The sequence below is a fragment of the Anabrus simplex genome, chromosome 4, assembly GCF_040414725.1.
Source record: "Anabrus simplex isolate iqAnaSimp1 chromosome 4, ASM4041472v1, whole genome shotgun sequence".
NCBI classification, from domain to species: domain Eukaryota; kingdom Metazoa; phylum Arthropoda; class Insecta; order Orthoptera; family Tettigoniidae; genus Anabrus; species Anabrus simplex.
The window spans coordinates 418,283,928-418,487,155 of record NC_090268.1 but is presented as its reverse complement, the minus strand read 5'-3'; the positions used below and the strand labels follow the sequence as shown (position 1 = coordinate 418,487,155).

The window sequence follows — 203,228 nt, the reverse complement described above, 5'->3', positions numbered from 1 at the left end:
TTCCAGAGAAAAAATAGAAGACTTAGCCATAAAGAAACAAAACACACTAAAGAAAAAACTGGAAACACTGAAACAACAACAAAGTAAACCAAAGCCACTAACCATAATCCAAAACAAAGATCCCTCTCTTCCTAACAAGAATTCCCAACATAAATTCCATCCGCCTATAAAAAATCTTACGCAAACCGTATTTGACGACGTAGAAACGGATATATTGAACAGGGGACCCAAACACAACTGGGGTAATGCATCATCCTACCAGAATATTATAACTACCATTACCGAAACAGAACTTGCTTTACAAAAGATCCCATATGACATACGAGACGAAGCAAGACACGAAATCAGTAGAAAGATCCCGCAATACATCAATAGCGTCCACAATAATAACCCAAACATGAATACCACCAATAGATCGAACTTAAACAAACTTAAAAATAAAATAAAACAGAACAATCTACTAGTAACGAAGGCCGACAAAGGCAACACTACGGTCATTATGGATAAAAATGAATACATAACAAAGACTAAAAAATGTTTCCAAGACAATACTTTTTCTATTAAACGCCGAGATCCAACCAATAACATACAAAGGAATTTAAAAATTTTACTTAAAAACACACATTTTCTTCTCACAGAAACTGAATCTGCTAAACTCATAACAATGAACCCCCAATTACCGACCGCGAAAGCCTACCCAAAAATACATAAAGAAGACGTACCTATGAGACCTATTATAAACTATAGAGCCAGTCCAACTTACAAATTATCGCAATTCATCCAAAAATTTTTAAAAAAGCACTATACATTTTTAGCAAACAAAACAATACTAAACTCAATAGATTTTTGCAATAGAACCAAAGAGCTAAAGATCGAACAACACCATACCCTTGCTTCATTTGACATAATAAATATGTAGCCTAACATTCCTGTTAAACAAACAATCAAAATAATAGAATCTAACCTAAAAAACAATAGCAACTTGAGCACCTTAGAAATAAACGAATTCATAAACTTACTTGAATTCGCCATAAACAATAACTATTTCAGATTTCATGATACCATTTATCAGCAACAAGGCCTACCTATGGGGTCTCCTGCCTCCGGAATATTAGCAGAAATATACATAGATAACCTAGAATACACGTCAATCAAAGAAATAGAGAATATACATTTTTGGTGCAGATTTGTTGACGATGTCTTCGTAGTTTTAGATAATAGATCCACTGACGCACAAACTATACTAGATAAGCTTAACACTCTAGATCCCCAAATTAAATTCACCAAAGAAACCGAAAATAACCGTGCACTAAATTACCTAGACTTAACAATAATCAGACACGACAACCACTTATCTTACAAGATCTACAGGAAACCCACACACACCTCAAATACCATAAAAAATGACTCCATTCATCCCAATACACATAAAAGAGCAGCCTATTATAGTATGATTTATAGAGCCTTTAACATCCCAATGACAACAGAAGACCAAAATAATGAATTGAAGTTAATCCACGACATAGCTAAACACAACGGATACAGCAAAGAAATGGTCAACAAAATCATTCACAAAATAAAATCACAACCTAAAACTAAATTAGCAAAAACAGCCAAACCCAAAAAAGACTATGCTCTATTTACCTTCAACAACACCCACATATATACTATAACTAATATTTTCAAGAAGCACAACATAAAAACAGTATTCAAAACCACACACAATAGTACCAACATTATACATAACACTAAAACAGTCAATAATAACAATAAATACGACCAATCAGGTGTCTACCGTATCAAATGTAACAACTGTGACATAAGTTACATAGGACGTACAGGCAGAAACTTCACCATCCGCTACAATGAACATGTAAATGCAGTAAAACATAACCATTTCTCATCAATAGGCCAACATGTAGAAGAATCCAAGCATAGTTTCACAAACATCAACAACGACATGACGATACTAAATATAAACTCCAAGGGCCCCCTGCTCAACATAACCGAAGATTTCTACATTTCTTTAGACCAGTACGCCAACCCCAATCATAACATTAATGATATTAATGAAAAAACCAGCATTATTTTTGACAAAGCCATTCCGATATTAAAGAATGATTATCTCAAAATAGTAAACACACGCTCTAACAAACCAACGAATCACAAGCCTGACCCCGCCCCTACTTCTCCAACGGCCACTCCTTCTTCCCCTCCACCTACATTCCCCTCCACAGCTAATATGAGCCCCAGACTCACTCGCAGTAGAACACAACAAGCCTTCAAACACATCAGCACAAGACTTCCACAACAACTATAGTAAGTACTCTTTCCATACACACACTAGGCATTCCTTCATGCACACACTACCGGCATACTTATATCACTTTATCTTCACAGACTACAAGAACAAACATAGACGAGAGAAGTGTTACCACCGACTACTTCTAAATACATGCTCGTGACCTGCTGTTTGCTGTATTGAAACTTGCCATAGTATATCACAAGTTGGGATATATAACATAACGAAATTTCATCATGACAAAGGCCCACATCAATAAGACGTACACTAGTTTCAAAATGTCCTCGAAGATTACCCTACGCAACTAAAATCAACATTACTTAGAAGGATCTGCACAGAGGACAGAAGAATGGAATCCATATAACATAAATTGAAAAATTTTAACAAGTGTCTACCTATACGTACAATTTTAATGTGTTGAAACTTTTTAAATGTTATATATTGTGACCTGTGTGTTTTTAATATGTTTTACATACTCATGCTCTATTTATAACTTTTTAACCTGACCACTGATATTTTAATTATATGCTATTATTCCATCCCCCATTAGACATCCGGATGCCTAATACAATAACAACTTGTGTATTGTCTAATGGCTAAAACAAAACATGTACTAGCTGATGATGGCCGTTAAAGAGCCGAAACCGGTACTAGCTTAATCTATTAAAATAAATTGTGTATTGAATGGTGGAAAAACACATTTCTTATCTATACAATATCACGTTGCAGGCAGTACGCGGAAATGCAGAATCTGCGAAAACTGGCGAGGGTTGGCATTTCTGAATTACAAGATGGCTGTTAATTCGAAATCACGTAATTGGAAGTCCAATTTCTGTATTACAAAGACTTTGAATGAACAAGGTTTTACTGTATCACAAAACTAACATCAGATTTTGCCGGTGTGTCTATTTCAAGTGTTTACATTGCATGAAAAGAATTATCCACCACCGGTCGTGTTACTGTCCAGTAAAAAGAGACCAGTGTGAGAAGTGTTTTAGATCTACGCTGAACCCTGAACCTGCACCCCTGCCTAAACCCTCCCCAAGTCCTCACCCCTCCCTGGTCGTCCAATGTTTCAACTGCCTCCAGCTCCATCACACAGCTGCTACGTGCACTAACTCCACCAAGTGCAATAGGTGCGGCGGCCCCCACCGCCACACGGACTGCAAGAAACCATGCGACCAGCCGAGATGTGCCAACTGTAAGGGAGAACACGCTGCGTCGTTCCCGGGATGCCCTTACCTCAAGAAGGCCATCAAGCAACACTATCGGCACTCCAGGCACCTGCAACAACCAAGTTCTCCACCACCACACCTCAACTACAACATTCCCTCACCGTCCCCTCTACCCGCCTACCAAGCCAACCAAGTCACCCCCCCTCTAATTCATCTACTTCTAAATCTTCTTTCCACTCAAGTTCCCATCATGCCCAGTCAACAACTAATTGTCCCTTAACCAACCAATCCCCACCAAGCCACCTCGCCTTGCCAAACATTCCTCTTCTAATATCTTGCTTCTCTTCAAATACCATGAAAACGAACATAATGTCTCCCTGCCTTTGCCCACTAGCACTAGATTATTTGATTTATAATAGCTCAGTGATGAGGGGTTTTCATTTCTGACATGGCGGACCCGCTCCGCCATAGACATCGATTTTTCCCCGTTAGCGACTACTCCCTGATGTCTTCACGTCGCAGCTACAGATGAGTAGAGAGACCGAAGTGCGCCTCGGGACTCCCATGAACTGGAAATCAACAACAACAAAAAAGTGTTTTAGATGTGGAGTATGACGAACTTGTAATTTAGGAGAGGATTCTAGTGATGCAAGATACAACGAATCTTCTCATCTGCAGGAAATCGAGTTTATTGCAAGTTCAGATTAATGAAATACCTGTCACGTAAGTAGGCGTACTTGCTCATTTTCATGGAAAATATATTTCATAGCAGTGATAATGTTTTTTTATAATCTTAGGCAAAGCAGCTATATCCGTAAATTTACATGTTCATATTTGTGTAAAGACCACGTGGACCTCGTGGAGTGATACAAAATGTTTGTTTATGCCTACATCACTCTTTCGATGGAAGGAATTTTAGTTCATTTCATTTTTTTTTTTTTTCAAAATGAGCCTTCCTAAAATGAGGAGTGGGCATTATTCGACGGCGGGGATTATTCGCGTAAATACGGTACTTACAGTGATGCCCATGTGGTAGTCACCTCATCAACATGGTAATTAAAACTGAGAGGACTTTTCCTCTTGATGAAACTTACAACCTGACTATTCATCCCGTTTACCATCATACCATTGCTTGCTGTCCATCTTACAACATTGTTGAGGTCATTTTGCATTCGCTCACAATCTTGTGTCTTATTTCTTACTCTATATAGTATAACATCTGCAGAAAGCCTTATCTCTGACTAGTTCTTTACTAATATCATTTATATAAGAAAACATAAAGGTCCGATAATACTGTCTCGAGGAATTCCCATTAATGATTACAGGACCAGATAATGGTTCACCTACTGTAATTGTCTGGGTTCTATTTTCCAGATGTGTAGCCACCCATTTGTTTTTTTTCTAGTCCAGTAGCCTTCCATCAAGCCAGTTAGTAATTTTGCAAAGATGTCTAGAATAATCAGAAAGTGGTGTGGAGTTGATTGATAGGTCTGTGGCACTGTTTAGTAGTGTAGTTTGATATTTATCCACAACATTTTTCCTTATCGGTTGAGGATGGGCTTTTCTGAAAAATATTAACACCAGTGAAATATTTATGTAATTTCTTACATATCAGACACTTGGAAGCATTTTTAGATGTAATTGTGTCTTGTAAACTTAGGTTTATTCTATACGTTGAGACCCTTTTATTGCTTCCATCTTTTCTTCCAGAACAGCACCAACACTAGTTCTGACATCAGAACTGGCCAATTTTCTGATGTTTATGCGTCTTGATATTCTAACACACCAACACTAGTTCTGACATTAGAACTGGCCAATTTTGTGATGTTTATACATCTTGATATTCTAACACACCCTGTAGCATTTTTAAAGCGTTGCATTTTAAAGTCCATTAATACTGGGTTGTGGTCACTGTTAATATCCGCATCAGGATAAGTTTTTACTGCTTCCACAAATTTCTTCAGCTCTTGTCTCACTAGAATAAAATCGATCTGATTTCTGACAGTCTTTTCTTCATTATCTGCAGGTGAAGTCCATGTATATAGCCTCCTAGGGAGAGATAAAATCTAGAATAGAACAGGCCAGGAGACAATTTTTTAGCGTGAAACAGCTATTTACAAGATCGTATCTAAGTCTCCAATTGAGAATGTGAATGATTCGGTGCTATGTGTTCTCCATTTTTCTCTTTGGATGTGAAAGCTGGATCCTTGACCAAAATCTAGAAAAAAGAATTGATGCTTTTGAAATGTATCTATATCACCGCCTACTCTGAATACCTTGGGTGCTGAAAATTTCAAATGACGAAGTCCTTCATCGCATGAAGAAACAAAAAGAACTATTACTTACTGTATTAAAAAAAAAATCTAGGGCACATTATGAGAGGCGATAAGTACCAGCTATTACAACTCATCATTGAAGATAAGATAAAGGGGAAAAGGTCTGTAGGCAGGAGGAGGAATTCATAGCTGAAGGACATCCGAAGATGGCACAACTGCACTTCAGAAGATGCTTTCCATACTGCAACATCACGTATGGAGCTGGCTATGTGGACCGCCAATCTCCGCTAGGAGAAGGCGTCTCAAGAAGAAGAAACCTAGGTTCAGGCATTATGCCATGCAATCAAATTGAAATACAAATGAGCAAACCTATCTTAATGATCAACAGCAAGGAATCATATACTGCGGTTGTAAGTTGTTATATCATCACTTTGATTTGCATAACAATTCATTATAACGGCCAAGAAATGGGACAGCGGATGTATATATCTCTGTTTAGAAGATCGTAGTGTAGAGGTGTATTAACTGTATATATAACCTGTACCATGGCAGGAAGTGGATACAAATGTAAACATCGTATGTCACAGGCGAAAGTGTTTCACAAATATGTTTTAAAATTCCAATCTCACCGTAAACATCTCACTTTCAATCCTTGTACTGTAAATAACATGTTTTTGTTGATGATGATGATGATGTAGTTTGGGTTGTCAGTCCATAGACTGATTTAATGCAGTTCATGCTACCCAGTCATGTACTAACCTTTTCATTTCTATGTAATTATTACATCCTACATCTACTCTAATCTGTTTGTCATATTCATGCCTGGGTCTGTTCTTACTGCATACACTTCCCTCAAAAACTAAGTGAACAAGTCCTGGGCGCCTAAAGATGTGCCCTACCATTCTACCTCCTCTTCTTCTGGTCAAATTTAGCCAAATTGCTCTCCTAACATCAATTTGATTCAATATCTCTTCTTTTGTGGCTTGATCCACCCATCTCACTTTCAGCATTTTACTGTAATACCATATTTTATAAGCTTCTAGTGTCTTTCTTTCTGAGCTAGTTATTGTTCATATTTCATTTCCACACAATGCCATGCTCCAGGCACAAGTCTTTATTTCTAATTTGTATATCAATGCTTGAAATGAGTAAATATCTGGAGGAAGGCCTTCCTTGCTTGTGTTACTCTGTATTTCCTTCTTATTTTACTCAGGCAAAAATTGTAGCAGAAATAATGGAGTAGGGATAATAATTACGAAGTGTATAAAGCCTGAAGTCATGAAAGTTTAACCCTTTACTAGATACTGTTGCTCGGGTCACCTGTATAAATTGTGGACAGAGGTAGTTTTACGGCACACCTTCAGCTGTACAGTCAATTTTATTTTTTTTACATATGAAAAAACACCCCTACAACCAAAGGTACATCCTGTCAACATCCACGCATACCAACCACCGTTTATTTTACATGGGCCCTCCCCATCACAGTACCTCTGGCTCAACCTCAAAGACATTACCGACCTACGGTCGTGCAAGTATACTTGCGCCTTGCAATACGTACCCATGGCCAGTAGGCAGTAATGTTCGGTCTTTGAATGTTAAAAGCTTAGTGTAAAATCGTGAAAAATTGTATATATACCCCATTATGGCAGTCCACATCACATACAAGTGTCAAGCTATTAGCCCCAGTTAAGAATTGCTGGTAGATCTAAAACACTGAACGTAAGTTGAACATTAAAGCTTGAAATTTTCAGGAACAAACTAAAACAAAAAAAATTCATGCAGTAAAGGGTTAATATATAAATGAAAGAATAATGATGCTAAGACTGAAATGTGATAACAAAGATTTGGTAATAATTCAAGTGTACATGCTAAACAGCCAACACGCAGAAGAGGAGCTAGAGGAGTGCTATGAGCAAACAGAGGAGATTAATGGGAGAGAAAAGAAGAATGCATGGTAATGAGTGACTGCTACACTGTTGTCAGAGGACAGGATGGCAAAATATTTGAGAAATATGGATGCAGAGTTAGAAATGACAGAGATCAGATGTTAGTTGGTTTCTGTAAATGGAGCAACTTTGCAATAGGCAATATATTGATTGAAAACAGTAAAAGGAAAAAGTACACTTGAACATCTAGAATTAGTAATGAACCATATCAAATAGACTATATCCTGATTCAACAAAGATACAGGAATGGTTTAAAAAGTGCTAAAAGTTATCAAGGAGAAGACATTCTCCTCTGCTTGCTCATAGCACTCCTGTAGCTCCTGAAAAGTAAAGGTATGCAAGAGGAGAGAAGAGGTGATATGTCTAGAAAATTTGAAAGAAGATGACAAGGTCAAACAGTTGGATAAAAGGTTTGTTGAAAGGCTAGAAACTGAGAATATGGTCAACTGTGTTAATAAAAATGGAAGAAGTTCAGAAACAAACTTAGAGAGACAGCAAAAAGTGTTTTTGGAATGAAACTTAAAAAAGGATTGGGTAACTGAAGAAATTATGGACAAAATGGAAGAAAGGAGAAAATGCTAACGCTGAGGGAGGAAGAAAGATGTATAGAAAATTAAATAATGACCTAAGAACAGAGACTGAATGTGTCAAAAGTGGATCAAAGAAACATGTCTGCTCTTTGATAACTTTTAGCACTTTTTAAACCATTCTATCTTTCCAGCTCACTTCTTGTATTGTCCTTCAAATCCACACCTCTAACGCCTCTATTCTTCTCTCTTCTTCCTTCTGTGGTGTCTATGCTTCTACACTGTATAGAGCTATATTCCATGCATAACACCATACTGGTATCTTCCTCAGATTTTTCTGTAGTGGGCCACAAAACAGGTTTTTCTTGTCTACCATATTCTCAGTTTCTAGCCTTTCAACAAACCTTTTCTCCAACTGTTTGACCCTGTCATCTTCTTTCAAATTTTCTAGACATATCACCTCTCTCCTCTTGCATACCTTTACTTTTTAAAATTTAATACACAGTTCTGCAACAACTAGGCTGTGATCAGAACAGATAAGGTAAATTGAACCTAATGCATGAAGAAGTTGTGGAGCTGACATTGAAGGAAAGAAGGAAAGGAAACAGAATGACTGAAATTGATAGGTTGGATGGACCCGAAGAAGTTAGGGAACGATGGAAAGAGTTCAGTACATAGAATGGTTATATGATTGGAGTAGAAGACCAGATGAAAGTAGTATAAATCTGAAGAAGGAAAATGAAATGAATAAAGATCAGATTGGTTTCAGTAAACCAGAAGAGGAAATAGAGGCAGCCTTTAAGAAAATGAAGAATGGAAAGGCAGTACGTGTAGATGAAATCCCAGTTGAACTACTCAAAGTCCTGTAGGAGAAGGGAAAGGAAATATTTGTAAAGCTTTGTCAAGAAATAAAAGGAAAATAGCTGAAAGATTTCTCAAAACTATGTTGTTTTTGTTTGAGTTTTCAGTCCATAGACTGGTTTGATGCAGCTCTCCATGCCACCCTATCCTGTGCTAACCTTTTCATTTCTATGTAACTATTGCATCCTACATCTGCTCTAATCTGCTTGTCATATTCATACCTTGGTCTACCCCTACTGTTCTTACCACCAACACTTCCTTCAAAAACCAGCTGAACAAGTCCTGGGTGTCTTAAGATCTGTCCTATCATTCTATCTCTTCTTCTCATCAAATTTAGCCAAATCAATCTCCTCTCGCCAATTCGATTCAGTATCTCTTCATTCAGGATCCGATCTATCCATCACCTTCAGCATCCTTCTGTAACACCACATTTCAAAAGCTTCTATTCTCTTTCTTTCTGAGCTAGTTATCGTCCATGTTTCACTTCCATACAATGCCACGCTCCGCTCCACATGAAAGTCTTCAAAAACATCTTTCTAATTCCTATATCAATGTTTGAAGTGAGCAAATTTCTTTTCTTAAGAAAGCTCTTCCTTGCTTGTGCTAATCTGCATTTTATGTCCTCCTTACTTCTGCCATCGTTAGTTATTTTACTAGCCAAGTAAGAATATTCATTTACTTCCTTTAGGACATTTCCTAATTTAATATTTCCTGCGTCACCTGCCTTCGTTCGACTGCACTCCATTACTTTTGTTTTGGACTTATTTATTTTCATCTTGTACTCCTTACCCAAGACGTCGTCCATACCATTCAGCAGCTTCTCAAGATCTTCAGCAGTCTCAGATAAAATAACAATATCATCGGCAAATCTCAAGGTTTTGATTTCCTCTCCTTGGATTGTGATCCCCTTTCCAAATTCCTCTTTGATTTCCATTACTGCCTGTTCTATGTAAACATTGAAAAGGAGGGGGAGAAAACTGCAGCCTTGCCTCACTCCTTTCTGGATTGCTGCTTCTTTTTCAAAGCCTTCTATTCTTATCACTAGAGACGAGAATTATAGGCACTAAAAACAGTTAAAATAGGCAGGCATATAGGCTTTTAAATTAGCCAAAATAGGCACTAATGTACAAAATAGGCAACAAAATAGGCATGAAAAAATACTTATAGTTTAATAACACGCTCAGTTACTATACAAGGAATTTACAACAATGTTTTCGTAACAATCTTGTTCTCCTGTCGGGAAGAATGTTTTGTACTGACAGAAATCTCTCAACATCACAGGAAGTGATTGGACAAAACTTCAAAGAAGCCACTTCATCTGGTTTTAGTTCAACCGCTTGATCTACCTCACCTCGTAGCATGCTGGCTACTTTTACCGTCACTTTCCATCATGGATTCTGCTGCAGGACCCTTATGAATTTTTTTTCTGACAGCGGCTACCTCTCGTCTCCAACTCGGTGATTGCTCCCGGCAGCTTGTTGAAGTTTGAAGATGCTCCAGCTTATGCAGGGTGATATTAGATCCCACCATTGAAGTGCACAGGTCTATAGAAAATTGTTGTTGGTCGCTGTTCACAGTGGACTGGTAGAAAAGCTGTGATGACAACGCTTTCTGTACTCGTGTCAAATGCATCGCAATACTTCTATGTTGATCTGTATGGTATCTTTACACATTTGATCTGAAAAATAATAAATTTGACTTAAATTTCAATGTTCTTATATTTCTACCGCTGGGCTAATTGGCAATAATGCTTAGTATAAACATGAAAATGGCATATGACCTCCAGAGAGGCCTGGTGTGGGTCTTTTTCTCGTAGAGGGCCTATTAGGTGACCTGTATGTCTAGGATGATTTCTAATGCTGAAAACACCACACACACCCAGGCCCCGAGCCATTGGAATTAACCAATTAAGGTTAAAATCACCGACCCGACCGGGAGTCGAACCCGGGACCCTGTGAACCGAAGGCCAGTACGCTGACCATTCAGCCGAGTCGGGCAATATAAGCATGCATTTGTTTCATAAAAAGAAGAGAGAGACTATTAGAGGTGATGTTTCTAGAAGTACAAAACCTTAAAGTAGGAACGAGAATTTGTAATTTACGTGGAAATATGTCCTCAAAAAGATCCGTTATAATCTGGCAGTTTCCTGTCGAGTTCACCGGGTGAAAAAAATAATAATAATGGCATAAAACGATACCTGAGTAGCGTGGAGGAAAGATCCTTCTTATATGCTTGCCAGAAACTCACCAAGCTGCCCCTGGCAGTATTCTTACTTGTATAGAATTAAAATGGAGGCACTATAAATCTCAGATTTGTGAAGATTTTATATGTTGCTATTTGCCGCCTTTGGTCAGTCGGATCAGCTGTCATGAAGACTATTTTCTGTTGCCTGCAATAGATCCTGCATCATGTGTGCCCACAAGGCTGCCACCCTCGTTGGAAATTAGAAAACCGCGTGATTTGGAATTGTTGTGGCATGCGCCCGTAAACTTACCTTTTGTCACAATTTAGCAAGGCTCTAGATGGGATGCTAGAGCTCACGCACCCCAGACTTTCTCTGCTTGCCCCCCTCCCACCACCACCACCACCACCACCACAACGGTGACTAGCTGGACCTCACCAATCCAGACCAGTGGTCTTTTCACTGCCTGGTCTTGTGAAGATAGTCTTTGTAGCCTCGTTAAACACGCTATGACATCGTCCAAGCAATGCCATCGTGTCGAGTTCACTAGAGCCTACACATAGCGCTGGTGAAAGTTACTCACGATTTATAAAAATTACATTTCAGTTGTAGTCCGCTTCTGTGGTGTAGTAGTTAGCATGATTAGCCGCCACCCACGGAGGCCCGGATTCAATTCCCGGCTCTGCCACGAAATTTGAAAAGTGGTACGAGGGCTGGAACGGGGTCCACTCATCCATGAGAGGCCAACTGAGTAGAGGTGGATTCGATTCCCACCTCAGCCATCCTCAAAGTGGTTTTCTGTGGTTTACAAGTAACCAAAAAAGGACCAAAAAAAAAAAAAAAACTTTACTGTATTGACTTATGTTTGTATATATTGTATATAATGTATATGTTGTATATAGTGTATATATTAGTATGTTTATATTAGTTAAAAAGGTTCCAAACCTTGACCTAAAGGTTGTTTACAGGCTGAAGATGCCCAAAATAATGGGTGAAACATGTACCTGACCAAATGAGTCTACATAAAATAATGTAGATAATAACCACATTAAACGTGGAAAGTATTGAATAGGTGGTTTTTTATTTAATTATCCTTGATATCTATGCCTTTCTGTGGTTTCCCACTTCTCCTCTAGGAAAATGCTGGGATGGTACCTAATTTAAAGACGCGGCCACTTCCTTCCATCTTCTTTGCCTATCCTTTCCTATCTTCCCATGCCTTCACAAGCCCCTGTTCAGCATAGAAGGTGAGGCTGTCTGGGAAATATACTAGTCCTCCTCCCCAGTTGTATCCCCCGACCCAAAATCTCACACTCCAGGACACTGCCCTTGAGACGGTAGAGGTGGGATCCTTCGCTGAGTTCGAGGGGAAAACCTACCCTGGATGGTAAACAGAGTAAGAAAGAAAGAAAGAAAGAAAGAAAGAAAGAAAGAAAATATTTCAGTGGAAATTTCTCTTTTCACTGGACCACGTTTCTGAACTACGTTTCTGAACACAGGAATAAAATAGGCAAATTCCCGTCTCTACTTATCACTGCAGACTGATTTTTCATCCACTCTGTGACAAGTGACCACTGGCGTTCTAACTCCTCGTTCAGTAATTAAATAATTATTTACATTTTGGCAAGATAAATTATTGAAAGTTCACGATTAATACATCATTGCAACAAAACAACTTTCCAAATACATAAATTAATAAGCCTATAAATGCTACAATGAAATGCGATTGTAGTTCAACCACAAAAAATAAAAGGAACAAACGAACTTACCTCCTTACAGCAAGCTTGGCAGAAGACTACCTTTCCATCCGTAGTGATATTGGGATCCCTTGTGATCCACCGCTTCAACCAGTAAGACTTCGACGATTTTTCTTTGGAATTACAATTATTTTACGTCACTCCGACACAGATAGGTCTTATGTGGACAATGGTATGGGAAAGGCCTAGGGGTAGGATAGAAGCGACCGTGGCCTTAATTAAGGTACAGCCCCAGTATTTGCCTGGTGTAAAAAATTAAAAACCACTGAAATCCATCTTCAGAGCTGCCGACAGTAGGGTTCGAACCCACTATCTACCAGATGCAAGCTCACAGCTGCGCATCCCTAAGTGCACAGCCGCCTCACCTGGTGATTTTTCTTTGGGCATTGAAACAGACACACTTCTTCATCATAAATCACAACACGTTCTGTAAGACTTCGACGATTTTTCTTTGGAATTACAATTATTTTACGTCACTCCGACACAGATAGGTCTTATGTGGACAATGGTATGGGAAAGGCCTAGGGGTAGGATAGAAGCGACCGTGGCCTTAATTAAGGTACAGCCCCAGTATTTGCCTGGTGTAAAAAATGAAAAACCACTGAAATCCATCTTCAGAGCTGCCGACAGTAGGGTTCGAACCCACTATCTACCAGATGCAAGCTCACAGCTGCGCATCCCTAAGTGCACAGCCGCCTCACCTGGTGATTTTTCTTTGGGCATTGAAACAGACACACTTCTTCATCATAAATCACAACACGTTCTGAAGATAAAGCATACGTGTACAACAGTTCACATCGAGGAAGAGGTATAAGGGTACAGTGTTGATTGATTCTCACATATGTCTTAGAATGTTGGAGGGGTTGAGGACTTCGAGGTCAAATTGTTCCTTGTTTCTCCTGACAGAGCACATCAGTTACAGTACTGTATAATGCACTGGAAGAAAATCGGCTTCTTTAAAATAGATTCAAAAGGCAATTATGGCAGTTATACTCCAAATAGGCACAAACCCCTGAAATAGGCATTTATAGACACAATAAAACCAATGAAATATAGCTTAAAGGACCCTAAAACGGATTTATATCTCAAAAGCCTACGTTTCTGAACACAGGAATAAAATAGGCAAATTCCCGTCTCTACTTATCACTGCAGACTGATTTTTATGCAGATTGTAGATAATTCTTCGTTCTTGGTATCTGATCCCAATCACCTTCAGAATCGTAAATAGCTTGGTCCAATCAACATTATCGAATGCCTTTTCTAGATCTACGAATGCCATGTATGTGGGCTTGTCCTTCTTGATTCGATCCTCGAAGATCAGACATAAAGTCAGGATTGCTTCACGTGTTCCTATATTTCTTCTGAAGCCAAATTGATCTTCTCCCAACTCAGCTTCAACTTGTTTTTCCATTCTTCTGTAAATAATACGTGTTAAAATTTTGCAGGCATGAGATGCTAAACTAATGGTGTGATAGTTTTCACACCTGTCAGCACCGACTTTCTTGGGAATAGGTATAAACAACATTCTGACGAAAAACGGATGGGACTTCTCCTGTCTCATACATCTTACACACTAAATGGAATAACCTTGCCATGCTGGTTTCTCCCAAGGCAGTCAGCAATTCAGAGGGAATGTCATCAATTCCAGGTGCCTTGTTCCTATTTAGGTCGTTCACAGCTCTGTCAAACACTGACCTCAAAATTGGGTCTCCCATTTCATCAGCATCAACAGCCTCTTCGTGTTCCAGAACCAAATTATCTACATCTTTACCTTGATACAACTGTTGGATATGTTCCTGCCATCTTTCTGCTTTGTCTTCTTTCCCTAGAAGTGGCTTTCCATCTGAGCTCATAATATTCATACACCTACATTTCCTTTCTCCAAAGGTTTCCTTGATTTTCCTGTATGCAGCATCTACCTTTCCTAGAACCTTGACATCCTTGCATTTCTCCTTCAGCCATTCTTCCTTAGCTACCTTGCACTTTCTATCCACTTCATTCCTTAATCGCCTGTATTCTTTTCTGCCTTGTTCATTTCTAGCATTCTTGTATTTTCGTCGTTCATCAATCAGGTCTAGTATCTCTTGAGTTATCCACTGATTCTTAGTTGATATTTGCTTCCTTCCTAACTTCTTCAGCAGCCCTCCTGACTTCATTTTACATGACTATCCACACTTCCTCTATTGTGTTTCCTTCAGCCTTTTCATTTAGTCCTTGTGCAACATGTTCCTTGAAACAATCCCTCACACTCTTTTCTTTCAACTTCAAATCAAATCAAAATCTCTTTATCTGCAAATGAGGTGTCTACCTCGGTGGCAAATGGTACACTGAAATACATTATTGTCAAGCACTAAATATTAAATTAACAAGAGAAGAAAATTTTCCTATAATACAATATTATACAATTTACGCTAACAATTTTTTCTATTAAACCCACAGCTCATCCTTAATAAATTTATATTGTTTACAAAATTCTACTTATAATATCTCCTGTACTACTTACAAATATAGGCAACTGATATACAGTATGTGGAATTACTTCAGATAATACTATACAACTGGTATAACATTAAAATTTACATTGCATTTATTTACTTTTTATTATTTTTTATTGCATATTCTGGGCCAACGGCCATAGCTGTGTTGAAACACTGGATCCCGTGATATCTCCGAAGTAACATTGGGCGTGGTCAGGAGTTGGATGGGTTGCCACGCGCTGTTGGTGGGGGGTGAGGGAATGGAGGAGCGGAAAGGAACTGGCCACCCTACCGCACGTAAACTCCGGCTCAGGAACACCTCTGCGGAGGTTCGGACCTGCCTTCGGGTAGAATAACCCTTACCTTACCTTACCTTACCTATTCCGGAACCTAAGTAGCATAACGACCTGCTGCGTCTTAACCAGAGCCCCTTTTGCCACCACTTTTCAGAGTTCCTGAAGGGCCTTCACAGCTACTGTAGCGGTCCCAGGGCCCTCGAAGTCCCCACTGTACTTCACCCCTACAGGCAGTCCCCTACTTCAGCTGTCCAAACTCCTTAGACCAGGGGATGGAATTAATTTATTCACACACATTTTTTTATTTACATTAACCTGCACTGGTCAAATGCCCTTCATTTATTTTCTCTGTTGCTGTTTATTGTCTTCTTGAATATCTGCACAGATTTTGGAAAAGGATCAAATACTACCCCTGGTAAAGTGTTTCACTCCTTCACGCTCTTCCCAGTGAATGAAAATTTACTCCAACCACTTCTGTTAAAATTCCTTCTAATTTTATATTTGTGGTCAGTCCTGCCGATATAATTATTTTCCAACTGAAGCCTCTCATGGATATCTCCCCATGCTTCTTCTCCTGTATAGTCTCTATATAATCCTTATAAGTCTAGTTTTCTCCCTTCTCTTACTTTAAGATTCCCACCCAAGTTCCTTTAACAAATAATACTATACAACTGGTATAACATTAAAATTTACATTGCATTTATTTACTTTTTATTATTTTTTATTACCTATTCTGGGCCAACGGCCGTAGCCGTGTTGAAACACCGGATCCCGTGAGATCTCTTTCTCCTGAAATCCTGTGTTACAAATGTTGCTGCTTTCCTCTACACACTACCTATTTATTAGGTATTCTTGGTGAGGATCCCAAACACTGTTTGCATATTCCAATAATGGACGAACCATACTTACGTAACTTTTTCCTTTTAATTCTTTGTTGCATCCTTTAAGTAGCCTCATTATGACATGTAACAATCTGTATGCTTTCCCAACAATGTCAACAACATGATCCTTCCAGTGCAAATTACTTTTAAATCTCACACCTAAGTATTTGCACTTGCCATCTTTTGGGATAACTACCTCATCCAAATTATACTCAAATTCAGTTTTAAAACTTCTGTTTGTAAATGTTGTAACAGTTGATTTGCCTCCATTAACCTTCATATTATTTTCTTCAACCCATTATTGGATACTGTCAAGGTCCCTTTGTAATTCTGAACAATCCTCAATGTTATTTATTTTCCTATAAACAATTATGTCGTCTGCATACAATCTTATTTTTGATGTTATGTCTGTTAGGTCATCAGCCCAGAGCCTGGTTGGATCCTCAAATAGCACCACCAAAGGTTATGCGGTTATAAGGAAACCGCAAAAACCAATGGCAGCACCAAAATGAGGCGTACTAGGCAAGACGAGGAGTGAGGTAGTTTGCCATTGCTTTCCTCACTGGGTCAGAAAGTGCTATTGCAGCACGACTGACCCTATGAGCAACACCTTTCATAACACTCAGATGCACTAGTCGTGCTCTGAATGTCATTACTCAGCACCACCCATACCCCAGCAGCTTCCATATTGTCACAGCCATGGATGAGACTGGGACTTTGGTGGAAGCTACACTTTACTCTGGCCTGTGCTAAGAGATGGATACAAAAGTACTGTATCCATCAAGAAATGGCAGCAGGCAATTTGATGTTATATTTCCCTAAATCATTTACGTATATTAAGAAAAGTAACGGACCGATTATACTACCCTGTGCAATTCCCTTACAAACCTTCTCTTCCTGCGATACATTATTTCCTACTTTGACTTTCTGAACCCTGAATTTAGAAATGTTTTTATCCAACGTGTAACCCTTATGTCCAATCCTATTCCCTCCAATTTCTTTAATAATATTCCATGTTCCACTCTATCAAAGGCTTTGGAAAGATCTATGGCTATGCAATCTAACTGGCCTCCTGAATCCAATTGATCTGATATGTCCTGCTGAAATCCCACCAGTTGTGCCTCACAAGAAAATTTCTTTCTAAATCCATACTGGCTCCTCATGAACCAATTTTTATCATCACATATTGCTCTGATGTACTTTGATATTAAACTCTCCAGTATTTTACAAACTATACTGGTCAGGCTGATTGGTCTGTAGTTCTCTGGTTTCCTTTTATCACCCTTTCCTTTATAAATTGGTATTATTATAGATTCCTTCCATTCCTTTGGTATTACACTACTTGTCTAGATCCCATTTTTTGCATTCTTTCCTTTCTTAAATTTCTTCAGCTTCTGGCATTTCATGACCAACAAGTTGTGGTCAGAGTCCACGTCTGCTCCTGGGAAGGTTTTGCAATCCAACACCTGGTTTCTGAATCTCTGCCTAATCATAATGAAGTCTGTTTGATACCTTCCAGTGTCTCCAGGTCTCATCCACATATACAGCCATCGTTTTTGGTGTTTGAACCAAGTATTGGCAAGGACTAAATTATGATCAGTGCAGAATTCAACCAGCCGACTTTCTCTTTCGTTTCCTTTGTCCCAATCCGAATTCTCCTACTGTATTACCTTCTCTTCCTTGGCCTACCACTGCATTCCAGTCTCCCATCACAATTAGATTCTCATCACCTTTTACATATTGTATTAAATCTTCTGTCTCTTCATATATTCTTTCGACTTCCTCATCATCCGCTGAGCTGGTAGGCATATAGACCTGCAATATTGTGGTGGGCATTGGTTTGGTGTCTGTCTTGACGACAATAATTCTTTCGCTACGCTGGTCATAGTAGCTTATCCCCTGCCCTATTTTCTTATTCATTATTAAACCAACTCCTGCATTTCCCCTGTTTGATTTAGAGTTGATAATTCGGTAGTCGCCTGACAAAAAATCCTGTTCTTCCTGCCAACATACTTCACTTATACCAACTACAGTACATGTAACTTCAGTCTACCCATCTCCCTTTTCAGATTCTCTAATCTACCACAACGATTCAAACTTCTAACATTTCACGCTCCGACTCACAGAATGTCAGTATCCATCTTCCTGATGATCGCCGCCTCTCGTGTAGTCCCCACCCGGAGATCCGAATGGAGGTCTAGTTTACCTCTGGAATATTTTACCCGGGAGGAAGCCATCATCAGTACATCATTCATACAGAGTGAGCTGCATGTCCTTGGGAGTTAGTTACAGCTGTAGTTTCCCGTTGCTTTCAGCCGTGTAGCAGTATCAACACAGCTAAGCCATGTTGAGTACTATTACAAGGCCACATCAGTCCCCTTGCAACTTCTGAAAGGCTGCTACCCCCCTTTCGATGAAACACTGCTTCGTCTGGTCTCTCAACAGATACCCATCCGATATGGTTGCACCTGCGGCTCGGCTATCTGCTTCATTGGGACATGCAAGCCTCCCCACTGCAACAAGGTCATATGGTTCACAGGGGAGGCTCAAAACTATAATAATACCAATAGAAAAAAAGGAAAAATACTAAGAAATGTGAAGAACATAGTACTATTATGACCAAATAATAGAAGGATTTGTAGAATAGAGAATGACATTGGATTTTGTCATTGTGAATGTTTATTTACTTACTTATAGGAGAAAGGTACATAGAAAAGTATGTGTAGTCTTTATAGACTTACAGAAGACGTTTGACAGGGTGAGTGGGATGAGCTCATGAAAATACTTATAGAAAGCATAGACTTGACTAGAGAGAGAGACTGATCAAGGAATTGTATTAGAACAAAACAGCAAGAGTAAGAATAGCAGGAGAATTAACAGAAGAAATCAGACTAGGGAGAGGAGTTAGACAGGTTACTGCTTATCACCAACTCTGTTTAACCTTTACTTGAAAGAAGTCATTTGCGGAAGTTCGGATGGAAATAGAGGAGTCGACAATGGAGGTAAGAGAACTGAATGCAGTTGATTCGTTGATGATATGGCAGTTATAGCTGAGAACACTAAGATCCTTGACAAAATGCTTAAGAACTAAACAGCAAGTGCAAAGAGTATGGAATGAAAATTTAAAAAAATACATGATTTGGAAGTTAAGGCGAAAAAGCAACAATCAAGATAGAGAGAGAGACTATCAAACAGGTGAATAAGTTTAAATGCCTCCACTCTCTAACAGATATAAAAGCCTGAATTGCCATAGCTAAGGAAAGCTTCAACAAGAAGAAAAACAGAAAGATCTGAGGAAGATACCAGTACGGTGTTATGCATGGAATATAGCTCTATACAGTGTAGAAGCATAGACACCACAGAAGAAAGAACAGAGAAGAATAGAGGCATTCGAGGTGTAGATTTGAAGGACAATACAAGGAGTGAGCTTGGAAGATAGAATAATGAATGTGGAAGTGCTGAAGAGAGTAGGAGAAGGGAGAAGCATGCTAACTGTGATTTGAAAAAGAAAGCAAAATTGGGTAGGATATAATCTAAGATACGATTCCTTATTACAAGTGGCGATAGAAGGGATGGTACGAGGGAAGGGGAAGGAGGAGACACCAGCTGTTAGACGACATTATAAAACAAAAGGAAGTATACAATTTTTTTTTTTTTTTTTACAATTGGCTTTATGTCGCACCGACACAGATAGGTCTTAAGGCGACGATGGGATCTGAAAGATCTAGGAGTGGGAAGGAAGTGGCCATGGCTTTAATAAGGTACAGCCCCAGCATTTGTCTGGCGTGAAAATGGGAAAACACAGAAAACCATCTCCAGGGCTGCCGACAGAGGGGTTTGAATCCGCTATCTCGCGAATGCAAGCTCACAGCTGCATGCCCCTAACTGCACGGCCAACTCACCTGGTGAAAGGAAGGATATGCAGAGGTAAAGAAAAGAGCACAAGACAGAGAGATATATGGAGGTCCCACCCATGACTGGACCTGCCGAAGGGCAGAACAAACTTATGATGATGTTATTATTATTACTTCTGCATTCATTAGTTTCTTTTCTACCTAAGAAATAATATTCATCTACTTACAATAACTGCTTGAATATCATTGTTGATTGTGTTGCAAATTTGCAAATTAGTGAAATGTTTTGTTTTAATGTTTGTATGTTTAATTGATCTTTACTATAATTTCAAATTAACAATTAGAATTTAATCTGTTATGCAGTAGAAATCTGTTACTATGGCGATAATTATTTACACCTCTTTGCTCGGAAGATCGTCTGATAGCTGAAACCGGTTAACCAATACCGTATTTCTCCAAATCCAAGACACATTTTTCTCAGAATTGGATGTGAAAAATCACAGATTATCTTTCATTTGCGACATAACAGTAATGAACACCACTAGCAGCTACCATGGTAACCACGCTGTTCAAGGGAAAAGACAGTTTCACTTTTTTTTCTGTGTATACTGTGTTACCCTATTGTTCTCAATGTGATTTTATTTGTGTAAATAAATATCACATGATACGTCCACTTCTTGATTGTAAAACAACTTTATTTTCACTGAGTTTATTCCTTACAACACTCAATTCCCACCCAGTTCGCTTAATGACTACATTATGGAACACAATTATACACAACACTATAACACTAGCAAGGGAAAAACACTAAAACAATTTACTGCCAATTCTGACAGTCCACACATTGATTATTCACTTTACCATCACAAGGCAAGATTGACTATCCTTTAACTCACTTAAGTCGATTCTGACATGTACAGATTTTACCCAAATCCTCAACTCACTGTAACCCACACTCTCTAACCATCGACTAACTTCCAATCAATCAATAAATCAGTCAATCAATCAATCAATACTGATCTGCATTTAGGGCAGTCACCCAGGTGGCAGATTCCCTATCTGTTGCTTTCCTAGCCTTTTCCTAAATGATTTCAAAGAAATAGGAAATTTATTGAACGTCTCCCTTGGTAAGTTATTCCAATCCCTAACTCCCCTTCCTATAAATGAATATTTGCCCCAGTTTGTCCTCTTGAATTCCAACTTTATCTTCATATTGTGATCTTTCCTACTTTTATAAACGCCATTCAAACTTATTCGTCTACTAATGTCATTCCACGCCATCTCTCTGCTGACAGCTCGGAACATACCACTTAGTCGAGCAGCTCTTCTTCTTTCTCTCAGTTCTTCCCAACCCAAACATTGCAACATTTTTGTAACGCTACTCTTTTGTCGGAAATCACCCAGAACAAATCGAGCTGCTTTTCTTTGGATTTTTTCCAGTTCTTGAATCAGGTAATCCTGGTGAGGGTCCCATATACTGGAACCATACTCTAGTTGGGGTCTTACCAGAGACTTATATGCACTCTCCTTTACATCCTTACTACAACCCCTAAACACCCTCATAACCATGTGCAGAGATCTGTACCCTTTATTTACAATCCCATTTATGTGATTACCCCAATGAAGATCTTTCCTTATATTAACACCTAGATACTTACAATGATCCCCAAAAGGAACTTTCACCCCATCAACGCAGTAATTAAAACTGAGAGGACTTTTCCTATTTGTGAAACTCACAACCTGACTTTTAACCCAGTTTATCAACATACCATTGCCTGCTGTCCATCTCACAACATTTTCGAGGTCACGTTGCAGTTGCTCACAATCTTGTAACTTATTTATCACTCTATAGAGAATAACATCATCTGCAAAAAGCCTTACCTCCGATTCCACTCCCTTACTCATATCATTTATATATATAAGAAAACATAAAGGTCCGATAATACTGCCTTGAGGAGGGTCAGATAAAGCTTCACCTACTCTAATTCTCTGAGATCTATTTTCTAGAAATATAGCAACCCATTCAGTCACTCTTTTGTCTAGTCCACTCCGGCCTCTCGGCTTGTCAGCTCAATATGTTGACTGTTCGACAGTCTAGAAATATCAGCTTCTGGAAATGTTCTTGCAGCACCCTAAATGGAACACCTCCGAACATACCAGGAACAATCGATCGAACGGCCTCTCTTTTGGAGCAGACCAAACTCTAATATTTCAGGAAAACTCTAATATTTGGTTACATTTACACAAGCCACAGTGACGACTTCTACAAAATTACTAATGTTGCTACATGTATCCGGATAATCAAACATTACAGTAAATTCCCAGAAACCTCCATATGTATCGGAATGATGGTGGATTATACCCAGTATACGAATATTAGAGCTTTCTACAGTTGTCGACTACACAGATTTTGAGGTTAGACATATTCACAATACGTATTTGAGGTTATACACATTTACAATACATTTAGTATTTAATAAAAGATAATTAAAATATATTAAACCTAATAACTGAAGGTTTTGCAAGAGTTAGGTTAGACGTAGAATGGCATACATGGCACATCCTTCAGACGTTTCGCCCCTTAAATCAACCACCACTACTACAAATCTGGAGAAACAGAATATTAAGCCAATTTGATGGAGCAGTTATTTATTAGATAAGAAGAATGCTATCTGATTTATGTGAAAATATTTACACTTGACAGTGATAAGCCGCCTACATCCTTTATGTAGAAGATTTAGCTTCATTCCTACACATTTCTAGAACTTTCCCGTGTCCGAAGGTCCAGGCTTGTTTGTGACAGAAGATGTGCTGGGAGGTTTGATGGTGTGAAGAGTCTGCTCCTCATCTGTCGTATTGCCACCATCTGGACGTGGAGCACTGGCTGCTGCCTTGAGAGCATCCTTCGTCACCAACTCGACTGGAACTCGTTCTGAGCTGGCTCCAGGGCGCAGAGTCTGGCTTGGTTCACGAATGCTGTCCTATTTTCATACAGAAGAGAAGAGGTGTCAAACTTGTAGTAAATGTGAGCAGCATATGTAATTGTATACTACTACATTCAATAAGTTCATGGACTGGCACCTACAGGGTAGGCAACACAATGTAAACCAATATACTACATTCAATAAGTTCATGGACTGGTGCCGACAGGGTAGGCAACATAGTGTACAGCGATGTACTACATTCAATAAGTTCATGGACTGGCACTTTTGACCTGCCCTTTCATGACTTTTTCCCGTCGTGGTGATACAGACAATTTCGGCTTCATAATCTCAAACATTAGCTAATGGATTTGCGTAATTTTTGGTAGAATGTAATTTGTATGTTGCTCAAACTACGACATTCTGAAATTCTGCCACTCACATTCAATTACCCTTCACAACAGTGACCATGGTTCTGCTGTGGTATGCCTGAAAAGAGCTGCACCTTCTCTGGACAAAGACACAAGTTTACTTAACAATTATATCCGATAGCAATTCAACTGAAGGCATATAGAGTATTAAAACTCACCAGCAAAGTTTCAGGAATGAATTCCTCATGTAGGGAGAAAAAAGAAAGGGTATGGCACCGCAGGTCCAGAAAAGCATAATTACAGAATTATTAGAGCTTGTATATACAAAATGCATGCTGACACATCCTGGTTGCCAGAATAAAATACGACACATTGGTTACAATTGTTACACAAGTAATCACGTTACGAATACATTTGATGAGTGCCTGACCTACCTCTATGCCTCTGCACGTAATCCTATACTCCCCAGTTCTTGCTAATTGCTTTTTGGGACCCTGTGTTCTTCTGGACAGGCTTACTGGACAGATTTACACAGATTTCTTCCGTACAACACTGTCTACATTGTTAATTACTTGGCTACCAAGCGTCCCTGACTTAAAGCCTCTAGACATTTTCCTTTGGGGATACATGAAGTCTGTCGTGTATTCGACTGCTGTTGATTATTAACCAACTCAAAGGCCGAATAAATTCACAATTATGCATTTCTGGACCCATGTTGTCAAACCATTTTTATCTTGTTCTTTCTATATGAAGAATTCATTCCTGAAAGATTTGCCATTGAATTTTGATACACACTGTATAAAAAGAAAGAAATACCAAATGGTCCACAATTTTAGTATAATCTTAACCATAAGCAGAAAGATGAGTAGAACTCTGAACTGAGGAAGATTATGTGCCTGATCTTTTCCATGATAATAGGGAACCATGTCCTACTGTTTGTGATACATATAAAGGACCATTAGTAACTTGCCAGGAATTATACAGTAATATGCACTCAAGAACTGCAAAAACAGAAAAGCACCTGGACCTGTTAGTATACCTGCAGAAAAATAAAATTATTCAAGAACAATATTTGGATATCCTGATAGAGCTATTCAGTTTGTTTGTTTGTTTGTTTGTTTGTTTGTTTGTTTGTTTGTTTGTTTGTTTGTTTGTTTGTTTGTTTGTTTGTTTGTTTGTTTGTTTGTTTGTTTGTTTGTTTGTTTGTTTTCACAGAGGTTGCCTCCAATTAAAAAAGGCAGTACATACATAGAACATTTAAAAAACATAAAAAGTTTACAAATTTTGACTATGTGAAACATGAAACATTGCTGCATATCCTACATGATATTGGCATGGATGGTAGAGATATTTAAATTATTGCCAATCTGTATTGCAATCAGACTGCATCAGTTAAGATTGACAGCGTGAACACCTATGCTATTGAAATAAAGCAAGGAGTGAGGCAAGGCTGTGTTCAGTCTCCACTCCTCTTCAATATTTACTCTTAAAGGGTATTTTCTGGAGCACTAGAAGGAAAACAGGAGGGCATCATTGTTAATGGGATCACAATAAATAATCTGCAATATGCAGATGATACTGTTCTGCTTACAACAAGTGCTGAAGATCTGCAGACATTACTAAACTGTGTGTTCGAACACAATACTGCAGCAGGTCTGCATTTAAACATGAAAAAGACCAAAGAAATGGTCATAAGCAAACATGTCATTCAAGCTGTTAACTTGACAATAGCTGGAACATCGCTGGAGCAAGTCCAATGGTTTAAGTACCTCAGCAGCGCACTTGATCACACCTGGTACAATGCTATTGAAATTAGGTCCTGGATTGAAGATGCAAGGATTGCATTTAAGAAAATGAGCAAACTTCTCTGTAACAGAGACTTTAAGATCAATCTCCATTTACTTTGGTGTTATGTATTTTCTGTCTTACTTTATGGTTTTAACTTTACAAAGGTAAAAAATAAAAAAATTGAGTGTATCCTCCTAATTCAATACATCATATAATTCCATCATTAGATGGAGCAATCAAATTCAAGTCTAGCCCTAATTTGGCAACCTTTATTTTGAGATTGCAATAAAGGTTAGCTTTCTTGCCTGCCTGAAATTATATGATGTATTGAATTAGGAGGATGCACTCAATTTTATACCTTGTGCGACATTAAACAAATAGCAAAAAAAAAATTAATACCTTTGTAAAGTGGAAACCGTCAATACGGAATGATTCTAATATCGTACTTTATGGTGCTGCAACTTGGACCCTAACAGAGAACACCACCAAAAAAACTTTGATCCTTTGAAATGTGGTGCTACCGGCGCTTGCTCAGATTATCATGGGTTGATAGAATACGCAACAACGAAGTACTCCAGTGGCTGAACAAAGAGCTAGAGGTCATGCACAACATCAAAAAGAACAAACTTGAGAACTTTGTCCATGTGATTCAAAATGATAAATTTAAACTCCTTCAGCTTATCTTACAAGGTGAAATTGAAGGAAGGAGATGTAGGGGAAGAAGGAGAATATCTTGGCTACGGAATCTACAAGAATGATTTGGGCTTAGTACCCCCCTCTTTTCCAAGTTGTTGAGAACAAGAACCAGATTGCCCTGATGACAGCAGACATCCAATGAGGATATGGTACAAGAAGGAGAAGAAGAAGAAGGGATAGAAGAACAATTTATTTTGAAAGTGAGAGGTTACCTAGGGATTGCTTTACAAGACATGGTTTTCATGTGAACTGGCATGGGAAAAATCAAGTACGTGACAGGCTAGGAAAACTGATTGAGAATTTGAATATGCCACGGAGAATTATTTATCTTATGTTTATAAATGATCTGAGTTAAGAACTGGAATCACAGACAAAGGCTTTTAGTAGATGATGTTATACTGTATATTATTAGCCACACTGGACCACTTGAGTCATTCCACCTTCACTTTCTCTTCCAAGGTTATACTTTTTGGTATTTGCGATTTGCGCAGTACTTTTTCATACGTTCCGATTAATATTTTTTCAATTAGTCTGAAATCGCTATAGCCCTTCTTTGTGCCATTTCTGCTGGAAATTTGAGAGTCTTAAGAAGGCTTTTAATTTTATTTTTGTTCTCTCTATCTGTTATCTCAAGGCCAACAGCTAGTTTTCATAAAATCCAGTTTCCTGGCAGTTTCCAATGAAAGAAATACAAGATTCTTTTCTTCTTCATTGTGCTGGTAATTGGGTCAATCACTCATTGAACAGTTTCATTACCGAGCTCGATAGCTTCAGTCGCTTAAGTGCGGCCAGTATCCAGTAATCGGGAGATAGTGGGTTCAAACCCCACTGTCGGCAGTCCTGAAGATGGTTTTCCGTGGTTTCTCACTTTCACACCAGGCAAATGCTGGGGCTGTACCTTAATTAAGGCCACGGCTGCTTCCTTCCCATTCCTAGGCCTTTCCTGTCCCTTCGTCGCCATAAGACTATCTGTGTCGGTGTGACGTAAAGCAAATAGCAAAAAACAGTTTCATTAGGAAGGATATTTGCCAGACTCCTTCAAACTGTTATTTTTTATCTTTCCAAGTTTGATGATTATTCTCTCAATTTTGAGCTACTGTTCTTCTTTCATTTTTAATTTGGAACAAGCATAAGTGGCTTCTGGGAGAGTTTTATAGTGTTGGATCTTTGTTTCTATTGACAGGCATTTCATGTTATATGTTGACCAGGTTAGAAATTGGGCTTTTTTAATTTTGTTTGTTACATTTATCCATGTTTCTTTCTTGTTTAAGTTGTATTTGATGATTTCTCCAAAACATTTTAATTGTAGAACTATGTTAATTTTTTGACTTGAATTATGCTCAGGGGTTTCCATACCTGCCAAGTATTCCAGTTTTTCCGTAAAATGTACTGAATTTGAGTGTGTTTTGTGGTTGTACGTATGAACAATGTTATTGTATGAATTTTGAATATCTGCGCTTGGTTTTGCTTTCTCTGGTCAAATCAGATTTGTTTGACTTTTGGTAGTATAATTGCACTTCAGGAAGGAACAAAAATGAAATGTATAGCTTATAATTAATTAGCTGGCAATACGAGATGCAGTGTTTGAAATTTGACCGGTAAACGTATCGATAATCAAATAATTGATTATCACCACGCTTTTGTCACCTGTTCAACCTCAACTGCTACTTCATTCACTGAGATGTTCCCAAACAAGTAGCAGACTGTGATTTTGAAGAAAAGATATCAGTGAAAAGTAGCAGCCTGTGAATTTACATATAACAACTTTACTAACTGCGTCGTGTTTCATAGCAGCTGAAAGGCTTTGGTTGTTTGTCGGTGTGAGTGACATTGGCAGTAGTTCTGAAACTCGTGGAATTGTGTGATGAATTTTTAAGCAATTTAGTATTTTTAGTGGTGTTTGTAATGAGTTTGAGTAAGAAATGATATTAGAAATGATATTATCAATCTTTTAGGGAGGCATATTCTGCTGAATTTTGTTTTATACAATCATAGAAAGGCAAAACATTCGCATTTTGTTTCATGTGCTCATGTGATGTAAACGTTTCTTGTGAAGGAAGAACAGAATTAGTAAATCACATTAAATCTGTTAAACACGTCTCCAATACAAAATTTAAGGATGGCAGTCAGAAAATTAATTTGTTTTTAACTCTTCTAAAGCCAAACCTTGATATAGTAAGGCAGAATGCTTGTTCATTTCATTTTTAATTGAACATAATATCCCGTTAGGTGCTGCTGATCATGCTGGTGCTCTGTTTAGGAAAATGTTTCCAGGTTCAGAAAATGCAAAAATATATTGTTGTGGTCGTACAAAAACCACACACATTTTGAAAGAAATGGCTGCAGATTCCAAGAAGTGAACTCATTGTTAGATGCAACGTGAACCATTTTCTTTAGCTAAGGATGGGAGCAATAATAGTAATGCTAAGCTTTACCCTATTGTCTTCAGCTGTTTTGTGGCAAAGCAGGAAAAGATAGTTAGCTCAGTGATGTCTGTCCCGGCCTTCGTGGGTGATTCAACAGGACGTAATATTGGTAATTTGACAGCTAGAGTGTTACAAAGTACCATTTCAAAATTGTGTAGTATTCTGTTCTGCTCTGACAATGCTCCAGTCATGACTGGAAAGTAGATTGGAGTTGCTGCTGTTTTAAGGGAAGCACAGTCATCTGTCTTCGTACTGGGTTGCTCATGCCATTTGATTAACTTGGCTGCTGAGAAAGGTGCAAGCAGTTTGCCTGTTAAAGTTGATGAACTATTAGTTGACATCTTCTATTATTTAGAAGTCTGGCTTCATGGCTAAATGGTTAGCCTTTGGTCACAGGGGTCCCGGGTTCGATTCCTGGCAGGGTCGGGAATTTTAACCATAATTGGTTAATTTCGCTGGCATGGGGGCTGGGTGTATGTGTCCTCTTCATCATCATTTCATCCTCATCATGACACGCAGGTCGCCTAAGGGAGTCAATTCAAAAGACCTGCACCTGGCGAGCCGAACATGTCCTTGGACACTCCCGGCACTAAAAATCATACGCCATTTCATTTCATTATTTAGAAAAGAGTTGGAAGAGGAAGGAACACCTTAAGAAATTCCAAGAGCTTCACAGCAAGGAAACGAAGAAGATACTGAAACATGTTTGCAGAAGATGGCTATCATTAGGAAGGTGTCTGCAGAGGCTGTTAGAGCAGTGGGATCCACTACTTGGTTTCTTCTTCTTCTTCTTCTTCTTCTTCTTCTTCGTCTTCTTCTTCTTCTTCTTCTTCTTCTTCTTCTTCTTCTTCTTATTTTATGACCACATAGGCACTTTAGTCAGTCCATCGTTCAGGTCTCTTTGAAGGGATTGTTCGGGCTTTGCGGTCCTCCCAGTACTTCTTCAGATGGCTCCAATCTTCATACCCTTTCCTCAGTTGAAAATGTGCGTGTTGTTGGTTTGTTTTGTGTAAGGGTAAAGTGGAGGTTTGTATTCTTGAGTTTTGTATTCAATTTTATCTTATTTGTGATGTCTTCTGTTGTAAGGCCTATTTCCTTCAGATCCTCTCTTACTTCTCTGATCCATTTACATCCTGTTGTGGTATTTTTTGAGATGAGATTGTGTTGTACTAGTTGTTTCAGAAGCCTCGAATCCTGCATCCTCATGATATGTCCAAAGAATCCCAGTCTCCTCTTACGCATAGTATCTGTAATGTGTTCTAGCTCTTTGTACATGACTTTGTTAGGTATTAACCGCCACTGTCCATCTTTCTGGTATTTTTTGTTGATGCAGGTTCTTCCAATCCTCCTTTCAATTTTCTGAAGTCTGTCAGTCTTTGATTGTTTATTCAGGTAAAAGAGTGTTTCTGCTGCATATGTAGCTTCCGGTTTTATAACTGTGTTGTAGTGTTTTATTTTTGTATTTATTGATAGACATTTCTTTTTGTAGATATCCCATGTTAATTTTTGTGCTTTAGCTAATCTATTTGTTCTTATTTGGATTGAGATTTTTTCATTTAGGTTATGTGTTATTACTTCTCCAAGATATTTAAATTGAGTTACTATTTTGATTTTATTACCACTTGGTTTCTTTAAAGATAAGATGCTTGTTAATGCTCAATGTGCATCAACTACTAGCTTAACATCATTTACAATCCCAAAAGACAAGCCTGGTAATTCCAAAAATCATGAAAAGAGGAAAACTACTGAGTCGTCAGAATTGGTCGCTCCCAAAAGATTTTTTGTTTGTTGCTAGTGGCTTTACGTCACACCGACACAGATAGGTCTTGTGGGGTCGATGAGTTGGAAAAGGGCTAGGAGTTGGAAGGAAGTGGCCGTGGCCTTAATTAAGGTACAGCCCCAGCATTTTCCTGGTGTGAAAATGGGAAATCACAGAAAACCATCTTCAGGGCTGCCGACAGTGGGATTCGAACCCACTATCTCCCAGATGCAAGGTCACAGCTGCGGGCCCCTAACCGCACGGCCAACTCGCCCGGTCTCAAAAGATTTGCATGTGTCTCAAAATCTGACACTCCTGGACTAAAGAATAAGAACATTATTCAAAATCATGAAGAAAAATTGTTTATGGTTCTGTCATCAGGCTTAAATAGGGCATACCGTGCCTTCCTGTATGCTGTCATTCCTTTATTTGAGAATTCAATTCTACACTTCAGAGTGCTCCTTCCCCTCACATTCATTAACTACTAGAACTAATGATGAACCTATTAAAGCAGCTGCTTTCCAGATTTGTTAAACCAAAAGTGACCAAAAGTTCCCTTTTATTAAGAGTTCCACACTATTCTATTGACAATTGGAGAGACAATGATGAGCTAGTAATTGGTGTTGAGACAATGATCTTGGTGAAGAAACTTAATGATAGAGGTAAATCAACATTCTTTTCATCTGCCATGGGTTACTTCTGCACAACATGTGATTATATTAACAAGTTCCCTCTAAATGATGAAGTACTGAAACATGCAAAGGTTGCAGATGTTTCAAAAATTGAAGATGCCCAGTTTTCTTCTGTACAATTCTTTATAGAAAGATTTCCATCATTGCTGCTGAGGAAGAACAGTGAGTCGGTTGAGGATGCAATGAATGTGCTTCAGAACCAATTTGCAGCTCTGCAGATTGATGACTGTGCTACTGTTGAGAGTGAGAATCTGACCAAATGGGCTCGCTTGATGAACATTCGTGGAGCTGATGGTGTTCCTAAGTATGATAGGATATCCAGGCTAATGCTTTCTGTTCTGGCTCTACCGCACAGCAATGCCGAGTGTGAACTTGTGTTCAGCTTGATGAAAAAGAACCAGAATCAGTTTAGGTCCTTAATGTCAAATGAAATTCTGGATTCTATTTCTGTTTTGAAAACCAGAAGTACTGGTCCATGTTACTCGAGTAGTTTTCCTCCAGAATTTCTGAATAAAGCAAAGAAAGCAATTCATCTCCAGCTGTCCTCTCCAACTTGTGATGGAAATAGCCTGCATACTGTGAACTTGACAGAATTTTCTAAATAAGTGTACATGTTTAGTTTAATTTTGACGGTGACATTTATATTGTGACCTGCAAGTTTAAAGTGCAGAAAAGGGCCGATGACCTTCGATGTTAGGCTCCTTTAAACAACAAGCATCATCATCATCAAAGTGCAGAAAAACACTGTTTGTGTACTGTGTGAACTGTTCCCAGTGTTAGTGAAAACAGATGAGCACTCATCAAGATGTAACTTTCTGTAAGTATTTAATTTCAAGGGTGATCATAACATGTATTTGACTTGTATTAGTATTGTTGTAATCTCCCCACTTGCCATCCTTTTTCACTGTATCTCAATACTTTGCGACGCATCCGCATGTTGTTAAAATTTTTCTGCTTTAGGATCTTTCGGATTTCTCTTTTTGAAAGTTGGCGGGTTGTGGCCATGATTTCTGTTCTAGAATGATACTTGTAATCCTTTGTAATTTTTAGGGTGATTGTTAGGCTGTATTGTATAAAGTCAGTTACAGGATTGTGATCAACTGCAAAAAAGACCTTGACAATGTTGTGAGATGGACTGATGGTGAACGGGATGAAAAGTGAGGTAGTAAGTTTTACCAAGAGAAAAAGTCCTCTCAGTTTTAATTACTGAGTTGACGGGGCACTCTTCAAGGCAATTTAAAAGTATAAAATATCGCACATAAGTTTCACATTTCTTTTCATTTTCTTTTTCCTCAGACATCCACCTTTAATAACACAGTGCCATAAAAACATCATTTCTACATCAACAATAGTAGATGACAGTTTCAACTTCAAAAGCAGATGTTCCCCCAAACCCTTAGCTAATTTAATCTACCAATTATTCTTAACATTAGGTCTCCACAAGATCAATAAGTTTGATCCATACTGTAAAAAAGCACTGCAAGATTACGTGACCAGAGCAAAGCAATTTCTTTATTTGTCATATGTTTCATTGTCAAATGTGTTTTATTTCAACTAATTCATATATTTTCAAGTTGATTGAAACAAGACCGACAAGTCTGTTCCGTGTTCTACAAACACATGGCAATATTTTAAACCCAGATCCAAGAACTTTCTTAAAGTGCCAAGCATTTCATATCATTGTGTATATAATTTTGTCATTATGTTTGATGTCAACCTATTGAGATGTACGTTCATGATGATTGTTATCAAATTCCCTTTGACTGAATTATTCTACAAGAACTGATGATGACTCCAAGAGAGTCAAAACCAGTCTTCACGTAATAAATTTCTAATATTTTAGATTGTGTTGAATGGTGGAACATCCCTCAAACCCTATTATTATACAAGTGAAACAGTTCAAATATTTGGGAAGTCTCATCTCGTCAGATGGAAGATGTAAAAATTATGTTCATTCTCGTATTGCTCAGGCCAAAGAAGCCTTCAGTAAGAAGAGAAGTGAGGAAAATTTTACTAAAAGCTTTGTTTGGAGCATTGCAAACTACGCCTCAGAAATCTGGACTCTGTTGAAGAGGGACAAGACAAGAATAAAGAGTTTTTGAAATGTGGTGTTGGCGTTGAATCCTACGAATACCATAGACAAGTAAGGTAACAAATTATGAAATTTTGAATAGAGCGGAAGAGAAACACTCAATATTACCAAGTATTGAAAATCAACGGATCAGCTGGGTTGGTCGTCTGTTGCGTCATTCATCCTGGTGCATCTCACTGATCGAAGGAAAGGTTGAAGGGAGACCAAGAAGAGAATTTTTAGATGACATAAGAGTTGGAAAGTTTGAGGGAGATAATTAGGATTCTCACAGAAGACAGGAAGGAAGATAGGACTCCCTCAAGCAATGTACAGGTTACAGTAGGTGTACAAGAGGGAGGGGAAGGTAAGGGAGGAGTTGTAGAAGACAGGTGGTCTAATGTTCTAAGGGGAAGGAGATTGCAGGCTAAGGTATCTATTCAGGATCAGAATTCAGGACAGGTGTCTGTGCAAAATCGGTACGAGTCACTCCAGGTAGAACAACAGAGGGAAGATGAGGGACAGGGAAATGTTGATGAGATGTGTGGAAGTAGGAGGAAGGGAAAAGGTAGGAAAGGAAAATGTAGAGTAGAGGATAGGAAAAGACATGTGGAACAGGGTCATGGGAAGGAGAAAAGGGAGGAGGAAGTAGCTTCTGCAGCTATCAGGAAAGATAGGGCTGACCAGGAGGGGAGGGGATCAAATGAGGTGGGTAGGGTTGAGGCTCTGGTCATGGGGGATTCCATTGTTAGACACGTGGGGAAAGTGTGTGGAGGAAAGGGTACCAGGCTAGAGTGTTATCCAGGAATTAGGTTGAGGCAGATGTTGAGGAAAGTAGAAGAGAGGGAGGAGGGGAAGGAGAAGGTCATAGTGTTTCACGTTGGTACCAACAACGTAAGGCAAGCTGATATAAGTACCAACATAGTTGGAAATGTGTGGGATCTGGTAAATGCAGCACGGGTGAAGTTTAAGAAAGCGGAGATTGTTATTAATGGAATACTGTGTAGAAGGGATACTGACTGGAGGGTGATTGGGGATTTAAATGAGACTATGGAGTGGGTATGTGGGAAACTGGGAGCGAAATTTCTAGATCCTAATGGGTGGGTAGGAGATAGGGATCTGCACTCAGATGGCCTTCATTTAAACCGCAGTGGTACGTATAAGTTAGGAAATTTGTTTGGAAGGGTAGTAGAGAGGTACATTCAGGGAAACGGGATGGCCTAGGGAGCGGTGATAAGGGAACAGGGAACTGGAAATCAAGTAGGGATGACATAAAATTGTTAGTGTTGAACTGTAGAAGTATTGTAAGGAAAGGAATAGAATTAAGTAATTTAATAGATATATATTTACCAGATATTGTATTAGGAGTTGAATCATGGCTGAGAAATGATATAATGGATGCAGAAATTTTCTCACGGCACTGGAGTGTGTGATATACTAACAATTTGTTGGTTATTTTGATCCACCTTTTCAATACAAATTACAGTTTGTGTTGCTAAGTTGTAATGTTACAACACTAATTTACCGGGACATGTTTCGCTTTTATTCATAAGCATCATCAGCCTATACTATTGCCTCAAGGTTTGTCATTTTTGGGTTGTTGTTACAAATTTCATTACATGGAATGTAAATCTGATTTCAGTGATAACAATATTTAAAACAAGAATAATATACACATTAAAAATTATGACAATATGATTTGAAATGTTGAAATGGATTAACTCTTAATTCTAAAACACATTGACGTCCAAAACACAGTTTTTAATTTGGCTAAAAATTGTTTGCAATGTTAAAATAAAATTGATTCAACTATAATTTGGCATTAAAATTTGAGTCATAAATATAAATATAAATATAAATATAAATATAAATAAATGTTAATATATAGGAGCCATAGTTTCTGAAGTGCGTTGGTTTCTAGATTACAGTAACATTTCAGTATTGAGAATTATAGTTAAGAATTGTGCTCTCTAAATAATGTTATTTAAAAAGACTGTAATTTTGCATTATGCGTGATTAGTCATGATGATAATCTAGAATTGAAGTCTTGAGTTCGTTGGAAAACGGCTTCTAGATTTGATGAGGCTTGCTGCTGCAGTTTGGCTATTTGATCAGAGGAAGTATTGACAATTTAATTCTTGTTTGTAGCGACCAGACTCTCCGTTGGAAGTTGATTGTTTTGATGTAAGTTATGGTTAAAAGGGGCTTCAATCCAAATTTTGAGTACTTATATCTGATTATGTTTCTTTCGATTTATGGAATGGAAGAAGCTTCTGGAACAAATGGAAATGAACTTAAGTAATATTGTGTGTGTTTTTTTTTTTTTTTTTTGCATTATCACTTACCCCTTTGTCTGCTGCTACAGAATCTTGTGGGCCTTATTGTGTTACTGTGACTATTGTCTGTTGTGGCTCTACTCCTTGTGTTGTATGTATGAAAGAGCTGTTGTGAAGGGCGGGTAGGGGGTTGAGGGGAAGAGATGTTGGGCGGGGCGTTTGCTATTGACGTGCTACGTGGTAGGGAATTCTTATTTGTTGTCGAGGTGGGGGTAGAGGACGATCCTGCAGGCGGGGTGTTAAGCTTTGGCGTGTTATGTGGAGGGGGACTTTTTTGCGTTGCCGAAATGGTTTCAGTTGTGAGTGTATTTAGATTGAATATTTTAAAGAATTTGCTTTTTTCTGATTTGAGATTTTGTAATAATGTTGGCAACTGCTCTATTAACGAACTTTTTATTTCGACCGCGTCATTCAAGTTTTTTCCTTTATTGAAGTATTGATCCAAATAAATATATATGTTTTCGAATTCTGTCATTAGCTTCCCCTTTTTGATTCTTTTGATTATTGTAAGGTCTTTATCTATTGAGGTGTAATGATGGCCGGTTTCTTTCATATGATTACTCATTGCGGAGTATTTATTGTGTTTTAAGGCATTAAAGTGTTCCATGTATCTGGTTAGGAAACTGCGTCCAGTTTGGCCAACATATGAAGATTTACACTGTGCGCATGTTAGTCTGTATATTGCGGAGCCTTGAAATTTGTTATTGTAGGCATTTACTGTGTTATGGTTAAAAAATAAGTTTTTGTTAGTGTTATATGTTTTAAAGGCTATTTGCATATCTCATTTTTTGAGTGGGTTTGCTATTTGGTGAATCTTTGAACTGGTGTAAGTGAAGGTTGCATATTTGGATTTTTTAGTCTTTTCCGGTGTGAGGTTTGTGGCTATTTTGAGCTTTACTTTGTTGATGATTCGATTTACTATGTCTGCTTTATATCCATTGGCTAGTGCTAGTTCTTTTATAAAATTTATTTCTTTTGTAAAATTCGTGGGTGATAAGGGTATTTTGTAGGCTCTGTAGACCACACTGAAAAAGGTTGCTTGTTTGTGGGATTTGGGGTGGAGTGAGTCATTTCTTATTGTTATTGGCGTGTGTGTTGGTTTTCTGTATATCTGATAATCAAATTTGGATTTTAAGCGTGTTACAGTAACATCTAAATAATTCAATGAGTTGTTTTTTTCGTCTTCTTTGGTAAATTTTACGTATCTATCGATGTTGTTTAAAAATTCAGGGATTTTCTCGCTGTTATTTTTTTGGTTGTCTGTTATTACAAATGTATCATCAACAAATCTCAGCCAAAGACAGATTCCTTCTATGTTTGGTTTAATTATGCTATGTTCTATGTTATCCATATAAATATCCGCTAATATTCCCGAGCTGGGGTCACCCATGGCTAAACTTAATTGGTGGTAAATTTTATTGTTAAAGGTGAAATAGTTATTATTTAGTACGAATTTAAGTAGTATAATAAATTCATCTACTTCTAGCCTACTTAAGTTGCTATATTTGGAAAGGTTTAAGTTAATAATTTCGATCGTTTCTTTAATGGGGATATCTGAATACATATTGGAAATGTCCAACGAACTCATTCTATGGTGGGGTTGTAAGTTGAAGTTTTTTAATCTTTCGCAAAATTCAATTGAGTTTTTAATTGAGGAGTTACTCTGGAACTTATAATGCTTTTTGAGGAATTGATGTATAAATGTTGATATTTTATATGTTGGGCTATTTCTGCTGTTTATAATTGGTCGAATGGGTGTATTGTTTTTGTGTACTTTAGGTAGTGCCTTAGCCTTGGGTAATGTTGGGTTCATGTTGACCATTTTTTGTTGTTCTTGCTCGTTAAATAAACAAATTGAATTTTTAAGAATTGTTTTTAGATTCCTTTGAATTCTAGAGATCGGGTCTTTATTTACTATAGTGTAAGATTCATTAGAAAAGAATTCTTCGGTTTCTTTGATGTAGTCACTTTTATTTACTAGGACTATTGTTTTGCCTTTATCTGCCTTAGTCACGATAATGTCGTTATCTTTTATTTTTGTCTTTAAATCTTTTATTTGTTTTAGGAGGGTCTGGTCGGAATTAGTTTTCATTTCTTTTACTAAACTTGGGAGTTTCTTTTTTACTTCATATTTAATGTCATTTTTGTATTTCTGCCGGCAGTTTCCCTATATTTGCTTCAGATTCCGCTATTGTGATAGTTAATTCTTCCATTTTGTACGGGTTAGGCCAATTGAACTTAGTTCCTTTGTTGAGTATGTTCATTTCATTTTCAGAAAAATTGGTGTCTGATAAATTAATTGTCGCGGGATTGTTTATCTTTAAAGGAATTGAATCATTTTTTCCATTAACGGTTAACTTTTTTTGATCTTCTATTAGGTGTTTTAGTTTGTTTTCTAGAGTTTTTTGCTTCCTGTCTTAAGATGTTTGAGAGTTTTTCAATGGTATGTCGTTGAATGGAGCTCCAGTCTAAAGGCGATGTAAAATGGGATATACTTAAGTGTGCTTTATAGAGCTGTAAATTTAGTAGCGATTTTTTTTCTGTACAGCAACTTTAATTCGTTTTTTAGCCATATTTTGTTTACTCTGTTTTGGGTGTCAAGAGATTTTGAGCTTGATATGTTTTTTCTTTGGGTAGACCTTAAGAATTTTGGTATTACACCGCACCTTAAACATTATTTCAAAAACCAGATATCTTTAGCAATCTTACTGACTTTAACCTTGAGGTTGTCTTAATTTTTGCCTGGTTGGCTATCACATTACATGTAACTAATCTCATTATTAGACCCGTATTGAACTATGCTATGATATACTAACAATTTGTTGGTTATTTTGATCCACCTTTTCAATACAAATTACAGTTTGTGTTGCTAAGTTGTAATGTTACAACACTAATTTACCGGGGCATGTTTTGCTTTTATTCATAAGCATCATCAGCCTATACTATTGCCTCAAGGTTTGTCATTTTTGGGTTGTTGTTACAAATTTCATTACATTGAATGTAAATCTGATTTCAGTGATAACAATATTTAAAACAAGAATAATATACACATTAAAAATTATGACAATATGATTTGAAATGTTGAAATGGATTAACTCTTAATTCTAAAACACATTGACGTCCAAAACACAGTTTTTAATTTGGCTAAAAATTGTTTGCAGTGTTAAAATAAAATTGATTCAACTATCTTCATATGTTGGCCAAACTGGACGCAGTTTCCTAACCAGATACATGGAACACTTTAATGCCTTAAAACACAATAAATACTCCGCAATGAGTAATCATATGAAAGAAACCGGCCATCATTACACCTCAATAGATAAAGACCTTACAATAATCAAAAGAATCAAAAAGGGGAAGCTAATGACAGAATTCGAAAACATATATATTTATTTGGATCAATACTTCAATAAAGGAAAAAACTTGAATGACGCGGTCGAAATAAAAAGTCCGTTAATAGAGCAGTTGCCAACATTATTACAAAATCTCAAATCAGAAAATAGCAAATTCTTTAAAATATTCAATCTAAATACACTCACAACTGAAACCATTTTGGCAACGCAAAAAAGTCCCCCTCCACATAACACGCCAAAGCTTAACGCCCCGCCTGCAGGATCGTCCTCTACCCCCACCTCGACAACAAATAAGAAATCCCTACCACGTAGCACGTCAATAGCAAACGCCCCGCCCAACATCTCTTCCCCTCAACCCCCTACCCGCCCTTCACAACAGCTCTTTCATACATACAACACAAGGAGTAGAGCCACAAAAGACAATAGTCACAGTAACACAATAAGGCCCACAAGATTCTGTAGCAGCAGACAAAGGGGTAAGTGATAATACAAAAAAAAAAAAAAAACACACACAATATTACTTAAGTTCATTTCCATTTGTTCCAGAAGCTTCTTCCATTCCATAAATCGAAAGAAACATAATCAGATACCAGTACTCAAAATTTGGATTGAAGCCCCTTTTAACCATAACTTACATCAAAACAATCAACTTCCAACGGAGAGTCTGGTCACTACAAACAAGAATTAAATTGTCAATACTTCCTCTGATCAAATAGCCAAACTGCAGCAGCAAGCCTCATCAAATCTAGAAGCCGTTTTCCAACAAACTCAAGACTTCAATTCTAGATTATCATCATGACTAATCACGCATAATGCAAAATTACAGTCTTTTTAAATAACATTATTTAGAGAGCACAATTCTTAACTATAATTCTCAATACTGAAATGTTACTGTAATCTAGAAACCAACGCACTTCAGAAACTATGGCTCCTATATATTAACATTTATTTATATTTATATTTATATTTATATTTATATTTATATTTATATTTATATTTATATTTATATTTATATTTATGACTCAAATTTTAATGCCAAATTATAGTTGAATCAATTTTATTTTAACATTGCAAACAATTTTTAGCCAAATTAAAAACTGTGTTTTGGACGTCAATGTGTTTTAGAATTAAGAGTTAATCCATTTCAACATTTCAAATCATATTGTCATAATTTTTAATGTGTATATTATTCTTGTTTTAAATATTGTTATCACTGAAATCAGATTTACATTCAATGTAATGAAATTTGCAACAACAACCCAAAAATGACAAACCTTGAGGCAATAGTATAGGCTGATGATGCTTATGAATAAAAGCGAAACATGTCCCGGTAAATTAGTGTTGTAACATTACAACTTAGCAACACAAACTGTAATTTGTATTGAAAAGGTGGATCAAAATAACCAACAAATTGTTAGTATATCATAGCATAGTTCAATACGGGTCTAATAATGAGATTAGTTACATGTAACTGGAGTGTGTATCGTAGAGATAGGATAGGTTGTAAGCTACGAAAAAGTTAAAGATGAGATACATGAAATTCTAGGTGTAAGGCTCATTTCTAAAGATAATAGGCAACTTGATATATTTGGAGTGTACAGATCGGGAAAGGGTAGCACTGACGCAGATTCGGAATTATTTGATAGGATAGTCAGCTATGTGGGAAACGACATGGAAAGAAATGTGATTGTAGCGGGAGATCTGAATTTGCCAGATGTCACTTGGGAAGGAAATGCGAACGACAGGAAGCCTGACCAACAAATGGCAAATAAGTTAATATGGGAAGGACAGCTGATTCAGAAAGTGATGGAACCAACTAGAGGGAAGAATATCCTGGATGTGGTGCTGATAAAACCAGATGAGCTGTATAGGGAAACTGAAGTAATAGATGGTATTAGTGATCATGAAGCTGTTTTTGTGGTAGTTAAAAATAAATGTGATAGAAAGGAAGGTCTTAAAAGTAGGACTGTTAGGCAGTACCATATGGCTGATAAAGCAGGCATGAGGCAGTTTCTAAAAAGTAACTATGATCGGTGGAAAACGGTAAATAAAAATGTAAACAGACTCTGGGATGGGTTTAAAGAAATTGTTGAGGAATGCGAAAACAGGTTTGTACCATTAAGGGTGGTAAGGAATGGTAAAGACCCCACCTTATTATAATAGAAAAATAAAGAGAACAAGAAGGAGGTGCAGACTGGAAAGAAATAGAGTTAGAAATGGCTGTGGAAGTAAGGAGAAATTGAAGGAACTTACTAGAAAATTGAATCTAGCAAAGAAGGCAGCTAAGGATAACATGATGGCAAGCATAATTGGCAGTCATATGAATTTTAGTGAAAAATGGAAGGGTATGTATAGGTATTTTAAGGCAGAAACAGGTTCCAAGAGGGACATTCCAGGAATAATTAATGAACAAGGAGAGTGTGTATGTGAGGATCTTCAAAAGGCAGAAGTATTCAGTCAGCAGTATGTAAAGATTGTTGGTTACAAGGATAATGTCGAGATAGGGGAGGAGACTAAGGCCAAAGGAGTAATAAAATTTACATATGATAACAATGACATTTACAATAAGATACAAAAGTTGAAAACTAGAAAAGCGGTTGGAATTGATCAGATTTCTGGGGATATACTAAAGACAATGGGTTGGGATATAGTACCATATCTGAAGTACTTATTTGATTATTGTTTGGTCGGAGGAGCTATACCAGATGAATGGAGAGTTGCTATAGTAGCCCCTGTGTATAAAGGAAAGGGTGATAGACATAAAGCTGAAAATTACAAGCCAGTAAGTTTGACATGCATTGTATGTAAGCTTTGGGAAGGCATTCTTTCTGATTATATTAGACATGTTTGCAAAATTAATAACTGGTTTGATAGAATGAAGTTTGGGTTTAGGAAAGGTTATTCCACTAAAGCTCAACTTGCAGGATTGCAGCAAGATATAGCAGATATCTTGGATTCTGGAGGTCAAATGGACTGTATCGCGATTGACCTGTCCAAAGCATTTGATAGGATGGATCATGGGAGACTACTGGCAAAAATGAGAGCAATTGGACTAGACAAAAGAGTGACTGAATGGGTTGCTATATTTCTAGAAAATAGATCTCGGAGAATTAGAGTACGCAAAGCTTTATCTGACCCTGTAATAATTAAGAGGGGAATTCCTCAAGGCAGTATTATCGGACCTTTATGTTTTCTTATATATATAAATGATATGAGTAAAGGAGTGGAATCGGAGGTAAGGCTTTTTGCGGAAGATGTTATTCTCTATAGAGTGATAAATAAGTTACAAGATTGTGAGCAACTGCAACGTGACCTCGAAAATGTTGTAAGATGGACAGCAGGCAATGGTATGTTGATAAACGGGGTTAAAAGTCAGGTTGTGAGTTTCACAAATAGGAAAAGTCCTCTCAGTTTTAATTATTGCATTGATGGGGTGAAAGTTCCTTTTGAGGATCATTGTAAGTATCTAGGTGTTAATATAAGGAACGATCTTCATTGGGGTAATCACATAAATGGGATTGTAAATAAAGGGTACAGATCTCTGCACATGGTTATGAGGGTGTTTAGGGGTTGTAGTAAGGATGTAAAGGAGAGGGCATATAAGTCTCTGGTAAGACCCCAACTAGAGTATGGCTCCAGTGTATGGGACCCTCACCAGGATTACCTGATTCAAGAACTGGAAAAAATCCAAAGAAAAGCAGCTCGATTTGTTCTGGGTGATTTCCGACAAAAGAGTAGCATTACAAAGATGTTGCTAAGTTTGGGTTGGGAAGAATTGAGAGAAAGAAGAAGAGCTGCTCGACTAAGTGGTATGTTCCGAGCTGTCAGCGGAGAGATGGCGTGGAATGACATTAGTAGACGAATAAGTTTGAGTGGCGTTTATAAAAGTAGGAAAGATCACAATATGAAGATAAAGTTGGAATTCAAGAGGACAAACTGGGGCAAATATTCATTTATAGGAAGGGGAGTTAGGGATTGGAATAACTTACCAAAAGAGATGTTCAATAAATTTCCAATTTCTTTGAAATCATTTAGGAAAAGGCTTGGAAAGCAACGGATAGGAAATCTGCCACCTGGGCGACTGCCCTAAATGCAGATCAGTATTGATTGATTGATTGATTGATTGATTGATTGATTGATTGATTGATTGATTGATTGATTGATTGATTGATTGATTGATTGATTGAAGGCGCCCCTACCAGCTAATTAAACACCTGGCTCAAGAGCGGAAGTCATTGGGTGAAGATCATGCTGCCGACCAACCTACGGTTTGAGGAGACAAAGAAGAAGAAGTTGATCTGAAGGAAGATCCTTAGTTGATATGATGACTGATAGTAAAAATGAGAGATTATTGTAGATTAAGGAATAGTCGATATGTGTTGTAGCTATTTCGTGTCTGGATTGAAATCAGTAGGACGATGCCTGGAAAGAAAGAGAAATAAAATTAAAAAATGCTGTGTCAAATTGAAATCTGATTAAAAAGGATCAAAGTTTAAACTTACTCCCTTGGTTTTGAGTAGTCTTGCTCCCAGCAGCTGTGCCTGCGGTGCACTGGATGTTTTCTACTGTTTGGGTGAACCGTTGTCTAGCTTATGAGAGGGACGGGTGGAAGAGTAAGAGGGGAAGCACATAAAGAGGTCGGTGAGAGTGTATATTGCATTGATTAACAAACATTTTAGAATAACAGCAATTAATGGGATAGATGTGTTAAATAAAATATGTATTTTTTTTTTTCTGTTATCTCGTACAGATTGTTGTTTGGGTTAGCATATTGATCCAAATGTATGAAGGAAGCATTCCTCGACAATATTAAGCAGAGCGATGTTTTGTCTAATCTTGGTTATTTTTAAATCCTGTTCAATGGATCAGAAATTGTGTTTTATAATTTTAAATTACCTTGGAGAGTGTTATTATAGTTTTTCAGTATTATTTATACATCTAGCTGAGGGTGACCCACCTCAGGGTCGAAACTGGTTCTAGTGTTTTAATGTGTAAAATAAAAGATTTGAATTTATATCTTTACGTATTGATCAGGTGGAACTTCCCCTCCCTTGAATCCGAGGTTCTGCTCTCCCCTCCATTGCCCATACAGATGGTTACAAAAGGGTTCACACGCACCCCAGGAAGCAGTTCCAACATAACCTCGAGTTACAAGTAACTAATCTCATTTTGTTCTGTATTGAAGATAACAATAAGTAAAATTCTTTCAAGAATAAAATTTACTGTGTCCACCTATTCAATACAATTATATTCTGTAGTGATTAAATACTACACGAATTACAAACACTAATTAGAGACATGTTTCACCCTAGTTTTGGGCATCTTCAGCCTAATAATAATAATCTTAAGGTCAAGTCTAAATCTTTAAACATTGGAACTTAAAACTAAATACAATGGTCTTATGCTAAATTTTTTTTACAAAAGTTGATATTTACATAGTTTACAATGTGTACATTAATTAAAAGCCAGAATTTGTGAACAAGGAAGCAAATAATTTTTTTTAAAAGAATTTTATTTGCTTCCTTGTTCACAAATTCTGCATTTTAACATTTGCATAAACTTTCATCCATACGGTAGGAGAAGTTCCGATATACGCTTTGGACAATTTCTAGTCATTGTAAAATAAAATAATTTTAAATGCTTCCTTGTTCACAAATTCTGGCTTTTAATTAATGTACACATTGTAAACTATGTAAATATTAACTTTTGTAAAAAATATTAGCATAAGACCATTGTATTTAGTTTTAAGTTCCAATGTTTAAAGATTTAGACTTGACCTTAAGATTATTATTATTAGGCTGAAGATGCCCAAAACTAGGGCGAAACATGTCCCTAATTAGTGTTTGTAATTCATGTAGGATTTAATCACTACAGAATATAATTGTATCGAATAGGTGGACACAGTAAATTTTATTCGTGAAAGAATTTTACTTATAACCTGGAGTTTCCACCTTCATGATGCTGGAGCTGCCATCGCTGCTGGTGGGCTCTATTCAGGTCTACATGGCCATCATCCTCACACATGGCACCCACTTCCTCCGTCAGGTCTCGAACTCTGGACTCCACAACCTTCGGTATTGCTTTAAACTGCTTCCTGACCAGTTTGTTATCACCCTGCACATCGTCACTTTCACTTCTCTTTTTTTTTTTTCAAGAGAGCACACTTCATGTCCTAACTTTAACCCACTGAATTCTAATATTATTTGCTATACCTATAACACAGAATACCAATTTAAAATGGAAGGTGCTATGTACAATATACCATATCATAAGTAACATAGTATAATGTTCTGATAGGAACTAAAAGGGTTAAATCAGCAAGCTAACAAAGAAAGAATTGAAACACTTCAAAGAGCACACAAAATTACTTGGAACAGGTATTGTACAATAAAAGAACTATATCAAAAAAGGTAAAATTACGACATTATAACACAGTAGTTATACAGAAGCACTTTATGCATCTGAAACTATTATAATTGGTGGAAGATCTCGAATAAAGATTATCAAAAAATCCTTAGGAAAATCCTAGGGCCAAAGTGCAAAAATGAAATTTGGATGAAAAAGAAAGCATAGATACCATCATGAAATGGTGATTACAATTTTATGGTCATTCATATAGAATGGATAATAACAGGCTCGCCAAGAAAATCTTAAACTTAGCCTTATTAATGAAAAATCACAATAATTGGCTAAAAGAAATCCGAGAAGACCTAAATGAAATTGGCACTAATGAAGAAACCATTCAAGGTAGAATACAATTCAGAATCTTAATTCACAAACACAAATTTTCGGCAAAGCCCACCCGATTAAATATAGGATGGACTAAACAACATAAAAAGGAACACAGCAAGAGGTTGTAGAGATATTAGGAAGAGAAGAAGAAGAAGAAGCAGCAAAATAGTGCACGCAGCCATTTTGATACGGAACTTCAGTAGTGGAAGACACTCCGCTTAACCTTCAAAAATGTAAGCAAGATAAACAACAGTATTGATATTGCCTCGTTCCGAAGACATTCAAGGAAGACTACAGAACAGCATAATACTGAAATACTGCCATATATTTGTGTCATGCCAAACTATCGACACCAACTCATGACAAAGTTCAGCACGTCTCTTGAGGCGATGTTAGATGGCAATGGATTAACTGTCCTCTTCTAGCTTAAACTGTCCATCTTTTGGTTCACTTAGTTCAGAGTTTGGTTGGTCCTAGTTAGATTTTAGTTCACTAATGAGTTGGTCATGCCTAAATTTAATTTTGTCTATGAGCTTATAGAAAAGAGCTGCAGATTTCACAGACTGCTAAGTATGGTACCAGTTTGCTTCTGACACCAGCAGTAATGTGTTACTGGGCTAGATAAATTAACACAACTGGTAGCATTTACTTTAGGATTCATTAACCAATACTAATTCTTACACAACTTTTCAGGATCATAACTTATACTGCACATTACACACAATTACATAGTTCACACTCTCACTATGCTCTCACAGTTACACTAATTGCTCACACTATAACTTATAGACTAACACAAATCACACTCACTCTTCCTCAGCTGACATTTATTACACTGTTATCCTCGCTTTCACATAACAGCCCTCAGTTCATAACTCGCCCATGACAGTCTCACAATCCCATATGACGTATACTGTCTGCTCACTTCCAACAGTTTTCGTTCATTGTCCTTTGCCAATCCCCCGTCGAACTCTCCCACGCTGCACCAGATGTTCCTTCGCAGCAGCTGGACCGAGAGATTCAACTTTTCTGAAGACAGACCAAATGAACACTCCTCGGCCAGAACACTCACAGAGACAAACATAGACTGCCTCCTCAACTTAGGCTGAACCTTAATTCAAACTGTCACTGTCCATGGCAGCACTCAGATTGAACTGGCTGCACTCCACACTCCATTGCTCAGGCCCACCTTAAATAGAAAGGACAGCAGTTTCAGAACAGTCTGGAAGCTGGATACATTCGTAAATCTATCTGTCCTGAATTATCTCAAGGTTTCCAGTCATCACTAGTGGCTCCCAGAGAGACAACAGAGGGAGATTGGCACATCCCACTCCAAACTGCTCCTTTCTGTGTGAACACATAGGCAGTGGCCAATAGCCCTGCTGTGATGTTGCTTGCTTGTGGGCAGGACCAGACCAGCTCGCTACACTTGGCTTGGAATTGGCACGGCAGATACTGTCACAATACTTTGAGAATTACAACTTAATGGATGTTTATCAATTTGGTGTCATGGTAAGGAAATCAACCACTGAAGCTATAGGATTTGTTATCACTGAAATTGTAAATAATTTTGGGTCCCATCAGTTACTTGTACCACTCTCATCTTCTTCGGACCCCATGTGTTGTATATGATGCACTAAACAAGCATTGGTGTTTAGTTTGAGACCAGCTATGTCATTGGAGACATATGGATGAAGTGGTGTTCATATTGTCCGCCAGATCTCAGGGAACATAGTAACTGCATTGACAAGATGGCTGCCCACAGGAATGATGGTAAGAGATATACTTATCAGTTTAATTGGCTTATAATGAAATTAATTGTGTTGAAATACTGTCTTGGAATATGTTACATAGGAATCATCCCCCTGTGAGCGGGGGGACACAGATGAAGAATACATCCACGGTATTCCCTGCCTGTCGTAAGAGGCAACTAAAAGAGGCAACCAAGGGATGATCGAATTAGAACCATGAGAATACTTGTAATTAGTGCCGTCATGTAGGGAACACCATGGGCTGCTTTTACTTGCGCGTAGTACGACTATATTAGGTACACAATAGGTTTGTGATTAGTATCGACAGTATGTGCTTCCGGCTGGGTTTTACAGTACTTGTGATTAGTACCACTGTATGAGCGACACCATGCCTTGCCTGTGGTTAGTACCTACTATGCAAGGAAGACCATGGGATAGTAAGAGTCCGTATGATTAGTATACTTATGTGCGGAACACCATAGGTTTGCGTTACCTGTAAATGGTGCCACAATGTGAAAGACACCATAGGTCTGTGTTACATGTGCGCGTTACATTACCTGTGAGTAGTACCATGATGTGTGGAATACCTTGGGTCTACGCTACTTTTGATTACTACCGCAACATGACAGATACCATGGTTCTACTTTCCTAGTGAAAAGTACCATTATGAGGGGCCGATGACCTGGATTTTGGACCTCTTTAGACTACAAGCATCATCGATTCAGTATTGTGCTTTAGAAGCAGTCCTTGGTCAGTAATACTATTGTTAAACACTGGTTTCTGGGAATGTGGGGCATTGTGGGTCAGATCCACTGATTGTTTTAAATTCATATCCATTCATTCTTCGTCATCACGTTTTGAATTCTGCTCAGTGGATGATTTTGGACTTTTAAATTGTCATTACATTTCGTCACATTTTGTACCATTAGGGGCCGATGACCTTAGATGTTAGGCCGCTTTAAACAACATGCATCATCATCATCATCATCATTAGGAATTGTACATAATTTCAAGCATATATGCTCTTCATTTTAGTTGTAATCTGCGACTCGTAGTGCTTTGTTTACATTCATTGACCGATGAGACATTCTGGGTCTCCAGCCAGTTTGTAGTGTATGACTGAATTCTTGGTTCTGTTGAAGATTGTAAAGGTTTTTTCATATTTTTACCATATGAAGTAAATTAGTAACTTAGTATAATAATGACATATTATATTTATGCTCAGGCCTATATTATATTTGCTGAAAAATATAAGACAGTATTATATTAAGGTTAGGTCTATCACCAAATGTCGATGTTCACTGAAGAAATGTTTTGCTTTCACTCACAGGTTTGTCAGAGAGGGAGATTGAGCAGTCATTAATAGACACTGATGGCAACATATCAGATTTTGAAGGCATATCCAAAGATGAAGATGGTGATGAGACGTTCCAGATTGGCAGTGCGTCAGACATTGAACCCAAAGTCATTTCCAGTATTTTGAGTGCCGGTTAGGATGAAAATTCCGTTTTACCATCTCCACCTGGAAGACAAGTGCAGGTATTGTGGAGTCATTCCGACAACTATAACCCTCTTCCCCCAGCACGTGAGTATGATGAGCCTGCTTGGGTAGGCAAGGAACAATCTCCATTAAAGTACTTTCAGAAGTACTTTGGTAATTAGATCTTTCAAACACTAAGCACATACACTAACATGCGATTCTTCAAAGAAACTGGCAATATTTTTGGTCAAACACTTGAAGAAATCAAATTTTTTATAGGAGCTAGTGTGGTAATGTCATACCTCAAGTACCCTAGAATTTTCACGTACTGGGAATATAAGAGTTGAGTTGCTGCAATAGCGGATAAGATCAGCAGAAAGCACATACATGGAGCAACTAAAAACTTGTATACGATGACACTGTCACTGATGAAGAGAAGGCTAAGAACAAGCACTGGAAGGTTGGTTGTGAGGAATGACTGCCTACAAAACCAGCACTCGAAGAATGTGTCTGTTGATGAACAAATGGTGTCATTTTAGGGTGACAGTCAATCAAGAACAAAATCCATGAAGTTTAAAACTCTTTGTAGCAACAACACCTGGTGGCATGCTATTAGACTTCTTTATTTGTGGAGGAAGTGACACAGTCTCTTTCAGTGAATCTTACCAGAGTTCAGATAGGAGGGAAAGTGTTAATGCAATTGTGTAGAGAAATGTCAGAAGGAATTCATATTGTTACGAATAATACTCTGTCTCTTTCATTACTCTTAATTTATTTCAGGATGACCCAAAAAATGTAGACACGCACATATACACAATTAATCCCAATCAGTTATGAATGGCCACACTTACTAATTACTGTCTATTTATAACTCTCTCTTCCTTATGTAACAGTAGGTTGTCTGGTCCCTTGCTATACCTGAGGACAGTTAATTCTCACTTTTACTTTGCCAAGTCCAGTCACGTCATACAGCAGCTGTGTGTAGGCACTGGATCTGAACACACGATGACTGTTCGATGGTTTAGCTCCACAGACAGTCCAGTAATTCACACATTCAGATGCAGTGAACAACGAAACAGCAACAGCTGAACTGTATTCAACAGCAGGATGATACAGCAACGGATATTAACACAGATCCATTTACCCTCACACTCACAACAGCGGCTTCCCTCGTTGACTCACATCAATCCTCAGTCCATAGAAATAGATAAAAACACAGTACTCTTAGATACTAAGTCTTCCATTCCAGCTATTTTCTTGACTTCAACACACACACACCAACAACAGCTCCTTGTTCAGACCTCAGTGGGACACTAGTGACAACCAACACCATCACATATAAAGCCAACACCTCTGTCATCCTCAGTTGAGCCACCGAACCCCAACACACCGAGTCTCACACTGACTCCGAGTCCAGCACCATCGCCGACTCCACTGCGAATCCCAACACTGACCAACTGTCTGCGGCTAGCTTTCCTTTTTATAGCTCAGGTGATATGAACCAGAACATTCACAAAGTGACTAGAGGCAGAAAATTCCTGTTGAATCTCCAAGAAATTCACAGGTAAGCCATCCAACGAGAACAATAAACGAAAATACCAGCTGGGAGCTCCCAAGTCGGCTGATTCATTAGTCCCTTCTAGGAAGCACTAAAAGGGGCTACCACAAGCCTGGCTCATAACAGCATTTATATGGACAGATACCGTACTTCACATCCCTTCATCTTATGACTTTGTTGCACGCAGATAGAAAATCTGAAGGCACACAACGGCAGGATCGACAGGAATGCACATCTGAAATCTGACCTGAATCTGAAGAAAGATGGACAAGGTGCAACAGACTAGGTAATTCGAGATAACGGACAAGGATGTGTGATGAAATGGTTTGACAACAAATCAGTTCTCATGGCCCCCATCCAAACAAGGTTGACTTCCAAAGGATGTGTGCCAGTGGTGTTCAAGGGCTGAAAGAAAATACATTTCTGTGAACAGACCATTGTGAAAAGCTGTAACTGTAACATGGGTGGGGTAAACTTCCTGGACCGAGTTCTCAGCTACTACAAGTTGTGTGCTAAAACAAGGAAGTGAACTATACACTTAATATTCCATTTGTTCGATCTAGCAATAGCCACATCATGGATCAAGTACAGGTGAGATCAAGCGTCCTTACACAAACGAAAGCACGAGGTTATGGACGCACTCACATTCTGTGAAACTATTGTAGATTTCTTACTGGATCAAGAAGCACACACGGACAGTGATGATAATGATGGTGGTGGTGGTGGTGGTGGTGGTGGTGGTGGTGGTGGTTATGACGACCCGGGATTTGGTCCCAACAAGAAGCACAAGACTACTGAGCCACACCCATTAGTAGCTCTCCAGAAGAAGAATGTCCTGCACATGCCAGAAATGTCAGCGCCTGGATACAACCAGAGGTGCCACTATTCAGGATGTTCGAATATACATACTCGTGCCCGATGTATGACATGCAATATGCAGCTTTGCTTTGTGCAAAACAGGAACTGCTTCAGGACGTACCATGAATTGTGAAGACATACATGTCTTTATCATGAACAATCATTTAATTTTGAAGTTTCCCTCAAGATTTTCTGACTTTTTATAATTTATTTTATTTGTACAAGCTAAAATTTTGTTTCTAGTTTATAATTTAAATAACATTGTAAAGTCAATAAACCAGTGTCATCATCATCATCATCATCATCATCATCATTATTTCCCAATTCCAGTTTCCCGGGTGTAGTGAATAAACCAGTGTATTCTTTCAAAATGTACAATTTAATATCGTTATCCTGATACACAGTGTGTCCTGTACAACATACCTATTTCTTAAAAATGCAAAAAATCAGATCTCAGAAATGATTATCATATTGCAATCTGATTGCCATTGACTGGGATGGACAGCTTGCTCAAGAGGTCCCTGCAGTCAACAAGCATGCTAAATTAAAGATCTGTATGTTTCTTTGGAATATTTCAGAAATTACCTACCTTGCTTTATCTGGAATTTATATAAGGGTAGTTCAACTGAAACGTACATAGAGCTGGCAATACTGCAAAATAACTGATGTGGCAGCACTGCATGGTTTTGTGTTTGTAATAAGAGCTCAGAATGTGTTTAGGTCAGAGACACGCATCTGCTTAGTAGAGGAAAAAGGAAAACTGTCATGAAATGCGTTTGTGCTTCGCTGTAATGCACATCCACAGGCTGCCAATGCTACAAAGGACAGTCAGCACTGTTGTTGTTGGGATTTTATGGATCACCTGCCTTTCAGCCAAGATCTGTCCCCTTGTGGTTTGCCGAAGAGTAAGCAGTGGTGGTGGGCTCTAAGGAGCATATGAGCACGTAAACACCCTATTTTAATACATATTTACGCATTCATTGTTAATTTAAAACTTTCCTTTCTTTCAATCTGATTTCAACAATCAATCAAAAGCATTCGTCTTATATCGAAGCTCCATTACACCGACAGTTTTGACTGACAGTGTAGTGAGCACACTGGATATTGCACTATTGTGCTGAAGACTATATGGATGCGCAAAGCAGATGACGTCGTGATTTATGCACAGATATTCCCATTAGCGAGGAGCGTGGTAAGGTACGTGTCTTGCCGTCTAGAGCCACCCTCAAACCAGTGGCAGTAATACAGTTGACCACAAGGTCCACCACCTCCCCTATTACAGTTAGCCACAGCCTTCCTAGGAGCTACTATTGCATTACATTACTGGCACATTTTGCTAGTAATTCTGAATACGCATTTTCCAGCTTGTTGTGAACAGGTGTTTGTAATCGCGGGAAGCAATTTGCTTTAGCTTGTGATTGGAAAATATTTTCAAGTGAAATTAATTTGAGTGCTGTGTTTTGCTTCTGTGTTTGTATAGTTTATGTGACCGTGGTATTCTTTGTGTCAGAGGAAATGAATTCAGTTCAGGTCATTTTAACCAGCGAAATATTGACCTATCAGGATAAGTTAGAAATTAACAGGCTTGGACCGGACAGACCAGATTTGATTATCCAAAAAGTTACAAAAACTGACAAACGCGAGTATAGGCATAAGTTTAAGAGAAAAGTGTACGAAACACGCAAGTGGCTGTGTGGATGTAGATCTAGGAATGCGCTTTTTTGTTTGCCCTATTTATTGTTCAACAAAGAAAGAAGTACATGGAATTCATCTGTGTGCACAGACCTTGCTCATTTGAGTGCAAAAATAAATAAACATGAAAATTCTCGTGCACACAGAAATGCGAGTATTGAATTCTCTATACTAGGCCGTGTCAATATCACCATGCAGCTGGATTCCGCTTACCATGAATTGACTAAGAAACATAATGAGCAAGTCAATGCAAATAGGTATATACTGTCCAGATTAATCGACTGTGTTAAGTTTTCCGGAGCTTTTGAACTTCACTGCGTGGTCACGATGAAAGCAATACTTACGATAATCCTGGGATTTTCAGGGGACTGGTAAACTTTGTAAGTTCTATTGACAACACTATTTAACAGATACTGAAAAAGCAAACCTATTTAGTAGGGAATTCAGAGATTCAGTAGATAATTGTTAGGAGTTGGAAACCGAAACAGAAGATAGAGACGGAGAGACACAGAGGGAAACAAGAAGCTTCTCATTCACAAATGAAGATATTTTCAGAGAAATCCAACTGCTTCAGCAAGGAAAAGCAGCAGAAAGTGATCAAAATACTGGGGAGGTATTAAAGACAATGGGGTGGTACATAGTGCCTTATTTAAAATTTCTCTTTGACTATGTCATAAATAATAGTGTAATACCAAAGGAATGGAAGGAATCTATAATAATACCAATTTATAAAGGAAAGGGTGATAAAAAGAAACCAGAGAACTACAGACCAATCAGCCTGACCAGTATAGTTTGTTAAATACTGGAGAGTTTAATATCAAAGTACATCAGAGGGATATGTGATGATAAAAATTGGTTCATGAGGAGCCAGTATGGATTTAGAAAGAAATTTTCTTGTGAGGCACAACTGGTGGGATTTCAGCAGGACATATCAGATCAATTGGATTCAGGAGGTCAGTTAGATTGCATAGCCATAGATCTTTCCAAAGCCTTTGATAGAGTGGAACATGGAATATTATTAAAGAAATTGGAGGGAATAGGGTTGGATATAAGGGTTACACGTTGGATAAAAACATTTCTAAATTCAGGGGTTCGGAAAGTCAAAATAGGAAATAATGTATTGCAGGAAGAGAAAGTTTGAAAGGGAATTGCACAGGGTAGTGTAATCGGTCCGTTACTTTTCTTAATATACGCTAATGATTTAGGGAACAATGAAAATGAAAACCTACAACCTGTTTTCCAGTCATTGACCGGGTCAGGGATGTAATGAATGAAGCAGATATAGGCTGTTAGTACAATGGGGTCGCCACTTCCAAAGTGATTTATTAATGAATGATAGATGCTATGAAATGAGAATGGAGAGTGTTGCTGGAATGAAAGATGACAGGGAAAACTGGAGTACCCGGAGAAAAACCTGTCCCGCCTCCACTTTGTCCAGCACAAATCTCACATGGAGTGACTGGGATTTGAACCACGGTATCCAGAGGTGAGAGGCCGACGTGCTGCCGTCTGAGCCACGGAGGCTACTTAGGGAACAATATAACATCAAAAATAAGATTGTATACAGATGACATAATTGTTTATAGGGAAATAAAGAACACTGAGGATTGTTCAGATTTACAAAGGGACCTTGAAAGTATCCAACAATGGGTTGAAGAAAATAATATGAAGGTTAATGCAGGCAAATCAACTGTTACAACTTTTACAAACAGGAGCTTTAAAACTGAATTTGAATATACTTTGGATGAGGTAGTTATCCCAAAAGATGACAAGTGCAAATACTTAGGTGTGAGGTTTGAAAGTAATTTGCACTGGAAGGGTCATGTTGATGACATTGTTGGGAAAGCATACAGATCGTTACATGTCATAATGAGGCTACTTAAAGGATGCAATAAAGAATTAAAAGAAAAAAGTTACTTAAGTATGGCTCGTCCATTATTGGAATATGCAAACAGTGTTTGGGATCCTCACCAAGAATACCTAATAAAAGAAATAGATAATGTGCAGAGGAAAGCAGCAAGATTTGTAACAGAGGATTTCAGGAGAAAGAGTAGTGTATCAGAAATGTTAAAGGAACTTGGGTGGGAATCTTTAAGAGAAGGGAGAAAACTAGACTTATAGGATTATATAGAGACTATACAGGAGAAGAAGCATGGGGAGATATCCGTGAGAGGCTTCAGTTGGAAAATAATTTATATCGGCAGGACTGACCACAAACATAAAATTAGAAGGAATTTTAGCAGAAGCGGTTGGAGTAAATTTTCATTCACTGGGAAGAGCGTGAAGGAGTGAAACAGTTTACCAGGGGTAGTGTTTGATCCTTTTGCAAAATCTGTACAGATATTCAAGAAGAGAATAAACAGGAACATAGAAAATAAATGAAGTGTTAGAGGGCATTCGACCAGTGCAGGTTAATGTAAATAAAAAATGTGTGTGAATAAATTAATTCCATCCCCTGGTCTAAGGAGTTTGGACAGCTGAAGTAGGGGACTGCCTGTAGGGGTGAAGTACAGTGAGGACTTCGAGGGCCCTGGGACCGCTACGGTAGCTGTGAAGGCCCTTCAGGAACTCTGAAAAGTGGTGGCAAAAGGGGCTCTGGTTAAGACGCAGCAGGTTGTTATGCTACTTAGGTTCCAGAATGGGTAAAAAAAAAAAAATGCAATGTAAAGTTTAATCTTATACCAGTTATATAGTATCATTTGAAGTAATTCCACATACTGTATATCAATTGACTATATTTGTAAGTAGTACAGGAGATATTATAAGTAGAATTTTGTAAATAATATGAATTTATTAAGGATGAGCTGTGTGTTTAATAGAAAAAATTGTTAGCGTAAATTGTATAATATTGTATTATAGGAAAATTTTCTTCTCTTGTTGATTTAATATTTAGTGCTTGACAATAATGTATTTTAGTGTACCATTTGCCACCGACGTTGACACCTCATTTGCAAATAAAGAGATTTTGATTTGATTTTTGAAAGAGCATTTGGAAAGTGATACTGTTTTTAAAGATACTTCCCATACTATTCAAAATGAACTTGATTGCATGTTGAGTGTGTGCACAGATTAAATATCTAATGAGATTCATGCCGCTCATTACTTGGTAGTAATGGCTGATGAAACGACAGGTGTTTCTACATTGCTACAAATGATAATTGTTTATAGATATGGAGTTGGAGGGGTTCCGGTAGAAAGGTTCTGGGGTTTTGTCAGCCCAAAAGCTCAAGACGCAGAGTTTACTTTTGGAATTGTTCATGCAGAATTAGAACGGCACTTGAGGAACCACAGACAGAAGGTTATTTGACAAAGCTATGACGGAGCGGCAGTACAAAGTGGGGTTAGAAATGGGGTGCAGGGCACAATAAGGGAGATTTACCCTCAAGCATATTACATCCATTGTTATGCCCATCAAATCAATTTAATTTTGCCAAAAGCAGCATCTATAAATAGTTTGTGTAGGATTTCTTTTTTCCAACTTAACAGCCTTTCCAGCATTCTTTTCTCGATCAGCGCAGATAACGAAAGTTTTGGGTTCGGTGGTAGAGAAGAGGCTTCTGAAGACTAACCACCCGATGGAATTTCTCGTTTAGCCCAAACCGTATATGAGAACATGGGCAATTTAATAGAATGCTTCAAAGAAATTTGAAATTCGTCTTGTATTGACGATGTCACGAGGCGGGAGAGCTCCGGGCTTCTATACATCTTGAGAGATACAGAAATTATGTTTTGGCTACAATTCTTTAATCATTTGATGCCACATGCAGACATTCTTTTTAAATTACTGCAGCACAGAAATATTGATGCAGTTTAAGCAAAAGAACATATTTCAGAATTCCGAAGGCATGTTGAGAAAGTCAGAGATTGCACCACAGACTTGGACACTGATAGGTATATCCTTCAACGATCAACTCGCTCAGAAGAGGCGAAAAACCTAAGACAGTTCTCACTTACTGGCTTCTAGTCTGGTTTATGTGCGTGCGTTTGGTATCTATTCAGACTCTTTTCCAGAAAGAGAACTAAATACAGTGGCACATATGTATCCCTGCCTAAATAAAACACAGTTGAAGACTGAATGCTTGACAATGAACTAGACAGGGACTATTTCCACAAATATATGAATTATTCCGAACTGTTGTCACAACCCCAATGACGACAGCGGAACCTGAGAGGTGTTTTTCTACTTTGAAACAAATTAAAATATTTCTAAGGAACACCATGACTGGAGAAAGACTGTCAGCACTGGCTATGCTTACTACTGAAAAGAGATTTGTCAGCAACATCAGTGACTTCAGTTGTAAGGTGATAGAGAAATTTGCGCGATTGAAGGACACAAGGATTGTGTTCCTGTACAATCTAATAAGCATGATCTAGTGCTGTTGGTTGTATTGCATGCAAAATTATTTAGAGTAGTGCTATCTATAATTTCCAAAATGAGAATAATTAACATGCATACAGTAGAACACTGATTAACCGAGATAATGAGGATACTATTGGGGTCAAATCAGAAACTATTATTTTAACAAATCAACCGGTAAATGCGTTACACATTGTTTCTATGCTTCTCTTCATACCCAGGTGAACTTTGCGCTATTTAAAAAAAACAAGAATAGTGCTTGCATCCTTCAGTGTTTGCAGTGTAGTAAAGTTATTATGAATTTTACTTTTGTTTTACACTAACACAGCCGGCCCCGCGGTGCAGGGGTAGCGTGCTTGCCTCTTACCCGGAGGCCCCTGGTTCAATTTCCGGCCAGGTCAGGGATTTTTTTACCTGGATCAGAGGGCTGGTTCAAGGTCCACTCAGTCTATGTGATTACAATTGACGAGCTATCTGACGGTGAGATGGCGGCCCCAGTCAAGAAAGCCAAGAATAATGGCTGAGAGGATTCGTCGTGCTGACCACATGACACTTCATGATCTGCAGGCTACCGAGCTGAGCAGTGGACGCTTGGTAGTCCAAGGACCTTTGGGCCTGTTATGCCATGGAGTTTGGTTTGGTTCTACACTGACACCCAGGTGAACTTCGTGCTATTTAAAAACCAAGAATAGTGCTTGCATCCTTCAATGTTCACAGTGTAGTAAAGTTATTATGTATTTTACTTTTGTTCTACATTAACAGATTAGTTTTGTATAAAATTTATTCTCGGTTACAGGGGTTCTACCATATTATGTATGAAGAAGGAACTGTACAAGGAACTTTTAGTGAAATTATTTATGTACCTATGTTACTTTTTTGCTGATTTGTGACAAGAATAAAAAAAATATTGTTGTGCACCCTCCCTAAAAATTTTGTCATGGGCTGTCATTGAGAGTAAGTGTTTCATCATCATGAAAGGTATAGAGAAATTTGTTCAACACTGGGACAGGTGCCTGAACAGTGGGGGGTGATTATTTGTATACCCTCTCGACTATCATTAATATGACATTTAATGGGGTAGAAATGGGTCCACCTATTTACTGTATTATTATTTATTTACATTTTTTACGCCCATATTGGAGCACTTAAATCAATACATTTGAGTTAATTTCTTCTTTTTCTTCTCCCAGAACTTTCTCATCCTCTCCGACCTGGAAGCTCTTTGTGTGTCCAATATAGTATATTGTTTCCGTTCAACTGTTTTTGTTTGAGACTTATGCTTTTGTTCTTCAAAATCCTCTTCTCTTTTCTGTCTTTGATTTGTTGCCGAGTTATACCCAATTCTTCCAAATCATCCTGAACTTTTTTGAACCAATTATTATTGATTTTTTTTTTTTAAAGTAATCAAATAGTTGTTTCAATATTCTGGTGTCTGGTAATCTTGATATGTGACAGAAAAAGGAAATTCTTCTTTTATGCATTGTAGATATTATTGATTCACATTCACGATAGACAATGTTGTTAGGCAACAGTCTCCACTGTCCATCAACTTGGTGTTTTTTATTAATAATTGTTCTAAGAATTATTCTATCAGTTTTCTGTAATTTGTCTGTTGTAGATTTTACATTTAATTTGAATAAAGTTTCACTAGCATACGTTACCTCTGGTTTAACTATGGAATTATAGGGCCGATTGCAGAAACAATGACTAGTTTTAAGCCTTAGACATCATCTACCTAAACAACGTCTAAATCATTCACGATCTTCCATTGCATAAACAATGTTCAGTCGATGTTTAACTAGACATCCCTTAAAGTTTCAATTTTGGTTTGAAAATGGAGACTGAAGTATCTTTCATGCAACTCTTTGCTTGTTGCTACCAATGAAATTCGTCAGTGCGCGTGCCGAACGCCAGTCAGCTGTTTGTCTTCCTACACAATACTCAAATATGGCTGAGCATGACTTGCCCACAGATAAGAGTATCGCTTTCGGTGCAAATTAAATCTCATAATATTATCGACACTAAAGCGACACGCCACCGTACGGGGAAATGTAGCTTTCATTATAGCGTTCTCATAAATACAGTAGCTTCGATGAAGAGAAGATGAAGCAATAGTAATGTGTAACCGAGTGTATTGTATGGGCCATATAGATGTAGCTTGCATTCTGGAGATCGTAGATTCAAAACGCATCATCGGCAGCCGTGAAGATTGTTTTCCATAGTTTCCATATTTTTACACCAGGCAAATACTAGAGCTGTTATTATGGCCACGGCTCTTCTTCCCCAGTCCTCTTTAAACTATAATCACCACCACTTGCCTTTACCTATCTGATAGTTGCCGAAAACCTATGCGATTATATATATATAAAAATCGCATACAACCTACTTTTTAGTTCTCACTATTATGTGTGTTTACTTGGCAGTAAATATAAGTGGATCTCTCCTGGTTGATGTATGTGACAGCCCTCAGATGATCGGGACACATAATTGTGTTATGTATGTAGTCGAACTGACCTATAATTCCATGGAAATTACCCCATGTATATAATAAAATATATCGATTGCCAAGAATTGTATTCAAGTTGCCAGTTACCAGACTGTCACTTTGTCAGTCTCAAGAAACAACTCCCTTGTAAAGCGAAACCTTATTTTATGATTATCTTCCCGTGCATGTCAAACAAATTGCTGCGATTTAGCAGCGGGCGACCCACAGAACAAATGTAAGATCTCCTCAATGTATATCAGCCTAGACATAATGTGGTCACGTGCCACACACATACAAATATTTTCTCACTAACAACCTAACAACTTTTATATTTAATTTAATTGAACTAGTCTTACCAGATACAATCTTTTACATGTGATGTTTTTATAAATATTTCATTGTGTGTCAACTGAGGATGATCCCATAGGGATCGAAACCGGTATTGAATGATTTTACCACTTTAGAGTAAATAAAATAATGTATTGATAAGGTGGAAACTTCTCAGTTTTCCTTATATTACAGAGAGGTCGTCGGACTAACCTTTCTTCCCGGAATCGTCTCAACATAATAATACAAATTACATATTTCACAGTACATAACCTCTGATTGTGATTCACTCTTGTCATTTGAGGTTAAACAGTGCTCTCGGCAGTTTTTAAGTAAATAAAATAATGTATTGATAAGGTGGAAACTTCTCAGTTTTCCTTATATTACAGAGAGGTCGTCGGACTAACCTTTCTTCCCGGAATCGTCTCAACATAATAATACAAATTACATATTTCACAGTACATAACCTCTGATTGTGATTCACTCTTGTCATTTGAGGTTAAACAGTGCTCTCGGCAGTTTTTAAGTATGACCGGTTGAACATCGGTTTTAGACAGTGTCTAAGTGATAAATAACGTCTCTGCAATGCGGCAGCCATACTTAGGCATTGTTTAACCGCAGACATCGTCTAAATGCCGTTTTGCTTCTTTTTCATTTTTGTTCCATGTTATTATTTCCCCCAAGATATTTGAATTTCTGAACAATTTTAATCTCTTTATTACTGTTCAGTTGAATAACTGGTAAATCAACTTTAAAAGTTGGCATCATTTCTGTTTTTTTCACATGAAATTTGTAATCCCATTTTTTTCCTATAATTTCTGGTTGTTCAATTTGAAATTTAGCCTCTTCTATTGTATTTGCAAGTAATGCTAAATCGTCCGTAAAAGCAAGGCAATTGAGTTTAATACTTCTACCGATCTTGATAGTTGGTTGGCATTTCTTGTTCCATTCACGCATAACCTTCTCCAATGTACAATTAAATAACAATGGTGTAAGTCCATCTCCTTGTCGAAGTCCAGTTCTTACAGTGAATGATTCTGATAATTCACCTCTGAATTTAACTTTTGCCTTCGTAATTTTAAAAGTCATACTAATGAGGTTTAACAAGTTTTTGGTGTAAGCCAAATTCTTTAAGGCTTTTTAATAATGATTCACGATGAATACTGTCATATGCTTTTTTTAAATCTACAAACGTGATGACTAGACCCTTACTACGAACTCTTTGGTGCTTCATTATCCATTTTAAACTAATGATTTGATCTGGATAGCTTCTACCCGGTCGAAATCCTCCCTGATATTCTCCAAGTTCTTGGTCGAGTTGTTCTTGGAATCTTGTGTATATAATCTTGGATAAAATATTGTACGTAATATCAAGCAAGGATATTCCCCGATAATTATTTGGATCAGAGCGATCACCTTTCTTATGCTGCGGGTGGATTATCGCTGTATTCCATTCCTCAGGAAGCTTCTCCGTGTTCCAAATATCAATGATGTATTTATGTAGGTTTTGAATAGTCTGATCATTAGCATTCTTTCATATTTCTGCTACTATTTGATTTTCTCCTGCTGCTTTGTAGTTTTTAAGTGCATTAATTGCTGTTTTCACTTCATTGTAAACTAGTGGTATAATCTTTTGTAATGGAGTTTTTTTTTTTTTGGGTTAGGGTCAAATTCTAAATGTTCCACAGGATCCTCACAATTAAGTAACTCTTTCAAGTATTCTGCAAGGATGTTAGCATTATCTTGATTATTGTGTGCCATTTTTTGATTTTTATTTCTTAACATAAGTGTGGGAGGGGTAAACTTAGATTGATATTACTTGAATGTTTTGTAATAGTCTCTTGTTTTATGCTGATTGATCGAAAACATGTTAAAATTGACCATTTTCGGCCATTCGCTGTGCTAATGCTTCGTAACGGACCAAAAAACGCTGCTGGCTTTGAATCAAACACAGGGAGTTTGCTTTCCTACGGCAACTCCCTACCGGACACCGCGGCGCAATGTACCTCAGCAGGGACGAGCCTAAGCCTGCATAGCATCAAGTAGCATGCTCGCCAGTATCGGTCTCAGGGAGTTGCACGAGACTAGCAAGTCCCCTACCGAGAAACAGTTCCAAATGTTCCCGTTAGATTGCGCCATTCTGTAGAGATTACTTCATTCCTACATTCTATCCTCTCGCAAAGGTAATTCATTTCCATTTTTTAAATTGACAATTTTTGCTTTATGTTGTACCGACACAGATAAGTCTTACGGCGACGATGGGATAAGAAAGGTCTAGGAGTTGGAAGGAAGCGCCTGTGGCTTTAGTTAAGGCACAGCCACAGCATTTTCGTGGTGTGAAAATGGGAAACCACGGAAAACCATCTTCAGGGCTTCCGACGTGTTTGAACCTACTATCCCCCAAATGCAAGCTCACAGCTACGCGTCCCTAACCGCAAGGCCAACTTGTTGGGTGACTTCTTTTCCACGCCATACGAGACCACTCACAATATAACCAACATCTTGCTTCAATGAAAAACAAGAGGGCAAAGTTTCAATTCAAGTGAGGCAAGAGTAACTGTGCCAAGCTGAGTGGCTAGGACGGTTGAGGCGCTGGCCTTCTGACCCCAACGTGGCAGGTTCAATCTTGGCTCAGTCCGCTGGTATCTGAAGGTGCTCAAATACGTCAGCCTTGTGTCAGTAGATTTATTCGCATGAAAAAGAACTGCGGCACCTCGGTGTCTCCGAAAACCGTAAACAGTCGTTAGTGGGACGTAAAGCCAATAACTTTATTACTTATTATTAAGAGTAACTGTAGTTACAGTGTATAATTAGCCTCTTATTTCCTGGGTTGTAATTGCCAGATATATTAACTTACAGTTTCAGTAGGAATGTAGTTCATTCCTTAAAGTTTCTTGTTATTTCTGTAAGGTATAAAAATGTGACACTGAAAATGTTGGTGCAACACCCAGCTTCAGATACCACCAACCGCCACTGATATCTTCAGCTATGGTTTTAAGTTTGTTGATCATCGTCTCTAATTTGTCATTTAAAGGTGTTTTGGATCTCTCTAAATATATTTTATTATTAAGTAACTGGGATCATAATTTCTCCTTGCTTTGAGATGATTACGTTTGTGTTTCCTTTTTGGTGTTAACTTGATTTTTATTTTTGAGATATAATGATCCGAGTCAATGTCTACCTCATGGAGGACTCTGACATTATAAATTTGTTTATGATAATCTTTATCCATAGCAACATGATCAATCTGAAACTCTCCCAATTTTACGTTAGGGCATTTCCATGTCATACAAAATGTTAACGATAAATATAATTTATATTTTCATTAAAAGCTCTCGGGACTAGTTTTGACCCTTTGTAATAAGGTCATCCTTAGCCCTTCAGAATAACACAAAATTGGCAAAAGTAATGAAACAATGAATAATGAAAATACAACAAATATCTAAAATATGATAAACACATACATCTTAAAAAGTTCATAAAATTGTTATAGTCATTCGATTACAATGATTTGAGGAGTAAACCAATGTCCTTTCAAATTTTTGAGTAATAATAATGTCTTAGTATGTGAAGACCTCCTAGAAATACCTGTCCACCAAACAACCACATACCATCGACCATTCATTGTCACCACCTTGGGATGTTGGAATGCTCTTCCCAAAGACATCAAGGATGCTGCATCAAAAAGTATATTTAAAAGCTCTTACCAGCAGATCCTCGTTAAGTGCTTCCAGCAAGGTACCTGTATGAGTGGAACGAGTGATTGTGTGTGAAAATGATGTTATGAGATGTTATGGGTATAACATGAAAATAAATTCAGATAAAACAAAAGTAATGGTGGTAAATAAGCAACAAAGAAAAATAAAGATAGCTCTGCGTGGGAACCAGATCAGTAACATTGAAGAGTTTTCTTACTTAGGAAGCAAAATAATAGCTGATAACTGAAGTAAGAGAGATTTCATCAGCAGAATTAACCAGACAAATATAGCCTTCAATAAAAAGAGAAAGCTCTTCACATCTAAAAATATCAGCTTAAAACTGAGGAAACAATTAGTTAAGACATATGTATGGAGCGTATTTCTGTATGGAAGTTGGACCTGGATGCTAGGGATGGCAGAGAGGAAGAATATAGAAGCCTTTGAACAATGGTGCTACAAACAAACACTGATAACGTTACTAGTGAGGAAGCAATGGAAAGAGTTGGAGAAATCCCGAGCTTGTCAATGAATTTGAAGAAAAGAAGAAATACATGGATTGAAAATATAATCAGACATGAGAGCTTACTAACCTTCATCCTGAAGGGCTCTGTGGAAGGAAGAAATTGTAGGGGAAGGCCTATACTGGAATATATTGTTCAACTGGTGGAGGAGCTGGGATGCCAATCTTATGTAGAACTAAAGAGAATGGCACAAAACTGGAACTTTTTGAGAGCTGCTGCAACCAACCTTAGGGGTGTAAACTTGAGTAGTAGAAGTAGTAGTTGATTATTGTACAGTTAAAGAAAATATTGGGTTAATACGATAACTCAAGTTAAGTTTAGTTCTCGGGTGGTGGTAAATTATTTGAAATCTGTAACTTTCATCCTAACTAGATTGCTTAAGCTCTTTTTATGACTCAATGACTTTCTGATTTAACAGTGTATATCAATAATTTAATGAAACTAAAAATATTTGTATTTACCAATTAGAAGTAAACGAAGTTGTAATTACAGTATTTAATTGAGTTCTAGTACTGAGAATAGATCTGCATGGTGTGATTTAATTAATAAAGTCAAAATACTGTATGACCATTGCCAGAGTTGTGTCCAAACAGGGGATGGATATTCGAAGTGATTTAGGACTAGACAGGGTGTACAACAAGGCAGTGCATTATCCTCACTCTTATTCATCATTCTAATGGATGAAATAATGAAAAGAGTTAAGAGACTCAACAACAACTCTGAGTTTAAAGCTCTTGCCTTTGCAAATGATGTGGTGATAGTGAGGCTAAAATACAACAAAAGCTGAATAAGTGGAAAGCTATTTCAAGCAATTTGGTCTCAAGATAAGTCCAAAATGACAGTGTTGGCTGTTAGTCAACAGAACATCCATTCTAGATGGATCTAAGTTGGAACAAGTCCATCAGTTCCGTTATCTTAGCAGTGTAGTAACAGCAGAAATCACTAATACAGAATGGGGCACAGTTTTATCATCTTGTGAGAAACCTTCTTTGGGATAAGCAAGTTCCAATAAGATCAAAATTAGTACTCTACATGAGATTTATTTGTACCAGTTACCACATACAGTTTAGAAACCTGCATCCAAACCAAGAGAAATATCAGCAAACTACAAGCAGTGGAAATAGAGTTCTTAAGAACTTATTCAGAAAACAAGGAGGGACAAAATGAGAAACAACAAGGTATGCCATCTTGTCCAAGTGAAAAAATCCCTTAGTGAGATCTGTGTTGAAGCCAGGCTGAATTGGTTAGGTCATCTCAAAAGAATGGACATCAAAGGAAATCAAAGGCAAAAGATCAAGAGGTTGGCCAAGGAAGAGATGGATCGATCAAATTAGGAATTATCTAGCTGGATGAGGTTTGGATTTGCAGCAGGTTAAGGAAGAAAACTTTTTTTTTTTTTTTTTTTTTGCTAGGGGCTTTACGTCGCACCGACACAGATAGGTCTTATGGCGACGATGGGATAGGAAAGGCCTAGGAGTTGGAAGGAAGCGGCCGTGGCCTTAATTAAGGTACAGCCCCAGCATTTGCCTGGTGTGAAAATGGGAAACCACGGAAAACCATCTTCAGGGCTGCCGATAGTGGGATTCGAACCTACTATCTTCCGGATGCAAGCTCACAGCCGCGCGCCTCTACGCGCACGGCCAACTCGCCCGTTAAGAAAACCTCTACATGGACACAAGTAATATTAATGTTATTATTAGTATTTTTACTTTTGCATTGCTTTGAGTTGTTGTATTGAAGTTAGGTTAGTATTTTTAAAATACGTGTTACCATATGTAATACATACCATATGTCTCTGCAAATAACCTCAGCCATTGTGGGTGTGGTTAACTTCCAATAAGTAACCAGGGGAACTTGACCCCTACAGAACACGTCCCCAGGTGGGGGATAGGGGGCCCCTACAGTATGTACGGCTGGTTGAAATATCCAATACAACTCGCTGACCAACAGCCCAGTTCCTGGGGGCTTTACAGTACTGGGACACCCTCTCTCCAGGGGTCATAAATATGGAAGGCCCTTGCCCTGGGTTATAGGTGAAGACCTCAATGGCATCTACAGTGGAGAAGATGTGCTTTGGTGCAGTGGAGATGGTGGAAGAGGCAGGGTAGCCCAGGTACTGGGGATTAATACAAGTACAAAATCGCCCAATGGTTAAGCAGGTGGAAGAGGAACCAATATAATAACCCTGGTTCCCAACGGCTGTGTTACCGGAAGAGGCTATGCCAGACAGACTGGCTACAAAGGTGCAACTGAAGTTTTGTGGAGTCTGCAGCAGTTCATTGCAGTTCCAGTGCTTGATCCCGCATGTCTCATACTATATATGCCACGGTAAATGTCTCTGGAATCATAGTGTGTGTGTGGGCCACTTCCTGGCAAATTGTAGTCCATCTTAAACAAAGTCATGCCAATGGCAATTTCACTTGCTATTCAAAAGTTTAATGGCGATGGGATAAGGATGGTGGGAGCAGGTTTTGGGTGAAACTGGGAGCTTCTAGTCTGGACCTGCACGTTGGCGATAGATGTGTGATGTTACAAGTGACTATTCTCATTTTGGTTCCGTATTGAAGTTGAGACAGATGTGTGATGGTCGCCTGAGAACTTGTGACTACTCAGGGATCTGGTCCTGCATCTATAACTGGGCAGGCCTATTTAGGATCACCGCTGCCCACCCTGAAGGGGGAAGGCCCTAGAAAATGTAGGCTAAACATCGGTAGTCACATTCGAACCTGTCTGGGAAACCGCACTCAGAGGTTTGCCCCAATTCATGCGGTCAAAATCAATTGAAAATGAAGAACACAATTTTAACTGTAGGCATGTGGAATGTCAGAATGCTTCTTGACCTGAAGGACAATAATAGGTCCGAAAGAAGGACAGCTCTTATTACCCATGAGCTAGCAAGGCTAAATATTGACATCGCTGCTCTGAGCGAAACAAGACTATCAGGTGAAGGACAAATCAGTGAAGCAAATAGCAGATACACAATCTTTTGGAAAGGAAGGGAGGAAGGAGAAAATTATATTCATGGTGTTGGTTTTGCGGTCAAGACAAAGTTAGTGTATGAACATCAACTCACACCCTTAGCAGTAAATGAAAGGCTTATGACCCTGCGTGTGCCTCTTTCTAAGGATAGTGCCATTACATTTATTTACGCCTATGCTCCTACTCTAAAAGATGAGGAAGATACAAAAAATCAGATCTACCAACATCTGAACACAGTTCTCACCAAGATACCTGCAACAGATAAGATCTTATGGCTTGGCAACTTCAACACTAGAGTGGGTAATGATAACCGGCTATGGGAAGATGTCATAGGAAATCAAGGTGTTGGGAATCACAATTCAAATGGTCTATTACTACTTGGCCTGTTTGCTGAACATGAACGGTTTATCACAAATTCCGACTTCCCAACCGCTTCAAAACTACATGGATGCACCCTCAATCCAAGCACTGGCACCTCATTGACTATGTCATTAACAGGCAATGCGACAGAATAGATATTCTGATTACAAAGACTGCTAGAAACATTGATGACTGTTGGACAGACCATAAACTTCTTCTTAGTCAACTCAGGATTACTATCCATCAGAAACCACGTGACCATCTCATGCATCCTTCCAGAAGAAAATTCAATGTTGTTAAACTTCAGAATGAGACTGTTGCATCTGAATACCAGAATTCAATTTTAAACCACTTGTCACATAACCCAGTCAACAATAATGACATAGATTGTGAATGGATCACGCTACAAAAAGTCGTCAAGCAATCAGCAGAATGTGCTATTGGCTTTGAGAAAAGGAAAAGACAAGACTGGTTTGATGATAATAATGAAGCCATAATCAACATTATCAATGCCAAGTGGGATGCATTTTTATCCTCTGTACAAGATTCATCTTCTCATTTGAAGAGATCATGTTTTCAAGAGCTGAAGCAGAAATGTCAGACCAAAATTAGGGAAATAAAGAACAACTGGTGGCAACAAAAAGCCAAAGAACTACAAAACTTGTCAGATGCCAGGGACCTGCGAAATTTCTATGCTGGACTAAAACGGATTTATGGACCTGTCCGAGCTTCATCGGAAAATTTGAAAGCTGCCGACAACACCACCATTCTTACAGACAATCAAGACATTCTGAGATGCTGGAAAGAGCACTTCAATTTACTTTTAAAACGCAGTTCCACTGCTGCTGAAACTTTTCTTTGGCATGTCCCACAACATCCTATGCAACCTTAGATGTCAATGCCACCAACCTATCATGAATATAACAAAGCTCTTCTCAACCTCAAACCTAGAAAGGCTCCTGGACCGGACAATATTCCTCTAGAACTCGTTCTTAAAGGAGACCTACCTCTCAAAACGAGGCTTTTCTCTCTGATCCTAAGGATATGGGAAACCAAATACGTACTTACCAACATGAAGTCACCATCTTCAAAAAGGGTGATCGAAGCATTTGCGGTAACTACCGTGGCATATCCCTGCTATCTATAGTAGGTAAAATATTCACCAGGATCCTGTTGGGTCGGCTTCAAACTCTATCTGAAAAGTTACTCCCCGAATTGCAGTGTGGGTTTTGCACATCCAGGAGTACCACTGACATGATCTTCCGCGCAAGTCAGTTGCAGAAAAAATGCAGAGAACGACAGAAACCTTTGTTCTTGGTGTTTTATGACCTGGAAAAGGCCTTCGATACTGTGCCTAGAGATGCTATGTGGATGGTGTTAAGGCAGTTTTGTTGCCCCGAACATTTGTTGGACCGTCTGGGCTCTTCATGATGACATGGTTTGTCAGGTTCTCTATCAAAACAACGTGTCAGAAGAATTTCCTATTACTAATGGACTAAAGCAAGGTTGTGTTCTCACACCTACACTGTTTGCCTTGTACCTGACAGCTATGCTTGGGGCCGATAATCTCAGATGTTAGGCCCCTTTAAACAACAAGCATCATCATCAGACAGCTATGCTTTATGAGACATTTGGCAACAATGCAGATGTAAAAATTAGTTACAGACTTGAAGGAGGGATTTTTAATCAGTCAAGACTCCGCTCTAAAAGACTTACCCATCTCACCCGGGTTACTGAACTGCAATATGCAGATGACCATGCTACTCCAGCTCATTCTCCAGATGACTTGCAATTGTCAGTCGATTGCTTTAAGACTGCTTATGAGCATTTTGGCCCGTCTATCAACATTCAGAAAACTAAGGTTTTAGGACAACCTGGTCCAGGAACCAGTTTGCCAGACTTCAACATCACCATCTCAGATACATCTCAGGAACGAGTAGACTGTTTTCCCTACCTTGGGAGTGTTCTCTCATCTCATTGTACCTTGGAGACGGATGTAGAAAATAGAATGCAAGCTGCTCATTGTGCTTTTGGACATCTATCCCACAAAGTCTTTTCTAATAAAGACCTCAATATATCCACTAAACTGATAGTGTACCAAGCTGTTGTTGTCTCCACTTTATTGTATGGATAATAATTTATAATTTAGTGTGGCCATTACTAGCCGAGTGCAGCCCTTGTATGGCAGACCCTCCGATGAGTGTAGGCGGACCGAGCTCAATAGCTGCAGTCACTAAAGTGCGGCCATTATCCAGTATTTGGGAGATAGTAGGTTCGAACCCCACGGTTGGCAGCCCTGAAAATGGTTTTTCATGGTTTCCCATTTTCACACAGGCAAATTCTGTGGCTGTACCTTAATTAAGGCCATGGCCACTTCCTTCCCACTCGTAGCCCTTTCCAGTCCCATCGTCGCCCTAAGACCTATCTGTGTCGGTGCAACGTAAAGCAACTAGCAGAAAAAAAAAGGTGGGAGGCATCTGCTATTTGTAGGTAATTGCGTGTTATTGTGGTGGAGGATAGTGTTGTGTGTGGTGTGTGATTTGCAGGGATGTTGGGGACAGCACAAACATCCAGCCCCTGAACCAATGAAGGTTAAAATCCCCAACCCGGTCAGGAATCAAACCCAGGACCCTCTGAGCCAAAGGCCAGTACGCTGACCATTCAGCCAACGAGTCGGACATTGTATGGATGTGACACATGGACTCTATACTGCTGTGTCATCAAGAAATTTGGAACGTTTTCACCAGCAGAAGCTTAGGATCATTATGAATATCAAACGGGAGGATTATGTCTCCAATATTGTAGTACTTGAAAGGGCACAAATGAACAGTGTATAAGCTTCCATCATAGGTCACCAGCTTAGATGAATTGGTCATGTCCAACACATGGATGACAATAGGCTACTCCGACAGATACTATACAGTGAACTCATTTCTCTGGCAGGTGGCCTCGTGGTGTACCTCTGAAATGCTACAAGGATCAGCTGAAAAAAAACTTGAAGAGCACAAACATTGACCCCAGTAATTGGCACACACTTGCTGAAGATTGCTCTAGCTGGCGCACAATCACATCCACTGCTGTATTGCAGTTCAAACTTGAGCGTCGAAACAAAGAGGCTCGTCTTAGAAAAAACTCAGACAGATTCAACCACGTCCACCCCCTTCTCTCAGGAGTGCCAAATGTGATCGCATGTTCTATGCAAGAATTGGCCTGATGAGTCAACAACATCATTTACACAAAACAGACTGTACATGAATTGCAAGTGAAAAACATACACTTGGATACGAGTAGTGGCTGACGATTACCATACGTAGGTAGTTCTGTGTGTGTGGGGGGGGATTAATTTTTTTCTTTCTTCAGATTTTTGTCTTAAACATGAGTGTTATTTGTAGTTCTTAGTTTGTCAGTTTTCATAGTATTAATAAGTAATAATATGTGTGTGGTTAAGTGAAAGAAGGGCCAGGAGCCCTACCTAACTTTGCCACAGATAATAAAGGCTTTTATCTATTTATAGTTTTAAATATTGTGACGGTGTCTGCCATTATTGTCCTCAAGTGAGTAGGAGCGAGTCAATTTAGCCTTGCCTGCTCGCCAAGCTATTGACCCACCGCACACTGTTACTATCAAAAGGTAGAGAAGGGTCCACCTATTCAGTACCATTAGCTTGTATATTTTCTTATAAAACTGGGACTAGTTTCGATTCCATGTATACTGGGTCATCTTCAGCCATGCTCCAATTGGAAGGCATATGCACACATATAACCAATAATAAATTGAAGTGAGTGTTCCATCCATGGAAGTGAGTGGAACGCTCTGTTCTGTTTGTTGTCAAGGAGTTGCATCTCTTGTTCCCACCTGCTGTGAGTGAAGATTGTGTCCATGGTGCAGTGTGGGAAAGTTCGATGAGGCATTGGCAAGGGACAGTGAGCAAAGACTATTGTGACTGTGAGGACAGTATGCAACGTAGTACAAAATTAATAATAATATTTGCTTTATGTCCCACTAACTACTTTTACGGTTTTTGGAGACACTGAGGTGCCAGAATTTAGTCCTGCAGGAGGTGCATAAGCTGTGAACTGTGGAGCTGTATTAGTGTGCAGCGAGTATAATTGCAGAACTCTATTGGAGTATAAGTAACAGTGTGTAATGTGTACTGTGTAGCTAGCATGATTGTGTAGAGAGTACAAACTGGTGTAGGAATTAGCAGTAAATAAATCTTGGCCATAGAATTTAAATACTGTCAGTTGTGTCTTTATTTCTTACCACCCCCACATTACAACATTAACATATTAAAGTAATGGTTCCTCAGGGACTGTTTAATATGCATATTTGGAAAGAGAAAATACTTTCTTAACAAAAGTTGTCGTTTGCATGATGTGCTGAGTTGGAGAAATTAAATTTTGGTTCTCTACTGAGAACATTTTTGTTTAGTATATTAAAAGACTTACCATGGAATTGTCTGTTGAGGATGATGTAGCAGTGTCTGCTGCAACTAGTAACCATGGATCATTGCGAATTGCAGTAATGCGTAGACGACTTCTCGCTGGTGCTAGGATTCGTGTTATCAGAGATTTGCAGGCTGAAGACACCTTGGGTTCCTTAGGGAAGGTCACTTTACTTTGGACTTGCTGTCAACAAGGAAAATCACATACTATCTGTCAGTTAGGTCGACTTGATTTGAGTAATGACTGGCATATTTATTGCTTTTTTTATATCATCTAGCTTCCAGGTAAATTGATTTCCTGTTCCTGGAAGAGAGTGAGTAAAGATAGATGGCAATACAAAACTCATCCCTAATCTCTTCATACGGGTCCATCCCACAAAGTGGTGGAAGTGGCAGTTGTTTTAAAGTGGCCTGCACACCTTCAGTTTATCAGAACAATTTTCACGTGTGACGTCATGTCTCAGCGATAAACTGAGTAAACTGTGCAGTTTGTACAGATAATAATGCAGGTACTACAGCTGACCAAATGGGTCCTCTTTTCGTCTGAGAACTATGCAGTTTACACAGGTAATCTCGCGGATCTGTCAGTCATCATCTGTTCCCTATCATAGAAAGACCCCAGGTTACAAAGAAAGAAGCAACTCTTTCTTAGAGGTTTATTTTTCGTTGCCCGACCTGTGGAACACTGAAAATCGATTTTGCTCCAACTGAATGAAGGAGACCAACGTGTAAGACAGCCTCATTGAAAAACTGCGGCTAATTTAACCTATTACATGTGATAAATATCATTCTTGATCCGTATTGATGATATTTGATTGGAATAATAACAATAAGTTAATTTATTAATTTCACCACCTAATCAATACAATAAGTCTTGTCTTAGTTGATTTACTTGGCATGTTAACTAAAATGGTACATGTTTTGCCTTGAATTTAGTCATCATCAGCCATTATCTTAACCTTAAAATAGAATCAGGCACCTGATTTACATATACATGAAATAACACAATTTTTTTTAAAACCTTGGAGAGCTTGAACTGAAATTAACATATGGTAAAAGACTTATAATGAAATTGGTTTTAAAGATATTACAAGAGTGGGGAAATATACAATTGATGAAAGTAGTAGTGATATTGACATTAGAAGGCTTCTATTATAATTAAAATGAACAAAGCAACAGTCTGTTATGAACGAGTGATAGGATTGCTAAAAAATTATGTTGGCCGACCAGCGGTTACAACGAAAATGACAATAAAAATCGTATTTAATAAAAAACAATGTAGAATAAAATAATAATGAAAGATGGTCAAGTGACCAGCAATTATTTGTTTACAAAAGATAAGAGTCAAAAATCAATGGCATATGGTGATGTGGTTCACTTTGATAAAAAAATACGTGGTAAGAAGCCGACAGACGACAATAACGTTCAGTTAATAACGTAACAAATTACCCTCACCATCGTCTAATGATTCAACTGTCACACTTCCGTTTCGACTAGAATGTCAGTCAACCCACATTCGTAACAACATTGTAGCATTGCATCAAATTGAGATGGTCCATAAAGGTCCAATTTAAACATCGTTCTTCAACCTTCAACTACACTCCGTATTTTTGGATCAAAGTGAACCACATCACAAAATGCCATTGATTTTCGATTTTAATTTTGATTTGTTTTATTTCATTTATATGTAAATCAGGTGCCTGATTCTATTTTAAGGTTAAGATAATGGCTGATGATGACTAAATTCAAGGCGAAACATGTACCATTTTAGTTAACATGCCTAAGTAAATCGACTAAGACAAGACTTATTGTATTGATTAGGTGGTGAAATTAATAAATTAACTTATTGTTATTATTCCAATTAATTTAACCTATTCAATCCCATTTAATATGATGTCAAATCACTTATACAATGGGACCGGTTTCAATCCCATTGTGGGTCATCTTCAGCCATGAACTAAAATTGACAATATATAGTGCAAATACAGTCAAATTAACACTTTAAAAATCTTATGTACATAATAAAAATTATTTTACCAAATAGGAAAAATATCTCTCAGTCTATAATACTATAATTAGTGAATTTAAAGTCCACTAGTTAAATTTTGTTATGTGTGACATTGCCACTGGTATTCATGTAAAATGAACAGTCCTAATAAGTTATCCCTGTACATGTAGAATGACAATATTAAAGTCGGACCTGAGCTGTTACACTGGTGTTGAAAGTTAAAATAACCATCTTATGTGTTTAGTTGGTAAAAGTCTGCCTTGCTGAGTAACATGTATCAGTGAGAGTTGTGTCAAATGCAACACAGCTGCATTTAAACAAGTATACACACAATATGGTACAATTGAATTATTTGATAGAAGGGACCATGCAAAACCAAAAAGATGTGAATCAACATCGTAATTGATGATCTGTTTGTCAATAAGGTTTGTGCTGAGCAAATAAGTCTGCAAAGAGAAGTAAACCAGAATAAAATGCATGATAAAAATAAGAGGAACAAGTAGCTAATCAAAGTTGTATGAGATTTACTCCTTCACGATGTCAAACTATGCACACATGCCCAGGAACAAACTATAACTGATCAAGTAGAGAGAGATGTATATCGAAAGGGATGAAAGGGGGTTAGTTAGAGGTGTGGCTACGGTTTTAGGCGGGGCAGATGGACAAGGTGGAATGGGAGGCCACCGAGAGTGTGATGAGAGACTGGACTTGGAGTGGGGATTTTGATTTTTCTTTCAACTGTATTTATTATAAATTGGAATGATTGTATCATATAGAATGTTAGATTGTTCTGAGACTTGCTATTTTCTGAACATCCAAATCCCTTGGATTTGTATTTGTTTTTCAACATCCTTGTTTTTCTTTACTACAGTTCGACCTTGCCTTTTTCATTCCACAAACTAGTTTCCTTTCCCTTTAGTCTTCCTTCAGTTTTACCACAAACTTCTGCCACACAGTCTTTTAAATACATTCCATTCCTCGTTTGCATTTTAAGTTTCATTTCTTGGTAACTTTACTATTACCAGGTTTCAGAGGGTCATCTTATTTTCTTCTTCTTCTTTTAATTTCCACTACTTTATTTTGGATATTTTCATTGTACTTGATGTACGTACATGTAACCTTATAATTTAGGTTGGCGACTGGGAGCCTGGGATTACTGTGTAAGCACTTACTTGGAATAACCTTCATGTGCTTTCCATTACTAATCTTATAAAAAAAATTGCACATAAAATTCAATAATGGTCATTCATAAACAATTCTCCTTACTCAGTTAACAGGTACTTTAGAAGTACTGTGGACTCAATGAGCAATTTCAGACTGACTTTTTCTCTATAGGAGATTCCTGGGCCTAATTTGTGTCTGTTTGTTGGGTATATTTCAATCACACAGTCCCCAATCCAGGAGAATTAACCATTTAAGATTTAAAATCCCATGACCCAGCTGGGAATCAAACCCAGGACCCTGATGACTGAAGGAAAAGATGCTGACCAATCAACTGCACAGCCAGACTATTTAGTTGATAGAAGAAGTACAGTACGCTGTAGGCCATATGGAGGGAGAAAAGAGTATCTAATCATAAGTATATAATGAAGAGATTTAATTACCTTGAGAAGCTGGTTGTAGTTGGTATCATCAAATGGTAGTCGGCCATAAACAATTGCATATAGGACAACACCCATAGACCATATGTCTGATAACTGTGGTTGGTAAGGAACTCCTCGCAGTATCTCAGGAGAGGCGTAGGCATAACTACCACAGAATGTTTCGCTCAACGGTGCAACTCCGTTCTTGGGTCGCATATGTCCACGAGCAAACCCAAAATCTGACAGCTTAATGTTGTAATTCGAATCCATGAGCAGATTTTCACATTTTATGTCCCTGGAACACAAATTAAAATGTGTCGAGTAAGTAGCCCTCAATAAAGGACAGCAGAGTCTGGTGGTAGTAGTGTTAATTTATTGTTTGCTTGTATATGAGTCAAAACCCATGAAAAAGTCAGTACAGCATAGGCAGTATATAGAATTTATAAACAAATTATATCATAACATTATATTCATGTTGTTACTAACCAAAAGTGCTATGAACTTATAGTACTTATGCTATTATGACTGCACTGTAAATAACAATAAATAAACTACTGACACATTAGTAAAACTAAGTTCTGAGTTGATTAGCACACACATCACAGATGCAGGTATGTACTGGCCAGCATGAAAAATGCAACACCCAGTTTGTTTTTCAAACTCAGATTTATGGTAAATTCTCATCAATTTTGAGGTAAGGGTTATTCTGCCCGAAGGCAGGTCCGAACCTCCGCAGAGGTGTACCTGAGCCAGAGTTTACATGCGGTAGGGTGGCCAGTTCCTTTCCGCTCCTCCATTCCCTTACCCCCCACCAACAGCGCGTGGCAACCCATCCAACTCCTGACCACGCCCAGTGTTGCTTAACTTCGGAGATCTCACGGGATCCGGTGTTTCAACACGGCTACGGCCGTTGGCTCATCAATTTTGAAAGGCTTAAATATTATTTTATGATCTAATCGAAAATTTTGGAAGCTGAAAATGACAAAAGATGACTTTGACTTTTTGTAAACAGTTTAAATCAGGCATGTCAAGGTCAAGTGCACACCAGGCGAGCTGCATGCAGGGTGTCTTTACTCCTGTGTGGTATTGGCTGCACACACTGATTTAAGCAGAGAAATTTGAAGGAGATATATTTAGGGGTGCACTGTATTCCTTCCTTCATTGTAAACGAATTGCGCTACCTCTAAATTAGAGCTGCCCTTCACCAATATCATTAATAAGACACCTTAAGTTGCTAATTTACATGAAATAATAATGAACACATTATATATATATATATATATATATACTCAAAGACAACAGAATTATAGGCTACATAAATACTGCACAAATTAACCAAAATAATATTAAACGAAGAATCAAATCCTGATTCATTCAAGATACATAAAATAATAAATTAAGAGTATTAAGGTGTGATGAAATAACTTAAAAGTATTTTGGTGAGCACCTGTCTACACCCTGGACTTCATGGTTTTGCTTCCTCAGAAATGTAAAAGTAAGTTGCCTGATTTCCTGAGCCCTGATGATGTTTGCCGACAATAACTTGGTCTATGTTAGGCTTGATGGTGCTGGCAGACACTATTTTCATTACTGCATTGAGATGTAATTCTGTTAGCCAAAATTGGAATCAAGATTTGTTGATCTTTATCCTTGAAAAGAACTGTTCATGTCTGCAAGTACTTCCAAAGATTGACAGGATTTCTACCGCAAACTTTCGGAATTGTGGGAAGTGTAGTGGGACAAGTGTTTGGTAAAAATCAATAATTTCCCTTTCTTTGTGCTCTTGTTTCATCCACGTGTCACATATTTCCACATGTCACATATTAATGCATCTTCTGGTTGAACACTAAACAGTATAGAAAAGAGCTGCATATTTCCTTTCACAACATCAAGGTCTTGAATCCTCCTATCAAACTCGTCAATGAGATCGCTTAAAATCTCAGTATATCTGTGCAGGTCGAACTTAGTACTGCTATTCAAAGATCCCATACTTGGGAAATGGTAGAAATTGCATTGTGTGATTTGTTTCTTCCACAAGGCTCGCTTCAGTTTAAAGGCTTCTATGACCTCTTCCATGTCGATTATCAAATTATTTTCCCCCTGTAATTGCCAATTTAAGCAGTTAAGATGTTCAGTAATATCCACTAAAAATGCTAAGTCACTAATTCACATTATGGATGTTACGGAGTTATCCGTGGAAGGCAGAGGTGAAAGAAGGTGCGGGCTGGAATGGGTCTAAGTACAAAGCTGAAAGATGAATTAAAATGTCAATAAAGGTTATATTTTCAGAACTTAACAATTTTCATATAGACTTTCAAAATTCAACAAGTAACAAATCAACAAGCCAAAATCAGGTACAAGGTATAATTTATAAACCAGAGCATGAAAGCACAAGTTTTAGGGGATCATTACAAGTTCTGGCTTTGAGCCTCAGTTATACAATCCTTGAGCTACTAGCCCAACATTACCAAGGAGCACTCATTTATTCAAAGGGCAGAAAACCCCTTCATTCAAGGAGCACTTGCTCCCAACTTTTAACCTCAAGCCTCCCAGAGGCACTTTTCAAACACAAGAAAGAGCTGAGTCGCTCTCAATTTTTCAAGTCTATTAAAGGCAATACCGGACTATTACACAAATTGCCATCAAGGCACCGCTTACATCAAATGAAACAGGGGTATCTCGTACCCAACCTACTGGGCCTCAGTGAAAAAGAACAGATTAATTAAATGGCCCAAAATATCAAGGTGAATGGAGGTGTTGCTTGCACTCCTACATGAAACCTTATAAAACCTAAGGGGCACTAGGCCGATTATACAGGGGCTATTCCCAAACTAGGGAGGTGACTCGTATAAGAAAATTTGAATACATTAAGAGTAGAAAATCGGTTATGAAAACGTAGTCACCTCAACTCAAAATGAAGGGGAGCTTGAGAGGGTAAAGCACTCTCTATCCCCGATTTACAGTTAAAGTAATAAGAAATTGTTACATAAGCCGGCACTAAGTTACATTTTTAGAGAGGTAGGTTACATTGAAAAGGTTTCAGACCTTCCCCGAGGGCTAAACTGCTGAGCTAGCAAGAAATAAAGATGTTAAAAGGCCATTACCTTTGTTGAAGAGCTGCTGCCCGAAGGAAGAGGCGCTACCTGCCCCCTGCTATACTTCCATACACTAAGCTAGATGTTGTTGAAGTGGCCGAGAGCCAGGAAAATCAGCAGTTTTTATACTCTCGGGGAAGATTCGAGACCTTTCATGAATAATTAAGGCACACCCACATGCGTTTATTGGCTAACTAAAATTTACACATCAAAAATTGGGGAAGAAAGACACAATTGGCTGAAAATTAATGACAGAAATTATTGATTGGCTAACTTCAAAACTGGCGGAAAGAAAAGATTTATATTGCCAACCCACAAATGAAAGAACGAAATTTAGTTATGGGAAAACTTCATCATCATCATCATCATCATCATCCTAAACCATCTCCAGTTTCCCGGGTGTGGTATATGAGCCTCCTCCATCTCATCCTGTCCTGGTACCATTCTTCCTCCACCAACTTGTCCCAATCATGACCTCTCAGCAGTACATCGCTCTTAACTAAATCTATTCATTTCCTTCGTGACCTTCCCACGGGTCGTCTTCCTTCTACCTTTCTGTCAAATTCCTTCCTTGCAGTTCTGTTTATTGGCATCCTCTTCATGCGACCAAACCACTTCAGTCTTGATATCTGAATCTTATTGAGGAGAGAATCATCTATTCCTACTTCTTCTCTAATTTTCTCATTCCTAATCTTGTCTTTCCTGGTTTTCTGGATCATAGTGCGTAGGAATTTTATTTCAGCTGCCTGAAGTTTGGAATTATCTCTATTGGTCAGTGTTTTGGTTTCGAGACTGTACGTAAGAATTGGTGTATAATAGGACTTCTACAATGTCATTTTTGTTTTTATGGGTATTTGCTCATCCCACACCTGGTGGTAAAATTGTGTTGCCTTATTGATTCGATTGTTCACCTCATGTTTTGCTAGGTTGTCATTTGATATAACGCTACCCAAGTATTTGAAAACTGGCACGCTGTCCAGTTGAGCTTCATTTAACATGACTATTGGTTCTGCTCCTTCCCCATACACTTTCATCACCACCGTTTGGTCTTGCTGATGTTTAAACCATATTTCTTAAACTCTTCATTCCAGCTTTGTATTCTCTCTCCCAATTCCTCTTCTGAGTCACTCCAGATCGCAACATCATCTGCAAATGTGAAGGCTTTGATATCTCCATGTTCTTTCCTTTTAATTGATTTCATTACTACATCCATTACAATAATAAATAGAAGTGGTGACAATGAGCTGCCCTGCTGCACTCCTCTCTTTGTTTCAAACCAGTCCGACAAACCACATCCTACTTGAACACGGCTTCTGTTCCCACTATACAACATTTTCACTTTGTCTATGAGGCTGTCTCGCACTTGAAGTTCTTTCATGCATTGCCGAATTCTTTCCCTTGGTACACTATCGTATGCTTTCTCAATGTCCAAAAATATTAGAAATAAAGGCTTGTTCTTCTCCCAGTATTTTTCCATTAGCATCCTAATTGCAAATATAAGGTCTGTAGTTGACCTTCCTGGTCTGAAACCATACTGCTCTTCTTCCAAAATTGGTTCAACAATATCTCTGATTCTGGTCTCTATTATTTTTTCCAATATTTTCAGGACATGAGACAGTAGTGTGATACCACCGTAATTAGTACATTTTCGTCGGCTTCCTTTCTTGAACAGAGGTACAATGATGCCCATCTTCCAGTCCTCAGGAATAGTATTTTCCTCCCATATCTTGTTGAGCAGTCTGTAGAGCCATTGGATTCCTGGAATTCCTGCTGCTTTCAGCATATCTGCACTTAGTTCATCTATGCCCACTGCCTTTCCTTTCTTCATGCTCTTGAGCGCATTTTCAACCTCAAGCCATGTAATTGGTGGTTCAGTTGTGGTTCCTTGACTTGGCTCTCCTCTATCCGTTGTTATGTTTTCTGTATCTCCATTCAGCAGCTTTTCGAAATAGATCTTGAGTTCTTGTTTAATTTCTCCCTCTTCTTCTGCCAGAGTTCCATCATCACGTTCTATTGCTTTTATGGTCTCTTGATCCCTTCACTTGTTTTTCACTACTCTGTATAGCAATTTCATATTTCCTCTACTGTCATCTTCCAGTTTGTCTGCAAACTCATTCCATTTCTTCTCTTTTTCTTCCCTTACAATGTTCTTTACAGCAAGTTTCTTGTTCCTGTATACTCCTTGAAGTCTTTGTATTTCTTGTTCTTTTCGTTCTTGTCCCTGTTTTTGTTTTTCCTTGTCCAGTGCCTTCTTTATTTGGTTTCTTTCTTTCACCACTGTTTTCACTCTATCATTCCACCATGGTGTCTCCTTTTTTCTTTTGATAGAACTTGTAACTCCACATAGGTTTTTGGCTTCTCCCACAAAGGTGTCTTTGAAGGCCTTCCATTCTTCATTAACGCTGGTTACTTCACACTTCGGCAAACTCTGTTGAATCCTTAGTTTGTATTCTTTCTTTATTTGGACTTCTTGCAACTTCCAAGTTTTAACCCTTGGTTTTTTCGTAATAAGTTTCTGCGATTCTTTTGCCTTATGTTTGAAGTCTACTACCAACAATCTGTGGTCACTGTTCATGCTTTCACTAGGGATGACCTTTACATTTGTGATGTACCTGCCACCATCTTTATTTGTGATTACGTAGTCAATCAATGTTTTATACTGGCCATCCCAACTGTACCTTGTTATTCTGTGACTGTCTCTTTTTTTGAAGAATGTATTTTTGATTATAAGATCATTTCTTCTGCACAGATCTAATAGTTGTTCTCCTTCTGGGTTCCTTTGTCCAAATCCATGTGGACCAATGATGTTCTCGTACCCAAGTCTGTCTACCCCAACTTGCGCATTTAGATCTCCAATAATAATAATAATAATAATAATAACATTTTCCTCATTAACTGTATCTTCCAGGTCTTGCCGAAATTTCTCTTTGTCTTCCTCACTGCAGCCTGTCTGTGGGGCATACATTTGTATGATGGTGTACTTAGTGTTCTCCAGTTTCATGAACATTTTAATGATTCTATCACTTTTTCAGATAACTTCAGATGTAGCATCAGTCCTTTTGTTAATTAAGAATCCAACACCATTTTTCGCTACCTTCTCCTGTCCACTCCAGTATAATTTACAACCTCCACGAAGTGTCTTACTTCCAATTCCTTTCCATTTGGTCTCATTTAATCCCAATATTGATATTTTTCTTCTATCCATCATGTCTAGGAGTTCTTCTAACTTTCCAGTAAATGATAGAATGTTCATAGTTCCAATTTGGTATTTGGGTCTCTTTTTTATTTGGGGTTTCCTTTCAGAACATTGTATATCATCAGCCTTACGGGCATCATACTTTACAATTGTCTGAGAGGACGTGTCAGTCCAGTCTATAATATTCTTTCCGAGGCTCTTTTTCTTATTGAAAGCAACTGTACTCAATACTCTCCTGCTGACTTGCTAGGCCTAACGCATAAGAGGATTTTCTTTCAGGGTTTACTCCCTTAGCCTTTGAGGATGCCTTCCTCGTCCTACAAGGCAGTAGGTTCCATCTGTACACCCCAGAAGGATGGGTTGCCTCTTCCGTCATCTCCACCGTACCGAAGTCCATCTTCTCCGCCGTAGATGCCGTTGAGGTCTTCACCCTTAACCCAGGGCAAGGGCCCTCCATATTTATGACCCCTGGAGAGAGGGTGTCCCAGTATTTTAAAACCCCCAGGAATTGGGCTACCTGTTGGTCCGCGGGTTGTATTGGTTATTTCAACCAGCCCTACATACTGTAGGGGCCCCCTATTATAGGAAAACTTATGAGTATAAAATATCTTCAAGAAAACTTCCATCACTTCGCACCAGGGAGCATGATAATAGTTTTTGGTAGAGACCTCTGTGAGAGAATGTCCACACTTCTTGATACAGTAATTAGTAAAAAAAAAAATTCGAAATTAACACAGTGACATCTTCTGATAAACGGTTGAATTAATTCAGTTTTAAAGTTCAGAGTTTCAGCTGTAGAGGAGTACTTTAAGGCGGAAAATTCAAATGTGCGGCGTATAGGTGTACCAACCGGTACAATGGAGTTGAGGAAATTCCTTGCCCTCCTGACCTACGTAATTGGCAATATGGTTTCACAATTCAAAAAATCTTTGAAGAGTTTTTCCCTGCTTAATCACCGTACTTCACAATAGTATGCAATATCTTTATGTTGACATTCATACTTCTCTAGAAGGTTAATAAACTACTAATGGTACAGTCCATGACTCCTAATGCAGTTCACAACCTTTATTACTATGTTCATCACATGATTTATTTTCACCAATTTTGAGCAGAGAGCCTCTTGGTTGATTAAGCAATGAATGGCAATAACAGAGTGATTGTATTCTGATTGCATTTTGGAGTTAAATCTGCCAACGAAACTAGGCCTTGGTCCCGTCTTGGTAGAAGCACCAACTGTCGCTGCCGATATAAGTTTATCCCATGATAAGCCAAGCTCCTCGATAGACCACACAACAGCATTCAATATCTTTTCTCCAATTGTGGAGTTTTTTTAGAGCAATCAAGTTTAATAACTCCTCGGTTAATTCCAAAGACTTGTCTACACCACGAATGAATACAGCTAACTGCACAATATCTGCAACAACTCATCAACCATTAATGCAAATGCTACAAATTTCCTGCTAGCATTTCTAAGCTGAAATGCTATATCATCTGCTAGCTCTTGAATTCTCGTAGCAATGGTATTTTGTGATAAACAGATTGATTTATACCTTTTTACATTGCTAGGTGATAATGTTTGTAGCGCACACAATACACTCTTTAATAAACTCGCCCTTTTTGAAGGGATTGCTACTCACTGCAATATTATGGGACAGTTAACACGTACCAAGCAAGTGGCTGTGCAGTTTGGATCATGTAGCTATCAGCTTGTATTTGGAAGATAGTGGGTTCGGACCTAACTGTTGGCAGCCCTGAAGATGATTTCCTGTTGTTTCCCCATTTTCACACAAGGCAAATGCTGGGGCTGTACCTTAATTAAGACCACCATTGCTTGTTTCCTGCTCCTAGCCTTTCCTATCCCATCGTCGCCATAAGACCTATCTGTGTCGATGCAACATAAAGGAAAATTGTAAAACAAAAAAAAAGAAAAGAAATGTAAATGGATATGTAAATAGCAATAACAGAAACTCCTTTGTTCTCTTGTTGCACCTAACTTTTCAGAATAAATGAAAGCAAAATGTCTTTGGTGAGCTGACTGAGATCTGAACGTTAAAAAGCCAATATTTGGAACTTGAACTACCATTACTGGACATCACTGTTTCGTGTTCTCCTTACAAACTCCTTTTTAAAAACACATCACTTTGTAGTTCTGTTATTCATTTCTACCTCTCATCACCTGTAATACCACTGTACTGATGTGCATGATACAGCTCATAACGATGCCTAACATTAGACTTTTTGCAGACGGCATGCTTTTTCCACACTAAGCACCGAGCTTCTCCTTCATGTTCGCAACTTAAGAAACAGTGCGATTGTTCTGGGTCAAATCTACCATAACTTCGTAACTTTTTCTCTCACCATTCATCTTGAATCATCCTTTTGTTTAACATGGCACAAAGAGATCTGGTTTACTCAATCCCTGCTGTGAGTGAACATACTGTCAGTTCAACTCCCCTCCCTCCCACCTACAGAGGATAAGTTCTGCCTGCGTGCGTGCAAGGTCATTTCTAGGCCGTACAATGTCTTACTGCAGGCACTGTTTGACATGCCTGGTATAAATAAACTGTTCAAGAAAAACAGAACACACAATCGATCTGTTCACCTCAAGTCATTTCTGGATAATCTTCCTTGCCTAAATACCATCATTTTTGTTTTTGATGTATTAATTTCAAACTTATGTTTGTAGCACCATTCCTCCATATCTTTTATCGCGTTTTGTAGTTTCGTGATGTCTCTTGATCCGATCACTATATCATCGGCGTAGGCGTACGATACTACGTCTTCCTTATGGGTTATTCCATTATTTCTTCTGCTGCCAAGATGAAAAGTAACGGGCTAATTGCGTCACCCTGTAATACCCCGTTTGTTTGAAGTATCCCAGGAATGGCAGAAATCTTCATAAAGAGGCAGAAAGTAGCCATAGTAAATGACTTCAAGTACCTTGGCATTACTCTGCAAACAAGTGCCAAAAGCTTTACAAAGCATGTAACAGAGAAAACAACACAGGCAGTATGGGCGATGCATGAAATCAGTTACATCAGAACACTCAGCCTAGAGACGGCGATGGCACTATTTAGATCAAAAATCATGCCTATACTAACATATAGGATAGAAATCATACAGCCATACCTCACAGAAAAGAACCTATCCTCTCTAGAAACAGCAAAAGCTCTATACATAAAAAGAGCAATCGGAGTATCCAAGACAACAAGATCAAGACTCGTCTACCTCCTAGCGCAAGAATCCTTCCTCATTGAAGACTTCAGAACACACCTGACCCTACCCATCACCAGAGCATCAGAAAGTCTCCTAGCAACACTCAACAAAAAAAAGAGAGACATTCCTTCAGAATTTTTTGGAACTGGGGCCAAGATAGACCGGACATGGACAACATCCCACTTTGAGATGAGGCACATGTTCACAAGACTAGCAGTACATGGTTTCCACCATCTAATTTGTACCAACACCTCATACCATGAACTGACAGACTTGTAAGTGCAAACTATGTGGATACATGTGTGAACGTTACCACGTAGAACTCTGCATCAAAAGAACCCAAACAATTAAAGAATATGCAATCCAAGGTGCAAGCGCGTGAGTACAGTGTATATAAATGTATTATTTTTCTCTCTTTCTGTATGGCTATTTGGCTGCAATAAATATATTATTATTATTATTATTTCTGGATAATCAGTCATCATTCACCATTGATCTGTATTTAGGGCTGTTGCCTGGGTGGCATATTCCCTATCAATTGTTTACCTAGTATTTTCTTAAATGATTTCTAAGAACTTGGAAATTTATTGAACTTTGCCTTTGATAAATTATTCCATTCCCCAATTTCTCTTCCTATAAATTAGGGATGGTACAAATGGTTACTTTCCAGTATCATGTTCCATTGTATCCGTTACAGTGTAGTATTAGGATATAAAAGTAACATAATACATATTGGGAAGAACAATCACTATACCTGCTGCCTCTTGCAGCCCCTAGCCTCACCTTAGTAAGTACATAAATAGCAGTATTATATAGTCATTTTGTTTTCCTTTCTCCTACTCTCCCTTTCACCATCACATCCTCACATTCTTAACCATTCCTAGAAAATGTTTGTAATGACCCATTTATACTCCAAGAGCTAATACTTATACTATATTAATACTTTGACTGCTAGAGGATCTGTAGTTAAACAGACACTAGAAGCAGACATAAAATACTAGTACATAAGCCTGTCTTCGACATAATTGGAAATTCTAAATGGACTATTAATATATCTTATGAATTAAAGTCACACTTCCCAGGTTTTATGCCATATTCGAATGGAATCAAACCAGATATTATAGTATTTCCTTAGAAACCATATTGAGTGCGGTTGTAGCTCGGAGCTGTACTTTGACGTATATGGATCTGCGTACTCTTGGCAAAGCTACATACAACTGTTCAAAACACTGCAGTGGGGAGATTCAACCCAACTTAAATGTTTTTGCTGGTGACTTATTCATTGTGACAGAGAAGGCTAAATTTAAAGGAAATTGAGTGCATTTAAGAACAAATGGTATACACAGGTGCTAAATCTATTCTCAGATAAAAGCACTTTCTTGCCTAATTTCTGCATGAATGATATTTTTGTCTAGCTTCAGTAAATTCAATATCATTTCAAAGCACAAACCAGCTTTATTAAATTCATTGACATTACTGAGTAAGTTATTTATTTTATTGACAGATATTCATTTCTCACTAAACAGTATGATGGTCAATATTGCACTATTCTTATAACCCATACCTGGTACCAGGTGGAAGGCAACAGAAGTCAGGATGTATGTAGTTCCAACTCATGCCGATACATACAGCTGTGAACTAACGTCATCATGGCGATGAGACAATAACTTCGCTGACAGAAACAAATTTTTCTTTAAAGAAGTACAAAAGTCGACATCGTTGTATTTTTCTTACAAATTTCAGCCATTTAAACCTTCTCGTTTTCTCAATATCGCTGTGAATGACAGACAGAATTAAGCATTTCATATATATAGATGTTGATGGGATGAGTGACACACACTGCTCATACGCTGCCAGGATGAGCGATGAGGAAATAGTTCTATCAGGCAAAACAAAAGCAGAGTATACTTTTTTGCTATTTTTTTTATGTTGCAGCAACAAAGACTGATCTTATGGTGACGATGGGATAGGATAGGACTAGGACAGAGGCGACTGTGGCCTTAACTGAAGAACAGCCCCAGCATTTGCTTGGTGTGAAAATGGGAAACCACCGAGAACCATCTTTAGGGCTGCCGACATTGGGATTCGAACCTGCCATCTCTCGAATACAAACTAACAGTACATGACGCAAACCACATATCCACCTCGCATGGTAATTCCAGTAAAATGGCTTCAAAATCTTTATTTTCTGCCATAGAAAAATGTCAGGAATATGCAGTAAACAACAGTGTAAGTGGTTTGTCCAGGGTCTTTACCTGTATATCACTCCTTTACTTTTCTATTGGTAAAAGTTATGATAGCAATTGTTGCTGCACTGCCCCAAAGGTTTCAGTCGATGCTAAAGTTTCAGGACAGACAGATACATGTGATGGAACTTACGATAGCTTTTCAGGACCTGATATTTGAGTACTATGCACGTTATCAGAACTACAGTATATTAACTGGTAGAATATACAGATTTAAAAAAAATTATCTTTTATTATTATTATTATTATTATTATTATTATTATTATTATTATTATTATTATTATTATTATTATTATTATTATTATTATTATTATTATTATTATTATTATTATTATTATTATCATCATCAAACAATGGAGAGGCAAGCGTCCAGCATATTGGTGGAATGAAGAAATTGCTGAGCTGAGGAAACAATGCCTGCGACTCAGACGAAGGACACAAAGAGCACGACATACGATGAAGCCCTCTCAGTAGAATATAAGACTATGAAGAAAATACTGCGAAATACAATTAAAAAGAGTAAAGGCGACAAGTGGTGGAAAATGTCTAAGGAAGTGGATGAAAATCCATGGGGATTAGGGTATAAAATTGTTATGAAGAAATTCGGGATGCTACCAAGCCCTATCGTGGATCCACGCACCATGGAAGAAATAGTACACACACTATTACCTGGTCATGCAGAGAGGATTGATGATGAGGCCGACAAAGAACTAGAAAATGTACCACCTTTTACAACTGAAGAATTGATAACAGCAATTAATTCCCTTAGAAATAAGAAAGCCCCTGAACCAGATGGTATTCCAGCAGAAGTACTAAAGGTGGCAGTCGAATTATGTCCTCAACTGCTGTTGAGAATGTATAATCATTGTTTGAAAGCGGGAATTTTTAGCTTTCGTTGGAAGATAGCTAGATTGGTTCTGATCAGTAAAGGGAAAACTGGGGGTTACAGACCTCTATGTATGCTGGACACTGCCGGGAAAGGTTTAGAGAAGCTACTACAACCGAGAATACTAGCAGCAGTCCGATTAGCTGGCGACCTATCTGACCAACAACATGGATTTCGCAGAAGTCACTCAACGCTAGATGCTGTGAAGGAAGTGGTGAAGACAGCAGAATGGGCTCAAATGGGTAATCATTACTCTAGAAAGCTGACGCTTCTTGTGACTCTAGATGTAAAAAATGCTTTCAACTCGGCAAGATGGAGTGATATTTTGGAAGCTCTATAAGAAACTTTCAAGCTACCAGAATATCTCTTGTATATACTGCGAGACTATTTGAAAGACCGTACATTGTTATACGACACGGAAGATGGTCAGAAAAGAAAACGGCTCACAACTGGTTCAGCGCAAGGCTCAATTCTCGGACCACACCTTTGGAATATCATGTATGATGGTTTGTTACGGCTGGAGATGCCAGAAGATGTAAAACTTGTGGGTTATGCTGATGATGTGGTTGCTGTGATAGTAACCCGTAACCTAGAGCTGGCTCAATTTAATCAGGTGATGCGACGTGTCAAAGAATGGATGATAAATCACAAGTTAGAACTCACAGATCATAAAACGGAAATTGTCCTCCTGACGAGGAAAAGGATTAATACTGTTGTACCGATGCAGATCGGGTAGATAGCCATCAAAACAACTAGGAGCACAAAATATCTTGGTGTAACGCTTGATACTAAGCTTACATATTGGGACCACATCCAACGGGTAACAAATAAGGCAGCGAAAACCATGACTGCACAGAGCAGACTCATGGGAAATATCAAGGGACCGAAATCTAGTAAAAGACGGATTCTCATCTCGACTGTTCAATTGATACTGCTATACGGTTCGGAAATTTGGGCTGAATCATTAAAAATTGCAAAATATCGGACAAGAATTGCGGCTATACAACGGAGAGCAGCTTTACAAATTGCTTGCGCATATCGCACAGTATCAGAACCTGCGATTCTTGACTTGTTGGCCTTCGAAAGACAATAAATTTGGCTCACACAAGAAGAGCTAGGAAGGAAAAGGTCAAAGGCTTTAGCTCTTAGTCGCAGAATGTAACGATGGCAAACAAGATGGGAAGATGATTCTAGAGGGAAATGGACGAAAAGACTGATACCTTCTCCGGGCATATAGGTTCGCTGAAATCATGGTGTTAACTACTATCTCACACAGTTCTTGACAGGTCATGGATACTTCCAAAAATTTCTTCATAGGCTAGGGCTATCAACTAGTCCGGTGTGCATATACTGCGGTGATATCGATGACGTATTACATACTTTCTTTGTGTGTGTTCATTGGCTGCCACAAAGAAGATGTTTAGAAGTTATGCAGGGAGAACTGACACCAGAATGGATCATGCCAGTAATGCTACGAAGTCAAGAATCTTGGGACCAGGTGGCAGTCTACGTAGAAAATATTCTGCGTCAGAAGAAGAAGGACCTGGACGATTATGACAGACAGTAAAGCAGAAGAAGGAAGATGAAGCACAAGATGCATTAAGCACGACATCCGTCCTGAAGTAATGCGAGAGTGGTTTCCGGGGCGGAGATAAACGTCATGGGATATGGGAGTGTGGTTTTTAGTGGGTAAGAATCTCCACACACTTGTTGAGTGCGGACCCTCACAAACGTCTTATGAAAGATTTTCCACACTCCCTCGCAAAAAAAAAAAAAAAAAAAAAAAAAAAAAAAAAAAAAAAAAAAAAAAAAAAAAAAAAATTATTGGTACCTTCTTTTAACAAGTTGCTTAAAATTAGAAACCATTTCCCATTAATTGAGTTTTTGTCCACATACATCATATAGAGTCTTTCGCGCATTGTCTACAACACAGCGTGTAACATGAGATGCAAAGTGGGAAGGCCACATGGAAACGTTTTGAGGAACTACACTACCATATATATTAGCAACAGTAAGCCTAATACAAAGCACTTCAAATAACTAAAGACTATCTGTAACCAGCTAGCAAGTAACAGAGTAGGATGTCAGTACTGCCTCTAAACTGTTACAAAATTATCGCTAATCAAAATCGACTTTCCACCTATTAGGTCGTGTTACGTACATTTAGTACGTGTTGGAGAGATGTTAACTACAGAACAAAAATGGCCAACTGGACACCACTGGGATCTGAACCCACAATCTCCCGATTTTGTGTTGGTTGCTCTACCAGTTGACCTATGGTGGCCTAGGTCATCTTTGTTCTGTTGGAAAGGATCTAAGCTGGTATCTGGTTGGCCGTTGTTGTTCTGTACTTAACATCTCTTCAACATGTACTAAATGTACGTAACACGACCTAATAGGTTGAAAGTCGATTTTGATTACAATGTGGTTGTGAAAATTCAATATTCATTAAAATTATCGCTCTTACCTGTGCAGGAGCATATGCTTGAAACGAGCTACTGTGCTTCCTAATATCCACTAGGCAATCAGAAATTCCCATCTTTCCCTTTGTTTCACTGAGATCGTTACTTTTGTATTAGGGTCTCTGGTGGAACATAATATTTCTGAAACAGCTTACTATGATGGGATGGGATACATTATCATGTTACGATATGTAACTTCCATTTCTACTATAAATGAACATTTGCTCCAACTTTATCTTCATATTATGATCTTTCCTACTTTTAAAATCTCCACTCAAGGTTAATTGTCTACTAATGTCATTCCATACCATTTCTCCACTGATGATGTTTTCTGTATAGAGTAATAAATAAGTTACAAGACTGTGAGTAACTGCAAAATGACCTTGATAATGTTGTGAGATGGACAGCAGGCAATTGTATGATGATAAACGGGGTTAAAAGTCAGGTTGTGAGTTTCACAAATAGGAAAAGTTCTCTCAGTTTTAATTACTGCGTTGATGGGGTGAAAGTTTCTTATGGGGATCACTGTAAGTACCTAGGTGTTAATATAAGGAAAGTTCTTCATTGGGGTAATCACATAAATGGTATTGTAAATAAAGGGTACAGATCTCTGCACATGGTTATGAGGGTTTTTAGGGGTTTTAGTAAGGATGTAAAGGAGAGGGCATTTAAGTCTCTGGTAAGACCCCAGGTTCCAGTGTATGGGATCCTTACCAGAATTACTTCATTCATGAACTGGAAAAAAGCCGAAGAAAAGCAGCTCGATTTGTTCTGGGTGATTTCCGACAAAAGAGTAGCGTAACAAAAATGTTGCAAAGTTTGGGCTGGGAAGAGTTGGAAGAAAGAAGACAAGGTGCTCAACTAAGTGGTATGCAACACCAATATAAATGGTCCGTTGTTGGAGATTACTGTGTATGTGGTATGTTCCAAGATGTTAGTGGAGAGATGGTGTGGAATGATATTAGTAGACGAATAAGTTTGAGTGGTGTCTTTAAAAGTAGGTAAGATCACAATATGAAGATAAAGTTGGAATTCAAGAGGACAAATTGTGCCAAATATTGTTTATAGGAAGGGGAGTTAGGTATTTGAATAATTTACCAAGGGAGATGTTCAATAAATATCCAATTTCTTTGAAATCGTTTAAGAAATTTTTTTTTTTGTTATTTGCTTTACGTCGCGCCGACACAGATAGGTCTTATGGCGACGATGAGACAGGAAGGGGCTAGGAGTGGGAAGGAAGTGGCTGTGGCCTTAATTAAGGTACAGCCCCAGCATTTGCCTGGTGTGAAAATGGGAAACCACGGAAAACCATCTTCAGGGCTGCCGACAGTGGGGCTCGAACCTACGATCTCCCGAATACTGGATACTGGCCGCACTTAAGTGACTGCAGCTATCGAGCTCGGTCGTTTAAGAAAAGGCTAGGAAAACAACAGATAGGGAATCTGCCATATGGGCGACTATCCTAAATGCAGATCAGTATTGAGTGATTGATTGATTGATTAATTGGTCGGTCGGTTTGATAGCTCGTAACATACCTCTTAGTTGAGCAGCTCATCTCCTTACTGCCAAATCTTCCCATCCCAAAGTTTGCAACATTTTTGTAACACTATTCTTTTTTCAGAAATCATCCAGGACAAATTGTGCTGATTTTCTGTGGATCCTTTCCAGTTCGCATATCAAATAATCCTGATGTGGGTACCATAAACTGGAACTGTACTCTATTTTGGATCTTACCAGTGACTTACACATCCTCTCCTTTATGTCCTTACCACAAGGGGCTTCAAAAAGTAAGTAACAGATTTTTATGGCAGGCCAAGTAACTTTTATTGAATGCTGAACTACACTACAAAGTGACACAGATACATGGCACTATTTTTCAACATAGTCTCCAAGTCTCTGTAAACAATGGTCTGAACATTCTATCATCCAGTTCCTCAATGATAGAAATCCACTCCTTGGTCATGAAGCCATTCAAGAACCACTGTGCGAACTTCCTCATCGTTGGAAAAATCTCTTTCCCTGAGATGTTCCTTCAGCTTGCTGAAAAGATGGAAATCGTTTGGTGCAAGATCTGAACTGTATGGTGGATGCTTCCAAGCAAAGCTTGTGTTGTGCACACTGTGTGGATTGTCGTATAGGAGAAGAATGCCTTCACTTAATTTTCCATGTCTCCTGCTCTTTATAGATTTCCACTTCCAGAGGTGCACATGGCCCTGAGGTTTGCTCAGCCTACAACAAAAATGAGCACCAGGTTAATTCCAGGGTGCAAAGGCGGCCAGGCGTAGAGCTAACCACTCTACCCCATCAAGTGCCGAGGTTACGGATAGTGGAAGCCTTTACCTTCCACCCCTCCAGGGGCCTTCATGGCCTGTATGGAGATGACTTTGCTTTTATTTTTTGCTTGCTCTTTATGGCATTGTGCAGTGAGGTCAGTGTTGAACAGTAAGAATGGTTGTGACGTAAACTATTTGTACACAACTCCTTCACAGTTGAAGAAAACGGTGTCCATGACCTTCCCTGCAGGCGAGGAGGTGTGTCCCCTTTCCATAGATGCTCTCCTTGCTTGAGGTGTGAAATGATGCACCCATGTCTCATTGTCTGTAATGATACAGTTTAGGAAATCATTGCCTTCCGTGGAGTAATGCTGAAGGAAGTCCAGAGATGCCATAAACCTTGCATCTTTGTGTGCAGGTGTCAGTGATCGTGGAATCTAGCATGAGCACACTTTCCAGTACTGCAGATGATCTCAGGTGAAGGAATGAGCACTACCTATTGAGATGCATATCTGCTGAGTGTGTCCGCAAGAGTGTCTCTGCGATTGCTGTGAATCATTTCCTCGATTGTGTTGATGTCATCTGTGGTTGATGTTTACAGCCTTCCTTCATGATCAGCTTCACCCGTGTCTGTAGGGTTTTGTTCAAATTGTCAGCACCATTTCACTATGGCTGGACTCGACATTGCATTTGATCCATATACCGCCAGAATTTCATGGTGAATTTCTTTGCTATTTAGATGTTTTGCCTGCAAGAATCATACTGTCCCGCATACTTCAATTTTGGAGTATGTTTGCAGTTGATGCACCATTTCACTTGCACGTGGTGTGCCTATTATCAGTACTACAGAAGAACTGTGTGCAGGAATCTTGGAACATGTACTCTCTTCTGACACTGCACCAATCTTATGGTGCAATGATCTTAGTGTGGGATGACATGTCTACCTTATTTTTTGAAGTCCCTACATATAACTCCTAAATATCCTCATAACCATATGAAGAGATATGTACCCTTTATTTACAATACCATTTATGTGATTACCCCAATGAAGATCTTTCCTTATATTATTATTGAATATCCAAAGCAGTTTGGAACCCTATTTTACATAGTATACTAGGGTTGTTGTCAAAATACATATTCACTTTTACAATGAAAATTAATTCATGAATCTAATCAATGGAAAATGAAGTGGATGAAGTTAATAAAATATTTGTAACAGCACGGCTTCTTAAACAAATGATACAGGGGTTTTGATAATGCAATGTTGCAATAATTTAAATGAGAGTTCAAGTCATGCCTTCTTCTTTCAAATGCAGCACATTCAAACAGTAGGTGGTCCACTGTTTGTGAGGATCCGCAAACACACACGTAGCCATCAGGACGATTGATTCTGAATCTTTGAAAATAATAACCAAATTTGCCATGACCAGTCAAAAATTGAGTCATTTCCAAGCTTGGCACCAACACGTTACTTTGCAGGCGGTTGAAAACCTCAGGGAAGAATATTTCTTTGGTGACTTGGCCTCTAGTGGAAGAAGTCCAAATGTTGTTCCATTGATGGATTACATGCTTCTTTATTATTTTTTTAGCGTAGTAGTTACATTGATCCCCATGAGGTATTTTCACCCCAACAACACAGTAATTAAAATTGACAGGACTTTTCCTCTTGGTGAAAGTAGTCTTCGCTTTAAGTCACACGGGTACAGATAGCTCTTATGGTGACGAGGGGACAGGAAAGGGCTAAGAGTGGGAAGGAAGCAGCTGTAGCCGTAATAAAGGTACAGCCCCACCATTTTCCTGGTGTAGAAATGGGAAACTACAGAAAACCATCTTCAGGACTGCCAACAGTGAGATTCTTTCTTTTTTCTTTTTGCTAGTGGCTTTACATCGCACCAACACAGATAGGTCTTATGGTGACGATGGGATAGGAAAGCCCTAGGAGTTGGAAGGAAGTGGCCGTGGCCTTAATTAAGGTACAGCCCCAGCATTTGCCTGGTGTGAAAAATGGGAAACCACGGAAAACCATCTTCAGGGCTGCCAACAGTGGGATTCGAACACACTATCTCCCGGATGCAAGCTCACAGCCACGCGCCCCTAACCTTACGGCCAATTCGCCCGGTACAGTGGAGTTCGAACCCACTATCTTATAAAATAAATGAATATTTGCCACAATTTATCTTCATGAAATCCAACCTTATCTTCATATTATGATCTTTCCTACTTTTATAAGCTCCACTTAAGCTCATTTCATGCCATCTCTCCAACGGCAACCCGGAACATATTGCTTATGATAAATATCATTATGGTTCCATATTGAAAATTACTATACTTGTAGGATGATAATTAATTTATTATTTAATGTATTATAATGTATTGAATAGGTGGTTAAATAATAAATTAATTGGCATCCTACATACTGCTTAATCGAGCAATTCGTCTCCTTACTCCCAAGCCTTGCCAGTCCAAAGTTTGCAGCATTTTCATAACACTACTCTTTTTTTGCTCTCCTTTGGATCTTTTCCAGTTCTCATATCAAGGAGTTCTGGTGTGGGTCCCATACACTGAAACTATACTGTGGGGTTAGGTATGGAGTGGGGAGGGAGAGACATGTAGAATATTAAAAAACAGCTTACCATATATTAGTGAATCTATCGTTTTCAGGGTCACTGAGATGAAGAGTGACACTCTGGATGATATTAAAATCCAAGTCCAGCTACCATCAGCATGTGGGTTGAGAAGGTTTTAAAAAAGAAAATGTCCAAAATGACCGAGATTATGGATGTAAGTGCATATGTTCCAGCATAGCTCTCAACTAAACTTTGTACACATATGACTTTTTTCTTTTTTTTAATGCTATTTGTTCGTGGCGTCGACCTCTGTAGATTTTTTGCCACTACTTTCACCATATGATATGAAACTGCATGTAATTGTAGTTGCGGAAGTGTAGAGTGTTGAATATGAGGAAAGGAACGTTAAGGACGACACAAACACCCAATCCCCAGGCCAGGGATATCAGGGATATTAATCATTTACAATTGAAAACCCCCTGACCCTGCCAGGAATCGAACCCGGGGCCGCCGGGTGACAGGCAGACGTGTTGCCCCCTACACCGCAGGGCCGGACAAACACATATGACTTACTATCTGGAGAAAAATACCGTGGGAGTAAGACACCCATACCCGTATGATTGAGGGATTGAAAGGGAGTAACACGTAAAAATAATTGAAAACAACCAATATTAGTGTCAAACCCTTAATTTTGGGGGCCGCCGAGATGAATTATGAAACTCTGTATGCTGTATAAGTCCAAGTTCAGCCTCTATTGGCATGGGAGTGGGGTGAAAAGGGGTGAAATAGAAAATGATTGAGATTAGAGTTGAGTACTTAACAATGAAATTTGTTTCCAATTACTGTCTAGACCAAATTTTTTGAGTTCGCTAGGCTGATTGGTGACTGTCCCATTGGCAGTTGGAATAATGTACATCATATCTATAGCGCAACATGTAAATACATATAGTTTTCACTTATTGTTGTTATTTATTTGAAAGGATCACTGCAACAAGGACAAAGATCCATGTGTAATAAAATAGTCTAAAACTATAACTTAAATTAAACACACAACAATCTCTAAAACTACAAAATATCTCTTAAAAATCAGTTGTTAAAATAAAGAAATCTACATAAATTCACTTGACACATAATTAACAGAGAATACAGATCCTAAAAGTAAACACTCAGTGACACATCAAGCAATTTTGTATCAAGACATGTTATCTGACTATCTGTGGAGCAGCACAGGTTCTCTAGTTCATTGGACAGTGTTATGCATCAACCACCTATGAAGTTAGAGAAAAATGTGTCAGAAGTTTTTGAAACATTACTTACCCTAGCAATGAATATTTGCTTGTGACAGACTTGTTAATTATACTTTAGAGTAATATTGCATAACATGTGCCTAAAAGTAAACCATGTACATTATTATGAAAAAATAAAAATAACACTTAGTCAAAATATAAATTACGCTGTAGCCATTACGCATCAATCAGTTAAGCACCAAATGAAGGTGTTTTCACTTTTGATGCTTGTCACTTTAGCATAGGTCATTTTTGTCAGTCACAAGGATTCCACTTGCAATTTTTCTGCCTTTGTATAGGCCATATGTTTTGTATCCTTTGGTTTAGTAATAATTGATGTTTTCTTCAGTGATATTAGCTTAGTTCTCTATTAGTATGTCTATGTTCATGTCTACTAGTGTTTCTCAGAGTCCATTCATTTTTGGGTTCAAGAGGCCTCCTGCATTCCATTGAAAGATTTTTAGGGGTTTCTTTTTATCCTTTTCATTTGATGGGTTTATTTTTCCTTGAGAAAGTACAAAGAGAAATACAAAAACAAGTTGCAGTAAACTTAGTTAAAATAGAAACATCACAAAAAGCAATCTGGATACCTAGAATAAGACACAATGAACAACCAAAAATCCAAGAAACACCTATAACCACTAGTACAAATACTGTATTTTAAACGCTCAAAGTATACCATCCAAAATCAAAACTACCCCTGAACCAATAAGCCCATTGGACTACGCCTCAATACAAACCACCCTGTCTCTCCCAGGGACAGTTGTATCAAGATGAAGATGTAGATAATTTGGTTCTGGAACAAGAAGAGGCTGTTTATGCTGATGAAATGGGAGACCTGGTTTTGAGGTCAGAGTTTGACAAAGCTGTGAGCGACCTAAATAGGAACAAGGCACCTGGAATTTATGACATTCCCTCTGAATTACTGACTGCCTTAGGAGAAACCAGCATGGCAAGGTATTTCCATTTAGTGTGTAAGATGTATGAGACAGGAGAAGTGCCATCTGATTTTCATCAGAATGTTGTTATACCTATTCCCAAGAAAGCCAGTGCTGACAGGTGTGAAAACTATCACACCATTAGTTTAGTATCTCATGCCTGCAAAATTTTAACACGTATTATTTACAGAAGAATGGAAAAAAAAAAAAAGTTGAAGCTGTGTTGGGAGAAGATCAGTTTGGCTTCAGAAGAAATGTAGGAACACGTAAAGCAATCCTGACTTTACGTCTGATCTTAGAGGATCAAATCAAGAAGGACAAGCCCACGTACATGGCATTCATAGATCGATAATGTTGATTGGACCAAGTTATTTAAGATTCTGAAGGTGATTGGGATCAGATACCGAGAACGAAGAATTATCTACAATCTGTATAGAAATCAGTCTGCAGTGATAAGGATCAAGGGCTTTGAAAATGAAGCAGCAATCCAGAAAGGAGTGAGGCAAGGCTGCAGTTTGTTCCCCCTCCTTTTCAGTGTTTACATAGAACAAGCAGTAAAGGAAATCAAAGAGGAATTTGGAAAGGGAATCACAATCCAAGGAGAGGAAATCAAAACCTTGAGATTTGCCGATGATATTGTTATTTTATCTGAGACTGCAGAAGATCTCGAGAAGCTGCTGAATGGTATGGACGAAGTCTTGGGTCAGGAGTACCAGATGAAAATAAATAAGTCTAAAACAAAAGTAATGGAGTGCAGTCGAACGAAGGCAGGTGATGGAGGAACCATTAGATTAGGAAACGAAGACTTAAAGGAAGTAGATGAATACTGTTACTTGGGTAGTAAAATAACTAACGATGGCAGAAGTAAAGAGGACAAAAAATGCAGACTAGCACAAGCAAGGAAGAGCTTTCTTAAGAAAAGAAATTTGCTCACTTCAAACAATGATATAGGAATTAGAAAGATGTTTTTGAAGACTTTCATGTGGAGCGTGGCATTGTATGGAAGCGAAACATGGACGATAACTAGCTCAGAAAGAAAGAGAATAGAAGCTTTTGAAATGTGGTGTTACAGAAGAATGTTGAAGGTGAGATGGATAGATCAAATCACAAATGAAGAAATACTGAATCAATTTGGCGAGAGGAGATTGATTTGGCTAAATGTGACAAAAAGAAGAGATAGAATGATAGGACACATCTTAACACATCCAGGACTTGTTCAGTTGGTTTTTGAAGGATGTGTAGGTGGTAAGAACGGTAGGGGTAGACCAAGGTATGAATATGACAAGCAGATTAGAGCAGATGTATGATGTGGTAGTTATGTAGAAATGAAAAGGTTAGCACAGGATAGGGTGGCATGGAGAGCTGCATTAAACCAGTCTATGGACTGATGACTTAAACTATAACACAAATATTTTAACAATGAATGGGAAGGAAAATGAATTGATTGACGTTATGGAGAGACAAAAACTTGACATCCTGGGATTGAGTGAAGTAAAATGGAAAGGGAAAGGAATGAAGAAACCAATAAAGGGATACACCTTATACTGGATGGCTAACAGTAAAGAGAAAAGAAATGGAGTGGGATTTGTAGTGAATCAGAATGTTGAACCAATAGCTGAAACTGAGTTTGTAAATGAAAGAATTACAATAATGCACATACATGTAAACAAGGAACTACTGAAGATAGTACAGGTGTATGCTCCACAGACAGGATGTAGTGTGTAAGAAAAAGAAGAGTTTCTCAATGAACTGGAAACACATATTGTTGGAGATGGGATCATGATAATGGGAGATCTGAATGCTCATGTGGGAACTGATAGAATGGGATATGAGAATGTTCTGGGCCCAAATAAGTATGGCGACAGAAATGAAGGTTAGTGTACCATAAGATATAATTGGGCCCATCACCCATGTGTTAATATAAAATTTATTTACTAAAAATATGGTCATCCTGTAAGGGAATCCAAAATTTTACAACTCGTGTATCACAAGTCTTATTTGCTTATATGATATGAATTTAAGTATATCATCATCCTTATTCTACTAACACACCTGTGAACCACACCCCTTTCATGACAGTACTCAACACCATCCACAAGTTGACGAAACCATCTTCTTCCTCGGATTTCATCGATGAAGGAGTCTCGTCTTATTATATCTAGAAGGCTTCCATTCTCAGCAAATTCCATCACAATGTACACTCTGAAACAGAAAAGACATTCATTCTACATAGAATTAGGCTGAAAACATTCAAAGTTCCCTGAACTTCCCAAATTCTAAAAGACCTGTCACAGCAGTTAGTAGGTACACTTATGACACTAATATAAATTATTTCTAATTACCTGCTGTATTTGTGATATATGCCGGCCCCGTGGTGTAGGGGTAGCGTGTCTGCCTCTTACCCGGAGGCCCCGGGTTCGATTCCCGACCAGATCAGGGATTTTTACCTGGACCTGAGGGCTGGTTCGAGGTCCACTCAGTCTACGTGATTAGAATTGAGGAGCTATCTGATGGTGAGATGGCGGCCCCGGTCTAGAAAGCCAAAAATAACGGCCGAGAGGATTCGTTGTGCTGACTACACGACACCTCGTAATCTGCAGGCCTTAGAGCTGAGCAGCGGTCGCTTGATAGGCCAAAGCCCTTCAAGGGCTGTAGTGCCATGGGGTTTGGTTTGGTTTGGTTTATTTGTGATATGTCCCCCACAAAAGCATAAAGAATGCATAATCAAATCAAGCATATTCAGTCAACATATTATAGTGAAACAAAATAGTTTAATTTATATATTGGATGATGTAGATACTTTAAAATTTACAGTATGTCCTAGAATAAATACTTCCATATGTACTAGTACATACTTTATAGTGGTATCGACACTACTCTTCTGAATCCTTTATAACTGAAGAAATTAAATGTCGTATGGCTTTTAGTGCCGGGATATCCCAGGAAGGGTTCCTCTCGCCAGGTGCAGGTCTTTCTATTTGACTCCCGTAGGCGACCTGCGCGTCGTGATGAGGATGAAATGATGATGAAGACAACACATACACCCAGCCCCCGTGCCATTAGAATTAACCAATTAAGGTTAAAATCCCCGACCCGGCCGGGAATCGAACCTGGGACCCTCTGAACCGAAGGCCAGTACGCTGACCGTTCAGCCAACGAGTCGGACTATAACTGAAGAATAGAGATATGATTCTATATCACGAGAGTACCAAACAATACGAAAAATAAACGGTTGTGGTTACCTTGCACCACGAGTTGTTGAAGTCAGCTAAGGATAACTATGTTGGCAAGTATAATTGGCAGGCAAATGAATTTTAAGGAAAAATGGAAGGGTATGTATAAGTACTGTAATTTAAGGCATAAACAGGTTCCAGAAAGGACATTCCAAGAATAATTAATGTAATGATGAGTAGGAGATAGGGATCTACGTGCATACGGCCTTTACTTGAACCGCAATGTTACATGAAAGTTAGGGGGGTTTGTTTAGAAGAGTTATTGGAAGGTACATCAAGGAAACATTGTAGACTAAGAAGCAGTGATGAGAGTGTAAGGAGCTAGAAGTCAATTAGGGATGATATAAAGCCATTAATGTGACCCAAAAAGTATGTTAACCTGGGGAGGATAGACTCAGAAAGTGATGGAACAAACTCTAGGGAAAAATATTCTAGACATGGTGCTGATAAAACCAAGTGATCACTATAAAGACACTGAAGTGGCAGGTGGTATAAGTGACCACAAAGCTGTTTCTTCTCTAGTTAAAAATATATGTGATAGAAAAGAAGATTGTGGAAGTAAGACAATTAGGCAATGTCATATGGCTGATAAGAGAGGCATGAGAGGAGAGAGTTTTAAGGCAATGTATCGGTGAAATTTGGTGAAAATTGTGAAAAAAATCCATTTTTAGTTTTTTACGTTCTCATAATGTTTATACCCTGTACTTTATTTTTGAGCTTTGTTTTATTTAAATATCAGCCATTTAAAGCCCTTAGTGGCCATTTAAATGACCCGGTGCAAGTGGGCGTTGCCGCCAGTCGACACTATTCTCATGAATATCTTTCGTTTTTCGAAGATTTTGAATTGAGCGTGCGGGTTGAATGTAGGAAATTTTGTTGCTGTGGGTCTTTATGTTGGCTATTCTGATGGACTATCGATATATCGAGTGGAATTGGCGCTTATTTCAAGAATGGAGCTTGTCCATGTGTTGAATGTAAACAAAGAGTTGTGATCTCACGTTTTGTGTTTATCATTCGTGTTTTAGGCCTACTCTGCTTTTCTGTATTTTCTTAAATGTTACATTTGTAATAAGTGTATTATAAATGATCCATAAACAATAACAGTATCTACTTAGTGCAAGCAGTTTAGTTTTTGAGGTTGGAATTTGTGAGGTTGTGTTATTATCAGTGTGTACATTGTGGGCAGAAGAATTGAGACTTGTCGTCGCCGGAAGAAACGACCTAGTAAAGTGTTGGATAAAGTGAAACAATGACATTTCTAACAGGAATAAGAATGTAAGTACTAGTTTACAAGATCAAGTAGGGGAAGTTAAAATCCCCACACCAAATATTGTGCCCGGGGAATGCATAATTTAATTTGGGCTAAGTATCCGAAGGAAGTGTTTATGTCAAATAAAGAACTGCAGATTGCTGTAACATCAGCAATTGCTGAATTCAACATGGGTTGTGAAGCAAGTGAGAAACTAAAAGCTAGTGTTAGGGGTGATAAAGTTAGCAGCTCAGGATAGAAAATTAGTGTAATGAGGGACAAGCGTGGAATTGACCACAGTGGAGTGTCTGGGCGACAAGGGTTCAAAACAGCCCGAAGGAAACTAAAACTCTTTAAACTGCTAACGAGGCTAGGAAGAAGGCAGCAGAGGGTCCAACATATGGTGCTGGGGAGTTTTAAGTCAACTAGATTCAGGTACTGGACTATTGTTCATCTCTAAAATTTCAATCTCTTTTTCCTCAGAATTTATTTTCCAGCACTTTTCAAGATTGAAAATGCTCCTCATGCCACAGTTTTCAGTCAGTCTACTTGAAACTTTTAGTATAGTTTCAGGTACAACATAATAACAAACTGATGTGCAAATTTTAAAATACATGCAATAGTTCAGTGCCAATCTAGTTTTTTATCATCATGATCATCATAAAATATATTTAAAAAGTTAAGCCTATGTGAAATAATTTGTTCCTTTCAGTGTAATTAAAATTTGTCAAAACCCACACATCATTTCTTTTATATTGGTCTTTTAAAACCAAGATTAAATTTTAAGCGAGATCTGTTGAGCCGTTTGGCATGAGGAGTATTTTATAAATACATCGAAAATTGTTAAAAATATTGATAAATTTATGAATATTTCAAAAACTGTTATTGATAGAAACTTGAAACTTTGTATGTTGTATCATGCTGATACTGATATAAAATGATCAAAATTCTAAGGTGATAGGATGAAAAGTGTAGATTTTAGGATCTTCACAGATATGCATTGCCTTAAAAGTAATTATGATAAGTAGAAAATGGTGAATAAAAATGTAAACAGCCTATGGGATGGGTTTAAAGCAATTGTTGAGTAGTGTGAAAACAGGTATGTGTCTTCAAAATTAGTAAGGAATGGATCTCTGTATTTGAGTACAACAAAGAAATAAAGAGATTAAGGAGGAGGTGCAGGTGCAGAAATAGAATTAGGAACAGTTGTGGAAGTAAGGAAAGATTAAAGAAACTTTGAATTTAGCAAAAAAGTCAGCTAAGGATAAGATGATGGCAAACATAATTGGCAGTCATATGAATTTTAAGGAAAAACGGAAGGGTATGTATAGGTACTTAAAGGCAAAAACATATTCAAGGAAGGACATTCCACAGATCATCAATGAACAAGGGAAGTGTATCGGTGAGGTCTCACAGAAGGCAGAAGTATTCAGTCAGCAATATGTAAAGATAGTTGGATATAATGATAAAACAAGCCTGCAAATTTAAACTTTCTGATCACTGTACAAAGTTCAAATAATGATCTTTTATATTTCAGGCATGCTGAATCTGGAACTGAAGTTACTTTTCCTATATCACACCAGGTTTCTTTGCAAAATTCAAATGAATATAGGAGACTCTCATGCACATACATGATTAATATGCTCTATTATAACATGTAAGAAATACTGTTATTCTTGTTATTTTTATTCATCTGAACACACTTATATTACACTGCTATATTTATCAGCATAACAATTTTATGAATGGAGTCAAATGGTCCAAAATTTATCATTCATGCGCCTGGTAACATGTTGTAGAATTTCAAGACCACGGTTTCAATTGTATATCTTGATTTAATTTAAGGAACTTTGCTTTATTGCTTTTATTTTGTGAGGTTTAGTTGGACTGTCTCTCTTAAGAAACCAGCAATAATCTGCCAGCATGTTTTGGTTCCATTTCCCTTGATATCTGCATTCAATTTCCTTTAGATCCTTGTGGAATATTTCTCCTTGCTCTTTGCTCAGCATTTCTAAGTTCTGAGGGAATTGTCCAGATGTGAATGTAACTTGTGCACCTTTAAGCTCATATTATAGCTTAAATTTTGGAAAGAAACAAGTATTCTGTCCACCATTTGTTTGTAATCTGGATCCTTTGTATTGCCAGGAAAGTTTTTGACTACATCCCGTAATGCTTTCCATGCCGAACGTTCAGCTGCACACATAGCTTCTTCAGAATCAGTAAGTTATCAGAAATGAGTTTTCTGATATCTGGACCTGTGAAGATACTCTCTTTTGTTTTGACATTCTTAATGCCTGGGTATACATGACACAGATAATGGAAGCATTTGCCTTCATTGTTTATAGCCTTAACGAATTGTTTCAGAAGTCCTAGTTTGATATGAAGCGGAGGTAACAGTATGTTGGATATGTCAACAAGACGTTCTTGTTTTATTTTTTCTCAAGCGAGCAATCCACTGTTCATGTGGTTGCCATTCCTTTTGTATCTAGTGTTGTGACCATGCTTGACTATCCTGCTCATATTAATAAGAAATTAAAATGAAAGTCCACCTATTCAATACCATTAAATATGATGTCAAATCACTTATACAAGGGGACTGGTTTTGACCCCATTATGGGTCATCTTCAGCCATAGACTAAAACTGACTAAAATTAAATGGTATTGAATAGGTGGTACTTCATTTTAATTTCTTATTAATATGAATGTTTGTCAAAATGGATCATGATGAAGTTTATATTGTACGATGTCCCACTCATACAGAAAACAGGGATGTTTTGTGGGAGCTGCTTGTAGATCTGTCAGAATACCATTTACCTTTTGTGTTCCTGATACTTTATTGCACACAACAGCATCTCAAGACTTTGTATGTTTCTTGCATAATAACTGAATGGGCAAGGGGAACTGATACAAGTTCATTTTCACTGTGAAGAAGAACACATAAGCTTGGAAGCATCAGTAAAAAATCTCCAGTGTGTAGGTTCGTAATGTGGTACTCCTAGTTTCAGCATAACCTCCAGAACATTGTTGCAGTAAACCGAATTTCCCTCATCAAAAAAGAAGGTAAAAATTCTTCTTCGCCTTGTCTGTACCAACAGTACATCATCCACGGTGCCAACATGTTTCTTTCACGTAGTCTTAGACCCATATACCTTGGCAGATTCCTTTCTAAGACCAAGAACTCAAACTAAGTCATTTAATGCACTTTGCTTGAAAAGTTTGGGTTATTTGCCAGCAAATTCTGGTGAATAATCACAATCAGAGGTACCACCGACCATTTCTGCCTCATCTTCATAAGAGGAGCCACCATTTAATTGTTCTGGATGCTGTGGCACTGGTACATTAGGACCATGATGAATGGGTAGAATTGCAGATGAAATATTGCTTGGATACAAAATCTTACTATTGTTCCTGCTGTTAAAACATTCACGCCCGTATCCAAGTTATTGCCTATTGTGTGTGTCCATGCTCTGGACCATATCCAAGTTAGCCCAGATAAGTGCAACCTTGAATTGTAGCCATTCCTACACAGCTGTGGTTTATTTTTGTCACAAATATGTATGACAGAGATGAGGGTAATACCTTTATGAATGCTTCCACCTGCTTCTACTCACCAGAAACCACATGGCCTTGGAGATTTCCCTTCCAATGCATTTTTTTATTCCGTTTCTGAACAAAGGCTAGTGCTTAGTTCTGTGTGCTTAGTTTAGTGACATACGGTATGGTACCGTATCGTAATTAGGATACGTCTGAAAGTAGTTTAAAATTACTGTAGTGTACTGTACAGTAGTATACGAGTAATATCCTATTAGAATTTAGTGTGATTATTTTATTATTGTAAAATATTTGTGTAGTACTGGTGTAGTAGAGGTATCCGTAGAAACTCTTACCAAAATACTGTTGTTGTAATTAGAATAGGCTTAATTGCAGTTTGGAATTGTGTAGTTCTTGTGTAGGCTATTACTTTCGATATTCAGTTATTAACAGCAGTTTTTATCCTGTCAGGGGTTGTAGGATAAAAAAATAGAGCACGACTAAGTAGTATTGTAGTGTAGTCGTATAGGCCTATTAATTACCTTATTGTTGTGTACTATCCCAGAAAATATATCCCTCTGTTCATTTATTTTTTGCAAATAAGTTATTTTATTTTTAATTTCATTTCCCCCCCCCGTAAAGAATGGCTAAGGAGCGCGAGTGTACTTACTGTGGATGTGGCGATGCATTGAGGGGTATGAGGGAGGAGTTGGAAAGTTTAAGGGAGATAATTAGGATTCTCACAGAAGACAGGAAGGAAGATAGGACTCCCTCAAACAATGTACAGGTTACAGTAGGTGTACAAGAGGGAGTGGAAGGAAAGGGAGGAGTTGTAGAAGAGAGGTGGTCTAATGTTCTAAGGGGAAGGAGATTGCAGGCTAAGGGCTCTATTCAGGATCAGAATTCAGGACAGGTGTCTGTGCGAAATCGGTACGAGTCACTCCAGGTAGAACAACAGAGGGAAGATGAGGGACAGGGAACTGTTGATGAGATGTGTGTAAGTAGGAGGAAGGGAAAAGTTAGGAAAGGAAAATGTAGAGTAGAGGATAGGAAAAGACAGGTGGAACAGGGTCATGGGAAGGAGAAAAGGGAGGAGGAAGTAGCTTCTGCAGCTATCAGGAAAGATAGGGCTGACCAGGAGGGAAGGGGATCAAACGATGTGGGTAGGGTTGAGGCTCTGGTCATGGGAGATTCCATCGTTAGACACGTGGGAAAAGTGTGTGGAGGAAAGGGTACCAGGGTAGAGTGTTATCCAGGAATTAGGTTGAGGCAGATGTTGAGGAAAGTAGAAGAGAGGGAGGAGGGGAAGGAGAAGGTAGTAGTATTTCACGTTGGTACCAACAACGTAAGGCAAGCTGATATAAGTACCAACATAGTTGGAGATGTGTGGGATCTGGTAAAAGCAGCACGGGTGAAGTTTAAGAAAGCGGAGATTGTTATTAGTGGAATACTGTGTAGAAGGGATACTGACTGGAGGGTGATTGGGGATTTAAATGAGACTATGGAGTGGGTATGTGGGAAACTGGGAGTGAAATTTCTAGATCCTAATGGCTGGGTAGGAGATAGCGATCTGTGCTCAGATGGCCTTCATTTAAACCGCAGTGGTACGTATAAGTTAGGAAATTTGTTTGGAAGGGTAATAGGGAGGTGCATTCAGGGAAACGGGATGGCCTAGGGAGCTGTGATAAGGGAACAGGGAACTGGAAATCAAGTAGGGATGACATAAAATTGTTAGTGTTGAACTGTAGAAGTATTGTAAGGAAAGGAATAGAATTAAGTAATTTAATAGATTATATATTTACCAGATATTGTAATAGGAGTTGAATCATGGCTGAGAAATGATATAATGGATGCAGAAATTTTCTCACGGCACTGGAGTGTGTATCGTAGAGACAGGATAGGAAGGGTGGGAGGGGGAGTGTTCATTCTAGTGAAAGAAGAATTTGTAAGCTACGAAAAAGTTAAAGATGAGACACAAGAAATTCTAGGTGTAAGGCTCATTTCTAAAGATAATAGGAAACTTGATATATTTGGAGTTTACAGATCGGGAAAGGGTAGCACTGACGCGGATTCGGAATTATTTGATAGGATAGTCAGCTATGTGGGAAACGACATGGAAAGAAATGTGATTGTAGCGAGAGATCTGAATTTGCCAGATGTCAATTGGGAAGGAAATGCGAACAACAGGAAGCATGACCAACAAATGGCAAATAAGTTAATATGGGAAGGACAGCTGATTCAGAAAGTGATGGAACCAACCAGAGGGAAAAATATCGTGGATGTCGTGCTGATAAAACCAGATGAGCTGTATAGGGAAACTGAAGTAATAGATGGTATTAGTGATCATGAAGCTGTTTTTGTGGTAGTTAAAAATAAATGTGATAGAAAGCAAGGTCATAAAAGTAGGACTGTTAGGCAGTACCATATGGCTGATAAAGCAGGCATGAGGCAGTTTCTAAAAAGTAACTATGATCGGTGGAAAACGGTAAATAAAAATGTAAACAGACTCTGGGATGGGTTTAAAGAAATTGTTGAGAAATGCGAAAACAGGTTTGTACCATTAAGGGTGGTAAGGAATGGTAAAGACCCACCTTATTATAATATAGAAATAAAGAGACTAAAAAGGAGGTGCAGACTGGAGAGAAATAGAGTTAGAAATGGCTGTGGAAGTAAGGAGAAATTGAAAGAACTTACTAGAAAATTGAATCTAGCAAAGAAGGCAGCAAAGGATAACATGATGGCAAGCATAATTGGCAGTCATACGAATTTTAGTGAATAATGGAAGGGTATGTATAGGTATTTTAAGGCAGAAACAGGTTCCAAGAAGGACATTCCAGGAATAATTAATGAACAAGGGGAGTGTGTATGTGAGGATCTTCAAAAGGCAGAAGTATTCAGTCAGCAGTATGTAAAGATTGTTGGTTACAAGGATAATGTCCAGATAGAGGAGGAGACTAAGGCCAAAGAAGTAATAAAATTTACATATGATAACAATGACATTTACAATAAGATACAAAAGTTGAAAACTAGAAAAGCGGCTGGAATTGATCAGATTTCTGGGGATATACTAAAGACGATGGTTTGGGATATAGTACCATATCTGAAGTACTTATTTGATTGTTGTTTGGTCGGAGGAGCTATACCAGATGAATGGAGAGTTGCTATAGTAGCCCCTGTGTATAAAGGAAAGGGTGATAGACATAAAGCTGAAAATTACAGGCCAGTAAGTTTGACATGCATTGTATGTAAGCTTTGGGAAGGCATTCTTTCTGATTAGCCTATATTAGACATGTTTGTGAAATTAATAACTGGTTCGATAGAAGGCAATTCGGTTTTAGGAAAGGTTATTCCACTGAAGCTCAACTTGTAGGATTCCAGCAAGATATAGCAGATATCTTGGATTCTGGAGGTCAAATGGACTGTATCGCGATTGACCTGTCTAAAGCATTTGATAGGGTGGATCATGGGAGACTACTGGCAAAAATGAGTGCAATTGGACTAGACAAAAGAGTGACTGAATGGGTTGCTATCTTTCTAGAAAATAGATCTCAGAGAGTTAGAGTAGGTGAAGCTTTGTCTGACCCTGTAATAGTTGAGAGGGGAGTTCCTCAGGGCAGTGTTATTGGACCTTTATGTTTTCTTATATATATAAATGATATGAGTAAAGGAGTGGAATCGGAGGTAAGGCTTTTTGCGGATGATGTTATTCTCTATAGAGCGATAAATAAGTTACAAGATTGTGAGCAACTGCAGCGTGACCTCGAAAATGTTGTGAGATGGACAGCAGGCAATGGTATGTTGATAAACGGGGTTAAAAGTCAGGTTGTGAGTTTCACAAATAGGGAAAGTCCTCTCAGTTTTAATTACTGCGTTGATGGGGTGAAAGTTCCTTTTGGGGATCATTGTAAGTATCTAGGTGTTAATATAAGGAAAGATCTTCATTGGGGTAATCACATAAATGGGATTGTAAATAAAGGGTACAGATCTCTGCACATGGTTATGAGGGTGTTTAGGGGTTGTAGTAAGGATGTAAAGGAGAGGGCATATAAGTCTCTGGTAAGACCCCAACTAGAGTATGGTTCCAGTGTATGGGACCCTCACCAGGATTACCTGATTCAAGAACTGGAAAAAATCCAAAGAAAAGCAGCTCGATTTGTTCTGGGTGATTTCCGACAAAAGAGTAGCGTTACAAAAATGTTGCAATGTTTGGGTTGGGAAGAATTGAGAGAAAGAAGAAGAGCTGCTCGACTCAGTGGTATGTTCCGAGCTGTCAGCGGAGAGATGGCGTGGAATGACATTAGTAGACGAATAAGTTTGAATGGTGTTTATAAAAGTAGGAAAGATCACAATATGAAGATAAAGTTGGAATTCAAGAAGACAAACTGGGGCAAATATTCATTTATAGGAAGGGGAGTGAGGGACTGGAATAACTTACCAAGGGAGATGTTCAATAAATTTCCAATTTCTTTGAAATCATTTAGGAAAAGGCTAGGAAAGCAACAGATAGGGAATCTGCCACCTGGGCGACTGCCCTAAATGCAGATCAGTATTGATTGTATAGTATTGTATTGTTGGCCAAGCTAGCTGCTTAGTTGGTTTGTGATTGCACAAGCATGTGAATAGTCACGTTCTGAAATGTGACCACGGCGTTCAGGGACAATAGAAGTGTTGACGAAATTGCCGACATCCTATTCAATGAAGACTCAGTGATGAACTAATTCCTGAACTAAGTGAAAGTGACAGTGATGAAGATTCTCCTGGACACATGACAGAAAGCACAGTACCTGAAGGTTCACCTTTATTCCCCCCCCCCCCCCCCCCCCCCCCGCCCGCCCCTGCTATCCCATTTACGGCTAAACCAGGTCTAAACATTGAAACAGAAAATTCTAACGAGATGTCATTTGTAAATCTATTTCTCACAGCTGAATTTCTCAAATACTTGTGCAAGCAAACAAATATGAATGCTAGTCAGGTAATCAGTGCTGTGCCACGTCCCTTCTCTAAACACTCTTACGCAAACCTGGAGTCCAGTGATGGATTCAGAAATGAGATAATTCCTGGGTTTGATGCTCACTACCAACATCATTAGTAAACCATCTCTCAGCACTGACAGATTATATAAAATTAGACCCATTTTACAGAAACTTTGTGACAGATTTACAGAGCTTTATACTCCCAAACAGAAAATTGTTCTGGATGAGGGAATGCTAGCCTGAGATTCCACGTATTCAATGCTGGTAAAATAATAAAATATGGGATTTTAGTAGGGATGGTTTGTGCGTCTAACACCATGGTATATCTGTAAACTCCTGGTATAATATGATGCAAGTGGTGTGAATTTACAAAGCACAGTTTTTCAGCTGCTTGGAAATTATCTTGTTCAGTGGTATACAGTATATATGGATAATTATTACAACAGCGTTGGACTCGTGAAACAATTACGGGAACAGAACACTGCCATATGTGGAACATTACAGTCAAATAGGGATATATCGAAAGATCTAAAGGAACACCAGGCAATTCTCAAACGGGGCGAAATGATTTTCAGGAGGGATAAGGATGTATTGCTTGTTTCTTGGAGGGAGAGAGTTTTAATCGTTAGTCGTTTCTCGTCTTTTCTAGACATTTCTTTTTATTCTTTCCTTTCTATCTTTTGTCTAATTCGGCTTTTAATTTTTTTCTTCTCCAGGTTCCAAAACTCCATAATGAAGTGAGGATTAATTCTTTGGGTCTGACCAAGTCCGTCACATGCACGTTTACATTTTTTCGGACCGAGCTCGATAGCTGCAGTCGCTTAAGTGCGGCCAGTATCCAGTATTCGGGAGATAGTAGGTTCGAACCCCACTGTCGGCAGCCCTGAAAATGGTTTTCCGTGGTTTCCCATTTTCACACCAGGCAAATGCTGGGGCTGTACCTTAATTAAGGCCACGGCCGCTTCCTTCCCACTCCTAGCCCTTCCCTGTCCCATCGTCGCCATAAGACCTATCTGTGTCGGTGCGACGTAAAGCAACTAGCAAAAAAAAAAAAAAATATATATATATATATATATATTTTTTCGGAACCAAATCAATGATTAAACAAAGTGTCAACTTCACATGACATTAAAACTCTACAGCGTATTTTCACAAGATTAAAGAACTAAAGACCTATACAAGCTGGACGCACCATGTGTACAAAACAACGGAGTCACCATCATTTTTAAAAGGATTTTACACTAAAGTGCAATATCATCATGTACCATATTTTATTTAATATTCATCTATGCAGGTGTTACAGTGTGTTTTAAAGTTGTTTGTGTTTGCCTGATTTGACTCGTTGGCTGATGATGGCACAAGTTCAGCGCTGAAACTAGTACCTCATGTGAATGACATGTGATCTATTCACATTAATAAATGTCTTTATATTGAATAGGAGAACCCCTAATAATTTCAATTATTGTAATCGCACTTCAATACGGATCATGAAATGTCTAAATATCAAAAAATCTAGTATACTGTACAATGGAGAGGGGAGGGGGAAGTAGAGTGGAGCGAGTGGAGCACTGTGGAACCTTGTATCAACACTGGAGAGGGGAGAGAAGGTTATTAATTAACCTATTATTTCATGTTAAAATGTGCTTTTATGTAATATGGATGAATACAACTTAATGATTTTAGGTGAATAAAGTAAGGAATTGAAATAGAGACTAACTATTAAATGTGTCCGGCCCCACGATGTAGGGGCAACACGTCCGCCTGTCAGCCAGCGGCCCTGGGTTCGATTCCCGGCTGGGTCTTTTTAATTGTAAATGATTAATATCCCTGGGCTGGGTGTTTGTGTCATCCTTGAGGTTCCTTTCCTCACATTCAACACTCTACACTTCCGTAATTACACTTACATGCAGGTTCCTATAATATGGTGAAAGTAGTGGCAGAAGATCTGCAGAGGTCGACGCCACGAACAAGTATCATTCAAAAAAAAAGGGATTAAATATTGTTATTATGATAAAAGCTAATTTAATGAGTAAGTGTTGTCCAGATGTTATGTGAGTAGAGCGAAGAAGGGGGAATTTTTTAAGTGTGTATGGTCATTTAGGTTAGTTACATTAGCATTTTTTGTGATGTAAATTTCAATTGCTTCCTTTATATTCAAAGATTTACTTTTATTTTTGATGTGTAAAATTTTTAGATCTGTATTGATGTCTGTGAAATGGTGTAAACAGTCGTATATGAGCTCCCCGAAGGCTGAATGCCGATTATATCTGATCGTGTTTTTTGTATCTTGTGTGGAAATTGCGTTTCATTTGACCTATATAGGTTCTTGGCACTTGAGTTCATATACTCCTGACTTTGAGAAAGGGTCTTTTTTGTTTAAGTTGCACTTGCTAATGTGTCTCTGTAGTGTGTTGTTCATTCTAAAGACTACTTTTAAACCTTATTTCTTATTTCGAGATAGAGGAAGAGACTAAGGCCAAAGAAGTAATATTATTTACATATGATAACAATGACATTTACAATAAGATACAAAAGTTGAAAACTAGAAAAGCGGCTGGAATTGATCAGATTTCTGGAGATATACTAAAGACAATGAGTTGGGATATAGTACCATATCTGAAGTACTTATTTGATTATTGTTTGGTTGGAGGAGCTATACCAGATGAATGGAGAGTTGCTATTGTAGCCCCTGTGTATAAAGGAAAGGGTGATAGACATAAAGCTGAAAATTACAGGCCAGTAAGTTTGACATGCATTGTATGTAAGCTTTGGGAAGGCATTCTTTCTGATTATATTAGACATGTTTGTGAAATTAATAACTGGTTCGATAGAAGGCAATTTGGTTTTAGGAAAGGTTATTCCACTGAAGCTCAACTTGTAGGATTTCAGCAAGATATAGCAGATATCTTGGATTCTGGAGGTCAAATGGACTGTATCGCGATTGACCTGTCTAAAGCATTTGATAGGGTGGATCATGGGAGACTACTGGCAAAAATGAGTGCAATTGGACGAGACAAAAGAGTGACTGAATGGGTTGCTATATTTCTAGAAAATAGATCTCAGAGAATTAGAGTACGCAAAGCTTTATCTGACCCTGTAATAATTAAGAGGGGAATTCCTCAAGGCAGTATCATCGGACCTTTATGTTTTCTTATATATATAAATGATATGAGTAAAGGAGTGGAATCGGACGTAAGGCTTTTTGCGGATGATGCTATTGTCTATAGAGTGATAAAAAAGTTACAATATTGTGGGCAACTGCAACGTGACCTCGAAAATGTTGTGAAATGTACAGCAGGCAATGGTATGTTGATAAACGGGGTTAAAAGTCAGGTTGTGAGTTTCACAAATAGGAAAAGTCCTCTCAGTTTTAATTACTGCGTTGATGGGGTGAAAGTTCCTTTTGGAATCATTGTAAGTATCTAGGTGTTAATATAAGGAAAGATCTTCATTGGGGTAATCACATAAATGGGATTGTAAATAAAGGGTACAGATCTCTGCACATGGTTATGAGGGTGTTTAGGGGTTGTAGTAAGGATGTAAAGTAGAGGGCATATAAGTCTCTGGTAAGACCCCAACTAGAGTATGGTTCCAGTGTATGGGACCCTCACCAGGATTACCTGATTCAAGAACTGGAAAAAATCAAAAGAAAAGCAGCTCGATTTGTTCTGGGTGATTTCCAACAAAAGAGTAGCGTTACAAAAATGTTGCAAAGTTTGGGTTGGGAAGAATTGAGAGAAAGAAGAAAAGCTGCTCGACTAATTGGTATGTTTCGAGCTGTCAGCAGAGAGATGGCGTGGAATGACATTAGTAGACGAATAAGTTTGAGTGGCGTTTATAAAAGTAGGAAAGATCACAATATGAAGATAAAGTTGGAATTCAAGAGGACAAACTGGGGCAAATATTCATTTATAGGAAGGGGAGTTAGGGATTGGAATAACTTACCAAGGGAGACGTTCAATAAATTTCCAATTTCTTTGAAATCATTTAGGAAAAGGCTAGGGAAGCAACAGATAGGGAATCAGCCACCTGTTCGACTGCCCTAAATGCAGATCAATATTGATTGATTATTGATTATTGAAAATATTAGCTACTTTGTATGTGTTCTTGTTAACGTAGTTGAGAACCAAATATTTTTCTTTGTCATGTGTGGTGGTTTCCCAGCAATTTTTTTAATGTTTATTTAATAGTTTCTTTCATGAATTGTTTAATGATTTGTATCTCTTCATTGAAATCCGTTGTGCTCACTGGTACGGAAATAGCTCTGTGTATCATTGTATTCAGTCCTGCTATTTTGTGTGTGTAAGGGTGGTTTGACTCGTCAATAGTGTGCGACGTCTGAGTGAGCTTTCTATATACTTTGTAAGATACTGTAGGTTGTCATTATTTCTGTTGATTGTGATGTCTAAATAGATTAATTTCTTGTTAGTTTCTGGCTCCATTGTGAAAGTGATGGACTTGTGTAAAGAATTTATTGTGTTTAATAACTGGTGTGCATTAGTGATGTCATTATCATATATCCATATGACATCATCCATGTATCTGCTCCAGTGTAAGATTCCTTTTAAATGCTGGCCCATTAAGAAGATGTTTTCAAAGTTATTCAGAAAAATGTTTGCTATTATATCTAACCCTTCCTTTTGGCAATAGAATTTGTCATTCAATGCAAAGCAATTTTGGTGTAGTGTTGTTCTAAGAAGGCTAATAATTTTTTTGGTTTGTTGTGGAGAAGTATTTTCTTTAAGAAGATTTTCAATAATTTTAATGGATTCATCTATTGGTATGTTGGTGTACACGTTAGTGATGTCAGAAGATATCATGCGTGTGCTCTCTGGTATTTTAAGTGTATTTAGTTCTTTAATTAGTTCTGGGCTGTTTTTAATTGATCTGTCTTCTTTAAGTGAAATTTTCTCTTTTAGAATTAGGTTGAGTTGTTTGCTTAAATTGTAACTTGGTGCATCTTTAAAATTTACTATTGGTCTAATGGGACATGACTGTTTGTGTATTTTGGGGAGTGTTCTTAGTGTGGGGAATTTGGGATTTTTGATGGGAGGCTTTATTTTTCTTGTTTTGGGAAAATAGAGTCTGTTTCCTTGATAGCTTGCTTTATTTTGTTTTGAAATTTATTTGTAGGGTCATGTTTTAATTACCATTGTTGTTGATAAATTCTATTGTTTTTTTCTATGTACTCATTTTTCTTCATTATGACTGTTGTGTTACCTTTATCCGCTTTTGTGACGATAAGGTTGTAATTTTTATTTCTGTTCTTAACTTTTTTAAATGCTGAGTATTGAGTGGCACAGTTCAGTTGTTTGGTGGAGTTTTCTTGTGTGATTATTTTTAGGGCTTCGTTGGTGGCTACGTTTTTTATTATTTCTCTTTGTGGAGAGGGTATTTTGTCACAAGCAATTTCTACGTCAGTGATGAGCTGTTTTAGTTTTTGTTATGATGTTCCCGGCAATTGAATTTGAGACCTTTCTCTAACAGATTCATTTCATTCTTTGAACAGGTAGTGTCTGATCTGTTAATTAATTAATTTAAAATTTTTTTTTTTTTGCTAAATTCAATCTCCTAGTAAGTTCCTTCAATATATCCTTACTTCCATAACCATTCCTAACTCTATTTTTTTCTAATCTGCACCTCCTTCCTAATGTCTGAACTATGTGAGAATGTGCAGAAGGCAAAGAATATGTAAAGTTAGTTGGATATAAGGATAAATCCAGGTAGAGGAAGCAACTAATGCTACCTAGTCAGTATTAAATTTACCTATGATAACAAATATACACTGCCTGACAAAAAAAATTAAACACCCAGAAGGAGTGGTTGAAAGTGATTGATACCACATATGCTGAAAGACCATGTGCCTTTACTGAACTGATTACAATATGGAATAAAAGAGACAAGGCTGTTGGCAGTTACAGGTGATAAGTTGATGCCAGGTCAGTAGGGTGTTGCAACCCCCCTGGCCGCAATGCATGCATGCCCTTATGTGGTTCAGAATGGTGACAAACAGCCTTTGGATCCTCTCCTGAGACAAGTTTGTCCACAGTTGTTGCAGCTGTCCGTCCAGATCCTGCAGGATGGTACTGGGATGGAGTCCCCTTCCAATGTCATTCCACACGCGTTCAATGATGAAGAGGTCTGGGGATCTTGCAGGCTATGGAAGGACTTCAACATGTTCTAGGCAGTCCATAGACACACATGCTGTGTGTGGATGTGCATTATCTTATTGGAACACTGTACCAGGGTGCTGTGCCATAAAGGGTAGGATGTGTGGACGCAGAATGTCTGTGATGTATTGCTGTGCCGTCAAAGTCTGCCGAAGCACTATTAGAGGTGACCTGAATGCATATCCTATGGCTCCTCACACCATGATGCCAGGGATTAGGCCAGTATGTCTTTCCACAATATGGGCGGGATATGCCCTCTGCCCTCGATGTCGCCAAACTTGCACACGATGGTCATCGGAGGTTATGGAGAAGTGGGACTCATCACTGAACATTGTATTGTATTGTAATAATTGTGTATTGTAAGCCATAGTGTTAAGTACTGGAAGTAATTGTATATGATTATGCTGGATTTAGAAAGTTAAACTAGTAGTATTTCTTGTAATATTTTCTTTCCATGGAACTGCTTGTTGTACTCTTTGCTGTTTTTGTTGTTGTTGTTGTTGTTGTAGGGTAATTATGGTTTAACTTCACTTTATTATTACTTATAATGTAAAGCTAGTAGTAAGCTCAACCCATAGTATTGTAAGCTGTAGTATTAAGCACTGGAAATACTTAAGTTGTGTGTGAATTTTTATATGATGATGCTGTCCGGCTCTATGGCTAAATGGTTAGCATGCTGGCCTTTGGTCACAGGGCTCCCGGGTTCGATTCCTGGGAGGGTCAGAAATTTTAACCATCATTGGTTCATTTCCCTGGCACGGGGGCTGGGTGTATGTGTTGTCTTCTTCATCATTTCATCCTCATCACGACACACAGGTCGCCTATGGGAGTCAAATTAAAAGACCTGCACCTGGCGAGCCGAACCTGCCCTGGGATCTCCCGGCGCTAGAAGCCATACGCCATTTCATTATGATGATGCTGGATTTAGAATGTTGAACTAGTAGTATTTCTTGTAATATTTTCTTTTCATGGAATTGCTTGTTGTACTCTTGATTTTTGTCTGTTTGTTTGTTTGTTTGTTTGTTTGTTTGTTGTTTGGTAATTATGTTAACTTCAGTTTATTATTACGCTACTGTAAATGACCATTGCCATCAGGATATTTCCCATTTGCGATGTATTTGTTAATAATAATAATATTATTATCTGAATATCCTCCGAATATCCTCTGAATATCTGATGCTACGCCAGTCGTCCTCTGTTCATGCCTCCCTGGCAGGCGTTGGTGTTCTGGGGTCAATGGCAACCGACGCATGGGACGGAAGGACCCCAATCCGGCAGATGCGAGTTATCGATACACTGTGCGGGAACTTCCAGGATGTTGTAGTCTCCAGTACATGTTCGCGGATGGCGGGTGCCGAAGTTATGGGATCCCGCAATGCTTGGCGCACCATACGGCGGTCCCCACTCGGGGTGGTGTTTCTTGGTCAATCCGAACTTGCATGACGTGATTGGGTATCCTCATGTACCCATTAAGTCCAACATCGGCCCACTGTGGCATCTGATGGCCCACATGCCTGGCAATTGCACGATACGACCAACCAGCCTCATGCAGTCCCACAATGCGGCCTCTGTCAAATGCTGTCAATATTGGTGGATAGACTGTCTAAACACGTCTGCGAGGCATTGCGGGTGCTTCGTATTGTATGTAGTCCTCTCTGCACGTCTCACAGCAGTTGACTGGTAACAACTTCATCAACAACAGGACGGTGCCATCACGACTGCACTCTAGTGAGCGTTTTACGCATTACGGATCCTTGTAAATCTAATAATTTATTCACACATCAATGGTATGCATGTATACCAAAATGGGATAATATTGGATCACCCCTTTTGGGTATTTAACTTTTTTTGTCAGGCAGTGTATTTACGAAAAGATACAAATGGTGAAAGCTAGAAAAGCAGTGGTAATTGATAATATAACATTTCTCGGAACATACACAAGGTAGTGGGCTAGGATATAGTACCATATCTGAGGTACTTATTTGGTACTGTTTGCGTGAAGTAATTATACCAGTTTCTTTAGTAGCCCCGGTGTACAGAGGAAAGGGTAATAAACATACATTAGATGATCATGGGCCTGTCAGCTTAGCACGTGTTGCATATGAGTTCTGAGAATGCATTCTTTCTGATTATATTAGACATATTTAACTGGTTAGATAGAAGGCAATTTGTGTTTATGAAAGGTTTTTCCAGTGAAGCTTAACTTATAAGATTCCAGCAAGATATAGCAGATATTTTCTATTCAGATCAAATGGACTCACTATTGACTTATCCAAGGTTTCTGATAGAGTAGACCATGCAGGACTACTGACAAATGTGAGAATTACTGGACTAGACAAAAGATTAATTGAATGGGTGAGAAACAAGATCTCAGATAATTAGAGTAAGTAAGTAAGTGAATCATTATCTGACCTTGTAATGATTAAGAGGGGGGTTTCACAAGGCAGTATTATTGGATCTTTATGTTTTCTTATATGCACACATTAAAAAAGTTTTGCTACACCTTGGACCAAAGAGTTTTTAATCGTTCACAAAAGAACTAAAAAGTGACATACAGATGCGCCTTATCAGTGTTATTTATTGCCCAACAAAACAACAAATGAGATCTTCTACAACAATACAGCTTAGCTTTCTCAATGTGGTTTGCAGACTAAAGCACACATCAGTGCTGTTAATTCCAGGTAACACATCCCCTTGCATTGATGCATGACCGAATTCGTCTTTGAATATTGTCCAATCGTTCTTCAAGGTAAGGTTGGTCCTAATTGGCCCACTCCTCAATGGTGATTTGACATAGATTTTGCAGAGTGGTTGGTGGGTTATGACGTCCAGGTATGTATGGTAGAGTTTATGACTGGGTAACATGACAGCCACTCTAGTTGAGCAATATCTTGATTATAAAGGAAGTCATTAACAAGAACACCTGAATGGATGCACTTTATCATCCATTAAGACAAATTCTCCTCCAAAATGCTGGCAATACAGTGTCTAGATGAGTCAGAGGAAGTCACCCCTGTATTGTTCAGCCGTGACATTGCCATGCGTGACTAGGAGTGGGGGTACGGTGTCATCCAAACATCGGGGAACCACTACCATGCTGCATGTGTTGGACACTATGTCTGACATGAGAAACGTGACCAGATTGCTTCCAAACACATTGCCAATGATCATCAAGAACAAGGCTGATGCAGTATTTAGTGGTGATAAGGACTCACTTTGAACACTATAAGAATTAGAAATACATTTTTGAAGACTTTCGTCTGGAGGGTGGCATTGTATAGAAGTGAAATATGGACATTAACTAGATCATAAAAAGAATAGAAGCTTTTGAAATGTGGTGTTACAGAAGAATGCTGAAGGTGAGATGGATAGATAGAATCACTAATGAAGAGATACTGAATCAAATTGGTGAGAGGAGATCGTTGTGGCTAAATTTGATGAGAAGAAGAGACAGAATGATAGGACACATCTTAAGACACCCAGGACTTGTTCAGTTGGTTTTTGAGGGAAGTGTAGTGGGTAGGAATGGTAGGGGTAGACCAAGGTATGAATATGACAAGCAGATTAGAGCAGATGTAGGATGCAGCAGTTATGTAAAAACACAGGATAGGCTGGCATGGAGAGAGGCATCAAACCTGTCTATGGACTGATGACTCAAACACACAAGGAATTTATGCCAATTCTGAGGACTCCTTTGAGCACAGTGTTAGGTCCACATCTCTACAATGTCCCTTGATGTCAAAGTTTCAGGGCCGGGCCACACCATGCACATCTAGAGTGAAGTTGTGCCTTGTCAAACCCGTTTCTCACAGTTTGAGTTGAAATGCAGTGATCTGGACTGCCTGAAGATCATCATTCAGTATGGTTTTATTGGGTTAAGGTGCCTCCGAGCTGAAATTCAAAGTTAATTTTCATTGACTGCAGTCGTTGCCCTTGGACGACCTGTGCGAGGCTTGTCCATCATTTTCTTTCCACCCAAACAACCAGCAGATAAAAGTTACTTTGAAGGTCACTGGCACCCTGCTACTTTGAAACTCAAGCCCAAAGTACCTCAGGGTTATTCTTGACCATAGACTATCTTTCAAGAAACACCTGAGCAATAGCGCTGCTAAACTACGGAAAAGGAACAACATCCTGCATGAACTAGTTGGTTTTGCATCAATTCTGTGAACATGAGCAGTGTACTCCCCTTCAGTGTGGCTGAACATTAAATTTGTTAAGAAGATTGACGTAGTCTTGAATCAGACCATGTGTATAATCAATGACACCATTTAATCCACTCCTGTGGTTTGATTACCTTTGTTGAGTGATACTGAATTTCCAAGAATAAGGCAACTTAACAACGTGATAGGAGAGAGTAAAGAAAAATATCACTGAACACAGCTTTCCCTATATCAGGACATAGCAATAAAATTCAGGCACCTACCAGTTCAGAGGGCACATATGGTCATCAGTAGAAACTTAATGGAGCAGCAGAATGTGGCAATCTGAATTGAGGATTTGTTAAGAAGGAAGCCATACTTTCCATTTAAATGTAACTTTAAGGCTTTCCAGTCTGTCAAACACACAAGTTTATTATTATATTTATGACGGAGTTAATGTAAATAAGCTCCCTGCATAGACAGTTTTGGAACTGGGTTATATTTCCGTAGAAATTTGTATAGTGAACCCTTTCGCCAAGGTGTGGACTAATTTGATTTTAAATGTGATTTTAAGTCACGAACTGTTTGTATTTTCTGCATATGAGAACGTGGTTCAACTCATTTAAATTTTACTTATGTTTCGACGGGAATGAATATCTTTGGCTGGAGGCCTCTGTCTGGTGCTGCTCCCTCCTGTAGCGGGCTTGAACTTGCCTGCCTTTACTCTAACTTACTGTGCAGCCTGTTTGGGCAGTTTTTCCTGGTGAAAGTGCCCGAGGCTGTTTGTGCTGGGGCTAGCAGGGAGTCTGCTGCTATCATGGACACTGGATGCGCACTGTATTCACGCCATGCCATGAATCCATCTAATCCAATGGAACCGGGTTGAGTTAGTTTATATGCCAGGGTCAATACCCCAGGACCTTCTTCAGCTTTGTTAATACTGAAACATCGTCATCAACATGAATTTATTTAAGTGACTGTCTTCAAGCCTCAATGTTGGTATTCCTGCTACATCTCCAAGACTGTATGTTTTGACCATTCTGATTTTATTTTGGAAACACCTCCGTTATACATCTACTTGTATTTCAACGAAGTTTTATCAACCATCTGAATTGTGCTTTGTGTGTGATATACCAGAATTTTAAATCCGTATATAATACACTCTGGGAGCTTACGTTTGCGGACTATTAATATTTTTTGGGGGTGTAATGAAATTATGTAAGTTGATGTTCCCATGGTGAAAGTGGATTGTTTGGTAACTCATGTTCAAAATTGGTATCCTAACCATATTACTATTATTAAAATATTGGTAAGTTGTCTAGCCCTGCTTGACATCAATCACATCGGGTTCAACATCACCGATTCCTGGAGGGAAGAATGGATGCAAAATGCTCCAGCTACATGCCTGGAAATGCCATGCATCGATAAGACAGTTCTAGGGTTTGATCAACCTCGCAAGGTATGGTCAGTGCTCAACCGACTCAGGACGGGACACGGAAGATGTGGGGATTCACTTTTTAAATGGCGAATGCGACTGTGGTGCACCGTGACAAACTGTTAAACACATCAGGGAGGAATGCAGCATCAGAGCATATGGAGGGCCATCTGAATACTTCTTATTAGCAACCCCAAAATGTATTGAATACATACAAGGTCTAAATGTTTGTTTGTAGTTTGGTTCATCGATTATTGTTGTTCATTTGTAATAATGTATTTGTATGCCATACGCTAAATAAATAAATAAAATGGTGGGGCTTAATATTGGTAAATGGAAGGTTATTAAGCGAGGCAGTTTTCACAAGATTTATGAGTTGGAAGTTTCGTTCCCTCTCTTATTTGATGCTGTTTTTTTAAATTTAATTTGCCTTTTCCTTTTTTTTTTCTTTTTTCTTTTTCTTTTTTTTTTTTTGGGACCTGCTTTTCTGATTTTCTTTTGTCTCTATCTTTTTTGCATTGTTGCGCTTCTACTTGGGGATTGGCCCAGCCATTTCTGAGGTGGTCGTGTTGTTGTTGTCATGGTGATGATTATTAATTTGGAGTAGTAATCGGTTGAAGATAGAGCTTATTAAATTACCTGAAAGTAATTTGTGTTTGGTTGTGTTATAAATGCTCAGTCCCATTATTGCATTTCCTGATATTGATCAACTATGCTACGTTTTAATTCCTTTTGCATAATTTGTATATTTTATTTCATTCTACAGGGGAATGCGTGTTAATTTTCCTTGTGAGAACTTCTTGCATAGCAGTCTACCTAAGGTTTTAAATTTTGTTTAAAATAAATTCTTCAAGAGTATGAAACTATCATTTATTACAGAATTTCAAGTGAATGGTATAGAAACTTTTATGTTAAGACTGGATTAAATTGAAACAAAAGTTACCGAGGTTGTAAGCAATGTGTTTCTTAAGTTTATTAATCAACATTAACTTGTTGATCTAGTAAGTTAAAAACAATTGGGTCACAATTTTATTAATCAGGATTGGCCGATCACTAGAAAAGATGTTTGTTTGCTTAATATTATTATTTTTTGTTTCTTGAAGGTGTTCAGTATTTAATTGACCAGGCAAGTTGGCCATGTGGTTAGAATCGCGCAGCTGTGAGCTTGCATCCGGGAGATAGTGGGTTCAAACCCCACTGTCGGCAGCCCTGAAGATGTTTTTCCGTGGTTTCCCATTTTCACACCAGGCAAATGCTGGGGCTGTACCTTAATTAAGGCCACGGCCGCTTCATTGCAACTCCTAGGTCTTTCCTACCCCATCATCGCCATAAGACCTATCTGTGTCAATGCAACGTACAGCAAATAGCAAAAAAAAAAAAAGGATTTAATTGTTCTACTGATATTTTAAATTAAAAATTGCCTAATTATTTAGAAAAGAAACATGGTGTTGTCTTTCTTGTTGATTATTTAAAAGTTCATACAGTGACGCATTTAATTTTTCTTCCACGGTTTGTGGTCATTTGCACAGTTTTGGGTAAGTAACTTCTGTTTTTCTTGTGTTGTGGTGCATTTTTAAGGTGACGGTCACTTCCACTTGTTTGTTTCTGCCCTTACTTCTTGTAAGGTCAGTATTATTTATACCGGCAATCTGGGCAATTTGGGGATGTTGTGTGACTGTTTCACACTAAAACATACCTGTAAAACTACACACAATTAAACAAGGAATAACAGTGTGTATCTTTATTCCTTGTTTAATAGCAAAAAGCCTTTAAGTTGCATTTGACTGAATTGAGGAGTCACCAAGCACCCTCCTGCTGGTTTTGATCTGGTGGTGGTGATAATTGTTTGAAGCGGAAGTAGAACTCGGTAACCATTCTCTATTAACAGAATCAGAAGGAAAATGGAAGAGGTCCAACACCTTGAATAATGAAGATATTAGTAAAAGAAAGGGAAGGCCTCACAAACCTAACACTATTTGGGCCAGAAAAGAATAAGAGTTGACCGAGGGAGGTTGGATAGGAGAGGAGCCTTCCCATGAAGAACTTGGAATGCCCTGAACAGAATCACAACCAACGATGGATGATGTGCTTTATAAATGTGTGAACTTCCGCCAACTGAGACTGTGATTCAGCGAATCAGACTTTCCACCGCATTGTATCAGAATATCCGAGGAGAGCTTGCTCTGGATCACTGGACAGCTTTATTATAACGTCTACACAGACCACACAAACTCGGCAAATGCCTGTGAAATCCATATGGCTCAGTTGATTGTTTCAATGGTTCACTGCATTCCTTGTATATATGTGTGCAGAGTGGCTACGCGTGTTAACATGATACAGCTATGAATCCAAGCTTTGCATTCAGGAGATTAGTGGGTTCGAATCCCATCATCAACTGTCCTGAGAATGGTTTTCTGTGGATTCCCATTTTCACTTCCAGGCAAATGTCAGGACAGTTATTATTCCTGGGCCACAACCGATTCCTTCCATCTTATTACCCACATTCGGTATCATTCATTTAATATACATTAGCTCATCAGCTGAGGTTGACATCAGGAAGGGATGCAAACCAAACCATACCACATGGCGCAACAGCCCCGAAGGGCCTTGGCCTACCAACCAACCGCTGCTCAGCCCAAAGGCCTATAGATTACGAGGTGTCATGTGGTCAGCACAACAGATCCTCTCGGCTGTTATTCTTGGCTTTTTAGTCCAGGGCCGCTATCTCACCATCAGATAGCCCCTCAATTGTAATTATGTAGACTGAGTGGACCTCGAACCAGCCCTCAGATGCAGGTAAAAATCCCTGACCTGGCCGGGAGTCGAAACCGGGGCCTTCGGGTAAGAGGCAGGCATGCTATCCCTAACTGCGGGGCCGGCTTGGAAGGGATCCGCTTGTATTCCTGACCGCATATAAAGAAAACGGGACTAAAGGGGTACACACACAGTGTACCATATCTTTGTACACAGTCCCATAACGTAAGTTTAATTATAATGGGCTGCAACCCCTACGATAAAAGGTAAGTTTCCTAGACCCTCACAGGCTACACTACAATGTGAAATATTTGCAGTAAAATAATACCTTCTTACCTGTGAGTTGTCTCTATAGCCTGGAGGAAGCGAATCAAGTTGGGATGTTTTAGTCCTTTTACCACCTCGATTTCTCTGGGTAGGAATTTCTTGAGGTAGTCTGATGGTGCTTGAAATTTAGACACTATCTTTACTGCCACATGACAGTCGTGTCTCTCAGAGCGAGCTACCTGGAAAAGAAGGTTGATCACGGTACACAATGAGTCGGTCATTTGTTCTGCTGGCATGGCCACTGGAAGCTATTTAATTACTAGACAGCAGATTTAAGTAACAATCTATTTTTAACACGTATATGTTTGCGATTAAGTATTTGGATCTCAGTTGGAGGAAATTCGCACACTTATAAAGCAGCAAACCACATCATGTTATTGGCTATTTAATTACTACACAGTGGATTTAATTAAAAATCTATTTTTAACACATACACGCTTGAGATTATTTGGATTTGTCAAAGACAACTAGGTCTAAATGTAGGTTTGGTTTTTAATAGTGCCTGAAAATGCCTATTTTGACATAATAGCCTATTTTAAGCTTTCTTAAGAAAATAATTTGTTTTATATTCTTGCATCTGCTTACATTACAAGATGGATAACAACCCCATCTTTTTCTGCCGTCAGAAAGTCCAGTAATGAGTGACACAATAGGGAAGTATCTGAAGTCCACCACTTGTTATTCAATCCAAAAATTCCAGCTTTTTTAAAATGAATTTTGGCTGTTTACAAGAAAATGGATACTTCTTAACAAATGAAAATGAGAAAGAGCATGTTGTCTTCTCAAGTGATATGTGTTAAGTAGTTCAGCAGTCATGTGAGTCTTGTCTGGTGGTGAACCAAGTGTACCAACTCAACACTCCTACACTATGACACACGATACACACTCAATTCCAACACTCGTTACTTTTGTTTGTGGTGAGCCTGCTTTATACACATGATGATGAAGTTCTGGTAACTTCAGGGAGAATATGAAGTTCAAGTTTCACTTTCCTGAAAATCCATGGTATTATTCTGCATCTAGAGCTGAGAGAGCAGCGATGGGGGGCAATGTTGGTTCATGTTAATTTGTTAATGCTGACAATAATACTTTTGTACACTTTGAATAATTAGAATTAGAAGTCATTGTCTTCATTGTTCACTATATATTTTAGAATAACACAGCACCTGTATGGGCTTACCTTTCTAATATTTAAGATACCCTACATACTTTTCGTTCCTGTCATTCTCAACCCCTTACAATATGACACTTCTCTTTCTCGGAATATTGATTTTGTTTCGTGTTCTTGTCTGAAAGTTTTTTCTGTATATTTTCAGTTTCCTGTGCATTATTTTTATAGTTTAATGTGCAATGGAGCTGGATTTCAATTATAGGGGTAGTGCACATGCTTCAGTGTTTAGTTTCATCAATCAATCAATACTGATCTGCATTTAGGGCAGTCGCCCAGGTGGCAGGTTCCTTATCTGTTGTTTTCCTAGCCTTTTCCTAAATGATTTCAAAGAAATTGGAAATTTATTGAACGTCTCTCTTGGTAAGTTATTCCAATCCCTAACTCCCCTTCCTATAAATGAATATTTGCCCCAGTTTGTCCTCTTGAATTCCAACTTTATCTTCATATTGTGATCTTTCCTACTTTTATAAACGCCACTCAAACTTATTCGTCTACTAATGTCATTCCACGCCATCTCTCCACTGACAGCTCGCAACATACCACTTATGATATAGATGTTGATTCCCATAGGGAATCTGAAATATTTGTCCTGAATGAGCAAATTTATAATACCAATATAAATGGTCCGTTATTGGACATTATAAATTTTCCAGCTAGCTCATTCTTGGTTGCCAGCGTTTCGCCCTCGTGTGCTAGGGTGGGCTCGTCAGTTGGTACCTAGCACACCTACCAATACGCTGGCTAGTGCATACCGTGGAGGCCACTGCGTAGGCTAACTGGAGCCACCAGCAGTGCCAATGCACTAAGAGACTTTGTCTCATCACTAAAAATTGATGCCTGCTTGGCCATCAGATGATATAGATGTTGATTCCCATAGGGAATCTGAAATATTTGTCCTGAATGAGCAAATTTATAATACCAATATAAATGGTCCGTTATTGGACATTATAAATTTTCCAGCTAGCTCATTCTTGGTTGCCAGCGTTTCGCCCTCGTGTGCTAGGGTGGGCTCGTCAGTTGGTACCTAGCACACCTACCAATACGCTGGCTAGTGCATACCGTGGAGGCCACTGCGTAGGCTAACTGGAGCCACCAGCAGTGCCAATGCACTAAGAGACTTTGTCTCATCACTAAAAATTGATGCCTGCTTGGCCATCAGATGATATAGATGTTGATTCCCATAGGGAATCTGAAATATTTGTCCTGAATGAGCAAATTTATAATACCAATATAAATGGTCCGTTATTGGACATTATAAATTTTCCAGCTAGCTCATTCTTGGTTGCCAGCGTTTCGCCCTCGTGTGCTAGGGTGGGCTCGTCAGTTGGTACCTAGCACACCTACCAATACGCTGGCTAGTGCATACCGTGGAGGCCACTGCGTAGGCTAACTGGAGCCACCAGCAGTGCCAATGCACTAAGAGACTTTGTCTCATCACTAAAAATTGATGCCTGCTTGGCCATCAGATGATATAGATGTTGATTCCCATAGGGAATCTGAAATATTTGTCCTGAATGAGCAAATTTATAATACCAATATAAATGGTCCGTTATTGGACATTATAAATTTTCCAGCTAGCTCATTCTTGGTTGCCAGCATCTATATCATCTGATGGCCAAGCAGGCATCAATTTTTAGTGATGAGACAAAGTCTCTTAGTGCATTGGCACTGCTGGTGGCTCCAGTTAGCCTACGCAGTGGCCTCCACGGTATGCACTAGCCAGCGTATTGGTAGGTGTGCTAGGTACCAACTGACGAGCCCACCCTAGCACACGAGGGCGAAACGCTGGCAACCAAGAATGAGCTAGCTGGAAAATTTATAATGTCCAATAACGGACCATTTATATTGGTATTATAAATTTGCTCATTCAGGACAAATATTTCAGATTCCCTATGGGAATCAACATCTATATCATCTGATGGCCAAGCAGGCATCAATTTTTAGTGATGAGACAAAGTCTCTTAGTGCATTGGCACTGCTGGTGGCTCCAGTTAGCCTACGCAGTGGCCTCCACGGTATGCACTAGCCAGCGTATTGGTAGGTGTGCTAGGTACCAACTGACGAGCCCACCCTAGCACACGAGGGCGAAACGCTGGCAACCAAGAATGAGCTAGCTGGAAAATTTATAATGTCCAATAACGGACCATTTATATTGGTATTATAAATTTGCTCATTCAGGACAAATATTTCAGATTCCCTATGGGAATCAACATCTATATCATCTGATGGCCAAGCAGGCATCAATTTTTAGTGATGAGACAAAGTCTCTTAGTGCATTGGCACTGCTGGTGGCTCCAGTTAGCCTACGCAGTGGCCTCCACGGTATGCACTAGCCAGCGTATTGGTAGGTGTGCTAGGTACCAACTGACGAGCCCACCCTAGCACACGAGGGCGAAACGCTGGCAACCAAGAATGAGCTAGCTGGAAAATTTATAATGTCCAATAACGGACCATTTATATTGGTATTACATACCACTTAGTCGAGCAGCTCGTCTTCTTTCTCTCATTTCTTCCCAACACAAACTTTGCAACATTTTTGTAATGCTACTCCTTTGTCGGGAATCACCCAGAACAAATCGAGCTGCTTTTCTTTGGATTTTTTCCAGTTCTTGAATCAGGTAATCCTGGTGAGGGTCCCATACACTGGAACCATACTCTAGTTGGGGTTTTACCAGAGAATTATATGCCCTCTCCTTTACATCCTTACTACAACCCCTAAACACCCTCATAACCATGTGCAGAGATCTGTACCCTTTATTTACAATCCCATTTATGTGATTACCCCAATGAAGGTCATTCCTTATATTAACACCTAGATACTTACCCCAACAGGAACTTTAACCCCATCAACGCAGTAATTAAAACTGAGAGGACTTTTCCTATTTGTGAAACTCACAACCTGTCTTTTAACCCCATTTATCAACATACCATTGCCTGCTGTCCATCTCACAACATTTTCGAGGTCACGCTGCAGTTGCTCACAATCTTGTGACTTATTGATCACTCTATAGAGAATAACATCATCCGCAAAAAGCCCTACCTCCGATTCCACTCCTTTACTCATATCATTCATATATATAAGAAAACATAAAGGTCTGATAATACTGGGAATTCCCCTCTTAATTATTACAGCGTCAGATAAAGCTTTACCTACTCTAATTCTCTGAGATCTATTTTCTAGAAAGATAGCAACCCATTCAGTCACTCTTTTGTCTAGTCCAATTGCACTCATTTTTGCCAGTAGTCTCCCATGATCCACCCTATCAAATGCTTTAGACAGGTCAATCACAATACAGTCCATTTGAGCTCCAGAATCCAAGATATCTGCTACATCTTGCTGGAATGCTACAAGTTGAGCTTCAGTGGAATAACTTTTCCTAAAATCGAACTGCCTTCTATCAAACCAGTTATTAATTTCACAAACATGTCTAATATAATCAGAAAGAATGCCCTCCCAAAGCTTACATACAATGCACATCAAACTTACTGGCCTGTGATTTTCAGCTTTGTCTATCACCCTTTCCTTTATACACAGGGCTTACTATAGCAACTCTCCATTCATCTGGTATAGCTCCTCCGACCAAACAATAATCAAATAAGTACTTCAGATATGGTACTATATCCCAACCCATTGTCGTTAGTATATCCCCAGAAATCTGATCAATTCCAGCCGCTTTTCTGGTTTTCAACTTTTGTATCTTATTGTAAATGTCAATGTTATCATATGTAAATTTTAATACTTCTTTGGCCTTAGTCTCCTCCTCTATCTGGACATTATCCTTAATCTTTACATACTGCTGACTGAATACTTCAGCCTTTTGAAGATCCTCACATACACACTCCCCTTGTTCATTAATTATTCCTCGAATGTCTTTCTTGGAACCTGTTTCTGCCTTAAAATATCTATACATACTCTTCCATTTTTCACTAAAATTTGTATGACTGCGAATTATGCTTGCCATCATGTTATCCTTAGTTGCCTTCTTTGCTAGATTCAATTTTGCCTTACTTCCACAGCCATTTCTAACTCTATTTCTTTCCAGTCTGCACCTCCTTCTTAGTCTCTTTCTCTATTATAATAAGGTGAGTCTTTACCATTCCTTACCACCCTTAAAGGTACAAACCTGTTTTCACATTCCTCAACAATTTCTTTAAACCCATCCCAGAGTCTGTTTACATTTTTATTTACTGTTTTCCACTGATCATAGTTACTTTTTAGAATCTGCCTCATGCCTGTTTTATCAGCCATATGGTACTGCCTAACAGTCCTACTTTTAAGACCTTGCTTTCTATCACATTTATTTTTAACTACGAGAAAAAACAGCTTCATGATCACTAATACCATCTATTACTTCAGTTTCCCTATAGAGCTCATCTGGTTTTATCAGCACCACATCCAGGATATTTTTCCCTCTGGTTGATTCCATCACTTTCTGAATCCGCTGTCCTTCCCATATTAACTTATTTGCCATTTGTTGGTCATACTTCCTGTCGTTTGCATTTCTTTCCCAATTGTCATCTGGCAAGTTCAGATCTCCCACTACAATCACATTTCTTTCCATGTCGTTTCCCACATAGCCGACTATCCTATCAAATAATTCCAAATCCGCGTCTGTGCTACCCTTTCCTGGATTTCCATAAAAGACAAAAAAGGAAGAATTGTTTTAAGTACATCCATAGGGAAAACTTCGAACAAATGATAGACCTAATAGTGTTGTGTGCATTAATCATTCTGATATACTGATGCCAAATTAATTGTTAGGAAAGATATTATACCCATAGAAGGTGTTGATCCAGTTTGGGTGCCACACAAACTTCCGAAGTTACTTAATGATGCCTATCCTAGCATTTTCCCCTATCAGCCAACGTACCTTACTACAAAGAAAGGTAAATCAGTCCCGGAAATATCTGGAAAATTGTGACCAAGAATTATGACTGAGAGATGAAAATACAGTAGAATTCCGATATAGCGAGTACGTCATATAACGATGACTCCGTTATAGCGATGATTTTTTTCGGCCCCTATAAATTCCTATATTAAACTCTGTATTGTCCTTCGGTTACAGTGAGAGCCCTATCACTGGCTCATCCGTTATTACGAGCAATTAAGCACGCGCGATGTTTTCCACTACCGATATTTATGCACCACAGCGATGATATTGCATGCGATCGATTACCTTCCGCATCGTTTCCTCGCTATGTGCACTAGCGAGGTTTCTCGTCGACAATCATAGCGATATCGGAGTCGATTATTAATACCAGCCGACGGCTGTTCCGTAAAGAAAATTCGAAATGAAAGAGAACATATTTTCGTAATAAATGCGTAAATAACGTGTCCGATAACGGTTGTTAATTCGTTAAAAATGAAGGCTGACTAAACGACTGCTTAATTTTGAGGCTAAATACTGCAATTAAGTAAGAATGGGATACACCTCGAGATATGGCATAGTGCTTAATTGATTTTAGAGGTTAGTTTATATTTTATCGCGTTTGGTTAATTTACGGAAAGGCTGTTATGAAAATTTATAGCGAGAAGGTTATCACTTCTCTATTGGCGCTTGAAGTTTGAACTGAAACGTTTGCAACAAAATGAAAATCGGATATAACGACAATCCGTTATAGCGAGTAACTTGTTCGCTGTTATGAATTCTCGCTATAATGGACTTATACAGTAATTTTAAACGATGGTGCAAGAATGGTGTAATTAATAATTTTCCGTGTAATAAAACGGAAGTGCATTAACTAAACCTAGCCTGATTTCTTTTTTTTCTTAATTTGTTTACCCTCCAGGGTCGGTTTTCCCTTTGAATCAGCGAGGAATCCCACCTGTATCTTCGGAAAACCACTTTGAGGATGGCTGAGGTGGGAATCGAACACTCCTCTTCTCAGTTGACCTCCCAAGGCTGAGTGGACCCTGTTCCAGCCCTTATAACACCTTTCAAATTTCGTGGCAGAGCCGGGAATTGAACGTGGACCTCCGGGAGTGGCAGTTAATCACGCTAACCACTACACCATAGAGACAGACAACCCCATTCCTCATGAGTGAAAATGAGGATTTGGTTCTTTTTTTATAAACTACTAGAGGATGATAAGCCATCATTTCTGGTGAGCTTGAAGGTGACTAGTGCTTTTGATGCTCAAGTGTACCATACACATATCACTGTACCAACTCAACAATTCAGGTGGATTTTGGAGAGTTGCTATTTTGTTCGAGAAATTTGTTTGCATGTTTTGGTAATGGTCTCTTGATTAATGGTGATATTGCGTAGTATTTCATGTAAGGTCATCATCATCATCTTCCTTCCAAGTATTGGGCCATGTGACCCGTTACGGTCTTGCATTTTACTTTTTGCAAGACTTGAAAGCAGTCAAATGTCCTTCCGACGGGTTGCTAGCCTGAAGGAAGTAAGACCATTGGTGGGGCTGCCACCTCTCAGCTAATGGACTAGCTGAAATCACAGCATTTCCTCCATAATGGATGTAACGGTTATACCGCCGTGACTCTGTCAACAGGGCTGGGAACAGGTTTTCATCTCGGGAAGGTGAGGTTGGCCTTTGGGCAGGAGAGGTTATGTCATAATCATCATCATCATCCTTCCAAGTACTGGGCCATGTGGCCCGTTACGGTCTTGCATTTTCTTTTCATCGCTTCATTGGACGTCCTATAGATCTCTGTCCTCTTGGCTGATAGCGTAGGATCTCCTTTGGTAGTCTTCCAGATTCCATCCTTTGAACATGACGTTTCCAGTTTTCTTGGTAATCATAGATGTAATTGATTACTGATTTCACATTCAGTCCCTTAAGCACATCTTCATTTCTTATACGATCCCATTTCGTATAGCCTGCTGTTCTGCGCATGAATGTCATTTCACGTGCTGTAATTCTGGAAATGTCTTGAGTTCTTATTGTCCATGCCTCACTGCCGTAGCAAAGGGTTGGTCTGGCTAAAGTGTTATAAAGACGTAAGCGAGTGTGTTTCTGGACAAGAGATGGCTTCATGATATGATTTATGATTCCTGTTGTTCTGGTAAATTTGGTTATTTTTGCAGAGATATCAATTTCTCCTTGGTAAGATAAATTGTATCCCAGATAATTGAATTCGTTGACTCTTTCCAAAATTTTATTATCTAAACAGATTTTACTCGGGATAGGGTCCTTCCCCTTAAAGGCCATTATTTTGCTCTTTTGTGGTGAAATGATCATGTCGAATTTTGAAGAGACTTTCTGTAGATTAAATACTGACCACTGAAGATCATCTTCTGATGATGCTACCATTGCAACATCATCAGCAAAGAGTATGGCATCTAGATGTGTGAGATATCTGCTGACTGGGATTGATCCATGCCTTTCATGCCTCCATTCCTGTATTATGTTGTTCATATAGATTATGAACAGCAAAGGAGAAAGTCCACAACCTTGTCTCACACCTCTGCTGATCGGTTTCCATTCAGTCTGATGATTACCTAACTTTATTGCAATAAGGTTGTCACTGTACATGTTGTATATGTTATCTATTAACTGTTGTGGCACATTATCTTCTGCTAAGATATTAAGAAGTCTGTTCCTGTTAACTAGGTCAAAGGCTTTCTTAAAATCAACAAATGCTATGTGAGTTTCCAAGTTAAATTCCCTGCATTTTTCGACTAAGATTTTCAAGGTAAAGTAAGCATCAGCACATGAGCGCCCCTTTCGAAATCCATGTTGTTCATTTCCAATCACATTTTCATAATATCTGAATAATTTTTCTCTGACAATATTTGAGTAAATTTTGTAACCTGAGTCGAGTATACTTATCCCTCTGTAATTTCCACAATCTTTCACACTGCCCTTCTTATGAAGAGGAATAACTATAGCTTTTTGCCAATTCTCTGGTGGTCTGTTGCCATTCCAAATTAAATTGATGAATTTGAGAAATCTTTGCTTGAAGATGTCAGTGGAATACTTGAATAATTCTGCATTTATTGAATCTTCTCCAGATGCTTTTCCATTTCTAAGTTTTCTGAGTATTAGCTCCAGTTCTTTGAGTGTAATGGTTTCCGAAGACTTGTTAAGAGATGTTGGCAGAAGAAATGGCTCAATATTTGAACCTCTCCAAAGGTTCCAGAAATAAATGAGCCACTCCGTTAGAGGTATTGCATTAATGCGTATGTCTTCTTTTACATCATTATTTAGTTTCTTGAGTATTTTATAGGTCTGTGGTTGTGGTCTTGTTATATCAGTCTCCAGTTGTGAAACAAAGTTTTCCCAACTCTTTCTGTGCTTTTTCCGCACTTCCCTTTTTGCTATTGCTCTCTTGTGGTGATACTCTATTTTATCTTCTAATTTGCCAGTTGACAAAAATTTTTTATAAGCATTTCTTTTGTCTGAAATAACCTTTTCAATCTCTTCATCCCAGATTCTTAAACCCATTTGCCTCTGCCATTTTTCTTAACTCCCAAACTCTCAAAAGCAGACTGCTTTAAAATTGAACACAAATTAGACCACTCCATTTCCACGTTGTCACTAACTGGTGTCATCTGTGTAAGTTCATTAAGTCTGTTCTGGTACAGCCATTTTATACTGGGGTCTCTTAATAGGTTAACCTTGTAAGAAGTTTTAATTTCTTGTGTTGTTTGTGTGTTTCTTTTATACCATCTAGGCCTCAGACGAATAGGTGCTACTAATAGATAGTGATCAGTTTCCAATTCAGGGCCTCGATAGACTCTTGTATCCAAGACTAAATCTGCCAATTTACCATTACAAATTATATAATCTATAATCGATTTCTGATTTCGTGCAGACCACGTATACTTGTGGGTGTCCTTGTGTGGGAACATTGTGTTCATAATCGTTAACTGATTGAAGACAGTGAAATCTATTAATTTCGTTCCATTGTTATTCGTTCCGATGTGATTCTGAATTTTCTCATTAGGCCTACCAACTCTGGCATTAAAGTCTCCCAGTAATAGTAGCGTATCTTGTTTGTTAATTTTATTGACTATCTTTTGCAGATCATTATAGAACCCATCACTTTCGTTTGAATTGCCCTCCACTGGAGCGTATACCCCTATAACTGTAAGATAACCCCTGAATAGTTTTAGTCTTAATTGGATAATCCTTTCATTCCAAAAAGTGTAGTTATCAATTGTTGATCTTAATCTTTTGTGTACCATGAGCAGTACACCCGCCTGTGCTCTAGTATCTCTGTCAACCCCACTGTAAAACTGTAAATAATTTACTGTCTCTTTTGATCCCTGAAGCTTTCTTTTTGTTTCTGAAATGGCTGCAATTAAAATGTCTTTTTTTGCGAGAATGTCGTCCAGCTGGTCATCTTTGTGTGAGATACCTTGTACATTCCAGGTAGCAGGTTAACAATGTTATTTGTTGACATCTATTTATCTTATTTGCTGACCCGAGTGTCATATGTGAAAACTGTTTAATCCCTTCGTTATTTTACCATTGAAATTACAATTAGGGCAAGACTTACAATAGAATTACTCCATACCGTTACTTTTGGAGTATAATTATTAATATTTCGAGTTAGTGAGTTGCATTTCATGATGTTCGACTTGTGACGTTTTCTTTAGGTGACTCGAAATAAACATGCATAATCTTTCCCTCAACCTCTCATGTCGCCCACCGATGTCAGCCATGTTTATTCTGGGTTACGGTCTGATGTAATTGTAGTTGGTCTTGCAAGTACCCACTGTCTCTCACGAGAAATTTCGAGATATCTCGAGAACATTGTCCCCGCATTGTGTGGCGAGCAGCGTGTCGTAGTCCTACATGTAGTTGGGTGCCACACAAACTTCCGGAGTTACTTAATGACGCCTATCCTAGCATTTTCCCCTATCAGCCAACGTACCTTACTACAAAGAAAGGTAAATCAGTCCAGGAAATATCTGGAAAATTGTGAGCAAGAATTATGATTGAGAGAAGAAAATAATTTTAAACGGTGGTGCAAGAATGATGTAATTTATAATTTTCCGTGTAATAAAACGGAAATGCATTAACTAAACCTAACCTGAGTTGAATGTTCTTTGTGCCGACTACGCGAATAGCCAACCAGGGGCCTTCTCCATTCCGTAAAAATGGGGCGCTCATTTCTTTCATTTCTACCAAGATGTATTTTGACGCAGTGTAACTTATTATGAAGGACACGCATGCGCAGCAGTAAGAACAAAACTGAAGGCTAATGTAGGTGTACATCGTTATCACTCATAATTTATCAGATCCCACATTCAATACATCTTTGACCAGTGCTTCTGTTTACCGACATTATTGTGACGAAGAAAATAATTCCGTACAATGTTATGGAGAATTTGAATCATAATTAGGTACCGGTACTTCAGTAAATGATGGTGCAATGAGTAACCGCGTCTAATTTTACGCGACAGCTTTAAGACGATGTCCGAAACGCAATGTAAGTCGTGAACATGTTGTTTGTCCAAAAGAAGTAAAATACATCAGCAGATATACTTCTGGGATGATATGACACTTAAAAGCACATAATATCACTGAAGGGGAATCATCACAGAGAAAACCTGCAGCCTGGGCTCCATCACTAGAAGCTACCCTGTCGACAACTGCGATGTATCCAGGTAGGTGCAAATCCTATCTACAGTTATCAACAAATTATACAGGGTTATTTAGTTAAGATGCCCGCTTCAAATAATTCGTGAACTGTCTAATATAGTGACATGCTGTTTTCACTTTTGCTAATGGTGTTAAAGGGTTCATAGCTGAACATGCAGTACCTGTCCAGGTTTTTGACAAATTTATCAACACACACGTTTCTATATGACAAAGATATTTCACGCAATAACTGCTGATGATATATGTGATAGTACATATATCACACCCTCGCACTGTATTCAAAAGTAGGCGATATTGTCATTATATGCATTATTATTATTATTATTATTATTATTATTATTATTATTTCATTTCTATATTTATTCTTAATATTTTAAGATGGAAGGTCTCCATATGTGACATGAGTAATTTGTTTTGTACAAATGGATGGGAAAACAGTGCTGTTTACAACTCGGAAACTTTACGTGAATCACGGAACTGTCCCGAGTCCGATGACGCGGTCTGGTTGTTACTGTCATGGGCTCCGGAAGTGGTTCAGGGCGTGGTCATGATACAGCCAGAGGATCTTCTACTCATGTTGGGATGGCCAGGATCAATCTAGCGAAGAGGGAAGCTCGGGTTTATACAGGAATGTGAGAAAACAACGGAGAAGAAGAGGATGAACTTGGCAGTCACAGCGAGAGAACGTACGTGCTTCCCGCTGACTCACTTTCCTCGTCAGGCTATTTGTACTTCCCAAGTACTAGTCAGGCCACCTGTACTTCTTGGTACAAACAGGAAAGGAGCAGCATTTGTCTGTGCCAGTGCACTTCTCAGCGCACGACATATTGTGTACTGTGTACACAAATAGAGCATTGTCTACCAGCGCTTCTCAGCACTACTTTTCAAGTGTGTTTCAGGCACCCACAGAGATTATGGCAGACAACGGCGAGGGCAGCCAGATAAAGATGACTGCTTCAGAGGCAATCTGCGAAGTTGGATGCCTCATCCAGGAGACCCTATGGTCACCGGTACCGGCGCTGGAGCACAATACGGAGCCGCAGACGCCAGCACCAGAGTCGGAGTAGGAGGCGCTGGAGATCGAGGTGGAGACGGAGCCGTACAAGGATGGGTGTGACCCCCTAACACTTTTTCTTCTCCGAGGGCTACAGGGAGCCAGAGTACGACTGTCTAGAGCTTTCTACCAGGTGGTCTCTTCAACAGGCATCACGAACAGCAGCGGATGCGTGACTTAACGAAGGAGCTCTCTGCTCTGTTTCAGGTCGTCCGACTACCAGGGAGGGACGGCATACCAGGGACGAATGCCGGCGCCCTCAAGAGGAGGGCCGAGACGGAGACGGAGAGCAGGTAGGCCTTCACCCAGATGTTCAGGAGGCTAAGGCATAAGGCGGTTAATACCTACTTAGTCCGAGCCACCCAGCCGGAGACCAACGACGCCCCGCGGAGCCGCGACTGTGCGACCCAGGCCGAGCGGTTCGGCTCCACCAGGTGGACGCAGAAGGAGGTCCCAAGGCCCACTACGGTGAAGTGAACGCAGGCCAAGGCCAAGACCAACCAGGAAGGACCTATTACCCAGGTGCAATCCAGGAAAGCGCCCCAGGAGGCGGACGGCAGCACAGCAGAGGAGCAGGACCTCCTCGCTGGCGTTTGGAGGCTCCTATCCAGGCCCGTTCTGCCAGCGTGTCTGTCGAGGTGCAGACAGCGATATGCGCCGCACAGGACAGGGAACGCAGCCCGAGAAGAAACCCCCACTGCCAGGAAGAAGATGCTGCCCCAGGACCAGGAGGAAGAAGACGAAGCCGGCCGACCAGGAGAGGGCCGCCCAGGCGCAACCCAGGACTGTTCCCAGGACAGCAGTCAACCGAGAAGCCAATCAGGAGAGGACCTTCGCGGGTAGCAGCTGTCGGGTGAGATCTGTACGTCCCTCTCGGCAGTTCTTGCAGTGTTTCCGCTGCCACCATCAGGGCTCTTAGTGAGGTGCAACCGTTGTGGGGGTGTTCACCACTACACGGCCTGTGCAGCACTTAAGGGGGCTCCGGTTTGTGCCAACTGCGCCGGGGGTCAATCGCAGTTGCCCTGTTTACCGGGCCATGGCTCGGGCAGAGATGATGGAGGCCCGGCGTCATATCCTACCCCCATCCAGGAGACCTCCGCCTTGGCGGGCTTGGCCTCATTCTCCGGGATCGGAGACTGGGTACGAGGGACCCCAGGAGTACGGAGCAGTGCGGCGGGCCCTAGTGGCTATTGGCACATAGCTCCGCAACCGGCAAGGCCCGCACTAGTCACGGCAGTGCCCAGACGGACTCATCCCCTGATGACTGGACTGGCGAGATTATGGATCATGGGTGGTGCATGATACCTTTTTTCAACTAACACAAACACCTGGACAGATCCAGCAATCACATCCTTGCATGTTCTATCAAAATTTGTCAGGTTTTACATGTAGGCTTTTTCTTTCCCGCTTATATGGTTTTCCCTGACCCTTATTACCACGCCTCAACGCCACCTTACAAACACAAACTTTTCCTGGTAACGCGTCTGACGTGTAAACAGGCAGGTACTCCTGTAGTATCTTTCCTGCTCCAATCTGCTATCTCTTTGCTCCTTAGAAATTAATAGCATGTCGGAGGCAATGTAGATTAGTGTCGAATGCCACGCCTTTTCCAGAAAAAAGCGGAGAAGACTTGACTGAAAACTTTGGTGGTAAGGAGAGAAGTAAGGTTTGTGGAACGTGGTCTTATTATGTTTGTGGAACGTGGTTGACCTACAATCTGTGGAGTGCTTAGGCACTTGGTATTGTATCACTTGTGGCGGCTTGGTGTCTTATATATTGATGAAAGCTGTGGGGTACTGTGTCTCAGACTATCCATAATTTATGTTCTGGAACAGCAAGCGTGTGTTGCTCGAATGAATGTATCTTTAAACCAAGTGTTAGTGTCGGTGAACACAGTATTATAAAGGTACAGTGTACAGTATCTGTGTGATATAACAAGTGACAATAAAGAAAATATGCAAGTTGTATTAATACACAGAGACAGTGAAGGGTATTCATCCACATATCAATATCAATAAATTTCCAATGTCATTGAAATCATTTAAGAATAGGCTAGGAAATCAACAGATAGGCAATCTGCCATCTGGGCGACTGCCCTAAATGCAGATCAGTATTGATTTATTGATTGATTGATTGATTGATATGCTTTGTAATGAAATTTCATCGGGCTGAGTGCAAATGGCAGCTTGGTCCTTGCTTTTGGTTTCCCACTGTTTTTGTTGTTTGTTGTTCTTGTTGTAAATATGCAGTCTTCCAGTAGTATTTTGTGAGTGTATTGTATGTATATTTTGGTGCGTTGATGAGGTGCACATGCACGGATGCTATTCAGAATAAGGTTAGTTATTTTAGAATCAGTGGAGTTATTGATGAACCTAGGTGCAGTTCCTACCTATTTAGTTGTTTTCAGTAGGTTAGGTAAGGCCTGAAGCAGATGTACCTAAGGCGCTATAAGTCTTTAGAGAGCCCTAGATGTAACAGTACGCAGTTTTATGTACACTCCCTGGGAGAGAGAATTATCATGCTTTATCAACATTCGAGGGATACTTTCTGGTGAACTCCGGCGCTCATACTACGGACGTTTCGACGAATTATTTTTATTAATTCATTTTATTCTAATTATTGTTATTCATTTATTTTATTTCAATGATTTTATTAATTTATTTCAGGTATTTATTATTTTGTAATAATATTACACATACCGTACTATCAAGCTTAAGCCTGTTGTACCGTATGCGATCAAATTTTTGTCAAATTCAAGATTTCACAAGTTTACTTGTAAAATCATTTGCAATACTTGGGAAGTCTTGAGAAGTCTTAAAAAGTCTTGGGAGTGAATTAGAACGTGTTCTAATCGATGAACGAATTGCAAACTCTTTGACAGAATTGACCAATGGATAGTATTAACGGTGTGTGCTAGGCATGTTGGGATTGTCGGGAACGGGAATCAGAACAACAAAAATGGCTTCGTCTTCTAAACCGAGGGATGTTTTATGTGACCTATGCGTATTAAGTGCTAAGTTTGAGCAACATCCCTGCCCATATTCACTAGCCTCCGTAGAGTTCCTGAATGAAATTAATAAAGCCGTAGCGTAAGAGGAGATTGCAATAGATATATCTCAAGAAGTGAGCAGCTTGTATGTTTATTACCGTACGGTAACCTGTAAGTAAACACTACCAGCAATATTCGATCTATGACGATCTTGGCATATTATTATTATTATTATTATTATTATTATTATTATTATTATTATTATTATTATTATTATTATTGTTGTTGTTGTACCGAGAGGTACACCTCTACGTCACGCGTTCAAAATGAGCGCCTAAAAGAACTCCTCTATCTACCAAATGCGAAACCAATAATACAACAAGTTAGAACTTTACTCTGAAGATATCACCACTAAAATCTGATATAATTTTGTTATTGTGAAGTTTCCTGTACTGTGTGAATTTCTACTTGTTTTGTTTGCCCTTCATCAAGAAGTTTGGACATTCTTCCATAGATGTCACTACTGAAAAAACTATGATCATGCACCCTTGTGCGAAGTGAATGAACTTTTGATTTAAAGAAGTTTTGTATCCATAAGTTTTTTTACTAATTAATGCTCATTTAGTTTTGGGTTGGCAATATTTATCTTTTCTTTCCGCCAGTTTTGATTCTAGCCAATTCCAAATTTCTGTAATTAATTTTCAACCTATCACAGCCTTCTTATTCGATTTTGAGTGTAACCTTTGCATTTTGGGCCATTTACTTATCCTATTCTTTTTCAACGAAGACCCAGTATGTTGGGTACAAGATACCCCTGTTTCTTTGTAGATGTGCCTTGAGGGCAGTTGGTAGTAATGTTGGTTGTTGCCTTTGATAGGCTCAAAAAATTGAGAGCGGGTTAGCTCTTTTATTTTTGGTAAAAGTGCCTCAGAGAGGCTTGAGATGTGAAGGTGAGAGCAAGTGCTCCATGCTATTAGGGGTTTTCTGCCATATGGTAAATATGTGTTTGGGAGCTGAGAGCTCATTAAATGTAAAGTGAAGGCTTGAAGCCTAAGTTCTGTTATACCACCAAATTTTGTCGTTCCTAGATTTAATTTTTTTTACTGGTACCTTTTTACTTGTTGTTATTGGTTAAAGTTGGAAATTCTATATCAAATTTGTTAAGTTTGGCTGTTTTGAAAATATAACCTTTAATGAAATTTTAATTCATTTCTCGGTTTTGTAGTTAGACCCATTCCAGCCCACACCTTCTTTCACGTCTGCTGTTCCACGGGTAACCAAGTAACAGAATTAAAAACAATTTGGCTCGAAATGTTTCATCGCAGAACCGTCAACACTTCCTGCTCCTCGCCGTCCATGACAATCAAAACTTATCCACATCAGGATAATTTCCACGAATTTCTTCCACAATGCATGTTATATGCATCATTTTAGGGTAGATGAGTTTCATACCTTTGCCAGGTTTCACAACATACTGAGCTGCATCAGCGACTAGAAGTAGAACAATGTTCTCTCTTCAAGCCTCCAGACTACAACAGATTTTTTGCATTATCGAAGAGGACAGGAATTATTGAGTGGTTTGCTCTGTTTAATGCTTCACAGGAAATGACAAATTTATCTCCTGCCCGGTTCTCCCCTTAAAACACCACCACAACCAACAACAACTACGTTTGCCACGCATCTTCCTTTAGCGTCCGTGGTTTCATCCATAGAAACCCAGATCTTGTCATCACGTCGGCGGTTGCAGGGTGGGCTCAACCAACAGGTAGCCACCGCTGGTCCGTGGTCCAACGGCTCTGAACTCCGACCGACCAACCCAGCAGATGAGGGGTGACCGCGGCTCTGTCATGGCTCTACGCCTTTGCATTCGGCAGATGGAGCGTGGTTGGTCCCCCCTGTCGGCTGTCCTGAGAATGGTTTTCCGTGGTTTTCCATTCTCCTGTACTAATGTGAATTCTGGGCCAGTTCCAAGTATAGGCCACGACCACCAACCCTCTCACCTCTGCAACTCTCCTTCTCCGTTAGAAATATCCTGGCCTGAGGAACGGCGTCACCCTCTAAGTGTTGTAGTAGTTGTTAACAGCGCGCAGGATCATATTCTATTTAAAACATATTCGTAACAGGTAGTCACGCAGTTCTTGCGAAGTGTTGTTCTATTCGGAATGTACTGATTAGTGTATTTCTTAAAAATGGCTGAAGTGCTGATTATTAACTTTCTCCAGCAGTCTATCAACAGATATGGTCATCGTACATATGTATGAAGTTTTGCTTGTCATAGACGGTGAAGAAATTCTCTGGAACAGGAGCTGTTGACGGTTCTGCGATGTAACGTTTCGAGCCAAATTGTTTTTATGTTTAGCTGTACTGCAGTGTTGTAACACTTTAAACCGCCTTTTAGCTTCTATTTTAATTTCTCACAGATTAGAGAATAGTGCATCTATACTGAAATCGTTATCTCCAACTCACGCACAAACACTCGCAATTTTTCACTTATCGAACAGTCAGTTTTAGGCATAATGAACTGAGCGTATTCGCGATCAAACACACATACAGCGAAATCTACCTTTCTATCACTCCTTCTCCTTTGGCACCCCCATGAAGACAATTCTACCTGCTTAAGTTATTTGCGGAAGCGGTTGGCCTTAGAACTAAACTGTTCTTTTGCTCCCCTTGTATCTAATACTTTCTCCGCATCTGCCTCTTTATATGCAGATTACCCTCCTAATTCACACAAATATATACTTCTAAACAGATAATTGTAAGAAACAAAAATTAGGAGATGTTAAAAATCCGTCTTTGAGACGTCTGCAAGCAGGTATGCGAAAATGGAATAAAAATATAAAAATATGACAATATACGAAAATTCACGGGGAAATATGACCATAATATGACAAATTACCGGAAAACGAGATAAAACATTAAAAAGTCAAAATATGACTTTATATGACCTGAGAGAATTTTAGTCACCGTAGATGCTTAACTTGTATTTTCTCTGGAAATAATAATATAAAGAATAAAAATACATGTAATAAATATCCGGGTATTGAGGGTTTGTAGTAAGATGTAAATGGGAGAGCGTATAATTGATAAGACCCCAATTAGAGTATGTTTCCAGTGTATGGAACTCTCATAAGGATTACTTGCTTCAAGAAATGGAAGATTTCCAAAGGAAAGCAGCACAGTTTGTTCTGGACGATTTCCGACAAACGAGTAGCGTTACGAAAATGTACGATCTTTGGGCTGGGAACATTTTGGCATAAGGAGACGAGCTGCTCGACTGAGCAGTATGTTCCGGCCTTTCAGTGGAAATATGGTGAGGAATGACATTAGTAGACGAATAAGATTGAGTGGAGTTTTTAAAAGTAGGAAATATAATGTGAAAACAAAATTCGAATTCAAGAGGAGTAAGTGGGACAAGTATTCGTTCATAGGAAGAGGAATTAGAAACTGGAATAATTTGCCAAGGGAGTTGTTCGATGAATTTACAAATCCTTTGAAATTATTTTTAAAAATCTAAGTAAACAATTGATATGGCGTCTGTCACCTGCACGACAGTCCAAAATGAAAATCAATTGTAAATGTAAATGAATGTTCCAGCCCTTTTATTTAATACCTGCAAGTGTGATTATGTTCTTCTTGTATGTGTGTCAGTGAAATACTCTTGCGCAGATTATGTTAATGTCTGTTCGTCAAATTGTCAGTTTCAAAAGAGGAAGCTAAATATCTGGATCCGGGGGACGCAGTGCCACCTAGATTATACGGACCTAGATTATATAAAGAAGACGTTCCACTCAGACCAATTGTTAGTGCGATAGGCACGTATGCTTTGGCTAAATACCTAAGCAAGTTGCTTCAGCCACATATAGGATGTACTGAATCATACGTTAGTACTCTCTGTATTTCGTCAATATGTTATCAACCATAACCCTTCAACCCAGTGCAGTTCTGGTAAGTTTCGATGTGGAGTCCTTGTTCACTAAAGTGCCGATTGACTCGGTCATGTCCCTCATTGAGCATCTGTTCCCTGAGGACATTACTAAGCTGTTTCACCACTGCATGGCTTCGAGCCAATTTTGTGGGGTGGACAATTTGATGAACAGACGGATGGGGTGGCTATGGGAAGTCCACTCTCGCCGGTAGTGGCTAATTTCTTTATGGAGCATTTTGGGAGGAAGGCTATTGCTTCGGAGCCCGTCAAACCTATGATTTGGTGGAGGTATGTGGATGACACATTTGTGGTATGTACAGAAGGTCCTGAGAAACTGCATGTATTTTTAAGCAAATTAAATCAGCAGTACCCTTATATTAAATTCACTATGGAGATGTAGTCGGCCTTCCTCCCCTGGATGTTCTAGTAAGAAAGAAACCAGACGGCTTCTTAGGACATACCGTCAATCGCAAGCCTATTCACACAAATCGCTACCTTCATGCAAATTCTCACCACCATCCAGCATAAAATCAGGGTAGTCTCACGACACACGAGAGCGACACGAATTTGTGAGCCATGAAATATCCAAGAGTGGATGTACAAACTCAAAGTCACGTTCAAGGGTAATGGTTACAACGATGCACAGATTTGCACAGGCCTGCATCCCAGAGGGACAACTAATCAAAGCTCACAGAAAGAGAAAAGGAAGGGAACTGTCTACCTGCCTTACATTCACAACACCACAGACAGAATTGCCAAGGTCCTTCGTAAGCATAATATAAGAACCGTGTTTGGCACCGTTACTAAACTTGCTCATAGTTTAAGTAAAAGCAAGGACAAATTGTCCCCACTATTATACCCTGGGGTGTACAAAATTCCCTGTACTTGCAGCAAGGTATATATTGGCCAAACATGCCGGTCCATTGGCACTCGCATCAAGGAAAACCAAAGAAATATCCATCTCAACCAGCCAGACAAGTCAGCAATAGCTGAGTACGCCCTATCGTCGGGTCTTGATGACGTGTTCCAAGATGTTCGAGCTCTTATCCACACTAAACACTACAGGTCTAGGATTACATGAGAATCTGTGGAAATACGTAACATTACTAACAATTTCAACAGGGACACTGGCTATTCATTAAGCTATACGTGGTTGTCAGCCATTAAGGATTTACGTAGGTAGTTCTCTTCCTTCTCCTTTCTATATTTTTATTTCGTTTCGGTGTTTTCCAAATCCGTACGTTCGTCATCACCAGTTGGTTCATTCCAAGCAATGTGTGTCATACTTTCATAAGTGTGTACACCGGATATGCAACCCCACCCCTCTCACACCGTCTCACATCATCATCATCCTCATCATCTACTGTTTCTCTCCACATACTTTCTTTCCATTCTTCAGCTCTGTTCTATTATATCCTGGTGTCTTTCGTTACTTTTATTTTATAAGTTTCTATTTCTTCCACTACATTCGTCCCTGATTCGTCTGATGTCCTCTCTGATACATTTCAAGCACGCACGGTGTGATAGAAGGTCTCATTTGGGGCTTGATGATGTCGTCAGCTCCCATCTGGAGCGCTGTGCCAGCATACAGTGAGCCACTTGGTACTGAACGAGCGTACCACTATAATTCTCCAACGGTAAAATATTCTTAAATTCAGACGCTCATTATTGTATAAGACTTCCTCGAGAACAGTCGAGATTTTCTTCTGAAGACGCGAAGCTAAATTCTCTGCGAAAATAAAGATTTCACCTTGTTTTCTTGACACGGCACAAGCACAAAAACCCAAAACATGTCTACTTCAAATAAGTTAATGTTAAGTACAGTTAGGACATTTAAAAGTTAACACCGTTTAAATTTATCTTCCTCGTTAGCCTGACGGCTGGCCCCAACCGTTGGCTGCCCTGAGAATGGTTTACCGTTCTCCTGCACTACAGCGAATGCCGGGACAATTCCTAGTATAGGCCACGGCCGCCAAATCCCTCACCTTCTCCGACCAACTCCTTCACCGTAACAAATCTCCCGGCCTTAGAGACGGCATCACAGTCTAAGAGGCCCGCCTTCCCTCTCAGGGCAGGAATGAAAATATTTTAGTAGTAGTACTCGTAATCCCCCTTTTTCAGCACTGAAACCATAATCAAAAGATATTTGCCTAATTACTCTATCGTACAGGAATAGTAGACCTACTACGAAAGATCTTAAAAGCAGACTGAAAGCTATGGGTCACAAGCAGTCCGTATGCTGTATGTTCGCACAGCGTCGGATTAGTTGCAAGGTAGATTCGGAACATTGCAAAAAATGCATTATCAGTGAATGACTATTGTATTCTAAATTAATGCAATTGTACAATTTATTTAAGTTTGGTGGTGCTCAATATATAAAACTCAAGAATTACAGCGATGTTGTGTGTTATAACCATTAAATGTTGCAAAATATTATCCTCACTTTCGTAGTCTCCATGGCCTCCTCGCTCAAGATATTACCGGATAATGTGTGATGGAGCCTCCCTTGATGTGCTGGTTGCAGCCATTATAGTTGCATGCACTCTTCCTACACGGTCAGAATCATGGATACGATCAGTAGGTTCCTTAAATACGCTCCTTCTATCAACTTGCGCCACAATAATTAAAGTACATTAATTTCGTAAATATAACACGTGGTTTCCCATACACTGCTGATGCCACCCACCCTTGTTGGAGGGCTGCACCAGGCTAGAAATAGCCACACGAAAAAATATTATATCGTAAATCATAATGCTAAGCGAATTCATTTTTCTTTTTCCTTTTTTTTTTTTAGTTCTGTGGTGTACAGAAAACCTTTGTACATTAACTTCGTACCCCACGTTTGGTTGTCGTAAACCGGAATTCACTGACCATTTTAAATTTTGCACTTAACTTTTTTATATCTAGTCACTTATAAATAAATCTTGTACAAACATTTTGTACTACTAGTCAGTGCACTGCAAGGGAAAGAAATTACTATGGAATCATCTCGTATCGTTATTACACCATTCCTCGTTTCTTTTTCTAACAAATTACGAATGGTCCGTTTAAATATGTAACCAGCAGTCCGATTAAAAAAAAAAAAAAAAAAAAAAAAAACAGGTTTTCAGTGACGTATCGTCCGATAACGAAACTCTAATGTATGACGAATCGACCACGTGACAGAAAATTCGTAGCGAATGGTCGGGATTCCGTAAACTACACCGGACTTGTTGCGGTTAACTGAATGCACTTCTTCACGTATGCAGTGACAAAAGACACAAAACACTGCAAGGTAGAAAAAGCGATGGTATTGACCAAGCACACATTTTTGTACATGATGAAACCTACTTATCCTCAAAAATACAAGGGGTTGGGCTTGTACAGTGAAACTTATTTATATTGCATTTCATTACTTTTAGTCTCATTATCAGGCCAGTAATTCCCTACATCTTGAAGTGCAGTATATTCTGAAATCCATCCTTATATCTGCATGCTACGAAGTAAGGAACAAAGCGTAGGGGCATGTCACTACTGTTGGCAACATTTAATACTGTCGAAGTCAGAAGACCGAACGAGTTGGCCGGGCGGTTAGGGTCGCGCAGCTGTGAGCTTGCATTCGGGAGATAGTAGGTTCGAACCCTACTGTCGGCAGACTAAAGATGGTTTTCCGTGGTTTCTCATTTTCACACCAGGCAAATATTGAGGCTGTACCTTATTTAAGGCCACGGCCGCTTCCTTCCCACGGTAGTAGTGGTGGTTAATGTCATAAGAGGAAGTGCACAATAGGCAACCATCCTCTTATAACACTCATCAGAGAGAAAAAATGAAGGGATCTAACACTTCAAAAATGAAGGTATCGGTCAAGGAAAGAGAAGGGCCACGAAGGGCATCGAAATCAAAGACTCACTAGGCCTCCATACGTAATACCGTCGGGGTCGGAAAATGACAAGAGTTGACCAAGGGAGGTCGGATAAGATAGATGAAAGTGAGGAACCTGGCACAAGTAAGTGGAAACAATGCCAAGAACCAGCTCAGGGCCCCGTGGCCGCTAGGCCACGCTCCGAAGTTGAGTTCCCTGGAGCCCTTTTAGTCGCCTTTTACGACAGGCAGGGGATACTGTGTTATTCTACCGCCCCCACTCTTAGCTTATTCCTATTCCATCGTCGCCGTGTAACCTATCTGTGTCGGTATGACGTAAAGTCAGAAGGGAATAAGAATTGACCACAGGAGGTCGGAGAGGCAAGATGAAGGCGGGAAGAGTGACATAAGTAGGAAGAAGCAATGCCAGGCTCAGCTTGGGGCCCAAGGTCCCCAAAGCATGCTCCCGCGATTAGAGCCCTTGGGGGTTCCTCTTTCAGAGGTCTCTTGCGACAGGCAGTTTTTCATGATGCTACAGAGCCATAAACACAAACCAAAGTTTCAAATTAAATGGTCGGCGGTGTCTGTCGGATATCACACAGTGGTAAAGACAACGGTGTATACCTTCGTTTGCATCTAGTTCGCAAGGAAAGGTGACCAAGGTATCAGAACTGAAACCTTGAGAAGAACAATAGGATATACGGATGAAAGTGTGTCTGTGTTGATTGCCTAAAGAATGAGGAAGTAAGACTATAGAGCTGAGAGCGTTTTGTTCCAAGAGTAAAAACTATCTTATTCTGTTGCTGTCGCAGTTTCTTGCTTGACAGGCAAATTCCTCTTCGTTCAAATAGAAAAAAGAAGGAAATTTTAAAGCATCACTCAGACAAGTCAATGTAGGTGACGATATTCTAGAGGAAGATCTTAAAGTCATGCCGTCACCTTTTTTAGTAAGAGTCCTAAATGTTAACCTAGTAGGTACGATAACACAAAATACAGTAATGTCACTGGGTGTTGTATCTCAATAATTATCGAGTGAGTTGTTGAAAAGTGAAAAATGGCCGTTTTTCTGTTATTTTATAGACGAAACCTCAGATGTTGGGCAGAGAGTGATTCGGAAGGGAGAGTGATCCCTTCTGATCTCAAGTGGAAGGGTTCGATCTTGTGGCCCAGTCCAGTGGTTCAAAATCTGCAGGCCTGTATGCACGGAAAGTTGTCGTTACGTACATCACAGGCTGTTCCTGGGAAAATGTAAGTGATACATTCAATATTTTGATATCCGTACGTATCTCAAGTCCTCATCTAAATGCTATACACTCTCAGTGCTTTGAGCGCTCCATTACGTGCACTCAGTACACTTCGGATCACCGTAGCGACTGATCAATCAATCAATCAATCAATCAATCAATCAATCAATCAATCAATCAATTAACGATCTTCATTTAGGACTATTGGTGGTGGTGGTGATTATTGTTTCAAGAGAAAGTACAATTAGGCAACCATCCTCTATTAACACTTATCAGAGCGGAAAACATCGAAGGGGCCCGACACTTCGTGAAATGAAGGTGTCGGCCAAAGAAAGACAAGGGCCACGAAGGGCGTATAATACAAAATTTCGTGTGGCTATTTCTAGCAGAGTGCAGTCCTTGTGAGGAAGACCCTCCGATGAGGATGGGCGGCATCTGCCATGTGTAGGTAAATGAGCGTTATTGTGGTGGAGAATAGTGTTATGTATGGTTGTGCAGGGTGAGAAATCGCGGGGGGAAGGGAGGGATTCCCCCCACCGACGATTTTATCTCAAAGGTTCCTCCCCACTAAAATTGCCCGGGGGGATTCTTTCATTATAAAATAATGAGGAAAAGGTAGAACTCATATAATTTATTACTGAAATTAATGATTTTACTATCATATTTTCATAAAAACATCAGCAATAATTCAAATGACGCCAGATCTTGAGCAATAAAACAACGCAGCGGTGGCAATCCGGACCTGCAGCCTATTGCTCATGTTTCACTCTTGCAAGTCCATCTGAAACCCGGGCAAGAATGTAAATTACTTGAAGCTCTCCTCCCTTGTCTTTGCTCTAAGTAGCTCGAGCTTACACCACTCCTGTACTTCTTGGAGAGGGCGTGTTTCCGATAGGTATCAATAGGACAGTATTCACTTAAGCAGTCTACAAACCGACAAATTTGTTCAGTCAACATTTAACCCTGGTCAAGGAAGGTTCCACTAAGACAAATCAGGACAAATCCCGCCTCGTCTGGTCATTCTTAAGAAAGCGACAAAAGACAAAGACACCTCCGTACAGGAGGAGTGGAAGGTAAAGGCTTCCACCATTGTTAACCGCGGTACGTGATGGGGTAGAGTGGTTAGCTCTACGCCCGGCCGCCTTTGCCCCCAGGAATTAACCTGGTACTCATTTTTGGTGTAGGCTAAGTGAACCTCAGGGCCATATGCACCTCCGGAAGTGGAAGTCTCGTTTCTTAAATTTTACGACTTCCTGACGGGGATTCGAACCCACGTCCTTCCGGGCGAATCGAGCACGCCTTTACCGCCTCGGCCAGGCAGCCCCTCTAACAAAGCGACAGTCTCTTATAAACTTATCAGCTGATTGGAATAACATTCTAATAATTGTCATTTTCGTTATAACAACAAAATTCAAACAGAAAGATCTAAAATTTAGATTTTTTGGGGGAGGGGCAATTAAATTACAGGGAAATTTTATACCCCCTCCCCCGCCGGATACTGCCTGAAATAAACACTAGTAACTAAGCCCTATGTTCGTTCTCCTCCCCCCCTCCCCCACCATCACCACCACTTCTTTCTGATTTCGCACCCTGTGGTGGTGTGTTGCAGGGATGTTGGAGATAGCACAAATATCCAGACCCCGAGCCACTGTAATTAACCAATGAAGGTTAAAATTCCCGACCCGTCCGGAAATCGAACCCGGGACTCTCTGAACCGAAGGCCAGTTCGCTGACCATTCAGCCAACGAGTCGGACACGAAGGGTGGGAAAATGAAAGACTCCCTAGAAATCGCAATCGCAATACCGCCGGGGTCGTAAAAGATCAAGAGTTGACCACGGGAGGTCGGATAGGACAGATGAAAGTGAGGAGCCTGGCACAAGTGGAAGCAATGCCAAGACAGCTGTGGGCCCCGTGGTCGCCATCCCAAGCTCCCAAGTTGAGAGCCACCGGAGACCCTTTTAGTCGCCTCTCACGACAAGCAGGGGATACCGTGGGTGTTATTCTACCGACCCCATCCAAAGGGGATTTTAGGACTATCGCCCAGGTGGTAGATTCTTTATCTGTTGTTTACCGAGCCTTTTCTTAAATGATGTCAAAGAACTTGGAAATTTATCAAACATTTCTCTTGATAAATTATTTTATTCCCGGTCCCCGATTCCTGTACCAAAAATTAACTTTTGTCCACTGAATTCCCACTTTATCTGCATATATTTCCAACTTTTAAACGCTCCATGTCTACTAATCTCTCCAGTGATAACTCGGAACGTAACTCTTCGCAGCTCAAACTTCGCAACATTTTCGTAACACTATTCTTTTGTCGGATATCACCCAGGACAAACGTCTCCTTTCCTTTGGATCTGCGAGGTTACCGATACACGATATTCTTTGTTTTCTCTTTTTCTGTATATTCCTTGGTTAACAGGTGATGTTAATCGTTTTAATAGAACCCAATGAGGAGGTACATGAGGGGAAAAAAAAAAAAAGACATCGAATCAACCATCCCATTCTATCAGCAATAATACCAGGTAGATAGTCCGGCTCCATGGCTAAATGGTTAGCGTGTTGGCCTTTGGTCACAGGAGTCCCGGGTTCGATTCCCGGAGGGATAGTGAATTTTAACCATAATTGGTTAATTTCTCTGACACGGTGGCTGGGTGTATGTGTCGTCTTCATCATCATTTTATCCTCATCACGAGGCGCAGGTAGCCTAAGGGAGTCAAATCAAAAGACCTGCATCTGGCGAGCCGAACTTGTCCTCGGACACTCCCGGCACTAAAAGCCATACGCCATTCCACCAGCTAGATGATACAGAAGTCATAGTCGGATTAATGGTTGGCGCTAGAGGAATCATTGTGAGCTTCACAAAATGAAAAGTCCTCTCACTTTTAGTTACTGCGTTCATGGAGTGAAAGTTCGTTACCTAGGTATTAATACAAGGAAAGATCTTCATTGGGGTAATTACATTAATGGGACTGTAAATCAAAGGTGCAGATCTGTGCACGTGGTTATGAGGGTGTTTAGGGGTTCTAGTAAGGATGTAAAGATGTAAAGGAGAGGGCATACAAGTCTCTAAAAAGAGTAGTATGGTTCCAGTGTATGGGGTCCTTACCATTATTACTTGATTCAAGAACTGAGAAAACAAAACAAAGAAAAGCAGCTCGATTTGTTCTCGGTGATTTCCGACAAAAGAGTAGCGTCTATTTCCTATAATCTGGCCTCGTTTTGTTTTCAAATAGACAGGTTAACAAATATAAGACAAACAATAACGAATACAAATACAATATATGTGACAATGCTATAATTTATAACAAAATATTTGAAAATTTGGTGATTTGACCGTCTAAATATCAACGTTCGATATCATTAGAAAGCTCTCTCACAGCCTTAGAAAATGGTTCATCAGTTGCCCAACAATGCGAGGTTGAAATGATTGGAATTTCTATTTGTTTCATTTCGACTTATGGACGCAAATTCCGACCCATAATGTGTATATCACTGAATTTATCATTGAATATTTAGCCCGAAATAACGGTACTAATGCAGAAGTTAAACGGCGTACGAAATACTGAAAATGACCAAAAGCACTGAAACGTGTGCTCGGGCCGTGTATTTGGTCTTTCGTGTTGCTAGGTGACCAATCATCAGTATCAATCACCACTGATCTAAGCTCCTTTTGTGGGTCAGTTGTAATTGACGGCCTCCGGATCCCAGGATAGTGAGTCCAAATCCTGCAGAGATAGTCGGATTTTTGAAGGGCGAAAAAAGTCAATTTGACACTCATGCCGTGCGATGTCGGCATGTAAAAGATCTCTGGTCATGCATATTTCGGTGCTCAATCGACAAAATTAATTAAAACTGAAACCATAGACACCCAAGAGAGATTTACTTTTCTCTGCCATCGTAGTGAAGCTAGAGTAAAAAGGAAAGTCAAAATTGACGAGCAGGTAGCCAGACTTCGTCAAATTAAAAAAATACCTGCGCACCGTAGCTGAGGCAATGCGATTATTATTATTATTATTATTATTATTATTATTATTATTATTATTATTATTATTATTATTATTATTATTATTATTATTATTATTCCAACAAAATAATAGCGTTGAAAAACTTGTTGCAAAGTTTGGACTGGGAAGACTTGGGAGAAAAGACAAGAGCTGCTCGGATAAAAGTGATATGTTCCAAGCCGTCGGTGGAGAGATGGTGTGGAATGACATTAATAGACGAATAAATTTGAGTGGTGTCTTTAAAAGTTGGAAATATCACAGTATGAAGATATAGTTGGAATTCAAGAGGACAAATTGGCGCAAATATTAATTTATAGGGAGGGGAGTGAGGGATTGGAATAACTTACCAAGGGAGTTTTATAAATTTCCAATTTCTTTGAAATCATTTGAAAACTACATATAGGGAATCTGACACCTGAGCGACTGCCCTAAATGCAGATCAGTAGTGCTTGATATATCACTTATCTGTATCTAGAACTGTCGTCGAGGTGTCAGATTCGCTATCAGTAGTTTGCCCAGTCTTTCCTTATACCAGGCGGCCCGCGAACGCCGTACTTTCTACTTACAATTGTCCCGCATGTACTAGTGATGCATGAGATGCCTAATCACTTGTTTTCGAAGGAGTGCTACCAATGTGCTGTATTGTGGATGTTGTAAAAATAAATAGCAGTCATTTTACTGCACACGTTCCATAACATGCCAAAGGTGCATAAAAGACAATTTAATAACTCATTAATTTATACACGTGTAGACATTCCACACTATAAAAAAATTGTTTGCTCGGCGAAATACGTATGTAGAAGGCAGACGTCTGTTTGGAGCTTCGGCTGCATTCTCACCAGATTCTCCACAGATTAAACTGATGTCTGTATATTCATCGTTGCTGAACACACTAGCCATTGCCAGTATGCAGGCAGCAAATGTAGTTCTGCTGTACACTAGTACACACACCAGTCTTGTACGGTGCGGTCGTAAACGAGGTTTACTAACCGAAGGGATTGCATTGTACGGGTAGCGCTGAGGAACATGCTGCGAGCGACCGTCCGGTTGTTATCTCGTCATATTCTGACATAACCTGCCCGCTGGCGGTAGTTCCCCTGTGAAAATCAGTTAGTAGACACCCCGTTCATCATTTATACATGCGGGACATTCATAAGTAGAAAGTACGGCGCTCGCAAGCCGCCTGGTATAAAATTTTAAAAAAACTTCCACAAAAACACCGACAGAGGAGTGCCAATGGGCGCACCGGCATCGGTACTACACATACAGATGCACATACAGATGGCCAAAGGGAAATATTTCGAACATCTCCCGTGGTGGGCCTACATTATTCCAATCCCTAATTCATCTATATATATAAAAGAACATGTCCTGCCTGACTGACTTATTCATCACCGCCGAGCCAAAACTAATGGACATAAAAAAATGAAATTTTGGTGATACATTCATATTAACATGTAGGTGCTCGCTAAGAGAGGATTTTTGGATATTCCATCGGTAAGGGGGTGAAAAGGGGGGTGAAATGAGTATATCTATAACAGACGTAAAAATTGGTATTTAGAATCTTCTTTAAAAATAAGGAAACGCGCATTTTTTTTTTCGGAATATCCCAATAGGAGGAGTGAAAAGGGGTGAAAAATGGGTTGAATGCTTTTAATGAGGATACTTATTTCTCAGAAACTGAAGATATTACAGACCTGGAAGTTGGTATTTGGGATCTCCGTTAAACTTAAAGAAACACGTATTTTTTGTTCTTGGAAAATCCAATTAATGGGAGGGTGAATAGGGGGGTGAACTTTTAAAATGAGTGTATCTCTATCTCAAAACTTTGAAAGTTTACAAATTTAAAAATTGGTATTTAGAATCTCCTTTAAAAACAAAGAAACACACATGCTTTGTTTTCGGAAAATCCTAATAGGAGTGGTGAAAAGAGGTGAAAAAAGGGGGTTGAATGCCTTTAATGAGGATACGTATATCTCAGAAGCTGGAGATATTACAGACCTGAAAATTGGTATTTGGCATCTCCTTTAAAAATAAAGAAACATCCATATTTTTTGGTTTTGGAAAATCCAATTAATGGGGGTGAAAAGGGTGTAAATTTTTAAAATGAGGGGTTGAAAATGAGTTGAATTCCTTTTATGAGGACACATATCTCAAAAACTGAAGATGTTAGAGTCGTGATAACTGGTATTTAGAGGATACTTCAGTATTAATGAAACAAGCATTTTTTTTACATGAAGTTCACTGGGGGGAGGGGGTGATGTGAAAGGAAGTGAAATAAAGTGCTTTTTTATGGGGATACTTATATCTCAGAACTGGAGGTAACAGACGTGAACATTGGTATTAGGAACCTCCTTTAAACATAAGGAAACACGCCATCTCTTTTTTTGGGGGCGGGGGAATCAACTTAACGGTGGTGGGTGAAAAAGGAATTGAGATCAATTGATTTTACTGTTCATAATGTACTTATTCTGATCATAAACTGATCATTTTTAATCTTTCCTGGGTTCGTTTTCAAGAACCATCTTTTCCTTCAAAGTTAGATTACAGTAGATTTTCCTGGCATAAAAATAAAAATTTAAACACATTTGAAATAAACGATAGGAATGACATTGACCGTGCAATTGATCACCTCTATAATAAGGTCAATAATGCACGGAAGAATATCATTCGTGCCACCAGAAATCTCGCGCACTTGCCTACGCGCGACGATGGTGCTTGTCACATTGTCAGCAATGACAATGGCAGCAGATGTAATTTACTGCCAAGTAGCGGTCTTGCATTTTGCTGTGGGTTCCAGACCAATAATAATAATAATAATAATAATAATAATAATAATAATAATAATAATAATAATGTTCTGGACCGTCGTCAAAATGTGCGGGTCGTGCTGGAAACGGGTCCTGGCCGGGTAATAACTACGATTGCAGTCCGGCCGCGGGTTCAGTACCACCAAGGCACCCATGACGACACCACGCCGGATCTCCTCAAGGATTTGATCCAGATTTTAAATGCTTATAGTAAAAGATGGCAAAGATTTAGGGACCCAACTGACTGGGTGGAATACCTGGACCTAGCCCGGGAAGTACGAAATCAATTGCTGGAAAGAAAGATTGAAAAATTGGAGGAACTTTGCCGTAATCTCTCAGAAAACGAGTCAGATCACAAATTTTGGCGGATTCTCGCAGAAAACTAGTTAGATCGCGAATTTCGGGGGATTATATATAAAATGTTAAGCATTCAATTATAAATTTCATTATAATACCGTAGCGAAGCACTGGTATCTTGCTAGTCTTCCTGTAAACGAAATATTTGCCCCAGTCCGTCCTCTTGAATTCCAACTTTATCATGACATTTTGATATTATTTATCGTATGGCTTCTTTTTAGTTCAGGGACTGTCGTAGGACATTTCGGCTCGCCTGGTTCAGGTCTTTCTGTTTGACTCCCATGGGCGACCTGCGCGTCTGGATGTAGGATGATGATGAGGAATTGGTAGGAAGAGAGTGAAACCCGCTGTTGGCACCTAGCCTAGTCCTGTCAAATAACACCAACGAGTCTACTCAAAACGTTACGTCTCCATCTGACGGACGAATCGCCATCAGCAGCGCCATGTGCCTTAATTCCATATGAACACCGCGGAGAGGATTGGAAGTGAATCCATTCTTTTGGCACTCAATTTAGTGATTGAAAATCGTATTCCACCACCTCTCCTACCCTGATGGTGAAAATGTACTCGACCACCAGGACTCGAACCGGGTAACCACGGTGACGCTGTAACGATTATGGCCACCAGGGGGCGGGGGATATTGTGATATTTCCTACATTTAAAACCCAACTCACGCTTATTCGTCATTCCACGTAATCTTTTCACTGACAGCTCGGAGCGTACCACTTAGTCGAGCTGCTCATTTTCTTACACCCAAATCTTCCCAGCGCCAAGTTTGCAGCAATTGTCCTTTGTCAGAAATCGCCCAGAACAAATCGTGCTGTTTTATTTGGATTTTTTCTCGAATCAAGCAATAATAATAATAATAATAATAATAATAATAATAATAATAATAATAATAATAATAATAATAATAATAATAATATTGGTTTACGTCCCACTAACTACTTTTAGTGTTTTCGGAGACGTCGAGGTGCCGGAATTTTGTCCTGCTGGAGACAAAACTGACACGAGGCTGATGTATTTGAACACTTTCAAATACCATCGGACTGAGCCAGGATCGAACCTGCCAAGTTGGGATCAGGGGCGTAACAAGTGCGATACGGCCCCATCTGCCAAAATAAGAACTCAGGCCGCCTCAAATAAATAATACCTATGAATAATTAATTAATATCCTAAATTCTGATTTAAACAATTTAGTTTAAACTACAATTTTAAAACTGGAACAGAAAGTTAAAAGTACTGTCTGCGCCTCACGAGAAGTAGCTACAACACCGATAACATATACTACACTTGAAGCTACAAACATTCGTCGTGATAGACAATGCGAACACTCTGAAAGAGATGCATGTTGACTATTAACCCGATCATATGCAGTACTTACAATAGTAGTAGGCTAAATGTGTAAGTAAAGCAGAATAATTATACTACCACTTCGAAGCTTCAGAACAGCACCTCATTTCACAACAGTACCCACGGACGGAGCAGGTGTTTATTGTCAGGCCTTGAGACTTGAGGTAGGCGCATGCGCGGCAGCCATGTTTACCCCTCGCACCCCTTACCCCGCATCTACGTGATTTCTCGTCAGACGACCATAGTATCAGTTAATTTATTAGGACAGGATTCATATACCCACTACAGTGCGCACCTCTAACTAGTTATTTATCAGTATTCTTAAAGATCTGCACAAGATTATAAGCTGTTCGGGTGAAGAAATAATGACGCTGTCTGATTATACACCAAACTCCATGTTATACAGTCCAAAGAACTTCAGAGGTATGGGACTGCTCTGCGTTGGTTGGGAGACTAATATTCAGCACTATAATATCTGCAGTCGCTTACTCCCAATTACGGACGTACAGCTGCATCATGAACAACAATTTTCCGATTAGCAGAACGTGGTGCTCTATAAACTGAACATCGATAAAGAAAGTCTTCCTTCTAAAACCAAGGCAAGGAAACTGCGACAGATGAGAAATCGGACATTTCAGTTATAGTTTCAATTGCCTCATAAAGGGAGAGGAGTGGTTTTGTACGCCGATCACCCGAACGCAAACTCCTGGATGTTTCGCAAGTTACCTTTATCTTTACTCGAAGAGATAAATGCTGTAAAAATGTCATGCAACCTGGCCGCAATAAAATCGGTGCCCGGCAGAACTTTCAGCTTAACCTGTTGTCGCCCAAACGGTTACAAAGTGACCGGAACGCTTGGACATGTGTTGGGACTCTGCAGGAGCATCGAATTACTGCGTAACAAGTGTCATCATCGAGTAAGGACATCAATTACCCAAGGCCTGAGGCAGCCTGGATGGGAGGCGCACGAAGAAGTTCACTGCGTCTCTACCGACGACTCAGCGAGAAGAGTGGACATCATAGCCATCAATAAGAAAGAGAATTAAGCGATGGTGTCAGATCCTACCATTCGCTTCGAGAGGGACCTGCAGCAATCTCAGGATACTAATTTGGAAAAACAAGCAATTTATACACCATGTCTGCCATATCTATCAGCCAAATATGATTTTCCTCTTGTTCAGTGGGTTGTCAGAGGCCTACTGTTTGGATCCAGAGGTACCTTATCGAACAGCACAGCCACTACCATCCCAAGTTTGTAAATTCCTTTTTATGCCATTGGGAAAAACCTTATTACAGATCATAAGAGATTCTCTGCAAATTAAACAGTTGCATTTTAAAGGCAGAAACAGATTCGAGGAAGGACATTCCAGGGATCATTAATGAACAAGGGGAGTGCATATGTGAGGACTTTCAGAAGGCAGAAGTATTCAGTCATCAATATGTAAAGGTACATGGATAATGTCCTGATAGTGGAGACGACTAATAATGGCGAAATGATGAAATTTACCTATGATAATAAAGACATTTATAAAAAGATACAAAAGTTGAAAGCTAGAAAGGCAGTTGGAGTTGATATGATTTCTGGGGATGTATTAAAGGTTATGGGATGGGATATAGTGCAATATCTGAAATAATTATTTGCTTACGGTTTCCATGAAGGAGCTATGCTAAATGAATGGAGAGTTGCAATAGTAACACCAGTGTACAAGGGAAAATTTGACAAACATTAAGCGGAAAATGACAGGCCAGTCAGCTTGACACGTGTAGTTGGTAAGCTCTGGGAAAGCATTCTTTCTGATTATACAAGACACGTTTGCGAGATTAATAACTGGTGTAATAGAAAACAGTTCAGGTTTAGGAAATGTTATTCCAGTGAAGCTCAACTTGTAGAATTCCAGCAAGATATAGCAGATATTTTAGATTCAAGAGGTCAAATGAACGGTATCGCTAATTGACCTATCCAAGGCTTTTGATAGGGTAGATCGTGGGAGATTACTGACAAAAATGAGGGCAATTGGCCTAGACAAAAGAGTGGTTGAATGGGTGGCTACATTTCTAGACAACAGAACTCTGAGAATTAGAATAGGGTATCCAATCCTGTAACGATTAAGAGGGGATCCCGCAGGGCAGTATTATTAGACCTTTATGTTTCCTTATATATATGGATGATATGAGTAAAGGTCTGAAATCACAGGTAAGGATATTTGCGGATGATGTTGCACTGTATACAATATATATATATATATATATATATTGTTCCGGGGTATCTGTGGAACGCAGAGGTGAAGGAAGGTGCCGGGATGAATAAGTCTAACTACAAGGTCAAAGTTAATTTAAAAATTTTAACAAAGGTTATATTTTAAGAAACAACACAATTACAACAACTTTTCACTGAATGAAATAACAATTTGGAAACAAGACTTAGAAGGATCCAAGATTTCAGAATTTTAACGCTATTGGGCTACAAGACCCTAGTTTTACAATTTTGAGCTCCTAACTCGACATTACAACACACGAATTTGTTCAAAGGGCAGAAATCCCCTAAAACATGGAGCACTTGCTCCTAATTACAATGTCGAGCCTCCCAGAGGCATTTTTACAACACTAGAAAAGAGCTGACCCGCTCTCAGTTTTTCAAGCTTATTCAAGGCAATATCAGAACCTTACAATTACTTGCCATCAAGGCATAACTTACAGAAATGAAACAGGGGTATCTTGTACCCAACCTACTGGGCCTTAGCAGAAAAAGAACAGGTTAAGTAAATGGTCCGAAACACGAAATTGAGTGGTGGCGTGTATTTGCACTCCTAGATATGCATTCTAAAACCTAAAAGGCACTAGGCCGATGAAACAGGGGCTATTCCCAAACTATGGAGGTGACCCGTATAAGGAAGAAATTTAAACATTAAGGAAGAGAAGAAAATCAGTTACCAAAACGTAGTCACCTCAAATCAAAATGAAGGGGAGCTCGAGAGGGTAAGGCACTCTCTATCCCCGATTTATAGTTAAAGATATTTACATAAGCCGGCAAAAATTACATTACAGAAAAGTAGGTTACATATTAAAGTTTCGGACCTATCCGTTGGGATAAACTGCGGAGCGAGCAAGAAAAAAAGTAGTTAAACGGCCATTAACTTGCTGAAGGACTGCTGCCTGATGAAAGAGGCACCCCCTGCCTTCTGCTTCACATACACACACTTTTTAGATGTTGATCAAGTGGCCAAGAGACGTGAAAATCCGCAGTTTATAAACCCTCGGGGAAAATTCGAGACCTTTCATAAATAATCATGCCACACCCTCTTACTTTTATTGGCTAGCGTAAAGTTACACTCCAAATCGAAGAAGAAGCCTGTGATAGGCCGAAAATTAATTACAGAAATTAGGGATTGACTAAATTCAAAACTGGCGGAAATAAAAGATCAATATTGCCAACCCAAAATGAATGAACATAATTTAGTAAAGAACAAACTTATGAATACAAAATTTCTTCAAATAAAGTTCCTTCACTTCGCACCAGGGTGCATGATCATAGTTTTTCTAGTGACATCTGTTGCAGAAAGTCCGAACTTCTTGATAAATGGTAAACAAAACACGTAGAATTTTATACAGTACTGGAAACTTCACAATCACAAAATTAAGGTGGTGACATCTTCTGAGTAAAAGTTTAGGTAGGTCTAGTTTCAAGTTCAGTGTTTCTCCTGTAGAGGAGTTCTTTTAGGCGCAACATTTACATGCGCGGCGTAGAGGTGTACCTCCCGGTACATATATAATAAGGGTTTTGTCTGTACATTGCTCAGAATTTCTTTATCAGTCGTGCCCAGAGTAACAAGTAAATGCACTTTTTAATTTTCCATAATGTCTGTCTGTCTGTCTGTCTGTCTGTCTGTCTGTCTGTATGTATGTATGTATGTACGTATGTATGTATGTATGTATGTATTTCACCCGACAGGGGCATGACCCAAGGACATCTGGTCAATACTGGTCTTTGAAATTATAGACGCAATGATCTTTGAGGGAATAAAACCCAAAACTAATTCATATCCATATCATTAAGACAGATGAAATGAGTATTTTAAATTTATTCTGCAGGGTTTCATTACTTGCGATCTATTGCGCAATAATGTCCTTTGTGTAGCTGGGACTCGCGGCAGAAGCCAAGCCCGCCTAGACTCGGGCGGGGCTGCAATCGGGAATTCCCCATGACGTAACTCGAGAGAAGACATCCCTTCCTCACGACGAGGGTAATGGGGGAAGCAAATTTTTCGAAACGAAATATGCAAACCATCTTTAATTCAGACTAGCCAATTTAATTATCTACGATCTAAAAATTAATTAAATATGAATTCTGGAGTCGTCTCCTGATTTAAAAGAGATAAATGTTAGTGGGACATTTATTTAGAGTGTCTAATGTCCTCTTACTTGAAAACTTTTTCAGATGAAGAAAGAGTACTGTGTTGTTTCTGTGTGGAAAAGTACCGGGGCCATCTGTTTATTCTTATGACACCTCCTTGACAAGGGAGTTCACCCTCGCGTGGTAGGGGAGGCCTGACAGACTTTAATTAATTACAGAAGATCCTACGAAGAATAATGGTACGGATATGTCTCAATCACATCAGGTGAATACTGGTCATCTCATAGTTGTACTATTTGACCTCTAATGGGCCGTGGATAGGCCATATGCAGATTACGGGTGGGAGAAAGTATCCCCTTGTGAAAAGCACTTCCGAGGGCGAAGCGCGTCATTCGGGACTCGCAGCTTACCGACGGCGGAGCAATGTTCAGTTAAGCACCCATTGATCCTTTGCTTAAGTGACTTTAAACTTAATTTTCAAGTGAAATAGCGTACTGTACGTAAATAGTGCATAGATTTGATAGACGTGATACCAGTGATCAAACTTTTAAAATCAGTGACGTGTCGCGAACACTCAATACGATTCGTAATATCATTATTATTATTACTACGGCACTACCGTGTCGTGTAGTAACAAAGGTACGCGGAATCCGATACTGAACCGCGGATTGCGAATTAATATCCAAAATCGTGGCCGGACGTTCACACTGAACGCAACTAAACAGATTTTGAAATAAATAGTGACGTGTTGTGTACCTAGGGATACCGCCAGCGGCTTCATCAACCAGGAACTATGGACTTCCAGCCTGAAGGAAGAATGGTGCCACCAGTAATTGCTTTGGTGCCAATGGATCAGCAGTAAACCAGCAATGGACTTCCCGAGCTGACAACGGGTCATCAATTGATGGAGATGAGTATTTTTCATATTATATGGCCTGATTGGAGGGGCGGGAATTATTTATCATAAGCTGACGCTATCATGTTAGGGATAACTTAATTGAAATGTTGTAGTGCCGAAATTGAGCACGTAGCTTTTATTTCATATTTAATTTAATTAATAGCAGGTCTGAGTGATTTAACTGTAAATAATTGTGACAATAATTTAATAGGTTTGCATGCGGTAGAAGATTTACTAAGTTTATTTTGGGAGACTTGTGTACAATTAAGACGTCAGGAGACTAGTATTTTAGTAAATTCAGGGTAATTTAAGCTAGGCTGTAGTTGATCCTGTATAAAAAATGCATGACTGATAAATAATATAAGTATGCGACGTGAGGCCCCAGAGTCACGAGAAATGAAGATGGAACTGATGCCCCAGGCCTCCTTTGAAATATTTAGCTAGGGAGTGTTACAATTTAAGATGGATTATTTGATCAGGTTTATCATAACTTATTTACAATTTAACTGGTTTAATTACCGTGTGAATATTTAACAGAGTTAATTACCGTGCAAGTATTTAATTGAGTTAATTACCGTGTGAAAATTTAATTGGGTTGATCACTGTGTGAATATTTAATGAGAAGTTAATTACACTGTGAATTTTTGATTGAGCTGATTAGCGTGTGAATATTTAATTCATTATTGTATTACCGTGTGACGATTTAATTAGAAATTAATTATCTGTTAATCACAAATTTATTAGGGATTAATTACATCGTCGTTACGATGAAGTTCGGTATGATCACACAGTATGATCTAATTACCAGGTAAATCACGTAGAAAGATAGTGTAATGATGAATCCAGCAATAATAATAATAATAATAATAATTGTAATGATGGTGATCATACAAATATTGGTATCATAAAAACCGGTGTCACGTTGTGAAGTGATTGTTTAAAAAATGTGTTGAATCGAGGTGATGTATTGGGAGCCGATGCAATTTGCTTTGTGAGGAACTGACCTCAGTTCGTTGTGAACGCACCTCGGGACGAGGTGTTTTTGTTAAAAAAGGGCGTGTTATGCCTGTGAAGGCCGAGGCCATTGACCACCCGTGGTAGAGGGTTGGGGCGCTTGACCTAGTAAACAGAAGTGTTTTTGTGTGTGTGTCCGCTCATATAAGAGGGAAGACTTGAGTTAAAGAAAACAAGGCCTGTAGGAATTGGCTAATGATGGGAAATATTCAACACGCCAGAATGAAGTATTCGCTAATAAATGATACGGCGATGGGTACCAGTATTTGTTAGTTTACTGTCGTTACTCATTTGAGTATAATATAGCTAGGGATTTCAGTGTCCTACTTTCATCCCAAGGGGTTGTCAGTTCAGTTCCCTACGTCGTTATTGGTATTCCACAATGCTAAAATGAAGAATGGGGTGCCTCACGTGTTCATTGTATATAATCTGTGTTTCTCTGTGTTGTTTATGTAACATGTTGTGACTATAATTAGCGTCGGCGATGGTTCTGACCATCGGCGCGGCAAAATGCATTCTAGTGAGGGTCAGTTCAAACCCGGGCGTTTGTTCCACATTTATATAATTTCTTTCATGGTATTTCGTTGGGAAATAATTGTGTGTTTTAGTATGGGGATCGCTCAGACTTGTTGCATGAATGTTAATTTCATTAGTCAATAATGTCATATAGCCTCAGTGTTTATGGTAAATGTTTCCGTTCGTATCACGTCACGGTGAATCGCTTTGCGATAAACAATACCCGGATCCATCACACACGACTACAAGTCGATAACAAACCACAACAATTGTTAATAATTCATGTAATTCATTTGCAAATATAGATGCGTCATTCCCATCATCATCAAGGTCTAATAAACCGCTTATATTAATTTAAACTTTAATTCGAATGTGTTCTCATTGTAGTTAAGTATTCCCTGCCCCGTTTCTCCTACCCTGTATGCCATTAAGGTAATGTTAGATAAGCGCCTATTTTATTATATTTGCAACCCGTTAACGCCCTGTAGATATCATGCCGGAGCCTTTTCTGGGTAGCGTCGGGTACAGTATGTATGTATGTATGTATGTATGTATGTATGTATGTATGTATGTATGTATGTATGTATGTATGTATGTATGTATGTATGTATGTATGTATGTATGTACACGAGAAAACGGCTGAAGAGAACTGAATGAAAATCGGTATGCAAAGTCTGGGAATATGTCGCTACAATCTAGGCCGAAAATAATTTTGTTTACGCTGAGTGGAATGGTATTTTAGGGGAAGGCCTAAAATTTAATTCTCAAATATGTATGATATTAGTGGTCGTATCTTAATGAAAATCGGTATGCAATGTCGGGATAATAAGTAGATACAGTATAATCTAGGCCATTAGTAAGTTTATTTACGCTGGGTAAAATGGTAGTTTAGGGGAATGCCTACAATTTAATTGTGGTCCTATCTTAATGAAAATTGGTAGGCAAAGTCGGATAATACGTCGCTACAATCTAGGCTGTAAATAATTGTAGTCACGCTGAGAAAATGGCAGTTTAGGGGAAGGCCTAAAACGTAATTCTCAAATATTTATGTCATTAGTGGTAGTATCGATACATACTACATAACTAAAGTTATATATTATTAAATTTTCAATCATTTATGTCTTATACATTGTTACCGTACCGGCTATGATCACAGAGATATTTATGAATTCGGATTATTGTTACTAACTCCATATTGGTGCCGAGTCACGAGAAAATTGGTAAAAAAAATTTAATGAAAATCGGTATGTAAAGTCGGAGAATAAGGAACTACAGTCTACACTATAAATACTTTTATAAGACGCCCTTATATCACAGAGTCAAAAGAAAACTAAATGTGAAGGCCTACAATATAGAAAGCTCATAAAATTGATCAAAAATAACATTACATTGACCTTTGTTTGTTATGATGTGCTTTGTGTCTTCTGTTGCACTCATCGCCGACAGATAGGATTACTGCTGCGTACAGAGTTTTTTTAAAATTTGCTTTACGTCGCACCGACACAGATAGGCCTTACGGAACGATGGGATAGGAAAGGACTAGGAGTGTGAAGGAAGCGGCCTTGGCCTTAATTAAGGTACAGCCCCAGCATTTCTCTGGTGTGAAAATGGAAAACCACGGAATGCCGTCTTCAGAGCTACCGACAGTGGGGTTCGAATCCACTATCTCCCGGAGGCAAGCTCACAGCTGTGCGCCCCTAACCACATGGCCAACTGGCCCGGTCGTATCGAGTGTAACAGCCTGCCTGAATATTGGCGGGAAGTAGCTGGGGAATTAGATAACTTTCTTCTTTAGCATGCCATTCCTCTGGTTCATAAATTTTCTGATACTACTGGTATGTAACACACTGGTTCATCATAGTTTTGAAGCTATTCAATCCCTACTCTGAGGCACTGATTGGGGTGAGCAGTGTGCATATTTAATGGAGTAATGGCAGAGTAAGGGCAGTCTACGGCCTGTCCATTCCAGCTCTGGAACTTTGGACTTCGTTAAAAGTGAGAAAATGTGCGGTTTTTTATTTGATCAAGTACTTTATATGATAGTATTGCTTTCAATCGCTACATTCTTACTAACGTTTTTGTAATGACCTATGTTGACTTCAGTTAGGAAAACCACAAAGTCAGTCTTTCTGAGAATCCCGTAGTGAAGCACGGGTACATCAGCTAGTAGTAAATAAGTTGCAGGATTGTGAGCGACTGCAGGGGGACTTAAACGTTGTAGTGATATGTATAGCAGACAATGGTATGATTGTAAATGGGATGAAAAGTAAAGTTTCACCAAGAGGAAAAGTATTCTCAGTTTTAATTATTGTGTTGATGGGGTGATAGTACCTCATGGGGAACAATGTAAATACCTAACGAAGTTAAAATAAGGTTACCGATCTTTTCACATGGTTATGAGAGTATTTAGGGGTTGTAGTAAGGATGTGAAGGAGAGGGCGTATAAATATCTGGTAAGACCGCAGTTAGAGTATGGCTTCATTGTATGGGACCCTCACCAGGACTACCTGATACGAGAAAAGAAAAAATTCAAGGGAAAGCAGCACGATTTGTTCTGGGTGATTTCCGACAAAGGAGTAGTGTTACGAAAATGTTGCAAACTTCGGGCTGGAAAGTCTTGGGAGTAAGGAGACGTGATGTTCGAGTACGTGGTATGTTTCCAGCTGTCAGTGATGAGTTGGCGTTTAATGACATAAGTAGAAGTATACGCTTGAGTGTATCCTTTAAAGGTAAGAGAGATCGTAATATGAAGATAAAGTTGGAATTCAAGAGTGTGATGTTTGGAACATCACAGCATGAACTAAATTATCGAACTGTGTAATTCATTGGAAAAATGTATATATTTAATTAGAGGTAGGTTATTTTAAATTATTATGTTTATGTATAGGGTTTTTAGTCATCCATGTCACATCATCATCTCATTTCTTTGTATCACGGCTATAACGTATTCTGAACAAACAACCTCTTGAGTAAGGTATTACAACATCAATCGTATTAATAGCTTGCAGTAAATTTCCAGTAGCCGAGGTCAGGTGATCGGACACACCATGCTAATTTTAGCCCATTGCCAGGAAAAAGACGTAATCAAGCTTGCAAGAGTCCTTACCCCTTCAATGCTCTGAAGAGACAGTTAAAGCCTTGTGAACGCCTACTTTTCGAAGTTCGCTACATGACGCTTTGATTGTCTAGAAAAGTTCAACCAATGTGAGTGGACGTTATGGAAGAAGATGATGGATATGCAACGATGGATAGGAGAAGGGATTGTACATCAGATCTTACTGGACCATGTGATATGGCACATGGAGGGAGATTTTGGGGCCTATATACATCCACAAGAGCTGGAGAGAGCAATGCTATCAGTAATTTTTAATCTATTCTATCATTACATCGGAGAAGGTCTTAACTGCTGAAGATCTTAACTTAGTTCACTTCACATCTGAGTAGAGCACTACTCAAAATTACTCTCACTGAGACCTCGATTATCTCAATGACGAGAGTTAAAGTCAACGAGAGACCGGTTTTGACTGGTATGGGACAGGAGAAATTCTGTTATGTATTTAGTTACGCTACAGTTCTGTAATACGGAAGAATACAAGTGTATTATCTCCATGAACGTAACTCAAGGTGGTTTTGCTATTGAAATTAGGACTCATTACAACTTTATGTAAGGAGTACTGTAGGTAGTGTTAAAGTCGGGAAAGTCATTGTTCAATTAGTGAGCTATGCACTAATCAGGAATAGGACTGGTACCTACAACGAGAGATGACACCAGCATGAGAGGTCCATCGAACATCAGCTGCGACATAAATCGTGTCCAGATAACAAGAGTCTACAGATGTTGAGCTAATGGCATAAATTACTGCAAGTCTCCGTGCAACAGTTCAGTTTGTTAAATTTGATTTCATTCAGTTTTTCTTTTGCTTCCGTAAGTTCAGTGTTCGTAAATACGCCATCACGTTTTTCATCCTAATGAGTACGGTAGTTATTTTAATCGGCATTTTCTGAAATTCTTATTAATGACCCTTAATTTCCAAGTTAGAGAGTACTTAATCGTTAGTGTTCCGTCACTCCACCTCTGGGAGTATTTAGAGTCTCATCAACTATTATTATTATTATTGTACCGAGAGGTACACCTCAACTACGCACATTCAAAAGAAGCGCCTTAATGGACTCTATCTATCCAACAAAACGTGAAACTGATACGGCATGAAGTTGTGACATTAATCCGAAGTTGTCACCACTGAATAATTGAGAAGTTTGTCATTTCTAAATTTCTTAAACTAATTGGATTTATTTTGTTTGTTTTGGTCTACATCAAGACGTTTGGACATTTCTCCGTAGATGTCATTACAAAAACTGAGGTCATGCACTCTGGTGCAAGGTAAAATAATTTGTTATTGAAAGAAATGTTGTGTTTATGGGTTTTCTCAAGTAATTTTTTTTTTATATATTTCAAGATTTGCAACACTTCTTACACATTCCGCCAGTTTTGAAACTGGCCAATAGGAATTTTCTGTAATTATTTTTCAGCCTATCACAGGCTTCTTGTTGGTTTTTTGGGTGTAACTTTTGATTCTGCCAATAAAATCGAGAGGGGGTATCCGGATTAGTCCAGAACCCTCTAGAAACGTCCCCTCGTATATATAAGCTGCGGCCTTTCCGGCTACCTTGTCTCTTGATCGCCGTAATTCTGAGAGAGTGTGTGTGCTAAGACAGCGGGCGGAGCGCCTCATTCTTCGCCAGGCAGATCAGCAGCCAAGGCAATGACTACCAGACTTATTTTTTGTAGCTACCTCCGCAGACTTGCACGAGGGGAAGGTCCTAATTTCTAACTATGTGACCTGTTTTCTAAAATGTCAATTTCCTTTCGGCTAATGTAACATTTCATAAAGTCTTTAACTGCAATTCGGGGATAGAGAGTGCGTTTCTCTCTCGTGTTCCCCTTCAATTTGGTTTGAGGTGACTACGATTTTGTAACTGTTTTTTTTTCTTCTCTGTAATGCATTAAATTAACCTTCATTCGAGTCACCCCAGTAGCTTGGGATTAACTTCTGCTTCATCGGGCTGAGAGCTCAATTAGGGTTTTATAAGTAATGTTCTAGGGGTGCAAGTGTACGCCTCCATTCATTTTGTGTTCGGGCCATTAATTTAACCTGTTCTTCTTTGCGCGAAGGCCCAGTAATTTGGGTGATGGATACCCCTGTGTAAAGGTAATTTCAATTGTAAATTGTGCCTAGAGAGGCCAGATATTGTACGATTTTTGATGTAATGTTGCCTTGAGTAGGCTGTAAGAAATTTGTTAATGTTGGAGAGCATGTAAGCTCTTTCCTAAGTTTACTGTAATATTGAGGGGTGCCTTTGAAGGCCGTACTTGTAATCCTTGGAACAAAGTGCTCTTAAATTGGGATATTCCTGTCCTTGTCTAAAGACTGAGATTTTGTAAATTTTGTAAACTGGGTCTTGTAGCTCAAAACTTGTGAATCTGGGGCTTGAAGCACGAAATTGTTAAATTCCCTATTCTGGGGTTCTTTATTTTAATCCCCAAATTTGCCATTGTTATTTCACTAAGTGAAATGTTGTTAAGTTTGTTTTTTGAAAATAAATATATTACATACATACATACATACATACATACATACATACATACATACATACATACATACATACATACATACATTATCATTATAGACTGTTATGCCTTTCAGCGTTCAGTCTGCAAGCCTCTGTGAATTTACTAAACGTCGCCACAATCCTCGATTTGCAACTAGTGTTGTGGCCTCATTTAGTTCTATACCTCTTATCTTTAAATCGTTAGATGTCGAGTCTAACCACCGTCGTCTTGGTCTCCCTCTACTTCTCTTACCCTCCATAGCAGAGTCCATTATTCTCCTAGGTAACCTATCCTCCTCCATTCGCCTCATAAAACCCCACCACCGAAGCCGGTTTATGCGTACAGCTTCATCCATCGAGTTCATTCTTAAATTAGCCTTTATCTCCTCATTCTGAGTACCCTCCTGTCATCGTTCCCACCTGTTTGTGCCAGCAATCATTCTTGCTACTTTCATGTCTGTTACTTCTAACTTACGAATAAGATGTACTGAGTCCACACAGCTTTCGCTCCCGTAAAGTAAAGTTGGTCTGAAAACAGACCGATGCAAAGATAGTTTCGTCTGGGAGCTGACTTCCTTCTTACAGAATACCGCTGATCGCAACTGCGAGCTCACTGCATTAGCTTTACTACACCTTGATTCAATCTCACTTACTATATTACCATCCTGGGAGAACACACAACCTAAATACTTGAAATTATCGACCTGTTCTAGCTTTGTATCACCAATCTGACATTCAATTCTGTTGTATTTCTTACCCACTGACATCAATTTAGTCTTCGAAAGGCTAATCTTCATAGCATACTCATTGCAAGTTCCAAGATATTAGACTGCAGGCTTTCGGCACAATCTGCCATTAAGACCAAGTCGTCAGCATAGGCCAGACTGCTTACTACATTTCCACCTTTTATTTAAAGTTTTAATTCAATTTTTGATATCGTAGATAGACCCATTCTACCCAGCACCTTCTTTCACCTCTGCGTTCCACAGATACACCGGAACAATTATTATTATTATTATTATTATTATTATTATTATTATTATTATTATTATTATTATTATTATTAATTATCGTCTTCAAGCCGTAAGTTTGAGGGCTGGCGCCTATGGGATATTGCTTATGGAGAAGTATATGAGAAAGTATGTATTAATATTAAAATTAAGGTGACCCGGCACGACACATATTGTCGCACATCTTTGAGCGAGAGTGGGTAGGTCACAAGAGGACAGATTGGGGCAAATATTCATTTATAGGACGAGGCGTATGGGATTGTAATAAATTATCAAGGGAAATGTTCGTTCAATTTCCAAGTTCGTTGAAAATACAACTGATAGGGAATCTGCCACCTGCGCAACCGCCGTAAATGCAGATCATTGATGATGATTGATTGAATTCGTAATCTCCTTACGATTAATTTTCCAGCAGAAATTATTTAGTATATTTTCATTATTATAATTATATACTGTAAGTTATAGCCACCCTCACTGGAGGACGGATGATTTTTTCTAATAAATCTTACTACCGGCACTACTAATGCAATATATTGTCAAATTATACAAAGAAAGGTATTATCCGTTGTTGTAAAATTATTAAAACCTACAGAAAATCCTATAAAACATTTCTTCTTCGTATTTATCTCTTTACCCTGCAGGGTCGATTATTCCCTCGGAGGGATCCCGCCTCTACCGCCTCAAGGGCAGTGTCCTGGAGCTTCAGACTCTGGGTCGGGGGATACAACTGCTGAGGATGACCAGTACCTCGCCCAGACGCCCTCACATGCTATGCTGAACAGGGGCCTTGCGGGGGGATGGGAAGATTGGAAGGGATAGACAAGGAAGAGGGAAGGAAGCGGCCGTGGCCTTAAGTTAGGTACCATCCCGACATTTGCCTGGAGGAGAAGTGCGAAACCACGGAAAACCACTTCAAGTATGGCTGAGGTGGGAATCGAACCTACCTCTACTCAGCTGACCTCCCGAGGCTGAGTGGATGGCGTTCCAGCCCTCGTGCCACTTTTCAAATTTCACGGCAGAGCTGGGAATCGAACCCGGGCCTCCGGGAGTGGCAGCTAATCTCACTAACCACTACACCACAGAGGCGGGCATAAAACATTTTTGTAGGTTTTATTTGACTGTCTCCGTGGTTTAACGGCTGTGCTATTGAACTGCCAACCACGCACCACTTAACTAATTAGTTTCCATTTCTTGTAACCACGGAACAGGTACCGATGTCTCTGTTTTAATAATGTATTTTATTACAACACAAAAAATATGCGAAGAAAAATATTAAAAAAACTGTTCAAAAACTTCGAAAAATATTAAACCGTGCAACTGATAATTCTAGCCTAATATTAACTTCGCTCGTTCGAAACTGAGTTAACAGATTGTTACTACACCAACTTCTTATGGTCACTATACATTATTGTCGAATAAATGTGTTACAAAAGTTAAATGTTCAACAAAATTTGTGCGTAATATAATATCGCGTCGCGGTGTTACGAGGGATGACAACTACAGGCATTGTTTACGGTTGTGCTGTGTTACGGTTGAGCTGTGTAATCAGCCAACGGCCGTAGCCGTGCTGAAACACCATATCCCGTGAGATCTCTGAAGTTAAGTAACATTACCCGTGATCAAGATTTGGATGGGTTGCCACGCGCTGTTGGTGGCGGGTAAGGGAATGGAGGAGCGGAAAGGAACTGGCCATCGTACCGCACGTAAACTCCGGCTCAGGCATACCTCTGCGGAGGTTCGGACCTGCCTTCGGGCAGAATACACCCTTACCTTTAGATGTAATCAAGTGCCAATTCCTCTACGTAAAAATGTTTCAAAAAAATAAAAATTCTTTCGACTGATTCTGTAAAACCGCCTTGGTCATTTCAGTGCATAGTGACATATACAGTATACATGATGTTGTTTGGGTCAGGCGGCGAGAGGAGCGTTTGCCGCTATCGAATAGTTGACGATTCGCGAGGAAAGAGCGTCAGTGTGGACATGTAGTGAGAGTCAGTAAGCGGCGCGGCGTCTTCCCTGCACGAGCTGTTTAGATAATGGCAGTTTCAAAGTTTTCTCGTTTGTCTTTGCTTTAAGAAAATTCTTATCTAAAAATAAGAATAATTTGATGTAGGATCAAGAGAGAATTTCGTCATCATCCAGTAAATAAAAAACGTGAAATGTATGGAGAATTTCATCATTTATATGGAGAACTGAATTGATTTCCTTATAAGATTTTTCGAATATACTTGTATCTCCATTCAAACGTTTGACTTCTTACTAAACAAACTTAAGGCGCGACTACAGAAACAAGTCACCAACTTTCAGATGTAATGCCGAACACAAGTTATCACCTCGGCAATTATTAAAAAGAATAATAATAATAATAATATCATGTACTAAAGGGAATATTGTTTATGTCCAACTCGTTGGCTGAATGGTCAGCGTACTGGCCTTCGGTTTAAAGGGTCCTGGGTTCGATTCCCGGCCGGGTCGGGGATTTTAACCTTAATTGGTTAATTCCAATGGCTCGGGGGCTGGGTGTGTGTGTGGTGTATTCAGCATTAGAAATCATCCTAGGTAGGGCCCTCATCTTCAGACATGCAGGCCGTCTACTAGAAAAAGACCTGCAGCAGGCCTCTGTGGAGGCCATACGCCATTTATTATTTAATATTATTTATGATTTTAAATTGAATTTATCTGGTACCCTATATTTAAAATCGTTCGAATCTCGTTCCAGACTTCCCTTACTATTGATAGGTTCTCGAAGTTCTTCTCTCTGTCGTTCCATAGGAAAATTCGGGTTTGAACTTCAAAAATTAGCACTTCCTCCTCTTCTTTTGTTAATTCACTAACAGTCATTGCGAGCGGCGCAGCTGAAATCTCAAACAGGAGTGAGCGGCTAGCGACGGGTAGCATTGTCATTGAACCAACTTTCCTTCCAAAATGTCGCGCCGTTATCACTATGGTCACAAACGCAGGTTTGAGTTACATCTACGCCTCCACCGAACGCAACGCTCCGCTCGCCGTTTGCGCTGTGACCGAAGCCATACACTGCTTTGATGCTGCTGCCCACGCTACCCTATCCTGTACTTTTCATTTCTATGTAACTACTACATCCTACATCTGCTGTAATCTGCTTGCCATACGCATACCTTGGCCTTCCCCTACCCTTCTTACCACTTACACTTCCCTCAACTGAACAAGTCCTGGTGCCTTAAGATGTGTCCTGCATTCTATCCCTTCTTCTGGTCAAATTCAGCCACGATTCAGTATCTCTTCATTCGTGATTCGATCTATCCATTTCACCTTCAGCATTCTTCTGTAACACTACATTTCAAAAGCTTCTCTTCTCCTTCTGAGCTAGTTATCGTCTATGTCTCACTTCATGCAATGCCACGCTCCAGACGAAAGTATATACAGGGTCTTTCACTCAAAGTGGGGCCGGCGTAGCGCAGCGGGTAGATGGGCGAGCTGAAGGTCAGACAAGCACATGGCAACTCGCTGAGCTTGGGGCCGGGAGAGCGCTCGTATGAATCGCATGTAAATAACAAGCACACATAATAACGCACAATCAAAGTAAAATAGTTTCTCACCTTGTCACAGAAAATGGTGAAAATGCCTTCCACCTGCGTCTACACATTCCTGGCTTCATCTAAGGATTTGTTGCATAAACCTTACTTTTCAATTTTCTCCATAAATAAAAATCGAAAAACCGTAAGATCTGGGGATCTTGCGGCCCATAATGGTTTACTAATTACCCTGTTGTCAATAATTTCCTCAATTAAACTTAATGACTCGTTAGCCGTATGCGCGTTTGCCGAGTCTTGCTGGAAATATTCAGATTAGCATTCCTTGTCCGTCAATTGTTAAAAAATTGTACGAGAATGTAATTTCTATATCTCTGCTGAGTGATTGTGGTTTCAAAAACTATAGGCCCTATTATCCTGTCTGCAGTTACTGCCGCGAACACTCCAAGTTTCACACTCTAGATGAGCTCAACCAAAATATCACGAGAGAAATTGAGGCTATCTCGGTAGATGAACTAATGCATATGAATGAAAATTTCCTTACATGAAGCCAGAAATCTGTAGATGCAGGTGGAAGACATTTTCAGCATTTTCTATGACAAGGTAGAAATTATTTTACTAGGATTATGCGTTATTATGTGTGCTTGTTATTTACGTGCGGTTCATACGGGCGCTCTCCCGGCGAGTTGCCGTGTGCTCGTCTGACCAGCTCGCCATCTACCCGCTGTGCTACGCCGGCCCCACTTTGAGAGAAAGACCCTGTATATGTTTTGCGAGGAGTCTGCAGCGCCTCTTAAAGGCCCGAGCCCACCTGCCTAGCAGGCCCTACCGTTACGCCTCTGCGTCTGAACCACTCAGCCCAGTTTGCTTATTTATTACTTGTTACATAGAACCGTCGGAGTCGGAATAGTACACAAGATTTACCGTGCGAGTTGGCTGTGCGGTTAGGGGCGCGCAGCTGTAAGCATGCATTCGGGAGATAGCGGGATCGAACCCCCACTGTCGGCAGCCCTGAAGATGGTTTTCCGTGGTTTTCCCAGTTTTACACCAGGCAAATTCTGGGGCTGTACCTTAATTAAGGCCATGGCCACTACCTTCCCACTCCTAGCCCTTTCCATCCCATCGTCGCCATAAGACATATCTGTGATTCTTGTTTTAAGATGAAGCACAACTAGGAAACCATCCTCTATCTTAACACTAATCAGAGAGAAAACATGGAAGGGATCCGATACTTCGAAAAATGAAGGTATCGGCCAAAGGAGCACAAAGGCCACGAAGGGCGTGAAAATGAAAGACTCCCTAGCCCTTGGAAACCTAATAGCGTCGAAGTCGGAAAAGAACAAGAATTGACCGTGGGAGGTCGGATAGGATAGATGAAAGTGAGGAGCCTGGCACAAGTATGCGGAAGCAATATCAGGACTCAGCTAAGGACCCCCGTGGTCGCCAACCCACGCTCCAAAGTTCAGAGCCCTTGGGACCTCTTTTAGTCGCCTCTTACGACAGGCAGAGGATATCGCCCCCATCCACAGGGGGTAAGAAATGATAGTGAGGAGTCTGGCACAAGTAAGCGAACTTAATGGCCGGCTCAGCTAGACATCGTAGTCGCCACTCCACGCTCTCAAGTTGAAAGCCCCTTAGGGAAAGGGTGCGAGAGGACATCCACATCCAAGTACCGTAGTCTGTGTGTGACTTTACTGATGGGACACTTGATACTTCTTGGCAAGCAGGTAGCCTTGAGAAAGTTATTGGTACAGAAACACGAGTGCAGTGTGCATGACCAGGAACAGGTACAAGACGCTTCTTCAGTCTATCTCCTAAGAGGTCGATGGAAGTTGCTCATCTGGACTTCACTTTCCCAGCTTTGGTTGTTATATATGTTGACTTCTAAGCTCTAAAGCTAATTACTTATACCACCTACCACTTCAGTTTCTCTATAGAACTCATCTGGTTTTATCAGCACTCCGTTTAGAAAATTTTTCCCTCCCATTGGTTCCATCACTTTCTGCTTATGCTGTCCTTCCCAGATAAACTAGTTGGTTGGTTTTTATCATTTGCATTACCTTCCCAATTAACGCTAGGTAAATGAACATCATCCACACTCTTAAACTGAAAGCCCCTTAGGGTGTACACCCCCAAAACATTTAGTTCGGAGATGTACCTTACATCGAGTATGTAAAGAGTGTCGCTTATTAGGAAAATATCCAGGTAGAGAAGGTTGTAAATACTGGCGAAGTACTGACATTTACTTGCGGTAATTAAGTTATTTACAAAATAATACTGAATGATACATTCCTTTCTTTGCCGTTCCCCATATAGCTGATTATCTTTTAATTCCGCATAGTGTCAGTGCACCCTTTCCAAGTTTGTACACCCCAAAAACATTTAATTGCCTATCTTTAGAGATTTACCTTACACCTAGTATGTAAAGAGGGTTGCTTATTAGGAAAATAACCAGGTAGAGAATGTTGTAAATACTGGCGAAGTACCGATATTTACCTACGATAATACAGTTACTTTCAAAATGATACTGAAATTGAAAGATAGAAAAACAGCTGGGAGTGATAACATTTCTGGGCCTATACCTTAAGACAATGGGTTGGCATATAGTGCCATATCTGAAATATGTGTCTGGTTACTTTTCTATGCAGGGCCATGACAAATGAACGGAGAGCTGCTATTGTAGCCCCATTGTACAAGGGAAAGGATGATCAAAATAAAGCGGATAATTACAGGCCAGTGAGCTTGACGTATGTTGCATATAAGTTTATAAGCCCCGGGAAAGCATTCCTTGTTAGCTATATTAGACGGAAAGAAACAAACCAAACTAAACCAAACCCCATGGCGCAACAGGCCCGGAGGGCCACGGCCTACCAAGCGACCGCTGCTAGGCCCGAAGGCTTGAAGATTACAAGGTGTCGTGTGGTCAGCACGACGGACCCTCTCGGCCGTTAATCTTGGCTTTCTAGACCGAGGCCGCCATCTCCTCAACTGTAATCACGTAGGCTGAGTAGACCTCGAAGCAGTCCTCTGATGCAGGTAAAAATCCCTGACCTGGCCGGGGATCGAACCCAGGGTCTCCGGGTTAGAGGAAAGCACACTACCTCTAGAGGAGTTTGCGAAATTACTAGCTGGTTGGGGAAGCCATTTCGGGTTTCGGAAAGTTATTCCTGTGAAGGTCAGCTTGTAGGATTAAAGCAAGATACAGTGGATTTGTTAGATTCAGGAGAATATGCTGACCTAATATTATATTCTCTTTGATACTGACTATTCAGCTAAGCAGCCGAACAAGAGTGAGACGGAACAAGTTCTCGTCCATCCTGGAAGACACAGTGCAGTAGGCCTAACAACACTATTTCTGTTTACCATCCAGGGTTGGTTTCTCCCTCGAACTCAGCGAGGGATCGCACCTCAAGGGCGGTGTTCTGGAGCGTGAGACTTTGGGCGATACAACTGAAGAGGAGGACCAGTACCTCGCCCAGGCGGCCTCACCTGTTATGCTGAACAGGGGCCTTGTGTGGGATGGGAGGATCGAAAGGGATAGACAAGGGAGAGGGAAGGAAGCGGCCGTGGCCTTAAGTTAGGTACCATCCCGGCATTTTCCTGGAGGAGAAGTGGGAAAGCACGGAAAACCACTTCGAGGATGGCTGAGGTGGGAATCGAACCCTCCTGTACTGATTTGACCTCCCAAGGCTGAGTGGACCCCGTTCCACTTTTCAAATTTCGTGGCAGAGCCGCGAATCGAACCCGGACCTCCGGGGGTGGCAGCTAATCACGCTAACCACTACACCACTACACCATTATACCTCACAAAAATAGATATGGTTAGATTTTGCCTGCAATACGAGTATTATGCGACAGCTATTACTTTGTCTGTCAGGGTTGTCATGTAAGTACAGGTTGCCAACGTTTCAAATCCATAGCACCCTTCATCAAGGTGACCTGATCCGAGGCCTCCCCAGTCAGCTTCTTCTGTGGGTGGAGGTTATATTATCCATGCACGGTATCCCCTACCTGTCATAAGAGGAACGTGAAAGGAGGGCCAGGGGCTCTGGACTTTGGAGCGGGGCGTGGCGACCGCGGTTCCCTTGCTGAGTCTGGCATTGCTTCCACTTACTTGTGTCCGGCTCCTCACTTTCATCTATCCTGTCCGACCTTCCTCGGTCAACTCTTATTCTTTTCCGACCACGACGGTATTGGAGCATTCAAGGCGCAAGGTAGGGAGTCTTTAACATTAAACGGCCATTCATGGTCCTTGCCTTTCTTTAACCGATACCTTCATTATTCGAAATGTCGGATCCCTTCCATTTTCCCTCTGATTAGTGTTAATAGAGATTGACTGTCCAGCAGTACTTCCTCTTAAAACAATATTCACCGCCACCACGAACTTCTAAGGCCAGGATTGTGTCGCCCTTCAGAGGAATGCGTACTGGAAGTACCTGGTGTGGCCTCTTTAGCTCAGTGGCAGAGCACTGGTCTTGTAAACCAGGGGTCGTGAGTTCGATCCTCACAGGAGGCACAGATTTTAACTCGTAACCTTCTCGTGGAAAATTATTAACATACACTACTGTTACTTATTTAAACACCTGTTCTGAAAAAATAGCATAACATAATAAAATAACTTCAACAACAATCTGCGAATCATATTACATTCGCCGTCGCCCTTCGTTATCCGGAACTCATTGCAATCTTCGGTTCGTGGGATCTGAAATATCTTCTAGTTTCCTGAACGTCAACGCAAGGAAAATCGGACAGCGGAAAACCTTAGCTTATTTCCGCCTGACACAAATAAGTAGAAGTCCGCCTCTGTGGTGTAGTGGTTAGCGTGATTAGCTGCCACCCCCGGAGGCCCGGGTTCGATTCCCGGCTCTGCCACGAAATTTGAAAAGTGGTACGAGGGCTGGAACGGGGTCCACTCAGCCTCGGGAGGTCAACTGAGTAGAGGTGGGTTCGATTCCCACCTCAGCCATCCTCGAAGTGGTTTTCCGTGGTTTCCCACTTCTCCTCCAGGCGAATGCCGGGATGGTACCTAACTTAAGGCCACGGCCGCTTCCTTCCCTCTTCCTTGCCTAATCCTTCCAATCTTCCCATCCCTCCACAAGGCCCCTGTTCAGCATAGCACGTGAGGCCGCCTGGGCGAGGTACTGGTCATACTCCCCAGTTGTATCCCCCGACCAAGAGTCTGAAACTCCAGGACACTGCCCTTGAGGCGGTAGAGGTGGAATCCCTCGCTACGTCCGAGGGAAAAACCGAACCTGGAGGGTAAACAGATGATGATGATGATGATGACAAATAAGTAGAAGCAATGATAGGGAACTGTTGGAGTTAGGAAGGAAGTACTCAAACTTCTTTCTAGGAAATTGGTTACTGAATACCGGCACTCATTGTTTATGTTGTGAACACGTCCGTAACGTTGAAGAACTGTTGCTGCGGAAACCGAAGTATTTTGACACAGGAGATTGAATGATAACCACAGAACACTACACCTATGCATTTAAGAGACCGAGAAGGGCTGGTCCCCATCGTCGGCTGTCCTGAGGGTGGTTTTCCGTCCTTTTTTCATTTTCCTGTACTAAGGCGAATGTCGGGACAGTTCCTAGCACAGACCACGCCCGCCAACCCTCTCACATTCTAACTAATGTTTTAATAGTAATAACAGTGTTATTGTACACTGACTGACAGAGCAAATGCAACACCAAGAAGGAGTGGTCAGAACTTTATGCCAATTGCAGGGTAGACTGACGTCACTGAGGTATGCTCATGATGTGAAATGCGCCGCTGTGCTGCGCACGTAGCGAACGATAAATGGGACACGGCGTTGGCGAATGGCCCACTTCGTACCGTGATTTCTCAGCCGACAGTCATTGTAGAACGTGTTGTCGTGTGCCACAGGACACGTGTATAGCTAAGAATGCCAGGCCGCCGTCAACGGAGGCATTTCCAGCAGACAGACGACTTTACGAGGGGTATGGTGATCGGGCTGAGAAGGGCAGGTTGGTCGCTTCGTCAAATCGCAGCCGATACCCATAGGGATGTGTCCACGGTGCAGCGCCTGTGGCGAAGATGGTTGGCGCAGGGACATGTGGCACGTGCGAGGGGTCCAGGCGCAGCCCGAGTGACGTCAGCACGCGAGGATCGGCGCATCCGCTGCCAAGCGGTGGCAGCCCCGCACGCCACGTCAACCGCCATTCTTCAGCATGTGCAAGACACCCTGGCTGTTCCAATATCGACCAGAACAATTTCCCGTCGATTGGTTGAAGGAAGCCTGCACTCCCGGCGTCCGCTCAGAAGACTATCATTGACTCCACAGCATAGACGTGCACGCCTGGCATGGTGCCGAGCTAGAGCGACTTGGATGAGGGAATGGCGGAACGTCGTGTTCTCCGATGAGTCACGCTTCTGTTCTGTCAGTGATAGTCACCGCAGACGAGTGTGGCGTCGGCGTGGAGAAAGGTCAAAACCGGCAGTAACTGTGGAGCGCCCTACCGCTAGACAACGCGGCATCATGGTTTGGGGCGCTATTGCGTATGATTCCACGTCACCTCTAGTGCGTATTCAAGGCACGTTAAATGCCCACCGCTACGTGCAGCATGTGCTGCGGCCGGTGGCACTCCCGTACCTTCAGGGGCTGCCCAATGCTCTGTTTCAGCAGGATAATGCCCGCCCACACACTGCTCGCATCTCCCAACAGGCTCTACGAGGTGTACAGATGCTTCCGTGGCCAGCGTACTCTCCGGATCTCTCACCAATCGAACACGTGTGGGATCTCATTGGACGCCGTTTGCAAACTCTGCCCCAGCCTCGTACGGACGACCAACTGTGGCAAATGGTTGACAGAGAATGGAGAACCATCCCTCAGGACACCATCCGCACTCTTATTGACTCTGTACCTCGACGTGTAACCTGCATATCGGTTTGAAATAAACATCAATTATTCGTCCGTGCCGTCTCTGTTTTTTCCCCAACTTTCATCCCTTTCGAACCACTCCTTCTTGGTGTTGCATTTGCTCTGTCAGTCAGTGTAGGAACTAATATTTAGAGGTCCCCATGAAGAAAAGTAGAAGAAGATACACTATAATTCCAAACATGACAAATAATTTCTACGTACTTAAGTAAATACACCAGCGATATAAATATCTAATGAAGTCAGTCACACCGATAGTATGAGTAACTAAAGCCAGTTTCTGATAACCCGTACGAAGAACGGGTACTTCTGCTAGTACTTTTATAGAATTCTTAAATAAATTACAGGTTGATACAAATATAAACTCTAGTATGGAGCAAATGGCAAAATTTAGGTCAATTAAAATAAATAAATAAATAAATAAATAAATAAATAAATAAATAAATAAATAAATAAATAAATAAATAAATAAATAAATAAATAAATGCTATGTCCCCCTCTGTGGTGTAGTGGTTAGTGTGATTAGCTGCCACCTCCGGAGGCCTGGGTTCGATTCCCGGCTCTGCCACGAAATTTGAAAAGTGGTACGAGGCCTCGGGAAGTCAACTGAGTAGAAGGGGAGGGGTGTTTCCCACTTCTCCTCCAGGCAAATTCCGCGATGGTACCTAACTTAAGGCCACGACCGCTTCCTTCCCTCTTCCTTACCTGTCTTTTCCGATCTTTCTGTTCCCCTACAAGGCATAGCAGGAGGAGAGGTCGCCTGGAGAAGGTACTGGTCCTCCACCCAAGTTGTATCCTCGACCCAAGGTCTCACACACCAGACACTGCCCTTGGAGCAGTAGAGGTGGGATCCTGCGCTGAGTTCGAGGGTAAAACCAACCCTGGAGGGTAAACGGATTAAGAAGGAAAGAAAGAATAAATCCAATTCCTTCATCACTGGCTTCGATGGTGGCGAACTATTCGAGTAAGTCAAAGCTGTCACTGTTTTGCAGTATACCAAGTGCATTCATTTAAAGCTGAATATTATGGAAACGTTTTATATTTTAAACAATAGGAACAAAATATTTTAACCATATTATGTACAAATTGATACGAATAATATTAATTTGTATTTGTCAGTCCGCAGTCTGTAAGTGGGGTGGAAAATTGTATTCCAACTTGAGGAGGTAACTAGGCTACCTATAATCAGACATTACAGCTTGATTCGGGAGAGAACTGGGCTATAACTTTCAATGTTAAGATTCCTTGTGGGAGGGAATAGGGTTTTCCATTTATGGGGAGGGAACTTGCGTTACCTGCTTGGGAGGTCGGCCTTTCTAGACAAATTGTAGGTACGTTTTTGGAATAGAGTCCACAACAAGCGAGGAACATTATTATATTTAATAAGACTCAATCTATAGGCGTGATACTGTATAGGCTTTTGTGCTTGTGCCGTGTCAAGAAAATAAGGTGAAATTCTTTACGTTTCTCAGAGAACTGTGCTCTGCGTCATCAGAAGAAATCTCGACTGTCCACAAGAAAGGCTTCTTATCTTTAAATTTAGACGTTATAATAGAAGTAGAAATGGTACGTTCATTTTCCACCAGATGGCTCCCAGGACGTGGCACAGCGCTAGCGTTCGAAGCGGAAGCTGACCGAACCATCAGAATCAGTAAAGAGGTTCACATAACACGTGTACGTAACATACGACATTGGCAGGTGTATGACATTGACACAAGCCTGGAATGGAACATCTGGTGATGAGGAACGTACGAATTTGGAAAACACCGAGACGAAATAACAGTGAAGGGACAGGGAAGGAAACTACCTACGTAAATTCTTAATGGCTGGCAACGAGGTATTACTTAATTGATAGACGGTGTCCCTGTCCCCCTGTGGGTGGAGGCGGTAGAATAACACACACGGTATCCCCTGCCTGTCGTAAGAGGCGACTAGAAGGGGCTCCAGGGGCTCTGAACTTTGAAGTGTGGGTTGGTGACCACGGGGCCCTCAGCTGAGTCCTGACATTGCTTCCACTCACTTGTGCCAGGCTCCTCACTTTCATATATCCTATCCGACCCCCCTTGGTCAACTCTTGTACTTTTCCGACCCCGACGCTATTAGGTTTGCGAGGGCTAGGGAGTCTTTCATTTTCACGCCCTTCGTGGCCTTTGTCTTTCTTTGGCAGATATATTCATTCTTCCAAGTGTCGGGCCCCTTCCATATTTTTCCTCTGATTAGTGTTATATAGAGGATGGTTGCCGAGTTGTACTTCCTCTTAAAACAATAATCACCACCACATCCACCGGTGTGCCTGTTGAAATTGTTAGGATTTCTACGTATTTCCATAGCTTCCCGTTTAATCCCGGACCTGTAGTGTCTAGTGTGGGTAAGAGCTCGAACATCTTGGAACATGACATCATGACCCGACGATAGAGGATGCTCTATTATTGCCGACTGGTCTGGTTGGTTGAGACGAATATTACGTTCATGTTCCTTGATACGGGTACCAATGGGCTCCATAGCCATAGTGAATTTTATTGAAGCAATGCTTCGGACGGATGCCTTCCTTTCTTGGATGTTCTGGTAAGAAAGAAACCGGACGGCACCTTAGGACATACCGTCTATCGTAAGCCTACCCATACAAATCGCTATGTTCATGCAGCTTCTCACCACCATCCAGCACAAAAGCAAGGAATTCTCACAACACACGCCAAGAGGGCGAGACGAATTTGTAGGCCATCAAATATCCAGGTGGAGATGGTCACGTTCAAAGTCGCGTTCAAGGGTAATGGTTACAGCGATTTGCAGATTCATAGAGCCCTGCATCCCAGAGAAATGTCCAAGCAAAGCTCACAGAAGGAAGGACTGAAGGGAACTGCCTACTTGCCTTACATTCACATCACCACAGATCGAATTGCCAAGGTCCTCCGCAAACACAATACAAAAACCGTGTTTGGCACCGCTCACAGTATGAGTGAAACCAAGGAAAAGTTGTTCCCACTTTTACATCCCGGGGTATACGAAATTCCGTGTATTTGCGGTAAGGTATACATCGGCTAAACACGCCGGTCCATTGGTACCCGTATCAAGGAACATGAACGTAATATTCATCTTAATCAACCAGACAAATCGGCAATAGCTGAGCACCCTCTATCGTCGGGTCATGATGTCATGTTCTATGACGCTCGAGCTCTCAACCACACTAGACACTACAGGTCCAGGATTATACGGGAAGTTGTGGAAATACGTAGAAATCCTAACAATTTCAAAAGGGACACCGGCTATCAATTAAGTAATACCTGGTTGCCAGCCATTAAGAATTTACGTAGGTAGTTCCCTTCCATGTCCCTTCGGTATTGTTATTTCGTCTCGGTGTTTTCCAAATTCGTACGTTCCTCATCGCCAGATGTTTCATTCCAGGCTTGTGTCAATGTCATACACATTTCAATGTCATATGTTACGTACACATGTTAAATGAACCTCTTAGACTGATTCTGATGGTTCGGTCAGCTTCCGCTTCGAACGCTAGCGCTGTGCCACGTCCTGGAAGCCATCTGGTGGCGAATGAACGTACCATTTCTACTTCTATTATAACGTCTAAATTTAAAGATAAGAAGCATTTCTCTTGAACAGTCGAGATTTCTTCTGATGACGCAGAGCACAGTTCTCTGCGAAACGTAAAGAATTTCACCGTATTTTCTTGACACGGCATAATCCCAAAAGCCTATAAACAATCATGTCTATAAGTACGGGCCATAAAAGCATCAATGGCAACAAGACTCAGTCTAGTCTCGTAGAATCGTTATGCCGAAGATTGAGAGACTCATTCGAAGAAAATGTGTCGCTGATCCTAGTACCATGGTAAGAGATATAAGAAACGATTTGGAAGAAAATTATAAGAACAAACTACTGTACTATCAAACGGTACCTAAAAGCCAAATGTTTACTTAGGCGAAGACCAAGAGAGAATCCCTTCATTTCACCAAAGAACAGGAAGGACCGACTCGCCTTTGCTAGGAAATATGCTATCTGGACGAGCAAGGAGTGGAGGGAAGTACTGTACTCTGGAGCAATGAAAGTAAACTCAGCATGTTCAACTCTGATGGAAATTCCTTTTTCAGACGTCGAGTTAACGCACGCAATAACATAAGGTACGGTACAAACATCCTACAGTAAAACAGCGTGGTCAAGTAATGGCTTGCAGCTGATTTTCTAGAAGTGGAGTAGGCTCACTGGTACGATTTCAAAGCAAATAGATCAATTTCTATACAGCAGGATCATTGAACATATGGTATCTACCGTATGCTCAACAAGCCATGACACGTGGGTAGTTTATCAGGATGACAATTGCCCTAAGAATACCTCCAAGCATGCTAAAAAGTTCCTCACCATGGAGATAGGCGTAGTCAAAGCCCTGATTGAAGCCCAACTGGAGATGAACGTTAAACATAATACGTACAAGGGAAAGTAGGTTTATTTCGAACATCTAAAAACAAAATAGTCCTAAATTCCTGTCTCATACCTTTAAAAAATTGGTAAGCTCTTTGCCATGATGTGCAGCAGTTATACAAACAAATGATTGGGCAGCTAAATGCTAGATGATATGAAGTGACTACGAACTTGTAGAATGGAGTTTGTCTGATTGTTATGGTCTCCAGATATGACTGTAATTACTGTTCATTCAAACATACTGTACTTTGTTGTAAATATTTGGTAGGGTGTAGAGAAGAACAATTTCGTTTTGGTGCACAACTGTAGACGTTAACGTTATGTTAATAAAAGAAGAGACCGGAATAATTCATTATGGAGGGGACACGTACCCGGTGTTGTATAAGCCAGAAGAAGGAAATGCAATGTCAAGGAGTATAAAGACACATTCAAGAGAGACAATCGGAGATCATTAGTGATTTTCTATTTGAACCTTTTGCTTTGTTTTTGTTCAGTAATTCTTATAAAATTACTTTGTCACCTCATATGAAGTTATTTACTAATAATAAAACTCCGATTATTCTAGAGTAGCCGAAGTGGTGACCCCGACGTGATGTGAACCTAACTGCATTATTTTTTCAGTAGTGATAGGCTAACTATTCAACATGTCGCAACCAGAAAATCAGTGCGAAAAATAAGAAGTTGCCAAAGCAAAGCAAAGTCACCTCCGCACAGGCCATGAAGGCCCTTGGAGGAGTGGAAGGTAAAGGCTTCCACCATTGTTAACCTCCGCACGTGATGGGGTAGAGTGGTTATCTCTACGCTCGGCCGCCTTTGCCCCCAGGAATTAACCTGGTACTCATTTTTGGTGTAGGCTGAGTGAACCCCAGGGCCATAAGCACCTCCGGAAGTGGAAATCTCGTTTCTTAAATTTTACGACTTCCTGACGGGGATTCGAACCCACGTCCTTCCGGGCGAACTGAGCACGCCTTTACCGACACAGCCAGGCAGTCCCTAAGAAGTTGCCAGGGTGAGTTCTAAAATTCCACCTTTCTGGAAAGTAAATCCAGCATAATGGTTCGCACAAATCGAATTACAGTTTATAACTGCTGATTCTACAAATTATCATTACGTTGTCAGCGTAACCGAAAGCGAAGTACTCACTGCCATCAGTGATGTCACCATGGTCAGACATGTATGCTACACTAAAACATTGATTGTTAAAATAATTTTCTGACAATGAAGAACAACGATTAAAGAAACTATTTCCTGAGACTTGGGTGACAAACGCCAATCGCACTTACTTCCTGAGATGAAAGAGTTAGCTCTGTGAAAGCATGACGATGCGATGTTACGATCATTGTGGCTTCAACGCTTGCCATCACAAATGCAAGCAACATTGTCATAGGCTGAAGATGACTTATGTATGCTGGCCATTACGGCAGAAAAAATTCAACAAGTGCATTTAATCTCAAATACACACTCAGTGTCATCAACCTCATCGGAGGATTCAAGCAACACTATTGCTCAATCAAAACTTCAGATAGTCAAGCTGACGGAACAGGTCAACACATTAGGAAAAATCACATAACAAGAATCCAGTTTAGAGAATTGTAGCATACAACGCCAAGCTCCCTCTCTCGAAACTTAATGCTGGTATCACGCAATGTTTGGAGAAAATGTTAAAAAAAAAAAAAAAATTGCACTCGTCCTTGCCGATTTTAATCTGCCATCGGAAAACTAGGATACCCGTCGGGAATTGCGGTTGTCGCCACCGGTTCACTCCCATTTCACATATTCATTGACGATAAATCACCTGGTTTGACTTTCCTTGTAGATACGGGAGCTGACGTCTCAGTAGTGCCGCCCAGTGCAAACGAGATACTCCAGATAAGCACAAATTATTTGCAGCAAATCGTTCCATCATCAACACATACGGTGAACGAATATTGAATCTGGACCTTGTTAAATGGCCTTTCATTGCTGCACGTGTCACATGACCTATTTTGGGAGCCGATTTCCTCTGCAAGTTCGGCTTTCTGGTGGATCTAAAGAAATCGCTGTCTAGTCGATCAAAGCACTTCCATAACCTCCAAGGGCACTCCAATGGTCCCCTGTCGAGTGTAAACAAGATTGTCGTAGGTAACTATTTATGGTTCCTTGATTTCAAAGTTACCTGAAAACACAAAACCATTCCGAACTGAAACATTTATCAACCACTCAGTTACTCATCATATAACCACAGTAGGTCCTCCAGACTACGTCATAGCAAGAAGACTCCCACCAGATAACCTGGTAGCAGCAACATAAGAATTCGATTGCATAATGGAAGTCGACAATTGTAGACCCTGTACCAGTAGCTGGGCCAGCCCTCTTCACATTACAACCAAGAAGAACTGATAATTGCGACCTTCTGTTGACTATCGTTGGCTTAACAGCAACACGACTCCTGATCGCTACCCCATTTCTCACATAGAGGACTTTACACATTCCCTCCAGGGCAAGAAAACAGGTAAGGGTGAATTCTACCCGAAGACAGGTTCGAACATCCGCAGAGGTGTGTTTGAGCTGGAGTTTACGTACGGTAGGGTGGCTAGTTCCTTTCCATCCCTCCATTCCCGTATCCTCCACCAACAGTGCGTGGCAACCCATCCACTTCTTGACCACGCCCAATGTTGCTTAATTTCGGAGATCTCACGGGATTCGTCCATGGCAAGAATGTATTCTGAATTATAGACCTGATTCGTGCATACAACAATATACCTGTAAAACAAAATGGCATATCGAAAACAACCGTGATAACTCCGTTTGGGCTATATAAATTTGTGCGAATGCCCATTTGACTGTACAATGTAGTACAGACATTCCAAAGATTTATGTATGAAGTCGCTAGAGGTATTGATTCCTGCTTTTCTTATCTCGATGACCTATTAGTCGCTTCCAAAGACTACGATGAACATTCTGTTTCGAAGACTTCAGTATCACATGTTGGTAATAAATGCAGCTAAGTGCAAGTTCGGACAGGCTGTGAAGTTATGAAATGTGGAAATAAACCTCTTCCTGACAAGGTAGATGCATTCAAATCATTCAAACAACCAACAACAATGCAAACAGTTAGGTAATTGTTAGGGATCGTAAATAACTACAGACGATCCCTTTCTAACGCAGCACAAAGTCAGGCATTTCTCTCTAAACACCTAAAATGCGCAAGAAAGAATGACAAAACAATGTTAAACTGGTCAGCCGATGATACAGCTGCATTCAAGAAAGTGAAAATGGAATTAAACAAGGCCACGCTTCTTTTTCACCCATCGGCTGACGGACCTCTCGCGGTCATGGTCGGTACCTCCAGTGGGAGTGGTAATACAACAACTTCAAGGAAATTATTAGCATCCTCTATGATTTGTCTCACGTAAATTAGATTCGCGCAATGTAAATATAGCGCATATGATCGAGAGTTAATAGCAGCATACCTCAGTACCAAATATTTCAGGCATCTACTGGAGGCTCGACAGTTCAAATTGAATACAGACCACAAACCATTCGCTACGCATTCTACCACAAACCGAAGAAAACTACTCCCAGACAAACCCGATATCTGGATTTCATTGATCGGTTCACCACAGTCATCAAGCGTAAACCTATACCAGGCTTCAGTAACATAGTCGCAGATGGACTCTCATGAATTAACTTTATTACTTCAAAAGAAACCGTGGATTTCAAGTACATGGCCCAAGAACAAGAAAACGATGTCGATTTGAAAGAATTATTGTTACAACCTACATCAACATCCCCTAAACTCCAGAAAGTTAAGCTGCCAACGACTGGTTTGATAGGACTCACCCTGTCACATCCTGGCATTCGTGCAGCAAAGAAAATATTAAGAAGTAAGTTCGTTTGCCCTTTCATGCACAAAGACATTATAACATTGGCAAAGACTTGCTTTGTATGTCAAATATAAGAAATCCATCAACGCACGCATGCACCTATCGCAAACTTCATTGTCCCAAATGAGAGATTCAGACACTTGCATGTAGATGTAGTTGGACCTCTACCTTCAAAGCAAAGTTACAGATATTGTATGTCTCTCATTGACGATCCACAAGGTGGCCATAAGCTGTGCCGGTACCAGACGTACCTAACAGCAGAAACAGTTGCGCGAGCCATTTTCACAGGTTGGATTTCACGATTTGGTGTGCCCTCTCAGCTAACCACAGACCAGGGACGACAATTCGAATGTGAGTTATTCAAAGAAGGGGCTGCTGGCCGAGGCGGTAAAGGCGTGCTCGGTTCGCCCGGAAAGACGTCAGGAAGTCGTAAAAATTTAAGAAACGAGATTTCCACTTCCGGAGGTGCATATGGCCCTGAGGTTCACCCAGCCTACACCAAAAATGAGTACCAGGTTAATTCCTGGGGGCAAAGGCGGCCGGGCGTAGAGCTAACCACTCTACCCAATCACGTGCTGCGATTAACAATGGTGGAAGCCTTTACCTTCCACTCCTCCAAGGACCTTCATGGCCTGTACGGAGGTGTCTTTGTCTTTGTCTTTTGTTATTCAAGGAACTGGTGGTGGTGGTAGTGATTATTGCTTTAAGAGGAAGTACAACTAGGCAAACGTCCTCTATATAACACTAATCAGAGAGAAAGAATGGAAGGGATCCGACACTTCGAAAAATAAAGTTATCGGCCAAAGGAAGACAAGGCTCATGAAGGGCGTGAAAATGAAAGAGTCCCTAGGCCTCGAGTACTCTAATACCGTCGGGGTCGGAAAAGAACAAGAGTTGACCAAGGGGTGTCCGATAGGATAGATGAATGTGAGGAGCCTGGTGCAACTAAGTGGAAGCAATGCCAGGTCTCAGCTGTGGGCCCCGTGGTCAACGAAACAATCTCCAATGTTCAGAGCCCATGGGCCCTTTTTAGTCGTCTCATACGACAGACATGTGATATCGTGGGTCTTATTCTACCCCCACCCACAAGGGGATTATTCAAGGAACCCACTCGATTGTTGGGAGCACACTATTTTCACACAGCAGCATATCACCCAGCAGCTAATGGAATAGTGGAACGCTGGCATTGTACCTTAAAACAGCCCTGAAGTGTCGTTCTACTAATTCATGGATAGAGGTATTACCTACTGTACTTTTAGGGCTAGGATAAGTACTCAAGGAAGACCTAGGAGCAAGTTCGGCAGAATTAGTTTACGCCCAACAGTCACGTTTACCGGAAGAGTTTTTGAACTATTCAGATCGACTATCCCATGAATTCCAAACACCATTTGTACAAAAGCTGCAGCACATCACGCATAACCTACGACCGGTTCACACATCTCAACACGACGCACATAAGGTTTTTATCCACAGAGATTTGGCAATATGTACCCACGGTTTTGTACGGCACTATGGCATTAAATCCTGCCAGAGAATGCAAGGCATTCTGCCCAAGAAATAAGATCAACCACGTGTACAGCTCCCTTATTGCTCAAAATTTAAAAAAACCCCACACAAATAGAGGCAATCACATCTCGATAATATCTGAATTGATGAAACTTGTTAAGCGACGTAACACTCTTCACTCTAAACTTAAGATTGGGCAACACAAAGATAATATTCCCTTAAGAGAATAATACGTTAAATGTAGAAATTCAGTAACATTCCTAAAGAAAAAAACTTAAGACAAATTATTATTTGGAAAAATTAAACGTGCGTGATAAAAATCCTAAGAAAACGCGGAAAATTTTGAATGAAACTATATATATCACAAAAAGCATAGCTCAGAAACTTGCAAAACTTTGTCAGTAGGGAACTTGGTAATTAATTATAAACAAGGAATTGCTAATGAATTCAATAAGTATTTTACATGCATAGCCGATAATCTTGCATCTCAGATAACCACACATGATTTCACAGATCTGAATAGTAACCGCCAGCTTGAATCCCTTTTTTATATCCTACAGATAACATGGAAGTCAAATGTATAAATAATAATTTAAAAAGTAAAGAAATTGTGGAGTAGACGGAATTACAGCTACTATGGTCAAAAGGTCTGATGAACAGCTAATAACTAAGCTTGTTACATTAATTAATGAAACCGTGACAACTGGGGTCGTACCGCAGGCTCTAAAATAAATCATCCCGATTTTCAAAGGAGGGAACACTAGTAACGCAAGGGACTATAGACCTATATCCATACTACCTATCATTTCTAAAATATTAGAAAGCATTATAAAAGTAAGACTAATGATTTTTCTTCAAAAACAGATCTTTTATCGAGCCCAGTATGGTTTCAGGGAGAATTCCAGCACAGAACTCGCAGTTACTGATCTTGTGTCGATGCTTCAGTAAAGCGTTGACAGTAACCAGGTTGCGGCCGGATTGTTTATTGATCTCGCTAAAGCTTTCGACACGGTAAATCACTAAATTCTGTTATCTAAATTAGAAGATGCTGGAATTCGTGGTGTTGCATTAGAGTGGTTCCGCAGCGACCTAAGTGGAAGAAAGCAATTTGTTTCTGTCAATGGTTATCAAAGCATGGACAAAGAGGTGAATTGTGCGGTTCCACAATGGTCTATCTTGGGCCCTACATTGTTTCTGATATACATAAATTATATAAATACAAATTTAAAAGGTAAAATTATGCTTTACGCGGATGATACAAATGTATTCAACAGTGGTGACAACGTGGACCCGGTAATCAATAATATGCAAGAAGACATAATCGCAATAAGCAAGTGATTCAGTATCGACAAATTAACTATGAACGCCAATAAAACTAAATATATGATAATAACTAAGCCGAGTATAAAAATATTAATCATTCAAAGATATATATTAATAACACAGAAATAGGTGAGGTCGATCACTTTAAATATTTGGGTCTAATAACAGATAAACATTTAAGCTGGGTAGAGCATGATGATTACGTTGCGAAAAGATAGCTCCAGTATCTGGTCTGTTGAGAAGATTAAGATATATAGTCCGTAGGGAAGTTCTACTCACAGTGTATTACTCACTCATTCACAGTCACTTACAGTACCTAAACCTAATTTGGTCTCGTTGCAGAAAGACAGTCCTTCATGAACTTATGGTAATACAAAATAGAGCAATCAAAAATATCTATAATCTTCTTTTTGACACAGCCACTCGTGTTCTATACGCTAATAATAAAATTATGTCCTTATCTATATGCACTACTTTTAGATCATCACTACTAATTCACAAAATTAAACTAAAAAGTAGCCTGCATGGTAGTAACTACACACTGAATACAGACATTCATAATTATAACACACGACGAACAGGTGACATAGCTCTCTTTCACTCATGTAAGTATGGCAATTGTAGTTTTAAGTTCTCAGCTATTCAATCGTATAATCATCTTCCAAGAGATTTTAGATTAGTTTCCAATCTGTCATATTTCAAAATGTAATTAAAGAAAGTGCTATGGAATCAGTACCTAAGTAAATAGACGACTTTTTTGATAAGACTTTGTGTAATGGTAACGTAAAGGAAATATTGGAATATTTAGAGTAACGTTCATTATAAAAAATTTATGTACACTGACTGACAGAGCAAATGCAACACCAAGAAGGAGTGGTTCGAAAGGGATGAAAGTTGGGGAAAAACAGAGACGGCACGGACGAATAATTGATGTTTATTTCAAACCGATATGCAGGTTACACAATGCCCACGGTATCGACTCATTAGGATGTAGGACCACCGCGAGCGGCGATGCACGCAGAAACACGTCGAGGTACAGAGTCAATAAGAGTGCGGATGGTGTCCTGAGGGATGGTTCTCCATTCTCTGTCAACCATTTGCCACAGTTGGTCGTCCGTACGAGGCTGGGGCAGAGTTTGCAAACGGCGTCCAATGAGATCCCACACGTGTTCGATTGGTGAGAGATCCGGAGAGTTCGCTGGCCACGGAAGCATCTGTACACCTCGTAGAGCCTGTTGGGAGATGCGAGCAGTGTGTGGGCGGGCATTATCCTGCCGAAACAGAGCATTGGGCAGCCCCTGAAGGTACGGGAGTGCCACCGGCCGCAGCACATGCTGCACGTAGCGGTGGGCATTTAACGTGCCTTGAATACGCACTAGAGGTGACGTGGAATCATACGCAATAGCGCCCCAAACCATGATGCCGCGTTGTCTAGCGGTAGGGCGCTCCATAGTTACTGCCGGATTTGACCTTTCTCCACGCCGACGCCACACTCGTCTGCGGTGACTATCACTGACAGAACAGAAGCGTGACTCATCGGAGAACACGACGTTCCGCCATTCCCTCATCCAAGTCGCTCTAGCTCGGCACCATGCCAGGCGTGCACGTCTATGCTGTGGAGTCAATGGTAGTCTTCTGAGCGGACGCCGGGAGTGCAGGCCTCCTTCAACCAATCGACGGGAAATTGTTCTGGTCGATATTGGAACAGCCAGGGTGTCTTGCACATGCTGAAGAATGGCGGTTGACGTGGCGTGCGGGGCTGCCACCACTTGGCGGCGGATGCGCCGATCCTCACGTGCTGACGTCACTCGGGCTGCGCCTGGACCCCTCGCACGTGCCACATGTCCCCCTGCGCCAACCATCTTCGCCACAGGCGCTGCACCGTGGACACATCCCTATGGGTATCGGCTGCGATTTGACGAAGCGACCAACCTGCCCTTCTCAGCCCGATCACCATACCCCTCGTAAAGTCGTCTGTCTGCTGGAAATGCCTCCGTTGACGGCGGCCTGGCATTCTTAGCTATACACGTGTCCTGTGGCACACGACAACACGTTCTACAATGACTGTCGGCTGAGAAATCACGGTACGAAGTGGGCCATTCGCCAACGCCGTGTCCCATTTATCGTTCGCTACGTGCGCAGCACAGCGGCGCATTTCACATCATGAGCATACCTCAGTGACGTCAGTCTACCCTGCAATTGGCATAAAGTTCTGACCACTCCTTGTTGGTGTTGCATTTGCTCTGCCTGTCAGTGTATTTATTTGCAGCCAATGTACCAGGTGGCTCCCGAACGCCGTACTTTCTACTTATAAATGTCCCGCATGCATAAATGAGGAACGGGATATTTCAGGGGCACTAGCCAGCGGGCAGGTTACGTCGGGAGCCACCTTGTAAATGTATTATACCCTATTAAGTTTAGACGCTAAATAAATTGTATTCTATAATTGCTGTATACGAGCCTTTGGCTCGTTGGAATTAATTAATAAAGTAAATAAAAATTAAAAAATAAGAAAACGCCACTACAAGCTCCTTATGATGGTCCCTATCGGGTATTTAAATGACAAAGATAATACTATGTCTTCGCAATTAAAGAGAAATCAACAACAAAAAGCATTGGTCGTCTTAAGCCAGCCCATTTACTAGGTAAAAAAATGAAATGGCGTATGGCTTTTATTGCCGGGAGTCTTTTTTGATTTGTTGCCGGCAGGCGACCTGCGCGTCGTGATGAGGATGAAATGATGATGAAGACGATACATACACCCAGCCCCCGTGCCAGGAAAATTAACCAATTATGGTTACAATTCCTGACCCTGCCGGGAATCGAGTCCGGGATCCCTGTGACCACAGGCCAGCGCGCTAACCATTTAGCCATAGAGCCGATGAAAACACAGGCAACTCATCACAAGCATCGGCACAAACAACAAGGCACATTTCCCCAACAAGTATTTGGAAACGCTGCCATTGGAGTGGCAGCACTTCCTATGGAACAAGGACTGCAATATCCACAGAGACAATCGTCGATGATTTGTGATTTTTCTCTTTGAACTTTTTGATTTGTTTTTCTTCCGTTATTCTTAAAAAATACCTTGTCATCTCATATGAAGTTATTTACTAATAATAAAACCCAGATAATTCTAGTGTAGCCAAAAATCGTTTGTCTTCTTCTTCTACTTCTTCTTAATCTGTTTATCCTCCAGGGTTGGTTTTTCCCTCGGACTTAGCGAGGGATCGCATCTCTACCGCCTCACGGGCAGTATCCTGAAGTTTGAGACATTGGGTCGGGGATACAACTGGGGAGAATTACCAGTACCTCGCCCAGGCGGCCTCACCTGCTATGCTGAACAGGGGCCTTATGGGGGAATGGGAAGGTTGGAAGGGATAGACGAGGAAGAGGGAAGGAAGTGGCCTTAAGTTGGGTACCATCATGGCATTTGCCCGGAGGAGAAGTCGGAAACCACGGAAAACCACTTCCAGGATGGCTGAGGTGGGAATCGAACCCACCTCTACTCACTTGACCTCCCGAGGCTGAGTGGACCCCGTTCCAGCCCTCGTACCACTTTTCAAATTTCGTGGCAGAGCCGGGAATCGAACCCGGGCCTCCGGGGTTGGTAACTAATCACACTATCCACTACACCACAGAGGCGGACACATCTTTTGTCAAAATACATAATTTCTCCAGCTCGGGGCTGGGTGTTCGTATTCTTCTAAATACACACATCTTCATATGCATATAACATATCACTACCAATCACCACAAGAACCCGCCATAGTTAATATATCCCTCCACAGAGGGTTTGCGTTAGGACAGACATCCTGCCGTAAAACTAGACTTGTTCCATATTAATGCCGACCCTATGTATTTATCTAGTATTACTTAATGCCCGCCTGGTGGCCATGATCGTTAAGGCGTCATATCTATAGGAGTGACACCGTGGTTAGTCGGTTCGAGTCCCGTGATCGAAAACATTTTCACCATCAGAATGTTGGCCATCGGGGTAGGAGAGGTGGTGGTAGGCTATATATTGTGTGATCAGTAGATTGCCCACCATAAGCCTGGATTCAATTCCAAAACCTCTCTGCAGTGTTCTTATGGAGTGAGAGCAAATGACCTTGCTGATGATGATTCATACATCTGATGGGGACGCGAAGACTAGGGCAGATCTCTTGGGGCTATTCGACAGGAATACGCTACGTGCCGGCACCGGGTTTCACCCTCTCCCTTTCTGCTATCATATAGGCCTATCAGGTCATTCACTTCATCGCATTAATTCATCTGATGAGATTGACGTGAGGAAGGGCATCCGTAAAAACTCGCTACGAAGATTCATGTCGCTTCACACCAACCCCTACAGAAATGAAACAAGGGTTGGACATACCTACTATTCATTAATATCGTACCGAGCGAGTGCCTGCAGTGTTTGGGTTACGTAGCTGTCAACTTGCCTTCGGGAGATAGTGGGTTTGAACCCTACTGTCAGTAGCTTTGAAGATGGTATGGAATTAATTTACCCCGTGGGCCGACATATTTTTAATGTTATAAGTAAGTGGGAATTACTAGAATGGAGAGCGTCTCAGAGGAGAGATGTGTTCATTGCGTTGTCCAGGAACCCACCACCCCGCCCCTAGAAGTAGGTACATTTATTTTATAACCTAATTAAGATTATTCCACGCCACTTTAATTTCTGAAGTAGCTACTTGTATTCCTATTGGCCAATGTAAAGTGGCACGTGATCTCCTTCCCGTGAAGAAAGTTAATCATAATTCGTTACCAACCGCAGCACAATAAAAACGCAAGTAAATGTAACATGTTTTAAACTAGAGGCCTAGGGCCGCTTCGCGCCTTCTAACCGTCCAGACCAGTGGTCTTGTCCAGATCCTATCCTAACCGTCCGCAGGCAAGAATCTTGTCCAGATCCTATCCTAACCGTGTGTAACAATAATCACCACCACCAGGTGTCGAAACATAGTTCGTAAGTACAGAGGTTGGCAGCACTGAGCACTGCTGGAGAACATCCTTTCTGAGAAGGCCGCGAGGGAGTAAACAAACGACAGTCGTTACGCGTGTGTGAAATTCTTGGCCCACCGGCTATACTAATGATGATGGGTTTCCGTGGTTTCCCATTTATACACCAGGCGAATGCTGGGGCTGTAACTTAATTAAGACCACGGGCGTTTCCTTTCCACTTCTAGCCCTTTCCTATCTCATTGTGCCATAATTCCTATCTTGTGTCGGTACAACGTAAAGCACTTTTTAATTAATATTGCACGGAGATCTAAACCATCATACAGTGCCGTAGGTCCTCACAAACTATTGTCTCGACTTTTCGATAAACACAGATTATTTGGAATGAATCACTAGACTTGAATCCTGTTGCAGATTTACCTTGACTGTGGCGTATGATCCCGATCCGATTGTTCGACCCAGAGTATACCCATGGGTTTCGAGTACAGTTGGCTTCCTGTCTGCTTTAGAAGCATCGATCACATCTTGTTCGTCAGCTTTCTCAAGGGCTCCCACCTTGATGTCCGGTGGGGCAGTGTGGCTCGCATGTACGGCCACCGGGGCTGGTGCTGCTGCCGCGGACGCTGAACCTGACGCCTCAATTGCATTCTTTTTTAAAGTCATAGCTTCTCATTTCAAAGAAATGGAAGCGGTTGGATCTCAAACATGTGGAAATTTGGAGTACTTGACTCGACATGAAAGAGGTATGTAGGTGCTCCTAGAAAATTAATCTATGTAGGGTCACACGAGATTGGAAGCGAGGCAGACATCCTGTTTTCGTTTCCATAGAAGCCCGCATTTGTTTCCATGGAAGTATCGTCTGTTGATACCCAACACTACTGAATGAAGGAGCGATAAAGACATACGGATTAACGAAAAATATTATTGCAGGTACGGTTGCGGTGGTGGTAATTATTGTTTTAGGGGAAATTACAAGTGATCTCCCATCCTCTATTACCACTAATCGGACGGAAAGAAACTGGAAGGCGTCCGACGTGGTATCAGTGCAGTCCACACAGTTCAGAAACACAGCTGGGTTCAGCCTTATGGGAGAACTTAGACTTGCAGACCTTATGGTGGTAGTCATGCACGGCCAGTGAATTCACAACGAGGTGGAGGTCCTCGTTTGCATCGGTCCATGTCCTGTTCATCATGGCCTCTGAACTCTGGACAAATCTTCATTTTCCTTTCTTCCATGAGCTCTTTCGAGCCATCTGTAGAAGGTAGAAGTGATTTAAAACTCAAATATTCGATTAGGACTAGGGTGGTTGTCCAGTTGTACTTCATTTTTAAAACAATAATCACCACTTCCACTTCCACCTCCACCATCATCATCATCATCATCATCATCATCATCACCACCATCCCCACCACCACTCTTCGATTAAGTAAGACACCCGAGCAAGCTCATAGATGAGTCTTGAGCGTGTATACATAGATATGCTGATGGTGCCTTTAAGAATCGTACCTTGACCTTTTCCAAGGAGGCTAGGTCTTCTTGGTTAACTTGTCCCATGCAATCACTACCCATTAAGTGAAAATAGGGATTATTTTTGCATCAAATAGTACCGTGGCAGTCTCGGGAGATAATTTGTTTTTGTGCCGGCTCAGTGGCTAAATGGTTAGCGTGCTGGCCTTTGGTCACAGGGGTCCCGGGTTCGATTCCCGGCAGGGTCGGGAATTTTAACCATAATTGTTAATTCTCCTGGCACGGGGGCTGGTTGTACGTGTCGTCTTCATCATCATTTCATCCTAATCGCGATGTGCTGGTCGCCTACGGGAGTCAAATCAAAAGACATGCACCTGGCGAGCCGAAGTTCTCGGACACATCCCGGCACTAAACGCTGTACCATTTTATCTGTTTATAAAGCTGATGTCGCAAATTACTTTTGTTGCCGCTGCTGCTCTTAACCTTGTGTGAAGTCTCAAAGAGGTAGTCATCGTCTGAAGACATTTAAAGCTATTTACAATGCGTACTCCCTCTTGCTTGAATATCACTCTGCCATGCGGGGGATACCCATCCAACCTTCCTAAAGATCATATGTTCGATCTTCCCTGCATTCACATCTTATTCATTTGTGTCTGCCCATTTTTCTAACGCATTTATTGCCGCGTGTCATACTTTGATATCGTGTGACCCTATAACATATCATCTGCATAAAAATATACCCTCACTTCTTATGCTGTTCATTCTCAACATATTGTGGGTTGAGCTGGTTGATTTCCTCTGCTAGTGACTCAAGTTTGCGGAGAGATGTTTCTGTTAAGCCTATCAAAGGCTTACAAGAATTCAATAAACACTGTGTGAGAAATCAAACCTAATGGTAATCTAATGATATTTTCTATATCATATAGAAGATTTATTACTGATTGTGTCGTGTTTCTACCTCTTCTGAAGCCGGACTGGTATTGTGGTAGTTAACCGCCAATTTCTGCAGAGAGTCTTCTTGTTACTAACTTAGAAAGTACTTCCAATGGGTTGTTTTCCAAGGCAATCCCACTAGAGGAGTTAGGGTCATGTGGGTCATCCTGCCCTTTATAGATCATCTGGATTGTGAATGTTTGCCACGTAATTAGAATGTCTCCTAATTCCAGACATACCGAGCTCGATAGCTGCAGCCACTTAAGTGCGGCCAGTATCCAGTAATCGGGAGATAGTGGGTTCGAGCACTGTCGGCAACCCTGAAGCTGGTTTTCCATGGTTTCCCATTTTCACACCAGGCAAATGCCGGGGCTGTACCTTAATTAAGGCCACGGCCGCTTCCTTCCACTTCCTAGGCCTTTCCTATCCCATCGTCGCCGTACGAAAAACGATAATCACCACCACCACAACCACTCTTCCATCGTCTTAAGTAGTTCATTCCCTCTGTATTATTCATTACTTATACGGCAGTTCTGGTCCTCAGCTGTTATTTTATTTCTGACTTCCTTAAGGCTAACTGGATACTAATGCACAGTCTGACTTGTCTGTCTTGAGTATTATAATGTCCTTATCTTTGTAAGTACAACAAGGTATGAAGAAGCAAGCTATACCTCGTATTGATCTTCTTGGTACTTGTGTGGCAAACGCTTGTTCTAAATAGAACTCCGTGCTGTCAACTGCATTGGTGGTAAAAGTTTCGGTCAGGATGAGAATATCCTGATTTTCTGCGAGATTTATTTGAGTTAGCTCTAGAGTGCCTTTTAATCTTTGTACATTCCAAAGGAGTAGATTAATTCTTAGTCTTTGTTCCCTGTTTCTAAGTGTAACACAGGGAAGTCTTATTGGACCTTTATGTTTTATTATATACAGTAAATTATATGGGTAAAGATCTGGAATCACAGATAAGGATACTTGCGGATGATGTTATACTGTATAGGCCCGGTTTCATCAACAGATGATAGTACTTGACAAGGTGTTAAATCATTTTAACATACGATTTAAGAAAATTTGCGTTTCATCAACAACTGTTAACATTAACAAATGTTAAACTGCGCATTAAAGTTATCATCGGCCATTTCCAATGTTAAATGGCTAACATTAGCATTTAGCAACCTGTTCCAAAATGGCTGCTGTGAATCTCGCTTTCGATGCGGAATTGCTCTATTTAGATCTTTTACAAAACAATCCTGATCGAAGAAAAGTTCAACGACGTAATGACTTGAAAATTTGACGGTTGCGGAATTTCTTCATAGATACAGGTTATCGAAAATAGTCGTTGCTAAGGTTGTTGACGAAATTCGAGTGAGGTTATAATATCCTACGAAGAGAAACTTAACCTCTTTCTCCAATATTGCAGGTACTGATAATATTACGATTTTTTGTTACTGGTTATTTTCTATAATGGTCGGAGACAATGCTGGAATTTCTAAAGCCACTGTTAGTAGAGTTGTTTGACGAGTGTCTGCAGCAATAGCATCCAAGAGGAGGAGACATATACCATTACATTCCCTTCAGTAGAAGAGTGTCAGCACCGGGCGAGTTGGCCGTGCGCGTAGAGGCGCGCGGCTGTGAGCTTGCATCCGGGAGATAGTAGGTTCGAATCCCACTATCGGCAGCCCTGAAGATGGTTTTCCGTGGTTTCCCATTTTCACACCAGGCAAATGCTGGGGCTGTACCTGAATTAAGGCCACGGCCGCTTCCTTCCAACTCCTAGGCCTTTCCTAACCCATCGTCGCCATAAGACCTATCTGTGTCGGTGCGACGTAAAGCCCCTAGCAAAA

At 39.8% G+C, this 203,228-nt stretch overlaps 1 protein-coding gene and 1 non-coding gene across 2 annotated transcripts; one reads left to right on the top strand and one right to left on the bottom strand.

The window, feature by feature from the left end:
* Nucleotides 1-70,462: 70,462 nt before the first annotated feature.
* LOC136872311 (testis-specific serine/threonine-protein kinase 4-like) lies at nt 70,463-199,649 on the bottom strand. Its single transcript, XM_067146125.2, has 6 exons — nt 199,407-199,649; nt 125,767-125,936; nt 99,996-100,145; nt 75,799-76,072; nt 72,191-72,370; nt 70,463-70,549 (listed from the first exon to the last, which is right to left on the bottom strand). Exons 1-6 carry the CDS (start codon nt 199,647-199,649, stop codon nt 70,463-70,465), a joined length of 1,104 nt encoding a protein of 367 aa, XP_067002226.1.
* TRNAT-UGU (transfer RNA threonine (anticodon UGU)) lies at nt 180,439-180,510 on the top strand. The gene has a single exon. It is a non-coding gene; the product is annotated as a tRNA-Thr (tRNA).
* Nucleotides 199,650-203,228: the final 3,579 nt, after the last annotated feature.

Coding starts and splice junctions, on each gene's coding strand:
- LOC136872311 (XM_067146125.2), bottom strand. CDS start 199,649: ATGACTTTAAAAAAGAATGCAATTGAGGCGTCAGGTTCAGCGTCCGCG. Junction 125,937..199,406: donor GATCATACGCCACAGTCAAG/GTAAATCTGCAA, acceptor CTTCTTTTCCAG/GTAGCTCGCTCTGAGAGACA. Junction 70,550..72,190: donor CCTCAACAGACAATTCCATG/GTAAGTCTTTTA, acceptor TGCCCTTTCAAG/TACTACAATATTGGAGACAT.